The 286,311-nt window shown below is 50.3% G+C and overlaps 2 protein-coding genes and 2 pseudogenes across 5 annotated transcripts in view; 2 read left to right on the top strand and 2 right to left on the bottom strand.

The window, feature by feature from the left end:
- ANP32A (acidic nuclear phosphoprotein 32 family member A) overlaps positions 1-24,761 on the top strand; it is a 37,529-nt gene extending 12,768 nt beyond the window's left edge. The window contains exons 1-7 of one of the 2 annotated variants that reach the window (XM_032417190.1): positions 16,650-16,673; positions 17,442-17,591; positions 17,764-17,886; positions 19,791-19,989; positions 21,180-21,277; positions 23,212-23,275; positions 23,544-24,761. In XM_032417190.1, the coding sequence (XP_032273081.1) occupies positions 16,665-16,673; positions 17,442-17,591; positions 17,764-17,886; positions 19,791-19,989; positions 21,180-21,277; positions 23,212-23,275; positions 23,544-23,605 (705 nt within the window). In that variant the 5' untranslated portion in view covers positions 16,650-16,664 and the 3' untranslated portion in view covers positions 23,606-24,761. Of the gene's footprint in view, positions 1-16,649; positions 16,674-17,441; positions 17,592-17,763; positions 17,887-19,790; positions 19,990-21,179; positions 21,278-23,211; positions 23,276-23,543 lie in introns of those variants that run through there. The other variant, XM_032417189.1, reaches the window with a different exon arrangement.
- A 36,113-nt stretch (positions 24,762-60,874) lies between these two features.
- Positions 60,875-186,194, bottom strand: CORO2B (coronin 2B). Of its 3 annotated transcripts, none has more exons than XM_032416953.1 (12): positions 186,108-186,194; positions 121,658-121,858; positions 82,238-82,354; positions 74,638-74,787; positions 73,806-73,970; positions 71,861-71,977; positions 71,620-71,724; positions 71,000-71,096; positions 67,264-67,376; positions 66,831-66,921; positions 66,480-66,619; positions 60,875-62,852 (listed from the first exon to the last, which is right to left on the bottom strand). In XM_032416953.1, exons 1-12 carry the CDS (start codon positions 186,120-186,122, stop codon positions 62,721-62,723), a joined length of 1,443 nt encoding a protein of 480 aa, XP_032272844.1. In that variant the 5' UTR covers positions 186,123-186,194; the 3' UTR covers positions 60,875-62,720. The 3 variants fall into 3 exon arrangements, with proteins under 3 accessions (XP_032272844.1, XP_032272847.1, XP_032272846.1); XM_032416956.1 differs by lacking the exon at positions 186,108-186,194 and adding an exon at positions 150,228-150,660; XM_032416955.1 differs by lacking the exon at positions 186,108-186,194 and adding an exon at positions 146,902-146,981.
- Positions 186,195-190,720: 4,526 nt separating this feature from the next.
- Positions 190,721-190,838, bottom strand: LOC116640846 (annotated as a pseudogene).
- Positions 190,839-235,473: 44,635 nt separating this feature from the next.
- Positions 235,474-235,708, top strand: LOC116640258 (annotated as a pseudogene).
- Positions 235,709-286,311: the final 50,603 nt, after the last annotated feature.

Genomic DNA, 286,311 nt, shown 5'->3' with positions numbered 1-286,311 from the left:
CGGCCTGTCTGAAGAAGGCCCTTGCTCAGCAGCTGGGCCTGTGTGTGGTGGGAGCAGCTTTAAGGAGAGCTGTCTTTGCCTGCCCCAGAGGGAGGCCCCCCCGGAGCTGCTCTCACAGGGGGGAGGGGGCGGGGGGCGTGCCCAGGCAGGAGTCAGCCCTGCGTTTCTGTGGAGGCGGGGCTGGTGGGGCTGTTGGAGCTGCAGACATCCCCTGCCCCAGGGCCTCCCTCTCCCCGCGGAGTCAGGGGGAAGGGGCTCTCTGCCTGGCTTGTTTTTTCTGGAGCACTTGTTCCCTCTTGCCTCTCAGAACTCCAGGTCTGCCCCACTTGGGCCTCTGTCATTCACACAGCTCCTGAGAGGTCCCCTCCAGGAAGTCTTCCTCCACTCACTGGAAGAAAGGGTGCGATTTGCGCCCCTCCCAGGTGACATCAAGAGGTGGAGGTCCCCGGGACTCGCAGCTGTGCTCTCCCCAGAGCTCATTCCGGTGGCACCTCCCTGGGGTGTGCGTGGTGGCTCAGCTCTCCGTGGGGTCAGGTCAGTGTTTCCATATCCCCCTGCCGGAGGGTGCTGTTAAGGGTTTGCAGGGACAGGCGCAGCTCCCCTGCAGCTGGGTGCATCAGGAAGCCTGTGTGGTGACGTCATGCGTCTCCAGCCTCCCGCCTAGCTGCCTGTGGGAAGGATCTGTCTGTTCTGGCACCGGGGCCTATTCCATATGGACGGCCAGGAATTGGCCATCTCAGTCACCCAGGGTGTTCCTGCCACTTCTGCATGTCTCCTTTTCCCCCTGGAGATTTGGGTGCAGCCCGGGCGTGGCCTGGGGGGGTGGGCAGGCGTGCACTCTGGTACGGCTCCCCAGCTGTGTCTGGAGGCTTGAAGAATCCTGTCTGCAGAGGTTGGCCTGCCGCCATAATGAATGGTTGTGCTCCTCCTAGCCCCTGTTTGCGGCTCTGTTGCAGATACGGCTCTGTGTGTCTTGGTCAAGAGCGCTGGCGTGTCTGTACATTGAGGTGTGGTCTGTGAGTCTGGGGAGGCTTCTAGAGTAGGGCCCTCCGGGGCTGCTGATTTGGGTGGAGGTAGAGGCACTGTGGTTATGGGAGCAGAAATGGAATGCTGTCCTCCTAAAGTGAAGGAGTACGTGGTTCAGGGCAGGCATTTGGCCTCCGTAGGCACTTGGGAGCCTTCCCTCAGTTCCAGTGGCCAATGTGGTCACTGCCATGAGTGGCCACAGGGGAGGATCTGATGTGGAAGTGAAAATACACTTCTGCGTTTGACCAGTGGCCATAGACTCCGACAAGGTCTGGATCCTGGTCTGCACGGTGCCCACTGTCCTGGGAAAGCAGACTTGTGTCGGGCAAATGCTTTGCTAACCCCGGGAGGCTTATGAAGGCCACAGATGCTAAGCAGCACTTGGCCAGCTAGTGTCTGATGTTAACCAGAGTTAGGAGGGTGATTTTTTTTAGATAGAAAATGCTGTGGAGGGGCGCCTGGGTGGCTCAGCTGTTAAGCGTCTGCCTTCGGCTCAGGTCATGATCCCAGGGTCCTTGGATCGAGCCCCGCATCGGGCTCCCTGCTCAGCGGAGAGCCTGCTTCTCCCTCTCCCTCTGTCTGCTGCTCTGCCTACTTGCGCTCTCTCTGTTAAATAAATAAATAAAAATTAAAAAAAAAAAAAAAAGAAGATGCTGTGGAGGGGTCATTCATCTTCACATATGGATTGAATGACCATGGTGCGCTGGGTCTTTTCTGGGCATCCTGGATACAGCAGTGGACTAGACAAGCTCATCCTCCATGCTGCCCACATGGGACCCCTGTTCCGCTGAGGGAGATGGTCAATAAACTAAAGACTGCTGCTGTGCTAAGTGCCAAGAAAACAAAGCTGTGTTAAAGGGAATGTGTGAGCCAGGAAGGCCTCTCTGAGGAGGTGGCATTTCTGCAGTCACTCGAATAACCTACACTGGACATCTGGTCCCGGCAAGCCAGAACCTTAGAATGTCTGATCTTGAAGTACCTACGAGTCACCTTGCTGATGAGCAAGCTGAGGCCCAGCGAGGTTAAGATGCAGATTCATGAGGCGATAAATAGGAAAGATGATGTGATAGAAGAGGGGGACAAGACATAACTGGCCAGTACTCTGCTCACACCATCATTGGGCATTTCCCCGGGCCGGCTGACCCTCTGCCTTTTCATCCCGGAATGGCTTTTATTATCCTGTCAGGACTCAAGCTTTGAAAGATCGGTAAATATCTGTACTTGCAAATTTGTATTTGTTAACAATAGCAGACTTATTGTCTCGTTTATGGCTGTGTGAGTTGGGGGGTGGGGGGCAGAAAGTTGAAGCACATCTTGCGTCCACCAGTCAGTGCTCCAGGCAAGGGCTCACCACCTGGTGTGGGTCTCTCCCTGCTGAGGCAGAGATGTGGCCCAGTTTGGGTGACCACAGGCTCCTGCTGCCCATCTCCGAGGGATCTCCACGGTTCTTTCTGAAAGAGCTGAATTTCTCAGAGGATCCCATTGCGACTTTTGGGATTCCATCTGGCCCTCCCAGCCTGGTTCGAGGGTCCAGGTGCCTCTGGGTGGGCTAGGGAGACCCTACTGATGCCTCTGACCAAAGCTGGTGAGGTAGGACCCAGAGGGCCCCAAGGGCTTATTTTCAGGGAGAAACACACAGTAAAATCAGATCACAGAATCAGCCCTGGCCCCCCTCTTCTCCCAAGGACTAGCCTTAATTGGCTGAAAGTTTTCATCTAGAAGAAGGTGTCCTGCATGAAGTTGAAAAGAGCTTCTGGTGAAGTAAGACTTCATTAATTAGCCTGTTAGGGAAATGGCTTCCCATTATTATGGGGGCTGGATAAATTTGATGACCACTGTTCTCCTTTGGGCTTCTGAAGGGAAGGCACTAGATTTTCATCCTTGTACTAAATACTGAGAAAAATGTAGTATCTTCTGCAAGCATTTTGTTTGTTTCTAAGTGTTGAGTATCTATGTGCCAGATACCATATTTATTCTTATTTAATCTGTACAGAAATGCTCTAAGTGGGATTACTCCCACTTTAACAGATGAGGGAACTGAGGTTCAGACAGCTAGTTAAGGAACTAGCTCAAGGTCACATGCTACCGAGGAGCTCTGCTTGGGTACAAAGCCGGGTCATTGATGTCAGAGCCACCTCGAATCTTACCTGTGACTTCCCCCATCTTCCCAGCCATTTTGGGGCTGCTGATAATATGAAAATGCTCTAGATTCCTGACTTTATTTCTTTCTCTTCTCTATAAAATCTGCATTTGTTTTTCCCTAGAAGGGTGAACATAGGATACCAGCATATCTGATTTTAAAACGTATTTTATTGTGTCATAAAACACATTAAAGTAAAGGAAATAAATGTGAGGTTCAATAGATTTTTCTCCTTTGGATTCCCCCCCCCCCAAAAAAAAATCATTTTACATTGTCAGGGAAATCCCAGCAAGGTCAACCCTCCGTGTACCTTCCCTTGCCTTTCTGTGCCAGGGTCTTACTTGTCTGCACTTTCCCTCGTGGCTCTGACGTAACTTCAAACACGCGAGCTTAGGCACGCAGAGGAGAGGCATACCTGGGGAGCCTCAGAGGACTGCAGAGGGTCTGAAAAGTGGGAGAAGACCAAATCCTTTTCCAGTAAAAGTAGGCTAAGACAATTAGGGGCTTAGGTGCTGCCCCAAAAACTTAAGTAGCAGTGCATTCCAGCCTTAGTAAGAAGACCGTAGTGGTGGCTGTGGGAGGGGCGTGGCCATGCGTTTTGCCTGCCTTGCGGTCGGCAGGACCCCTCCTGGACCCCTCCTAGGACGAGAGTCAGGCCTCCCCCTTCCTGGGCACCTGCTGCAAACCTTGGATCATATGAAGTATTTGGCAAACGATACTTTTTTTCTTTTTGATCCTCTAGAACACCCCTAAAGTATACATATGGCCATCTATTACCAGATAAGGAGACTGGCCCTCGGGGCACACAGAGCTGCCCCTCTGAGTCCCTTCTGCTTGTCCCTCCAGACTGGACAATTCCGGGGCAGAAGGCAAGGATGCCTTTATCATTGGGTCCCCAGTGCCTGGTGAGGTGCCTGGCATTGAGTAGATTCTAAGCATTTACTGAAGGAATAGAGGTGACGTAACTTGTCCACAGTAGGTATAGTGGTGAACCCATTAAATTGTAGGGCCCCAAGGCTCTGGGACAGCTGCTCTGTGGGTCAGAAGTAGGATCTGATTCCAGCTCTTAATGGTTAATAAGTTGGGTGAACGCAAAATGACGTATGTGGCCGCTTATCTAAATTGCAACATTACTATGGCAAAAGATTGGAAGCAACCCAAATACTCATCAATAAGGAACTGGTTAAGAAAAATGATGGTACATCCACACAATGGGACATGATGGAAATAAGAAACGAGGAAGGTTTTCATGTACTGTATTACACGAACTTCATGAAAAAAGGGAAAGATCAGTATATAATATGTGAGTTTGGCATAAAAGGGAAAAATAAGATTTTGAATTTGCTTGTATATCTGTCAACAAACTCTGGAAGGATACTTAACGGGTGGGATGGTTAACAGGGCAGGATGGGGGGGAGAATTAACTGTGTATCTTATGCTTTTTGGTTTGGAAGCCATGAGAATGAATGATACTTATTCAAAAAATTAAAAAGAAAAAAAAATAATGGAAGTGACTTTGGACCCGCTATTCTATCTATCTGGGCTTCAATCTCCCCATCTGAACAATGAGGTGATCGGATTAGAACAAGGCTTCATGTGGAGGGGAATGTTATATGTATTGGGTGTGTCTCTGGCTTTTGTGGACTTTTCCAGAGATGCTGACCCTGTCCTAGGGTGGTCTGCAGTCCCTTCTGTTGGTGGCCTGGACCTGGATGGGCTCAGGCTGTTTGAGAAAGGCTGGGGTGATGCCGAGAGCAAGTGGCCTTCTGCAGAGGGGTGGGCCTTGTTCCTGTCCCCATTCCTGGCAGTTTGTCCTCTGAACACCCTGCCCTGGTGTGACTCAGTTGGTTCTTCCCCCAAACCAGGAGGATTACAGTGAAGAGAGACTGTTCTGGAGCATTCTGGCAAAGTGCTGCAGTTTAATAGGAAGAAAAATGGCAGAATGTTTTCCCAGGTTATTTTTAATGCTTTTCAGTTCAGCAAACATTAATTGAGAGCTTAAGTGCAAGGCAGTGTGGGGGAGTGAGAGCTACATAACACCTTGTCTCTGCTCTCCGGGGTGCGAAGTGAGAAACTTGAGTGTAAAATCCCTCCTCATACCCCCCAGGACTGCACAGTTTACCTCATCTGTGGGATTGGTAGGAATTCTCCCCATTTCACAGACAAGGAAATGGAGTCTCAGTGAAGGCTTTCCCAAAGCCACACAGTTCCCAAGTGGTAAAGCCTGAAACCAAACCAGAATTTATCTGCTTTTCATGAGCCCCAACACTTCTAATCAGAATATTCTGCCAGAGGATATTTCCCGGAGGTGTGTGTCTTAGGCCCATTTCTGCCTGGAAATACCGGGTGAGCACAGCCCTCGATAAACCTCCTTCACCGGTTTCCTTTATGGAAGGGCCGTGGATATCTCAGGCTTATGGGTGCATGTTGAACCTTATCCCCCTTTGCTGTGGTCCCAACAGTTCTGCCCTCCGCTGCCTGGGAAGCTCACCACCTTACCACCAGTTAGGTGCAGAATGTCCCATCTGTGCGTAAGGGTGGATGTGACAGACAGCAGCTTTCTTCCCAGCCCATCCTCATGCCACCACTTCCTTTCCTTCCCTTCTTCCACAAATTCTGTTGCTGCCACCTGTCATCCTAGCTGTTTCCCAGAAGAGCCGCCCATGCCCCCCCGCTTAGGGTCTCTGCCCTCCCTGGCTGTTCCCTGTACCTGGAAGGTTCTTCCCTCGAACTTCACTTGGCCTCTGTCGCTCAGAGCCCAGGTCTTCCCTGGCCGCCCATTCTAGAGTGGTATCCCTTCCCACTGTTGCTGTATCCTCCCTGGGTCTTTCCTGGCTGGTATTTGTATATATTACATATAGCTTATGTGTACTGGTTTATCTTCTCACTCCCCGCGAGCATGTAAACTCATGGAGCCTGGCTAGTTTCTCTTAGCCCTGTCTGTAACTGGATCTCTAACACCAGCCTAGCACAGGTGCCCAGCACCTCATTGATAACTCTAAATATTGTGGAATGAGTAAATCGCCCTGTGGCCTAACCATGTCACACTTCTTTAAGGAGGAAGGAAGCAAATCATAGCATCTTTTTAAGAGGTGAAAACTACCCAAGGCTTCTCTCTTTGCAGAGCTTCATCATATAACATTAATTTATTTAATAATCGTTTGGCACTGTGTCTGTGTAGAGGCCTCTGCAGACGGTCACTTAGCAGCCTCTGATTTGTATGCGTAGGGAGACAGCGCACGGGGTTTTCAGTGCAGCCCATTCTTTTGTGGGACAGTCGTAATGATTTTAAACACCCTTACAGTTTACATGGGGCCAAAAACTGCCTCTCTGTAATTCCCGCACACTGATCTCCATTCTCGGAGAGCACAGAAGAAACGGACTTCCGCGTGCGCATACACTCCTTCAAACAGTTGGAGAAAGATGGCTTATCGCAAGGCACCCCACTCCCCGGCCGGATCACTGCCGGGTCCTTTGACTGTCCTTCCAAGTGCCCGCGGCTCCTAGGGGCCTTCCCATCCTCGGTGCCTTCCTCAACTTCGTTCGGCTTCGAGGTTCAGAATTTAAGGTTTAGTCCCGTCGGAGCAGTGTTTTGGGACCCTGACCGAGGAACCTTGGCCCTTGTTGACGTGTCTTTGTCCACACAGCCTGGGATGGCCTCGACTGATGAAGACAGAACTCAGTAGGTTCTTCTTCACGCTGTCTCTTGAGTGGTTGGGCCCCTCTCTGACTCTTCCAGAATCATAAAGGTTGTAAGGTCTTTGGTTTTGGCTTTTAGCATTTTGAGATTATAGCAGCTGTAGTAGGTCGGCGAAGAACAAGGAACCCGACCCGGACTCTATTTTAAAAGATAGTAAATACGGGTCGAGTTCTGTCTCCAGAATCCCCGAGAAGAGGGTAGAACTCTGGAAGTCAAGCAAAATGTGCCGAGCCTTTAGCTGTATCGCTTCTTCCCTCTTTTTCACTGCCTGTGGCTTTTTTTAGGGTCTGTCTGTCCCTCTGCCTTCTGTGTTCCTTCCTCCCCGCAGCCCCTCGCTTCCCCGTTCCTTCGTTGCCCTCCTGCCACTGCTCCCCCTCCCCGCTCTGCCAGTCTGCAGACATACGGAACCGTTTGCTTGGGTCCCTTGCTAATACTTTGACCCTAAGCCTTTGGTTTACAGACTTAGGCAAGTTGCATGTGTCACATCTCTCTCAAGGAGAAAGAACGGACATTAAATTGCTTCGTATGTGTGACCCTTGGCTGATTTGTTTTGTGGCCCTGGATAGAAGAAACTTCGGCCCCCAGCTTTAGGCTCTTGTGCCAGATTGGTTCCCGTGTCTGCCCACCTTGGTGGCTTCTGATGGGTGGTTGGACGGGAGGGCTTCGGTGGCACACTGTTTGCTTCTGTCATTGCCACTGCCACTGTCGTCTTGGGTAGAGGTGGCAGGGAAGGAGGCCACTGAGCCTTTCTCTGCCCCTTCTGCCCCTCCAGCCCTGCTGGCGTGTGTGCCGATGTGGGAGGGAGGGAGGAGGACCAGGATCAGGCCTGGGGCTCTTTTCCTCACAGCTGTTTTCCCTCTCCTCCTTTGTTTCCTCTTGCTTCAAGGAGTTCACCCCGGAGAGGCCCGTGACTTTGGGGTGTGGGCCCTAAATTGGGAGAATGGAGAACAGCCCAAGGACTGATTCCATAATGGGCTACCTGTGTGACCTTGGGTGAGTCACTGGGTTGGTGTCCACTGAGCTTCATCAGTTGCCAGAGGAGCTGGATTGGATCCAGTGGCTCCCTAGAGGTGGTGATGATGGGGTCCTTGGCTTCTCTGAAGCGTTTTTGAACAGCCAGCTAGAAATTCCGGCCGAGGCACATCCAGGGGCTATGGGAAGCGGCCTGGCCTCTGAGTCTGGGTAGTGTGGAGTCTTCTCAGATGGACTAAGCTGCTGGGCCAGGCTGGGCAGAGGCTTGACCTGCCAGCTCATGGATCCCCGAGGAGTGAAACTGAGGAAGCCAAAGAATTAACTTTTGTTTCACGGGCTGTTGTTCCACATCGGGGGCCACGGGGACTGGGTAGCTGTCAAGGTCCACATGGGACCCACGGCAGAGACCCTGTGCCATCTTTTCAGACCGTGCTGACTTGACTCCAGTGACATTTCCACAGCACACAGCCCCTGCTGTCCACAGGTGATCCCAGCTGGGCTAAAGATCCAGCATCTGATTTCAGGGGGTCCAGGAAGCCATATTTGTGGATTTGCCTAAGAGTGGAATTAGGGGGATGCTTGGCTTCGGAAAGTGAATAAGGGGTTAGTTAGCCTTTTAGAATCTAGAAGATTCTTCAGAGCCATTGCCCACCCCCACTCCATTCTTGGCTCTGGCTTGAGTGACCCAGTCCAGTTTGACCACTTAGCAAGTGTTTGCTGAAGGCCAGCCCCACCGGGCAGAGCACCAGCGGGGAACACTGAGACCTCAGACCTTGGTAAGGCAGTGTTTAGAGGAGAGACTGCAGAAAGAAGGGCTGCCGGGTGCCCTGTGGCCAAGCAGCAGCTCTCGGAGGGCCCTGGTGGACAGGGGCCGTTTCCCCAGGAGAGGGATAGGATGGGTAGAATTCCAGTCGTCTGTGGATTCAACGAAGTCATGTCTGGTGAAGCACTTGGTCAACTGTCACGTGGGAAAGAAATGCCAGGTGGTGTCACCGTGTTGGCTGCAGGGCAGAGAGGTGAGGCGGGGACAAACTGCCTTGGGAAGAGGCACAGGGCTCTTGGTCCTGGAGCACTGGCGGCTGGGAGGCTGTGAATCCTCCTCTGGCTTTGCAATCCCCGTGGCCGTTAAAGGCTGTGGACCAGGAGTGACGGGACATGACAGGACATGATCAAAGCAGTGTTTTAGGAAGATGGGCCAGGATTAGCCCCTCTGCTCTCCGGGCCTTCCTTTTCCGTCTCCTCATGGCTTTTCTGTTGCAGGGGCCAGTGCTGTGGCTCTTTATAAGATCATCATGGACAGTGTGGTTTTTGTATGAAGCACAGCATTGTCGAGCAGGGCCTAGGACCCCATGAGCTGAGCTGCCTGCTCCGTGCTGCCCTGGGAGATGGTAGACATCAGATGGGACGATGCCAGACTCTTGCATTTGGAACCCAACACCCTGGGCCTCTGGGGGCTGTTTTTGTGACCCTGGTGTGTTTTAAGAGACTACACGATTGATTTTTGTGTTTCATTAATTGCCTGGGGCCCCAAATTTCCTTTCTGGCATCCCTCAGTGATGAAGCCTGGGCTCTTTTGGTCCATGAAATCTCCCACTCCTTTTGGGGAATAGAGGCTGAGTTTGGATGTGAGGTGGGACTTAAAGTACATGGACCCACAGAAGGGGGTCTCCTCTCCATGCTCAGGCTCCATTGTCCAGTGTGTGAAGTAAGGGACTGGCAGAAACCCAGAGAAAGATGTGACTTCCCCCAAGGCACACGTCAAGTTACTGGCAAAGTAACCAGGGTCCATCCAGGTCATCAGACTGCCTGATGAGCATCCTTTGTACTGTACCTCCACACTTCTTGTCCCCCTTTCCTTCTCCTGGTCCCCATTTAGATACCACCTGCTAGGACCAGTGTCTTCACTGGACTCCGCTTCAAACTCCTGCTTCATCACACCCTCCAGGACTAAAGGTGGGAAGGAACAGCCACGGAGAAGAGGTAACCTGCTAGATTGCCAGTTGATCGTGTCCTTCACCAGTTCCAAAACCTCATCTCTCCCTGTTCCCACTCCACCCGCTTCCCGTAGCAAAGTCAGACCAAGACAATTCCTCTCCACTTTCTAGGCCTAGACAGCCTTCTGGACCTATTTTCTGCTGCTCTGGGAATACTTTCTTTCCTTCACATGTGCTTAAAGCAGGCAGGGCTAGGGCAGGGTCTGGGTAATCAGGGAAGCCTTCCTCCAGGAGGTGGAATGGACAAGGTCTGCAAGTGGAGTAGACTCTAGACTGATCCAGAAGGGAGGAATGAGATAGCAAGGGGGAGGAAAGCAAGGGCCTGATATCAGGGAGGGGCCCCAGCTCTGCTCGGGGTTCAGTAGCCAAACAGGCCCATTGGACCAGCCCAAAGCCCACGTCCTACAGCCACGCGGCCGGCCTCCAGTTAGGAGTCTGTCCTTCTGGCTGGAGGAAGCATCCGCAGTGGAACCAGCTCCTCTGTTTGGCGAGGCAGAAACCAAGACCTCCCCACACCCGCTGGAGGAGGTAGGAAGCCGGTTCCGGGCAGCTCAGGAGCCAGTCACAGGGTTTATGCTAATGCGGGCCCTCCCCCCGCCGGCACTTAGCCTATTACCCGGGCCCTGGCCGACAGCTTAATTACGCTGCAGCGCGCCCCAGCTTGCGTTCCACGGTTCCCTAAAATAATAAGGATGGCGTCACCGACTTCCCGCGGCCATGTGCTCCCACCCGTGCCTTCTGAGCTCTATTGTAGGAAACAAACAAAATCCAGACACTCAGATGCTTTTTTTCTTGGAGAGATTTTTTTTGGTTTTAAGGTAATGTGGGGACCCTGCCCCTTCGCTAAGATTTTAAAAGATCTTTAAGGTGCAGAGACCAGAGTCTTAGCTACCAGGCGGCTGCAGAATACCCTCCTGTTAGCAGAAATTCGAGAGCTCTGTGGATGATGCCCCAGTCTTCCACTGGGGACGGTGATTTCTGACCAGAGCAATGGTGTGGGGTGGCGTGGCAGAAGGCTCACCCCGCTCGGGGTTCCTGGGTTCGGGGCCAACTCTGGACCTTGCTTTTTTTCCCTCTGCAAAAAGAGGGCTAAACTGGACCAGCATTTTACAGGCTGTGGGTCACATTAAAAAAAGAAAAATCTTTTGTGATGTAATAGGAAAGAGTCATTGTAATTGGGTGTGTTTTGTCTCGGTGCGTGTGCCTGTGCATACAACGTGTGTACGCTGAGCCAGGGCATGAATCTATTTTTTACTGTGGGCTGTGGTCAGAAAGCCACTGACCTAGATGAGCCCGAAGGCCTTTCTAGCCTTCGAAATGTCTGACTTTTCTCCCAGAGCCTGACTTTCCCCTCATGGAACCTGACTGGTTTTTGCAGGTTTTGCCCCACAGACTATTAAGCAAAAGTAGAGATTTTAGGGTCAAAACAATAAAATCACAAGCATCTGTCACTCCTCTTGAACACCTTTGGGAAGAAGCTCATTTCCCCTCAGCCTTGGTGACTCAAACAGTTTGGCCTTCCAGCTAGAAATGGGATCTGCAACAGGGGATGGCCCATTTAAAAGCTGACCTATTTAAAACCCATGAGCACCAAAAAAACACGGGGTCAGTTTGATTTGAGTCTCCTCTTCTGTGCAAGACTGGAACCTGAAAACTAAATTGGTCAGGGACTGACAGGGTTGAAACCAAAGCTACAAATATTTATTGAATTCTTGCTCGGTGAATGAAAAGAAAATCAAGGCTCAAGGTTAGTGGGGGGGAAAGAAACAAAACAAGGTGTAGATATAAAGTCAAGAGGAGTATATTTTGGGCGTAACATCTTAGCTCTCCGAAATGTTAAGAAGCTTCATGCATTCCATGAGACACAGCTTTGGTGGCTCCGATATGCTGGCCCCCCTTTGTTCCCATTCTTGTGCCGTGGCTGTGGACACAGTGGGAAAGGGAGCTGTGGATCAGGAAGAAGGCAAGTGGCTTTTTCCAAGCTGGGGATGCTCTAAGTGCATTATATCACTTAATCCAGCTCTAGGTGATGGGCACTATTTTCATTGGAGGAAACGGAAGCTCAGGAGAGGTGAGATGAGCTAGCAAGTGGAGAATGTGGACTTGAGCCAAGTCTGTCTGACTCCAGAGCCTGCCTTCTGTCCACCTCTCCACGTTGCCTCCGGAAGTGCTGGAAAAATAAAGAGCTGTTCTCACTCGAGCTTCCTTCTCTCTGGTTCTGGCCTTCAGAGTGCTGTTTTAGGCCCAAGCTGTCCATTTAAATCAGGGCCCCCTGATCACGGGCATGGGACCCGTGCAGTCACACAGGCCCCTGGGCTTCAAAGGGCCCTCCCTTGGGTTTAATGCACTGCTATCACTGTTTTTGGAATTCTTGACAATTTTTGAGCAGTGGGTCTCACATTTTCATTTTGAACGAAGCCTTGCCATTAAATATAGCCAGTCCTGGCTTTGATATAGTGCATCCCCTTTCTCGGTTTTTCTGGGTCCCTCCTGTCTTCCTTGAGCATGCCTGTCCTCTCCGGGGTGGAGGCATTTGAAGAATGCACTCAGTACCCCTCCGGCTGCTACCTGGCACGCTGCTCCAGCAGCTGTTTATCGGCCGGCAGCCTCCTCCCAGCCGCCACCACACCTCTTGCTGGCAAGGACCCCAGCTGTGGCTCACCGCGGCCTCTGAGTCCCCAGCATGTTACCCCATAACAATGTCATGGGTACACCCTTTACAGAGGGAGGGGCTGCTTCTAGGCGAGAGGTCCGTGTACAGAGCCCTGGGTCAGGTCAAGAGGAGTGTGCGCAGTTGGCCTGCCTCCTGGGGGACACACTGTTTATAAGAGGTCAGGTTCATTCCCGTCGTGTGGGACCAGTTACACTGTAAGTTTCACGACGGTTTGACTCACTCCGTATGCCCGGCAACTAGTGCTGTGCCTGGCACGATAACCAGGACATTTGTTAAGCAGTTGCTCTGGTGTCCGCTCCCCGCTAGGCTGATTACAGGGAAGGACAGTCCCTGACCTCTAGGAGGATCGGATGCTTAATACACGATTAAATGATTCATGTGGCAGCTGCCGTTGGTGCCCTGGGATGCTCAGAGCGGGGGGGGGGAAGGCTTCCTGGGGGGGGGGGGGGGCCTGGATGCTGTTTGTGGCACAAGGGTGAGGCGTGCGGAGCCCTGAGATTGGGGGAAGTGGGGAGAGGTGGCGAGTGGAGGGTCTCCTTAGGTCAGTTAAGGAACTTGGAATCCCCACCCCAACCCCCCAAGCGGCAGGAAGCCAGGAGGCAGGTTTTCTAGGCTGGAGTTTGCACTTCATAGGTCAAACAGATACCATTCTCCCCTTTCCGCAGAGGCAGAGCCTCAGAACTTGGGGACCGAGTCAGGGGCATCAGCTGGCCCGCTCCTTGAATGTTCCAGTCGTCCAGTTTTTCCGCTGTCACAGAGACCCCATTTGGAGGCAGAAGCAGACTTGGAGTGACTTAGATGACCGTGACCAGGACTGCAGTGTAGAGAATAGAGAGGAAACGATCAAATTTGAGAGAGCTGTGAAGACAAGATTTCACAGTTTGAAACAAGCAACGGGTTGTTCCTTAGAGTAATAATGTGTTTGTGTTTATCATGGATGCTTCAGCTCCCATTGGTGAGAAATGATTGCTGTGTCCTTGCTTTGGGGACAAGTTTTTTAGGAAATGCCGGAGCTGGACAGTCTGATTCCTTGGGAAGCTTCATTGCCTCCCCACTGACCTCTCGTGGGGGCCAAGGATGAATGTGCAGCCTCCTCGTGGGGCTGACACCTGAGGAGTGAAGCATAGAGTCCCATGTAGTTCTGTCCACGGGTGTTTGAAAAGCTTCTGACACACCAGCAGAGTAAGCCAGTTGTTGGGCTGGAGAGAGAGGAACCACATTCAGATATTTTTAAAGGGCCAGTGGAGTTGGGAGAGAATCTAAACCCAAAGTACAAATTTTCAGTTTAATTTTAACTTTGCACTTAGCTCACACCCAGGATTTGGCAGGGGGACGTGGACCTTAATTTTTTTTTTTTCTTTTTTAAGCAGAACACACCCTGGTTGTAAAAGGGATATGCTCCCCGCCTGGAAGGGCTTGGAGCGGTGGCCACCCCACAGATGGGAGGAAGTGGGTTGGGATTGGAGCAGGAGCTCGGAGTGGATTTGAGGAGCGTTGGGGCTGGTTGGAAGTTTGGAAACATGTGAGCCTGTCCCGGAGTTCTAGGAAAGGGCGGCCTTCCATGGAGTCCGGGGGGGCGCAGGGAGACACAAGGGGGTGCATGGGATGACTCCAGGCCGCCTGTTGGGCTGGTGTTTGTGTTTTTTCCTGTTTGGTCCATTTCAGACATTTCACAGGCAGCTTACCTGCCATCCCCAAAGTAACAGTCACTCCCCAAAGCAGCAATGGGTTTCCCCCTCAGGGTTTGGGCTTTTTGGTGATATCAGCAGCCTCCAGGTCTAACTAAGCCTTGCCCCTCTCTCACCTCTTTGATCTTGCCCCAAACGCTGCTGAAACCCCCTGCCAGGAAGGAAATGCAAAAACCGGTGGGGGTCCCAGAGGCCCCACGGACCTGACCTGTAAGGGCCACCTGCTGGTGCTCCAGACAGCACAGGCTTGCCCCAGTGGCTGGCGGGGCCTCTTCCTACTTGGCAGGAGCAGGGTCCCAGGTCCCCCAGCCCCTCTCCACATCCTTGCTCCCTAATCACAGCGTCATCTGAATGAGGGCTGGCTTGGGGTTTGTTTTGGTTACGAGGAAGTGTAACCAGGGCGGGGACCGCTGGGCGTGGCCCCCATCCTGTTGGTGGAACCCGTAGAAGAGGGGCATCAGGGGAGCTTGGAGAGTTGAGTTGGGTCTGAGAGAGCTTGTGCCTCACGTTTGGGAACGTCTGAGAAACCATCAGGAGCCAACACTGAGCAGCTTGGTGCAAGTCCATTCCTGGGACTTGAGGGTCAGTGGTTCTGAGGTGGCCGAGAGGTGGGAGACCCCCCACCCCCCACCCCGGGAGCAGTAGTGAGGATTAGGCAAGCTGGGGCGGGTGAAGCATGTCAAGAGTACCTGTGAAGGCTTAGGAAAGCTCCGACCGTTACTATTAATGAAAACATCAGTGGTAGCAGCTTGCATATTGTCCCCAAGAGGAATGGCCCCCCGTTGGCGGTGGTGCTGGGAGTTGGGACTGGGACCCTGGGTCTGTCCGTAGAATTCCCAGGCAGCACTGTGCCTCTCCGGAAGAATTCCCCGACTCCCAGCACCACCTCCGCCATCTCTAAGACCTTCTTTTCCTTAGCTTATGGCCGTAAGAGGAGAAGCCCTTGACCTGTCTGGAAAAACCACATGTCTGAAATCTTTGAGGCTGCGCTGGAATCCCTTCTCATATTTGTCTTTCTCTGGTGGAGCTTCCAGAATCCCCGGGACAGCGCCTTCTGAAGACCATGGGCCCCGTGGCTCCAGTGTTGAGTGCAGGCAGAGGAGGTGGTCTTCCCTCCCCCAACACAGTGGATCTCCCTGCATTTGCCCTGCTCCCCTAAGGCCTGGCTTCCTGGCTCTACACTGATTTCCTGCCCTGGGGTAGAAGGCCTCATAAGATTTATTCCCAGGCACTCTTGCCAGTGACCTTGAGAAGGTGGCTTGACCTGGACATCTGGCCTCTCCTGGGGACTGAGGGAGTGGAAAAGGATTTAACTTCTCCCATCCCAGATCCAAGGGAAAGGCGGGCCTCGGCGGCCAGTGCCCAGGCCTAGAACGGGTCAGCTCTGGGAAGGAGCTCCCGTGCCTGGCTTGGCCCCTCCTGGCAAACTGCTGCTGTCCTGGGCTGAGCACACCACCTCTCTCCACCAGGGAGGCGGAAAGCAGGGCAGCTGTGGGGCTTCGCAGCCCACACGCGCCCCCGAGCTCCCCTGGTCTGCCTGTTGGCGAGGGTGGGCTGAGAAGGAGCACAGCAGGCCCACTGTGGACTCTGTTGCCCCAAGCTTCCCCGGCCCCAAGATGCCTGAGCAGGAGGAAGCACTGGGGACTGCGGCAAACCGGTCGTCCTGGGCCCAGCAGGAAGTTCTAAGCAAATCAGTCTGCTTGTCCAGGGAAAGAAAAGGCTCTGAGGGGCTGGAATGACCTTTTGGACAATGTGGGACTGCTGTTGAGAAGAACTAGACCATACCGTCTGATGCTCTCTGACCCGTCCGTGACAAGTAACGTGTGGGTGGATGTCCCAGGCAGGCAGCGTACCAGTGAGCTCGATGCGTGCTTCCTTGAGGCTGCAGGGAGCAGGTGGGTGGGGATGTCGTGTCAAGCACTGGGTGCAGCCAGGAGGAGTCACCTTTCCGGTGCCTGCCAGCCCTGGGTGGCCAGGGAGCAGCCGGATTGCCGGGGCAGGAGTGGGTAACCATGGGCCTCTGCCTGGAGGGCAGGACACCCTGGCCTCCCTTGCTGACTCCCCAGGGTCTTTCAGGCCCGAGACTTGATTACTCTCCTCAGCTTGTCTCCTTCCCCTCTGTACGGGAGCTGGGAATCACCTTCAGCCACATTTACCTTTTAGCAACCCAATGAGAAGTAGCTTTTTATCAGTCTTTCTACATTCTTAGAAAGAAAGGATTTGGACCCAAACTTGGGTAAGAAGAGAAACGAGGAAAATCAAAGAACTCTAGGGGCAAAATTGCCTCCAGGGAGTTTTAAAGAAGGGGCAGACAGGGTCACAGAGGTGCTTTCCAAGACCAACTTTTGTTCTTTGATGACCTCGGCGTGTCACTGTGGGGCCATCCTCAGTTTGTGGGGTTTCGTTTTTTCCTTTCACGTCTACTCTCAGGACCCTACCAAGAGGAGGGTCTAGAGAAGCTCTATCCACTATGGTAACTGTAAGTAGTAAGTGTCTTTTTTCACTTAAATCAAGGAAAATGAAAACTCAGTCCCTGGTTCTCACCAGCCATGTTGCAGGTGCTCAGTGGCCACAGTCGGCCAGTGGCTCCTCTCGTGGCCAGAGCAGGAGGTGTCCATTGTTGCAGGAAGTTCTGTGGCTAGAATGGAGAGTGGGGGGCTCCCTGGTCTGCTGCCCCTACCCTGGGCCGGGCCGAGCTAGTGACCATGGTGACGGGCACCAGGCCTGGTGGGCGGGCTCTGGCTGGCAAGCCGGTGACAGCAAGCGTCCGCGTGTGTCTTGGGACCCATCCGCACGCAGGGGGTCACGGGCGCACAGAGGCGGAAGGACGGTGGGGCCTGAGGATGGGAAGTAAGGTAGCTGGCCTTGGGAGGTGGTCAGGCTGAGGCCACGGGGGCCATGGGGGTGGAAGGATCTGACGGGAGGCTGGGGACCGTGGCAGCTGATTTTTTAATGGGAGTTTTGGAGGGGGGTGTGGCAGTGGGGCTGGAAGGAGAGCCCCAGGGATTGTTGAGTGTGTCACCTGCGGTCTGGCCCAGGCTCCTGGAGGGAGCGTGTTCCCCCCGCAGCCCTCCCTGCCCTCGGTCCGGCTAAGGGGGGGAAGCCCGGGGTGGGTGTTGGCGGTGCCCTGCTCCTGGAGAGGCGAGCAGCTGGTGCCATCAGACCCTGAAGGGCCTGTCCCCCGTCCTCCCGCCCCAGCCTCCGCCCCCAGTCCGCGCCTCCGTTCACACGAGCCTTCCCTTTGCAGGTGAAAGAGCTCGTCCTGGACAACTGCCGGTCGATCGAAGGCAAAATCGAAGGCCTCACAGATGAATTTGAGGAACTGGAGTTCTTAAGTACAATCAACGTAGGCCTCACCTCAGTCGCAAACTTACCAAAGTTAAACAAACTTAAGAAGGTAACTAGGGTGTAGGAGTCTGTGCGGGCAGCGGGGAGGGGGTCGTTGGTCTGCGCTCGGGGGGGCGCGTGCGCCGACCTGCCCCTGCCTGTCTGCCGAGGCCCGGGCGCTCTGGGCCCCCGGCCTTCGTTCTAAGAGCTCTTTCTGCTTTTCCCCTCCCTGCCCTGTTTAGCTTGAACTAAGCGATAACAGAATCTCAGGGGGCCTGGAAGTATTGGCAGAAAAGTGTCCGAACCTCACGCATCTAAATTTAAGTGGCAACAAAATTAAAGACCTCAGCACAATAGAGCCACTGGTGAGTCATTTCGGTCCTTCCCTCTTCACAGGGCGGGAGGTGGGAGGGCTTGGTATCAGGGAATACTACTTCTACCTTTGTAGAGTGTTGTTTTCTCTTTTCTGTTTTTGTTTTTTTTTTCCACTTCTCTTACTTCATTTGACTCTCGTTGTGGGCCATGAGGTAGAGTCAGAGCTAGTTTCTGCTTGGTCCATAGATAAATGGAAGCCTCGAGATATTCAATGGCTTGAGCAAGGTCACACAGCCCGAGTGGGCAGTCGGGGGCAGGGGTGGGGTCCAACCCTCGCCTCAGTGCTTCTCTTTGTACAGTTTCTGCTCAGCTTTGGGAACCCGAGCTGTCATTTCTTAGAGCATGGTTCCGTGTCCCTTGTTGGGGAGGGAGGAGCCATCCAGGAATTCAGCTGCCCCTGGAGTTGGTCACTTGTTTTCTCCTTGGACGTCCGGCCTGAGGCTGGAACCTCCGAATGGTGGGATGGCCCCCTGGATGGCACGGAATGGTATGGGATGAGAGCCTCAATGCTGGCCTTGCTCTCCTAAGAGGCACAGAGAGTGACTGACCCCTGGTCTCCAGTCCTTTGTGTGATGGTGACTGGGACCTCCTCTTCATACAGCTGAACACACCCCACACTTCGTGGAGTTACTAGCCAAAAGGGGGCAAGTCCTGGTCGAACAACAGTTTCTGCATTACCTGGATCTGAAGGATTGTGTTCCCCTGATTTCAGCTGTGTCATTAATAGCGTTCTTGAAATAGAGAAATACTATCGCATTAACTGTAAATATACACGTAAGAACCCTCCCACAAGCCATGCACCTTAGAATCAAGGGAAGATAAAGTGAGGATATTTTGCCAACTTAGCCACATTTCCCTTGCCTAGGTTTATAGAGGAGAGGTTGGAGCATGTTTGGGTTTGTAGGTTCTTGTCCACAAAGCGCGCCCCTCGCTCCCTCTGGACGCTCGAGGGGCGGGTTGATGGGCCAGGGCAGCAGAAGCAGAAGCTGGCCCTTCTTCGTTAAGCTCAGACTTCTCCCGTCTGTGGCATGGAGTCAACCACAAGATATGCTTCCCGTAGATAGACCCTTCTTTTCAGGTCTTCCGCCGACCTCCTAGAGCAAAGCAAAACTATTTTGATCTACCTGGAAGCCTTGATTTCATGATTTCATAGGAAAATCTTTGAAGTTCTGTATATGTGTATTTTGGGAGACAGGTATGGAGACCAAGTGTGTGTGTATATAAATCATTGTGATGCGGTTACCATCAAAGGTCAGACCTAGACACACGCGCACCCTGTTCTCCCTGCACAGACCACATGTGTTTTTGTAGCTTCTCCTTGGTGACCAGTGTGATTGATGCACTGGGCTCCCCTCTGTGGGATGGGAGGGTGCTGGGCTCGCCCACCCAGACCACAGCCCAGACGCCCTCCCTGCCCTTGACCTGCTGAGAATGACTTCTCGCTCCTGAGGTCTTGAGAGCAGTGGAACTCGTAATCTCTTCTGCCTTATCAGTGTTGTGAGGATACACTGAGTGACTACCGACCGTCCTCCTCACCATCAGTACAAATAGACTTGGTTAGTTCGTGCGGCCTTTCCCGTTCCCCTCTGGCTCCCCAGTCCCAGGGGCAGCAGCAAAGCTCTTGGCTGGAGCCCCAGGGGAGCCCCAGCTTAATTTGAAGCCGGTCACTGATAGGGCCAAAGCTGTACTTGCAGACTAACTCTGTTGCCATTAGATGAGGCTTAAAAGGCCCTAGAGTCCATCCTCCGTTTTCCAGGTGAGGGAACCGAGGCCCACCCACCAGGGATGGGGCAGAGCAAAGCCGTTTCCTCCACCTGTTTCCCGGCGTTGTTCGCCCCCTCCCCTCCCGTCTCCCACAGATCGCTCACTGTTGACTTCATCTTTCCGCTTGCAGAAAAAGTTAGAAAACCTCAAGAGCTTAGACCTTTTCAATTGTGAGGTAACCAACCTGAACGACTACCGAGAAAACGTGTTCAAGCTCCTCCCGCAGCTCACGTATCTCGATGGCTACGACCGGGACGACAAGGAGGCCCCTGACTCGGATGCCGAGGGCTACGTGGAGGGCCTGGATGACGATGAGGAGGATGAGGATGGTGGGTGTGGGGATGGGGGCAGGGGCGGGCTGGGTGGTCTCCTCTTCCCACAGCTGCAGAGGGGAGGGGCTGCTTTGTTAACCGCGGTCCCTGATCATTCTCACTCTCACGGGGGCTCCCCAACTGCATGGTAACTCCTTAAAAGCATCTAACTGAACCCTCCCATCAGGTTTTTCCTCTTTTTCCAGAGGTCCCCCAGAATGAGGTCCTACAGTGTCTCTGTAGTATGACCCTGGACCCAATCCCGCCCCCTGCGGTGGGGAAGGTCGGGTGTGGCCTGAGGGTCCCATTCATGTGGGTCTCCAGTAGTGGAGAGGAGGAGGGCTTGAGCTGGAGAGGGTGTGGAGCCCCCTGGTGGCTGCAGACCACAGGATCACAGGACCTGCAGGGTGTGGGAGCAGGAGCCCCCCCCGGGGGGGGGTCCTGGGGGGTGGAAGAGGCTTGCAGGCGGCGTGCTGGGCACCCTGGTAGTGCGGTGAGGATGAGGGTGAGCCGGCAAGGCCTACAGGGAGGAAGGAAGGAAGAAAAGAAAGGGCCACCTCCTGCTGTCCCCTTCCCGTGTGCCAGCACAGTGCGGCTTCCCTGCAAGTCTTCACGGCCACGCTCACGGTGAGAATGGAGACATTTGGCCCATTAATTCAGACACAGGATTTTTTGTCTTTCCTTGTTAGGTCGGAGTGTTTTGCAAGATACACATGCGTTCGCCCTAGTTTGTCCCGTCTTCGGGTACAACAGGAAAGGCCCAGGACTGGCATCCTGAGCCCAGGTTTCTAGGCCCACCTCCATGGCTAACTTGATGTGTGACCTTGAACAAGTCACGTCCCTCAAGGACTCAGATTTTCACCTTTAAAGCCAGAGTTTGGCTAGATGCTCTTTCCAAGGGAATCAACGTCTTGGCTTTTGTAAGCCCTGTGACTTGTTCCTTTGATCCAGCAATTTCTCTGTGTGGTCTCAGCCTCCACACGGGATCTCTGTTTTTGTAAAACTTGGGAGGAGGGCTTGTCTTTTGGATTACTTTCAGATGTGTTGAGTCACATTGGAGCATCTAGGCTATGGGCCCGGGTGGGTGTGAGCGGGTCCTGGGCCCCCCCGAAGACTGTACCACCTGTGCCAGGCCCACAAGCCTGGGTTTGTGCCGTGAGGGAGGCCGGCTCACCACCAGTTCCCTTGTCCCCATTTCTGCGGCACAGAGGAAGAGTATGACGAAGATGCTCAGGTAGTGGAAGATGAGGAGGATGAAGAGGAAGAGGAGGAAGGAGAAGAGGAGGATGTGAGTGGAGAAGAGGAGGTAAGGGGCTGGGCAGCACAGGGGCACTATCTCGGGGCGGGGGGGGGGGGGTCCCCCTTACTTGCTGCCTTTTCGCATTCGTATGTTAATTCAGGTATTTACTGAGCACTTGGAGTCATTTGAGGGAAAACCAAAGACTGCTTTGAACCAGTGGGTGGTAGGATAAGACACTGCTGGGCGCCACATCAGAGTGACGGGTGCCTAGGGTCCCTAGCACATGTGGGAATAATGCTATTATCCTGACACCCTGGCTTGCTCCCACTTTCTTAACAAGGCCTCTGCGTGTCTGTGAGGGTTAAATACAGCACAGTCTGGGGGACGGGGGGTGCAGCCACTTGCTGGGTGTGTGTCCCTGGACAAGTTCCATAACTTTTCTGAACCTATTTCTTCATCTGTAAAATAGGTATTGTTTTGCATCTGGGTTGTTAATAGGGATCAACTCAGTGAATTCTTAAGAGAATATAATGATTTGTAAGTAATAATTTGAGGACAGTGTTTGACCACCTACTATTTTAGGCTTCTACACCGTTCCAGGTTCTTGGCTCTGTGTGCTAGGTTTTGTGTTTGGATGTTCGGAGTGTCTCTGTAGCCGTCATGTCCATGACTTGTTCGGGATTCTAAGTCAGCTCTTCCTAATTACAAAAGTTAGACCTGGAGAGGCTTAAAATGACAACAGCATGGACAAGGTACCTGCCTTCCCCCGATTTCCTGTCTCTCTCCGTTAAGAGTGCAGACAACTGCCTGCCACACCGACCCACTTGGGCAGGATCTCCGGGCCACCCCACGCTTGGGAGAGTCGGGTCAAGGCAAACAGAAAAAAGCCAGTGCGATCAGCCTGGTTCCTGTCTCATTCAGCTGCTGGGTTTCCCTTCTCCTTAGGTGTGGGCCACTAGGCTCAGCTCTAAAGAATATTGCGAGTATTTTAAAAATAAAGACTTAGAAAAACAGGTCCCCCCCAGGACAGGGCGGTAGGGCTGGTTGGCTAATGGATTTTTTGTCTTGCACTTACTGTCACGGGAGCCACAGTGTGCAGGGCTTTTTTGTTTTTTGTTTTCTTGCCTTTTTTTTTTTTTTTTTTTTTTGTAATCTCATTGACCATCTGCAGAGTTCCAGCTTCCAGTGAAGGAGAGCTTATACACAGACCAAAAAAAAAGTCTTAGCAAACAGACTGATTAAAGAACTATTTGGTGACATTATAAAAGGATATTTCCCTTGACAAGAAGAAGTCTATCACCAAGTTCTTTTTAAACAACGGGTTGCCTGATGCTTTAGGAACAGTGTTCGGCGTGCAGAGATTCGACTAGCATGGGACTTCAGGAACAGCATTAAGTGGCGGTCCTGTGTTGAGAATGAATTCACACACCTTGCTGAATCTCAAGGAGCTGGGAATAATGTCCTCAGGGGGCCTTTATCCTCCCTTCCAAGGGATCCAAGTGTGCAAAGTGGTAGACAGACTGGGTATGGACTTGCCCACAAGAATCTGGATTTGCTAAAACTGGGGTCTTCCCTTGAAGCCAGAGCTATTTTGAAACCAAATGGAAGGCTGGCTGGCTTCTCATGACAGAGTCGGCTTGGGGAGCTTTTTCTCCGGAGAGCACGCACACGAGAAAGCTTGCCTGAGTTACAGGGACTTCAGCTCAGAAATTCTGAGCCTGGGTTCGAACCCAACAGCCCCCTGACATCGTTGGCAGACACTGTGTGTGATGCGGGTATTTTCTGGAGAAGGGGTTCGAGGCTTTCTGAGACTCTTAATGGGATCCCTGATGCAAAGGAACCTCTGCTTTGGATCCATTCTGAGGTGGCAGGTTCTTGTGGGGCTCTGAGAGGCTGGGGTGGCCTCACTTTTTTGAACCTGCTGTCTCGGGAAGTGGCTTCCTCAGCATGTCCCTGGGCGGGAGGCATCCTTAATGGCTGGTGTCCATCTTCTCTCCTAGGAGGATGAAGAGGGTTATAATGACGGGGAAGTGGACGATGAGGAAGATGAAGAAGATGGTGGTGGTATGGCAGCATTTTTACTCTCAGCTGGTAGCGGCCCTGGCCCCCTCGGTCGGCAGTAGACTGCACAGGCCCCGGGGACCCGACCGAGGGCAGAACACGCCCATCCGAGGCCCGCAGGGCCTCCCTGGCTTTGCAGACCCCCCTGTCTCAGATTTGCCAGAGGTGGCAAAGCTTCCCAGACCTGTGGTCCCCTGGTTTCCCAGCAGGTGGGTTGAGTTAGAAGCAGGATCAATGTTTTAACCTCAGTGCCTTTTCCTTACTCTTCCAGAAGAAGAAAGGGGTCAGAAGCGAAAACGAGAACCTGAAGATGAGGGAGAAGACGATGACTAAGTGGAATAACCTATTTTGAAAAATTCCTATTGTGATTTGACTGTTTTTACCCATACCCCCCCCGAAATCCCGCCCCCCGAAACTTATTTTTTTCTGATTGTAACGTTGCTGTGGGAACGAGAGGGGAAAAGTGTCCTGGGGGTTGTGGGGGGAGGGAGGGCGGGAGGGAGCGGAATAAAGTACTATTTTTACTGCCACTCTTTATTTTTTTCCCCTCCTTTTTCTTTGTGTCTGGTTTTGTCCCTGTAAACGCGATAGCTGAGTTACACACCAAGTGAGCGTTTGTTCCTTACTCTCAGAGAGCACGGTTTGGAGGGCTCTTACATTTCCTGGCATATCCCGAGTCTCTCGAATTGGTTGGAAGGTCATGGCTGGCCTCCACTTGGTTTCTCAAAAGCCCCAGAGGGGCTGAGCACCAGCCCACGTCTTACCTCTTGTTCGGGTTCCTGTGATTCCTGCATTTCTTGGGCCTGCTAGAGGCACTCAACGCCCTGGTGTGTAAATAGCAACGTAAAGGCGGATTTTTGGCACTGGTTGGGGGGCAATCCCCGTCTCATTTCTTTCCTCCTTCACAGATGGTGGTGGGCTTTGCTCTCCGAAGAAGACTCTGAGGTCCCTCTTCAGAGCTATGAGCCAGAGAGCTGGAAACAGCAGGCTTAGGAGTTAGGAGTAAAATGGAGTTGGTAATTCTAATGAAAAGAGAAGAAGCAGACCCTCAAACGTCAACCTCTTTAAAAGATTTAAAAAACAAAACAAAAAAAACTGTCCTATCTTGTTCTGTAAAATACTAGAGCGCTTTGTTTTACGAAATGACAAGAGAATCCCTCCACGTGTACTTCTGTGCTGAGACCATTTTTACAGACCTGAGTGCAGGAGACGCTGCTGCATGTCGGCTGGGTTTGTTTTTCATACGCCCGAGCACGGAAAAACTAACGCAAAATTGTATTTTCTTACCTAGTGGAAATCTGAAATGACTGCAAATTCCTAGTGAATGTACAGGTTTGCTTTCATGTCCCTCTTCTGGATTGCTTTAGAAGTGACGTGTGATTTCCTAGCCCGTGTTTCATCTGTATAAAAGAACATCTGCACCGGTTTCTCTCCTCCCCCCTCAGAAGAGCCAAACTTTTGAGTTTTATGTCTGTTTGTCATTGATAAATTTCAATAAATCTTTTTATACAATTTTTTTGGGGGTGGCTTCTTTGAGTCCAGCAGGGCCATCAGTCTTTCTAAGAGGCATTCCAGATAAGCTTCTAGCTGATGGGGTGGGGGGAGGGAAACTTAGCATTGGTTATCTGATAAAATAGCTTCTTTTCAGGGCAGGTAACCTGATGCTCAGTTTTGGAAGCTTTGGGTCTCAAAGCAAAGCTCGGTGGTGTGCTGTCTTCGTTGAAAGCTTCGTTGTCAGCATAAAAACCTAAAAAGTTGTAAAGATAGAAAAAGTTATTCAAACACCAGAACAATCACTAAAAATTTTGTTACGCCAACTTTGGGACCTTATTTTGAATTCTCTTTCACAGTTTTGTTGAGACTCTGCAGAAAGAATATGTGCTTGAAGATCTCAGGAATGTATAAAACAAACTTACTCCTTTTTGACTTACCATGATTATGGTAATTTCTCTTAACTCTGAAGGGTTTAAAAGCATGTATCTTCAATGGCGATGTAGCAGTCCATTAACTGTTCTGACTTGCTGAATGCTAACCACATGGTTAGACAAACATTTGGGTTATTTCCCACTTCTCACTACAGTGGGTGTTCTGTTGTTAGACATTTTGTGGATTTTTCAACTACTTTGAACTTTGGTTCAAAGTAGGGTCATTGAACCAAAAGTCGACATTTCTAAGGCTTACGTGCAAGGTTCTGTGTTTTCCAGAAGGTTTATACCCATGTACTGTGGTAGTGAGTGCATATACACATATGTTCATTCTCAGCCCTACAGCCTTGAACCCCACAGTGAGGGCTAGTTCTGTGCAGTTCCCGCAGAATGAGGTGCTTCTTGGGGAGGGACTGAGGCACCCCATCTCCCGGGTGGTGCCCTGGTACCTGCTCTCCTTTTCTTTGGCACAAACATCCTCTGGCTCCAGGTGTAGGATGAGGAGAAGGCCTCTCAGAGCCAGGTGCTGTGCTACACACGGGTGGTGAGGATGAACCAGGGGGGCATGCTCTTGCCTCCCAGGGCTGGGGAAAGAACATAGGAATGGGGTGAAATCGAGAGACACTCGGACCCGGCCCTGGGTTTTCTGGCCCTGACTCCCTCCGGGGAGGCTTTAGGGGTTAGCTGACTCACATAGAGATCTGGACATAGATGCTACAGAATGTAAGGTAAAATGGATGGTGATGAACAGGTTAGTGCTGATGGGATTAAGGGAAGAACAGGCTATCTGTATCGATCATACCAAGCATTCACATCAACCCTCGAGGAAAAGGGTTTACTGTGCCCATTTTACAGATGATGGAAACTGAGGTCAAGTGATGGGAGGGTAAGAAGCGATGGAGCCAGCATGAAACCCGGTCTGTTGGGGCTATTTCCATTTCACTGCACTCAGTCATGAATGGCAAGGAAGAAGAGGAAGCTCAGCCCAAGGGGGAGGCAGTAAAAGCCTGTCTAACCAACTGGCTGTGTGCCTGGTACCAGGCTTTATTTGCAGCATCTCGTTCATCTTACTGAATCCTCACAGCCACCCTAGGTAAACGCCATTCTTGTTCTACAGGTGGCTCAGAGGGATAGCCCGAGGTCATGCAGCCAGAAAAGCAGCGGCACCAGTGATAAGCCAGGGGGTGTGGTCCCAGAGCCAGGCCTCTGTCCTTACACCCGGGTGCCAACAGCCTCCTCCCCCTCGCCCTGCTGGGGGCAGAGCTTTCCCTGCTGAGTACTAGCAAATACCATAGCATGGACCCTTGGAGGGAAGGACCCTTAGAAATCACCCGGTCATCAATGGTCCCATTGGATCGAAGAGGAAACCAAAACCAGGGGGGCATGAGTGATGTGCCCAAGGTCACGTTGCAAGGCAGGGGCAGAGCCCAGCCTGGAACGCAGGACTCCCGTTCCTGGGTGGCTGCCCCATATCCACAGCGGCCCTGTGGTTGCAGGGAGGCCGGCTACTGTGGGAAGTGGGATAGCGTCTCCCAGGAAGAGCACAGCCAAGCCTTCGGCCGACAGGATGGAGCGAGCGCCACCGCACATCACGTGTTCCATGTGGCTTTGGAGTGCATCCTATGTTTTTAAAGATCCACAGGGGGTTTGGCTTCCCCATCGTGTCTGCCGTTGATCATCCCTGGAATCTGTGCGCATTTCCTGATGCAGAACCAGTCCCCGGAAAGAGAGTAATGATGATGATGATTCTAGATTATGAGCTACTCTGTGTCGTGTGCTTTATATCCATTGCCTCCCTTAATCCTCACATAGATCTCATAGAATCAAAGTTCAAAGAGAAGACAACTAGCCTGGCTAGTCAGTGGCCGTTAAGCCTCAAACTTACGTCCTGACACGACAGACCTTGTTCTTATCCACTATGTTAAAATGAGCCAGGCATGAGGGAAGGGGGGGATGAGCAGTTCCGTTTTTCTCATTTGCTGACTTGCAAAGGCTGTTTTTATCCTTGTTCAGAAACTCATTGTTCATGGTTGGAAGGATTCCCACAGTGGGTCCCTAATAAGCAGCTTTGCACAATGGTGGCCCTGAGTCCCTGGACCAACCCTTAGACAGGCCCCTGTGGCAGGCTGGGCCCTGGGGTGAGTGAGCAGGGCCAAGGAGAGGGAGGGAGGTGGTGGCACGGAGGAGGGCAGGTCAGGCCGAATCAGGCAGGCCATGAGTATATCAGCAGGGAAGAAACGAGAAAGACTCCGATCTGATGGGACATGCGTAGCCTGCTGACTGACGGTGACAGGAAGCTGATGCAGGGGACATCTGTGGAGTTGGGTCTGGCAACAACAATCTGGGGCCCCCCAGAGGGACTCACGTGGATATGGGACCACTCATTCCCATTCCTGAGGTTCAAGTGGGACCACCCTCTCTGGTTCCCGGGATGACCCAGTCCTGGCCAATCAGTGTATTCTGAACTTAAGACCATAGTGACTGGTACAAGGAAGGGCCTGAAACCCAAGCTGGTTAAATGAAGCTTGGTCCCTGGAATTTGGAAAATGAGAAACTTCCTGTTGGGGGTTTGGGGCTGGGAGGTCAGAGGCCTGGAGTTGTGGAGGCACACACATCCCTTGGAGAGAGCCTCTGGATCATTCCATTTCAGCCTGGAAAAGTCCTGACCACTACGACGGAGTGAAGACACCAACATATATTTAAAACTTGTCTGCTGGACATTGTACGTCATTTTGCTTGTTTCTCATCTGGTAGAGTCATTCTTATCCCCATTTCAAAGACTGAACACATATAAATGCTCGATAAATATTAGCTACTTAGTGCCAGATGCAACAATAAATGCCTTCTAGAAATCTGGCTGGTGTTTTCCTGAATGTCCCTGATAAGAACCCCTGGGGCTTGTCAGACGGCCAGCCTCACCCACTGGGAATTCTGGTTCAGTAGCTCTGGATCGAGGCCTGGGAATGTGTGTGTTAACAAGTACCCAGAGGATTCTCATCACTGGGGACATTTGGGAAGTGCTCCGTCAAACTCAGTACCCATGCTGGCCCAGTGAGGAAGGGGTGGCCATGCTCAGTTAAAGCTGAGAAAGTGAGGCTCGAGAGCGAGATTAAGTAACCCGCCAAGCTACCACAAGCCAGTGACAGAACTGGGATTCGAACCCGGGTCTCCACGACTTTCACACTTGTTACAGAAAGAGGATGATACTAACTACTGTGTAGCTCACAGGTTGTAAGGCGAAGGGAAAGATGGGAAAGAACGTTGCAAAGCAGAAGACCAAGGCTGCTATTAAGAAGAGAAGGAGAGGGGCACCTGGCTGGCTCAGTTGGAAGAGCATGCGCCTCCTGATGTCAGGGTTCTTGAGTTCAAGCCCCACGTTGGGTGTAGAGATCATTAAGAAAATAAAGAAACTTAAAAAAAAAAAAAAGAAAAGGAGAGTGAGATGCCAGTTTTATGAAAAAGAGGCCCAAGCAACCCAAATATTTTCTGTAAGAAGCAGAAAACAAAGTCCTAAAAGCCGCTTGGTAATTAAGATAATCTGCATGGAAGGTTTTTCTTCCCCCTCGAAAAATTTACGTACAATAAAATTCACTCTGCACCAACTGCCACAGTCAGGGTACAGTTCATGAAAGATGTTAGTTGTAAAAAGAAATGGATTTGCGCTCCGGGGGTAGGCTTAATTTGCTGACCACCTTCTGAGGTGCCAGGCGTCCGGGCCAGGGCTCCGGAGTCAGGAGGCCTGGGTCCCCGTCCTAGCTCTGCTCTGAGCCTCCCTGGCTGGGTGAGTGCAGGCGCGTGGCCTTGAGGAGCTACAAGAAGAGTAGTGCAGAGTAAGTGACCTCTGACAGCCTTAGTGGACGGTTTGTTGTGCTTGTCTTTCCCTCGTGCCCTGAGGCCCCCAGTCAGGCCTCCGCTGAACCGGAAGCTTGGTAAACGCGTTCCCCGCCCAGACTCGGAGGGGCCGACAGGAAGGGTCAAGGTGGGAGAAACAGCCTTGCTGCTAAGACAGGTGCACTCTGATGAGGAATTAGCAAAACGAGTTTCTGAGGCCTCCCCGTGTAGCCAGATAGCCCGGTCTATACACCCCCACCGTTGCCCGGGTGACCCAGGTGAGCCAATCAGGAAGTGGGGAGAAAACCCATCTGTGCAGAGGGCTCGCTGTGTGCCCAGAGCTTGCCATGTGTGATCTCACTTCATCCTCACAGCGTCATGGTCTCTGAGGTGTTCTCCCCGCTTTCCAGATGAAGAGACTGAGGTTCGGGGATGTTAGGGAACTTGCCCAGGATCACACAGCCAGGAAGGCCCCTGCTGGTCTGAGAACCCGTGGCTTCCCGGTCAGAAGGCTGAAGATGTTTCCTCCGTACCCAGCCCCGTGCCACCGCACAGAACTGCAGCAAGATTCGTGGGCTCCAAATCTTGGTTTGACTGATTTCAAGCCTTTCCTCAGGAATCTAGCTCTCAGGCCCAGCATGGTCCTCCCACTCTGCTCCGCGGTTCTCCAGACTCCTAGGTCTGTGACAAAACCAGTCTCCCCAGAGTCCCTGGGAAAAGATGTCTCCAACAAAAATGATCTGGACCCTGGGAACAAGGAGACTTGCTCTCTACCCTTGGAGAGAGGGACGCTGGATGTTCTGAAGGAGCAATAGCAGCTCCTTGCCCTGCTTGAAAACCTAGAAAGAGGCCGCACAGCCGGGGACACCATCCTGGGCTGGAGCCGGGAGGCCCTGTGACCTGGGACGGGCCACCTCTCTGCACGGCCTCCATCCTGGAAGTGTCCCGAGGTGCAGAGCACGTGTGTGTGTGTGTGTGTGTGTGTGTTGACAGGAATGATCCAGAAGAGAAGGAGGCATTGATGAGGTACATGAAATGGAGAGTGTCTTGGAGAAAGTCAGGCAGGGGATCCTGGTTAGCCTTTGGCGGAGGAAAAGCCACGTCCTCATCTGTAGCCAGTGAGAAGGGAGAGAGAGGCTGTGGGTGCAGGAAGGTGGGTAGATTTGGGGGAGGGAAGGTGGCAGAGTTCCTGTCTGCTTTTGAAGGAAATAGGAAGCAAGCTAGTCGGTGGAGTTTGGGGGCCCAGGGGGCAGGATGGGAGTGAGGGTTTGAAGAGAGATGAGAAGGTATGAGACGGTTGTTCGGTTGTTCGAGAGAGTGGGAAAGCAACCCCCGCAACCCGACAAAGCCTGGGAGGAGCCAGTGCCCATTTACCTGCTGCTGGGGACCACGACTGTAAGGGGAGACCAGCCAGCAGGCGTCGGGGTGGCAGACAGCTGGGTTTCACTAGTGGGATGATTGTAATGCGTAAGGCATGGGACACGGAAGATGGGGCGTTTGGGAGATTGGCAGGACGGACCGGGAATTCCAAGTTGGCTAAGGAGGGAAGTGAGTCATGATTGATAGTGAGAAAGTGGGAGAAGGTCTGTAGACTGGAGAACTCCCAGGCTGGAAGGACTGTTGGGATGGGACCACCAAGGCAGGTGAGCTGCCGCCGGAGGAGGGAAGGTCAAGGACAGGGCCGTGGGGGTGGGTGTCTGAGTGAGATGGAAGAGCAGATCTTCACTGGGGGTGAGGAGGTGGCCGAACTGAGAGACCAAGGCATTGGAGGGTTCATCTGCGAGGTCACTGAAATTGCTAAGAATGATAACAGGAGGGGCGCCTGGGTGGCTCAGTCATTAAGCGTCTGCCTTTGGCTCAGGTCATGATCCCAGGGTCCTGGGATCCAGCCCCGCGTCGGGCTCCCAGCTCAGTGGGGACCTTGTTTCTCCCTCTGCTCATGCTCTCTCTCTCTCTTTGTATCTCTCTCTGGCAAACAAATAAATAAAATCTTAAAAACAAACAAAAAAGAATGATAACAGGAATCCTAAGAGGAAAAGAGATGCTGAACCACCTCACTGATGAGGAGGCAAACAACAGCAACAAAGAGATGGTCATAACTTTTTAAAGGAGGAGGAAGGAGAGATGGAAGCCGTGACGGGGCACGAGAAAAAGTCCCCAGTTCCAGGCTTTGGGACCCATGCAGGAGGGGGACGGCCTCCCTTGTAGCCTCCTCGTGAGGAGACTGCAGGGGACGAGGGGTCAGCAGGTTCGGACCGGGTTTGAGTTAGGACAAGGGAGGAGGTCCATCGGCTGTTTACCGATGGACCATACACAGTTGCAGAGGTGTGGGGAGGTGAAAAGGGGGAAGAATAGCCCTTGTTCATCCTCATACCACTTCCGTGTATCTTCACGTGGGCGGTGGCCGAGGCTGGGGCAGGCAAAAGGACCAGGTCTTTTCCATTCTGGTGCTTGTGGGCGTCCACGGAGGAAGCTCATGCATTCCGTTTGCTATCTCAGGCTCTCTGGAACTTGCTGGTTTCTCTTCCCGTGGGCTTAGGCCCACTCCCTTCCAGAACAGTCCTGGCAAGACTTGGTGATAGAGCATCCACTGGCCAAATATCTAAGCCAGATCTGACACACCTTGGGCCGGCATTCCAAACTTCATCGCTGGGATTCCGATGGCAGGGAGGGAAGCCGGAAAAGCCACCCCAGCCCAGCCCCTCTGTGTCCTAGCCCCTCGCGGACGACATGACAAACATTTCTGAGAATCACAGCAAAGGCTTCTTTGTTACTCAGATATCATGGCAGCTCCGGGGCCTCGCCATTCAGGGGCCTCTGCTGCTCTCTGTACATCACGCCTTCCCTTCCCAGGCAAAAATGTGCTGCCCCAGCGGGCTGGTCACCGGTGCTAGGGAGCCCCCACTATTGGGCCGGTTCTGGCTCGGACACCAAGCCCTGCTTCAGTCATCTGGCCAGGGGGCTCCAACTGTGTGGAAAGAGCTGCCTGGGCCCCCTCTCTCAGGACGGGCTGTGGGCAAGTGAAGCCCTTGAAGCTTTAAGAGCTGTCAGAGGAATCGAGTTTCTGAGTTTTGTCGCTCATGCTTCGTGCACCCCAGATCGTTTGCAGGCCTCTGTCGCAGTACCTGCCTTTGCCCACTTCCTTGAACCCTATCCAGATTCCGAGAGTTCTCGGCTGCATTGATTGGCCCCTGGAAGTCTCTTTGATCTCCATAATTTAGGTTCCTGACAGTCCTTTTACTCCTGACCACTTCCAGGCTGTGCCATTCAATTCCTTAGAGGGCAAAGGAGAGCAGACACAGGGCCCTCTGATGGTTCTGTTGGTCCTGGGGATCCAAATTCTCTCCCACAGGTCAATATTTCCTGAAAGGGACCACACCACAGGAAATATTGAAAAAGCAGGTATTGGGGCGCCGGGGTGGCTCAGTCGTTAAGCGTCTGCCTTCGGCTCAGGTCATGATCCCAGGGTCCTGGGATCGAGCCCCACATCGGGCTCCCTGCTCAGCGGGAAGCCTGCTTCTCCCTCTCCCACTCCCCCTGCTTGTGTTCCTTCTCTCGCTGTGTCTCTCTCTGTCAAGTAAATTAATAAAATCTTTAAAAAAAAAAAAAAAGAAAGAAAGAAAAAGCAGGTATTGACCACCATGCCAGCCATCGTGGGAGGTATTGGGTGGGATGGTGGGACTACAAAGTTTAGGGAGGTGTATCTTCACCCTGATTTTAAGAGGGCGGACTGAAGCACAATCTGAATTTGAACTGCCCCTTGAGATTTTTGTGGTGACAAGTTAAATTTTGCCAAATTTGATCAGTAGCTACCCAAACTGGTAATTCTTAAAACTGTCTCAGTGTGGAAAAAGACTTGTGACAAATGGACCAAGTTTCCAGCTGACCAGGAGGGAAAAAAGTAGAAATGTTACATACTTGTCACACAAAACTTTTGGGGAAAAAAAAAAGAAAACAAATTAATATGCATACAAATAAGAAAAATATGTAAAGTTTATTGCCACATGAAAAAGATAACGTGCTCTGTAATTCAATAAGTACAAAAACCCAGTTAAAAAAATGAGTAAAATAAAGATCTCTGAACAGACCATTTCTCAAAGGAAGATATAAATAGCCAATAAGCACATGAAAAAGTACCCAACATAATTAGCTATCAGGGCAATGAGTTATCACTCACACACCCCCAGAACGGCTAAAATTAAAAAGACCGACAACAACAAAAGTTGGTCAGGTTGTGGCAGGACCAGACTCTCCTGCAGGTTTGGTGGGTGTATAAAATGGTACAGCCGCCTTGGAAAAAGTTCTGCAACTTGTTTTAATTTTATAATTGTCAGGACGCCTGGGTGGCTCAGTTGGTTAAGCAACTGCCTTCAGCTCAGGTCATGATCCTGGAGTCCCGGGATCGAGTCCTGCATCGGGCTCCCTGCTCAGCGGGGAGTCTGCTTCTCCCTCTGACCCTCCCCCGTCTCATGCTCTCTCTCTATCTCATTCTCTCTCTCTCAAATAAATAAATAAAATCTTTTTAAAAAATTATAATTGTCTACCTACCCTCGAATCCAGCAATTCCATGCCTAGATACTTATCCAGCAGAAATGAAACATGCTCACCGGAAGACTTGTACAAGAATGTTCACAGCATCTTCGTCCGCAATAGCCCAAAACTGGAAACAACTCAAATGTCCACCAGCAGGTGAATAAAGAAACAAATTGCAGTATGCCCGTATAATGGAATACTCCCCACCAATAAAAATCGATAAATTACTGATAAACACAACAACTCAGAAGAATATTAAAAATATTATGCTAACCAAAACCAAGCCAGACACAAAAGAGTACAAACTGTGTGATTCCACTTACATAAAATTTGATAACAAGCAAAACTAATCTATAGTGATAGAAGTCAAACACTGGCTTGCCTCTGGGGCATGGAACTGGGGATTGACTGAAAAGGGGCATCAGGAACTATTACTACCCAGGGGTAATGGGATTATTCTATATCTTGATAGAGTGTGGGTTTCAAACGTGTGTACATTTGTCAGAGTTCATCAAACATGAGATTGGTGTACTTCACTGTGTGTAAATTTTAACTAAAAAAATTAAGAACCATAAGTAAATATCGAACTTTAGCTAATGATATGGATGCTGAAGTTTTCAGAAGTGAAGGGCACTGATTTCTGGAACTTATTTTTAAATGCATAAAAAAATAAGATGGATTGATGGATATGTGATGAAGTAAATACAGCAAAAATGTTAATTATGGAAGCTAAGTGGTAAATATATGAGTTTTTGATGTACAATTTTTTCAGGTTTTCTGTATGTAGAAAAAATTCAGGATGGAAATAATGATGTGACGATAGCATGTAAAACAAAGATATGTTATAAAATTAACATTATGGATGATTTTTTAAATCACCTAAAACATTAACTTTGTATTTTGTATTCAACTAAAATGCTTTAACATAATTCTGTATTGCCAAAGTAAAAAAAAAAAAAAAAAAGCTTATTACAGAAATTTTGGAATATGCAGAATAGAAACAAAAATTTTTAAATCTGTAATCCCATGACCCATAGAAAATCACTTAACAACTTATTAGTGTATTTTCTTACTAAACATATCTTGAACATTTCCCTATCATTAAATATTCTTGAAAACGTGATTTTTAGATAGTAGTACATTTCATTGTATGTATGTACTATATGGAAATTGTTAATCATTCCCTATTGTTAAATGTTGGCTTGTTTCCAAGTTTTTATACTGCAAACAAAGCTAGGGTAAATGTTATGGTACATACATCTTTGACCACATTTTGGTTTTTCCTTAGGATGGATTCCTTGCAGCTGGGTTACTAGGTCAAAAGTTAGGAATATTTTTTACATTTAATACTAGCACATTCCAGAAGGGTTATACCAATTTACAGGTGCTTGTTTGCCATCACTATCCCCTTTGGTGAAGTATCTTTTCTATTTAGATTGCTTCTTTCTTTTTTTTTTTAAGATTTTATTTATTTGAGAGAGAGAGACAGATAGCAACAGAGATAGCGAGAGAGAGCATGAGCAGGGAGCAGAGGGAGAAGCAGACTCTCCACTGAGCAGGGAGCCCGACTCGGGGCTTGATCCCGGGTAAGTAGTATGTAAGAGTGCTTTTTCCCCCTGCAACTTCAACACCTTTGAATATTTTTTTTTGAATTTAGTTTTTTTTCTTTTACCAATTTCACCGGAGGAAGATTGTATCTTATAATTTTAATTTATATTCCTTTGAATACTATTAAACAATTCTTTTCCCAAATTTTTATTAGTGATTTGTATTTCTTCTCTGAATTAATGTCTGCATCCTTTCCCTATTGTTCTGGGGAGATTCTTACTATATTTATATTGATTTATTAAAGCTTTTAAAAAATATTGATATTAAAACTTTTCATAAAGTGAGTTTATTAATCCCATGCCTTATGTGTTTGCTACAGATATTTTTCCCAGGTTATTGAGTATTTTTTAATTGACCTTTTTTTAAAAGATTTTATTTATTTATTCATGAGAGACAGAGAGAGAGAGAGAGGCAGAGGCAGAGGGAGAAGCAGGCTCCCCACTAAGCAGGGAGCCTGACGCAGGACTCAATCCCAGGACCCTGGGATGATGACCTGAGCCGAAGGCAGACGCCCAACCATCTGAGCCACCCAGGTGCCCTTAATTGAACTTTTTATTTTGAAATAATTGTGGATTCACATGTAGTTGTAAAAAATAATGCAGAGAAATTCTGCATACCCTTCACCCAGCTTCCCCTAATGGCAAGGTCTTGCAAAATTACAGCACAATATCATCACCAAGATAACATTGACAGTCAATCTCCAGGACACTTCAGGCCACAAAGATCCCTCATGTTACCTTTTTTATAACTACACCTACTTCCCTCCTGCCCCCAATCCCTCCTTAAGCCCTGGCGACCATGATTCTGTTCTCCATTTCTATAATTTTGTTATTTGAGGAATGTTATATGAATGAAATACTACAATACGTAACTGTTTGGGATTGTCTCTTTTCACTCAACGTAATTCTCTGGCGATCCTGAGTCTCAGTTGTTGCCTGTATCATAACATGCTCCTTTTTAGTGCTAAGTACTGCTCCATGATACAGATGGATCACAGCTTCACCATCCCCCCCGTTCTAGGACATCTGGGTTGTTTCCAGTTTCTGGCTATCACGAATGAAGCGGCAATAAGCATTCACATATAGGTTTCTATTGGACATAAGTCTTAATTTCTTTGGGATAAATGCCTCAGAGTGCATAACTGGATTGCCTGGTAGTTGCATGGTTAGTTTTCAGAGAAAGTGCCAAACTCTTTCCCAGAGCGGCCATACCATTTTACATTCCCACCAGGAATGTATAAATAATCCAGTTTCTTAAACTCAGGCCCCGGAGATCAAGAGTCACATGCTCTACCAACTGAGCCAGCCAAGCGCCCTGGTTTTGTCACTATTTTTTATTTTTGAAAATTCTGATAGGTGTAACAAGATATCTCCTGGTGGATTTAATTTGCATTCCCCCAATAATTAATGATGTTAATCATCTTCTCAGGTGCTTGTTTGCCATCACTATATCCCTTTTGGTGAAGTATCTTTTCTATTTAGATTGCTTCTTTCTTTTTTTTTTTAAGATTTTATTTATTTATTTGAGAGAGAAAGACGGAGATAGCAAGAGAGATAGCGAGAGAGAACATGAGCAGGGAGATGAGTGAGAAGCAGACTCCCCGCTGAGCAGGGAGCCCGACTCGGGGCTTGATCCCATGACCTTGGGATCATGACCTGAGCCGAAGGCAGACTCTTTACCAAATGAGCCACCCAGGTGCTCCTGCTTCTTTCTTTTTTTTACCATTAAATTTTGAGAGTTCTTTGTTACTAGTCTTTCATTTCATATGTGTTTACAAATATTTTTTCGCTGTCTGTATTTTGTCTTTTCATCCTCTTAACATGGTCTTTTGGAAAGCAGAAGTTTTTAATTTGATGAAGTACAATTCATCCTTTTATGGATAATGCTTTTGGTATCAAGACCAAGACTAAGAATGCTTTGTTTGGCCCTATATCTGGAAGATTTTCTCCCATGTTTTTTCCTGAGTTTCATAGTTTTACATTTTACATTTAAGTCTAAAACTCTGTGTGTCCGATCATTCCAGCACCATATTTTGAAAAGGCTATCTTTCCTCCATTGAATTGATTTTGCACATTTGTCAAAAATCAAATGAGCACAGGGGCGCCTGGGTGGCTCAGTCATTAAGCGTCTGCCTTTGGCTCAGGTAGTGATCCCAGAGTCCTGGGATCGAGCCCCGCATCGGGCTCCCTGCTCGGCGAGAAGCCTGCTTCTCCCTCTCCCACTCCCCCTGCTTGTGTTCCCTCTCTTGCTGCATATCTCTGTCAAATAAATAAATAAAATAAAATCTTTTAAAAAAAAATCAAATGGGGGTGCCTGGGTGGCTCAGTCAGTTAAGCGTCTGCCTTCGGCTCAGGTAGTGATCCCAGGGTCCTGGGATCGAGCCCCGCATCTGGCTCCCTGCTCTGCGGGAAGCCTGCTTCTCCCTCTCCCACTCCCCCTGCTTGTGTTCCCTCTCTCGCTGTGTCTCTGTCAAATAAATAAATCTTTAAAAAAAAAAAAAATCAAATGAGCACATATGTGGATTGATTGATTAATTGATTGATGATAGATTTCTGGGTACTCCATTCTATTGATCTATGTGTTCATCCCTCCGCCAACAGCACAGTCTTGATTACTGTAACTATTTAATAAATCTTGAAATTAGGTAGACTATTCCTCCCACATTATTCTTCTTATTCAAAATTGTTTTAGCTACTCTAGTCCCTTTGCATTTCCATATAAATTTTAGAAAAACCTTGTTTATGTTTACAAAAAAATCTTTATGGAATGTTGATAGAAATTGCATTAAACTTATATATCGATTTGTATATCAAGATAAGTAACATCCTTACTATGTTTTGATTGTCCCAATCCCTTAACTCCATCTGTCTCTCCATTTAGATATTCTTTAATTTCTTTTTTAGTGTTTTGTAGTTTTCCGCACACAAGTCTTATACATGTTTTGTTAGGTTTATACTTAAGTATTTCAGGTTTTTAAAGCAATTTTAAGTGGTATTTTATTTTTAATTTCAGTGTCCACGTGTTCGTTACTAGGGTATAGAAAAGCAATTGATTTTTCTTATTTGGGCTTGTATCTTGCAACCTTGCTGAACTCACTTTTTAGTCCTAGGAGGTTTTTTGCTTTTTGTTTTTTGGTTTTTGGTTTTTTTATAGATTCCTTGGAGTTTTCTATCTAGAAAGAAAGTTTTCTATGCAGATAATCATATCATCTGCAAATAGGGAGTTTCATTTCTTCCTTCTGATCTGTATGCCTTTAGTTTCTTTTCTTGACTTAATGCTCTGACAGGAAAGATCTTCCTGCACTATGTAAGAGTGATGACAGTGAACATTCTTGCCTTGTCCCTGAAATTTGGGAGAATGCATCCAGTCTTTCTCCGGTAAGTATAATACTACCTGTAGGGTTTTTTGTATCAAATTGAGGAAGTTCCTCTCTATTCCCTTTTTTCTAAGAGTCTTTATCAGGAATGGTTGTTAAATTCTGTCAAATGCTTTTCCTGCAATGATACACATGATCATGTGTGTGTGTGTGTGTGTTTTTTTTTTCCTTTAGACTGTTCATGTGGATTACATTAATTGATTTTAAATGTTGAGCCAAACTTGCAGGCTGGGGAGAAACCCAGTTTGTCATACTATATAATTCTTTTTATATAGTGCTGGATTTATTGGCTAATATTTCGTTTAGGATTTTCGCATCTATATTCATGATGGATATTGGGTTGTAGTTTTCTTTTTTGTACTATTTTTATTCAGTTTTGGTATCAGGGTGATATTAGTTTCATAAAATAAACTGGGGGGGAGGTGCCTGGGTGGCTCAGTCAGTGGTCTGACTCTGGATTTCGGCTCAGGTCACAATCTCCGGCTTGTGAGATCAAGCCCCATGTCGGGGGTCCGTGCTCAGTGGGGAGTTTGCTTGATGATTCTCTCTCTCCCTTTCCCTCTGCCTCTCTCCCCACTCACACGCTTTCTCTCTCTCTCTCAAATAAAATAAATAAATAAAATCTTAAAAAAATAAATTGGTAAATATTCTCTCCTATTTTCTTAAGATTTTATTTATTTGAGAGGAGAGAGAGAGAGAATGAGTGGGAGGAGGGGCAGAGGGAGAGCTTGAGCAAAGGGAGGGATGGAGGGAGAGGGAGAGGGAAAGCAGACTCCCCACTGAGCAGGGAGCCAGACAAGGCGCTCGGTCCCAGGACCCTGAGATCATGACCTGAGCTGAAGGCAGACACTTAACGGACTGAGCAACCCAGGAGACCCTTCTCTCTTATTTTCTGAATAAGATTGTATAGAATTGGTGCTAATTCTTTGACATATGAATTCAATTTCCTTGTAGTATAGGGCTACTCAAGTTATCTATCCCATAGTAAGTGAATTGTGGCAGTTTGTGGTTTTTGAGGAATTGTTTTTTTCCATCTAAGTTGGCAAATTTATGTGTGTAGAGTTGCTCGCCAAGTGTCACCTTAGTTTCTTTTTAATCTCGGCAGGGTCTGTAGTAAGATCCTCACATTCATTCCTGGTATTGGTAATTCATGTGTTCTCTCACTTTCTCTTTTCTTTTTCTGTCTTCCTAGTTTTGTCAGTTTCATTGATCTTTTCAAAGACCCAGCTCTTTGTTTCACTGATTTTTCTCTACTGTTTTTCTGCTTTCAATTTCATTGATTTCTCTACTTGTCTCTATTATTTCCTTCTTCTTGCTTTGAGTTTATTTTGCTCTTTTTCTAGGTTCTTGAGGTGAGGGTTTAGATTGCTCATCTGGGATTTTCCCTCTTTTCAAATGTATGCATGGAGTGCTAAAATTTCCCTCTCGGCGCCGCTTTACCTGCATTCCACAAATTTCAGTGTGTTTTATTTTCATTTGAATTCAGTGCAATGTATTTTTTTTTTTATCTCTCTTGTACGATCTTCTTTGACCCATGGATTTTTATAGTAGTCAGTTGTTTAGTTTCCAATTGTTTGAAAATTTCACCAGTACCTTTTGGTTATCTATTTTGATTCCATTGTGTTCAAAGAAAAACTCTGAATGCCTTTAATTCTTAGATTTGTCGAGGCTTGTTTTACGGCCCAGTATGTGGCCTATCCTGGTATATCTCGATATGTGCTTCATGAGTGCTTGAAAAGAATGTCTGCTCTGCTGTTGTTGAGCGGAATGTTCTAAAAATTTCCGTGAGGTCCCACTGCTTGGTGTGTTTTTCTCTATCCTTGCTGATCTGCTGTCTCAGTCTATCAGTTGTTGAGAAAGAGGTATTGATGTCTTCAGCACTAAGTGTGAATGTGTCTATTTCTCCACTAGTTCTATCAGTTTTCGCTTCATATATTTTGCAGCATGGTTGTTGGCGTGCACACACTTAGGATTGCTATGCTTTGGGGCGCCTGGGTGGCTCAGTTGGTTAAGCAGCTGCCTTCGGCTCAGGTCATGATCCCAGGGTCCTGGGATCTAGCCCCGCATCGGGCTCCTGGAGAGCCTGCTTGTACCTTTCCCTCTGCCTGCCACTCTGCCTACTTGTGCTCTCTATCTCTCTGTCAAATAAACAAATAAAAAATATCTTAAAAAAAAAAAAAAGGATTGCTATGCTTTCTTGGTAGATAGGTCCCATTATCATTGTGTAACGTCCCTGGTAAGATTCTTAACTCTGAAGTCCAATTTATCCGATAATAATAATATAGCCACTCCTGCTTTTTTTTTAATTGATACTTGCATGGGAGCTATATTTTATTTTTTTTTAATTAAGATTTTTTTAAAGATTTATTTATTTATTTGAGAGAGAGAGAGAGACTGTGAGCAAGCAGTGGGAGGGGCAGAAGGAGAGAGAGAATCTCAAGCAGACTCCCGCTGAGGGCAGATCTCATGACCTTGAGATCATGACCTGAGCTGAAATCAAGAGTCAGATGCTTAACTGACCAAGCCACCTAGGGCCCTTTTTTTTTTTATTAAGTTTTAAATTTTAATTCCAGTATAGTTAACATATGGTATTATATTAGTTTCAGGTGTACAATATAGTGATTCAACAATTCCATATAATACCCAGTGCTCATCACAAGTGCCCTCCTTAATCCCCATCACCTGCTTCACCCATCCCCCCACCCACCTCCCTGTTCTTAATCATCTGTTTGTTTTCTATAGTTAGGAGTCTGTTTCTTGGTTTCTCTCTCTCTCTCTTTTTTCGCCTTTGTTAATTTGTGTTGTTTCTTAAATTCCACATATGAGTGAAATCATATATTTGTCTTTCGCCACCCGGTTTATTTCACTTAGCATTATACTCTCTAGGTCCACCCATGTTGTTTCAAATGGCAAGATTTCATTTTTTTATGGCTGAGTACTATTCCATTGTATACATATACTATATCTTCTTTATCTACTCATCAGTCAATGGACACAGACTGCTTCCATAATTTGGCTATTGTGCTTAATGCTGCTATAAGCATGTATCCCTTTGAATTAGTATTTTTGTATTTTTTGGGTGAATACCCAGTAGTGTGATTGTTGGATAGTAGGGTAGTTGCATTTTTAACTTTTTGAAGAACCTCCATACTGTTTTCCACAGTGGCTGCACCAGCTTGCGTTCCCACCAACAGGGCACGAGGGTTCCTATTTCTCCACATCATCTCCAACACTTGTTGTTTCATGTGTTTTTGATTTTAGCAATTCTGACAGGTGTGAGGTGATCTCTCATTGTAGTCATGATTTGCATTTCCCTGATGCTGAGTGATGTTGAGGATCTTTTCATGTGTCTGTTGGCCATCTGTATTTCTTCTTTGGAGAAATGTCTGTTCATGTCTTCTGCCCATTTTTTAAATTGGATTATTTGTTTTGGGGGTGTTGAGTTTATAAGTTCTTTATATATTTTGGATACTAACCCTTTATCAGAGATGTCATTTGCAAATATCTTCTCTCATTCAGTAGGTTGTCTTTTAGTTTTGTTGATTGCTTCTTTCACTGGGCAGAAGCTTCTTATTTTGATGTGGTCCCAGTAGTTTATTTTTGCTTTTGTTTCCCTTGCCCCAGGAGAACTCCCTAGAAAAAAGTTGCTATGGCCAATGTCAATGTCAGAGAAATTACTGCCTGTGTTCTCTTCTGGGATTTTTATGGTTTCAGGTCTCACATTTAGGTCCTTAATTCATTTTGAATTTATCTTTGTATATGGTGTCATCCAGTGGTCCAGTTCCATTCTTTTGCATATAGTCATTGCATGGGAGCTATATTTTCTAAAGAGCTTCTTTAAAATGGAAAATGGGTGATGAGAAGTCTAATTAAATACTTGTAAAAAAATATAGTGAACTCTTAGTTATCCATAATGAAAAGAATCTAAAAGTGCAAAGACCAGGTGGCATTGCTGAATTCACTTGCTTTACTCCCTATATACCTTCTTGTGGGTGAACAAATTAATACAAAAAAATAGAAAGGTATCCTAGTAACTTCGATATGCCTGATTCAAAAGCTGGCTTATACCAATCCTCGCAGAACTTATGCCAAAGAGCAGAAGTACTGTCAGGATTCTTCTAATTTCTATTTTGTAAGAATAATTCTCCCCTGCCTCGAGAATTTCACTGAACTCCCCCAGGCTTCACAAGAACAGACTATTGTAAATATAGAATTTTAATCTTATTTCCAAATGAGATTATACACATAACCACAGAAAAACACCAACAAAACTGAAAGATATTCATCCAGCATCTTTAAACCTGTGGCCCATCCCTGGACCACACTGCTGATCATGTGCTATGAGTGAATATTTTTATGAATTCTGTAATTATCTTCCAATTAGTACAAATATAATACATTTTGCTATTTCTGGTTTTTTTTATATTCAAAGGACTGACTTAAAAATGTGTATATTTCAAATATGCCATAATTATGCCCCATTTGAGCATTTCTTAATTTTATAGCTTCATCAGGAATCCTAAAAAATGGCATTTCCTGGGTGCTTGGGTGGCTCAGTCAGTTAAGTGTCTGCCTTTGGGTTCAGGTCATGATCCCGGGGTCCTGGGATTGAGCCCCGCATCGGGCTCCCTGCTCAGTGGGGAGCCTGCTTCTCCCTCTACCTCTGCTCCCCCTGCTCTTGCTCTCTCTCGCTCTTAAAAAAAAAAAAGGCATTTGCTGAGGTCTCTTTTGATGGCTTAGGGAATCTACAGTGAGCCCTGAGTCCTCTGAGTATAGTATGCCCTGATCTAGGAATACTGGAATCATATTAGCTGATTATTTAGGACTTTATCTAGAAAGAAACAGAACCCTCGGGTATTTTTCCCTCGAGCTGGAATAGCACGTGGAGAGATCAACATTGGAAGGATGGCTGCTTTCTGCCCAGCCCCGCTGGAGCACCGGGATGGGGTGCTGAGCTACCAACTCAAGGCAACTGTTTAACAAAACCAAAACGTATCATGTCATGTCCTTATTTATTTTTTTAAGTAGGCTCCATGCACAACGTGGGACTTGAACTCACGACCCTGAAATTAAGAGTCAGGGGCTCTACTGTCTGAGACAGGCAGGCGCCCCCCCATCATGTCCGTCATGTAAGTAACAGCAGGGGAGCTTCAAAAACTAAATATGAATGAAAAGTAGACATTTTATGATCTTTGCTGGAAAGCCAAGGTGTTTTAAAATTCACTTTAAAGGGGCGCCTGGGTGGCTCAGTCGTTAAGCGTCTGCCTTCGGCTCAGATCATGATCCCAGGGTCCTGGGATCGAGCCCCGCATCGGGCTCCCTGCTCGGCGGGAAGCCTGCTTCTCTCTCTCCCACTCCCCCTGCTTGTGTTCCCTCTCTCGCTGTGTCTCTTTCTGTCAAATAAATAAATAAAATCTTTAAAAAAAAAAAAATAAAATTCACTTTAAAGCTGATGCCACAACTGTGTAATATAAATACAAGGCAATCCAAGTCCCCATCCTTCAAGGTAGGATTTTGGGGAGAACCTAGATATTCAAGAGATTCAGATTGTCTGAATTATGATGGAGGAAAATGTCAGGAGAGTCAGTGGCTCTATAAATTGAACATTATAGTGAGTTAAAAGACTTTAGGAAATCAATACACAGCACAACTGATGCTCATGCTTCTCCACTGTTCACTCACTGGAAGGACAGTGGTCACAGAGAGGGGCAGGACCGGGAGTGGGTTAGGTGTTCCCATCCTTGTACTGGCCTGGTTTGGCAGAGCCACGTATGCCGTGTTACAATGGGACTCAAGCCTTGAAATCCTGGTATTTGTGGAGGATCGATGGAGGTTTTCATCTGTTTTCCATTGCTACTTTAATAACAATAAAACAAAAATCCTTCTGGGGCTTGAAAGATAGATATTAAAAGAGCAGATGGACACAGAAATCTTATTAACCGGATACTTAGGACCACTTCCTCACACCACTGGTATATTAATTTAAAGCAAAGTTAAAATTCCCATTGTGTTTGGTTTAAATAGGTAATACACTGACAGGAGTCAAAAATCAAATAACAAAAAGGTATAAATAAGAAGTTCTGTTTCCTACCCTCTCCCCAGCTGCTCAGCTCCCATCTACGACCCTGCTGATACACTTGTAATTGCTTCTTTTGTTCCTTCTAAGATGCCATTTTGCAAATATGAGTATATCATTATAACCCCCCTCTTTTTATACAAAAGGCAGCATAAAGAGTACTAAGAGCATGACTCCTGAAGCCAGACGCCAGTTCCTCCACCCGTTAGCTGTGTGGCTTTAAGCAAGTTTCATAACCTCTTAGTGCCTCAGTTTCCTCTTCTGTATAATGAAGACATACTAGGATCTGTCTCATATGGTAACTGAGGATTAGATGAGCAAATACAGGTAGGAAGCCTGTAGGGCAGGGCCTGGCTTGTAGGGAGTCCTGTATATGGGATACTTGGTGCTGTCATCACAGGGAGATGTGGGGTCAGGATTCTAAGGGCGGGGCTCTGGAGCAAGATGGACCAAGGTCAGATCTCATCTCCTTACCTGTAAAGTGTGGAAAAGAATAATACTTATCCTCCCAGGGTGGTGGTGAGGCTGAGATGGATGATGTCTTGGGCTTAGTAAGCACTACTGTATTTCATCAGATCCAAGATGCCATGGATTCTGAGACATCATTATTTCATGGGCTAGGAAAGAAAAGCCATTCCAATTAAATTATGACATGCCTTTGACTATAACGCATCCTTATTTCAAAAATGTAACAAAGTGAAAAAAAATGCACATCTTAGAATTGATGAAATGTGGGATCCAAGTGTTAGCTATTATACTCTTATTTTCACCTAAAAATATATCTGGGATGTTGTTCTGTGTTGGTACAAAGCGTCTCTCTTTTTTAAAAAATGGCTATATAGTAATCCATTGTGTGGATGAGCCATCAATTCCAGTCTCCTTTAAGCTTCCCGTCTATTGCTGTTACAAACGATACCGCAACGAATAACCCTGTAGACATGTCCTTTGGCAAATCTGTTCATATGTCTGTAGGATCAGTTCCCAGAATCGGCCCTGCTGGATTAAAGAGTATAGGTATTTGAAATTTTGGCAGGTGTTCTAAGCTCAAGTTTAAATTTCCAGGCTTGTTCACACTGACTCAAACTAAGGAAATCATGGATCAGGAATGTTTGAGAAGGATGGACCTGAAATAAAAGTCCGAGAGTGGAATTGGAAGAGTGTCACCACAGAGGTAAGGGAGGAAGGACATTCCTGTACATTCCTGGTGGCTGTGTAGATTGGTCAGACTTCTTGAAAGGCATTTTGGCCAATCTCTTAAATTCGACTTCTAGAAAGCTACCTTTCAGAAATACCAGCACCGGTTGCAAAGGCGTATATAACACTAATGGCAAGCTCCTGGGATGCGGCAGGTGCACTGCAAAGTACTTTACAGATCTGAACGCGTCTAATGGGCATAGTGCTGCGAGGTGGGGGCTGCTCTCCCAGCTTTAAAGATACAAAGGCTTGAGACCCAGAGTGGGTAACGCTAGCGGCAGAGACAGGGCTGGACCCAGGCACCCTGGTACAAGTCTTGTGCTCTTAAGCATCATACCAATACGCTATTTTGAAGTAGTAGAAACATATTTGAGAAGGCCGGAGTTCCCAAAGTAGTTAGTTTATATTGTTATCAACCCACACTGTGGGAGATGGTGTGACCATGATAATGAAGGAAGTAAATCTTTATATATAACAACCTCAACCTATGTCCATAATGTATTGTCTTGTTAAAAACAATTAAAAGGAAGGCTGCTGGGCAGTTTGAACCGCACAAGTATGTTTCGATATGTGTGATAATGCGATGTATTGATCAGATGGCAGATAGATAGATATTAAAAGGTCTGGAAGGATAATTAAACAATTAAGGATATTTGCTTCAAACACCCCTGGGTGTGAGAGAGTGGGAGGAAAGGGGGACTTTGCTTTGTACACTTCCAAATTATTTGAATCTTTTTCACGATGCGTGTGTTCTTATACCGAGCTTATAATTATGGGTATAGAAAGACATTTAATTCCAGATTCCTGACATTTGACTTCATCCCCGCACCAGTATCATCAGAAACACCCAAAGTGACTGGATGTGAAGGGGCATGTGGCCCCTGTGTGTTAAAAAAAAAAAAAAAAAAAAAAAAGAACTAATCCAGATTCAGGGATAAATAGCACCGAGCCACATGACCGTATTACCTGGGCGATAATTCGGCATGATCACCTACTAAAGTCACTTACCAAATACGAATGTTCTTTAAATGATTAACGTATAGTTTAGTTTTCTTTTTAGCATTTTTAGAACTGTTTCCTCCATTTCTAAGTTTTTACTCCTTAGAATCTTCCCAAGCTGATTTGAAACTCTCTGTAAACACCTACCAATTAAAGGAAAGTTTAAGATATTTTTCACCAGGATGTGCGAGGTGTCTATGAGCGATCCTTTTAAAGGGAATCCCTTTTCTGAAAGGTGCAGTCCTGGCTGAGGTGGTGGAGGAGGCCTGGGTGCACACTGGTGAGGGGGGAGTCATTGCTGATCGGGAGAACAAGGCGCAGCTGCCTAAGAGGGAGGCAGTCTGGTTCCAAGACAGCCCGGTATGGCAGGTGAAGGAGCCCTGCCTTGCCCCTGGGCACCTCTCTGAGGCTGGTGCATGGTCAGCTCAGGCTTCTGGGAAGAGAGATGGGCTCTCGAGCTTTCCAGGAAGGAGGAGAGTCGCGGGAAAATGACGGTTTGATTTTTGGAGAAAGAGCATTTGAGATAGATGGTGTAAAGGGAATTTCTAAGGAATCGGCTCTGTACCAGGAAAGCTGAGAAAGAAGGAGTAAAGTTTCATCTTCTCATAAAGAAGTGTGCTCTCATGTCTCAGCAGGAAGCATGTTTCAGTAAACCTGACCCTCAACCTTACACAGCTCAGGCTCTGGATGGAGCGCCTGGTAGGGGATCCTAATTTTGCAAGCCTCTCCTTTCTATCACGCTTTTCATGCTTCTTGGGGGCATTCAGCCTGCCTTCTTCCTCTCCTGAGCTTTTTCTTTTTTTCTCTCATTCTTCTGCTGAGTTTTCTGGAATATTTGGAATTTTTTTTTTTTTTTAGGAGTAAAAGCTTCTATCTCTTCCTTTATTGTTGATCTTAAAATGTGATGTTTTCTGTATCTTGGGGACCCCATTTTGCTGCCCTAAAACTCAGTCTCCTGTTTATTTTTCTGCCGTGCTATCTTGTAGGTGACTTGAGGGGGGTTTCTTGAACTGATACCATTCCTGAATCTATAAACCCCCTTTGCATCCAGAAGTCAGAGGAATCTGTGACCTCTGGTCAGGGTCCCTAAGCTGGAAGTCACACCCAGGGCTTTGTAGCAAAAAGGGACAGAATTTTTCATCTTCTTTGAGATCTTTCCCATCACTGCTCCTCCTCACTGGTGGATATTTGCTATTGGCACTTTGGTGTTTGTGCTTCTTTTTCTTTTTCCTCTCCTTTTCTTTATTTCCTTACTTAATTAAAGCATTGTTTTACAGAAGTACTTAGAATGTCTGTTCTTTTCAGCTGTTCTTCCTTCATGATGAAAATGGGCAAATATGGAGCCTGGAAGAAGCCTGCTTCCTGGTCCTGTGTCATCCCATGAATGTACTTGTTGATGGAGAGTCCCAGGCTCAGAGTTTGCCACTTCCCCAGGGCTGGTACATCCAGCCCTGTCTTCTTCCTCCACAGCCCCTGCATCTCCTGCAAAGCTTTGCCTCTTATCCTGAGCTCTTTGCTTTGGTAGATCCCTATGCAGAGTCTCAGCAATGATGTCCGCCTCCCGCACTTTCAACCGGAATTCAAACACCACTTCCTGGATTGCATCTTTCTGTGAAATATGTGACTTCCTGGATTACATCACTTCCTGGAGTCTAGCACCTCACTGGGCCCCTGGGACCAACAACTTCCCTATTTGATTTTGTCCTTGTCACCTACAGGTTGCTTGGAAGTCACTCTCATGACTTTTAGTCACTATTAGGGTGTTAAGTGTTCTTATCATAAAGAAACAAAGGGACATAAAGAAACTTAGGGAGGCGATGGATAGGTCTGTTACCTTGTTTGTGACAATTGCAGCACGAGTGTTTGCACATGTCCAAACCCATAAAATTGTACATATTAAATGCGTATAATCCTTTGATATCAATTATGCCTCAGTAGAGCTGTTTTATTTATTTATTTTTAAGATTTTATTTACTTGTCAGAGAAGAGAGAGAGAACAAGCAGGAGGAGCGGCAGGCTGAGGGAAAAGCAAGTTCCCTGCTGAACAAGGAGCCTGACACAGGACTCGATCGCAGGACCCTGGGATCATGATCTGAGCCGAAGGCAGATGCTTAACCAACTGAGCCACCCAGGCGTCCCTTAATAGAGCTGTTTTATTTATTATTTATTTATTTATTTTTAAAGATTTTATTTATTTATTCATGAGAGAGAGAGAGACAGAGGCAGAGGGAGAAGCAGGCTTCCCGCGGAGCAGGGAGCCTGATGTGGGACTCGATCCCAGGACCCTGGGATCATGACCTGAGCCAAAGGCAGACGCTCAACTGACTGAGCCACCCAAGCGTCCCAATAGAGCTGTTTTAAAATAAATAAACCCAACGTTGTATAAGATGCAAGCAAACCTGGCCAACCTTTGCCCTGGAGGGACAAGTGACTTTGTTTATTTGCCAGCATATCATTCTTTCTTGTTTTATTCTTTGCATTTTTCAACCACCTTCTCTTTTTTGAATATTGCATGTGCGTGCATACACACTTGGGGCCAAATAAATAATCCCTATATTTTGTCAGTGCTTTTTTATCACTTAAATTTTTTTTTTTTCTTTTTACTGTCTTCTAGTTCAGCGTTCTGTCCTCCACACCGCAGTTGCCTCTCAGGATGGAGGAAGGAGCCATGGTTTGTCACTGATGTATCGGTTGGCTGCCAAAGCTTCTCCACTTGTCATTCAAGTCCTAGCCTTCCTCTTTCCTGACCATCTCAAGCTATACTGCTTTCTTTTTTTCCTAAATTCCTACAACATCCATTCATTCATTTTAACCCAATATACTTAAGAATCTACAACACATTAGGCACAATGAAAAGTGCTGGATATGATGAGGGGCAAGACAGACAGACAGACATGGCCCATCCGTCAGTGAGTCACAGAGCGACTTCGCTCTTGGAGAAGATAATTATATAAGTAATTGTTAGGAAGGGGAATTCAAAGATGCTACGAAGAAGCAGGGTGTAGGTGCTAACACATGCTAGTGGTGGGAAGGACCTCTCTTGGGAGGTGGCATCAAAGGAAGACATGAAGGATGAAATGAAATTCACCAGACCAGGAGTGTGGGCAGGAGTGATGCAAGCAGAAGGGATGATGTGCACAAAGGCCAGGAGGCTGAGGGCCTGGAAACACAGCTCAGGAAATTGGGAAAGCAAAACAAAAACAAATACCTATCTGGGATGTTTTCTGACACCAGCCAGTTCTCCAACACCAGCTGAGTGTCGATTCTGAAACTACCTACTCAGAGTTAGCACAGACCCCACAGCTAAAGGGCCCAGTCCCATAAGACTGCCCCCAGTTCCAATGCCAGTTACCAAGTCTCAGATCACCCATACTTTTGACTAGCTATAAATTGGAAGTTCCCAGGGCCTTGGGTTCGATAATTTGCTACATCAGTCCACAGAACTGAGGAAAGCACTTTACTTACATTTTATAGTTTATTATAAAGGATACAAATCAACAGCCAGATGAGGAGGTACCAAGGGAGACATCAGAAACATAGGAACTTCTGTCTAAATGAAGTTGGAGTGCACCACCCTCCCAAAACCTGAGTGTGTTTACCCAACACCAAATCTCTCAGGGTCTTGTCCAAGTTTTTATAAACCTCTCCTCCAGCCTCCCCTCCCCAACTCCCAGGAGGTTGTGGGTGGGGCTGGAGGTTCTGACCCTCTAATCACTGGGTCTTTCTGGTGACCAGCCCCATCCTGAGGCAATCGAGGGGACCCCCCCCTCAAGTCATTTCATTAGCATAAACTCAGGTGAGACAGGAAGGGACTTCTTATGAATAACAAAAGACACTCCTATCACCCAGGAAATCCCAAATGTTTAGGAGCTTTGTGTCAGAGAAAGAGACAAAGACCAGATTTTTTTTTTTTTTTTTTTTTATACAGCAGTCTCTAAGGAGCAGAAGATTTTAGGTAACAGATGGCAAGAGAGGAGGCCTGGGAGATGAGAGGACCAGATCAAGACAGACTTGTAGATGAGGCTGAAGAGTTCTACTTGAGATTAGGGCAGTGGGGAGCCACTAAAGGGTCAAGGAGGGGAGGGAAGGGGTGATATTTGCATGTTATAAAGGTCATCCTGTTTGGAGAACTGATTAGAAGAACAAGCCTGGAGGGGCACCTGGGTGGCTCAGTTGGTTAAGCATCATCAGACTCTTGATTTCAGCTCAGGTCATGATCTCAGGGTTGTGAGATCAAGCCCTGCATTGGGCTCCATGATGAGTGTGGAGCCTGCTTAAGATTCTCTGTCTCCCTCTGCCCCTCCCTGCCACCTTGCATGCTCTCTCTCTTAAAAAAAAAAAAAAAAAAAAAAAAGCCTGGAGTCAGAGAGACTACTGAGAAAGCTATTATGGTAATCTTGTTGGAGACAATGATGTCCTTGGGAGGTCATGAAGGTGGAAAGAAGTGGGTGGGGTCATGAGAAGGTTGAGCTGGCCCTACTGTGATTCTGGATGCATGATGACTTCTACCATTCTTCCAGCAATTGTGTTCTTCCTTACAACTTCTTTTAATTTTTTTTTAAGATTTTATTTTTTTTTAAGTAATCTCTACACTCATTGTTGGGCTCGAACTCACAACCCTGAGATCAAGAGTCACATGCTCTACCTAGTGAGCCAACCAATCACCCCTACAACATTTATTTTTATATTTATTCCTACTCTTTTATGCTGTTATTTGACTTTTCATGCATTTATATTTTTTCAATCTGACATTCCTTAAGATCTGGAATTATTTCTCATACCTAATTCAGTTTTAATTTTTTGATTCTTTGGGCTTAGTGTCCTCATTGTTAACATGAAATTGATAATCCATGTCTTTCCTGCTTCATAGGGTTATTTTGAAGACCTGGTATTCAATGAGCTAAGATGGTGAAGAATTTTAGATAGCATGCAGATGCAGTAGATTATCATAAAGGAATCACTTACCTGCATTGGATTAATACTGCCCAGAGCATATATTGGTCAGGATGCAGTCAGAAAAGAGAAGATAAAAGCCGCCGTACTCTCTTATGTGGTTGATTCTTAAATTACGACTGAAGTTCAATCAATACTAGCCAAATAATACTGACTTCAGCCAGAGAGAAGCCTGGAAAAATGGTTCTTGTGGTCAGAATCGGATGGTTGATGGTTTCAGCTACCTACTGCGCTCATCCTAACACCTCCACTCTCCTTGTGATTGGTTGAAAGCCCACCTCACAAGGCAGGGAAAACCCAGGCCTTCTCCAAGATTTCTGTTAATTCCTTGGATTTAGATTTCTCAGTGTCACCTCTGACTCTAAATGTCTTTCTTTGATGAATCGTGGCCACACCTTTATCTCTATCCCAGAACTGTCCTCAGAGTTGAACACAACCCCTTCTCTTTGACAGCCCCTAACTCTGCTCCCCCACGAGGTAGCTTTGTGGAATGGACATTCGTTGGTGATTTGGGGAATGGATTACATTGGAGAGAGGGCTGGATTGTAGAATTGCAGCCAGAGATCTCTCTTTAAAAATATGTATATATATTGGGGCACCTGGGGGTCACAGCTGGTTAAGCGTCCGACTCTTGGTTTCCTGGAATTGAGCTTCGAGTCAGGCTCGGCACTCAGCATAGAGTCTGCTTGAGATTCTCTCTCCCTTTCACTCTGCCCCTCCCATTTGTGCTGTCTCTCTCCCTTTAAAATAAATAAATAAATAAATAAATATTTAAATATATATTAAAAAATGTACATTTATATATATATATATTTATATATTATATATATATATATATAGTTTTCTCTTTTTTAAAAAGCTTCCCCAGGGGTGCCTGGGTGGCTTAGTCGGTTGGGTATCCGACTCTTGATTTCCACTCAAGTCATGACCTCAGGGTCCTGGGATCGAGCACCACGTTGGGCTCCATGCTCACCGGAGAATCTGCTTGAGGATTCTCTCTCCCTCTCCTTCTGCCCCTCCCCCTGCTTGCGCACATGCTCTCTCTCTCTCTCAAAAATAAATAAATTTTTAAAAAAAGCTTCCCCAACTTTCCTCTTTTGTCTTTGACCATTTTGCTTAGTTTTTCTTTTTTTCTCTTTGTTCTTCCTCATCCTCAAATTCTTGTACATGGCTTAGGCGGAGTTATTTAGCTCTCTTTGTCTTTTCCCTCCCCACCCATGTCCTTAGGGCCTCACCTTCTAGCCCCCCCAAGGGGCCTATCAAGGTATTTTCCTAAACAAAGACATTTCCTTCCCTAAAAGGAACTCTGGAGCCAGCTGATAAAGTAATAGCTTCTCTTATCTGCTACAACAATGACAAGTTTGCCAAATCGTGTTTACTCTTTGGGAGATCTGACCTTAGGTTGGGCCTTCTGGCCAATGGGAAAAGTAATTGGTCTGCACTGGTGGTAATTTAGGTTTGATCCCATTGTCCTTTGATTTGGTGCTCACAGGTTTGGGAGAAGGGATGGGTGGTTCTGATGAGCTCCTTTTATGATGGGCAAAAATGGAGTTTAGAAATGGTCATTGACCAGATGAATGCATTTCTGAGCCAGAACTTGAACCCAGATCCCAGCTCATTCAATTCTCTCTCCCTTGAGAGTTTTCCTGACAATGGAAAATGTCCCTTGTTTGTTAGTCAAGTGAGCTGTTTTGAGAATGAACTTGATACTCCTGTGGAGGAGGTCAAAAGAGACAGGGATTATTTGCCAGATAGGTCTTGCAGAAGAGCTGGAGGAAAAGATGAGCTGTCAGCAGATACCTTTCTGTGTTGAGACTGAGCTGTCATCCCCCTAAGATAACCATCTTGAGGCTGTTAGAAGGGGTTAAGGCTAGGGAAGGATCCAGCAGGACTGCTCCGGACCGACCTCTCAAGGCCTTCTCTCTACCATGGACCATGCTCCCTCCTCTCCCCCCATCCTTCCCCTATTCTCCTTGGAGGCCTAATCCCCACTCCCGAACACCCTCTGGGGAGCCATCCCTGCAGCCACACACGGATTGAATCTCTCTGTCTTGGGAATCCCACTGGCAATTACTCTCTGCTTTGCACCATTAGCGTGTTCTAGATCAGTGGCTCGCAAACGTGGTTGATTGAGACCCACAGAGAAAAACACGTATTTTGCTTTGCATCTCAGTACACATGCCACATCACCCTCTCCTTCTGTCTCACACACACATAGAGAGGTACACACGTGTACGCTACCGGACAAAGTTCCCTATGTACTTACCCTTATTTTGTGTGATGCATACCAATATTTCTTTTCTATTCTACTTAATTCTATCATATTCTACTAAAAAATGCTGGTTGCAACCCACTAAATTGACGTCATGACCCACTAAGAATAATTCCTTTAATCTAATTCTCTGCAACACAGTGTGGTATTTTATTATACACTGCAGCCCACTTCCCTCCCGACTGCTCCTGATTCTCAAATTCACTTCCCCTTCATATCTCACTGGGAACTCCCAGAAGCTTCTCACCAGCCTCCTTGCCTTTAGTCTTTCTCTCTCTTCCACGCTCCCCATTGCTTTTTCTTAAATGCAGATTTCATCTGACTGATCATTCTTTAAAAAAGCTTAAAAACCTCCTGAGGCTTTCCATTGCTTAAAAGTGTACTTCAAATAAATAGCCTGAGTATAAGGCCCTCTGCAGACTATCCACCCGCCTGCCTTCTCCTTGGCTTCAGCAACTCAAGGCCCTTTGTAATTCCCCTGCCAGATGTCAGCCCTTTCCCTTCTGTGACTTTGCACATGCTGTTCCCTGGCTGGAATGCCTCTTTCCCTTCTCAGGTGGAAACTGCTTTCACTTCAATAACTCAGGTTACTAGAAAGAAGGAAATCCTGCCCATTTGTGACAACATAGGTGGACCTTGAGGGCATTATGCTAAGTGAGATAAGCCAGACAGAGAAAGACAAATATTATGTGATATCACTTCTGTATGGAATCTAAAAATGCTGAACTCATAGAAATGGAGAGCAGAATGGTGGTTACTGGAAGCTGGCAGGTAGGGGGCTGTGGGGATGTTGGTAAAAGGGTACAAACTTGCAACTAGTTGATAAATAAGTTCTGGGGATCTAATGCATGGTATTATACAGTGTAATTGTACACAATATTGCATCACAATACATTGTAATACAATACTGTATTATGTACTTCAACACTGCTAACAGACTAGATCTTAAATGTTCTCACCACAAAAAAGAATGACAATCCTGTGACGTGTTGGAGGTGTTAGCAAACGCTACGGTGTGTGTACCTTAAACTCACACGATATTATATGTAAATCGTATCTCCATAAATAAAAAAATCGAACTCAGATTACCTATCACCACGAGGTCTGTCTTCTAGGTTTTGATTGCTCCTCTATACAGCTCTGAGATCATAGCTATTACACTGAATTATGATTACTCGTGCCCACGTCTTCATCCCTCAATAAACCCAAGGCCAACGACTTACATGTATCTCAGTTTTATATCACTGGCACCTAATGGAATGTCATTGTCCAGCAGATGTTAACTGAAAATTAGCAAAAAACACTGTTCTCCAGTTTCATGTCATTAATTAAATTTCTCCCAGTGCCATATGATCTTAATCTTTCTGGCCATTTTAATGACCCAGTGATATATGTGTGCGTTTACACACACGTGCATGTTGTAGGTGGTGGAGAGGGTAGGTTTTGGAAATAACAGTGGTTGATGTAGTCCCTGATGTGTGGGGCGCTCTGATAAGATGAGGGGGGGGGCCACCAAATATGGGGTATCCCAATTGGATGGGGGCTGGTGGCGCGGGCAGTGAAAGAATTCACCCAAGGCAGAACAAAAGAGATAGAAGTTTGTAGAACGCACTGCAAGGGAGTAATGGGCAGGACAGCTAAGAGGAGACTGTCTGTGATGAGGCGGTGGTGAGGGGCTATAGTTACAGGGCAGAGTAAGGAGGTATGGGGATGTATGGCATTTTCCCTTTTTTTTTTTTTTTTTTTGTAATCTTAGAAACTGTGCCTGGTTGTAATTGGTCAGTTAGGGCTCATGGTTATTTCGAGGTGGGTCGCTTAAGGAGGCTGTTTGCATTCAGCTCAGTGGTCGCTTTGGGCCCTTTGCCTTACTCGGGTGGCCTAAAAGTGGCCTCTACTTGATGTACCTTCCCTACCCCCGCCCCCAGCCAGAAGCATTCATTGCCGGAGGGAAGATCAGGATTCTGATAGCCGGAATGCATAAATAAACAAATAGTCAATACTCGGGCTTTTGGGTTTCCAGATTTTCAAAAATTCATGACTGAGACAATAAATAGTCTTGAAAGCCAAGACTTCTGACTTGAAGAGAAAGGGTTCAATGCTGGGTCATAGGATTTATGCCACAACAGGGGAAGAAGCTGGGTGAAGAGCCAGTGTAGCCTGCCCTCCACAGGCAAGATTAGGGATCGGGAGCACTTGGGGTCGAGTGGGAGGAGGTCAGTGGGTGGCACCAGACCTAGAGGGATCAAGAAAGTCCCAGTCAGCATCAAGAGGATCCAGGGAAGGCTGAGCCAGGCCCCGGGGAAAATCCGTCGCCACCCTTGCTTCTGCAGGCATCCACGTGAGCCGTACATCTCAGGGGCAGGGAGCTGGGAGCCTCCTGGAAGGACCCTATCCATCAAGCGTCCAACAGAAGTAACACCTGGCCAGACCTAAATATGCTCACCCCTTCCAACGACTCACAGGGGCGATCTCTCCTGGGCCACAGGGACAGTGGTGATTTTGTAGGAAAAGCCCCAGCACCCATACCCGGTAGACTGAACATTTGAAGTCTGAGGTTTCATCCCAAGGCAGACAGTTGGTGTTGGTGGCAAATCTCAAGCTTTTACATGTTTAAAATAACTTAAAAAAATACTTCTTCTTTTATTAAAAAAAAAATTGTTTATTGTGGAAAAATGCAGATATTAAAAAAGAATCGAATAAATCCGAAGGACACTTATTAAGCAGGGTGCGGCGGCCATGCTATCCTCTGTCCCCTGTCGGGTGGTGCTGGTTTAAGAGAGGTAGGAAGGGCTGTGCCCACCTCTGTGGAGGGCCCCGTCTGTTGGCAGAGGGTGGCTCATCTCCCACCCCAGCTCTGGTTCCATTCCTGGGGGGGGTCTTCTCACATGTCTCCATCCCTAGCCCTGATCCCCTTCCTCCTGCCCCCACCCCCTTGACCACAGACGTCCACTCTGAAGGCTGCCCTGACTGTGGCCGTGTCCCCCCTTCCCCCGAATGCCTCCCTGGACCACGGGTCCGCCAGCCCCCACCGGGCTCCCTGCTTCAGGGCTGCTCTCTGATTCTTTCCCCTCACAGCAACTGGAAGAACGTGTCCATTCCTGCTTCCATTCTTTCCTTGGCTCCCGGGTGCGGCGAGTGAAGCCCAGCCGCCCAGAGCAGGGATTTAGGGCTTCCATGGTCTGGCTACGACCCCTCTTCCTGTGCCCCAGGCCACTCCCGTCACTCTCATCAGTAACTTCCTGGGGACTGCACAGGGCTGGCGCTGGTGAGCCCCAGGGCTGGGTGGGCTGTGACCACCAAGCTGCAGAGGTCTGGCCTGGGCCCCTGCTCCTCCCACCCGCCTTTTCCTCTTCCCCATGCTTCCTGTCCCCAGCTCTTCCTTCAGTCCCCTCCTCAGGCCCAAGCCTCCTGGAATTGCAGACTGTCCAGGCCCTCCCTGTCATTGTCCCTAACGGAAGGGGGTCGCGGTGGGCAGTGGGGGGGGCGGGGGGGAAGCTGATCAAGGTCACAGAGCAGGCCAGGGGCTGAGCCGGGACAGGAATCCAGACCTAGCCTCTTTCCAGCTCCTCAGGGCAGGCGGCCTTGGAGGAAGGAGGCGCGAGCGCCCTCCTCTGGCTGCTTCTTGGAGGCAGCTGGGCTGGGGCAGGGAGAGGGCCTGGCTGCCCTTTTGAGCCTCCCTTCTTCTATACTAGGAGCATTTCAGATCCTGGCTCTTCTGTGTGTCTGCTTTGCCATGAAGTCCTGGGGCCTACGGTTGGGTCATTAATTCTGGGGTGGCATGGAGGTGGCAGAAGGGACCCAGCTCAGGAAAAATGGGCTTGATAGGAAGGCCATCAGCTGCCACCTGCTGGCTGGATTCAGGCTCCCAGCAAACCCTTCCTGGTCTTTGAATCTTGCCTTAATCACTGTGACCTTGAAATCCCAGATCTCAGTCCAGTGTCCCCACTGCCCTCCTCCCACTTGAGGCACGCCCCTCTCCACTGCCCCATGTTTTCCTCACTAGGTGTGTTAACCCTACTCACGCTAGCATCCCAACCCCAGGGACGCATCTGTCTATGAAGAGGGCTCCGGCAAGGGCAGTGCTTAACCCAAAGGGGCTATGTACTAACGGGAAGTAGCTAGCAGTGTGATAGCCAGCTGCAAGGGAGGGCCTCCAAGCCAGGAGCGTCGTAGGACTGCTCAGACCTGGCCCTGTCGAGGCTCACCTGGCGCCAAGTAAGGCTGACCCATTTGTGTTGGTGACCGAATTAAAATCCCAAGGAATGACAGGATGCAGGTTGTTTCCAAATAGAAACACATGTGCACAGAGAACAAGGAGCTTCTGCCAACATGCCAGACAGGGCCTTCCTCCCCTCCCTGCCCCACATGCCCTCCGGGGAGGAAAGAGATCTGGTAATGCTTCCTGTGGTCGAGGTAAGTGTTGGCTCCTGCTCTGGGCAGCCCCTGTGAGTGCACGTGGCCCTTCCAAACAGTAAGGCTGGGAAGCGGGGGCCTGGTGGTGGGGGTGTTTTCAGTATGAAGTCATTTCCCACAGTGAAGAAGCAGCCACATCCCACATGGTCCACTGGCAACCTAGGATGTTTTGCTCAGCACCAGCAGAGAGTCTAAAAATGCCCCAAGCCCATCTCGGAATCTCAGGAATCTGGCTGGAAGAGAACCCTGGAGACAACAAATCCCAAAACAACCACTTACCTCACACTGAACCCAGCAGAAAGGAAAGCTCATTCCAGTCCCCAGGGGTTCTGTGTCCCACTGGGCCACATGATGCCCATAGATGGGCTCCTAGCTGAGCCCTTCAAGGGCAGGCCTGGTTCTTTCCCATTTCTGGGTTCCCAGAGCCCAGTACTGAGTAGATCCAGCTACTCGGCATGTGTTGGACTCTGCTAAAAATTCAGGTAGGTGTCTGGGGTGCAAGACAAGGAGTTCTAGGCTCAGGAGGGACCTCTCCAAAGAAGAGAAGGATCTGGAGTTTAGCCTAACGTATCCTCACCTGGAGAAAAGAAGGGAACAAGTATGAGCTGGGGAACATGGCTACAGAAGCCGGTTCAAAGAGCAGTAAAGCAGCTTGCTTTCCTACATGGTTACAACAGTCAAAACAATGTGGTGGGCTAGGCCATAACTGGCAGAGGGATCAGCATCACAGACCAGGCATGGGATATTTTCTAGCATATGAGAACTAAAGGACCTAAAGACAACCAATGAGAAACTGATGGGTTATTCAACAATGCTGTTGGGAAAATGGGCTACTTGGGGGAAATCACATTCAACCCTGACCTTGGATAATTTGCCATTATTTTGGTAGTGATTAAAGAGCTGGCCAGTTGGGCTCAGAATTGGGGATTCGGTGGGACAGAGGCACACATGAGACAGGTCTCCTTGTCCATTCACCTGCTCCCCTGGACCCGGGGAGGAGGATGGCTCAGTAAAGGTAGAATGCCTCTTCCTCAGCATCGCAGCCAGGAGAAGGAGCTCTCAATAACCGACTCTCAATGACCTCAACATTTTTTTCAAGCCCAGGACTTTGTGTGATGATCTAGAGCCGAAACTCTAGAGGTGTCTTTGTTCGAACTCATGTTTGGCAAAAGTACTTTCCTGCACCCAAACCCCACAAGACACCGTTCCGCTGTTTCTCTTCTCCTGACATATTTCTTGTTTGCACTACTTGAGCTGGACACTGGGTGCTCTTGGTGATTTGTCCCATTCTCTCAACTGCTCACGTAATGGAAACTGAAGTGTTAGATCAGGAAGGGACCCTAAAATTGTCTTATCCCCTCATTTTATAGAAGGAGAAAGTGAAGGCCAGAGAGGAGTAGTGAACTACTCAAGGTCACACAGCCAGTCAGAGGCAGAACTGAGGTCTCCGGCGTCCTGCCCAAAGCTCCCCTGCCGCCCTTTGCCATTTCCTCTCCAGCCCTCTTTTCTAAGACTTTCCTTGCTTTCCTCTGGCGCTTCTGAGTTTCCTGTGGTGTCCGCCCTGCCACGCACCTGTCCACTTTGCAGCCTGACAAGTCTGCTCCATGACAACCTTGGCTTGGTGAGAGAGGGAGTGTCTCCTGGGCCCGGCAGTCCCTGCCCACCATCCCTTGTCTCATGATGGGCCCCAACCCTCCTCTCAGACCAGACTCTGCCCAGCACTGAGCCTGGCCGGGGGGACTGGGAGCATGTGCCTCCTCCAGCTCCAGGGTCAGAAAATCCACATCCCTGTGTGTCTTCCCCACTACGCCAGCTGAGTGACCTTGAGTACTTCATTGCTCTGGATCTGACTGCTCTTCTTGAAAATGGAAATCATATTAGAACATAGCGTTTAGAGCTGCTGTGAAGATCAAAAGAGTCAAATACATGGAAACTGCGAAGCGTCACTCCAGTGTAAAACACTGGTGTCCCCCAGACCCTAACCCAGGGCTGGATAAAGAGCAGATGCTTACCGAATAACTGAAGAACCGTGGTTCTCAACTGGGGGCGATTTTCCTATCCTAGGGAACATCGGGTGATCCCTGGAAACATTTTTATTTGTCACAACTGGGTAGGGGCTGCTATGGCGTCTGATTGGCAGAGGCCAGGGATATTGCTAAACATCTTACAGCCCTCACAGCAAAGACTTATCTGGCCCCAAATGTCAGTGGTATTGGTTCAGAAGCCTTGCTGTCGATGAACAAAAGTGTGAAATGATATCTGTAGGCACAGACATGGTTTGTTGTTCCAGGAAGGCAAGAGTTGTGGCTGGGAAGTTGACCATCAAGATACCATGGTGACCAAGAGTGGCAGCCACCGGGGTTAAATGAGAGGGTCATGTCCACGTTTGATAAGTTGAAAACATTTTATTTCAATTCTATCCTTGGGAGGCAGCATAAATAATCACAGAAGACCACAAAGGTCAATGGGGAAGAAAAAAAAGGTCCAGAAGTGTGAGGAGATGAGAGCAGACACTGTCTAGCTGCAGGGGGTGGAGGGCCCGGAGACCCTGCTTTAGCTGGCCGAGAGGGTGGAGGGTTCTTGGAGGAAAAGCCTGAGGGCTGGGGGCCTTCCCTGCCCAGGTGACCTGGAGGGGCTGAGGGCGCCCCGGCCTCTGTTGAGCGATGTACTGCAGGGTGGCCACAGGAAGAGCAGGTATGGGGCATAATGCATCTAGTAGATCCTAGCTAATGAGAGGAGTGGACACCCATTTCTTGACCCCCGGGCCAGATCTCGCCCCCGAACTGTGACTTTTCTGACAGCAGTGTTTATAGACTCTGTGGGTAGTGGGAAATGACGGGAGAAAATAAGGAAACAAAAAAGAAAATGTGTAGAAGACCAAATGAAATATGACATCTCAAAGAATCCTGTGACCTTGGGCCACTTCTGTGTCCTCATCTGCGTAATGCTCCCCACCTCTTGGAGCGGATGTGAGGCTTGGAGAATGCTCCCCACCTCTTGGAGCGGATGTGAGGCTTAAATGAGATGCTACGGGTCAAAGAACCATGTAAACTTTAAAGTGCTATACGGACGGGAGGGGCTGTGGTCCTTCTACGAGTGTAAGGCTGAAAGTGGCTGAGACAGAAGTGGTGAGAGACACGCGTGGAGCATCCCTCGAAGTGATCAGACCCCTGCTCTGCCTTCCCCAGGGCCGAGCTCCACCCTTCTCAGCCTCGGCTTCCAGGAGGAAGGGGCCTCATCTGAGCGAGTCCCCTGGGGAGGGAGTGCAGACGGTGGGGGCCGGGAGCGGGTAGGGGCACTGAGTGGGAGGGGCCTCAACTGGGCGGTGGGACACATTGGCACTACGGTGTTGGGCAGATGGTAGCAAGTGGCTTCCAGTTCTCATTCTCCACAGAGACCTGGGCGCTGGGGAAGCCCCCGTGGGACTGGCATCTTGATGCAGTGGGGAGGGCCCTGGCCCAGAGTCTGGACACGCTGGGTCCTGGTCCTGGGTCAACTGTTGACCTTCTGGGGGACTTCGTAAGTCACTTCCCCATTGCAACCCTCAGTTCTGTCCTTCGTAAAATGGGGACACTATTCCCTACCCTGCCTACCTCACAAATTAAACGGGAAAGGGGTGTTCCAAGAGCTTTGAAGAGAATCATGGGAAGGCAAGGGGTCATTATGGCCTTGGTGAGCAATCCTCTTAATTCCCTGAAGACAAGAGAGAGGGGGCAAGAGACAGAAAGGAGCTGGGCTGCTTGCAGCCCTTGTCAGGTGAGTCAGGCTTGCTGGGCTGCCAGGGAAGGGAGGGAGTTGCAGGGAGGGGAGGCCGGACAGCCCGGGCCGGTAATCCAGCCCTTATTGTGCCAAGGGCAGGGATGCTGTGAGCCCGGGCAGGGAGTGTCGAGATGTCCCGGCAGCCCCTTGGTGGGGGCGAAAACTTCAAGTTCTCCATCTGCTGGGGTCCTGGCTTGGCCCTCTGCTCCCTGGTCCATTGAGGGCGCCCTGCAGGAAGTCCATGGTCTTCACCCCTCCCAGGCAAAGGCAGGGCAAGGGTGGGTCTCCAGCGGTGGGTCTCCAGGAGAGGCTGGGGACTTTCTCAGCAGGAGGTCGAGAGGTCAAAGGTCAGCTTCCAGTCCTCGAGGTGGCCAGGTGGGGGTCATCAGGCTGTTCCCCAGCTCCAGTCCCCGCTCTTTCTCTGGGGGCGCTGGAGAAGGGGGAGTTAGGGGCGCGGAGACACCGTGGAGAGATCGGAGGTCAGCTTAGAAGGCAGCCCCGCCGGGGAGCTAACAGTTCTTGGGGCTGTTGCGCAAGTTTTTCAGCTCCAGCTGCAGCTGCCGAATGCGGATGTCCTTCTGGGCCAGCTCCTCTTTCAATCGCCGGATCTCATCCTGCTGCCGGAAGAACATTCGGAGGAGCTGCGGTGGAAGAAGAAGAGAGGGGTGGCGGCGGGGCGGGAGAGAGCAGGTGAGAAGGCGATTTCTCGGGAGCGGGTGTTGCGCCTGCCCCGCCCCTGCCTCTGCTCTTGTCACCCCTTCTCCCCCTGCCCCGGCTTTAGTGTCCCCAGAGGCTCTTGTCCCTGCAGTGTGCCCTTCTCCAGACCCAGATCACCGCTCCTACTTCCCCTGGGAGTCCAACACCGCCCCCTTCCCCAAATATCTCGAGCTCACCCTTTTAGGGGTGCAGACATAATACTCTTATTTACCATTCTGAATGGGAACCTTTCTAAAATGTTTTGTATCCTTCTTTTCTTAAGGAAGCTCAGATACAGAATGGAAGCCCACTTTTCTGCTGCCTGGGGGACTATCTCGGCCACCAAGGTCCGCACTGCGCTGGGATTCACTGGTGGGGCGGGCATGGGCAAAGCAGGGGGATCGGACAGCCCTTCACTTAGACAAGCCCCTGGATTAACCAGTCTCGCCCTTTCCACTGGAAAGCAGACTGCCAGATGCCCGCAAAACACTGAGGCCCGCAAGGCAGTGGGCCCCGCGAGGATCCCCCACTCTTGAACTGAATGTTCCCGACACGCACCTGTGGGTGTCCTCACATTCCCTGGTGTGAGCTGCATGTATTTTTGTAACTGTTTACTTTAGTGAGATAGGATAGACACTGATGAAATGGTTCGAAAATGTTCCCAGGAAAACTAAGTTGAACGCATTAGATAAAGGGGATGCTAACAGAGTTGCTTCTGAGTTGGGGGTGGGCGGTGTAAACATAAGAGATCAGAAATAGTTTATATCTTGATTGTCCCACAGTGGTGACCTGGTTGTATGTGGTGGTCAAAACTCATGGAACGGGACACTACATAGGATGACTTTTACCACAGGGAAATTATACCTCAATAAATCTGTCTTAAACAAGAAAAAACGGGGGACAACTCTGAAAAAACTCGGACTTTGTTTTCAGATTCACGGTAAGTTGCTCCACCTCAAAGAAACCGAAACTGCAATTTGGAGTGAAAGGGTGATTTATATGTGAACGACATAGCAGATTCCCAACCAGGAATCTCCTCAAAGCAGGGTCTTGGTCCTGAGTCAAAGTAGGATGTATGTATGTAGGTGTGTATGTATTTTAATGTGTTAGTGTATGTGCTGCCGAAGGGAGCACTATTTACGTAATGCATTAAATGACACCGTGGGGCATCAAATGGTTTAAAGAATGTCTTTATCATTTTTATGATTCTTTCTTTAACTAACTTTTTTTTTTTTTTTAACCAACAAATGAGTACTGGTTACATCTCTTTGGAGGGATGATGTGCTATTTGCCCCTGCACTCAATGATTTCACGCACTCCCGTGGCTTCCAAGTTCTCAAAATTCCTTTGCATAATCTTTTGGTCAGCTTTTGTTTAAAAAAACAAAACAGTTTTATTGAGGTGTAATTCACATACCCTAAATTCCACTCATTTTAAGTGTACAATTAACTGATTTGTAGTAAAATTCAGAGTTGTATTCAAGTCTCCTCCCCTGTATCAAGCTACCAGTTTCTCTTCACACATAGACCAATGTGTCCACCTTGTACAGTCCAATTTTCTAATTGGTCTCTCCCAGTCGGCTGCGATAGTTAAAATTGTGGATAAACCCAGAGTCAACAGGCTCTGAGTGGATTTCTTTGCAATAACAAAGGTGTACAAGATTTAGTGTAGACAGATTGTGGCACTGTGTTGCCTGCTCAGAGATCTTTGAAAATTTCCCTCTGGGTCCTCAGTTTCTGTTCATATAAACAAGTTGAAACAAAACGTTACTTGATTTCACTCCTGCTCAACCCTGCCTCTCCTACACTGGGTACTAGAACTGAGCTCAGTCTCTTGTTATGGCCCACCTGGGCTATCCCAGCAACTCAGGTACCTTCTACCTTGTCAGGGGGCTTAAATTTTTTTTTTCTTAATGGAAAATGCCAAATAGATACAAAACTGGAAAGATTAGCACTATGAACCTCCAAGTACTCATCAACCGGCTTTAAGAAAGAACATGTGACCAGACTTGCTTTATCTCTACTCCTACCCACTTCACCTGCATCACCTTTATCAGGGATTATTTTGAAGCAAATCTCATTTATCACCTGATTCCATCCAATCCTAGACATCTGAACATCCCTCTAGAATGGTACTAAATATATTGTATAGCAATTATCAGTTTACCTTTCAAATTTCCCTTTAAGACTGTGAGCTCCCTGAGGTCAGGAATAGTCTTTTTATGAATAATAGTGATAATCATAAGTTGGTGTGACAAGAAACCTTGAAGATGGCCCCTATGTTACCCCTCCCCTCAAGGGCGGACTGGACCTGGAAACTTGCTTCAGATGAATAGAATATGGCAGAAGTGATAGGATGTCATTTCCAAGGTTAGGTTACAAAAAGACCATGACTTCCATCTTGGACACCTTCTCTTGCTCACTTGGAGGGATGCCAGCTACCATGTTGTGAGCTGCCCTACGGAGAGGTCCATACGGTAAACACCTGAGGGAAGCCTCTGGCTGATAGTCCATGAGGAACCGAGACCCTCAGTCCAGCAACCCATGAGGAAACGAGTCCTTGCAGCAACCATGTGAGTGAATGTGGAAGGAGATCCCTCCCCAGTTGAGCCTTCAGATGTGGCTGCAGCCCAGGCACCAGTTTAACTACAAGGTCTCCTGAGAGACCTTGAACCACGGGCATCCATTCTGAGATACTATGAGATAATAAATGTTTGCGGGTTTAAGTCACTAAGTTTTGGGGTGATGTCTTACACGGCAATAGATAACTAATACAGGGAGCCTCACCGAGCACTTCATATGGGCCAGGAAGAGTGCTAGACACTTAGGAAGTATCTTGTGCTATTCCTATGCGTTATTTCCCATCCCCACTTTACCAGGAGAAAGGCCAGGAAACTTGCTCGGGCACAGCCGGGAAATAGCAGAGCCCAGATTCAGATGCAGTGGGTCCCTGCAGCTATCTCTACTTCAGCTGCATCAGGCAAAGTGCCTGGCACAGGGTGGGCATCTGTGAACCCTGGCGGAGCTGAACTCAGCCCCTGGTCTTGGCACCGGGGCCTGGGCGTACAGTGCAAAAGAGAAGCCTTCGGAGGGCGGGGGGCATGGATCAGACCCAGCGATGGTTGCCCCTGAATGAGCTGCTCCCATTCTAAAGGGTGCAAAGTACTTTCATAAACACAGCCTCTTCCCCCCCAACAGGGAACTGTCAGACCCCGTCGCTGCCACGATGCCAGGGAGGAAGGCAGTGCTGTAAGGCATGAGGCCAGGCTTTCCTCTGTTAGTCAGTAATTTATAACTCCCGTAAGAGCAAATGACAACCCCGTTCTGAAATGAGACGCGGGACTGGCTAGTGAGGGCCAGGGGTGCGGGTGGGGCATCAATATCGCTACCAGATCCCAGCCTCTATTTATTGGGGTCAGAGGCAATGGAAGCCAATAGCAGGCTACTTACGGTATTTGTCACAGAAAGAAAAATGCCCCAGATGGAGCCAGCTTAAAGGCCTGAAGTCCATAATTGAAATGTAAAGGTCTCGCTCTTCCAGGACCTGTGGAGGTAATAACTTATATTCCTTACCTCGTTCTCTGTCCTGGGCGGGACATTCTCTAATAAATCTATTCCATTGACCACAACGCTCTTCTTTTCTTTGATGGGAGCCTTAAATACCATTTTTGAGGACCTCTTATAGCCTTCCTTCAAAGACATCAGCACGGGATCTACAGAAGGCAAGAGAAATGTTCATGCCAACAATTTGGTGGCATGTCAAGTGATGGCATCTTTTGTTCACACCATGCTTGACAGCTGGTTGAGTGTGTGTGTGTGTGGGGGGGGTCAAGCAGGAGGCTACGCGAGGGGCAATGGGTGAACCGAGCGAAGGCGAAAGCTGCAGTCTTGAAGCCTCTCCCGGGGAGCCCACCCGTGCAGTACCTCGGTTGATGCCCCCCAGCCATTCATCGGGGGTCAGAGCTGGCTCCGTGCCTGGCGTCATGGGGTAAATGTCTTCCTGGTAGGAATCCGACTGCAGGGGGGGAGCAGAAGAGTGGACAGATAGGGGCCGCTGTGAGAACCCCTGCTCTTCAGCAGCCCCTCCTGGCTGACCTCCCACCGTGCTCCCGCTGTCCTGCCCCCAAACCTTAGCACTCAGGCGTCTACCACGTGGAATCCCCACCCTGCATTTGTCAGCGAGCCAGACTGTCCCCACCCTAGAATGGCCCCCGTCTTCCCCCCGCCACCCCCAAATTGGGCCCAAAGACCCCAGTCCACAGGAACTTCTTCTGGGCTCTTCAGGCTTATAGTCTGTGGCGAGCTAGCTAGGATTCAGTGTGGGGGTCCCTTTGGAGCCCAGCGCAGCCCCACTTACCCTCCGGGGCACGATCATGGAGATGGGCTCGATCAGGCCCTTGAGAGTCACCAGCTTGTAGAAGCGGAACACTTCGCAGGCTGACACATCCAGCCCATGCTTGGGCATGACCCCTGTGGACAGGCACACGCAGCTCCATGGGATCCCGGGGTACCTCTCAGCGCCTCTCCTCCCTCATGTCCTTGGCCAAGAGTGTCCCTGAGCACTTAGGAGGCAACGATCTAGGCACAGGGCAGCAGATGGCCTGGGGGCCAGGCTCTGTCTCTGGTAGCAACGTCTCAGATAAGCCCCTCGGGCCAGACGTGCCTCACCAAGTGCATGCTTTAGAATTGGGGCCTTTTGTAACTGGAAGGAGCTATTGAAATATTTGAGTCTATTCCATTCTTTTGATAGATGAGACTCCTGCCAGTTTAGGGGAGGGGGCTTGCCCCAGGTCACAGAGTATGGCTAGGGCGGGGCCCCTGAGCCTGTCACCTTCTAAAATAAACTAGTTTCCCTCAGCCCCTGTGTTTCTGGTCCTCAGAGAGAACGAAGGAGAGAGAAACCTTTCTCCACGCACCCTCAAGCCTGGGACTGCCGTTCCATCGTACATCTGGGACCGACAGGACGCGCCTGCGTGTCGCGTTCCTGAGTGTGTGCGTGTGCTAGTCGTGCACGTGTGTGCGCTAGCCGTGTTCCTAACAGCGGCGTCTACTGTGTACCTACTGAGGAAACCGTGCTGTGGGGTTGGGAGCGCAAGCTCTGGGCTCAGACACACGGGGTTCTGAGGCCTGGCTCTGCCCCTCCCCCTGGCTGGGAGGTCTGGGGCCAGTCACTGCATCTCTGAGCTTCAGCTTCCCTGGCTGGTTAGAGGTGGACAGTCTGACCCTTCGTGAGATGCTCAGGGGACTGAGCGAGAAGATGCTCGTTGACTGCCTGGCAACATCGTGAGCACAGATAACGTTAGTTTCTTTTTCCATGATGTGCACCTGAGTTAAGGTCCCAGCTCTCCTTGCCTGGAATGGAAGGCTGCTTTTCCAGATAAAGGAATTCTAGGAGCTGGAGAGAAGTACTGTAAAGGTACCCAAGTGGGATTTAGAGCCAGCAGACCTGGCTTTGAATTCTGGCTCTGCCAGTTAGGATCTATGTGACCTGCTTGACCACCCCCCCACCCCCCCGACACACACTCGGCCAGTTACATAGATCTACTTAGCTACTCAGAACCTATGAAAAGTGCCTGGCTCACAGCAGACGCTCCACAGTGGCCACAGATGAGGGGGAGAGGAGAAACAATTCTCCTTGATTCCTCCCTCCCCCCTTCCCTCTTCCTCAAGTCCTGCTGACCCTACTTCCTAAACACCTGGATTCATCACCCCATCTTCCTGCCACCTCTCCAGTTACCACCCTTTCTTGGCTAGAAGTCCACAGTGGCCTCCGAACTGGTCTCTCTGCTTCCCTCCTGTCCTTTCCAAATCCGTTCTCCCCCACTCCCAAACAAAAAAGAAGAAAACCAAATCCGTTCTCCCTACAGAAGTCAGAGCAACCTTAGACTAACATTTCAGATCATGTCAGGCTGTCCCATCTCCCACCCGTCCACCCAAGACAAAGAAAACCCTCCAGTGAGTTCCCAGTAAAACCCAAACTCCTTCCCCTGTGTGACGGTTAACTGTATGCATCTGCGGGCTCAGGAAAGCAGGTCACCCTCCCCAGGGTGGATGGGCATCATCCCATCCGAGGAGGGTCTGAACAGAACAAAAGGCAGAGGAAGGAGGAAGTCACTCCTTTTTTTCTTGCCTCACTGTCTGAACTAGGACAGCTCATGCCACCTTCTCCTGCCCTTAGACTGGGATTCACATATCAACTTCCCTGGTTCTTGGGTCTTTAGACTTGGACTGACTTGGGTCTCCAGAAAGCCAGCAGATCATGGGACTTTTTTTTTTAAGATTTTATTATTTATTTGAGAGAGAGAGAGAGAGAGCAGGGGGAGGGGCAGAGGGAGAGGGAGAAGCAGACTCCCCGCTGAGCAGGGAGCCTGACGTGGGGCTCGATCCCAGGACCCTGAGATATATATTACATATATATACATATATATATATATATATATTTTTTTTTTTTTTCTGTTTCTCTGGACACCCCTTCACGAATACATCCTTCTAATCTATCCCATGGCATCTGGCCCCTGCCCTTGGCTCCAGATTCACATCCCAACCCCCTCCCCATCTTCTGCTACATTACAGAGCCTATACTTAATCACACTAACCTCCATTCTGTTTCTAGAACATGCCAGGCTCATTCTTGCCACAGGGACTTTGCACCGACTGTTCCTCCTGCTGGCCCTACTCTTCCCCCTTCCTGCCTTTTAGATCTCGGCTTAAAAGTTCACCTCCACAGCGAGGCCTTCCCTGACTATCTAGTCCCAAATAGCCCCTAGTCACTCTCTGTTCTATTGCCTTATTTGAATCTCTGCCTAGAACTTACGACCATCTAGGATTTTCCTTCTTATTTGTTTGTCTGTCTCCCTTTAGTGGAATGTGAGCCCCATGAGAGCAAGGCTGGGTAACGTATTATTTACCACTGAGTCTGGGGGCTGCCACCCAGTAAGTGTTTGTTGAATGACTATGTGAAAGAGCACCTGGAAGCACCAGGTGCTCCAGGTGCTCTATCTAAGCTTTACAACAGCCCTACCTAAAGGTAGGTTTGGTTTTCCCTATTTTACAGATGGAGAAACTGAGCCTCAGAAGGGTGAGGTATGCATTTGAGTCCAAATGTAAACCTATGTCTGACTCTGAAGTCCAGGCTGCTTTTTATTCTACTCAATGAAGTGGTGACAGTGAGGAGGGGGAGATGACAGAGTCGGGGAAGGCTGAAGTCAAAGGAATGGTCATTGGGACCTCAGGCATATCTCTGGGCCACCATCTTGCTGTCAGTCACTGAGGTGGGCTTTTGGGCCCTTACAGCACTGATGACCTGGAAGCTGGCTCGCAGGCCCTATCCATAACACCAGATCCCCAGAGGGAACAAGGCAGATTCGGGCTCCAAGGTAAGGAGGGAACAGAGCCCCGGAAGAAACTCCTTCCAACTGGGTGATTCTGACCCCGAACAGGGAATTGCTGAATGATATGACAGTGTTAGTTGACAGGAATGAACATTTTGCTGTAAGACTTTAGTGGTGGTAGAATGTGGGCTGTGAAGAACATCTCATCCCTGCCCTGACTCATGACGCTCTGTCAATCCCGGGCCCTCTGGGGAGCCTGGGGGTGCAGTGATGGGGACCCCCTAGAACTTCCTCCTGTCCTCTCAGGCAAGAAAAGAACTGCTCCTGAGGATTGGGCCGGGTTGGAGGGGCGACGGTGTGCTGGTTCCCAAAGGCTTCAGGAAAGGGTCTGGGCCTAGACCTTGCTCTGACCTTTAGTTATGCCCCCACCTCCCGCCAGGGTCAGAACCACTTTGGGCTTCAGTCTCCCCATCTGCAGACCGGAGTAAAGACACGGTGTACACCCCTGTGGGCTGATGACCAGAGATGGTGGAGGACGTCAGGCACTGTGGACTAGCGGTCCGTCAGGTGGGTGCTGACAGGCTGGCTGAAGAGGGCGGGATGACCTCAGGGCCAGCAGCTGTAGCTTCTAGTCTCATTGCCCAGGAGCTATGGGCTTCTGAGTCTGCTATTTCATTTAAAGGCAGGGGTGACCCATGAGCCAAACGTCCAGCCTCTCTTTCTATAGCATCACAGCCATGGAAACCTCTGGACCCCCCTTACCTAGGCCTTTCTGCGGGGCTGGGGAGCGGAACTCCATGAGGTAACTCAAGAAGGGCTTCTCAGTGCTGATCTCGTAGTACCGGATGTTTCCATCTCCCTGGGGGCAGGGGGAAAGGGAGGGAGGTGAGGAAAGCCGGGGGTGGTCCTGGGGGTCTGCTGAAGAAAGCCTCTGGTGTGCCTCAGGGGTGGTCAAAGACCAGGGAGACCTGGCCTCTAGACCCGGGCCGGCTGCCACGGGGCACTGATGGGGTGGTGGGGTGGGGGCGCCGTGGGTGTGGAGACAGCGCTTCTGATCCACAAGGCCATATTTGCCAAAGAGCACCTGGCAGGTGCCTCAAATACCATGACGAGTCACTGTCCTCTACACTTCCGGCTCTGATCCTTCTTCTGGTGTAAACCCCACCCCGGTGCACCTCTGAAGTCATTCCCAGTCACTGACCCTTCAGTGGGAATGAGTGGCAGACCCGAGGGCAGCTCTGATGGAAGAGAGTGAGAGCCCGAGGGGAAGACCAGAGAGGTTAGCCTGGTTCTTCCTAGGGGGTAGGGCAGGAGCAGGGGCACTATGGGGGTGGGGTCTCCCACAGGCCGCCCCGTGCCTCCCACCCCCCATCTTCTACTACCTTTCCAGCCAAGTAGAGCATGTGGGTGTCAGCATCGTAGAAGGGAAACAGGAGACCTGACAGCCCATCAATTTCCTCCTCGATCAGGGGCATGGACAGGTCCTCCTTGGGGTGGGGGGAGGGGATGAAGACCGGTATCAGCCTGTGTCTCGGCAGGATGGCACCTTACCCTCCCCGACCCCGGCAAAGCCCCCAGAGCGACCACCCTTCTGTGTTACCACCCGGCCTCCCCGTGGCTGACCTGGTCCCAGAGGGCGATTTGTCTCGTGTTCCACCTGGAGACCCCTGTCGTGAGAAGCCGTTTCATGTTTCCCAGGAACACCACCCGGTTCACTCTGTGGTTTTTGCAGTTTGCCTCCTGGCGGGGACAGAGAGAGCAGGTAAGCCAGGGCCCTGGACACTAGGGAACTGTAGTGGGCTGAATGGGGCCCCCAAAAGATAGGTCCAGGCCTTCATCCCTGGAGCCTGTGAGATGGGGCCCTTCACTGCTTTGCATTATCCAAGTGGGCCCTAGAGGTCATCACGAGCATCCTTGTAAAAGGTAAGAAAAAGGGAGGCGCTGCAGACACACAGCGGAGGTGATGTGACTCCAGAGGCAGAGATTGGAGGGATGCGGCCACAAGCTGGAAGAGGCGAGAAAGGGTTCTGTCCCGGAGCGTCCCGAGGGAGTGCAGCCTTGACTTTGCACTTCTGGCCTCCGGCTTTGTGTTGCTGTAAGCCCCTGACGGTGGAGATTCCTTACAGCTGCAAGCGGAGACTAACGCAGGTGCTGGGGAGCAAAGGGGCCCTGGGGCCAGGAAACCAGGCCTTGCTGCCGTCGGGGGGGGGGGGGGGGGGGGGGGGGGGGCTCGGGAAGGGGGGCTAACATCAGCTGTGCCAGGTGCTCTCAGCGAGGCATCTCTTCCAAGAGTCATGACAGGGGAATCTCTGAGGATGAGGATGAGGATGAGGCTCAGGAGCACAGGGGACTCCCTGGGTCACTGCTCAGCGCCTTGCTTCACCCGGGGCTCCTTCTAAGCAGGCCATCCTCTTCCCCCCCCCCCCCCCCCCCGCCTCTCGAGTTGTGACCCTTCCTCTTCCTCCTAACACAGAATAGCTCTTTGCTGGGATGAGTCAGCATCAGGTCAGAAACCAGAGGCTGGAGGTGCAGCGTCACTTCTGGTCCTGCCCAATGAGTGTAGCCCCCAGGAGTCCCACCTCGCCGGCCCGTGTCGTGTCTGTGAGGTGGAGCTTGGGGTCTCTGCTCTTCTGCTCAGCAGGGGCTCTGGGGGCCACTGGCTGGGCTTGGATTCTGACTCCGCCTGTAACTGAGCTCCCATCTCGAACCCTCTCCAAGCCTCAGTTCCCCTGTGTGAAGCGGGAAGAGTAGCCGTGCCCACCTTAGCAGGCTGTCAGGAGGATGCAGCGAGTCACGACGTGGAGCCCCACAGCGAGCTGGGAGTCGGGGCTGCTGGATCCTAATGATACTAATAACTCTGAGTGTGATTATCTGTAGTGGTCGTAGTAGATGACTTTCTGCTCTTGCAAGTTCGGACTCTTCCGAGATAAACAGCACCGGGTCGAGCATCAATCCTTTCTTGTGTAGGAGGTAAACCTCACATTTCATCCACATTTTCTGCCCCACCTAGCCCCTCAACTGGCACGTAGTAGGTGCTCAGGAAGTGTTCACTTCTTACGCCCAAATGGCATCTAATTCCTTCTTCACAGTCAAGACCCAGGAGACTCAAAGATCAAGCTGGGGCTAAATTCACCAGCAACCTCCCCACTTGGAGCCGTCCTGGGGCTGGTGCCCTGAGCCATCTCCCTCGGGCTCGTCCCATGCAGGTGGCTGGGCAGAGAGTCCAAAGCCCCCTCTCCTGGGCTCACGATGGGGCTTAGGGAACACCCCGGGATTTGTGGGCTGAAGGGTGTCACCAGTTCTGCTCCCAGAGCAGGCCAGAAGAATCCCACCTGGGGAGAGGGGTACAGTGGGGATGAGAAAGGGTACCAAGGTCCCTCCCCACCCAAACTAAGGCAGGGTCCCTGTGAGTTGAGAAGAACCCAGAACACAGGGGCTGGTCCATGGAGGTGCAGGCCAGGTGTGGGGGAGAAGGGGAGCTGGTACAGCCTTTTCCTCTAGGCCTGACTGAAAACCACCACCCAGATCCTGACACCTGCCCTTCCCCTCAAAGACTGTGGGGCTTCACCTGCAGGACGCGGCCGGAGCGGGGCTCGATCACGCGAAGCTTCTTGTCCTTGCACGTGGTGGTGAGCAGGCTGCCGTCCGTGTTGAAGGACATGCAGAGGATCACATCCGAGTGGCAGTCTATCATCTTCACCGGCTCACCCACGTCCAGGTTCCAGATGAGGACCTGCGAGGGGAGGGTAGGCATGCCGGAGGCAGGTCAGCCCTGAGGCTGCGCCATGAGGCGTCTGTCCCTGGTCTGCACCCGATGGCCCTGGGAGAGACGCCCCACGTGGGGTCGGGGTGTGCTGGGAGGCAGAGGCGTGAAACTCTGTATCAAAGGCTGATGCTCCCTGTCGCACAAATCCACTACCGTCCCTCAGCAGAGCCCAGCCGCCGGGTTCTTGTACTAGCAAGAAGGATCAATGTTCCTGGCCAGGGCCCATGGCTGGCACACCCCTTTTGAGGGCATGCCATTCTCTTCCCTCCAGCAACTTTGGTTGTTCCTTTTTCCTACCAGGAGGGCAACGGTCACTTCTGGATTTAAGAAGTGGCTCTGGAGAGGGAGTGGGCATGGTGTGTGGGCATTCTCTTCTAGACCGTCAGGGCCAGAGAGGCCAGAGAGGCGGCCTCTGTGGACCCCAGGAATGACAGGGCACACCGAAGATGCCCAGTCCTGTGGAATGAATGAATGAATGAATGAATGAACAGACAGACGAGACGATGTTGGTGACCATGCTCAGGAGAGTAACAGTGCTCCTACAGGTGGCTTCTAAAGAGTCCCCCCTACCTCCCCCCTCCCCCCGCCCCAGCACTGAGCTGGCTTGGGACACAGCTGCTGTCAGGCTGCTCACCTTGTAGTCATAGCCAGCACTGAACAGGATGTTGTTGGTAGTGGGGTGCCACTCGACCAGCCCCACGCGCCGGCTGTGCCCGTGCAGCTCCAGGAGGGCCTCTGTCATGTTCCGCTTCAACCCCCCCTCGGGGATCTCCCAGATCCGCACCTGCAGAGGGGGGTGGAGGGCCAAGGCTGGGTGCGCAGGGCCAGGGGAAGCCCCTGCCGGCCCTCTCCCTCAGACCGCAGGCTTCCCCAGATCTGTGCCGCGGGACACCCCTTGGCCCGTCCGGTGGGCAGGGCCTGACTGAGGCCCGGGGGAGGCTCCAGGGTGCACATCACACAGTAAGCAGCTCTCGGCGAGTGTTGTATTAAAAGTCTCCCTCTGCTGGGCGCCTGGGTGGCTCATTGGTTAAGCGGCTGCCTTCAGCTCAGGTCACGATTCTGGAGTCCCTGGATCGAGTCCCGCATTGGGCTCCCTGCTCGGCGGGGAATCTGCTTCTCCCTCTGACCCTCCCCCCTCTCATGTGCTCTCTCTCTCATTCTCTCTCTCTCAAAAAAAAAAAAAAAAAAATGTCTCGCTCTGTTTCCCATCCCACGCCCTGCTAAGAGCTCTGACCTCAGCCTCGGCAGCTCTGTTGGTTTCACACGGCCCTGTCTCTCACTCTGCTCCTCACCAAGGTGGACCCGAGAGCAGAGGAAAACCCATCTGGGAGGCTGGGAGGCCCAGAGTCTCTCCTGAGAGGTGAGGCTCCAAGGGGCAGAGACTGATCAGATGTTTGGAGCCTATACCAGGAGGACGGGCAGAGCCTGGATGCAGCTGCTATTTTCAGTCTTGTAGGTGCTGGTAAAGAAGCAGAAAGAGGGGCGCCTGGGGGGCTCAGTCGGTTAAGCGTCTGCCTTCAGCTCAGGTCATGATCTCCGGGTCCTGGGATGGAGCCCTGAGTTGGGCTCCGTGCTTAATGGGGAGTCTGCCCCTTCCTCTGACTCTCCCCTCCACTCGTGCTCTCTCTCTCTCTAAAATGAATAAAATCTTAAAAAAAGAAAGAAAGAAAGAAAGAAAGAAAGAAAGAAAGAAAGAAAGAAAGAAAGCAGCAGAAAGAGATGATGGGCCAAGAGGAGGATGGGACATACAGAGGAGCAGAGAGTGGAGACCACGTGGCCCCAGAGAGAGGAAGTGCGCAGTTTGTCCGCCATCTTTGAGTACCCTCCGGATTACTGACAACAGCCCCGGGTGGGCTTCCATTTCCCAGGCCAAACATTCTCTGCCTAGTTGCAGCTGTTTCATCTACAAATGGGAGAAAAAAACTCTTTGCCTTGCCTTGCCTCCTGGTAGAATAGAATGAGATGCTGGTTGCCCAAGCTTGTAAACTGTAAAGTGCTCAAAAGACCTAAGGAATTCTCATCCTTGTTATAATCGTTGTCAACATGAATGCTATTGATTATGCTCTGACTAGAAGGAGCACACGTCTCTACGACTTAGGGCACCTTTAAAGCAAATCTTTTGAAAATCTGAACTCCACCCTTGCCAGTAAGGAGAAAAACTGGAAAAACAGCTTTGAGATACCATTTATAATCTTCTAAAGTAGCCAACTGGGAGGTGGGGGGAGAGCCGAAGTTGGCAAGATTATATACTGGAACTGGTAGATGCAATCGGTGTTGGTAGTATTATAAATCTGAGTAACTCTTTTGGAAGCAATCTGGCAATCTTTTGCAGGAACCATAAAGACATTTATGTCATATTGCTTGACCTGGTAATTTCACTCTGAAAATCCAATATAAGCAAAAATCTCCATGCATGAAGATGTTCACTGCAACGCGGAAAATTTAGAAACACTCCAAGTGACCGACATTAGGGGAACAATTTAGTATGTCATGTTATTATGTGATATTAGCTAGTGGATGATAATTCTGAAGCCTATGAATAAACATGGAACTCCAAAGGCAGTCCTCAGGACAGGGGGGAGGGCTGGCAACTGGGGGTGCCCCCAAGGCCCTTCCCGTGGCAGTTTCCCTTCTTGTTGTGTCCCCCGAAGACCCAGCTCTGCACATGTAGACATGGGAGGCCTCAGGGTGAGAAAGGCAAGTTCAATCAAAGGTTTGGGGTCACCCTTCGGTGTACCCTTCTCAGTTTAACAAACATGCTCGAGAAAAAGTTTCTAATTAGGGGACCCTTCCCCCAACAGCCTAATTCCTGAGCATCCAGCTAACCGAGGCACATCCCTGGGTAATGTCCCATGCCAGGCGAAGGTAGAGGCATGAGGGGAGCTGTGAAGTGAGGGTCCACCCAGGCTCTAATCCCACCCACTAGCTGGATGACCTGGGAAAGCCAGGGGACCTCTCCGAGGCTCAGGCTCCTTGTCCAGTTGATGAACAGAGACATGTGCACCATTAAGAGGTATGTGGGTTAAACTAAACTGGGCTTCATGTCTTTGTGAGTCTGAGGCTTTCTAGCCAGATGAGCTGACTTGTTAGGAAGACAGCTCTGCCTAGGAACCCAGGGGCTAAGCCGAGGGGATGGGGAGGGCGGGTTGTGTCTGTGCCCAGGTTCAGCCTCTGGATTGGATCCAAGTCCCAGGGAGCCGAGGCCTGCAGGGGGAGGCCCAAAGAGCAGTTTTCACCAAGAACTGTTAGATGTAGGGTCCCAGGCGGGGCCGGAGGGACCCAATGAAAAATGTCCTGCAGAGAGGGAGAGAGGTACCTTCCGATAAACTCATTTGATCCCAGCCACCTCCCTCCCAGTGTTCTCATCTGCACATTGAGGCAATACTAGTTAATCTCCCCAAGTCCTCTGCTTTTGACATCAGTGAGTGTATCCCTGGGGAGGAGGGAGAGCCTGGCTTTGCTTGATTTACTGCTACGGCAAATAGTTGGCCCCAAGCGCCATAGGAGCTGGAGGTCATAGTGGGCCTAAGTAGCTGGAAAAAGGAATTCCAATCCCTTGGTATTCAAGGGATTTGTTTGAAGCGAAGAAAGGATGGGTGTGGGAGGAGCATTGTGGATCTGCTCAGAGGTTGCTTCAACAGGAAACCTGATAGGGCCAGAGGAACCGGATTTCTGGAAGGAAGGGGTGGAGAGCTGGGGCAAAATGCTCTCTCTAGCAAGCCAGCTGTGCCCCTTTTTAGGTCCCTGGGTCAGAGCCCTGTTTAAGTCAGTTACATTCAATCCAGCAAAATATGCTCTGCCTGGGTCCCACATACTAGACTCGGGGCAGCTCACAGTTTTGTGGGGGAGACAGCAGAAGATGGTTAATAAAACCACAAAACCAAGTGTCCCTGTGCTTGGGGAGGGAGCAGTAGGCCAACAACGTGAGAGCTTTGCAGTCTGACAAGCTCTGTTCAAATCCAGGCCCTGACCTTACATGGCTGACCAAAGCCTTCCTTCTCCCCTGGATTGAATCTGACACCTTGGAGAGGCCATGCTTTGTCCTGCTTATCTATCCCCAAAAAGAGAGCAGCTCCCCAGTGCCAGGTATCTAGACATCACCCTTCTAGGGGCACCGACAACCTGCCAGGCCATCCCCCTGGATGGCTGACTCCTCCGTACAGGGTGGGATCTTCTAAGTCCCACCTTTGCCTTCAGTGCAAGGGACAGTGCCTGGCACATCCCTTTGGAATGCATGAGCCAATGGAAGAATCCTAGAAGCCCAGAAACCTCGCTATCACATCAGCAGCAATGAGTCAGCCCCCGACTAGGAGGGAGCAGGCCAGCCTTGACTCTGGCCGGTGGTGAGCTGGATAGATTGGGATTCACCCCTGTACTCCTGGTTTGGAAAGGGTGGGGAATTTCTCTCTTGGATCTTGAGGTTCACCATTCAGCTTAGTCTTTTTTTGGAAACCAGTGACAGTAGGCCTACCTGGGGGCTCAAAGAGCAAAGAATGAGATGCAGAGGGAAGAGCCCCGGGTCTCCAACTCCAGCTCTCTGACTCCCCAGGGGCCCTAGAGTTCTTAGTAGACAAGAAATACGAAACATTGTATATTCGTTTGGCTCTGATGCTGAGTCCAATACGATCTCCATTTGGCAGGAGGGCGACTTGTGCCCAGAGAGCTAAAGAAACTGGTTCAAGGTCACAGGCCTGGGAAGTGGCAGAACCTATAGGCCCGCAGACTCCTGAGCCCAGCTACAGAGCCACACTGCCACTCGCTCTGCAGTCCCAGGTCTGTGGGCGAGGCCTCCGTCAGCCCGGCGACCTCTCTCGGGCTACTGTCCTTCCATCGCTGGAAGGGGCATGGTGCTCCCTTCCAGCTTGGAGAGGTATCGGTTCTCTAGCGTGTGCGTGTGCTTGTGCGTGTGTGTGTGTGTGTGTGTGTGTGTGTGTAGATGAGAAGGGCAGGGTGGTGGGTGGCTTCTGGCTGCTCCCTGCTGGGCTGACATCCTGCCCCATCCCACTCCCAGCTCCTCGGGGAGGGGCATTCTTTCTGGGAGGTGGGGGTGGGGTGGGAGGGCAGCCTTTGGATAAAGGAGCAGAGGAAAAGCTGCTGAGCTCAGCCTACCAGGGAGAGGGGCCTGCCTCCCCCTCCCTTCTGGGACCACTCTTTCCCTTCTCCTTGAGATGTCAGAAAGCTCTCCCTTTCTCTGCAGCTGCTGGCCCTCTGGGAAGGCTAGGAGCATGAGGCTGGAAGCCCGTAGAGCCCTTCCCTGCCTGCCAACCACCCTCCCTAGCTGCAGCCGAGGCTATAAAAAGCACAGCCGTTCAACAATAGGTGACATCACCCAGCGGCGGAAAGAACTGGATTCTGCCAGATGCCAGGGAGAGTTATGGCCCCTACCTCTCCCACAGGACAGGAGCCCACTGGGAAAGGGCCTGGGTATGTGCCACTGGAACCCTGGAGGGACGGGGTCAGACTCCTAAGGCCCTCCTCGGCTCTGGGGGAGGGGCTGGGCATGGGGCCTGGATTTCCCTGGAGGTTTTTCAGGGGTGGGGGATATGGGAAAAGAGCTGGGGAGCAGGGAGGGCTTGCTGGCTCCCTTCAGTGTCCAAGCAGAGGCGGGCAGAGACATGGGGACCTGGGCCAGACCCGCTTCCACAGCTACGCTCCAGCTCCCCAGCCCCCAAGAGGAGCACGGTGCCTGGCACTTGGGTCTGCGGACAGGCCTCCTCACCTGAGCTGGGGAGCTGCAGGCTCCTTCCCCTTCCGTGCCACTCCTCCCAGGCCCTGCTTCGGAGGATGCCTCCCCCCGTGTGCCCTCGGTGGGTGTCTGGGCCGGGCCCTGCTCAGAGAAGCCTCAGAGATGTCAATACCGAGTGTCGGATGGATCCGAACTGCCAGGCCTGCGTGGCTCTGTGCCTCAGTTCCCTCACCTGGAAACCCAGGACCTTTGGTGAGGTGCTGAGGGGGGCCGGCCCTCCCTGTGCCCCGCCTCCCGGTGGGACCTTGGGCCTCAGGGACCTTCTCCGGGAGGGGCTGCTCCAGCCTGGGGGGCCTGTTAGCTCCCTGGCCCCGAGGCCCCGGGAGTATGGAGACCTGACAGGGGCTGAGTGGGGGCGGAAGGAGAGCTTAGTTCCTCTCTGACCGAAGACTTAATCTTCTTCTCTCTGGCTTGGGCAGGGGCGGGGGTGGGGGGAGGGGGGCCCGGGCCAGCCCTCTCAGCTGTGCCCCCAGGCCTGCTGTCCTTTCCCTTTGTCTCCCAATCCTGGCAGCCTCGCTCCTCCCTGGGTGTTCCCCTCCTCTTGGCAGAGCCACATCCCAGGGCTGGTTTGACTCGGGGTGTGGGGCGGTGGGGCCCTCCCCCACAGAGCCAGCCATGACCCCCTGCTCTGGCCCGCTACTCCCCTTCCCTGGTCCCCGGGGTGCGCAGTGTCCCCTACAAATGTTGAGATCCTGCCCCCTAAGCTGATAGTATTGGGAGGTGAGGCCTCTGGGAGGTGACTGGGTCATGAGGGTGGAACCCTCAGGAACGGGATTAGTGCCCTTATCAGAGAGCCTCCCCCCCTTATCAGAGAGCCTCCCGAAAGACCCCAGCCCCGGCCGCCACGTGGGCATAGGACAAAAAGAAGGCCCTCCCCAGCCATGCTGGCACCTGACCTTGGACTTCCGCCTCCAGAACTGGGAGCAATGAATGCCTACTCTTCACAAGCCGCCCAGCCTGGTATTTTGTTACAGAGGCTTGGGGACCGAGACCCTCCCCCCGGGCGTCCTTCCACCCCTTCTCTGCTAGCAGTCCTGCTTCTCCAGGGCCCCGGTTTCTCGAATCTCTTCCCACCCCTACCCCTACCCTTCTGGCAACATGAATCCCACCTCCCTGAGCGCAGGGCCCTCTGTCCCACCTCCTTGGCGCAGTGACTTCATTCTGCGTGGCACTTCAGTGCGTGGCCTGTCCCTGCCCTTCTGCCGGTGGTGTTTCCGGGGCAGGACAGAGACCAGCGGGCACAGTGCTAGGCACAGACCCCTTTTCCTCCTCACAGCAACTGCCCAAGGCCTGTCTCATCACTGCTGTTACACGGAGGAGCAAAACTGAGGCCCAGAGAGGGCAAGTCATCTGCCCTTGGTCACCCAGCTGGCAAGCGGGCAGGCGGAGATTCAATCCCGGTCGGTGTGCGGGGGTCCGTGTGTGTGAACTGAAGAGAGCCGCTCGCCTAGTGGGGTGGGAGGCTTTTCCCGCAGCCACAGCGTGGACGCCCGGTTTATTAGCCGGGCCCCTGGAGCAACAGGTGCCTGACTCACCCCCGGCGGAAGTAAGGTGCTGAGCTAGAACCGGGCAGGGCCGCCCCAGTCAGTGACCCTCCCGCCCTCGCCCTCAGTCTGGCAGAGATTTGGACCAAAGGTGGAGCCAGGGCGGCCAGCGACTCTGAGAGCCCTGGCTTATCTGTCCGTCCCCTCACCAAGCTGCTCACTGCTCCTCTCCTTCCCAGCCCGCTGCCCTGGGGAGAGGGCCAGAGGCTTCCAGCCCGGAGCGTGTGGGTTGGTGTCCTGATGAGGCGTAGCTGAGCAGGGGGAGCGGGGCCTGGGCAGCCGGCAGCCCTCCTGTACTTCCTAGTGTGGGGCCTTGCCCGGCCCTCAGTGTGGAGGTGGCCGTGGCGGTGAGGACCAATGGCACTCGGTATGAAGCAGCCCCGAGTTGGAGCGTGTCTGCTCCCTCATGGCTGGTGACAGGCACCCAACACCTCAGCAGGCAGAGACGGAGCTGGCTGTGGTCGCTGGCACGCCTCCTTGAGTTCCCTGCACCCTGAAGAGCAGGATGGGCATTTCTTCCACCTGCTGTCTCTCCCGCTGCCCCCCTGTGCTCGCCGCACCGACCCCTGCGCCCTGCAGCCCCCCAGCTCCAGCCGCATCCTGCCCAGTCCAGGACAGGGAGGACGGTCTTCTCTTGAGACCACACACAAGTGCTGAATCACATACCTAAACTTCGTGTTTTAATTCTCACCTACAAAATCAACACTTCCAAACGACATCACACTAAAGGCGCAAGATCCGCCAAATATTCCATGGATTCGCTCTCTTGGTCCTTTTCCTAACTCCCTCCCCATCCTGGGGCTAGCTGGAAGGATGAAACAGGAGACAGAAGAAGGGCAAAGAAGGGAGAAAGAGAGGAGTTTAGGAAGGGAGGCCTCCAGGGGGAGAGCAGGGAGGAGCCCCCTGGGGGTCCGCCCTCGTTGGGGAGCACCCCTCCTGCTCACCGATGTGTCCTCTGAGCACGAGGCAATGATGTTGTCAATGAATGGGTTCCACTTGATGTCCAGCACGTTGCCCTGGTGACCACAGACCTTGGGGTAGTTGGGTTCAATCCTGCCAGTCTGCCAAGGAGAAAGAGGGAGAAGAGGATTAGTTTGATGATCCTAGGGTGACCCTGAAAGGAGAGCCTTTATTCTGGGCTTCTAAACTGGACTGGAAGGTCCCAGAGGACCTACCATTGTCTCATTCACCTTTGCATCCCTGCCTCAGGCTGGTCCAAATTGTTCCGTGGCTGTGTCCTCCCTGACACCAAATGGTCATGGGGCAGGGGACACAAAGCAGAGCGATAAGGCAGGACCACTGTTGGTCCATATGATGCCTTTGTGCAAATTAGGAAAAGGTACCCCTTCCTCAAGTAAAAAAGTTTAAAGTTAGGATGGTCCTATTCGCCTGAACAACCAAAGCCTAGTGAGCAGCGCAAACCTCCAGACACAGGAATGTATGTACTCTCCCCAGTGCCCACCCAACCCCCACTCCCCGCTGCCCTCCAGGGGAGGAGGCTCCTTCTTGCTGCTCCAGGAGTCAGCAAAGAGGCCTGAGTCTCTGGGTCAACCTGAACACTGTCATACGTGTCACTCTGCCTACGCTGTGAACAGTGCAGCTCCCAGATGTGGATGCTTGTTCAGTGAGCATCTTAAACACCTGTACACAGTGCCCTGTGGTTCAAAGCATAGTCTATGGAGGCACACAGGCCTGTGTTTGAATTACAGCTCTGCTACCTTTTAGCGACATGGCCGTGGGAAAGTCAGTGAAGTTCTATGAGCTTCAGTTTCCTCATTTCTGAAATGAGGAGAGTAACATCTGCCTCTTAGCCTTTGGTGAAGATTGAATGAGCTAACGCTTAGCAAAATGCTTCGTGTGGAGATTATCATTACAGTGAATGCTCAATATATGTTAGTAGTATTATTATCATACAGATTAGACAATAACACCTCCTCCAGGAAGTCTTCCCTGATCCTTCAATGGGTGAAGAGCTCCTCCTCTGGGTGCTCATAACATTCTAGGCTTCCTTCTATTACAGGCACCATCATGTGCAGTTGCAGCCTGTTTCTATTTGTCTGCAAGCAACTGAGGACAGAATCTGTCTCTTGTCTCTGATTATCCAGCTCCTTACAAGCCTGGCACACGCTCTGTGCTAGGTACATGACCTGAAAGATGTCCTTCAAAGGGAATGAATCCCACAAAAGATGAAACAAAGAATGTGGGGGAAGGGGAAGGGAAGGGAAGTCCATGTTTAATGAAGGGAAGGAAAATTACAGGCAGAAGCTGTGTTTCCATCCCCAGGACTTTTTAATACTAGGTTTTTGGGGGCATCAGAGGAAATAGGGAAGATTTTCCCAGTCACTTCCCATCGGCTGATAGTGGGTAGGTCATCAGAGGCACCTCAGGCAGGCCATCCCTCACCCCCCTTTAGGTCCCTCAACGGACTAATGAAGAAGAGAATCAATTTTTGCAAAGCCTCTGCTTCATGTGCCTTATGCTTCACCAGCGTGATGGGGCAAAAGTGATTTCACAGTGTGTCCTGCTGTAACCTCTCCCCACCCACTTTCTGCCCGCACGTCCAGCAGCTCATTTCCAGATCCTCTGACTTTTTGTGACACAGCAGTGGCCGAGATGGGTAGAGAAGAAACAGATCCAAGATTAAATGGCAATGGTACAGAGGGTGAGAAATGAGGCAGCGAAAGAGAGAGGGGGGAGAAATGTATCGGAGGTGTACAAAGGGGAGCTTCACGGACACCGTGCATTGTGGGAAAATTACAGAATGGAGGCAAAGGAAATCTGGGGGGCACCACCAGCAGTTAGGAATGGGGTCCCCTTTGCCATTCTATGGGGGATGCAATTAGAACGGGGATACCTTTTCAATTACTTTTGGGCTGTTTGACTGTTTCTTTAAATGAGACTCTAAGCAGAGACTGAGCCACATGTGACCATGGCATCTGTCAGGGTTACACATGATCTTTTACTCTCACACATCCTGTGATTTAGGTCTGAGGAACTTAAGACCCAGAAAGCTTAAGCCACTTGCCCGAGTTTACCCAGCTGAAAGCAAATCAGGGGTTCCTGCCTAGGGGTGACCCTCAAGGCTGAGCTTTTTGAATCCCACTGCTCATTTGGGCCACTGCTTCTCCTCCAGCCCTGACTTCCAAGGGCAGATAGGTCCTGCCTTGTCTGCTCCCACAGCTCACACACTCTCTAACGGCACCATTCCTTACATTTGATCCCACAGGCTGCGTCTGAGTGATCCCTGAGCAAAGCTGTCTGCATTACACTTTTGGCACCCAGCCCAGCCCAGGCATATCCAAAGGGGCACTGAATCAGTCAATAGGTGGCCATCAGCTAAGAGCAGCTTCTGGCCCGAAGCCTAGAGGGACAGGTTAAGCAACATTGCTGGAACCTATTCAGAATGGAGTGAGGTCAGAGCCCTGCATTGGGAAGGGAATAAGTCTTTTTAAAGCCGAGAATGATCCTGATGTAATGTATACTCCCAGGCGGACCTTGCCTTACACAATAGATGCATTCCCCAGTAGGGTGGGGAATTACGATTGTCGTGACTAAATCACACTGTTGCTTCTGTGAACGATGACCTCTGTAGTTGTGCAGTGCACAACCTACTTAGCTGTACATGGCAGCCCTCAAGGGAAGAACTCCCTTTAGACCTGGCAACTCTGTTTTTCCTATTCTATACGGTAAGGTTTCACATAACATTTTGTTTGAAAGACAAGTTCCACTACTAAGAAAAAACATCTGAAAACCACTGTTCTATGGAGAAATCAAGTAAATAAAAAAATGTAATTATTAACTCCAGGAAAAAGGTTGTGTAAGAAAGCTAATGTAAATCATAGTGATAATGATATATGTACAATATTTACATAGCTGTAATAATGTAAACCTTGAATATTTATTGAAACAAGAGTTATACTATAACATACTGGGAGCACAGAGGTAGGGAAAGTGTGTGTGTGTGTGTGTGTGTGTAGTAAGAGGGGAGACTGAGCTGGAAGAGAGCCAGATCCTCATCTTCCATAATAGGAAGTCAACATACAATGTCTAAGATTTTAAAAATCTAGACATGGCGGTGAAAGCATGTAATTAAGAAATATGGGGATAAGTGCAATAGGAAACAGCTAAAATCCATGAACAGAGCTCCCTTTGGGGATTATAGGGAAGTGGGGGAGGGACTGAAGTTACAGGCAGTGGTGGACTGGTAACTGTTTAACTGGTTTTCCAGGAAAAAAAGGCCTCATTTGGAGCATTTGCCAATTTCAGTGGTGTAAATGTTCCCACCATGCTAACTTTGATCTACCAGGTTGCTGTCACCAACAGTAGAGTCAGAAGAGACTCACAACAGTCCACAGTCATGTGAGATTTCTACCATGGATATCATAGACACCAGTCACCCGGAGAGCACAGAGAGTAGTCAAGTAACTAGGGAGTGACGAATTGTTAACATTTAGTACCTTTGTTTTTAATGTAATTTATTTAATTGCAAGTTTGCATAACTAATTTTTAATAATTAATACTGTGTACCAATAATTAATAATGTGTACCAGTTGGCTTGCAGAAGTCCTAAGAATGTAGCGGCAGGCTCTCCTGAGCCGGTACGAGCAGACTGCAGCGCATCACTTAGGCTGTAGGCCTTGTAGCATCACTAGGCAGTGTGAGCTCTGGACCATTACTGCTTTGAGAGGCATAAAAATTAAAGAACAAAGAAATAAAATGCAGGTGCCAGATGTTCTAAAGGAAGCCTGTTCTGTATTTAAAAAAAAATATGAACAATCCTTTCCCCAGACCCCCAAATGCCTGTTTTCTATTCCATTTTCTGTATGGGGGTGTAACTTGAGACCAAATCCGGATCTGGTCCGTAACTTCTATGCAACACCGCCTTCTCTCACTCACTCTCCTCCTAATTCGCACAGCGACACTAACAGCCATCATTAATGTAATCAGACTTCATCCTCATAACAGCTTCATCTTACTGCCGAGGGAGCAGAGGTGTAGAACGTGTCCAAGGAGCAGAGTCAAGGTTTGTCAGTGTTTCATAAGGTTAGGATCACTGCGGAGACGGTCAGTTCACAGTTCCCCAGTGGTAGGGTGTCAGGGGTCCTGGGGTCTATCCTGCCATCTGGTCCTTGAACCTCAAAGACAGCTTCAGCCTCAACAGAGCTGGGGCAGAGATCCTGCTGCCTGGGGTGGGGTGGGGAAGCCCATTCCTTGGTGTCTAGAATCCTAGAATCCCGACAGAAATCTTCGTGCTGTTGGTGTGGGCCTTAGCCTGGAGGCCTCAAAGGACAAATCCAAACCCCCTTCAGTGAGACAGACCTTCAACATCAAATGTTGGGGAGCCGCTGTTTCATACCCTGAGCCTTCTCAAGGAGAAGCCCGGTGCTGGGGGTCCGGTCATATCTCAAAAATACCTTGTCTACCGGAAGGCAACGTTGGTAGAGGTTGAGACACCGGCCTCTCTGGACCTTCCTGCAAGTGCATTTGATCTAGTTTCTCAAGGACTTTTAAAAGGTCCTTAGCCTTTGGCCAATAATTCCACTTGGGGAACTTATCCCAGGGCGATCCACAGAGAAGCACGGGAAGACATTCACTGCTGTGTTATTTATAATAGAGAACAATATAATAAATGCCCAACAAGGGGACAGCGCCAAAATGAATTATGGTATACCCATATTACAGAATATTATGAGGTCACTGAAAATTGTATTTCCAAAGAATACTTAATGACTCGAGAATTGCTCAAGAGCTAATGTTTAGTGAAATAGTCAGAAGCAAGCTATGCACATAAAATGATCCCTATCTATTAAAAAAACACATAGTCTGTGAGAAAATACGTCAAGACGTTAAGAGCGGTGATCTCCGGCTAGTTGGATTTTCACGGTTTCCAATTCTTCCATGATGAACATTTACAATTTGTATCCCAAAGATAGATGTTTTTTTAAAAATTTATTTATTTGACAGACACAGAGAGACAGCAATAGAGGGAACACAAGCAGGGGGAGTGGGAGAGGGAGAAGCAGGCTTCCCGCTGAGCAAGGAGCCCAATGCGGGACTCGATCCCAGGACCCTGGGATCATGACCTGAGCCGAAGGCAGACGCCTATCGACTGAGCCACCCAGGCACCCCCAAAGATAGATGTTATTAAAAATACACACATACCCATTCTGCAGCTCTGACTGAAAGATATTCCTCTCTGGCTCTGGTCAAGGAGGTCCTAAAGAAGTGAGGGGCAGACTGGTGTCCACCAGATGTATAGGTTTCAGAGCTTTGCGGGGGGGGAACATAAGTATGTTTGTTCACACAGCTTCTCTACTCCCTTGTTACCCCACGAATGGTTTGGGGGAAAACAAGCTCCCTGAAATGGAATAAAATTGTATAATTGACTGCAAGCAGGTTTCTGAGTGTGCCAAGGCCAGGCTCCCTGGGAAAGGCGGCCCAGGGGAGCGGCGGGTACCCTGGGCCTCCGTCCAGGCTCTATCTGAACCCAGTGAACTGACTGAGGACCAGAGAGTTTCAAAACAACCCGCACTGCAGCTTCAGCCTCTTAGAATGTCCCGCTGTGGCAAAGCTGAATTTTGTACACAGAAGCAAAACATTTCTTACCTGGGGAATCAGCTCAGGGCTGCAAGGACAGACTCTGAGCTGGAGGGAGGGTTGCCAGGCCGGAACTCACCTCAGTGGCCAAGTGACCTTGAACATGGCCCCTGGTCTCTCGGGGCTTCCCAGATTCCTACACCCTGGGCTATCACCTTTCCTGCTTCTTCGTGACTGCCCTTTTAACCGTATGAAGCCAGGCTGGGCTGCAGCCAGAGCCCCTTGCCTCTGGTACCAGGACAGAATGTGCAGAGTCACATCAAGACAGTGATCGGAAAGACGCGGGATGGCCATACTCATGATGACAATGACGATGACAAAGATGGCAAGAACAGATCAGTGGACAAGTGCTCACAAGCCCCCAAGCCTCGTGCTGAGCAATTTATGTACATTATTTTATTTAAATCTTGTTAACAACCCTACAAAGCTTCACGAAATGCTACTAACCCTCCAGGACCGATCCATTTTAGGGATAAGAAGACTGAGCTCCTGGGCTGCCATGCTGAAGGTGAGGAGCTGGGAGGCTGGAGGCCCCTCTGCTCTGCCACTTCCTGTCTCCCACCGGAGGTGAGACACTTGCTAATGAGGGAGAAAAGTGGTCATCGATCACAAGTAGGACCTCAGAGGTTCTCGTGAGCTTCTCAGGACTGGCTGGCTGGCAACTCTGTTGTGAAGCCCCTTGAACTTGCTCTCGGAGAACCCCGTTCCCTTACACAGTCTCTCCCTTCTCCCTGGTGATTCTCAAACTTGGCTACATTTTAGAATCACCTGGGAAATTTAAAAAAATCCCAATGCCCTGGTTGCGCCCCTCTTGATTTAATCGCCATGACTGGGACGGGGGAGCCAGACAGACATCAGTATTTTTTCAAGATCCCCAAGTATTCCAATGGGCAACGAAGTTTGGGAGTTCTAACGGTGGCATTCCGAGCTTTGGTGGGGGGAGCCATTTTTGGCCACCCGGTCATCAAGCTCGTGCTCTGCGCTGTCCCATGCCTCCCAGACCACCCCATTCGGCTGCTTGCAGTCTTCTCTGTTCTCTCTCCTCCAGATGGAAGATGATACTAACAGAGAGAGGGTCATCATAAAATGGGAAGCGTAGTCCTTCTCCTCAAGGCCCCTGTGTCACGGCCCTGGGCCTGAAGGAAGCCTGGCCCTCAACTCACAGCCCTTGACACTCCACAAAGCACTTCCACGTACGTGTACTCAATGAGCATCGCCCTGGGAAGGTGCGACTGGACAAAGGAGGACAGTCGTTCCTGGTCACCACACCTGAAATGATAGCCAGGACAAGTCTGTGCAGGTTCGGGGCCCTGGGCGCCACGATGGCCTTCTCAGCGCGGGTAAAACTCCTAAACTCGGTGTGCCCCTCACCCAAAGTGTGGGAACCCCCCCAGAGTATACCCGATTTGCCAGTGACAGTCCCCAACACACTTGCTCGTGCATAGACATTTATACACATGTGCACACACGACCCACATGGCCATTTGTGTCCAGGCCTCTGACTCTGCTCCTTCCCTCCCTCCATCCCGATCAGAATGCACCGGTCTCATGTCCCATAGTTCGGGCCCTGATCTCTTTGGCCAGTTAATCCAATAAACTAAAGCCTTCTAAGGAGGACACGGGGATAACGGGTCAGTCTGTTCCTGCTTGAAGTTCATCTATGCGGTTACCGACAGGAGCCTTTAGAGAGCCTTCTGGCCCCCAGGTAACTCTCCTGGGTTTTCAGACTCTCAGGCAGTCTGGGAGGAGATCTATTTTGGATGGAGGGCTTTACTCATGCTAGAGCTTGCAGGATTGTTCTGCGGGATTCCTGAAGTGGGTCCCCGATTTGTCCGTTTGCCTCTAGTGTCCGCCCTCTTCAATTCTTTCCCCGATTCATCTTCCGTACTGTCACCTAGAGTCCACCTCTGCTGCAGTAACTCCCCCGCTCCATAAGATTCAATGGCTCCCTATTGCTTAGATTTGAAAAGCTGAACTCCTTATTCAGACATCAGAGCCGTTGTAGTCCAGCTTGGTCCTGCTTCGACAGAATCCCTCACCCCACTGCTGATGCCACACCATGGCTTTGCACACACCTCCATGCCCCCGCCTCCAATGCTCCTGCTACCTAGATGATTTTGTTCCTGGTTCATCCCTGCCACAAGGCTGTGAGCACCATGAGGTCAGTGACCTTGATAAAGGCATGGCTGGGACCTCATTCAGGGCCCAGCTCGTAGCAGGAGCTCAAGCTAGGTGAATGACTGCCACCCAATTTCCCACCTCTGGGCCTTTGCTCATGCTGTTCCCTTAGCCTGGACTCCCCTTCCCATCCTTAACACCTAGAAAATATCATCCAAAGACTAGACAAATGCTCTCTCCCATCCCTATGCTGGGAGATAATTCTGGAATCTCTGTTGTGACCTTGAGAAACTACATCTGGGGCTGAGCTTCAGGGGTTGATGCGGAGTCAGAGGGCAGAGTGTGGGAAAGGGGCTGTGAATGCTCTCAAGTTAAACATCCGGACGGAGACCAGCACATGGCGGGACCTCAGAAAGCCTCCTAACCCCACGACTTCCGGCTGTGATTTTTCCCCTCATTCTTTCATCTTTGTGTTTTTCAAGATGAAAAGGGTTTGCTGACTTTTCCAGTTAAGATCCCTGGTGTATTTGTATGTGTGTATGTGTGCATGGGCAGAGGGAGTGGGAAAAGGCTCAGCGGGGGTGGGAGGGTTGGGGGGGTGGAGAGAAGGTGTTGTTTGGGGAACAGCTGTGAGGAATCCTGTTTCTTCGGGTATTTCAGCTCTGGGAGACACACTCACTCCTTCCAGGCTCCAGGAAGAACAGGTGATGGGGCCACCTTTGTCCACGGTCCTAGGCAGTATCCTTTTGCAGACCCCATGAGAAGAGAGAAGAAGCTCCCTGGATCTGGGATAGGAAGATGTTGAGTGACAGTGAGGGTGTGTGCGTGTGTGTGTGTATTGGGGAGGGGGCTTCCTGGGACCTCAGAGTTCATGCCTGTCTCTGCAGTTTCCTGATTACTGGCCCCTTTTATAAAACCCTATGCTAAAATACATAAAGAAGATAAGAAAACTCCAAACTGACAAATCTGATGGGATGTCCTGGGGGGGGGGGGGGGGGCCCTTGGTTGTTTCTTTTTTACCGGGGGAAACGGACAATGGGTGGGCTGGGCTGTGGGGGGGGGGGGGGGGGGGGGGGGGGGGGGTTGTGCCCTTGGTTGCTACTATTCTACTGGGGGAAACAGACAATTGGTGGGCTGTGCTTTGGTGGGGGAAATGTGGGGAAAGGGGAGGTTATGGGAGCACAGAGGAGGGAAAGTACTGGAGACTCTGAAATTAGGAAGGCCTTCCCAGAGGAGGTGTCAAAGATCCAAAGGAATGATAATACACAGCCAGAGATAGCATGGGAGATGCTTAAGACACAGAAAGACCAGTGCCTGCAAAGGCCCGGGTATATCTGGAAAGCGAAGTAAGTGGAGAGAGACAAGGCCACAGAGGAAGGCCTAGACACACAGTTGAGGAAGTTGCTGGTCTTGAGAAGGAATCTGGACTCTACCCCATGGCAATGGGAGCCTTTGAATGGGCTGCAGGGGGACCCAGGTGTGCCCAGCAATTCCTGCAGAGCAAGAACTATGTTATATATACTCAGGGAGCTGAGGGGCTGGGGGAGGGACCCCCAGCCCAGGGAACATGTTTCCTGGTATCCCAGGCCTTAAGTGTGTTGGGGGACAGGGTGTGGGGAGAGACCGCAGAGGGAAGGAGATTCTCCAGCATCCCAGGCCCCCCATCACTTCCCAGTGTCCCACAATAGAGAAGGGGTGTGTGGGCAGAAACCCCTAAATGTAACCTGTTGGGACCGTGAAAGAATTGGCAAAAATACAAAAAAAATTACACACGACAAAAATATAAAACATACAAAAATACAAAATACAAGACAGCATCTATGCAAATTGGGAAAGACTTAATTTTGTTTTACAATGAATAGAAAAGCAATTTCTAGTCCAGGCAGAAAATCGAAAGAAAAAGCATGCTCACACACGCTCTCAAGATCAAGGGGAGCACCAAGCCCTCCCTCCCGCCCTCCCGCCACAGAGCCTGGCTTTCCCGGCAGGTGGGGAGCCTGGGGGACACATGGCCTGGGCCACCATGGGGTCGGCCACAGGCTCTGCTGTGTCTCCCCACTTCTTGGCCCCAAACAGGCCTCATCCTGCGTGCACCTTCCAGAGCCTGGTTGGTGCCTCTCCCCAGGGGCCCTGCCACAGAGAGGGCCCTAATGGAAACCCACCTCAAATGGGAGCAGCCTGGGGAGGGATGGAGGCCTGGATGGGCCTGAGGGGCAACCTAGTCAAGGTCAGGAGCAGCTCCCGGGTCAGCCCTCTGCTTTCTGGCCCAGAGGCCTGAACACCTGATACACCAAGGGCCATCTCAACAGAGACCCCCATCCCCCAGGCCTTCTTGTGTTTTCCAGGGATATTGCCGAGAATATAAAAATCACTTGCACTTGCTGCCTGGGCCACAGAAGGAGAGAGAAAGGGACCCCCTCTGGCCTGAGGCTCTTACTGAGACACCCCTGCGTATGTCTCCTGCAGCTTGAAAGGAAGCTCCTTCGGGGTTACTGTTTTTGCCCAGTCCCCCCAGGGTCCGGGGGACACCACTGAACCTCCATCCCAGTTAGAAGGCCAGTAGCCTGGGGGTCAGCGCCCTTGGACTTATGTCAGCCCTGCTGCTCACTGGCTGGTGGCCTGGGACAAGTTCCCGCCTCTCTGGGCCTCAGTCTCTCCTTCAGAACAGTGGGGGCATTCTGGAGGGCCCCAGATAACAAACCCGTGGTACACCTGTCACCCCGGGGCTCCTGCCTCTACCTCAGCCTTTGCTAATGGCTCACTGCCTCCTGCCTGAGCCCCGCACTCCTTCTTGGCGATCAGCAAGAGGACGTCTGAATGTCTGCCCAGGGCCACGTGACCCTCTAGAGCCCTGACAGCTGTTCGCCAAGCCCCAGAGATGCGGGGCAGCTCTCAGCACTCAGAGAGGACGCCTGAGGCCTCTGGTAAGTTAATCCCCACAAATGCCTTCACATCTGCCCCTTCCAGACCCACTGTGCCCACACCCCCCTACCCCCCCAGGTGCTCCAGCAGCCTTCCAATTGGTCTCCTGGGTGCTTGGTTCCTCTGCAACCCCAGTGTGAGGTCGGCATTCCATAATTATCACTCTCATTGTACAGCCCCTCCGGAACTTTCCATGGGTATAACCATTTGTAGGAATTTGGGCAGTTGGATATCCAAGTTCCTTTCCTGATTTGGGGGACTGATGGGATGCAGCTCCTCACCTTGCATCACAAGAGCTGAAGTGGGGCTCCTCCAACCCAGAGTTCTCTGGGGACCAAGGAGGGACGCCTGACTGGACATGGCCAATACTTCCCACCCAGGATGGCCAACGACTGACTTAACTTCCTGCTCTGGGCCCTCAGGGCTGACTTAGTGCTTCTCTGTGTTCCAAGTCTGGCCCTTCACCGCCCCCAGCCCCTTGAATCCGTGAAGGCCCCCAATCCCTGTCTGCTTACGAGGACCAGGGTGACCTCATCCTGACTGAGGCATCTGCCTTGTCCCTACCTCCTCAAGCTTATCTGCTTGGCTTTTGGGGGCCCACATCCTGATCCACCTGCCCTCCCCTAACCTTACCCACCAGTTTGTCCAGCTCTATTGGGGTCATACTTCTCAGATCTGTCAAGAGACAGGCCCTATGTTAAACGTTATGTCTCAGGTTCTAATAAAACACAGAAATCTCCTGAAATCCCAGAATTTTGATGACCACACCTTATCTCAGACTGCTTCTCACATCTGGAAGAAACACAGAACTTCTTTGCTGGATCATGGGTGTCCTGACCCTTGGTTGGGGAAAATATGGTCCCCAAATCAGAGGACTCCCCACTGGCCCATGACTGCCTCACTGCCCATCCCCACATTCCTCAGGACACCCATCCTTAGAAGAATCTGTTCTGGACCCTCTGTAAGCCCTACCATCCTTCAGGAGCCACTTGACTCCTGTTCCTGCTGAGACATCTTGTTTGACTCTTCCACATCTTGTGACTGTCCCCTTCCATCAGCTTCACAAGCCTGTCCCCCCATGAACCACCACTGGTGATAATGTTGGCTGCCATTTCCTGAGGGCCTTCCAAGTGTCACACCTGAAACCAAGTGTTATTTCAATTAATTATCACAAGAACCTTACGAAGTACATATCATCATTGTGGCCATTTTACAGATGAGGAAACCAAAGCTCAGAGAGATTAATTAATACAGTGGCAAGGCCAGGACTCAAGCCTCAGTCTGCGTGACTTCTGAATTAGGACGTAAGTTACGCAAGGCCTGGTGCTTGATCTTGGTCTCTGCTGTAACCTGAATGCCTGCAGTTGTGCCCGACCGATGGCAGGATCTCAGTAAATTTTTACTGAGTGCTATAAACTGTCTGAGTGAGAATAATGTTACAAACTCTGGGCCAAATCAGATCCCCTGTATAGTTGCATGGGTTGTGCACTGCACAACTCAAAGGAGGTGCCGTTCACAAGGTGTATAGTCTTCTGTGGTTCTCTAACCTCGATGCTGCCCTGCTTCTCAATTTAGCATTACCTTGTATTGTTTGCTTTCTTTCATGGATGTTGGTTGTCTTCCCCAAGAGATTATCAGCACCCTCATTGGTTTTTTTTTTTTTTAATATAGGCTCCACACTCAGCATGGAGCCCAACACAGGGCTTGAACTCACGACCCCGAGATCAAGACCTGAGATGAAGTGTTGGATGCTCAACCAACTGAGCCAGCCAGGCGCACCATCAGCACCTTCATCTTAGATGAGATAATCATGGAGGGTTCTCAGCGGAGTATGGGACCCAGGGAAACCTACGAAGTATAAAACATGCTTCTTATGCCCTCTGGCCCTAAACACAATGTCAGTCTATATTCAGGATCAAATAATCCCCCAACCACATGCTGCCAGTTGCCCAGATGCTGCTTTTGTCAGCAGTGGGAGGGGATCGTAGGGCACTATTCACACTCCCCAGAGCTGGGCCACTCCTCTGCTTCGTCTCTTTGGAATTTTCCCCCGAGAGAGCCCACCATCCATCAAGAGCATGCAGACTCTGCAGGGACCCAATGCCTGACATCTTCATGGCCAAGTCTCAGCCCCGGGCTGGCACTGCCCACATGGAAGCTGCGGAACCCGAAGGCAGGGCGGGGGACCTGTGGCTCACCCCTTGGCCTCGGTCCATCAGGGATATCTAAGAGGCCATCAGGGATATCTAAGAGGCTGCGCCACCTCGGAGGCAATGACCCTGGGACATCAATGGCCTTGAAAGCCCCCTTTAAATGGAAGGTGAGCAACTCACTTCTTAGATGCCCCCCCCCCCACCCCATCTCAAGCCTTCTCTCACTGTATCTGCTGAAGCCGGGTGGTCCTCGGCGGCTGGGTGGTGGGTGAAGGGACGTACCGCATGCCCTCCAAGCTCCTGGAGCCAGTATCCGGCTCTGGCTCTGCGCACACCAATGAGTGAGCAAGTCCCTTCCTCCCGGGACTTCAGTTTCCTTCAGGAGACAATAAACGTAAAAGCCCCTCCGCACAGCCCTGGCACCAAATACGCACTCAATAAACCTCACTTATCATTATTATCTACAAAATAGGGGTCCGTGTCCCCACCCTGCCCCTGTGTTCTGCACCCAGGACCACCGCCCCCCCCCCCCACTGTGCTCAGTGCCTCTGGGCTGCCCCTCTTCCGTCCATCGGGTGGGGCAGGCGCCTAACCCAAGCTGCAAACCCAGCCCAGCACAGCCCCTGCACACGTGCTCAGAAGTGTCTGTGGGACGGAGCTGAGACATCGGGGCCCTTCCAGCTCTGACTGACTGTGGTTATAAACTGAACCTCCACCCATTTGCTCATCCAACACAGACAGGGACCCTCCCTGGGCTTGGCACCGGCCGCCTAGAAAGGAAATCCACCCCCCCCAACCCTCTGAATGTGAGCTCCATGACATTCTGTTTTGGTCACGGCTACCTAGCACAGTGCTGAGAATAGGATAGACTCTCAATAAGTTTTTATTGAATGGATGTATGAGTGCGAAGCAGGTGACCTTTTGCAAAAGATCCATACCCTCCCTTATCCGCGCATAGGGCCCGGGCAGGGACTGGCTCTTACGACGAGGAGCAGAGCTGGGTTGCCAGAGGGGGTGGGGCGGGGAGCACATCCCCTGGTAGGCCTGCTACCGGGCCTCCAGCCAGATCCATTATCTTTCCCGTGACCTGGGGCTACTCTAATTCTCAAACAATAAATGGGACATGAGGCCTGGTCTATGTTGAACAGCAACAGATGTAGCCGTGAAGGCTGGGGGTTGGGAGCGCAGTGCCTGCGCGTCTGGGGACCCCCGTAGGACACAGTGTGGGCAGCTCCTCTGAGCTCGGTCCTGGCTGCCCACCTGCCAATCCCTGGGACCCCATCCGTTGGTTGTCCCCTGGCCCCCAAGGCCACCTTCTGGGGGCTGTGGGCGAGAGAAGGAAGAGAGGGCTCCCATCAGCACAGAAATTGGGGCTTTCTCGTCCGCCAGAGCCCACACCCTGTACCGCGGAGCCCGAGGCCATGTCTGGCTCAGCCTGGGTGGGAAGGGGGCTCTAACCTACCCAGGGCTGCAGGATGAGCTAGCAGCCAGCAGCATGCATGCTAAGCAGCTCTCCTGGGGATGTCACGTACACAGTAAGCCTCAGTCAGAAAGGGACAGCGGCACCTGGGGTACAAGGGGGCATTTATCCTTGCTATTCAAGTGGTCCCCTTAACCTCTGTCTCCCTAATCCTGACAGCTGAAGAAAAAGACCTTCAGCTAGATTGGTCCTAGGAAGTCGAAAGCCAAGGCAGGCCAGGAAGAGAAGAACGTACTGCTTGAATTCAGGGGTCCTCCTTTGGAGTGTCTGTGCAGCTCACAGTGACTCCCTAATTATGGCCCTTATCCATAGATGGGGAGGCTTGCAGCCACGTTAGCCACTCCCCAGACAGACAGACAGACACACACACACACACACAGCTGATTGGATCAGAATGAGCATTAATTAAAGCTGAGCCAATCAGATTTGGATTCACACCCCCTCCTTCATATACAGCTGATTGGACCAGGATGAACATCTAATTCAAATTGAGCCAATCAGAGTACCTGACCACTGCATTGAAAGTTGTTACTACCACTTCACCCTCTCCCATTCCTGTCCCTTTCTCTAATTTTTTTCCTAGCATTACCTTCTATTATACTCAACAACCTACTCTATTGTCTGTCTCCTGCACTGGAACATGGGCCCCAGGAAGGCCAGGATTTTTATCTGTTTTGTTTCCTGTTGGGTCCCTAGTTCTTCCAACAGTACCCAGCACATAGTAGGTGCTCAGCAAAAATTGGTTGACTGAATGAATTCTCTCTTCCAGGAGATGTAGTCATAACTCACATTTAATGAGCACCTACTGAGTTTGTGTTTTCTAAGTACTTTAAGTATGTGTTAACTTGTTATTTCCCTTTTATAAATGACTTGTCTAAGGTGACATGGGAGGCAGGATTCAAAGCTGTCTTGCAGGAGCTGGATGGATCTAAGTGTATTATTCTATTAGTGATATTGGTTTTATGGTTTGCAAACACATTTATAAACATGGTACCTGAGTTCTCCCCTCTCCCCTGGGGGAGGTACTAGTTTCCTAATTTTAGAGATGAGAGAACGGAGGCCTAGAAAGTTTCATTGACTTGTTCAAGGTCACAAAGCAAAAAAGTAGCAGAGCTGAAAGCAGGACCTCGGACTTCACACCTTCCCCCGAGCCCCACCTCTTTTCAGACACCAAGGCATCTCTCCTGTGTCTAGAAAGTGCTATTCCTGCCCTCAGAAATGTACTCTTTCCCTGGGAAAATCAGCTCGAGGAAGGGACAGATTTGCAGGCCCAAGCAGAGGCTGGATGGGCTGAAGAAAGAGAATTAACACAAGCTTGTTTTCCCCCAGGTACTGTGAAAGCCTCATAAAGGAATGACAGCAAAGCAGAAGGCAGACATTGGAAGGGGAATCCAGAGCACATGGAAGGTGGGGGGTACAAACAGTCCAGTTCCTGCTGGATCAGAAGTATTTCTGCCATCATGGCTGCCTTCTTCAGATTACCTTCTGCTCTATTTCCCAATTAAAGTATGGCTCATAGAGCGGAGAACAATACTGTACTTCCAGCCTGTGGTCTGACCAGCACAAAAGGAAGGGGGAAGCTTTCTTAACTCTAAAATCTTGCTGGTTTATAAAAAGATCACTGACTCTTAAGTTGACTCATACCTGAAACTCCACCATTAGGGATTCATTCCTTTGGTACTACACCTTGCTGCTTTTAACATATAAATACTACTGAGGAGTGCATAGTGGTGGGAGATGTTGTTGGTCACTGACAACTCATCTGAGTGCGCTTTGGGAACTTTCCTTGAGGCAGATCTGAGGGGAAAGAACTAAGCATACTGGTTGGAAGTGTGGAGAAGGGGAGATGAGAATGAATGAAGTGGCCGGGGTCAGTGCAAACTCTTAACCTCAGACTTTGGCTGATGAGGTCATTGACCATCCCCGAGTTTAGTGATCTTCATGCTGTGTCCCACAGAAGAGCTCCTACCGATGAGCCTCTCTGGTGGCCAGAGTCCCTGCCCCTCCACCCCACCATCAGTATGAAACCCAGAGAAGGGAGGGCACTTGCTCAAGTCACCCTGTGAGTCCGTGAACAACGGCTATGCCCAGGGCCACACCCAGGTCTGCAGACACTCAGGTTCAGTGCCCAGTACCCCCCTCCCCCCCCCCCGCCATCAGTTCTGGAGGCTCTGCTTGTGGGAAGGGGGCAGTAAAGGGTCACCTGAGGATGGTTCATGGGGTTCATTCCCAGCTTACAGACACTGGTGGGGCATTCTGCCTACCTCTCCTGCTTTCTGGCACATATGTGCAGGGGATACCCCCCACTTCGTCTCTGGAAGCTCCAGCAGGGAGCTCTCAGATCGCAAAGGGTTGCTTCCCATCTGGAAAGCCTTGCGGGGCCGAGGACAGTGTAGTGGCCAAGCAGGGGAAGCTGTGCTACTGCGATTCCACCAGCAGAGGGCGGTGGCTGCACTGCTCTCAGCCGCACCCAGAACTCCGTAGAGTGTGGGAGGAAATTCCACAGACCAGCTCTTCCTAAGGCTGGGGTTCCCGACTCACATTCCAGCTGACTCGAATGCTCCCAGTCAACTGTAGCTCACTATTGTGCTCAATTCGCTAGAAAATACTTCTTTATATTGAGATGAAAATTCACCTCCTTGTGTGTCTTGCCATAAGTGCCTAGCTCTGCTTCTGGAGCCACACAAAGTCAACCACTTTTTTATTTGCCAGCTCTTGGGAGTTGGAGTCTCTGTCCGAGTTGGCCATCCACAGTGCTGTGTGACTTTGGGCAAGACACTTTCCTTCTCTGGGTCTTTATTCCTTACCTATAAGACAAGGGAATGGACCCTGATAAATCCCAAGGCTCCTTCCAGTTCTGACCTTCCCAATAACGTCCCGTTCATGGTTACTGCGGAAGGGCAGGAGAGGGGACACCGCACCCTCAACTTCTTGGCTTGGGTTTCCAGCATTCACAATGGCTCCCGGGTACTCCTTCACCACCCTCCACACCACAGCCTGTTCTTAGTCCCTTTCCTTTGGAGTTTGGGTTCTCCTAGCTGCTCCTCACCCACCTCTACCTGAGCTCATCGTCAATCAGGCAACCCCGACACCTTCCACTAAGTGCATCTGACTCAAGCCACAGGTCACTGAGCTCACATTCCACCTGTGGTCCCAGAATGCCTGGCCACTCGGTGGGGAGCAGGGAGGACGGGTTCATAGGTAGCAGGTCCCCCACCTCAGAACCTGGTTTGTTGCCTTGATCGATCTTATTCCCTTTGCACCTCTCCCCGGGCCACTGTTCTTTCTGGACCAGCATTCTTTCTGGTTCTAGTGGTGCCTTTCCTTCTCACTTCCAAAGCTGAGTCACTGCACCATTTGCGGCTTCTCTTAAGAGTCAGATGATTATACATACTCAAAGAAGACAACTTGAAGACTTCCAAAAAGTATACACAACACACACACACACACACACACACACACACACCCCAGCTCCAAATTACCAAGTTGTTCTGTTTTCCCCAGAGATAATCTTACTATTTTTCGTGTAAGTCTTCCCCAAGGTGCACTCAGTGACTAAGTGGAGTAGGGTCCTTTCATCCCTCCCTATTTGCTATCCCTGTGGATCCCCCATCACACATTCCTGGGCTTCTGAAAAAGTCAGGCATAGTCAGAATTCTGTGAGTGAGCATCATCCGCCTGCCTTGTCCCCGTTCCCCCTCAGAACACTACCTATCACTGTAAAGCACTTTAACTCTGAGATGTGTGTGAGGCAGCCTCCAAGGTGGCCCCCTGCAATCTCCACCTCCTGGCAGACACACCTCATGTAGTCCCCTCCCAAGTTTTACCAGGGTTTTGCTCTGTGATGCTAATGGGATGTGGTGAGAGCTGTAAAAGCTTGTGGTCTCTGCCTGGGGCCCTTCCTCTCTTGGATCGCCACTCAGGGGAAGCCAGCAGCCATGAGTGAGGACATTTAGTCTATGGAGGGACCCAGGTGGCAAGGATTTAGGGCCTCCAGCCAACAGCTATGTGAGTGAGCTTGGAAACCTATGTGCCCCAGTTGAGCCTTCAGATGACTGCAGTCCAGCTGAAAGCCTCTGAGCAACCTCCTGAGAGATCCTGAGCCAGATCTCCCCAGCTAAGTTTTGGGGTAATTTCTTAAGCAACAGTAGAAAACGAATACAAAAACTAATGATTCTAAACGTTTTTACTTTACCTTCTTGGTCCCTATCCAGTTCCCTATAATGGTTATCTGTAATAAACACAACCTTTTTATTAGCAGGAAAACTGTCAGGGATTTCTTTATTGACCCCTCCAACCACCTTGGAACGATCTTTCCAGTGAGTTCATATTTGTTTCTGGCCCAGGGGCATCAAATCATAGCTAGCTCAGAGATAACCTTGCTCTTTGTTCTCAAAGGAAGTGGGGCCACCCAGTGGTATACCAAAAGTAGGGGCAACCACAGGACTGCGTTTCTTGTTAGTGCTCCTGGCTCTGGCCCACTCCCGCCTTTATGCAAAGTGCTGCAATTTCTTTCAGAGAACACATCCCCCTCACTGCATGAAACAAATCTACCACACTCTTCGTAGCCACCCCCACTTTGCCCTGACCAGAGAGAGGCCCTGTTGCCCATTTGCAGATAAGCAAATATGCCAGCAAATGAGCCATGGTCCAAATGTGGACAAGATACCCTGCTTCTCAAGGTCAAATCCTGTCTCAGGTTTTCTAAGGGATGTGTTATCATGTGTATTTCTTGGCTTAGCTCAAGTAAGAGGCAACCTTGAGCTTGAATGGCCTCCACTGCACCTAGGTAAAAACTCACACTCCTTCATATGATCTCCAGGTTCTGGGTCATCTAGCCCCTGCCTAACTGTCCATCTCTCCTGCATCTCTTCTCTCCTGCTCACCCATGATGCCCTACATTGGTCTTCTTTGCTGCCTCAGGCCTTAACACATGCTGTTCCCTCTTGCAAAGACATTCTTCCCTGTGGTCTTTACATAACTGGCTCCTTCCCATCAAGTTTTCAGAGAGGTCTTTCTTAACCATCTGATCTAATATAGCCCTCCCAAGTCTCTATCACATCACTGAGCTGGGCTTTTTTTTTTTTCCACAGCACTCACTGTCCGAAATAATCTTAATGACTACTTTGTTCCCTTGTTTATTGTTGGTCTCCCCGACTGGCCCACACAGCTCCTGAGAACAGGAACCTTGTCTGCATATCTGTCTGTACTGTTTGAGTGATCCAGAAGGCTCTCTGACCTCCAGTAGCTCCCTTTGCTGCTGTCCCTCCCTGCCCGCTGCAGATTGCCAAGTCAGGGTATTCAGTGGGGCAGATGACCCAGGCCATGTTGCTGACCGAGGCTTAGCATATGTCAGTGATTGCTGACCTTTTGACCCACATCATCCAGGTTTCTTTTGGTTCTATCACTTTCCAGTTGTGTGGCTTTGGGTAAGTTACCTACCTGTCCCGCGGTTCAGTTTCCTCCTCTGTAGCCCGGGACAGCCCCTGTTTCATAGGGTTGCAGTGGGCATTCCATTAAGACATGGAACAGTCCCTGGCCCACTGGATGGGCTCAACAGGTGTAAGAAATTGTTCTTGTAACAACCTTTTCAGATAAGATTTATTACCTCTAGTTTATAAATAAGAAAACCAAGGCTTTAGGGTCTAATAGCTTAGCTAGGAAGTAGCTGAGTCAGGATTCTAAGCCCCAAAGCCCATGACTTCATGGCCACATATTCCAATTCTTTTTACAGAGACGGAACTAACTGGTCTGAATTCTCTCCCCTTTCCCAGCAACTGCATCCTAACACATACAGGACTAGCTTTTTCTGTGTTCCTCCAGCATGAGGCAGTGCCCACACTACCACAGTCTCCAGTGTGCTCTCCCATCTCACGGATGGGGCAAACTGAGGCTGAGAAGGGGCATGTGGGTGAGCAGAGAAGCCCGGGGCAAACCCGGTTTCGTGATGCCAAGGTCACTGGGTACTGCTTCCAGACACCCATTCAGGCTGCTCCTTCATGCGGGGGAATGGCTGCAGGGGGCTGAGCTGGGATCTTCCAGAAGCCTCTGTCTTGTCCCCAGGGCCTCACTCATCACACCCCTCTGCCAGGGCCTTACATTCAAAGCTCATAGTCCAGCAGACATCGGGCTTTGGCCAAGACTTGTCACCATCTTGAGCCTCAAAATGTTTCCTGGTCCCCAAAGATCCTGGTCCAGTATCCTGGCAGAACCCTGGGTGTTGGGAATAGAAGGATGAGTGGGCATTGTCCCTGGCCCTGAGGAGCCCAGCGGGTATAACAGCAACAGGTGTGAACACAGAATGAGGTCAGCCACGTGGCAGGCATGGGTGTGAGCAGTCTGGTGGCCGCATGGTGGCTCTGGGGAGCTTCCCCTAGGTAGTACCCTGAAGCTGTGTGGGAAGGAGGGAGAAGGGCATGGGGTAGGAAAGACCAGGACCAGCTCTGGAGTGGGATGGGGGTTGGATGTGGAGGGTGGGCGAGATTCTGTGGAGCCAGGACGGGTGTGGGCTTCACCGGGAAAGGGAGGGGAGGCCTGGGGAACTTTCAGAGTGGGAGACGGCCCCATGCAAGTGGGAGAGAGTCGGGAGGGGCAAGGCTGGGGAGAGGGACACCCAGTGCCCATTTGCCAACGGTCTCCCTCTGGCAGGTGCAGACTAGCCCTTCCCCTAGGACTGCAGGTCCTCTCACCGTCCTGAAGAGGAGCGAGAATCATAATTCTCCCGAGGTCACACAGCTAGTTTCTGGCAGTTTCACCTGACAAATCTTCCAGTCCAAGATTTGAACTCAAGTCTATCGGACTAGACACCTGTGTATATATATGTATGTGTATATTTATATACATATAAATTACATACAAAAATCATAAATGTATACATAAAAATTTTTATTTATTTACTTATTTAAGCTCAAGGAGGGGACTGCAATATTATCAATAAAATTGACAATGCAGAAGCCCCCTGTCTACCACTCTGGGCCAGCACAAAACTCCCTCGACCCCTTCCTTACCGTTTCCCCAGCCCCAGCCCTCCACCTTGCTGCCCACTCCAGCTGTCCAGGAAGAGGTCATTCAGAGAAGGAGGGAAGTCCCTTCTCTCTTTTTTTGTTTTTAAAGATTTTATTTCTCTATTTATTTGACGGAGAGAGAGAGTACAAGCAGAGGGAGGAGAGGGAGAAGCAGGTTCCCCGCTGAGCAAGGAGCCCGACGCAGGACTCGATCCTGGGACCCTGAGAACATGACCTGAGCCGAAGGCAGACACTTAATTGACTGAGCCACCCAGGCATCCCAGGGAAGTCCCTTCTCAGCTCACTTCCCTTTCTTTGTCTGGGGCTCTGCTAGGAGGGGTCAGCTAGGCAGGAGCAGGAGACAGAGAAAGGACGGAAGAAAGGAAATCCCCACCAGCTGTCAGGAAAGAGGGTATCTCTTGGAAATGGTGCTGCGCTTCCCGGGTCCTGTAGAAGCTCAGAGCGCTGGGGGTTGGGGAGAAGCTCAGAATGCCGGCGGGGGGGGGGGGGGGGGGGGTGGGGGGCAGGGGGGGGGGGGGGGGGAGGGTTGAGGGAGGCTGTCATCCTTTGTCTTCTTTCACCTGAGCACCACCTCACCCACTTCATGTCCTGACATCTAGGTTCCCCTCTACTTCTTCTTCTTCCTTTTTTTTTTTTAAAGATTTATTTATTTATTTGAGAGAGAGAGAGAGAGAGAGCACTGGGAGGGGCAGAGGTAGAGGGAGGGGAGAGAATCTCAAGCAGACTCCTGCTGAGTGTGGAGCCCGACGCAGGGCTTGATCCCATAGTCCTGAGATCATGACCTGAGCCAGAACCAAGAGTCAGATGCTTAACCGAATGAGCCACCCAGGCGGCCCTCCCCTCTACTTCTAAGGCCCGTGTGACACCTTGGGCAGGGCACTAAGTGGCCTGGGGCCTCATTCTCAGTATTTGTACATCTGAGCATCATGTGATGGCACAGGACGTGGCACAGAATGTCTCTAAGGAATTCTCTGTCTGAAGCCCCTTCCCTGCCTCAAATAGGGCACCCAGCGTTGGCAAGTAGAGTATGCTATTGATAGTAGAATCTGGGTGATGGTCTCTGCAAAACTAGTTAAACTTTAAGGAATGTTTGCAAAGTTTCATAACAAAATGTTGGTGGAAGAAAGCTATCTTTCTCAACTCCAAGTATATACTGGGTAAACATGTGATGTAGGGTCATCAAAGTTAGGAATAAGACACCACTATTGGGAGCGCCTGGGTGCCTCAGTCATTAAGTGTCTGTCTTCGGCTCAGGTCATGATCCCAGGATCCTGGGATCAAGCCCCACATCGGGTTCCCGGCTCAGCGGGGCGTCTGCTTCTCCCTCTACCCCTTCCCCTGCTTGTGTTCCCTTTCTCGCTGTGTCTGTCTCTGTCAAATAAATAAATAAATAAAATCTTAAAAAAAAAAAAAAGACACCACTATTGCTTAACACTTTCCTGGAGGTGCTATCTAATGCAATCAGAAAAGAAAAGGTATACCAGAAAATTGTAAGTAAAGAGGTGAAACTTGCAAATGATAAGACAGTATCCCCAGAACACCTAACAGAAAACACTGAAAAAGTACTATCAACAATTAGTGAATTCAGTAACATGGTGAGATAAAAAATTAACATAGGACAACCAATGGCTTTCCAATAGACAGTCGCCAATTCACAGATATAATGGGAAAAGGGCCCTGTATACAATACCCACAGCAAAGCAGTAAATGCAGATAACAAGAAATGCATAAGATCTGTATGGAGAAAATTTTTAACTTACTACAAAAGGACACAAAAGACCAGAACAAGTCAACTGCAATCATAAACTCAACATCATAGGATTGTCTACTCTCTTTAGTTTTTCCTAGGCATTGAACATAATCCCAATAAAATAAAGAGAGTCTCGTTTTGTATCTATATAAACAGATTCTAAAATTAAATACTAAAATAACAAACAAGAAGAGGCAGCCAGTGTTTGAGAAAATGATGAATGATGACCAGCCGTATAGATATTAAAACACATTACAGGGCGCCTGGGTGGCTCAGTCGTTAAGCGTCTGCCTTCGGCTCAGGTCATGATCCCAGGGTCCTGGGATCGAGCCCCACATCGGGCTCCCTGCTCAGCTGGAAGCCTGCTTCTCCCTCTCCCACTCCCCCTGCTTGTGTTCCTGCTCTTGCTATAAATAAAATCTTTAAAAAAAAAAAAAAAACACATTATAAAGCCTTAGTAACACAGCATTGTCGTACTAGTATATGAATAGAGAGATCAGTAGAAAAGATTGGACGGTCCATAAATAAACCCAAATACATCCAGAAATGCTGAATGTAGCAAAGACTGCATCTCAAATCAGATGATCTGAAAGACGGAGGGCTCACTAAGTCGTACTAAGACAACTAGAGGGCCATGTAGAAAAACAAGTAAGATGAATCTATACATCATACTTTATGTCAAAGGAAATTTAAATGTATCAAAGATTTGAATATAAAAATGAAATTATAAAAGTACTGGGAGGCATAGTGAGAAAACTACTGTATAACATCGGAGAACGGAAGGCTTTTCTAACCATGGCTCACGATCCAGAGGGAGAGACTGGTAAATTAGACTTCTTGAGATTTAAAAGAAGGAATCTGCATTGCAAAAAACACCATTTGAAAAGTACAGTTGCAACTCATATCCCAAATAAAGGGCCAATTTCCCTAATATATAAAGAACTTACGCAATCAGTAAAAGAATCAATGACTGGAGAAAAACAGATGAAGGAAATGGACAGACAATTCACACAAAACGGAAGTGCAGATAGACTTTAAACATATGAAGATATTCCAACTTCATTTTTAATAGAAATGCTACTTGAAGCCGCTCTGAGAAAGTTTCCCACACATCATCTTAGCAAAAAAATTAAAAGTATGCCAAGACTCCATTTTTTTTAAAGATTTTATTTATTTATTTGACAGAGAGAGACACAGAGAGAGAGGGAACACAAGCAGGGGGAGTGGGAGAGGGAGAAGCAGGCTTCCCATGGAGCAGGGAGCCCGATATGGGGCTGGATCCCAGGACCCTGGGATCATGACCTGAGCTGAAGGCAGACGCTTAATGACTGAGCCACCCAGGCATCCCCAAGACTCCATTTTTAAGGGGGCAAGAAAATAGGCACACTTATACTTTGCTGGTGAGAATGTACATTGTTACAGTCTCAATGGGAGACAATTGGGTCAATATCTATAGAAATTTCAAAAGCACATAACCTTCCCCCTAATTTGTAAATTTTAAATAAGGAATATTTAAACCCAATAAAATACAGAAATCTTAGCTATACTACTCATCAAATTTCTACATATGTATACACTCATGCAACTACCACCACAATCAAGATCTAGAACATTTCCATCATCCTAAAGGTTTTTCATGCCAACCCACAATGCAACCACTATTCTCACTTCCATCATCATACATCACTTCGCCTGTTCTTGAACTTCCAATAAGCAGAATCACACAATGTGCATGATTTTGTGTCTGGCTTCTTTGGCTTAATGTGTTTTATTTATTATTATTATTATTATTTTTAAAGATTTTATTTATTTATTTGACAGAGAGAGACACAGCGAGAGAGGGAACACAAGTGGGGGGGAGTGGGAGAGGGAGAAGCAGGCTTCCTGCTGAGCAGGGAGCCCGATGCGGGGCTCGATCCCAGGACCCTGGGACCATGACCTGAGCCGAAGGCAGATGCTTAACGACTGAGCCACCCAGGCACCCCACTAAGAATGTTCTTTTACGAATCTTTTCTTGTGGATATACATAGTCATTTTTCTTGGGTTTAAATCTATGAGTGGGATTGCTTGGGTAGACATTTGTTTCACTGTATTAGAGACTCAGAACAGTTTTCTAAAGTGGCTGTAACATTTTACATTCCCACCAGCAAAGCAGGACAGTTCTAGTGGCTCCGCATCCTCATCAACACTTGAAGTTGTGAGTCTTTTAAATTTTGACCGTTCTAGTGAGTGTATGGTACTAACGCCTGTTTTAATTTGCATTTTCCTAGTGAGTAATGACCCCATGAAGTGCAAATAGGTCTAAACACGTAAAGAGATTTTCAGCCTCAGTCTTAATAAAAATGCTAAATCAAAACTACCCCGAGAAAGTAGCACCTCTCCGTAGGCTGATCGGCTTTTTGGATATTCACTTTTACACAATGCTCATCTAAGGCTTGCCTCTTTATTTTCACCCATCATATACTATGGACACCGGTCCTCTGCCAGGAATATGCACTGAACATATTGCCCCCATGTCTGTGGTCTGCCTTTTCGCTTTCTTAGAAACATACTTTCTTTTTCTTTTTTTTTAAGATTTTATTTATTTATTTGACAGAGAGAGACACAGCGAGAGAGGGAACACAAGCGGGGGGAGTGGGAGAGGGAGAAGCAGGCTTCCCGCCGAGCAGGGAGCCCGATGCGGGGCTCGATCCCAGGACCCTGGGACCACGACCTGAGCCAAAGGCAGACGCTTAACCGTCTGAGCCACCCAGGAGCCCCCTTTTCGCTTTCTTAATGGTATCTTTTGATGAGCAAAAGTTTTTAATTTTGATAAAGTCCAGATGGTCAGTGGTTTTTATAATTATTGCTTTCTGTGCCCTGTTAAGCAACCTCTGCCTACTACAATGTCAGGAAGAAATTCTCGTGCTTGTGTGTGCGTGTGCGTGTGTATGTGTGTGTGTGTGTGTGTTTCTTGGGAGAAATCACAAACCTCTTGAACCATCAATTCAATTTCTGGGCATTTATTCAGGAAAGACACCCGAGGAACTGTTACACTAGTTGCCTCCCGGTAAAAACACCAAAAACTGGAAGCTAGGGGGTGCCTGGGTGGCTCAGTCGGTTACGCATCCGACTCTTGATCTTGGTTCTAGGTCATGATCTCAGGGTCATGGGATCGAGCGTCGCGTTGTCAGGCTCCAGTCACTCAGCAGGGAGTCTGCGTGACATTCTCTCTCCGTCCCCTCCCTGCTCCAGTGCACACACACCCTCTCTCAAATAAATAAATAAATCTTAAAAAAAAAGAAAGAAAGAAAACTGGAAGCTAGGTGTGAGAGGCAGACTCTTCACTGTATGTCCTTTGATTGCTTTTGAAGTTTAAACTATGTGAAGGTTTTACTAACTGAAAATAAGTACTTATGTACAGATAGATGTTATTCTAAATGGGTAAGACTTTCTGTCTGCAGATACTGGTGAGTAAGGGCAGTCCGGAGGGGGAAGGAGCCAGAGTGAAGGTGTGAAGGAGCTATTGCTATAGCTCCCAGGGGCTGCAAGCCCTCTCGGGATGGTCTCCAGCACTGAGCCCACAGTCCTATCTCTGTCGGCGCTGTTTTGGGGCACTTCACCTATCCCATTTCACTTAAACCTCATTCAGATCCCAAGGGGCAGTTTTAGGAATGATGTCTGTCAGACAAAGGAGGAGAGTGCAGCTCAGAGAGGTCAAGGAACTTGTCAGAGGTCACACAGCCATGAAGTAATCTAACTGGACCCAGGGCTGCGTATCTTCCCCTCTCCAGAACTCTAAGACCAGGGTGGAAAAAGGGAGGGTGGAAAGAGTTAAGCACCCAACAGTAAGCCACCGTGCTCTTCCCTGGCTCTTTCTCAGGCAGCCCCTCCCCCTCTCACCCAGGTTGCTGTCTGGCCTCGGGCCCCATCCGCACACCCCCCCACCCCCCGCCCCGCTGGCGGACTGCAGGAAGGAGGCACAGATGGTAGGCGAGGACGAGGCCCCCAGCCAGGCTCACCCAGCTGTCGCTTTGGAGAGCACCATGCATCTCCTCCTCCTCCTGCCTTGAACAATTGGGAGCTGGCCAGCCTGGCCCCAGCTGTTCCCTCTCTCTGGTCCAGGGCTCCTGCAGACCCACACTTCTGAGGCCTTTGTCTCTGGGGGGCCCAGTGGGGGGGAGGGGAGAAGCATGACTCCCAGGACGTCGGAGCTGGACAAGATCTTAGAGGACAACGGGTCCAATGTCTCCTTTTACAGACGGGGAAACTGAGGCCCAGGAAGGCAAAGGGACTTGTCCAAGCCCACATAGAACCAGGCAGGGAAGTCAGGTTTCCTCACTGCCAGCAAAGCTTAGGATTTAGCGGGGAGGGGTGCTCAGGCAGATTCCATTGGTCCTCCAGACCAAGCTTCCCGAAGAGCAGTTCTACTCATCCTGATTTTATACACTGATCGTCTACTTGTGACTTTATTTCAGGGGTCTTTATCTGGGTCTACAGACTTTTTAGGTCTGTGAGCTTGGATAGGAGAGAAATTTCACTAGCTTCTGACTGAAATTTAGTATTTCTTTTGTTTATAAATGTAGGCAACAAACCCAGTAAGATTAGCCGAACCTGGGACTTTTTCATCAATAATCACAGATATTTTCAGATCACATTATTCTGTTATTGCTGCCCAGAAATAAGGATTATACTCAGCACTGTTTTGAAATTACCATACTCACTAGGCCCTCCACTTTGATCATGTTACTTAATGCGTTAATATAAAAGCACAGATAATACTATGTCACAATTCTGTATACATTTTGGTAACTATATTTCAACATAATTGGTTTCTTTTCTAATCCTGTTTATCTTATTTTGTGTGATTAAAATTGTTATTCTCTGAAGGGGTCCATGGGCTTATCCAGATTGCCCCCCCTTAACAGTTAAGAACCTGCTTTACTTGGGGTGCTTGGGTGGCTCCGTCGGTTAAGTAATCCAGCTCTTGGTTTCAGCTCAGGTCATGATCTCATGGGTTGTGAGATCGAGCCCCGCATCGGGCTCTGCACTCAGAGAGGAGTCTGCTTCTCTCCCTCTCCCTCTGCCCCTCCTCCCACTCTCTCTCTCTCAAATAAATAAATAAATCTTAAAAAAAAAAAAATGAAGAACTTTTTTATTTGGACAAAATGTACCAGTGTTAAAAACCAAAGTTTGACAAATTTTGTGCCATATCTGTTACATCAGAAAACAAAGATTGGGGCTGAAGTCACCGGAGACAAAGGAGTAAGCTGGAGGGTTGGGGGCTGGTGCCCTGGGTGGGGAGTCCATGGGCATGCCCTGTACCAGGTGCCCTTTCAAGCTTTATGTGACACCTCACTGAATCCTCACAATGGCCTTGGGGTTGAGACTTAGCATTTCTTCCATTTTGCAGCTGAGGAAACTGAGGCACAGAATATTAGGTATTAGCCCAAAGCACATGGCTAGTGAATGGTGGAGCCGGGATTGGAATCCAGGCACAAGATGCCAGAGCCTTCCTGCCTCATCACTGGGCATCTGCCTCCCTGTCCGGGTAGATGGAAGCTTCTCACAGAAAGTCCCCAAGGTGTTGCTGCTGCCTGGTTGCTTCTCTTGGTTGGGGGGGAGGTGCGTGGGGAAATGAGATTCTGAAGGTTTTGCGGCCCCAGCTGATCCTCCGACACATAGGGCACCAACTAGCTGCGCAGCCTTGACCAAGTCCCTAGCCCTCTCTGGGCCTCAGGGTCTCCATCTATAAAACGCAGGGTTCCAAGCACGGTCGTCCCTACCTGCCCCCTCCCGTGTTCAGATGACCCACTTGGAAACTTAGGCATGGGTTGCCTAGCAACTGAAATCAAGGTCTTGGCTGAGTGGAATAGAAAGGGGGGAGGATGGGCTAGCACCATGTGATGCTGATGCCACAAAACCATCTCTTGGTGTTTTGGGTTTTTGTTTTTTTTTTAAGATTTTATTTATTTGAGAGAGAAAGAGAGAGAGAGAGAATGAGCGGGAGGAGGGACAGAGGGAGAGGGAGAAGCAGGCTCCCCACTGATCAGGAAGCCCGACAAGGGACTTGATCCCAGCACCCTGAGATCATGACCTGAGCTGAAGGCAGACACTTAACCGACTGAGCCACCCAGGTATCCCTATCTTGCGTTTTAAGAGTCTGAGTGCTGTGACCTATCCCTGCACCTTAAGGTGACCTGGCCCTTTAAGAGCCTTGGGATGGAGCTGGGGGCAGGGACTTTAGGAAGGCCACCCTAAAAAGAAAACTTCCCTTCCCTTAGCCGAAAACTAAATCGGGCTTGGAGTTTCTCAGGCAAGGCAAAAACACACTCATTGTTCCAGAAGCTGCCATGAGAAGGACCAGTTAGGAGGGGTCTTGGCCAAGGCCTCAGGGTCCCATTGGCCCCCTGGGGAGATGCCCTGTTTCAAGCCAGGCCACCTTAGTTCCATTCCCTACCCCGGCCCTCCTGTACCCTTTATCACTTTTGCTCCCTGAAGTGTCGGGAGTCCATGGACACTGGAGGAGGGAGCTCCAGGAGCTGTGCCCTCACCACCCCAGACCTCAGAGAACAGGCATGTTCCTCTCCAGGGCTTGGGGACGGCTGTCCTGGGTAAACCGATCTCTGGGCTGAAATCCTCCTACCAGCCACACATTCCTTTGGGTCTCAAGGCTTTGGTCTCCTTAAATCTCGCCCTAACCTTAACCAGAGGCAAATTCCCTTGGTGAAGGGAAGCCACTGTGGCCACCAATTCCTCGGTAGGTCTGATATGAGACTCTGGCAAGGACCCCTGGGAAAGGGCCCCAAGGGCATCTGGGGGCTCCCTGCAGCCTTGGTAAGATGCTTCTCTTTGGGGCCAGGATTTCTCAGGGGTACAACTTGGTGCTGAGACCATGTGATCACTGGAGGGTCCTCCGACTCTGGCATCGTGTCAACTCAAGGCTGGAACTGGGGCACTGGGGAGGTGGGCGTTGGGGGGCAGGGCTATGGGGACTGCGAGGCCTCAGGCAGGCTCAGAGCACAGAATCTCAAACTCGCACCCACCCAGCGGTCCTGTGCTCGGATCCGAGCCGGCTAGACTCCAGAGAGCCCCTGTCCCGATCCCGATCCCCAGCACCTCTTCTCCCCGTGATGTGAAGCGTAGGATAGCAGTTCTGATAGAACTGCAAGTTATGATAGAAGGGGATTATAGCAGTTATGAGAGCTGTTTATTGAGCCCCTGCCGTATACGAGACACCACAGTAAACCTTTCCATGCCTTATCTCGTTTAACCCTGGCAGACAGGGGGACTCCAGGTAAGCAGCAGGCTAAGAGGTGCACGATCAGCCACCAAAATGTGCCCAGACTCCCCCCCAAATTCCCCCTCCCGCAGGCATTCCCATCAGTCCCATCCGTGTGCCCCTGCATCGCCATCCCCAGGCCCTTTGGGGCACAAATGACGGGGCTGTGAGTGCCTTCCCCTCTACAGTGCTCAGTGATTATAGCAAGCGAGACAGTTCTAAGAAGGCCAGAGACAAGCCTCCTCCTTGCTGGCTGCAGGCTGGGGAGCCCACGGGCTATTTCTGGGCCTGGGTGGACCAAGGAAGAGGAAGGAGTGGGCAAAAGCCCTTGTCCCCACCAAGCCCCTGCTTCCTGAACACACACTGTGTGCCCGGCAATGGGCTGAGTGCTTGTTTAACCATTGCGGCCCCCTGAGCAACGAGAATCTTATTATTTCACAAATGGAGAAAGCGAGGCACGGTGAGTGTACGTGCCCCGGGGGGTCACAGCCAAGGGATGGAGTTAGGATTTCTAAAGACGTGGGAGGCTCCAGGCCTGAGAAGGAACACAGAGAGCAGATCCAGCTATCTGGCAAATTGGTCTGGCGTCCAGGCTGCTGCCTCGGGGTGGGGTGGGGTGGGGTGGGGTGGGGTGGGGGGAGTGGGTTAGGCCCATGGCCCAAGTTCACAGCCTCACTGGCTGTGCTCAGAATGAAGCCAGGGAGACAGCTCCACAGCGGCCCTGACCCAAGGCAGAGGGATGGATTATTTGACCTCTCAGGATATTTACCAGTCAGGCTGCCTCCCCTGACCCCCGTACCTCAAATCCAGAGGGTCCCATCCCATAACCGTGAACTAAAATAAGGGAGCAACACTTCCATGTCTGCTTAAGAGCATGCCTTCACTTTTCTCAAAAATAAGCAGTCATTCTTCCAAAAAAGGGAAAAACACAAAGCAAGGCTGTCAATCTCGGCCCTCAGACAAATGGAACGAAGTTGTGACTTCTCTCTCAGAGCACAATTCTCCCCCCCTTTTCCCAAAGTCACTTACTGTACATTCAGGCTGTCACAGGCTTTGAGATGCAAATTGCACCAAGCGGAAGGCAGCTTGAAGAACAAAGAACGATTGAGGAAAGATCTGAAAAATGGATTTGGAAAAGACTCTTTGAATTCCCCCCAGAGAGGGGGAGACCTGTCTGCAGAGGGGAGCAGGGATGGAGATTTGGGGCTTTTCCATGGGAGCCAGCAGGATTGAGGAACTCAGTGCTGAGGCAGGCAGTGATAGGGAGAGGGAGTGTTCCAGAAATCTGGAATGGAAGCAAAGGCTTCAGGGGAGCAGAAAGTCTGATTTTTACTACAGTCTTCAGCACTGAGCTAGGCACTCATTTCTGGTCCTTCTTTTATGATCAGGCCTCAAACATACTGTGAGTCATGGAGCTAATGGGTCTGCCAACTTCTGGGGTCGATTCCAGAGTAAGAGCAGCTGGGCCGGCAATACTGTTCTAAGGGCTTTAGGGGGGAGGGTGCAGCCCCCTCTTGAGGCTGGGAAGCCCCCCGCAGGGCACCGCACTGTCCCTAGGGCCTGCAGGAGAGGGGCTCCCAGGACAAGCAGAGAGATGGGGCATGGGAGCCTCGGGACCTGGCCTCAGGTCAGCTGGGATCCGCACAGGACTTGCTGAGCGCCTACTGTGTACAGGCCTTGTACAAGGCAGACATGTTCCCCACCCTCAGGGCTCTCAGGCCAATCAAAGCAACTCACTGAAGCACAAACTCCTGAAGTTTTGGTCTTGTTTGCACTTGGTCGAGTTTACTGCTGTATCCCTGGTCTTGGAACTGGGACTGAAGTATAGTGGGTGCTCAATAAACATCTGTCGAATGGGTGGGTGGGTGGGTGGGTAGTTGGGTGGGTACACCAACAGCGTAGGACATAATGAAGCATTTAGGAAGTAGCCTAATAGCGGCAGTCACAGACTGTCTCTGGGCGGGTGTTGGGATGGGGAAAGCTTCATGGAGCTGGCCTCGTTTGAGTTGGGCCTTGAGGGATGAGAAGGAGCCATTCTTGTATTCTGCGCAGTGCTTACCAGCACACTCGTGAGGACGTATTTGAACAAAACAGTGTGGGAGGGGAAGGGACCACCAGAGCTAAACTGAACCAGAGAGAGCGTGTGGCCCAACCCTATCATTTTGCAGAAGGGAAGACTAAGGCATAGGAAGGTTAAGTGACTCACCCGAGGTCACACAGCAACTAAGTGGCAAGGCAGAGATTCAAGCGAGGTCTGTCGGCTTCTAGAGCCTGATCTCTTAGCCCCTGTCCTTTGCTGCTGTCCTGCTCCAGGGCTCTGCTCTCCTCGCTGAGATGCCTTGCGGAGTTTTGCTCCCATTCCTGTTCAAGCTCGCTTGTACCACCCACCCCTGCAGGGCTGGGGTGATGGGGAACACCTGCCCAGCCGCCGTTAGGCCTCCTACCCTTGAACACCGAAGACAGGACAAAAAGCAAGAGAGGCCACACTGATTGGGTTGGGGGAACGAGAATACAGCACCCCAGACCCAAGTCGAAGGGAGAAATGTTCTGCCACCAGGTCACTAAGACTCAGCTTGCACAAGGGTTAGAAGTGACTCCCCCCTGGAGACTAAGTGTAACATCCCAATTCCAGAATCAGGTTATTTTGCACAATAGGCAGCTAAATCCGAACATAAATTAACCAGGGTCCCCGTTCCTGGAGAATGTAATAATGCCCAACATTTTGAATGGCTGGCAGGGAGCCGTTAAGATGGGCACGTTCAAAAGCTTCCTGCACGCAACCATGGGGTTGGATCTGTGAGCAAGACATATGTAGGCAGGACCCTCTCAGGAAACTCCCACCTGCCTGGCCCACCAATGGGTGTCCTCTGAGCCTCTCAGAGACCAGGCCGGATGTAACTTGGGTCCCCAGTGCCCGGTACGGGGCTGGGTGCTCAGTCCATGACTCAGTCCGCTGACTGAGGGAAGGACGCCATCTTGTCTGGCTTCTGCTCCAAGACACCTCTCTCCATCTCTTCCTGCCAACTGAAATTGTTGCTTCAGGCCTTCAGAGCAGAAGCTTCCCACAGAGTCTAGGAAATACCCGTTCTCCTGGCTTCCAGCAGGGACGGACAAATGGTGTTGGCATATCAGAGGAGCTCATAAAGTACTGGTTGAATTAATGTCCAAGGAAGTCCTTGGAGACCTTCAAACAACAGCAGTAACGATACAAGGTACATCTCCAGTCATCCTCTGCCTAATCCTCTGGAAGGTGGACAGGCCTGTTGCTGGGAGAGCCCTGGGTTTAAATTCTGCCACTTGTGGGCTGTGCAATCTCAAAGGAGTCACTTGACTTCTCCAAGCCTCTGTTTCCTCATCTGTAAAATGGGGACAATAACTATATCTTCATCCTGGGACTTGAGGTGAGATTCAAAAGCAGTAGGTACGTTAGACTCTCAAAATCCGTCCTGCTGATTCTAGTGCACAGCCGGGACTGAGAACCGCTGGGCCTCGGGGACAAGCCCGACTCCTGATGTCCGGGCCAGGTCTCATTCTTCTTCTAACACGTGCCAGTGGGGCTACCGGGTAGCTGCCTAAAGCTTCGGCGGGCAAGGCTCTGCTCCCAGCTCTGGCCTTCCCGCGGCCCGGATCTGGAGGCGGCAGGCAGCCCGGGTGGAGGGCGGCAGGAAAGGGGCGGTGCACCTGGGGAGGCCCAAGTGGTTAATCAGGCCGCTGGGCACAGTGCCTGGTCTCTGGAATATTCATAAGGCCCCTCCAGCTGTGCCAGGCAATCAGGGTGCTGATTGCTCCCCCATCTGCGGCTTAACATTCCACTCCAGAGAGGAGAGAGCTAGCAGCTGAATGTTAACTAGGGAAACAACAGGCCCCGGCCTTCCCAAGAGCAGCCCGAACGAGAGCCCCGGGGAAGACAAGTGCACTTCTTCAAGACCAGCCAGCCAGCCGGAGCGTTTCTGTTCCCCAGGTCGGGGGCTCTGCAAAGAGCCGCACCTTCGGAAAGCAGGAAGCTGGCCTCAGGTCCGGCTCCCGCGCTGACCCACGGGAGGCCCGTCTCCCCAGCCTTGGTTTCCCCACCTGTGAAATGCGGATGGCTCAACCCACCACCCAGGAGGACCGAGTGTCAGATTTTGTTGGATTTGAGCACTGTGCAAAGGCAAAACATCCGCACGGCTGTCGTTTGGAGTCTCTGTGGACGTGCCTCCCAGCCCGGGGAAAACTTTTCCATCACAAATGTTGGCATCTTAGGCAAAGCCGGCTTCGAGGGAACCTGAACAAAGGGACAGCTGGAGCCTCCCTCCGAAGGCTCAGTCTCAGGGCAGGGATCTGGGGGGTCCCGGGTAGTGCTATTCTCATTTGGCCCGAACCTCTCAGAGAAGCAAGAAGGGAAATGGGAAGGACACCTGATAGCAGACGGAAAAATTCAGAAAGGAACAACAACAGCAGACAATGTTCTGTGGCTTCCGGTTGGCTCGGGGAAAATCGCCTGGAGTCATTTGGTGTAGGGACAAAAGTGCATCCCCAGGAGTCCACAGCTCATAATGAACGCTCAAAGCAATGATTAGGGTCCGCTAAGAAAGGGCCAAAATCTTTTCGGTGTTTGTATTGAAAAACACAGGAAGCTCTTTGTAGAGAGATTTCTATCAAACTGAGGGAAAAGAACCTGGCGCTAAAATAATAGAACCTTCTTCCTAGAAAACTGGCCAACGTGGAACAGCTCATCTCTACTGCTGACCGATAATAAGCGGGTTCTGAATTTGGCATTACTTTTATGGTTGGTAAGCCCTGTCCCCAGACCAGCTGGGCTATGCCTGTTGGCTCGACGTGGCCACCGTGGGCAGGACATGGCAGGCCTCTGCCCCGATTCCTAAGGAGCCACTCTTTGGGTGTGGAACCTTGCTCCACATGGTCTCAGACACCCAAACTAAGTGAATCCCCCGGATCAAAGAGTTGCCTCACCCACCCACCCCACTGCCACCCCTCGCCCTCACTGTCTTGTTAGCCTTTTCACCAGCAAGCTCTTAAGCGTGTGTAACTCTGGGAGAAAACATTTGCAACAAACATAATGGAGGGCTGAACTGAGCTCCTCTCTATAGCCTCTCAAACCTCAGGGGCTCCCTCTTTACGTCAACAAATTGCTTTTACTGTTTTTTTTTCTGAAATACAAAACATTAAGTGTTCACCTAAAAAAAATTAAGAAGCTATAGCTATGGAAAAAGAAGAAAATGAAAGAAACTTCATGATCCCAATACTCGGAAATAACCATTATTATCCTTAGGTGTATGTTCGCCCAGTCTTTTCTGGATGATAGATAGAAATTTTCTTTTTTTTCATTTTAAAAGATTTATTTATTTATTTGAGAGAGGGGGCGGAGGAGAGAGAGCACATGCGAGCAGGGGAGGGGCAGAGGAAAAGAATCTTAGGCGGACTCCCAGCTGAGCATGGAGCCCAACACAGGGCTCGACCTCATGACTCCGAGCTCATGACCTGAGCTGAAACCAAGAGTCTGACACTTAACCGACTGAGCCACCCAGGCGCCCCACGTAGAAATTTTCTGATGGGATTAATTATATTTTATTATATTTTACCTTTTTACCTTAACAGTATGTCATAAAATTTTCTCTCATGAAATATTCCCCTGCATCAGTGGTTCTCAAAGTGTGTTTGGGGGTCCTGGGGGTTCCCAAGACTTTCAGGGATTCTGTTGGGTTGAAACAATATTCCTAATAATACTAGGACGTTATTTGCCTTTTCACTGCCATTCTCTTAGGAGCGTAGAGTGGAGTTTCCAGAGGCTGCGTGCATGGTATTAAAAAAGGCTGAATGCAAAAGTAAACACGCAAGTCTTCTTATATATACATATATAACATGCCAATCTCCTATTAAGCCAGACTAACTTAAAGAGATTTGCAAAAGGGTAAAACAATGCCTTTCTTCTCATTAATTTTTTGTGTTTTGGAAAATAGTTATTTTTCATAAAAATGTTTTTTGGGAGAACATGAAATGGGTTCGTTAAAGTTATTTTTTTTAAAGATTTTATTTATTTATTTATTTGAGAGAGACAGAGAGAGCGCTTGCACACATGTGTGAGGTGGGAGGGGCACGGGGAGAGGGAGAGAATCTCAAGCAGGCTCGGTGCTAAGTGCGGAGCCCAAAGTGGGGCCAGATCCCACAACCCCAAGATCACGACCGGAGCCAAAGTCAGGAGTGGGATGCTCAACCGACTGAGCCACCCAGGCGCCCCTGATGTTATTTTAAATGAATTAACAAATAGATATTTTTTAAAATCCTTTTTTTAAATTTTGATTATGCCAAATATTGATATAGAACCCATCTAAGTAAAAGCTCTTTGGCATCCTCAATACTTTTAAAAAGTGTAAAATGATTCTGAGCTGAGCACTTGGGAACAACTGTTCTACATCATCAATTTTGATAACTGCTTAGCATCCCTTTATGTGGACGTCCCCTAATTCTTTCACACATTTCCTTATTGATAGACCTGCAGGTTGCTTCCAATTTGCATTATTATAAAAGTGCTGCACGAACCATCACGCACTTATGTAAAGTGAAAATCTATTGGATTCAGAGAAAACAACAGAAACCAACTGCTAGAGTGAGCTATCACCCCGGTCCCTAGCACTCAAATTAAACACAATGTATCACAAAATGTGAACAAATAAAGTTGAAAAGCTCCGTATGCATTGGCCATATATGCATGTGTTCAAATACACTGTTTATCTCTATGCAGAGTCTCACACTCTGTAGAGTACCTTTTTCCCTGCTGTCCCTGAAATGTTTACAAAATCTGATCATATTCTAGACTAGTGCCACTGATAATATAAAACTCTTTGATACCATTACAGAAACTGAGAAGAGTTTCAAAACTTTTAAGCAATTTGAGAGAGAAACTTTATCTCTGTAGAAAATAAATTGTAAAAAAAAAAAAAAAAATGGAGTACTAAAAAATGTTACAAACATTTTGGGTATACTTGAGAATATTTCTGTTGGATAGATTTCTAGAAGTGGAATTGCTAAGCCAGGGGACATGCGCATTTACATGTTAATAGTGCCAGGTTACCTGTAAATTTGATGTAAATACACCAAATACACCAAGAATGTATTTGGGCACCTGCTCTCTCACACACTCAGCGATACCAAAGATACTCTTTTAAATCTTTTCCTATTTTAGTAGGTTAAAACACATATTTTCATCTTTTGTGAACTGCTTATTCATATCCTTTGCCTGTTGTTGTTTTTTTTTTTTACAGGGTTCTTTTGCTTATTGATTTTTCTGGAACGCTTATCTATTTTGGACATGGATCTTTTTTTCTGTATCAGTTATGGGGTTTGCTTTTAAGTTTCCTTACATGTCTTACTGTAGTATGGAAATTTTACCTTTTTAAAAAATTTGTTCTAATCTATTAATCATTTCCTTTATGGTCCTGGGATTCTTATCTTGTTTAGAAAGCCTTTCCTCATTGCATGATTTAAAAAATACTCTCTTTTCCTATAATATACTTGTAGCTTTTCTTTTTCTTTTCTTCTCTCCTTTTTTCTTCTTTCTCTTTTCTTTTAATGTTTAGACCTGTAACACATCTGGAATTAATCGTTACAGCGTGAGGTACTGGCTATTGACCTTTGTAAGCCACACAGTGGAGTATCACAGGGCAGCAATGGACTTGAGCCCCTGTATGGACCAACCCACACGTGGGTGGGGACCTGCTGTGGCTGGAGCTTAGCTGGTCCCCAAGGTAGATAGGTATCTGAGCCCATCTGGTTTGAGAGGGGAGACAAGCTACATTTCAGAATCCTTCCGAATGTGTTAGAGCTGCTGTGGGCATTTATAGGCCAAGGCCATGAGCAGAGCTAATAGATTTTCCCAGGAAAATACCCAAACATCTTTAACATGCTATGTGGTTCACGAGGAGCTTCCATGTCTACCATCCCACTCCATACCAATATCACGCATGCAGACGGAGGATTCAGCATCCTCGTTTTACTATTACAGGAAGATAAGGTGCAGAGAGGGTAAGTGACACGCCTAAGATCAGATGGCTGGCAAGTGGCAGAGCCAACTAGAACCCAGACCTCCTGCCACCAAGGCCATGGCTCCTCAGACCTCTCTGTCCATCGGGCTCTGTCCTCAGACCTCTTGGTGTCACTGCGGCTGTGCCCCCTTTGGTGGGAGGGAGGCTATGGCCTAAGGCTTTCTCAAATCTGTGTTCTCCCACTGTGGGTAGGAGAGACTGGAAAAATCCATCCTCCACCACCAGCTGACGGTAGATTTCGAGAACTAAGGCTTCCTTCCGCATGTACCTCCTCCTCCCCTGAGCGGTTTGGCGGAGGGTGGGAGTGGAGATGAGTCAGGCTGGGAAGGGAGAGCTCAGCCATAAACAAGCGAGACTGACAGCGAGCACTTTCCCTGAGGCGCGTGACCTCCCACGGGCCTCCAGGGACTCTGCCTGAATGCAGAGCTTCAAAATTTCATGATCTAGGCTTTGCAGATTTAATTTGCTATATTCACAAAGGCAGCCACAGAAGGGGGAAAACCTTTATCTAGGAAGTGGGGATGAGAGGGAAGGTAAATTATTTCCAGCCTCTCAGTGGGGAACTCGTTATGTTTTTTTAATGAGTGTGTAATTTCTGCAGATGCCCCGTGTGCCTATGGCTGGGTCCTCATCCCTTCCAGCTCCGCACCAAAAAGGACAACCCAGGACACAGAATTGCGGAGCGGGACCCGGTCTTGGAGATCACCTGGAGATCAGATGTTCCAATCCCGAGTGTTAATGGGAGCCCCATGTATCTGAAGGGAAGTGACTTGTCCAACTGCAATCTTTGGGGAAGTTTTGGGAACAGATCTCAGGTCTGTTGGATCCTGGCCTGCGCTTGTTCTGGAGAATCTCAGGAAAACACTGGGGAGGGCACAGCCACCGGACACATGATGAGACAGTAAAAGGGTGGGGGGGGGCACAGAGAGAAACAGAGGCTATAATCCCAACAGTGACCAAGGAGGGCTTCTCCCTGCTCTGGACAGCTGCCGGGGCTAGGGAGGTGCGGGTCCTACCTGCTCCAGGGGGATGACCAGGAAGGAGCCACCTCCCGCGCTCTCGGTGACAATGGCCAGGAAGCGGGCATTGACAGCACAGAAGTGGTTATCGTGCACATTTTTCGTGATGGGGATACCATCGAAGCAGTGCTCCCGGTTGGCCACCTTTCCGTAGACGTTCCGGAACTTGGAGCTGCGGTACTGTGGACGCCAGGACATCTGTGAGGGACCAGGAGAGACAAGGGTCAGGCAGGTCACTGCTTCCGGAAGGGCCTGGGCTGGGCACTGGGGGGAAGGAAGTGGAGAGAGGGGAGGAAGCCTCCAAGAATGCCAGGCCCTCTGTGGGCCCAGCCCTGTGCTAGAGGACTTAACTCTCTTAATAAAGTCCTACAAGAGTGAAGACTGGCATGAGGGCACTCATACATTTCCTGCCTTTGGTGCACACTCCCATCGCACTTCCAGAAAACATGGAAGGTCCTTTCACTTGCTAGGGACATGGCATTTGACAGAGCAGACCACCCACCCAACAACACGTATGGGAAGCCTCCTGCATATCAAAGACTGTGCTCAGTTCAGTATGGGAGGTACAGACAGAGGAGGCTGGGAGGCCACAAAGGCAAAGAACACTGCTGTTGGTGAGGATGGGGGGATGTCCCCCTTTCTGTGCAGAGACAAACAACCATCCATTATCATCCCTCCTCTGATTCTCTCTAGAGCTTCTAATCCACAAATGCACCCTCAGAAATCTCTTAGTCCTATATATCATCATCATCATCATCATCAGGCACAGAGAGGTTAAGTCACTTGTCCAAGGCCACACAGCTCATAAGTAGAGCCCTGAACACAGGTCTCCTGCTGGAAATCTGAGACTCTTTCCTGTGTCAGAATACCCTTTGGAGCAAGGTTTCTCAGTGTGTGGTCTAAGGATCACCTGTGTCAACATCATCCGAGCCTTGCATGTTGTTTGTGACAAATGCTGATCCCTGGGTCCCGGTCCAGATCTACTGAACCCAGTATCTGGGGGGTGGGGCCAGAAACTAACATTTTAATTCTGCTTTTCTCCCACCTGCAGGAAATGCCCAGTGAAACAGAAGTGCATTGAAGTTTGAGAGCCCAACCCCCTCTCTACCCGCCATTGATAACACAGGTTCCAACCAAGCAACCAGTTGGCCCCTACTGCATGCGTGTCCCATGCCATGCAGCCGAGAACAGAGATGTGCACGAGGGGGACTGGAGGACCGCGTGGGCAGCCCACGATGGAGTCCAGCTTTGCTACAGGATGGCGCCTCCTAAAGGGAAGCCCTACAAATGGTCACCTTCACAGACGGAACCCGAGTAGGTGTTGTCCGGGTAGACGTGTCTCCAAGTGCGACAGGCCACCCGCCAGGACCCAGCCAGGGCCTAGCATACAGCTAGAGCTCAACAGCACTTTGCAAATGAATATGCTGCTGGCCCAACTTTGCCATGACCAATGCCTTCCCCTTCCTGCCAACTCTCCTGTTGTCTCCTACCGCATCTCGGGACAGAACGAGGCAGGGGTGATTTCCCTACAGGAAATTTCCACGGGAAGGAAAAACAAAAGGAAGCACCACTACGGAATCAAGACACCAACTCTGAGAATCTGAAAACAAAACTTTGCATTTGATTTAAATAAAGCCAGAAGCCCAGCTGCAAAGTTCTCTTCATTGAAGGAAGGAGTTCAGATCCAATAAGGAGGTTCTTGGAGTGGGGGGGGGGATTTCTCACCTGCAGACAAATCCTCTTCCCACCAGCCCCCCGGGGGTCCCCCACCCCCACCTTCTCCACTGCCCGGGGTCACTGTGCACCCTGCCAGGGGACTTCTCCCTGCTTTCCCTGCTCGCCACTCCTCCCTCCCTCCCCGCCTCGGCCCACACCGCCACCCACTCCAATCTGCCTGCTCTGGTCCCCGCCCAGGTCTGCCAGGACTATTCAGGACAAAGTCCTGCTGGACATGGACGGGAGCCCGGTCAGCACTGCTGGCTGCATGACCTCACGCGAGCCCCTTGCACATTCAGGGCATCAACTCCGCATCAGGATTACATCAGCGATGCCCAGGGTGGGGTCCCACGTGCTCACTCGCGATCCCCTTACACGGCACAGAGATGAAGTGTTTAATTTTAGTAGTTAGGTGTTTATTTTAATTTGCATTAGAAATAATAAAACTTGCATGCCAAATCCATGATTTCATAGATATTACTGCTAATAAGGCTAAATTAAAAAATAATGAATCAAATACAAAAAATACAGTATGAAAAATATAGTATAGACCTGGCAAAAATTCAATCTGATATGGGAGTGTTAGGAATTGCTCTGTTCCTTCCAGGTACAACATTCTAGATTCCACAGTTCCCACGAAAGAGAAAGAAAGAGAAATTCTACCTCCTATTCTTTGTTGGTGCATTCCCAGCCCGGAAAGCCTTTACACCTCTTCCCTGCCCAGCCCACCCTTAGCCTTGAGGGCCCAACTCAACTCGACTCCACAGCCCCAGACTCCTCAGAGCCCCTGGACAGCCAGCACCTCTCCCTCAGGGACTAGTCTCCACTGTGTTCCCGTCTCTCTCTTCCCAGGAAGACAGTCTCAGCTCCATGACGGCAGGTGGTGACCCCAGGACCTCTGAGCTGGACTGCAGACTGGTCTCTGCTCTTCCTGGGCAGCCCACATGAGTCCCAGATGCCATGGGGAGACCTGCTGGGCACCCAGCCCCTGACAGGTCCAGCCCCTCTCCAAAGGGAGCCCCCCGACCCAGGGGGAGACAGCTGGTGTGGTTCAGCCTCCCCCAGCACACAAGGCTCGGGGAGCTACTTCCTAGCCCACATCCGGTGAGCCGGACGACAGTTTCTCTTTCCACTGCAAGCACAGCCCCTGGCCTGGCACCTGGGATGGGCTGAGCCAGGCCTGTCGATAATGGCCCAGCACTACACTCCTCCCCAGTGCAGGCTTCACTGTAGGGTCTCATGGGTGCTGTGAGGGGAAGGGTAACAAGAACCAGACTGGGAGCCATGTGGCCGCAGATGCAGGGCCATCCTTGCTGCTGCCTAGCTGTGTGACTTGGGCAAACCACTTAACCTCTCTGAGCTACCTCCATCTGCTCTTACATAAAGGAGGCTAATAATCCCCACTACCTCCAAGAGTGTGGAGGAGTCAATGCCAAGATGCCGTGACATGCATAGCACAGGCCTGGCACCCCTCTGGATGCTCACTTAACAGAGCGGAATATGAGGCAGGAGAGGAAGGGCTGGGCTTTGTGCAGCCCCCCAATCTCTACTCCCTGCTTATTCTGAATCCCCCAGAGGCCTGCAGGTTCAGGGGTGGGGCCTGCGCCCAGGTCCTCAGGGCTTCTAGCCTGGGTCTGCCATGGGTGGGGGGATCCACACGGGCCTCCGGAGAAATGCCTAGTTCCAGAGCTCCGGTAACATTGAGACCAGCTGACCTGACAGGCTCTCCGGAACCCTCCCTACAACACCCATATTTCCCTGGGTGGAGCCCACTGGCGCTGGATATACCTGGATCAATCTTCCCATCTGACTTCACCTCTTCCTCCTCCATCTCTCCTCCACTCTTTCCCTACTCTCTCCCCCCACCCTTCCTGCATTGTCCCCCCTCTTTGCCCTTTCTTCCCCCCACCCCATCTCCCCACTGCCCCATTCCCCAGAGCGTAGGTACACAAAGAAGCATTTGTGGTCAAGGCTCCTAGTAGGCGCACCTGTATTCTCCTTGAACATAACCCATTGGTGCCCCTCACAGCCCAGCATCCTGGGGGGCCTGAGCCCAGCCCTGGGGCGTGGGGCCTGCACTCAGCAGGCCTGTTCTTCCAGTGAGCCTACATCCTGAGCTTGGGCCCCAGCAGGCCCTCGACGATGCCAGCCCGCTTCCTAGGAGGAGAGTTTTTCCAAGGGCTTTGTTCTCAGCAAGCTCGCTGCTGGTGTCTTCCCACTGGTGGGTAGGCTGGGGCTGGATCTCTTAGCTGGGCCTTCGGAAGGGCCCTTGCCGATCGTGGTCCTCATCACTGGGCCTGCAGCCCCACCCCGCACGGGCCCACAGCAAGTGCACGGCAGAGTGCTGGACCCCGGGTTTCCACTCCCCACTCGGACTCCTGCTAACCTTGGAAAAGACGCTTTGCCTCTCTGAGCATCAGGTGCTCCATTTCTAAAATGAGATCCATAATTTCTGATTTTATGTGGTTGTTTGAGGAATCAAAATGAGATAACGTAGGTGCAAGTCCCATTCACGATGCCACCGCTGTTCCCGTGGGCCCAGGCCATTGAGGGGGCCCAGGAGAGCACGGGCACATATCGTGCTTTCAAATACGGAGAAGATAAAGCCCGTGCCTGACACGTTCGTGGTGGTCGGACAGTCGCTTGGTGGCAAACAGACTGCGGAACAGAAGTGCTATGGGGATGGGAGGTCAGGGAAGCGGGGGATCAGGGTGGGCTTCATGGGGGTGGGGGCCGTCCGCCTGTACCAGGCACCCAGAGAGCACGGGGCTGCACACAATCCCCGTGGGGGAGCTCCGGCTGTCCTTGTACAGGGTGGGAAACACCCAGCCCAACTTCAGATAGTTGGCGAGCACAGGGGCGACTTGAACCTGGTCTTTCTGACTCTGCAGCCCAGATCAGGTTTTCTCAAACCTTTTATTATGAAAGATTTGAATACATAAAAATAGTTGGGGGAATGGTAAAATAACCACCCAGCACCTAGGTTAATCGTCATTAACATTTTGCCACGTTTCTTTTTCTCTCCGCGTGTTTGAGCGCACGCGCGCGCGCACATGTGCATGCCTGTCTCTTTTTTCTTTTGTGGAATCATTTGAAAGGAGGTTGCACACATGACTCTTGTCTCCTATTACACCTGCATGCATTTCCTCCAAAGGAGGACAATTTCCTACATTACTATTATCACGTCTAAGAAAATTAACAATTCCTCAATCCCATCGAAGACCCAATCCATACACAAAATGCTCCAAAATGCCTTTTACAGCTATTCCATATCGTGAACAACCAGGACGGGGAGCCACGGGTTAGTCCCATGGGTTTCATTTGGTGGTGATCTCTCTTTTGCCTCCTTTCAATCTAGAACATTCCCATCACCTTTTTTTGGGTTTTTTTTGTTGTTGTTGTTTTCTTTCTTTCTTTTTTTCTTTTTTGTGGTATTGACTTTTTGAAGACACCAAGTCAGCTGTGTAATAAAACGTCCCAGCGACCTGTCTCGTGTTGCTTTGTGACACCTTCAAAGTCATTCCCGTATTCCCTGTAAACTTCAGGAGTCAGGTGTAAAGCTTTTTATTCGATTCAGGTGAAAGAGGACCCTGTCATTCATCGCTCGGCTTTGGTGGGGGCGAGGATGGAGAGGAGAAGGCAGAGAGAACGAGTCACATGCACCTGGTCCGACTGGTGGCAGGGAGGGATGGGCTGGGTGCACTGAGGGTCTGGAGGGCGGTGGACAGAAGGCTGGAAGGCCTGGGAGGCCGGATCAGGCACCAACACGCACTGTGGACCCAAGCAGGGCGACCGCAGGCCCAGAGGGCTGACCTTTCCACCCGCAGTTCCCAAGGGGCTGACTTCACTCTGAGATCAGCTGGCTGCGTGTGGGGGCAGGGAACAGAAAGCACTCCGCCCTCTGCCAGAGGAGGAGGCCATGCCGAGGCCGGGATGCAGCGGATGCCCAGACTTCAAAGCGAAGTCAGTGTGGCAGCCAAGAGATGACCTAGAACCTGGCCCTTTGCCTTTTACCCCGTGCCCCAAGCACAGCCTTGATCCTGGTGGGTTGTCCTAGCTAATTCTAGTGAGGGCGGGACACATACTCTCTCTCTCTCTCTCTCTCTGAACCTTTCAGGAACAATCAGCACAGACTGAGACACATTTAGCTCCCTACAAGGGAGGACTTTCTTAATGGTTACTGCTGCTTGAGGTGGTAAAGGAAGCTGCCTTGAGAGGTAATGAGCTTCTCATCCCTGGAGGGGTTCGAGATTCTGGTGGATGACCTCTGATCAGGGTGGTGTGGAATAATGGATGGGACCAGCCCATCTTCTGGCCCCAAGATGAGATCACAGAGCTCCTCTATGAAAGGCATTGTGTTGTCATAGAAAGGGGCGTGGGGGCCAGAGTGCCCAGCGAGGGTCCTAGTTCTGTCACCCTGGCCAGGGCAGGGAGCCTGATACCGTGGCAGCTGGGCGGTGGTGACCCTGAATGACAACCACTCTCATGGCAACTGCCATTTCCCCCTAGGGTGTCCCAAGGGCTGATTAGTGCTACTTATTCTAAGCTTTAGGTGTGTGTTTTCTCTCTCCTGTTACTAGCTTAGGGGTTACCTGATCATCCAACCCCTTCTGTGCACCCCACCCCAGGCCTGGTCCTGGACTCCTGTCTAGCAGGACCCTCACAGTGACGCCGGTTGAATAAACTCTCAGTATGGTGGCAGGGCGCGAGCCGAGGTCAGGCGCAGCTGCCCAGCTCCCCGGATGGGACAGGCTGGAGCCTCCCTCAGGAACCTCACCCCAGGGCTGTGACTTCAGCTTCCTGAAGTTTCGAGTTGCCTTCTCAAGCTGATGTCCCACTCCTGCCCATAGGATGAGGGTCTGGTCCTTACCCTCCCCCACTAGAGCTTCTGGGTCCATGCCCTTCCTTGCAGTGTTTGTCCTAGCAGTCATGCAGCCCGCATGTGCCCTGGGCCCCTTGTCGCCGGGAGGCCAAGGCCCCTGAATTCAGTACAGCTCTCCTTGCTGCGGACGGCACAGTATCTGCAAGGGGACCAGTTCCTGCAGAATGGCCCCAAGAAGCCCACCCATGTCATAGCCATGACCCAGTCTAGACAGCACCTCGTTCACCTCCCTCCACCCCAGCTGACCAATGCGCAGAGCTGGGCGGATACTATAACCTCATTGCAAATATAGCGCAGATGTGATGACTTCGAGGCTCAGAGGTGTTACGAGACTAGCCCGAAGTCCCAAGCTATGAACGTGCCAGAGCCAAGACCAGCCAAGACCTTTTGACTTAGTCTACTGTTCTTTCCAAGATAATACACATCTTCTCTCCCTTTGGCCTCTCCCTCAACTTGTATCCCTTCACGCCGGCTCCATATAACACAGGGCACGTTACAGAAGTGTCAAGAAACTATCGAGTAGGCAGCGTTTGGGAGTCAGAAAGAATCCAGAGGTCACTGTCTTGTAATTTGTTAGCTGTGTGACTTTAGACTAGTTACTCAACCTCTCTGGGCATTAGTTTATCTACCCATAAAACGCAAATAATGTCACCCGGCTCACCGGATGCAGTGAAGTGACCAAATCCAAAGTACCCCGCCAGGTCTCAGGCACAGGCTGGGCACGTGCCAAACACTAGTTCCAACCTCTCCCCTTGGCCTGCTGGGAGAGGCTCTGACCTCAGTTAAGTGTTTACTTGGGGAGGCCAGGATCTGCCAGGAGCAGGAGGGGGCTGGGCTGGGCTGAGGGTCAGGAGGAGGGAGGGAGAGGCTCTGGCCTCCAGATGTGCACAGCTGCTGGGCCGGCTCCCTGGCGGCCCTTCCCTGGGCCCAGCGCCATGCTGGTCTCCCTCTGAGGGGGGAGGGCCGGGAAGGAAGAAGCATTCATTTCGCAGCTGAATGGCCCTTATAGCCTCTTAAGAAATGGAGACTGTCTTTTTTCTCCTTTGAGATAATCACTATGTACACTCCACGTGGAAGCAAATTGTATCCTGTCCTCCGATCCTAAAAATGATTTATTGTGGCCAGCGGGTGCATTTTCTAGATGATGATGACTAAAATTCAGTCCTTTAACTGGAACACAAAAATGTACCAGGGCAGGTTTTTTTTTTTTTTTCCCTTGTCTCTTACTCAGGTGAGGGGGGAAGCTCGTGGCTACATCCCCGGGGGAGGGCTGTCAGCCAGGGAGCCCAGGAGCCCTGTGGCAGCCCATCGGGATCCGTGGGAGAGCCACTTTCTGTCCATGAGCTGCCAGAGGAAGGCTGACCTCTTCCATGTTGTGGGGATCACTAGCCGCATGACGTGGGTCAAGCCACCCTCCTTCCCCCGGCTCAGAGTCCTCCTCGGTGCAATGTGGGCGTCAACCGCACCCCTGTCCCGAATCTCTGTGAGGATGGGACAGGAGAGCACAGGGGGACGTGCTTTGCAAATGGCACGCGACTATAACAAGGGGCAGGTCTAGTATCACTATTCTCCTCTCATTTGACCACAAGGATCGGGGTCCCTGAGCGACAGCTGGTCACCGGCCCTCCTCCGTCTCTGAGCCCAGGGCTGGACACACGGGAGGGACCCAGCGCATGTTCCCAGACTGGAGGGAGCAGAAGTGACTGTTGCTCGGGGTCCTGAGAAGCGCACCAGGCCGGGCGGTCGTACTGACCGTTTCCTTCTCTGTGAGATTGAGGGCTACGGTCTTTCCTTTCAGCGGGGCTACCCTTTCTCTCAACAGAGCATCACTCAGACCTCCAAAGTGCACACAGGCAAAGGTGGAGATGCTTGTGTTCAACTCGAGAAGGAACCTGGGAGCACCTTCATGCAGTGGTCTGCGACCACACTGTGGAACCCTGGGCCCCTGTGGAGCCCAATTTGAGAACCTCTGGTATGAGGAAAATGCCAGAAACCTGCATTCCAGCTGGCGCAACCCCTCACTTGCTGGGGACCTTCTACCAATCCCTCCTTCTGCCACAGGAGGTGTTTGGGCCAAATGGCTCACCACACAGCTCCGCCATTTTGTGGTCTAGCCCAGGACACCAAGTTCTCACTGGCTTTCAGGACTCCTGAGAAGATGCTGTGGCCATTTGAGCAACTACCAGCACAGAGACGCTGGACCGCTTGTGTTCTCTCTGACCCGCACTCTGACTGCTGGATTTGCTGGGTTTGGGCTTCCAGAGAGTTCCGTAGGGCCTGCCCCGGAATCCTCCGCTCCCCACGGCACACCCAGTGTCAGCAGGGACCCGGGAGGCAGGAAGCTGGCTCACAGACCCTGCTCCACCGTTAGGCCGGAGCTCACAGCTCCACAGCAAGGCCGTGGTCAGGTGACCCATGTTTGTACTCTGACTCGACACCAACCTGGCATGAGGCCCCGAACCCGTGTGAGACCCTGTTCCTTTTGTCTGTGACGTGACCTGCTCAGGAGGATGCTGCTCCCCCTCCTTGCAATGCTTTGCTCACTTCCTGCAGGTCTTTTCTCAGAGGCGATCTCTCAGTGAGACCCTCCCCAGGCACGTGTCATTATCAACCACACGACGCATCTGACACATCTGGTTGTGCCCTTCTCCGGTAGGATGTCAGCTCCAGGAGGGCAGGCATTTCTGTCTTCCCTGCTCACTGCGGCATCAGCAATGCCTAAAACTATGCTCGGTACATGGCAAAGACTCAAAGAATGTACCTGCCAGTGGGTCTAGGGCAGGGGTGTGCTGGTAAATGGTTACCAGCCAGCTCGCTGAGGAAGGGGGCGCCCTGGTTGGTAGTATTTACCAGTTTCCGTGGTGTAAATGCTCTCACCATGACTGTAGCATCACTGGATGTGTAGCTGGTCCGGGATTAAACAGCAGTGGAAATCAGATGACGGAAAAAGAGGTAGAGGCCGCAAGGCAGACAGACCGATGGACAGATGGTGCGAGACTCCGTACGCTATGGGATGTTAACCACTTCCCTCAGTACAGTGTCTCTCAGATCCCTGGTCCTGTGCTTCCCTACCCTGACTGCACACGGGAATCATCTGAGGGGCGTGTTACGAAGGCGCGGATCCGTGGACGGCAGCTTTTGAGGATATCTGCTCTAGCCCCTCTACCTAGGAGTAGGCCAAGCGACACCGTCCCATGTGGTAGCTAGCTAGCTACATGTGACTGATTAATTAAAATAAAATCCAATTAAAAATTCAGTTCCTCAGTTAGACTAACCACATTTTGAGTGCTCACTAGCCATATGTGGTTAGGGGCTACCATATTGAACAGTACAGATTACAGAGTGTTTTCCTCCCTGCAAAAAATTCTATTGGACAGCACTGGTAGAACATTGATTAGCCCCCCAAAGTCACATCCTAGCAGAGACTAATCAAACTGAACCTCCATACCCAGTAGTTCCCAGCCAGGACGCAGGGGGATTAAAGAAGACCATGATCCGGAGTCACCCCAATGACTTTTTCTCCACCCCCGGCAAACGTGGAATGCCTGGGTTCCAGGCCAGCGCCCCCATGGATTCCCAGAGCCTCTTGTGCAAGCCTTTCTCGGCCATGAAAAGGGATCCCTCCCAGCTCTGTCCTGTCTCCCTTATGCTCTCAGAGCAGATCAAAGTGGGAACGAACGTGGTTGGGATGGCACCTTCTCAACAGCCTGCAGATGGGAGGATCCAGCTCCAGCTCCCAAGGATGCTGCCCACTGCCCATCACCCAATGCAAGTCCAGCCAGACATGAAGTCTATTCCTGGAGCAGGCTTCTGCCCTGAATCCCTGCAGTCTTTCCTGTTCTGCTGAGCAGGACTGGACACGTGAGGAGAAGGCTGCCGGCCTGCACTGCTCCGAGCTTTTCAGGAGAGTTTCCCACCTCCCTCAAGATGGCTGCCGAGTGGGGAAGTCTTTCCCGAAGACCCCAGGCTCTGTCCTGTGCTCTCCTTTTCCTGGCTCAGCACACCATAACAATAGCCAATGTTTAAGTGCTTGCTGTGAGCCAAGTATTTTATGTTCATTACATCCTGTAATCCTGATAATAACCCTAGGAAAAGATACAATAATAATTCCCAAGGACAGATGTACCTGGGCTTCTAAGGCCACATAAATGGAGGCGCTGGGTCTGAACTCAGGTCTGACACTTGGGCTCTACATTACATCTTTGCTCCCCAATCACACTGGATGGGATGGAGGGCAGGGACTAGGTCTCATTCTCCCTCATTTGTCCAGGGCTTATCATTAGGCTGAATACAGTATTGCTACATGTTTAGTAAATGCACGAACGAGTGAAGGGATGAGGACAGGAATAAGGAAGAGGGACCACATCACTTCCCCTCAAAGCCTCCAAAAGCCCCCTTGGCACTCCCAGATCACAAACCTTGCCCATCCCCTTCTGGAAATCTGCAGGATCAACAGCCAACTTGTAAGATCCGACCTGGGCAGAAAGCCAGGAGAAGGAAATGTCTGCTTCTCTAGGGGCCCGACTTCTCCTACATGTAGGTGCTGACATTGAAAGGCTTTTTTCATAGCCTGTCAGAGCAGAAAAGCACCCTTGGGTCCATGAAAATCCAATCATTTTATAGACGAAGGCCCAGAAAGGGAAAGTGATTTGTCCAAGGTCACACAGCAAGGTTATGTGATGCACATCTGCAAGACTCCTCTTGGTGGGGGGTGAGGCGGGGTGAGAGGATAGGGTTGTGTGCAACACGGGGTTGCTTGTTTCCTCAACAGGCAGGCCCGGTGGGAGGGTCTGGGGTGGGCAGGCCCTGCTCAGAGAAGCGCCCACCCACCACTGGGGTTCTGAGTTCTATATTCCTCTGCCCAGTGAGGGAGGAGAGCAGGGGAGCTCAAAGCACAGGCCCAACAGATGGTTTCTATTTGCAGCCACTGAGCCTCGTCTGTGCCAGACTTCTGACCTATTTTGAGGAACTGAGGGCCCCACTGGCTCACGGATGGCCTCCCACTCACACCCCTTAACCCACAGTTTGGCAGGGGATCAGATGGGTGGTTCAAGGCCAGTGGAGATGGGGCGTGGAGGAGGCAAACCTTTGAAAATGAGGCTGGGGTGGATGTCTGCAAGCCTGAACTCCAGAGAAGGGATCCTCAGAAGGTGAGCCCCAGGCCACCTGTCTCAGAGTCACCGGAGGTATCTGTGGAAATTCACGTGGTTGGGCCCCACTTCCGGCTTGTAGGATCACGCTCTCTGGGAGTGGACCAGGGAATCTGCATTTGAACCGAGCTCCCCAGGTGGTTCCTGCTCCTCAGTGTACTATCTGTGGGCCAACAGCCCTGGCACTCTCTGGGGGCTGAGCAGAAATGCGGAATCCCAGGCCCCACTCAGGGCTGAAGCAGAATCCAGTTTTGCAAGATCCCAGGTGATCTGCAGAGATGTCAAAGTTGAGAAACAGTGCTTTAGTTCAGCGCTTCCCAAACCTGAGTGAGGGCTTGCTAAAGCACAGACCACTGGGCCCCACCTCCAGAGGGTCTGATTCAAGAAGTCCAGGGTGGGGGGTGGGGGCAAGACTCTGCATTTCTAACAAGCTGTCAGGTGATCTGGGGGGACGTAAGTCCTTGAGCTGTGGTGCAGAAAGCACTGTGCCCTTTGAAGCCCTAGTTCTGTGACCTCTCATAAATCCCTTTGCTTTGCTGAGTCTCAGTTTCTGCATCTGTGAAATGGATAGAATTCATACCTTCTCCCTAGGATAGTTGTGAGGTCCCCGTGAAATAGTGACATGTGGGGAGCGTTGTGTGAACTACTATATGAAAGTTATTATATAAATCCATTTGTTCCTTAAAAAGTACTTGAGGTGATCTCATTTGCCCTTGACAGCTATCCTGCGGTAGGGCGAGTCAATCAAAGAGCTGGCCTAACTGTTCCTCGAGGGCTTTACTCTGCATTCCTAGACTGCGGAGCTGCAAGGCCGGGCATGCAGTAAGTGCTTAATAAGGGCTGGTGGCCCTTATTAAGGGCCCAAGACTTCTGGTTCTCAGCCTGATTCTCTTTTTCCCACAATCTCGACTTCTCACACCCTCCTCTGTGGCCCTCTGGTCTCTTGCTAGGTAAGGCTGAGCAACTTTTTTTTTTTTAAAGGTTGTTTGGAAGTTAAGGCTAAAGGCTGGGCTGGGGAGACCCTCCAGGCTCTTCACCTGTAAAATGCCCTGCCTGATGCTAAGGATGATTGGGGATCCCACGTGCAGGGCGCCTGGTCCAGCCCCTCATCGCAGGGCTCCTTCCCCGTGGCGGGATCTGCCATCCAGGCGTCCCCAAGCCAGCGCACTTCAGGGCTCAGACATGTGTGGTCAGACCTCGCATGGCCGATGCTGCTCCTGTCACGGAAAACTCCTGAAACAATGTGTCAGGTGTGCTTGCCGGGAAGGGGGCATTCAGAGCCACTTGTGGGGCAGAGTCCACGAGCTTTCCTCGGGGCCTGCCAAGGAGCCCTTCCACATGTTGGTCCCTGTGGCCAGGGGTCCTAGGACCACCTACCTCACAGAACAAGACCTTGGCTCCCTGTCACCTGGCAGTGCAAAGACAGGCTGATAAACTGTTGCAGGTTGGGGGGGGGGGGGTAATGTGGTCACCAGGCCTGGGCCTCCTCCTTCCCGAGAGATAATTTGCCTAGATTGCAATCCGGGGCGGCCACGGACAAGGAGGACGGTCTGCATGCTACATAGTAGAGTCCGTTAGAGAACAGAGGAGGCCGACCCATCTCTCAGTGTCCCAAGTGAGAACGGGAAAGCTGAAGACCTTTTTTTTTTTGAAGATTTAATTCATTTGGGGGAGAGAGAGAGAGCATGCTTGCACGAGCACGAGCAGGGGATGGGGCAGAGGGAGAGGGAGAAGCGGACTCCCCGCTGAGCACAGAGCCTGACGTGGGGCTCGATCCCAAGATCGCTGAGATCCTGACCTGAGCTGAAGTCTGATGCTTAACCAAGGGAGCCACTCAGGCACCCCGAAAGCTGAAGACCTTCATGTTACTGGTAATCATCTTGGGCACAGACAAGGTGGGCCATCAGCTTGCCCACAGAGAAGCAGACACCAGGCCACATGCACACAGCTGATTTGGAGATAAACTCTTTCTGTTGCTCGCCCTCCACTATCCCCCCTAGGGATGTGTGTGTGCAAGTGTGTGGGGTGTGTGTGTGTGTGTGTGTGGTAGGAGTCGCCATTTCCTCCAAGACACTGGAAAAACTTCATCAGCTGGAGGTCTAGAAACTAGAGTGGAAACTTTTTGATGAAACTTAATGTCACTGAGAAAATAAAAAGGTTTTTGTTTAAAAAACCATCTGACTGATGACTGTCTCATGATGTTCTCTACCTTTCACTCACTCATTGCCTTATAAAAAGAAAGAACCTACTAATTAATTTAAGACCTGGCAAAGACAGGGGAATCTTCTTGGATCTTTGGCCAATGATTCCCCTATGACAGCCACTGCTGCCCAAACTCTCGAGGGACACGGCCTCATTGAGGCGGCCGTGTTGTGTCCCACAGGGGCCTCTAGCCTAACTCCAGAGCTCTGCGCAGTAGGGGAGACCCACACTCAGTGGTGATTAGTTCAACCACTCAGCTCCTTCCTTGGAGGGTTTACATGTGAGCTACGGGGAGCCAGCAGTTGGTGGCAGAGGAAGGAGCCACAAACCCAGAGAAGGGGGATGGAGAAGAGGACATGGAGAAGCATAAAGATTTTATTTATTTATTCATGAGAGACGGAGAGAGAGGCAGAGGCAGAGGGAGAAGCAGGCTCCCCGCAGAGCAGGGAGCCCAATGCGGGGCTCAATCCCAGGATCTTGGGATCATGACCTGAGCTGAAGGCAGACGCTTAACGACTGAGCCACCCAGGCATCTTGACACAGAGAAGCATAAAGAGGGTCAATTTTACTTTTTAGATATGTAAGCATCTTTTACTCCTTTGCATTGGCTAACTGTGACCTTCTCCTTCCTCTTGTCGGCATCCATTTATCCAGAAAGGCTTAGGATGGTTAAAGCAGGAATAAAAAAAAATGCAGGTTCTGACATCCAAAATAGGATTTTGCAGCTACACGACAGTCTTAAGAGCCAGACCTAAGAGGCTTTTCTGGACTCCCATCTTCCCCTGTTAGCAAATGAAGAGTCTCCCTTGGCTGACTCTGGTGAGACACCACAGGAAAGGGAAAGCCCACTCCTCGCAGATGGAGATGGAGAATGTGAAGGGAAATCAGAACCGAAGTTCATGTTCAGGTGTGTGTCCTGATTTTCCATACCTCGGGTCAAAATCTCAGGGGCAATGTGCTTGGTAGATGGAGAGGTTTCCCTCCAACTTCTTGGTTAGGATTCTGGAAAGAGGGGCATCTGGGTGGCTCAGTCAGTTGAGCGTCTGACTCTTGATCTCAGCTCAGGTCTTGATCACATGGTCATGAGTTCTAGCCCCACACTGGGCTCCACGCTGGGCATGGAGCCTACTTTACAAAAGAAAAAAAGGATTCTGGAGGGAGATCACTATTCAAACAAGATGTGGCCTCCCAGGATTAAGATGGCCAAGGGGAATGGCCAAACAGAGGGGGCTGGGTGTACAAGCCTGAGCTCCCTTCAGCTCCTGGCTGGTGGAGAGAACCCAGCAAGTACACCTCTGAGGGAGGACAGGGAAGGTCTAAGAGCCACATGCCACCAAGAAGTTGCTATTGTGAGGGGCAAGCCAACTGCATCAGAGGCCAGGGGCAAGATGGATATGAGACAAAGGCCCAGCTGGGAACGGACCCTGTCATTAGGGCCAAGAAGAAATGGACCATGAGTCTGTCAGTTGCAGAGTTCAGTGGTAGGTGCCCAAAGAATGCTCTGGGATAGGGCAGACCAGCCACACCTTAGTGGACATCAGCCAGGACACGTGTAAGGACCAGCACAGAACCAGAGGCCCCCTTCCCCTGACACCCGAGGTCACATAAGCCTCAGCCATCTATATCCACAGATGTCATTTTGAAAAAGAGCCAGAGGAGGAGGAGCTCTGAAAGATAAGCCCTTTGGAATCATTCAAGCAGAAGCCAAATAACCCCGAAGGGGCTGAGCCTTTACCTCACAAGACTATTTAAATGACTGAATCAGACTGACTCCGCTGGACTGGGCTGAATGTGTTTTATCACCGTGACTCTGTGAAGTGGGGCTTCTGAATGAGAGCACATCAGCTTTGGAGAAAATAAAGAATCTCTATCTTCTCTGCGCGTCCAAGTGTCGGGGCCGCCAGGTAAGGCCATGAAGGCCGTGCACTGCACACTTGACTTTGTGAATAGCGCCCCCTGGGGTTACAGAGCGCGGGTTCGTGTGGGGAAGGGTGCTGCCAGTCCTTTCACAAAGAGGAAGAGGCTGCAGAGGCAAGAGGCAGAGTAAAGAGAGATCTCATCAGTATCCCCGAGGCCAGGCTTGAGCAGACAAGATAACCCCCGGGATCCTGGGCACTTGCAGATCTGAAACGTCATTCCTGGCTTCCGATGCCTGGTCATGTGGCTGCCCCTGGGAGCCTGCGAGGCCTGCCTGCCGCTCACTCTCTTGCCTCCTATTAGTAACGATAAAAGGGTCCGCTTCTAGAACCAACAGAGAACCCACTGCAGCAATGCGGAGGGACACCAATCATCTTTGGCAGCTCAAGAGAAGGGGCTCTCCTCGCGTGGGCATGTCAGGACTTTCTCCAGTGTGGGGTGCTGGCTCCAAGACGATAGTGAATTGGCCCCAGTGGGTCCCTGACCACCTTGTCCCCGGGGACTCACCCTCCCTGAGCACCTGGAGCACTGCCTGGATGCAGCCCCCACTTGGCCCGTAGTCCTCCTTCCCAGAGACCTCTTGTTCGATAAAACAGAAACATGCCTACAGCTTGAGTCTTTCTTGGTTGACTTTTTTTTGCTACTTGTAGCCCAAAGCATCACAGCTGATAGAAGAAAGGGCAGGGGGTAATGGATGTCTGAGTCTTTGGACACTGCCCATGGCAGGTCTCTGTGAGGTCTCTGTGTCACCCCCACAGTCAAAACCCCAGAGATGGCGAGGAGGCCCAGACACTACCCAGCCCAGGCCTCTGCCAGAGGATGAAGAAAACCAGGACCTCCTCCCTTGCCCTCCCAGGGTTTCTCTCCTCTCCCAGCAGAGCTCCTTGGGGTGGGCTGAGGCAGCTGCCTCTTCTTCCTGTGTGCTTGCTGGAAAAGTCGCATGGATCCGGGGGGTCAGCGGGGAGCGAGAATCAGATTCATAGTGCCTATTGCTACACAGTAACCCCACACAGCACATCCCGGGCCCAGCAACGCTGTGGAGACTTGAAAGGAGATCCCCCCACCCCCCCTTTTTTTATTCTACTGAAAGCTGTCATTGCTACAGAAAGGAGGAGGAAGAGGCGTGGAGGGGAAAATGAGGTCATGTGTGTAAAACATCTGGCCCGGGCCTGGTGGGCGATGAGCAAACACACACCATCACCCTTCCTCCCCCCTTCCAACATGGCAGCAAAGCGGGTGACAAAACGTGGGCACCGGGCACCTCCAAAAGGGCGGCAGTGCCTTGGGCAGGATACCCTCCCACTGTCCGTCGGGAGTCGTGCTTTTTGAGGTACCCTTTCTCCTTTCCCTCACGGTAGTCACACACACACACACACACACACACACACACACACACACACACACTGCTGGCTCAAGAGCCTAACCTCCCTGACTCCACAGGGTTAGCATCTTCTTCAGCCCCATCCAAACCTTCCTGATCTGACCCCCACAGGGGCTGCTCCTGTCACGGACACTTCTGCTGGTCCCCATCCACTTCGTGAGCACATTAGGAAGCCCCAGAAGTTGCTCAGTCTTCCATCGACAAGATCCCAGGCTGCGTTCTTTGCTTCAGGGCCTCCAGGTCACTATGGAAACCAAAGCCATGATTCCCCAGGTGCCAGCCCACTGGCAACATCTGACCTCTGCAGACTCATCTCTACAGATAAAGTCTCTCTAATCCCCCCTCCCCTGGAGTCAAGACCACCCCATGTCTGTAGGGCACTTCTGTGAAAATAAAAAATGGTGCCCCTTCCTTTAGGCAGATGTAGACCCAGATCAGAGCCCACAGCTTGGTGAGTGAAACGTGAGCTGGACTTGCTTCTCTGCCAGGTGCCCTTGTGCAGGGCACAACCTGCACAACTGTACATGGCAGCCATTCATGGAGCCTTTCTAATTACCCTCCTGTGTTTCTGACCTAAATGCTATTCTCAGACATTGACTACTCCAGAACTTCCAATGTGGGGCAGACCAGCTCAGGGGGCAACAACTTCACAAAACACCAAGACCTACTTAGTACTCCCCAGCACAATCCCGTGGTTCACCCAGCACCTTCCGGTAGGTCTCAGTCCCTGGGCTCTTCTCTGCTCACGCTAATTAATGCCATTGCACCTCTATCACCCCCAATTCCAATTCATTCCTCCCTGCCCCGTCTGGATGTGAACCACACAGCTATCCCGGGAGACAAGGGGGGGGGGGGTCCTACCCTCCCGTGTTCTCATCCCGCCCGGGTTGAAGGTCTTTCTCTACCACTAACTGGCTACTGTCACAAGTTGTCGGACCAATCAGGGCTATTAGTGGTGCTTCCTCAAACCACAGGAGGTGGCTTGATGTGGGGATTAAGTGAGACTCAGCTGTTCCCGATTTTGTTTTAACCTGGATGAAGCAATATAATGCATGTGTAATGTATCTGACACAGCATTGTACTTGCTACGTGTCAGGTACTATTCTGAGCATTTTGCAAACATTAACTTAATCCTCATAGCGATTCAGAGCTATACTAGGTGCTATTATCTTCCCCTAATTACAGGGGAGGAAACTGAGGCACAGAGGTTCAGTAACTTGCCCAGGGTCCCATATAGAAGAGGTGGAGGAGAGATTTGAACCCAAGCCTTCCAGCTCCACTGGGTGTATCGCTCAACAAGCAGGCCATAGCACTTCTTGGTGGCTAGTGTGGGAATTAAATGAGATAATGCACCCAACGTGCTGGGCACAGAGAAGGCACTCAGTGTTGGTCATTATGTTAGTGTATTGTTATTGTTGAACATTTATGATTGGTATTACTCATATGTACAAAGCACCCACCGAAATCAAGCTACCCCTTCTCGCCCTTTTTCCCTCCCTGCAGCGCATTTTGGTGGCGGTGGGCAGGAGCCTTGGCACTCTTTGTACAAGATCTCCTGCTGGGTTTCCAGTTTAGGGGCCAGGAGAGAAGACGGCGGGTATCAAGGGGAGGGTGAATAAAGCCCCCAGCACAGACCCCCCTGGAACTTGAGGACACATAGCAAATCAAGTTGGCTCCAATACAGAGAGGCTGGAAGTAAACAGGGCTACGGAAGCAGATGAAGGGAACAGGCTGCCCCTGCAAGGTTCAACTCAGCAAATAATGACTGAGTTGTCTAATAGAATTCCCTAGGCTGCTTCCTCCAGGAAGCCTTCCTAGATCTCCCAGGCAGATCAACGCTTTCCTTCCCTGGGCCGTCAGAACACTTTATATTTCTAGCGCCGCCCCGCCCATATTATGCCAACCTTGTGTGAGAGTCACAGCACGGCGAGGCCAATGTCTCAGACTGGAGGCTTCTGGAGCACAAGGACCAGAGCTGTAATGGTGGCATCCCCTGTGGGGCCTTACGGTGGAGGCTTAGCGGACACTTGCTGAGTGAGTAAGTGAGTGAATGGGACACGGCTCCGGCCCGCTCGGACCTCTCTTTTCTGTGACCTCCCCATTGCAGAACAACCTCTGAGATGCCAGAGCTGGTGGAAGGCGAGCCACGTGCGGACCCAGCTGGGTGTGGGGGCGAAGGGGGACACTGCCACCCCTTCCCCCCATGATGGCGGCTCTGCCTCACCCGGAGGGGGCTGCCGCATGCCCGGGGCCCCTCTTCCTTCTGCAGCCCTGAGCAAAGCTCCTGCAGTTAGTGGTGAGACTGGGAGTTAACCCAGGCGGCTGGTCCCAGGGCCTGGGCATCTGCATTTTTAAAAGCCCTGCTCAGTGAGAAGGACAAGCCACCAGTCTAAAGGCTTTAGAATGTGAGTCTGGACTCATCTTGAGGTTTTTTCACTTCCTCCAGGACACTGAACACCCCCTTCACCCCTCCCCGCGGTGTTTCCAACCTTAAGGCTTAATGACATCGTTCCAACTCCCTGGCCACTGGTGCCGTCTTTCAGCTATTTACATGTTTGTGCAATTTGGTCTTCAGTCTCCCCTGGGAGCTGGCTTTGGTCCTCCAAGTACATCTGATAGAAAGGGCCAGAAAGCCCCAGAGCCCCGGGCCTCCCAGGCAAAGGGGCGAGCTGCTGGACATAGCACCACAACGTGTCCACCGAAGGACATGGCAAGACTTCCAGTACGATGGACAGTTAGGTCTTTGGTGGAATATGTTGTAAGAGCAAAACAATCTGGGCCATGCTGACTTCCTGATTTGAAAAACCAGCATTTCAGAGTCAAATCCATGAAGGAAATTTATAGTAAATCCACCTCTGTGCCCAAAGGGCTCACTCACGCCTGCTGACCCACCATTCTCTCAGGGAGGGAGGGCAGCCTCTTCCGTGCCCACAGTCCTTGCCCAGGTTAATCCTTCCGAATGACACGTCCCTGCTATGGGCAAACTCCTACTCCTTCATCAAGGCTCACCTCAAAGTCACCTCACCTGGGGAGCCTTTCGGGACAGTGCTGGGTGCGAGGTACAATACTGTCTTCTCAAAATATCTTTTTACATGGCTCCTGGGACCCTTACCCCAGTGGGTAATCACTGCTCTACAAGCCCGGTTTCTCCCACTGGTGTGTGATCAACTCGGAGGCAAGAATCCTTTCTCTTTGCATCCTTAGCACTTAGCACACCAAAAGCCCCAGCCCACGAGACAGAGACCCACAGACTCAATCTGGCCTGCAGATGTGGGGCTTAAGGACCAGCACAGTGATTAAAATCGTTCTGAATTACTTGCCAACATTTAAAAAAATCAGGACACTGCAAATAAAAATCCAGACTCCTTCCTTTTCTGGAAAAACCAGAAACCAGAAGATCTGGCCCACTCTGGGTCCACATTCCCACCGCTGCTCCTTCAGAAGGGAAGTGGTATCTTCCCTTCCTCATTATGGTTCTTAAAACTCCTGTACACACTCGAACCATGTGCCCTGGTAGAGGCATGTAGTAGCTAATTTAAAAAACACTGCTGAAGAATGAGTCTACTCTGACTTTTGAAGCAGCCAGAGCAGAAAGACCTGCATGGGAACCCCACACATCGCATTTCTTGCTAGATCGCACTTCTGGACGAAAGCTGGGGACAATGAAGTTACCCCAGGAAGGTGAACCATGGTGCATCCCTCCATACAATGGAATCCTACTCGGGCCATAAGAAGGGACAAACGACTGATGCCCGCACATGCCATGGACGAATCTCAAATACGGTATGCTGAACCGGGCATGCCAGACACAAACCCTGCATTTATACGATATTCTGGAAAAGACAAAACGATAAAGATAGACCACAGAGCGGTGGCAAGCGGGAAGAGAGGTTGACTACAAAGCAGCTGGAGGGAATTTCGGGGAGGGGGTGATGGAAATGTTCTAGAGCATAACTAACAGCGGCTACACAGTTGCGTCATTGTTAAAACACATGGAACTGTACTCGGTGACGAATGATTTTTATTGCCTCAATAGTATATATTATAATATCATACCTCAATAAACCGGACTTTTAAAACAAATTACTCGAAGAAATGTTTGTCCTGGTCCTCAACACAGAAAGTTGCATACAAGAAACAACGAAAACGCTTCAAGTTCAGGGACTCCTAAGTCCTGTGCGGTGCACTGAGGAGACCAGGGTCCCTTTCCCCACACGGTGGCATGCTCTGGACACCCAGCGCAGGCAGCCTTGGTTCGTGTAGCACAGAGGAAGCATCCCCGGGCACCCTGCCACCTGTCCTGTGGTGTCCCCCGCTCTGGGCAGGTGTGGCCTTCAGCCACTAACGCTGGAGGAGAACCAGAGACCCCCAGCTCCACCCCACATCCACTGAACTAGAATTCCAGGGACAGACCCAGGAACCTGCCAGGCTGATGTTTAAAAAGCCACTCGGGTGATTCCAATGTAACACTAATATTTGAGACATGCGGTATATTGGCTCTGGGCTCTGGAGACAGTGGTTCCTAATACGAGTTCGGGCTGGGGAAAAGCCTGTGAATGGCACCTTTCGAAGATTCTGATGATCCGTGCGTGGCCATTACTATTCGTGCTGGTGGTTGCGTTCATTGCTGCTTCTGTCTAACCTTGGTAGGGCACCAGGATATGGATTACCTCGTCTAAACAAGGCAGCTGGCTTCCTTAATCCCCATTTATCGGATGAGATAAGAGAGTCAGAGAGCGAGGTGAGGTCACCTGCCAGGATGGGACGGGGCAGGACCTGAGGCCTGGTCCTTGGGTCCATCTCTCCTGCCTTCCACCACCCCTCCGCTAGGGCTTAGAATTCTCCTTCTCACTGGAGGCCGAGCTGAGGAGGGGGTGGGCACAGAGGGAGGGTTTCCTCTCCATCCAGCCACTGAGAAGCCCATTTGCGCTGCCCGTGCCCAGCTGCAGAGGGCTGCTGAAATCTGCACTCCAGGCTCCTGGAGCCCAGGATGGAGAAGCCCAACGGGATTTCGGGAGCAAAGGAATCTGCAGGCTACCCTTGGCGTCCCCCACCTCGATGACTCCTGGACATCGTCAGGGACAGCCTCAGTGCACATCACTGCTGGGAGAGGCTAACCTCACCCGCTTCTGTCCTCTTGGCATGAAGCAGGACAGGGCTGAGGAGGAAGAGCGAACACGGCTATGGGTGGGGAGCTCACTCATGTCAGCTTGCACACACCGGACACTGCCAGGGTCCCCGAACGACCCTCCAATGGTGTGCAAAGGGCCCGGGGTCTCAGTCCAGCTGCTTCAGTTGGGGCCTCAGCTCTGCTGCTCTGGCAAGTGTCAGGGCCTTAATCCCACAGGCAGTACGGGTGGGCCACTTCCTTGCTGTGTGACCCCGGAGCAGGCAGTTTCCAGCCTCAGTTTCTTTGAGCCTGTTTCCTCACATATAAAATGAGGATGATATTAATAGTGCCTACCCCGTATGGCTGATGTGAAGATTAGAGTCCATACAGTATGTAAAACACCTGACACATTCCAGACCTCTATAAATCTTTGCTGTCACCATCATTACCACCATCCTCAGTTTCCCAGTCTATTAAATGGGTACAGTTCTAATCCCACCACGTCTACCTCCCAGGGATGTTGTGAGATAAGGTAAACAAAACTGCAAATTTCATGAGGATAGAGCCTGTGTCTGCTTTGTTCCCCTGATGCCCTCCCAGGATTGAGAATAGTGCCTGGAAATAATAGGGGCTCAGCAAATATCTATGAAAAAAGGAAGGAAAGAGGGAAGGAAGGAGAGAAGAAGGGATGGGGATGTATCTTGTGACTCCACAGGCACTCTATAGGGGTGACAGTTTTATTTCTAATGCGTAGCCAGAGATGTCCAACGACAGAATGGATTATTTGCAAGTAGTGAGTTCCCCATCACTGGAGGCAATTAATGAAATTGGAAGGTCCTTTGGCACAGGTGTCAGAGATGAGGCTCCCACATCAGGTTCAGGTTGAACTGGATGACACCTCAAGTGTCCTTTCCAATTCAGAGCGAATGACAGGCTCACTCATCCCATCCTTCCAGCCCCCAGCAGCCCTCAGCCAAAGGTTGTCTAGTCGACTCACACTCAAGTGCGTGTAAAACCAGCCCTTGCCTCCTCACGCTGTGGTCATATGCTCCACCCAGACGGATGTTCTCAAAAACACACCCAAGTCCACACTTGCACACACTCAAGTCCACCTTACACACACAGCCACCCGCTGAGCAGCTGCCACCATCATCACCAACAACAGTAGTACTTAACATACTGAGCACTCACTACAAACCAGGCTTTGGGCTAAGTCCTCCTCTCGGTCTCATTGAATTCTCCTAAGAGGAAGGGCTCTCTATCTCCATTTTAAAGATGGAAAACCAAGGCTCAGAAGGTAAAACGACTTGTTCAAGGTCACATGGTTGGCAGGAGCGAAGCTGGGCTTTGAACCTAGTTCTTTCTGGTCTCCAAAGCCTGGCCTCGTGAGCCACACTGCGTCCCTAACACAAACCAACAACTAAACCAAAGTGAGCCCAACAAGTCCTCGAAAGGCTGCTTCCAGCCCAGCCGTCACCCTGGCCTTGGCACATTCTCCTCTCAGCTGCACTCGTGCTGAGCTCCAGGTCCACTCGAGTGTGGGACACTGGCCAGCAGCGGGCTCCTGGTTCCAACCCACCTTTGTAGCTTATCTCCACGGCGGCCTCACTCAGCTGGGATCCCAGCCAAACAGGACCCTTCCCGGTCACCTCTGGGCCTTTGCTCGGGCTGGCCCCTCGTCGGGAATGCCTTCTCCTCTTCTCCTTCTCCTCTTCTCCTGGCAAACCCTATTCCAGTTCAGTTTGGATGTCTCCTGCTCCTTGAAACCTCTCTGATCCCCGCGAGGCAGAGCTGGTCCCTCCCTCCCTAATACTGGGTCCATTCCTCCGTTCTAGCACTTTCTGCATTGTTCTCTGCCTAGTTGTGTGTGTGTCTGCCTCCCTCACTAGACTGTGAGTCCCCAGGGCCCAGGGCAGTGTCTCATTCAATGTGAGCGTCTAACTGTATGAACAGGGCCTGGCAGGAAAAAGATGCCCAATAAATGCTGTGGTCTCATTACTCATGGCCAGGAGGGTCCCACACGGGGCTCTCGCAGGTGTGCGGCGGCCAAAGCTGAGTCCATTCACGGCTGATGTCATCCGTCCACATGGAGCGGAGCACCAAGCCCATTGGTACGCAGGCGGGAACATCTGCGCTCCTTCGGAAAGCAGTCCCTTCCCGGAAGAGGAGCAGAGGTGGGGCAGCGGGGGACCCGGCAGCGATGTCCGGCTCAGGCTGCTCCTGAGTGGAGACAGGCCATCGGACTGCTTGATTTCACCCAGCCGACCTTCTACCGTTGTTTGGGGGATTTCAACGCAGAAACTGGCTCCCCACCCGACCCTGCCTGACACACAGTGGGAAGGCCTGGAACTGTTCTAACCCTGGTCCCTCCATAGCTGGCTGAGTGATGGCAGGCCCGTCCCCGCTCTGGGGCTCAGTTTGTCCATCCACAAAATGGGAGAAACAATAACTCCTGCTCTGTCTGCCCTGTAGGACTGGAAAAGGAATAAGCAAGGGCACGCCTGGGTGGCTCAGTCTTGATCTCGGGGTTGTGTGTTCAAGCCCCATGTTGGGTGTAGAGATTACTTAAAAATACAAAAAAAATTTTTTTTAAAGAATATTGTTTAAATTGACCCTTTCTAAAATTTAAATATCTGCCTGAGACTCATTCTAAGGAATTTTATCCATGACAGAACTGGTTCAATGTGTTAGCTACATTTTTTTCTACTAAATTAAATAAATATGTGACAATTAAACCAAACCATATTCCTCCAGGCCCCAGGGAAAACATCTTGTACATCACTGGTGGTTCATGTCAGTTCTTTGAGAACAGAAGGAGTAGGGTGCCTTCGGGCCCTTCTCAGCTCTGATAGCCCAGAGTGTACATCAACATGATGCACTCACCTGGCACCCAGCCCTGGGCTCCAGGAGATGGTAAGCCAATCCCTACTCTCCAGGAGCTCCCAGTTTGCCCTGCAAAAAAAAAAAAAAAAAAAAATGCTCTCCAGTTGCTTCAGTGTGTTTCCCTTGTATTTCATTTAAAGCCTGCTCGGAGGCATACCAAAATGCCCACATTATAGTGGAGTGAAAAATCAAGTAGTGATAAAATCCAGTTTAAAGGAAAGTGAGGGTAGGAGAATTAAGGCAAGGCAAAATGAGTACATAAAAGGCTCACTGGAGCCCTTGAATGCTCCATGGAAAAGTACCATGGATTGGAAATCTGAGCTTCCTAATAGCCAAGATAAAAAGGGAAACATGATTTATTCTACTTTCATATGATATATGAGCCATGTCCTTAACTGCATTGAGATAAATATGATATAATGGTCTCTGGGGCCACTGACCTGAGCAGAAAGATGCTGCTCCCATCTCCTGACAGGTGTCCCTGTCTTTCTTTGAGCCCATCTCCTATGCTGATGACCTTCCCCCAAATAAAGCTGCGATCTTGTCATTTTCCCTTTTGAGAAATGTGTAACCTTTTTTCTCTCACCTCCAGAATGAAATTAAATATTCTCAGGCTTGTATTCAAGCATCCCCATGAAGTGGCCCCCAAATTTCTTTAGGGTCACATCTCTAGGAACTTCATATTTAGATCTCCATGGAACTGCCTGAGTTCAGATCTGGGCTCTACCGCTTAGTAGCTATGTGGTCCTCTGCAAGTTACATAACTTCTCTGAGCCTCAGTTTCCTCATCCACGACATGAAGGTGTAAAGAGTTCTTGTCTCCTAGAATTATTATGGGAACTGAGTGTGGTAAGCCAGGCAAAGCGCTTGCCAGGTGCATCACTGTGCATTCTGCCCTCCACCCCGGTGCACTCCTGTCTCCCCGTCTGTGCTCGTGCTGTTGCTTTGGTCTTGCTGGCTCTTGTTCTGTTGACTGGCTTCGGTCTGGCTCCCCTGGCTCAGTAGACTGAAATCCTATCATTCATCCGCTCAAGTGCCATTCGAACTGGGGGCCTTCCCTGATTGTCCCAATCACAAGAACGCATTCCTTGTTCTCTTTTCCCACAGCACATAATTTATATGCAATTCCATATACACACTATACGCAACACTCAACCCATGTTTCTCAGACTGGAGGGTCACCTCCTACCAGCAGGTTATGAAATCAGAGTGGTAGGATGCTACCAGCACTGGAAAAAAAAAAAATGAGACAGAGTAGAAAAGACTAAAAAATATCAGAGTGCATGGCCTGCCTTGTGATTTGGTTTTGTATATATAATATATATTTGCGTGTGCGTGTGCGTGCTCGTGGTCACAACATAAAGTGATTTTCCGTCTAGGAGTCATAGCCAAAAAAATATCTGAATGCTACAGAACTAACTGTGGGTTCCTGGAGGGCAGGGACCAGGTCAGGTTCCCTTCTGTGTCCCCAGTACTTAGCACAGAGCCTGGCACAGAGTAGATACTCAATAAACATTATTATTTTTGTTTTTGTTTTTCAGTAAACATTATTGAAGTGAACTAAAAATCCAGTAATTCAGAATAGCTCATTTACCAGGGCATCCCGGGTGCCCGAGATTCAACTATAAACCCCCGGGTTCAGCCACAGGACCCACCCAGCAGGATGGTGGCCACCCAGGATGGATTTCAGAATTGAGGCTGTCGGGTGTGGGTGGAAAAGAACGATACGGCTTAGTCCCCACTTACTGAGGACCCTCTCCCAAGATTCCACTTTCATCTTCCAGACGGTGGGAGTGATGATGTCAGCATCGTCCACCCCATGGGGAGGGAACACAGTAAAGAGAGGCCTCGAGTCCATCTGGTCGGCTGAGAACGAACACGCAGGCCCACACTGACACCCATATACACGAAGACACACGCTCATGCACACGGACTCGCAGACATGCGCGCACCCTGCTCTTCATTTCAGAGATGGGAACGTGGAGGCCCAGTGAGGGCAAGTGACTTACTCAAGGTCACCCAGCAGGCAAGTGGCAGAATTGGAACTAGAACCAAGTCTCTTGGTTTTCAGACCAAGAGAGAAGACAGGACAAATAGTGCATTAGACAGAAGAGTGCCTGGAAAGGCACGAAAGTCCCTTTCAAGACTGAGAAGTGGTGCCGGGCCCAGCTCTGGGACCTCCAGACACAAGAGGTCACAGTGGCCCACCTGCCTCTCCTCCCCCTCTGCCTCCAGGGTCCTACCCATTTCTGATGCCAGTTCCCCGGGGCCACGTGTGCTGGGACAGAGACCTGTCCTGCTTTGCAGAGCAGGAGGGAGCTGATGTCGTGGGAAAGCACAGGCCAGCTGTGACTCAGTCCCAACAATTCCTAGGCCTTTTTCTTAACCCCTCAGAGCCCTGGAGCCTCATCTGGTAACCATGGTTACAGCTCTCCACGCCCTGGGGCTGTTGGGAGGAGGGAGCGGGAAGGTAAGTAAGTGTGTGCATACGTTCCTCCCTTCCCTTCCCCTCTCCCTGAAACCCTTTATTTCATCCTCCAAGATTTCTTCCAAGTAAAAACAAAAACACCTCTGACCATGTCTTTTGCTCTAACACTTTCAACGCCCCTCCACTAGGAGAATAACGTCCACACTCCCCAGCCCAACACTCAAATCCTTCAAGGATTCGATCCTATTTTTTTCTCTCTTCAGTCCTTTGTCCATCAACAAGATGGGCCAGTCACCTGTCACCCGGGATCACAGAATTTGCTGGGAATGAACACACATACACACACACACACACTCACATGCACACACACAGCGCTCTCCCCTCACGCTGGCCTTTCCCACATCCTCCTTTCAGAACCCCCATTCTGAAAGCCTTCCCGGCTCCGTGCCTTTGGAACGAGTCCGGCTGCGTGTTTGGTTCCAGAACCGGGGCACCTCAGCACACTAATCCTTCCACGACCCCACCGCCGGTGCTCGGGAGACGAGCCCCAGACTCGGGCCCTGGGTGGGAACCCCACAGAGGGCTGCAGCATGGGATTCCCTGCGCGTGTCCAGGCCCGTGTGCTGCCACGGCCCTGAGCACAGCTAGTCGGAATCCTCCCAGCCACGGCCTGGGACACTCACCCAGTTGCCCACAGCTTCCAACTGGGGGTTTGAGTCTGGATTGAGGGCAGCCACCTGCTTCTAAGGGAGCGAGGCACAGCAGAGAGGCCGGCAGACCAGGCAGCGAGCTCCCCCCCCTTGGGGGTTGGGTGACCTTGAGCAAAGCCTTGTTCTTTTGTTGGAGTCACAGTAAAATTCTCAAATCTATAAATAAGACTAGAAATAAGGCTACATACCTGTCTGGGAAGGAACTAGGACAACGGGGAAGCTTTTTCGAGCTCCATACATCCCGCCCAAGATTCGTAGCCCTCCTCCCCCTTATAAATGTACATCAGCATCTGGGTGGTAGAGAAGAGGCATGCGTATTATTTTGAAAAGGCTTCTGAGATCATTCTGATTAGTCATGGACCCCACAGCAACCCAGGTACGCCCCTCATTACACCGTTCACTACCAAAGCACACGCCATGGTGTCGCCCTTGGGCTGTCTCAGCCAGGGGACGGTGCTTAACCAAGCTAAGCTGAACCAGTCTGCGGCATAACGCCATGCGTTCCAGTCAGGGTTGTGCGCAGTGGATAAGGGGTTCCTCCAGCACAGAATGGAGGAAAGGTCTCTTTGGACAGGGCTGCTGACAGGAGGGAGTGAACCCTGCATGTTAACCTCCCAGCAGGTCTGGCCCTCAGTGGGGGCTCTAAAATGCCAGTCTCTTGGGGCGCCTGGGTGGTGCAGTCGGTGAAGCGTCTGCCTCTCGGTTTCAGCTCAGCTCTTGATCTCAGGGTCATGCTCTGGGTTCAGTGTGGAGTCTGCTTAAGACTCTCTCTTCCTCTGCCCCGTCCCGCCCTCTCAAATAAATTAACAAATCTTTAAAAAGAAATAAATAAAATGCCAGTCTCATCTCCCTCCTCATCTACGTGAAGTTTATGTCTTCCATCAGGTGGCAAGCATAAGAGGGAGGGCTATGTATCTTCTTTCTGCTTCTCCTCTGAGCCTGAGCCTGAGCCTTTGGGTCCACCACGAAGGCTCAAAAACCCTTTCTCATTCCACAAACATCTACTGTGTGGTTGCCATGCACCGGGCCCCCAAGTTTGATGGTACAGAGAGGATCAAAACCTGCCTGCACTCCTCAAGAGGCTCCCCGCCCAGGGGAAATGACTGATTCTCTATCCATTCGGATTAGGAAGGTTGGCACTAGTCATGTCTCCTTCGTCCCTGAGGCCCTCAGGCCACCCCACAGGTGCTCCAGGAAATTATTGGCTTGCTGGGGCCTGGGTTAGCCAGACAGCCTCTGTTAATGACCCAACAGTGTATTCAGAGCAGGCCTGGGAGCCCTGGGAGGTGGAAGGACTGTTTCCCTGGCTGCCCTGAACTTGAAGTAGGCCATCCCTCCTGTTTCAGCCAGGAAGGCCCGTATTGCCATCCACCTCTCTCCTCTCATCAGCCGTTTGCAGAGACTGCAAATCCCACCTCCTGTCCACAGCACCCGCCACCATCCCACCCTCTGGACACCCAGTGCCTGGTAAACAGAACTCTGTGGGGGGCCAAGCCCCCACGCTATCGGGCTCCCACACACAGGAGCTTTGTCTGAGCTGTTGATGCATAATACATGGGCAAAGGCCCGGACCAGCCGCGGGCCCATCTTGGACAACAGGCACGTCACTAAGAGGCTGTGAGGGACACAGCCAGGACACAATGCTCCAGTCAGAGCTGAGGGCAGTGGATAAAGGGCCTGCTGGGGCCCTGGAATCGGTCCCTCCCCCAACACACAGTGCAAGGGTGGAGAGGAAGCAGTCCCCAGACTGAGCCGGGAGTCCTGAAATCCTCCCAACCGCCTTCCAAGTGCAGCCTCCAGCCACATCCCTGACTCACAGGCTTAGCTGCTTCTCCCTTGTGACCTATGAAGAGTCATCTAGGACCCCTCCTTGTCTTGGTCCTCATGTTCCTTCTTTTAAAAGAGTTTCTCCATCAGGTGTTACCACCCATCAGGGTCTAGTGTGCTCCTTGGGGTCTTGGGCAATGGTTTCTGATTTTTCCTGGCACAGAGGCCCCTCACGTACCCATGCCCACATTATCAGTGGAAGAGCAACGTGGGGATAAGAGAGACTAAGAGAGGGACATTATGAATCAACTATGACGTACTTAAAAGAAGCTATGCACACTTTTATGTGATAAAACAGCACCCTTTCTCTTGCAGAGTATTTAAGTTGATAAATCTACACACAGCCCAACTCAGATAAGCAGAATTGCACAATAACATGTACAGATGCTTTAGCAACAAGGGTCCGTGAGATTCGTTGTTGAACCACCAGGCAAACGCGTTAAAAATGTGTTCAGAGGTTCTCCCTGGCATAGAGATGTTCATTCTGGGGCCTGCTCCCAGAGATTCTGATTCAGGAGGTCTGGGTGAGAGCCCAGGAATCTGCATTTTAACATGTACCTAAGCGATTCCAATGTAGGTGGTCCACAGATGACATTTTAAGACGCAGTGGTTAATGAAAAATTCTAGGTTTCAAGTATGCAAATAAGTACCACTCACTGGCGGTTGACTAAACCCACTGCAAATTAAACCAATAGCCATGGAGATAAACTCACAGCCATTTATCATCAAAATGCAGTGAAAGCAGTAATTGGACATTGGAGCCAGCTCAAAGAGGACACTGAAGCTCACTGACCTTACTGAGAATTCTGGGAGTTCCAGCTAGCTGCACAGGTGCACACAGTAGGAGCTTTGGCAAAGACTTGCAAAGGCACCACTCTTGGTAGAACACTGACTTCAAGGCCCCAGGAAACTCTCCAAATGTAATAACCTGGGTTTACAAATACCACGGTTTGATCACCCTTGTTTAAATAGGAGAATATTTGGTTGCACATTAAAATAAAAATCTGTGGAATTGGGCGTCACTGGCTCTTAAGAATCCAAGGAAAAGCTGACAATTCCGAATATGTTCCCAACCCTTCAGGGACAGCCTTGACCCTCACCAGTGGACTAGTCCTCCAAGATTTGCTGCATAGAGAGAAAGGAGGGAAGGCATGTGGGGGTTGAGAAGGGGAAGAGCCAGGTTCAATCTATTTTGATAAATCTCAATTTGGTAAGCCATTGTAATAAGCTGCTGCCGCCATCATGCAGGTATTTGGAGCCCTGAAGCTCTGGGCTTTAAATCTGGGTGTTTTGTTTTGTTCTGTTTTTTTTGTTTTTGTTTTTTGCAGAAATTGCTCATCAACACGGCCACCCCCCACACCTCCGATTCTGTCCTTTTCGTATAGTAATAGAGTCTCAATTTTTAGCAGGGAAAAAGACTACATTTCCCAGCCACCTTTGCAGCTAAGCATGTAATCATGTGATGAAGCTCTGGCCAATAGGATGTGAGCAGTAGTACCATGTGGCAACTCCAGGTCCTGTCCTTTAAAGGAAGGGGGAGTCCTCCTCTTCCCCCTTCCCCTAGGTAAAAACATGGGGAGAGCCATCTTTAAGCCACCTTAGATGACAGCTAAAAGAGAGAAGGAACCTGGGCTCCTAACCACTTTGAAAAGGAAAGCTGCCTCAACAGCCCAGATACTTCTATCTTGATGCGATGTGAGAGAAAAATAAACTTCAATTTTGTTTATGCCACTTTGGGTCGTTAAAGAGCAACGCTAACCAAAATCCTGTTTCTAACTCCCATTTCTCACTCTTTCATGACCCCGGGGAGGAGAGGAGGGTCTGACTTGTGACTCAGGCCAGTGAAGATAAGGCACACCAGCCAGGACTAAAGGCTTCCATCACTCCCACGGCCTCTCCTGGAACTTCCAGGCAAGGGGAGAAGACAGTGGGTTTCTCTGAGGAGTCATCAGTTTTGGTGCAGGTAGGGAGGGGAGTCCAACGTCGTGCTAAGCCTGGCCATACCAAGTCCCTGTGCAGTCCCAGGTTTATGGCTCTAACGTTCTGCCTGGGTAAGGGATGCCAAGAAACTTGTTCTAGGGGTGGGGAGGGCTGAGGTGTTAGAAACCAGCCACTGCCATCTGTGTCTCCCCTCATGTTGGGCACGCCCAAACTATAGATCTGCGCACTGGAGGTTTCCCAAAGATCATCCAATCCCACTCCCTCATTTACAGAGGGGGAAACTGAGGTACGGGGGGGGGGCGGCAGGTCATGTGTTCAAGGTCAGCTAGAGAGCAAGTTACCAGCAGCCCAAGGTTGGAACCCAGGTCTCCTGGCCCCACCCTGTTCAATGCACTTTCTAGATGTTGTACCAACTGGAGGAACAGCCCAGCTCCCAGGAACTTAGGAGTATGCAAAATCTGACTAAATGACCTCCCTTCACCACAACAGCTCTCCCAACCCACCCCAGACCTCAGACCAGAGCACTCACTCCTACATCATCCATTCCAGTATTTGAGGGCTCCCCTGCAGTGCTGGGCATTTCTCAGTCTCCTATTCTCTCCCATTCTCTCTCCCTCTTCTCTGCACACCGCCCCCCATAAATAAATGGAGTCACTCACTGCTGATTTGTCCTTATGATTATCATTTTGATGTCTACACACAAAGAACTGCATAGAGAACTCGCTAAATGCAATGCCCATCTTCATCCCTCAATATTCACTTTTGGTCCTTGTCAACATCTACATGGAAAAGGCATTGAGAGCCTTTAAAACCTTCATTCATTTTGTCTCCTTGTATCTATTCTTTTTTTTTTTTTTTAAAGATTTTATTTATTTATTCGACAGAGAGAGACACAGCGAGAGAGGGAACACAAGCAGGGGGAGTGGGAGAGGGAGAAGCAGGCTTCCCGCTGGGCAGGGAGCCCGATGCGGGGCTCGATCCCAGGACCCTGGGATCATGACCTGAGCCAAAGGCAGATGCTTAATGACTGAGCCATCCAGGCGCCCCTCCTTGTATCTCTTCTTAAGAATCCACCCCAATAAACAATGAGCAATGTTGACACATTTCACATAGTGGATGTTTCTTAAAAGTAGAAAGTTGGACCCACCTAAATGTCCAATAATAAAAGGCTGATAAAATCAAGTATGTTGGGGCACCTGGGTGGCTCAGTTGGTTAAGCATCTGCCTTTGGCTCAGGTCATGGTCCCAGGGTCTTGGGATGGAGCCCCACATTGGGCTCCCTGCTCAGCGGGGAGTCTGCTCCTCCCTCTCCCTCTGACCCTCCCCCCTGCTCATGCACTCTCTCTCAAATGAATAAATTAAAAAATCTTTAAAAAATCAAGTATGTTCACATTTATAGGATAGACTGTTATGTAAGCATAAAAACCATGCTTTCAAAGCATATACCGTATTTCATCAAATCCAGTTCAACCACTTCTAGGACTGACCATTACTTTATGTTCCTCAGAGAAAAAAAAAATGAAGTAATTAACTATAACATGCTATCAATTAAAAATACATTGCAATTTCAGGGATCACAAAATGTAAAATATTATAATCAATGAAATATGGTGTAAATAATACCACGGAGAAATTCTCCTGATATAATGTTATAATAGTAAACGCACAGGGTAGGATATACTCATATACACTCATAGGAAAAAGACTATTTAAATAAAAGAAGTATTAAAATGCAAAGGGTAGTATCTTGAGAGGGTAGGACAAAGGGTGATATTTTATTTCCATTTTTACAGTGTTCTGATTGTCCAAATTTCCAGAATGAGCATGTATTGCTTTTATAATCTAAGAGAGATATTGTAATTTAAAAAATAAATATAAAAATGAATACAACGGAACACGTCTATATAGAGAGCCATTCCCACGAGTCATGCTCAGCAGCTGGGCACATATCCTCGTGTTGAAGAACGGCAGTTAGTTTAGCTTAGTTGTTTTACATGAAATGTTCATGGAATGTACATGGAATGTTTCCCAATTTTTTGCTAACACAAATAAAGCTTTGTGCAAAGTGCTTTTTTTGTTCTCCGTCTTGGGTCCCTTCCTTGGCCCCTTCTAGGGTGTTGAATGAAAGGTGCTACCCGACATGTCTGGGTGTTGGCTGGCATCTCGGAGTTGCAGTCAAGGGACAGGATGGTTCTTCTAAGGTCCATTTTCACTCTGACGCTCTGTTTCTAGATGTGAACATTCTGGACTAGCCTGATGCCATGTTGGCCTCCCAAACCTGCCTCACAGAAGCTGGAATTCTTCTACTGGGGAGTAGAGTATCGTACTCTGCAAGGTGATAAGCCACTTGAAAAAGGAAAATGAAAACATCAGTTCCTTGACAGATGGGACCCTGGGAGCGACATACCCTCAGGTATAGAAGATGGACATAGGATCTAGCCCGAGACCAGGTTTCTATCAACAGAACTTAAAGGCACAGGTGCTTGTGGGGAGGGGGGAGGGGGTGGGGAGGAATGGGAAAGTAGGGGGTATGTATGAGAGGAGGGAACATGAGGGAAAATGCAGAAGGGATGTGAGACCAAAATAAAGGGCACAAGAAAGGGATGGGAGACAAACTTCTCCAGGGGACTCAGCAAACTAGAGCTAATGCCCGCAACCTTGCACAACCAGGGAAATGCCAGGTCCCTGCCATCTTTGCATGCTGTGCCAAACCTCCTACAGGTATTTGGATGAGTAGGACAAAAGGGTGGGGTGGGGAGAGCAGAGGAGTGTGAAGATGCAGGATTGTCACAAAGGATCTACTTCCGTGTCAGAATGTCTCCTGGTTGTGCCCATGCCCAGTGGCCCCAAGGGACGAACCAACATGTCAGGACTGGTCAGAGCCTTGGACTAGGACCAGAAGACTGAGATTTGCATCATGACGCTTTCAAGTGACCTTCAGTGCATCATATGCTCTCCAGTGGCAATTTCAGGAAATATGAAACAGAGGGCATAAACCAAGTCTGATTTGAACATCTTATGGTTCCAAAACAGATGCAACTCAATCAACTAGCTCAGTTAAAAAATTATTTTATTTTGGGGGCACCTGGGTGGCTCAGTCATTAAGCGTCTGCCTTCCGCTCAGGTCATGATCTCAGGGTCCTACTATCGAGCCCCGCATCAGGCTCCCTGCTCGGCAGGGAGCCTGTTTCTCCCTCTCCCACTCCCCCCGCTTGTGTTCCCTCTCTCACTGTCTTTCTCTGTCAAATAAATAAAATCTTTAAAAAAATTATTTTATTTTTAAATAATAATTGTATCTTTTTAAGGTGTATAACATGATTTGATATACATATATGTAGTGAAGTGATCACTATAGCCAAGCTAATTAACATTTCCATCTTTCTACTATTACCTTGTGTGTGTGTGTGTGTGTGCGTGTGTATGATGAGAGCACCCGAAATCTACTCTCTTAGCAAATTTCCAGTATTCGATACAATATGATTAACTATACTCACCATACTGTCTTTAGACTTATTCATCCTACAGAACTGTCACTTTGTACCCTTTGACCAACATCCCCCCCTTTCCTCCCCCCTCCCCAGCCCTGGTAACCACTATTCTGCTCTCTGCTTTTGTGAATTTGGTTCTTTTAGACTCTACATGTAAGTGTGATCATGCATTTTTTTTTCCTTCCTGTGCCTGGCTCATTTCACCTCGAGTAATGCCCTTCAGGTTCATCCACATCGTCACAAATGGCAGGATCTCCTTCTATAAGGCTGAGTCACTCTCCATTCCACATGTACACACACATATCACAAACATATCACAATTTCTGTATCCGTTCACCTCGGTGGACACTTAGGTTGCTTCCGTATGTTGGCTACTGTATATAATGCTGTGAACATAGGGGTTGCAGATATCTATTCAAGGTACTGACTTCATTTCCTTTGGCTGGGTATCCAGAGGAGGAATTGCTGGATCATATGGGATTTCTATTTTTAGTTTTTTCAGGCACTTCCACACTTTTTTTTTCATAGTGGCTGCACCCATTTACATTCCCACCAATAGTGCCTGAGCGTTTCCTCTTCTCTACATCCAAGTCAATACTTGTTATCTTCTATTATTTAACACTAGCCATCCGAACAGGTATGAGGTGGTGTCTTATTACGGTTCTGATTTGCATTTCTCTGATGATGAGTGATAGTTAAACACCTTTTCGTGTCTGTTGGCCCTTTGTATGCTGTTCTTGGGGAAAATGTCTATTCAAATTCTTTGTTCGCTTTTAAAAATGAGGTTGTTTGTCTTTTTGCCATTGAGTTGTGTGAGTTCCTTATATATTTTGGATATTAACCTCTTATCAGATATATGGTTGGAAAATATTTCCTCCCAATCCATAGGCTGTCTTTTCATTTTGTATATGGTTTCCTTTGCTGTGCATAACTTTTTAGTTTGATGTAGTCTCACTTGTTTATTTTTGCTTTGGTTGCCTGAGCGTTGGTGTCTTATCCAAAAAATCATTGTCAAGGCCAATGTAAAGGAGCTTTTTCCCTATGTTTTTTTTCCAGAATGTTTACAGTTTCATGTCTTACATTTAAGTCTTTAATTCATTTTGAGTTGTTTTTTTTTTAAACGCGGGGCTGTTTTATTTATTTATGTATTTTGACAGAGACACAGCGAGAGAGAGGGAACACAAGCAGGGGGAGTGGGAGAGGGAGAAGCAGGCTCCCCATTGAGCAGGGAGCCCGATGTGGGGCTCGATCCCAGGACCCCGGGATCATGACCTGAGCCGAAGGCAGACGCCCAACGACTGAGCCAGCCAGGCGCCCCTTGAGTTGATTTTTATGTGTGCTTTAAGATAAGGGTCCAATTGCATTGTTTGGCATGTGGATATCCAGTTTTCCCAACACCGCTGAAGAGACTATCTTTCCCATTGTATACATTCTTGGCGTCCTTATCAAAAATTAGCTGATTGTATATGCTTTGGGTTCATTTCTGGGCTCGAGCCACTCATTTTATTTATCAGTCACTGGACATATTATCTGTGTGAGGCACAGCATTAGGACCATAGGACTGCAAAGCAGAATGGGGCGGGGGTGGAGGGTGGTTACACACTCACAGAACATACAATACTTGTCAGACACTGAGCTGCCCTGATCATTAGTGACAATCCTAGGAGGCAGGTATTATTTTCCCTATTCTACAGACAGCAAAACCAAGGCTCAGACCTATTAGGTCATCCGCCCAAGGTCACAGAATTGTAAGTAGTTGAGTTGAGAGCCTAACCCCAGTTAACCCACTATGTCTCATCTTCCCTCTAAGAAGAAAAGCACTACTTTTGCCTTCAACAAACTCAAATTCCAGTAAGTGCCTGAGTTAGACAGCTAACCGCAATGCTGGGCAGGAAGCAGGACAATGCCTGATTGATTCCGACAGAAAGATGGGGAAGGAGTTGAGGAAAAGCTAGCATGGGAATCCGCCCGAAGCTTAACTCAGATTCCAGATTCGGAGTGCAGAACCAGGGGTAAGGGAGGGAGGGGCAGCCTTGACATTGTGGGTAGAAGAAAGAGCACAAAAGCATGAGTGGACAGAGGGTAAAGTTCATGGGCCGTTTGGGAAAGAGCAGGGAGCCTGTTGTTGCTGGAACGGGGGTCTGGAGATCAGGGCAGGAGACCAGCCCGGGAAGATGGGTGGGGCCAGGCATCGAGGGGTCTTGGATGTCAAATCTAGGGAGGCAGTGAAGGGGGGCACCCAGGACCTAAGCCTGCCACCAGCCCATCCCCCATGGGGTCAGGGAGTGGCTCACTGCTTGCTTCATAAACCAGGCACCGGAGACCCCATGCTTTCCTGCGGAGCCCTGGCTCCTCTTCTGGGCCGCACCCATTCACATTTACTGAGGGCTGCTGGCTCCCTGAAGACAAAGTCCCTTTCTGACAGATCTCCAATGTTCACCTTGTAGGAGGGGCTCAATAAATATTCACCTCGTTAGTTTTGAATAACAAATGAAATAATCACCCCATCCGTTTTCTTTCAGTGCCTGAGTCTCTCGCAGGGTTTCCACTAAGAAAACTGGGGGGTGGAGGGGAGAAGCTGGTTGCACAATTATGGGGTCCCTTGGGGATGGGCTAGGGGGCCAATGTGGATGATTCATGCGGATTCCAGGTCAAGCCAGTGTACTGAATGGGACCTCTTCACACTTCCCCACCCCATTCCATCCTGTCTGCCATCACAGCCAGGGGATGAGGCCCAGAAGGCCCATCCACACCGTGTACAGTGAAAAGCAGCTCTCAGTCCCATGTCCTCACCGGCTGACCCCAGCTCACCCCTGGGCAGCCCGGGAAGCTGCCTTCCATCAGTAGCTCTTAGGCCTTTGGTGAAGTCACACAGGACGCTCTGGGTAAGGAACGGTAGTGAGGAAGCCAAGGGCCAGCACGGGAAGGAGCTGGAGGCCAGCAGCAAAGAGAAGCTGGAGACTTGGATACTCCCTGACCCCACATTGACTTTTCCTCTCCATTGACCCTCCTCTGGTTCAGACCCTTGTTACCACCTACTAGATGCTCCATATGGGCCACAAACGGATCCCCTGTCCCAGAGCTCACACAGCCAGGGCCCCCTTAAACACAGACCCCGCCAGGAGAGAGATGGAAGCCCATTCCTACTGGCCTGGTGTGTGGGCCAGACATGAGAGTGAAGAAACTTCCAGATGATTCCAGCGCCTGAGATGTTCAAGTCACCCCTCGTCATTTGCACTATCCTGGGACCCTAGACATTGTGGAACAGATCCAAGCTATTTTCTCTGAAAGCCTGACCCACAGAGTCCATGAGACTCCTTGCTAACTCTTCCATTGACTCAAAAAAACCCACCCTGATACCTATCTTTACCCTGGTGAGCCAGAGAGAAAGCCAGGAGACATTCAGAACATGGGAGAAGGCTCCTTTTTGTAGTGCCCTCCAGTTTGGGACACCCTTTCCAGGGCTCTGAATCGTGCACAGTTAATGAAGGATGTACTGAACACCTAAAAAGTGTCTGCTGTGAGCCAGCAGCTCGGGGGGGGTGCCAAAAATGTCTCCCATGCCCACCTCTCCGCTCAAGAAACCACCCTCTTTCTGGGAGAGGCTAACCAGAGATAGTGGGGTATGTAACTCCGCCTTAAGTTATGCTCCAGATTTTTCTGTCTGTCCCAGTTTCAAATATTCTGCCCTGCTGTACCCATGAGCTAGCAAAACATCCCCAGCATTTCAATGTTTCTATAGCCAAACTGCATTTTCTACATGGCCTCTTCCACCCAGAAGCAGCTCAAAAATCTTGTAGACTGTGTGCCAGAATTTGGGGTATGGAAAATGTTTACTTTAAGGAAAGTGACAGACCAACAACTCTTCTATTCAGTTCAACAGGGCGGACGTCTAAGCCTGCCGCCTGCATGTTAAGCCCTGTGCTGGGCACTGCAGGGCCATCGATGCGCTTCTAGAATCAGGAACCCCAGTGCCGGAAGGGCCTCATCCACACAGCTAAATCCAGAGGCCAGGGCCTCCACATTTAGCCCTCTGGGTGGCAGTTGGCACAAATGACCATTCCCCCTCCTTGACCTTCCCTTGGCCACACCTTCTCAGGCACCTCTGGGGGCTTTTCCTGTCCTGAGTCTCAGCAAGGTTCAAACCCAGCCACTCCTCTTTCACCTTGACCCAGCTGCCCCCCCTCCACTGGATTACCTGGGAGCTCTGAACAAACGCTGCTGGGATTCCAGAACCAGAGATTCTGATTCACTTGCCAGGAGGGACCTCGGCTGACGCTCACAGTGTCCTGGGTGAGACCCACTGCCCTGCCTCAGGTCATCCACACTTGGGGATTTCATATCATCTACAAGCTGATGGCTCTGCAATTTCTATCCCAGGCCTGGGCCTCATTCCTGAGCTTTTGACCCATCCATTCGGATTCTCCCAGGCATGCTCAACCCAACACATGGGGACAAACTATGGATCTTCTCCCCACCTCTATCCGCTCCTCTGCTCCCACCATGACTTCCATCCACCCAGCGGATCAGCCCACAAACCTCAGAGCATCTCTGAGTCCCCCGCCCCCCTTCTCCCCCAGCCCACCTCTAGGTCCTGTCCACTCTCGCTCTCTTTGGTGTTACGCAGCGATGATCATGGTGTGCAGAAAAACTCTACATCCTTCCCTTTTCACTTCGCATGAACATTTTTCCACATTGCCATATCATTTTGGTATTATAATTTTTAACGGCTGCAAAATGTTCTGTTGAATAAATGCTGCCTAATTTACTTAGCCAGTCTCATATTGTGAAGTCTTTATTTTGTTTCCAATCTTTTGTTGTTATAAATAAAGCCATGATGAGCATTTTGATGCATAGAACCTTTCCCCGCCTTTGGATTATTTCTTTTGGACAGATTCCCAGAAGTGGGATTACTAGGTCACAGGATATGGACATTTTTATGGCTTGTGATGCATGTTGCCAAACTGCTTTTCAAAAAGCTGGTACCCCTTTACTTTCATGTCTTTGATAATGGCTTCTACAGCACTGGAAGACACTGCCACAGGACTTAGGACAACCCAGGGCAGCTGGAAGTTTGGAGTTTGTCTCTTTTTTAGAAGATTTCTTAAAAGCTTGCTTAATTTTCTCCGAACTATCAAAATAATAAATATACAGTACAGGGCGCCTGGGTGGCTCAGTTGGTTAGGCGTCTGCCTTCGGCTCAGGTCATGATCCCGGGGTCCTGGGATGGAGCCCCACATCGGGCTCCCTGCTTGGCGGGGAATCTGCTTCTCCCTCTACCCCTCCACCCTGCTTGTGCTCTCACTCTCTCGCAAATATAATCTTAAAATAAATAAATAAATATACAGTATAGAAAGGCAAACAGAGACATATAACCAAATATGTTTGGCAGAGACATATAACCAAATAGAACAAAAGCACCCACAATCCCACTTTTGTGTAGGTTCTCAGGACCTCTGACTGTCGGAATGCTAGCACAAGGAACTCCCTGAATTTACAGAGAAGTGAAATGGTGGTTTTAAGTCAAGGCTTATACACACAGAGAGTGCTGACCTTCTGGAAGTAGCCCCCTGGGAAGGACAGCACATATTCTAACCACATCGTTGAGAGCAAATCACCACTTTTTTAAAGAAACAACAAAAAAAAATCACTTTTTAAATTCCTGGAATGAAATCCCACTTAGGACTGGCTAGGGATAGCCTCAGTGAGGGCATAACTTTGCCCCTCATTAATAGGGTCCTCTCCTTAGCCACAATCAGAGTCATTCGGACACAAGCTTGGTCCTTTCAAGGTGGGAAAGAGGGTTTGAGGGGGGAGGTAGGGGGTGGCTGGCCATGAAGCTCCAAATGATTTCCTGACCTTAGAAGCTGGTCCTGAAAACTGCTCCCAGGTAGGTCCCATACATTCTGAACAATGGCTGGATCTCCTGGAATCCGTGTGACATGAGGGGACACCCAAGTGACATCCCTGACAAGCAGACACAGTAAGGATGAAGGGGGCAGCTATGTTTGCAGGGGACTTACTATGCGCCAGGCTCTGTGCTAACTGCTTTAGTACATAAAAAAACTCAATGCTCACAATGCTACTTGTACAAGGGGTTAACCATAGTGACTACTGTTACTATCCCCATTCACAGATGGGGAAACTGAGGGTTAAAAACCTGTCCTGGATCTCACAGCTGGAGGGTGGGAGGGGCCAGGATTTGGACCCCAGCAGTCTGACCTCATAGCCTGCCCCTTGTCCTGAATGTCCAGGGTGCGCATGTTCTCATGTGAGCCTCCGCAGGAGACCAGCGGCCCTTCTGAATTCCTCCCCCTATGCTCTGTCCACCTTGACCTCCCAGCTGAGTTCCCGCGTCCCCATGCGTGCTCATCTGCTAGCGCTGCCCTAACGGAGTGCCACAGGCCGGCTGGTTCTGGACGCTGGAGTCCGAGGTCAAGGTGCCAGCAGGGTTGGTTTCTGGTGAGACCGCTCTTCTTGGCAGGGAATGCGGCTTTTCCTCTGTGCGCCGCATACGCCTTCCTTCTCTTAGGAGGACGTCAGTCCTACAGGATTAGGGCCCCATCCTTCTCACCTGCTTCAACCTTAATCATCTCCTTAAAGGTCCCATCTCCAAATACAGTCACATTGGGGGTTAGGGTTTCCACATATGAATGGGGGTGCGGGGATAATCACTTCAATACACTATGTGCACCTGGCTCTGCTCTGGGAGATGGAGACTGCTGACATCTGGGTGACCCTGCACTGTCCCCGTGGCTCATCCAATCCTGCCTCACATTAGCATCCTCCACAAGCATCCTTTTCTATAACTGGATTATGATTATCCGGAGGTTCCAGGCCAACATTCACCACTCTGTGCTATCCTCCCATTCATTCATTCAGCTCATTCATTCCTTTGGTCAGCCCCTGAGCCACCAGGCAGCTAGTTTAGTAACGCATCACCTGCTAGAAGCTGGGCACTCGTTGGCCCTGGGACTTTGATGGTGCACCAATGCACAGGAGGGAGCGACAATTCTGCATCCTAAAGCGGCTGACGTGCCTCCTCTGTCCCTAAGCCCGGGCCACCTGCCATCTGTCACCTTCCATCCCAAACCCACCCTGGGCAGGGGGCTCTCTAGTGCCCTCCTGCTCAAGGGAAACGGGTGTTAATCCAATGGGGCAGGTGTTTCTAAGCAAGGGATTGCAAAACTCTGTGTCCCCTCCCCCAAATAAAATTACACACGTCCCAACAAGAGAAATAACTATGTGTGTGCAAGATTCGTACAAGAAACAGGTCTGCTTCCATGAAATATTTCTCCTAGAAAACAGAAAGGAATTGCTTCTTTGTGTTCTTGGAGAGGAAGAAGGTGGGCATTGCTTATCTCCCTGAACCTCCCTTCACTGAAGTGGAGAGCTGTAAAAACCAAAGTTACCATCCTTCCCCCACAAGGGGCAATAAAAGGAGGAGACACCCCAGAGCAGGCAAACCACAGGACCCCCACCCACCAGGGCAGTAAGAGCCCTGGGAACCATGGAGAGGACAGCTGGAGCCTGCTTAACTTGGGACAGACAGGACGGACAGGAGTTCAAGGCACATATTCTAAAGGGCGGTGAGAGCCCTTATGCTCATCTCTCGAGTGGCCTGAAATGTCTGTATGGAAACATCCAGCTGGAGCGTGCGTGCGTCCGCCGTCAGAGCCTAACGTGGGCCACAGATCCCATCGCTGCGATACCCTCCTTGCCTCTCGCTGGTTTCCCCTCACAGCACAGAGAGTGACCTGATGTGAAAAACTGGGGATCTTTTTTATTTTTTAATCATAAAGGAATATATGCCAGAGTGGCCCTTTGAAGCCTAAATCCAGTGTCATTCCCCTCCTCTGCCCTCAGGATCAAGTCTGTGGTCCTCGCGAATTGGATTATGGGGGTCCTCCTTGGCCTGGGCCCCCAGCACGGCACATCTAGGCCCCGGATGCACTCAGTTCCTTCCTGTTCCGAGGGGCCTCTGTTTCTCTTCTCCGGGCCTTTGCACGTGCTGATTTCCTCTCCCTTGGTCGGTTCCAATGCCCAACTGATCACTGGGCCAAATCCTCCTCCTCCTTTGGGGTCTCTGCTCCAGAGCCACTTCCTCGGGCCAGCCTTCCGATCCCCCTCGACTGTGTTAGCCTCGTGCTTCCCTCAGCCTACGTTCCACACCCAGGGCTGTGAGGGTCAGACCCTGCGCTCCTCACCGCCCGCCCCCCCCCCCCCACTGCCCCTGACTGTCCCCTGCCACGTTCACTGCTTTATCCTCGGTACTCACCCAAAGGCACAGCACACAGACAGCGCTCCGGGGATGTTGGCTGAAGGAAGGCCCAGGGACAGGCAGGCCCCACCACCCTCCCCGCAGCCCTGGAGGCCGGCCAGGGAAGCTCCTCATCCATCGCTGCATCCCTAGGGCCTGGCCCAGGGCTTGGCACACAGCAGGAGCTCCAGGACAGCTCAGCCTTGAGGGGAGTGGGTATGGGGGAGCAAGCAGAAGACTCCGCTTTCGGGATAGATTTCTAAATCTCTACTATCTGTCAGCCATTCACACACCCAGAGACTTGCCCACTGCCCCATCCCTCGAGGGAGACCCACACATCACAGAGTGCCACAGCCCGAAAGGCTGGCTGAGAGGTGTCCTGGCCCTTTTAATTAAAAGGCGGACGGGTGGCCTCCTCTCCTCTCATTCCTCTGTCTCCAGGTCGCTTCTGGAAACCGGGAGTCAGCAGGACAGACGAGAAGCAAGTGCGGTGGATGTGGAGAAATCGCTGGGTTTGCATCTCTGCCCCCCAGCCCTCCTCCCACACTAACCTTCCCTTGTGGGGGACCAGCAGCCAGGAGGCTGGGCGTGGGACCAGGGCTGTCCCCTGCTCGCCATCTTCATTTCTTCTAGTCTCCTTTTCGCTCCCACTCTTTCCCAGAAGGCCCGGGCATCCCTTCTTCCTCAGGTGGGAAAGGCAGGGGGCTGTCCCCTGGCCGTCACTATAGTCATGGGAGACAGGAGGGTCTCCAAAGGCCCTGGGGGCTACGTCAGCAGAGAAGCTCCCAGGCGTGGGCCTTAGGGTGGGACTGAGGGCAGAGAGAGGCTGCTAGCAAAGACCCCCTTCTCCGTCTGAGCCCCCTGGGGGCGCCACATCTGAAGCTCCGGAGCAGAAGGCAGGGGGTGGCCTGAGTTGGAGGAGCTTGTCACCTGGTATGAAGTGAACCTGGTGTATACTGGGCCAAGTCCATTCCTGGGCAACTGTGCTAAAAAACATGCATGAGGCACAGACCAAGCACGGTGGCAAAGGGGGCTGGGAGACAGCTTCCAGGAAGGCTTCCCGGAGGAGGCGGCCTTTGAGCCAGGCCTTCAAGGAGTGCAACTTCCACATTTTAGAAAGTTTGCAAAACAGACGGCATTCAAAGCAATGGAATTTGGGGTACATACGTGTGTGTGTTAGATGAAGGGGTGTTTATTTGTGGAGGAAGGAAAACCCCCCTGACCTGCAATGAGGCTGAGATTGAAATCATCTGAGTGTCTTTTATCCCTGCGCCCCCAGTGGCTCGGGCAGGGGATTGTGGATTCATCCCAGGGGTCTGCAGAGGTTGCCTCCATCCCCTCCCCCAAGCCCTGGGTCCCGGGTGGAGGGGGCCTCCGCCAAGCAGCAGGGACAGCAGCAGTCTACATGGAGGGACAGGCGGAGACCCCCTAGCCAGTCTCCAAGGACGCAGCTCATTAGAACGCATCCCTTGTTGCCATGGAAACTCCTGGCCCACAGAGCCTGGGTAAGAGTTCCTGAATTCACTCAGGCCTCGAGCACAATTAGACAAGATGAATTTTTGAGTCGGAGCATAATGAGACCCGGATGTCCGGAAAGCATATGGCAGCCTCCCAGGGGACGGCAGAGCCCCTGGGAGAGCACGCTGCTGTTAGGAGGTCACCAGGCCACCGCCTCTCTTGGGCGGGAGGTCTGGGAGGCCCTGGGGAGCACTTCCCCCCTTTAGAATTCTTCAAGGGCAGCACAAGCCGCTAGCAGTGTGTGTGTGGGGGGGGGGGGGATGGGAGAAAAAAGAAGAATAAGCTCCCTCTATCTGTCCCAGGCCCTTCCGGGGTCAGGGTTGGGAAGCTTTATTCTGCACCCTTTGATAGATTTGCCAACAAATGCATCTCACGTGGCTGAAGTCTTGCTGCATGCACAGAATAGATTCTTCTCTCTGTGCAAAGTTCAAATATGTCATTCAAAAATCTCTACTCAAACATATCCGGGGCCAGGCAAAGAAACGCGTCATGGGATCCGTGGCATCGCACACTCCCTCCCACTCAGGACAAGGGGGGCTTGCCCTCTGGCAGCGGGGGAAGGGCATCTTCAACTATCACACTCTCAGCACAGCCGTGACAGGAGAAGGACAGAGTTTGGAGTTGACGAGAGATCAGAGAAGGCTCCGTGGAGGAGGTGTTGGCATTTTGGCTGGGCCTTGAAAGCGGGGATCAGGAGGCCTTCAGGGTACAGGAAGCAGAAAAGCACAAGTTGAATTTGGGGGCAGCAAGCACACCAATGTGGCTAGAGGGCAGGGTCTGGGCAGGAGCCAAGGAGGTCAACATGGTCAGAGAGGGAAGGCTTTGAACACCCAGCTGAGCGGCCTGGGCAGTGGGAAGCCAAAGAATCCTGCCACCCAGGTGGACCACGGACTCCAGGAGTACAGGCTCGTAGGACTTCCCTCCTTCCCCCCTCCCCTGATCTGGGGCAGCCCAGGCCAGCTTAGGCCTAAAGCCAGGACAGGCTCAGAGCAGGGCCGCCCTAGCTCCCGTCCCCCAGCATCCCTCAAGCAGCGTCACCTTTCCAAAGCTTCCAGAAGTTCCAGGCAGAATGGGAGCTTACTCCTAGCAAGGCTCCTGCACAAAACCCCCAGCGCTCTAGGCACAGACCAGGTGACAGATGAGCCCCTGGGTGCCCAGCAAGGAGCCCCACATAAAGAGGGGAAGGGAGAGGGGAGGGTTTGCTGCAGGACTTGGGGAGAGACAGCAGAGAGGCCCCCGGGCCTGGTAGGCTCCAGGGAGGGACGCTTGCCAGGGACTTGCCTCCACCTGGCTTCTCTAAAGTCCAGGCTTTTTTTTTTTTTTTTTAAAGCAGGCCTCCTATCCTGAGAAAATTGGATCAGTTTTATCCAGGAGGTTGCTATTAGCAAAATCACTGACCCTGCAAGATAGAGAAGCAGAGAAGGCAAAACTTCCTGTTTGTTCTCTCTCTCTCTCCCTCCCAGCCCCCTCCCCCATCCCTCTCTCTGGCCAGGAACCCAGCTCAGTTCCCCGGGAGCCAGGACACCCCAATTCCAGCTGACTGTCCCCTTCCTCCGGAGCTTCAGCCTTGGGGGCTCTGAGTTTCTGAAACTGGAAATGCTCTCAGGGCCAAGTCTGTGGAACAGGTAGCTGGTCCAGCTGGGGGTGCTGGATCTGCGACATGGCCATTGACCGGAGCTGGCTCCTCCCAGGAACCCCAGTGCCCCACTGACTTCCACCTCTTACCCGCCTCCACCTCCAAATCGTCACCCCATGTCCTGTCTCCTCTCCGGCCCTCACCGTTACCACCTGGCCAGCTCAGGCCTCCTGCCCGGACCACCACGATGGCCCTCCGACAGGTCTGCTGCCCCCAGGCCCACCCAGAGCAATGGGTGTAACTGTAGGCCCCTGGGAGAGGGGCAGGGTTGGCCACAACCGAGAGCTTTTTGTTTGTTTCGTCCTTTTTCTTCCTTGATGGGAGGGAAACAGAAATCAGGGAGAAACCGTGGGTTAAATGCACTATTTCTGAGGGACAAAACGGCCAGGCAGCTAAAGGGCCAGTGCATCGGGGATGGGTTAGAACCCTGGCTCCATCAGCTTACCAGCTGTGTGACCTGGAACACGCTACGTAACTCTCTGAGCCTCAGTTTTCTCATCCATAAAATGGACATAACAGCACCCCATGGGCACCCGCCTTGCCTCACGGGCTGTTTAAAGAAGGCTACGAGATGCACGTAGAGCAGTTAGCATAGTCCCTGGCACATGCTCAGCACCAAGTAAACACTGATCATTAGTACTTTGTTACTGGTGAGTTCAAATCCTATAGCACCTCCCTCCTTGCCACCCAAACCCTGGCCAACCCGGAACAGAGGTGCCCGGCAGCCCACAAGGCAGCCACCTCACTTCGCTCCTCCCTTCTCCTTGACCCGAGACGGCTGAGCCTCTTAATTGCTCTTTGGTTTTACTCCATTTGAAATGAGCAGGGCACCAATTCCCCGCGGGAAAAAATAAATATGCTTCTGCTCAAAATACTAATGAGGTTGGACGCCAGGTGAGGCTGGTAGGGGAGGCCGCCCCCGAGCCCAGCCGGCCCTGCGGGAGGACGCAGCCCAGCTTGGAGCATCCTCAAGAGGGCAGGCGGGATGTGAGGCTCTGGTTTTGCTCCACGGGCCCCAGACCAGGGGCTGGGCTGGCTCAGGGGACCCGTCGTGGCAGGGGGAGTGGGAGCCCCCTGTGGTCATGCCCCATGGAAGTGTGGAGCCTGCTCTCCTCCGAGCAGCTCCGGGAATAGCTGGCGGACATCTGCCTCTCCTCCCACCCGGTCACCAAGCCTGGGGAGTCCTCGTCCCCGTGCCCCTGCCTCTGCCCTGGCTCAGACCCTCAACAGCTCAACGAGGCTGCTGGGCTCTCGACCTCCAGCCTTGCCCGCCTCCTCTCCTGCCTCCCCTGAGCGGTCATTCTCAAGCAGTCAGTCAACAAACATTAGCGAGCAGGAAGCATGTGCCAGCCTGTGGGAGGGAGGAGGACTCAGTGTGACCCAGACCCAGCCTCAGCCTCCTTTCTGACCCTCGCCCCTCACACTGCCCCGGACGAGGGCCTCTGGCTGTGCCTTCAGTGATAGGCGGCCTTCTCCTCGGAGCCTTGAGCTTGCTGCTCTCAGCCAGAAAGGTCTTCCCAGATTGACGTGGCTCCATCCCTCCCCTCCTTCCTCTCTGGGCCCCCACATCCCCTTTTCAGAGCCACCCTATTTACAAGAGCTCCGCCCACTGCTCTGCCCCTGGGCCCAAAGCACTTTTCTTATTAGCGTTTACCACCCCCTGACATCCTAATATTTATATATTTCTTTTCTGTCCTGTCTCCAGAGCCTCCAGGGCCAGTCCCCTGAGGGCAGGGCCCTTTTCTCTTTCGTTCCCTGGTGTTGCTGTGTGCTGTCACCTGGCACGCAGCCGGTGCTTACTGGATGGTCCTGTGTGTTCGGATTCAGAATGTTCTAATCCTAACGCTGTTATGGACTATGACCTCTTATAAGGCCCCCCATGGGACACAGGAACAACAAGCCAGTAATGAAGCTGGGAACAGAACCCCGACCCTGGGAGAAGCCTCTGAAGCCCTGCCCCAGGGGCCAAACTGGGGACAGGGCTCCTGGTCTCTGGAGTGAGGACAGCAGATGACCTGGGGCCTGCCACGAAGCCCGAGGTGCAGAGCTGCATGCAGACTTTCATGGCTGAAGACAAGGCCAGTCCCATTGTCAGGGAGAAGTGCAGCCTTGCTCCTTGGTGCCTGAAACTCCCAGGGGATAGAAACCGGACAGCCGTGTCCCCTTCCTGGGAGGAAATCCTGCCAGAGTTCTCAGGGACACATGCCGCGGGACTCAGCTGGAGGAGGAAGGAGGGAAGGGGTCCCAGGGTGGGCCTTGGTCCTGGGAGCATTCCCTCTGGCCTGATCCCACAGGCCACAGCTGAGGCTGCCGGCCGGGCTGGCTGATCAGTCCTGCCTCCTGTCCGTTCTCTGGCCTTGAACACTGCATAGCTGGGACTTTTGCAGGGTAAAATGCTCCCTCCATTCCTTCCTACCCATTCCACAGCTCATCTGACTCTCCAAACACTGACAAGAGACAGACAGAACTGGATTGATACCTCTCTCTTTTCAGAGCTGGAAACAAAGACCCAGAGAGGTTAAGCAACTTGCCCAAGGTCACACAGCATGGTAGAGGCAGAGCCCAGGATAGAAACTAGGCTGAGATTTCAGTTATTATTTGGAGTCACCAGGAAAGCATGTGCTGAACGGCTTTCCTGGGACCGGAGGCAGGAGGTTGAGAGGGCTTTCTGTCCCCTCCAGAAATCCCCCCAGCTCCTTCCTTCTGCAAGCACACAGGCTCTGTCTGGCTTCAAACCCAAAGAAATTCCTTCTCTGCTCATTGGCTCTGAGACACGGGAAGCAGCCCGTTCCCTGTGGCTTCTTCCCTGGAGGATACATTCAATAAACAGAACCCCTTTCTCATCTTCCTGCGTAAATATTTCAGGAGGCTGAGAAACAAACAGATCTGTATTTGCTCTGCTGCAGGCCACTCAGAAATGGGGGCTCCTCTGACTCAGGAAGGACCCTCACCCCCCCACACACCCCTGCAGTGTCCCCCAGGGGCCATGGGAAATACAGGATGGCAGGGACAGCCACCTTCCTGCACAGGGTACCCACCTGGGTTGGGGAACCTGGTGGGAGCGGGAGAGCACAGCGCCGTTTTTCACCAGAAGTGCCCCCCCACCCACCCACCTACCACTTGCTGTCCCTAGAAATGGGAGAACATAGTCTGCTCAGCATCTGTTATTCTTGGGGACGCTTCAGTCGCTGCTGCCCGGATCATAGCGCAGGGGACACGAGGTTCCTGCTCAGACAGGCACCATCCATGGGGCAGGGGTACAGAGCCTCCAAGAACAGGTGGACCAGAGCTCTGGCTGGCCACCTCCACAATTTAGCGGGCCAGCCCCCCTAGGGCTCCCCCACCCTCCTTTTGTTTATTCCTTCAGTTGTTCATGGAGCACATTATTCTTGGGCAGAGAACATTCAGCGGCTCCCCATTGCCGACCGGATTCTGACTTCTCAGACTGTCATTTCCCATGCTTCCCAATCCCGCCCCACAGCTTCCCAACCACACCTCCCTCCACTCAAGTCACACCACAGTGAGCCTGCTTGCTCCCTTCCCCTAGATGAGTCCTTCCCTTTCCTTCTTGCTACCTGCCTTTGCCTTTTCTCCTCTCCCATTTGCAGGATGGCGAGTGAGCCACCTCCTCCTTGAAGCCTTCCTTGACCATCCCACCCCGCCGCAACGATCCCCCTCGCCTCCCCGAGCTTCCTCGTGGATTGCTGCCACCTGGAAACTGCTCCTGGGACACCCTCACGTGTGAGGTCTTAGCGTCCCAAGTCAGTTACAAGCGTCTAGAGAGCCAGGTGTCTGAGGATGAGGGCTGCCTCTGGATATTACTCTGGAAGGAAATTCAGCTTTAAAGACATCTTCATGCCTGCGCCCTACCTCCCAGCGATTTTGATTCTATCGTTCTGGGCAAAGGGTGGGGGGCGCAGAAAGGACCAGCGACTTGATCAAAAAGCATAAAGAGTTTCAAGACAGTATCAGCAGAACATTAAACCAAGCGTCGCACAGGTCACAATTCTGCAAAGCCGGCCCTGGGGGCAAGCATTTAAATGTCCCCAGGGGACGTGCAGCCAGCGTGGAGAACCACCGCTCCTGACAATGTGGGGCCACTGAAGGTTCTGCACCCTTGAGCTCCCATGCAGGACACGCACCTCTGCACGCCTGGGCTGCCCGGAGCACAAACATCTGTAGAGGCAATGAATCTATGAGCGGATGGAGAGGAATGAAGCTTGAGCCAGAGAGCCGGGAAGGATCTTTTTTCCACTTGCTTTACAAATCAAATGCAAATATATTAAATATTAATTTTGGATTATTAACAAGTAAATATAATAAGTCAATAATTATTTCGTCTAAGAAAATAAAATATTCATATATTAGAATATATCCAACGTGCCCATAGTGCACAAATCTTAAGTGTTCAGCTTGAAGAATTTCTACCCATGCATACATTCACCTGACGACCATCACTCCAGAAGGTTCTCTTGCGCCCTGTCCCAGTTAATAAATACTACACCCCACCCCACCCCCGGTCACCAGTAAAAAGTGGATAGAATTTTCATCAAGGAAGAGCTCTCGGGCTGAGGGAGGCAGAGTCAGCACAGGTGGGTACATGGAAGCGACGTGGAGAAGGCCAACTCATAGAATTCCCTGGTGCGGGAAGGGCTGAGGTTTACACCAAATGGCAGGGAAGAAGCACAAAGTTTCGGAACGGCTCAGCGACTTGCTCAAAGTCACAGGGCAAAGCTGTGGCAGAGCCAGGACTTAAACTCTGATCCTCAACCCCCACGTTTGTTTGTTTTTTAAGATTTTATTTATTTGTTTGAGAGAGAGAGAGAGAGTGAGGGAGAGAACGCAAGCCGGGGAAGCAGCAGAGGGAGAGGGAGAAGCAGACTCCCCGCTGAGCAGGGAGCCCGATGCGGAGCTCGATCCCAGGACTCTGGGATCATGATTTGAGTCGTAGACAGATGCTTAACCGATTGAGCCACCCAGGTGTCCCATCAATGCCCAAGTTTGTTAGCTGTTCACGACTTTGGCAGTCTGGAGTGTGTGTGTGCGTGTGTGTGCATGCACTAGAGGACGTGGCTCAGAGGGAGGAAGATGGGGCAGGGCCTGGGGCTGGGCAGCTACAGGGAGTAAGTACATCCATAAGCTCCCTCCTGCACCCAGCCTTGGACCAGGTGATGTTACCCTAGATAGCTAGGAAACTGAGTCCCAACCAGAGTGGGGGGAAGTGACTGACCCAAGGTCACACAGCAGCCGAGCTGGGGTTTGGGCAGGAGCTGCAATGGTCTTCTCTCGTCTTCCCAGCAGGAGAGTTATGGCCCTCTGCCCCCTCCTTCTGTTTTCTCAACTCCCAGAGCCAACCTTCCCGGTAGCCCCAGGCAGCAGATGGGAAAGGCCAGTACCATGGAGTGGTCCCGCCAGGGGTATCTCCTTGGGAGGGGGAGAGGGGCACGGGAAGTGCTCACTCCCAGGCATAGAGAGATACCTGCAGGGGATCCGGGCTGGGGGCCCGAAACCCCTTGCCCCCACCTGGCTGGGACCCAGGTTTTGGGACTGTCCACTCACTCTCTGCCTCTGGGGTTGGGTCAGAGCAGACCACCTAAAGGGCAAGTCGGATCATGTCACTCCTGTTACAACCCTGCCCGGGCACCTCGCGCCTCCACCAAGCCCCCCCTTGCTCCCCCGGCCCCTCCAGCTTTGTTTCACCACTCCTTACCCTACCCTTTCCACCCAGCCACACCCAACTCTTGCCTCTCCTAGAATAAGCCAAACCCGTGTCCCCCTTCTATGACTTTGTTCATGCCTCCCCCTCTCCCCGGAATGCCCTTCCCTCCTCTTCAGGTGTCTCTGCCTACTCGTCCTTGGAGACTGAGCTACGATCTCTTCCTCTGGACACCTTGCCTGGCCTCCCCAGTCTGTCCCCATGGCTTCAGAGCTCGGTGCACGCATCCCTGCCCTCCCACACCGCTGCTCACCAGCCCCTCCTTTGCCACATCCCTGCAGCGCGTGTCCTGCCGGGCAGCCTGTCTCCCCCCACTGGACGGGGGTCCCCCTGACAAGAGGACGGCCTGAGTGCATCCCTGCATGCCTGGCGCCTGTGCTTCGGGCCTAGCACACAAGCGCTCGAACTTATCTAGGGCCTCATTTGATTTAGGGGCGAGGGGAGGGGGGTGGTCAGTGGTCAGGAGAGCAAGGCAGCCAGGGTGGAGAGGTACACAGAACCACGGCCATCCGCACGACTCCCGTTCCCCTGGCAAATCCGGCTCCCTGGCCCCCCCACCTCCTGCCTCACTTTCCTCCTCAGGAACCTCTCCCGAGTAGAGTCTCATTATTCTCCGGTCTTGCTATGGCAGGCCGGGTCCAGTCCGTGACAGCTACTTAAGTAAGGTATTACCCCTCCTGGGGGAATTCATCCAAGGCCCAGAGGAACTGAATCCTGGGCATGGTGCTGGGAGGGTGATCTTAAAAAAGCAATCACACAGCACAATCGGCCCCCATTGTCCAGCCAGGGGCCCACGGGGTGGAGCAAGTCAGACACACTGGGGCAGGTTGGGGGTCCACCCTCCCCCACTGTGGCACCCAGGGCGAGTGCCGCCCTCTCTGGGGCTGGCTCTCCCCCTCCGTGAAGTGGGGTAATGCTCGAGTCGTGGGGCCCATCCCAGATGTGACACACTTGGTATGGGGGGCAGGCTCGGGGGAGAGCATCATTCCTGTTGCTCTTTGAAAGCAAAGGCCCACTGGTTCCCCAGGGGCCCGCAGAGGGGTGGCTTTGTTTGCCGCTCCTGGGCCCCCTCTCTTCCCTCCCTCCACCCACTCTCCCTCCCTCCCTCCCTCCCTCCCTCCCTTCAAGCCAGAGTTCCAGGGAAAACTTTGCTGGGAGACTTCTCAAGCCGTGATAAGGTCTGGCCAGAGGAAAGCTCTTAGCAACCCAGGCTCCCAACCCAGAGGCCCTTCTAATGGTTTCAGAGAAACAAAGGAGGGAGAGATTGGCTGCAGCTCAGCGTGCCAGGAGGGCTGGCTTCCAGGAGGGAGAGTGGGGGTCGCGGGCCTCTGCGGCGGCCAGGGTGACAGCCTGGTACACTGGGTACCTGGCGGCCAGATCTCGGGGATCACAGCCCCATGGCCAAGCAGAAGGAGCCTCAGAACGCATTCCTCCTGCCTCTGCCATGACCACGGCCACGGCCACGACTAGGCGGGGTGCTCCTGGCTGGTTACCTGGGGAGCTGAGCCTCTCCGTTTGGGTGCTCCCTGCCAGCTAGGCAAAGCTCTTCAAGGTTCCTTTCTAGAACTTTCCCCCACCACCAACTTCTGAATCAGTCCTTGGCCTGATTTCTACCGGAAGCCGAGAAAAACCCACTGAACTGAAATTCACCCAGCCTGAACCTGCCATCAACCAGAGGGAGCGCCACTTCCTGCTCGGCTGCTTGCGCCCCCTTCAGTAAACCTTCTGGGGCCTTGATTTTCTCCTTTGCAAAACAGGGGATCCCATTACATCTCTTCAGAGTTCCTTCCAGCTCTAGTGGTCCACGATGTACAGGAGTAAGGATTTAGCCCAGGCAGCAGCAACATATAGGGAATAGCTTCAGCTTCCTCAAAATCCCACCCAACCTTGTATTTCACACCAGGTACCCCAAAGTCTACACCACGCCTTTGACGAGTACTGTGAAAGACACCCCCAAAATCAGACATCATCCCTGGCCTCAGCGAGCTCACAGTCAAGTCAAGGAGTCAAGGTCAATCCCCATAGCTACATAACTCGTTGGGCCTTTACCTGCGGCTGGTGTAGCAGAGGCTGGGCAGGACGGGAGCTCTGAGAACGGGGGAATTAACCTGGATCCGAACCCTAAAAGGCCAATTTAACAGGACAATTCGGACCCTGAAATAACCTCAGTCCGTAACAACCTGAGTTTGTTCTCACACGCTATAATGAGGATGGCAGGAAAGCAGCCCTGGGGTCTTTGGAGGACACATTTGTGATAATAAAAAGTTATCAGTTGGACCCTCAGGTACACAGAAATCCCCTTTCCCAGAATTCCAAACTTCTCAGAATCCCGAATTTCCCCCAGGCATTCCTGCAAAGGGATCTCTCACCAGGAGGTCAGCAGGGCAGCTGTGAATAGCATTTTCCTCATGAAGCTACACCAAAACTGCAGGAATTAAATCCTCTTGTCCCCTCCCCCCAACACCTTCCTTTTCCATCAGCTGTTCATGTCCTGGAAACTCCCCCAGATCCCAGATCATCATGCCCATTAGTTCTGAAGTCATGCTCAGGTGTTTAAACGGTCTGCTGCAAATCCCTCAAGCTAGCAGAGGATATTCCTTTCCATAAACTCCAAGGAAAAGTGGGTCTGAGCTTCAGGGGCACCAGGATGTATCTGGAGGAAAGGTCAAGGTCATTTGCCGGTAGGGGTTGGGTCTCTCTGCCCAGAGACTTGGGCAAGACTATGCTTTGAGACCAACTGCCCCCCCACCTCCCACAGGGAGCTCGGGCCTGCGGGGATGCAGGATGATACACATCAAGGTTTAGAGGCTTTATGTGTCTCACTTTTCAAACGAAAGCAGGACACCCAATTCTTATAGCCAGATTATTTGTCCCAAGCATATTAAAACAGCCGAAATAGAACAGGAAGAGGGAAAAGCAACTTTTCATCTGCCCCAAACTGGGCTGACAGAGTACAAACAGATAAAGGGTGTTTGGGAGAGATGAGCTGGTGTCTTCTGCGGACACGGTGTGAAACAGTGCTGCGGTCGGGACCACAGCAGGGGAGAAGGGGGTTAGCTGCTGGATGGACTGTCTAACTCCCAAGGCCGCGGGACACTGGTGGTAGGAGGGGGCGGGAGGGGTGTGAATTACAGACACTAAACGGCACCCTCCCCCCGCCCCCGTGTGACATCTACAGAGAACCTCACTAGAGATCCCAGGGCCCTAGTGAGGCAGAGCGCTAACTCCCTTTTCACAGATGAGAAAACAGAGGCTCAGAGACATCGAGGGACTAGCCCAAGGTCACACAGGGCGGAGCAGAGGCAAGAGCAAAGCCTGAGTCTTTTTGTCTCCAGATCCCCTGCTCTGGCCACAGGTCTCAGGGTCATTCCTATCAGCCCGACTGAGTGGCAAGAAAGGCCTGGAAGGCAGGCTCAGCCACTCACCAGCTTTGTGACCTTGGTAAGTGACCTCCCTTCCCTCTCTGGGCCTCTGTTTCTGCACCTAGTGGAAGGGGAGCAGTAAGGGTACATGAAGACTGAGTTAGGAAATACGTACGAAACACTTTCTGTGAGCCTGGTATAGAAGCACTCTAGAAAGGTCGGCTCCTTCTTTACTGTTCATTTCACGGTCAGCTTCCTGAAAGCAGGGACCTAACGCCTGGTGAAAGGCTAGGATCGGCCTCCTAACAAACTAGTATTTATTAAATGGATCTAAATTCAGATTAGGAGTCATTCTTGAGTTCCTAGAAATTGTGGGGTGCCACGGAGGCAGGGGGCTGGATCACATGACCTCAGACAGCTCTGGAGTCGAACCCTGAGCGTGGGGCTTCTTCCCAGGAATGAGTGTGAGGACCCACCCAGCGAGAGCCTCCCCACATCCCCTTGTCTGCGCAACTGGAGCCTCCACGGTCTCCTCGGTCTCACACGGGGGCAAGTTCACTCTATATATCCCTATAGTTTTATTTTATTTTAAAGATTTTATTCATTTGACAGAAAGAGAGCACAAGCAGGGAGAGCAACAGAGGGAGAGGGAGAAGCAGGCTCCCCACTGAGCAGGGAGCCCCCAACTTGGGCTCCATCCCAGGGCCCTGAGATCACGACCTGAGCCAAAGGCAGACGCTTAACCCACTGAGCCACCCAGACGTCCTACAGTTTTACTTTAAAGACCGCAGCCCAATCCAGATAATCAGAAAGATTTAAAGACTAAAAATGGTTATAATTGGGCCCGGTAAAAATATAAGGTGGAAATTTCCCTGCCAGAGCAAAATTTCCTTTTGGAAAAATAAATGACCCCTCCCCGGAGCTGCCTGTAAGCCAGGAGGGGCCCTGCCCTCCCAAATACAGCCCTGGGAGGCTCTGTGAGGGGCAGCAGGGGCTGGACAACGGAACATGGCACCTCCATACTCATCTTGCCCAGGTCAAGTCTAAGAATGGCCCACAGAAAAGCCATCCTCCCCTGATCAGGAAGCTGCAGAGAGGAGGAGGAGAGTGCCAGAGTCAGGAAGCCTGGGTCTGGACCAGCCTCTAATCTGCCTCGCTGGGCAACTTTTTGCAGCTTACTCGGCCTCTCTGTGCCCGCTTCCTCATTCCTGAAGTGGGGAGAGCACCATAAAGTCCGTCGGAGCATAAAACGAGCTTATACACGTGCTGAGCTCTCAGACGCCGGGTGCAGGAAGCATTCCTGATGAACGGTTTCTGACTCCGGGCATCTTCCTGTGCTGTTCCCTCCACCTCTTACCCTCTCCTCAGCTCCTCTCCTTTCACCTGCTACCTCCTACTCATCCTTCTCGAATCAGCTTAAAAGTCACCTCCCCACCCCTCTGACTAGGTCAGGCTCTCTGCTGTTATTCCCAGAGTTCCCCCGTACTTCTCATTTCATGAACCCCAGGACGCTCATTGTAAGCATTTGTTTAATTTTCTGTCTTCCCGACGTGAATGGCGAACACTCAGGCATGTGGTAAGTGCTTCACACGAATCAGCTCATTTAATCTTTATAATAATCCTTTTAAGTGCTACTATTATCAATCCCAATTAATGGATGGGGAAACAGATGTTCAGAGAGGTTAGGCAACTTGCCCGAGAACAAACAGCAAGTAAATGATACAGTGCCATCTGTCTGGCTCTAAAGCTGGCATTCTTAGCCACCGGAACCCCCTCGTAATCAGGGGCCATCTCGAGGGGGCCACCCACCCTGGGCAGAGAGGGAATTTGCACATTCAAGCGGGCGAGGGCTGCAGGCCTGGACCACAGACCCGTGTTCCCTACACAAAGCTAGCTTTGTGGAAACGGAGAAGGTGTGACACTTGTTCGCCCCCTGGGCTGGCCACCCTGCCTCAGAGGCCTGGCTGAGCTCAGACACCACGTGCAGGGTGCCCTTCTCCTCACTCACTCAGCTCACATTTTTTCCCAAATTATTTACGTGGCTCCCAGCTCCAGCAAAGGCCACCAGAAGCCCAAGCAGAACACGGCCACGGGTGTCACCCTCAAGGCAAGCAGCATTTGTCAAGCACACCTTGGCGCCCGGGCCCCGGACCCACGGACAAGAGCCCTCTGCCTTGCCAGGGGGCGGGGGGCGGGGGGTGGGGGCGGGCGGTCAGAATAGAGTCCTGGAAATGAGACGACCGTGTGCTCTGGAGTCTGACGGCGCGGGGACGGATCCCCACCCACTCCCCCATCCACTAAAGCTGCGACCCAGAGCGGGTCACTTACCCTCACTGAGCCTCTGGAAGATGGGACTGTGTGCTAACAGAATCAGGCTCACAGAGTCAATGCCATCGTGTGTGCCCAATGCCTCCTTCATGACTGTCATTCTTAAGAGGATGGTGATTAATCTTCCCCGAATGTGGACCATTAGCGATTGGATTGGGAAGGTTCTGGCTCCAAGTCAGAAGGTCTGGGTGTGCATCCCAGCTCTGACCCATATTAGCTCTGGGATTAGGGTGTGGCCATGTTTTCACTCAGAGACTCTGTTTATTCATCGGTAAATAGGGGGATCTCTCCTCACCATGGGACCCTCCAAGGGATTCGTGTTTGTTTTCTGTAAAAGGGACTGTCCTGAGCAGAGCTGGGTGCCTCCCCTGGCTGTGTTAATTAATTGGAAGGAGGGTGCCAGCCAGAAACCAATTAGGAGGTCCCTCTAGGGGCCTCTTGGGGGAGGGGCGGGGGTGGGCAAGTAAGGGCGGGCCGTAGCTCCTCCTCCATTGTCCCTAACCCACCGCCTGGCTCCTCCTCGGCAGCTGGTCCCACACTCCAGGCCCACAAAGGAGCGCCTCATTCTCAACAGCTTCTTTTCGTGTGGAAGCCACTGGATTTGCATCTGTCCTTGCCTGGCAGGCCCTGCTCCGTACCAGCCTCTCCAAGCTTCCCAGGCTACAGGCTGCCCCGGGCCCGGGCCTGCAGCGGCCACAGGCAGGCAAAGGAACGGAACAGAACAAGCTGATCAGGAGAAGAGGGAAGGGGGGGGGGGGGGCAGGGCACAGAGGGAATTTGCACATTCTCTCATCTCCTGGACACCAGACAAATTCTGTGGCTAGCATATCCAAATCAGAATCTGCCCCGGGTGCCAGGAGCCAGCAGTGGCTGAGGCCATGTCTGCTCCAGGCTGGCCAAGCTGGGAGAGAAATGGAAAAACTCACCCCATCTCTGAGCTGCCAGGGACGGATGCTGCCAGGCCGTTGGTCTAGCCAGTGTCCACACTCCCAAACCCGCCGAGCTCAAGTCTGTGCCGATTCCACAGGGCCGGCTCGCTGTGGGGCTGCTGGGGGCCCCGGGGCGCCTCACCATCCTTCCCAGATGCCTCTGCGTGCTGTCACAAGGGCTAAGGTAGCAATGGCCCCGGGGCCAGAGAACACAGGGTATCGGGGCACGGGTGGGAAGAAAGTTAACTCATCAGAGCTCTGGAGGGAGAGACAGCATGGAAGGAAGGAGAGACGCTGAGGTTTTGAGCACTTACAGTCTACAGGAGACAGACCTGTCCTGGCTTGTGCCCACCAGACCTTGAGACTCCTAGCTCAGGGCTTCGGGCCACTCCTTCCACATCCATCTCCTCAGAGGTCCTGGACAGCAGGGGCCGTGGCTTCGGTGTTCTGTGACCCTAATGCCTAACACACGGCCTGGCCCAGACTAGGAGCTCGGAGGGTGCTGGCCCTGCGAACGAGTGAATGCTAGCTGGCCACATACCTTCTGCGTGAGAATGCCAGATATCTGGAAGAAGAACTGAGGGGAGGGAGGAGGTACGATGGGCGCCCGGGGCAGGAAGGCAGAAGCCCCCCCCCCCCCAGGTTTCTGGGAGCTGGGTCTCTGTGGGGAACGGGGAACATCTCCGCCCTCGAACTGGCTCTGTCACAGGCCTGCTGTCTCCTCTCTCCTCCCAGTAAGAGCCAGACAGGAAAGAGGTGCTGGGAAGTGGAATGTCTGGGAGTCCAGGCATCTCCCTGGCGGGCTAGACCCTGGTCTGGGAGCTGGAGGCAGAAGGTCTTCGTACCCCTTCCTCCCTGTCCCGACCCTGGGTGTTGCAAGGGCTCCCCTCTACCGTGACCCCAGATTTGCAACTAGAGAAGAGGCTGCCCTGGCAGAGGGAGACTCCGACCCGAGCGGTCCAGGCTGGGGTGGTGCATGGGGTCCCGGGAGTGGGGCCCAAAGCCCTGTCCCTCCCTGAGGCCCCGCTCGCAGGGCAGTCAGGTGGAAGGAGCACCGACCAGGAGTTAGGAGCACCCAGGTTCTGGCTCCTCCAGTCAAACTTGCTGAGTGACTTCAGGCAACTTAGGATTCATTCCCTGGGTCTCCGTTCTCTTATTTGTCAGGGGAGAGATTTGGACGGTTTGACTCAAACATCCTATTCTCTGAGGCCGCTCTTCAGGGGCCCTAGAGACACATGACCTGGCCAAACGAAGGCCTGCTAGTAACTCCCTGGACAGGGCAACACTGTCCTCCGTCCCATCACATTCAGCAGGAGCCAGGGGCTCCCATCCGTGAGCTGGGCTCTGCTGGGACAGGGGCAGGAGGGAAAAGGTTGACTTGCAGAATGAGGGACCAGGGCATGAGCGATGATGTCACTTGTGAACCTGGACCTGGCTGCTCACAGGGGGATGCTGGCATCTAGAGGATTCTCTTGGCCCACACTCCTTCTCCTAAGACCTTCTGAGGTTTAGCAGGCATTACAGCTGCTCGGGGTACTCTGTTCTTGGACTGCTGAGCCCCGGCGCTGGCCGTGGGAACAAGGAAAGCGCTGAGTGCCCTGACATCTCAGGTAACAAGCCACACCCGGGAACAAGGAAGCCCAGTCACTGTAAGCCATCGCCTTCCTTACCTACAAGCCCCACCTCTGGTCACCTCCGGGCAAAAGCCAGGAAATCACTCCCAAGGACCTCAAAGCAGCAAAAGGAGTTGCAAAGTCCTACGTTATATAGCTGGTGGACTTTTCTTATAGCCTATTGACTTGTACTCTACACACAACTCTAATGTATTTTGTTCTGTTTTTCCAGCTGATGGCAGTTTAGAAACATATTGAGAACCAGAGAAGCGCTGTTAGGCTGGCATATGACTGAAATGGCATAGAGATAGGAGACGTACAGAGAGCAGACAGAGAGCTCAAAGAATAAAATCTTCCTGTTACTAGGAAAGCAGCCTTGGCTCCCTCAGCCCTCACCTGCCCTCTGGACGGATACTGGACTGAACTGGGAGGAGGTGGGGCCTTAACCTCCTGAGGATGTTTATGGTCTGGGAAGCTACATCCCTTCTTTTTTTCTTCCTTCTCCTCATCGTTACATAAAGAAACTAAGACAGCTTATGAAATTACACACGATAAAACAAGAGTTTAAAACGTCATAACCAGGAATCATGCCATCAGGCTGGAAGGTCACACTCCAGAGACCTGCGCAGCTCTTTATCTTTAGTGCTATTTGGGGCAGGGGTCCCTCCAAACTGCCCGGGCTTTAGGTGCAACATTAACAGTTGCACCTCACAAGGAAGGGGGCTGGGGTACGTGTGAGAGGGTGGATGGTAAATGGAAACTGGAGGCCCATCTCTTCTCAGGAAGTGCTACTGAAGATCTAGCAGCTTGTCATCGGTTTCCTCTTCTACACTTTCCAGGCCCTCTAAGCTAAAGAGATCTCCTCCGCAATCCACACCTACCCCTGGCCCAGAGGACTCCAAGGGGCAGGCAGCTGGGGCTCGCCAGAAGGGGGTGACCTTTGCCTTGAGAAGGAGCAGCCAGGGCTGGGGTCTCACGCTCTAACCCAGTCCTCCCCTGTCTGTCACTCCAGTTGGTAAGCAGTGACCCCACCTCCCAGACCCTCTTCAGGGTTCCTCTTCACATCTGTCTTATAACTAGACTAACCCCTGGCCCCCCCAGAACAGAGATCTCCCCCAGTCTCCATCAGAGCCAACTTCCTTGCAGAAGCTGTGCCAAGGCCCAATGCAAGGGACCCAAGACACCCAAGAAACCAATTACTGCACCTCACAGATGGGAAAACAGAGGCGTAGATATGGAAGTAACTAGCCCGAGGTCATCATGGCTGACTAAGGACCAGAGGCCAGGCCTTCAGACTCCCAGAGCACTGTGGTTCTTCTAGAACTCATGGAGAAGCCTCCTCCAGCTGGTTTTCAGGCAGCAGGAGGGTCCCCAGGCCCTCTCCTGCATTTCTTTTGTTCTTCTAGGCCTCCCCATGTGAACACTGCTGGTCTGTGAAGGGCTGGCAAGGGGAGAGAAGCTAGGGTTAAGGTGGGGATTTTATTTAATCCTCTGAGCTGGCTTAAACTGATGCCACGGTGGTGAGGGCAGGAGGGACATCCAGGAGGGTTTGGTGGGGGATGGGGGAAAGGGGAGGGCATTAGCGAATAATCACTAGGTACTAAGAGGCTAGGCTTGTCAATGAGTTTAGCCAACAAGTACCCACCTTTTTAGACTCTCCACCCCAGGGCCTGAGCCTCCAAGTAGCGACCGCCTTTTGTGGGAATAACCCAATCTCCCTGTACTCAACAGTGCAGAAGAAGGCAAAGATCACAGGCCATAGCTTGAGACAGATCTGAGGGTAAACCCCAGCTCTGCTACTTCCTTGCTGTGTGACCTTAAGCAAGTCCCTTTACCTCTCTGAACCTTGGCTTCTTCCTCTTTTAAGGGGGCTGAACACACCTTTCTTGCAGGCCTCCTGGGAAGGAAGCCTGCCTGAGCTCATGTACATAAAGAGACGCAGGGGAGGCACTGAGTCAAATCTCAGTGCTATTATTACAAATCTCATATGCTTTAGCTCTCATCCAGGCCCATCCATTACTCTTCTGCCTCGGCCTGCTTGTGTCTTTGACATTAATAACCTTAATGATAATAATCCTTCCCAGCCAAACAGCATTTGCATCATTTCAAAACACGAAGCATCCTACCCACTGTGGGCCACAGCAGCCCTGCCAGGAGTAGTCAAAACTGAGGCAGACTCTCAGCCCCCAGGCACATTTCCCCACAACGGTTCTAAGTCCCAATTTTGGCACTGAGCCCAAAGACCCTGAACAGACAAGCTGTCTTATGGCAGGCAGATCTCCTGGGGGCACCGGTAGCCCCTGGCTTATCAGAAGGAGCCAGAAGCACCCCTCCCATCACCCCCACAGCTGACCCTCCATCTGGTCCACTGCTCTGACCCCAAGTAAGCTGCCCTCTCCATGCTGGCCTCCAGCTCCCCAATTCTGAGAGCCAGGTGGGCAGCTGCTGGAATCTGGCCTTGGGTGCACGGACTGCCGAACCTAAGGCCAAGGCCGGGCTGTGAGCTCCTTACCCTCACAGAGCCTTCTGAAAAGTGTGGGTTCACACCTTTGATCTTCTTACTGGTTCTTCAACTGTTTGTCACCATCCCCAGGATCCACAGTATCATCCTCATATTCCACAAGAGGAAACTGAGGCCCAAAGCAGAAGGGCCCAACCAAGGTCATCCGTGGGGTTTGGGGTAGGGCTGGGGAGTGAACTCAGGTCTCCTCTGATCTCCTAATCCTGGACACTTCCCGCAACTACCTTGGCCTGCTTTCCATAACCGGGAGGGCCCCAAAGTCTCTCCAATAAACCTGGGCCCCTGGACCAGAGTCCAAGAACTCTCTTCCAATATGGGGACTGCCAGAATGCGCATCTCTCCCTTCCCTATCACATTCCCTCCCCGCATCTTCAAGCGAGTCACCAGGGAACCTGTCCTATCCCTGGTAGCAACTCCTCGGGCTGGAGGAGTGCCTTGTCCACTGAGTAGCTCCGGAGTGGGGCCAGAGTTCAGGGGATGGGCGACAGAGGCCGGCAGGTGGGGTGGACTTGCCCCTCGGACGGCCTCCCCAGGGCGACAAGCCCATTCCCACACCCACTGTCCTGCCAGCGACGCTCCCCGCGCCGCGCTCCAATGGGGGACACCACACAGCTGCCCAACACTGCTCCCCAGGGGTTAAAAATGCAGCATCCTAAACAAGGGTTAAAAATGCAGTCGCGGGGCGGGCCGGTGCGGGAGGGATGGTGTCCAAACCACCGCGGCTGCCAAAGCGGCATCCTCCCCCTTCCCTCCGCAGTCCCTGGGGGCCGGAGCGACTGGAGGGACCCGGGGGAGCAGAGGAGGCGCGCGCCGCACCTTCCCGGCACCAGTGCCCCCTCCCCATGCCCACACCCCCGCGCCCCCCGCAGCCGAGGCCGGGGGCTGCAGGCGCCGGCGGGTCCCGGGCGCGGCGGGCAAGCGGCGCTTACCTTTGTGACAGTCATGCAGAAACTCCGGGGCGGTGCGGGGGCGCGGGCGCGGCGTGCGGGGGCGGCGGCCGGGGTCCACCGCGGGCCCCAGCGTTGGCGGGAAGCGGTCGGGCGCGGCGCGGGCAGCTCTGGGCGCGCTCCCCGCTCCCCGCGCCCCGCAGGCGGCTCTGCTGAGCCTGGGGCCGCGCTCCGGGCGGGCAGCGCGCAGGGACCGCTCGTCGGCGCTCGCCCGCCGCTCGCCGCTGATGTCAGCCCCGAATGTGCATTTATAATAGATGAGCCTCCTTCGCCGCAGGAAGGCGAGGCAGGAAGAAAGGGAGAGGGGGAGAGGGCCCAGGCTGGGGGGCGGGGGGAGGAAGAGGGGCCGGGAACTCGCTACAAAGGAGGAGGCGGAGGGAGGAGGAGGAGGAGGAGGAAGCGCACGCCCGCCCGCTGCCCTGCCCTGCGCCTGGGGCTCGCTAGCCCGCCGCCGGACACCGCCGCTCCCGGAGCCCCGGCCAGGCGCCCGGGCCCGCGGCCTTAACCCCTTCGCGCCCGCGGACGCCACGCGTCCGGGCGAGGCCGGGACCTGGCACCTGCTGGCTGCGGGCGCACGCGGCCACTCCGGCCCTCGGGGGGCCCCCGTTGGCCCGGGGACGCTGCTGAAGTCACGCTAGACGGCCGAGACGCCGCGTGGGCCGAGAAGCCCGCCGGGCTCGCCCCCTGGAGGTTGGCGACGTCCGTCCCGGGCCTAGAGTGCCGCGCGGCCGCGGAGAGGGGCGTGGCGGCCGCAGGCCCTGCCTCGTCGGACCCGGCACAGGGTCGCGGGAGGGGGCTGTTGGAGCAGTCCTTTGAATCTAATTCCCACAGCGATTGGCTAGCCCAGCGGGCATTGTAACCAATTTCACAGAGAAGGAAACTGAGGACCAGAGTGGGAAGTGACTTAGACAAGGGCACACAGCCATCCTTGGCTCCAGGCGGTCGTCCTGGCGCCCGCTCTTTCCACGTCGCCACAAGCTCTCTACGGAACCCCTTGTTATAAAAGCTGTCTTCTCGAGATTGGACGATCCCTGCTCTAGGTGTGTCTACACTACGCTTGGGTGCCGCGCTGCTCTGCAGGAACATAGGTGCGACCTGTGTGGTGCACTGATCCTGACCCCGGTCACACCATATCCTGGAGCTGCTGACGGACTTGAGGGATCACCACCTGAAGGTGACCCGGCAGGTCTCCTCCTTCCCGAGCACCTGAGCAGAACCGGTTTCGGCAGTTACTGAACCGCTGAGACTCAGAAGAGGAGGGGTCAGTGGAGACGGAGGCGGAAAGATCTTCGCGCCCCACCGCCCGCCTGCAAGCCCGGAAGTGCTGGCTTCCTGCTCCCGCGCGACTATACAAAGCAATTAACTAGACCAAGTGGACCGGGTGGTGTCTGGGCGCCTGCTCTGTGGAAGGTGCTGGAGGAAGAGGGGGGATCAGATACCTGCCTTCAAGGAGCTCACTGAGTAGACTACAATAGTAGAGTAATCAGCATCTGCAGAGCGCTCCGGGGATCAGTCTGCTATTTTTATTTTAATTTTTTCCCTGTAACCCTACATGCAAGAGTATGAGGAAGGAATTACCATCTTCATTTTGCTGATGAGTGAGCACACTCAGAGAGGGGAAGGGACCTGCCCAAGATCACACAGTGACAGAGCCAGGACTTGAACAGAAGTCTTTTTGAATGGAGCATAGCATTCACAGCATCGTGCCTTGGCTCTGCAGATCCCAGGGGGCACTCACACCTGCTGCCTTATGTGAGCTTCACACTTGTCCTGGAAGGTAGAGGGACAGCCACTAGTCCCGCTTCCACATGTTCGAATGACTTACTAATTCTCTTGGGGAGCCCATGTTGCTGCATCTCTCTGTGCACACCCTTCCTGTTCCCAGGTTGGACCTCACGCCTTTGACCACATTGCTCCTGTGCCAGGAATGCCCTCCTCATTTTTATGCACTAATCCAAACACGCCCCACGTCTCCCAGCCCTACCTCCTTGGTGCACCCAACTCCAGCCCCCATGCTCCCCCTGTTGCATTTGGGTCTGCGTGCCTGGTGTTGTTTTCATGAGCTTCCCGTCAGTCCAGACGGTGAGCTGACAAGTATCCTGAGCACAAGGGCATGACTTCTCTTGTTGTGTACCCCTGGGCAAACAGTAGGTGCTCAGTGAAGATTTAATGCCATTAACAATGAATCAAGCAAAATAAACCTTTGAGGTGCAACAGAAGAAATTTAAATGAGACCCACAAAAGCATTTCCCCTCAGTCCTGCATCAGAGGTGGGTCAAATTCCCTGTCTGGATTTGTCTTGGGTAAGATCAGCCTTCAAGACGGGAGGATGGACCTCAAGACCTTTCCGGGGCCCCTCCAGCCCTTCTTGGAAGACACTGAAGGACAACTCAAGAACACCAGTCACCCTTCCCCCATGGCTGTGACTCGTCCACTTTTATCTCTCATGGATATTTAAAATCCCAGATTGTTAGCCTCAGCTAGCCAGCATGCCTCTTGGCACCTTCCCCACCATCCGCGGGCATTGTGGGCTCTGGGAGTGAGACAAATACTTAATATCAGCTTGAGCCAAATGTAATTAGGAACATCAATCTGCTGCCCACAACCCACGTTACACGCTCCGAAGGCAGACAGAAAACTTTCACTCACTTGCTGGTGGCTCACCCCTCTCGTCTCATCTCCCCATCAGGATGGAGGTCTGGGAGAGGGAGGACCGTCTCAAAGAACTCTGCATCCCCTTGTCAAACCAAGGTCTGGCCCATAGAAGATACTCCTGCCCTGGGTTCCAGCAACGCGGCCCGTCTTACTTTGCGTTCTCCCCAAAGCAGAGCCTGAGAAAAGGAGCTGGATGCAGGTGGTTTAATTGGAAGGTGATCCCAGGAAGTAGGAGTGGGATGGTGGGGCGGGGGTGGGTAGTGAGTCTGGGAAGGAGGAAACACCAATATAAGATTGGTTTTATATTGTGTGTTCTCGAGGTCACTGCTGGGGGCCAGGGGGCCCCGTTTCCCCAGGGACCTCTGGGATGTGTCCTGCATTGCTTGCCAGGAGTCAGTCAGTCAGCGGGCATTTATGGACAGGTTCCTTTTCTTCACTGGTCGAAGGCTGCCATGGAGGGGATCGCTTCAGGTTGGAGAACGCCCGGGGTCAGAAAGTGGAAAGTCACCCCCCACACACACTTCCTTGAGGAGGAATGCTGTCAGCTCAAGTCTGAGCTCTCGGGGAGGCAAGCCGAGGGAAACTGAGGGAAGGTGCTACAAATCGTGGAGGAAATGAGAATGTGCAGTAGCAGCTCTGGCCTGCCCTAGACACTTTCACACCTCGATGCTTAGATTATGCTCCCTCCTTGGCCTTGGATGCCTCTACCCCTCTTTCTCTGCACAACAAACTCCTATTCGTCCTTCAAAGCCCAGCTCAAATGGCACCTCCTCTATGTGGCCCTCCTGACACCACCTCCACGGGGACCTGATTCGAACTGTATGATCATGATCATAACTAAAATAGACTTGTCCTGTCTCTTCGGATGGGCTATGACCATGTGTTCTCTCTTTTTAATCACAAGGAGTAGCTGACACATAGATGCTTGGTAACTGTTCAACCAAGCCAATGAGACAACACCTTTAGCTTCAGCCTTAGTGACCCCTTGGCTCCAGTCCCAGCACCCCTGAGTGAGGCGTCGGGTCTCTCAACTTCAGGCGCTGCCCTGCTTAGTGTGTTCATTCGCCCAGGCACCATGCTGGGTGCCACTGTACCGAGTGGAAAGGACTTGGTCCTCGCCCACCGACGTGGGGACACATCCGAGACCATGGGTGGGTGCTGCCCTGTAGCAGGGAGCAGAGGGAAGTTGCCAAAGCCATGGAGCCCCAGAGGAGGGAGGTGCTCCTCATTCATGCCATCCCAGGACACACACACGCTCCACCTGCCCCCAGGTACTCAGTCGGCAGGCCCTGCACACCTCACTGCTCCTCAAATCCTTCCCCTCATCACTGTCTCCACTATTACTGCCTTCATGCAGCATTTTCTTTTGCTTGGGTCACCCCAACTGGTCCTCCTGCCTCCTATCTTGTGCCCACCCATCCATTCTCTACCCAGCAGCTAGTGCACTCCTGAGCAAACACACACAGATCTGCCTCCTTGAAACTTATCAGGGGCTCCCTGATGCCTTCAGGATGAAGCCCAAACAGGGTCCTCCAAGACCTGCCCTAGCCCCTTTAATCTTCAGGCTTCCTGTCTCGTACTCTTACCCATCTCTTCCCCTCAGTACCTATCAGAGTCTTCCTCATTTTTTCCTCAGATGTCGCCTCCTCCAGGAAGCCTGCCTGGACTATGATCAGGATGGCTTAGCCGCCTGGCCTCTGTACTCCCTGAGTTTCCTTCTGTGCTTGTGTATTGTTTTGTCATTTCCTGTTTGTGTTTTTGGCAACCTGCTGTAGGACAAGCTGCTTGAAGACAAGAACTGCTTCTTTTCTTGGCGATTCCAGCACACAGCAATCCTAGCACATTGCTTCGTCCCCTTCCCTCTATACAATTCTCATGGTTTCCATTTCTCCCTTCCAATCTCTTTTTCATTGTTTTCTCGATCTCTCTCCCTGACTACATGCCTCAGTTCCCGGGTTCTCTCCTCCCCCTCCCATCCAAGTACTAACCAGGCCCGACCCTGCTTAGCTTCCGAGATCAGACGAGATCGGGCGCATTCAGGGTGGTATGGCCGTAGGCTCTCCTCCCCCTGTCTCTGTTGCCCCCACCTCCCCATGCTTCGAATCTGCATGTCTGTGTCCTACCCACACCTCTTCACCTACAGACACCCCTCATTCCTGCTTTTCCTACTCTGCCCTCCACCTCCCCACTCCTTCTACTACTCTTCATGCATGGGTAGGGCCTGTCCTCTCTCCTCCCCTCTGCTGGACGTTCAAGCTCTCTCTCTTCCTCCTGTCTCTCCTCCAGCTCCACCCACCTGTCCCCTCATCCCTCTGTGTCTGATTTTGTCTCTGTGTTCCTGTCCCTGCCTTGCTCCCTCTCTCACCCACTCTCTCTCTCCTGGTCCCTCATCCCCTTTCTCCATGGCCCCTATACAACACACATAATGCTGACTTTGGGAGGGGGCCCTGTTCTGGAGTGTCATCCTTCACCCCATATCAGAGGGGTGATGATCGCTGAGCCTCCTGAAAGGAGGCACATCTGCGTCCTTGGCTGGGGATGCCCTCACCTGGGCCACAGGCTCTTCATCTGTGACCCACTCTGACTCTGTGAGCTTGTGTGAGTGGGTATGGGGGTGTGTGAGTGGGTATGGGGTGTGTGCCCGTATGCGTGCTGTGTATTTGTGGGATGTACGGAAATGGATGACAGAGGAGGAGCTGCAGAACGGGGCTCAGTGAGGGAAGCCGGGGGTCAGTTCCCCCCACCCTTGTCTGCTCTCCCAGCTCTCTCTGGGGCCATGGAAGCAAACAGGCACTTTCAGCCACAGGCAAGGAAGACGGCAGACACTGCAGGTGCAGCCCAGAGACAATGTTGCTCCGGAAACCCTGGCCACTCTTGTAGAGTGCAAGGCTTCAGTGTGGTGCTCTGGAGCCATAATGCGTGGGCTCAAATCCTGGCTCTCCCACACTGTCTGTGTGATCAGGTCAGGTGTTTGACCTCCTTGTACCCTTGTACCCGTCTCCTCTTCTCCAACGTGGAGGTAATACCACTCTCAGTGAGAGAGCACTGGGGGCTGTGTATCTGCCCGGCGAGCTTGTGGATTGGGACTCGTCCAGGGTAGAGGGAAGGGAATCAGGAGATCTGAGTTCTACAGAGCTCAAGCTTTACCATCCGTGAGCATGTGGTTTCCCAAAGCCCCATAGCCTAGCCAGGCCATGGTTTACCCCTCTATAGAATGAGATGACAGAAACCCATCGACTCTAGTGCTATCAATTGACACACATGTATTAACGATGAAAAATATTTGAAAGACAAAAAAAAGGAGGGGAAGAAAAGCCTGCCATGCCGCCAACGACCAAGAGAGGGCGCGAGCGGTCCCCGGTATCCCGCCACCAGGGACCCGGGAACCAGATTCCCAGCCCGGAGCTCCTTTTACATCTCAACTTCAGTAACACCTCCATCAGTGGTTCTCAAAGCATGGGTCCCAGAGCAGCAGCAGCTCCACCTGGGGGCTTGCTCTAAACGCAGCTTCTTGGGCCCCACACCTGGTTTACCGGCGCAGGAACTCTGGAGGTGGGTCCAGCGGTGTGTTTAAGTAAGTCCTCGTGGGATTCTGAGAAGCACTGATGGTCAGCACAGAGTACGGTGAGCACCCTGTGGCCCAGCGGCTGAGAAGGTGCTTTACAAACCACACAGAACCAGGAGGAAGGGGCTGCTTCCCCTCCCGTCTCTCAGCCGCGCTGAACTTTAGCCTGGGCTTCAAAATCGTAGCTGGAGGCTTTTAAGATCGTTCCACCAAAGACGAGGAGATTACAGGCATGGCAGGGTGAGGGGAGTGGGTCTGCAGCAGCTCTAGAGAGGGGCCATGGCTCTGGATGTTCGTGCTTTAGCCTGAAATCATGTGCAGACTCAGTGGCTCCAGCTACTGCCCAGGGTTAGCCCCCGCCGGCTCTCCGAGGCCGATCCTGAAGACCCCCAGGAGTGGGAATGGCCGATATCCTGATTGCCTCGTGGGAGAGAAGCTCCTCAAGTTGGAGGGCAGGGGTGGGGCCTCAGAGACCTGGAGAAAGGTCTCAGAGATACACTTACAACCCCACTGCCCTTCCCAGATGCCCTGCAGCCCCACCAGTCCCCGACAGTGCCCTGCTTCCCAGGTCCTGCTCCCTCTGCCCCTCGGTGCCTGGATCCCCCACTGCCAACCCAGGAATGCTCTGTGCCATTCTCCTCCAGGCTGGCTCAGCAGAAAGTCCTTTCATTCTGAGGATCCCCCCCGTCACCCAGACACTCTGTCCTCTCCCTCCACGGAGCCCCTAGCACTCACCAGCTTGTCACTGTTAAATACCCCGGGGTGTCACTGTTGCATTTCAGTCCCCCCATCATCTGTAAAGAGCAGGCTTTGGACCAGATGGTTACCAAGGTCTCTGCCTGCTACAAGATGCTCTGACTCTGGTTCACAAGAATAAGGCTTATCTCCCCCTCATTAGGGCTGCTCTTAGTGTGTGCAGGGCCTTGTGGAAATTTGTGTGTGTGTATGTAGGGGGGGGGCATGTCTATATAAACAATTCAATTTTAAAATGTACTACAAAATTCTTGGCCCATATGGGGTGTTGTGATTTATCAATGAAGATTTATAATAATATGTAGAGAAAGGAAACTAACTTGTTTATTGTTCAATCAAGGCATATGAAGATTCTTTGTAGAATCCAAGACCCATGTTTTCTTTTTTTTTTTTTTTAAGATTTTATTTATTTATTTATTTGAGAGAGAGAGAGCAGAGTAGCGGGAAGGCAGAGGCAGAGGGACAAGCAGACTTCCCACTGAGCAGGGAGCTTTCAAAGAGACCAGTGAAGGTGACTTGGTTAGAGGGGAGGATGCTGGGCTGTGGGTCAGGGGACCTGAGCCTCGTCGCTTACAGTAGCCCTGTGTGTTTGTGGAAGAGGCCACCCCCACGGTCAGCTCTGGGAGCACCTCTTATGGAGGGGGCCTGGTGTCTGCACCCTGGGTTCCGTGTGGCCCAGGCTCCTTTCCCCCAAATCTTACCTCCCCCTCAGGGCTGTCTCCATTCCATGACTGCTTCTCCCATCAGGAAAGCAGTATTAATTTGATAATTCATTTGGCAATATTTAGCAGGAACCTACTCCATACCATCTGCTGTGCTGGGGGCTGAGGATGGGGGTGGGACCAAAGCCAAGGTCCTTGCCCCCATAAGCTTTTGTTCTGTGGGTGTGGGGCGAGGGATACAGACAATGAGCAAATGGCCAGGTAAATACATGGCAGGGGGTGAAGGGTGTGATGCAAGGTAAGGAGTAAGGAGTGGGGTTGGGGGGAGACCTAAGGAATTCAGCAACACTTGGGCAGAGCCCCAAGGAGAGTGGGACGGGAGTCCAGCGGGTGTCTGGGCATGAGAAGCCCAGGCAGAGGGCGGGGTGAGGCTGCAGACCCTGGTGTGGCGGCCCACGGGGCTGGATGGAGGGAGCGAAGGATCCTGCGCTGGGGTGGAGCGATCCTCCAGGAGCCGACAGAGAAGCCAGTGCCCGCGTTCTTGGGCAGTTCTTTAGAGAGATGTTTGCCATCAGATCTCTATCCCCAAACTCTTCCACAGCCTGGGGCATGGCTTCTTCTTCTTCTTCCCTTTTTTTTTTTATGATTTTATTTATTCGAGAAAGAGAGCACAAGCGGGAGGAGGAGCAGAGAGAGAGGGAGAAGCAGGCTCCTGGCTGAACACAGAGCCCAGCGTGGGGCTCGATCCCAGGACCCTGAGATCATGACCTGAGCCAAAGTCAGACACTTAATTGACTGAGCCACACAAGCGTGGGCCTGGATTTTATTTATTTATTTATTTATTTATTTGAGAGAGGGATGTGGGGGGAGGGGCAGAGGGAGAGGGAGAGAGAGAATTCCAAGCAGGCTGCATGCCCAGCGCAGAGCCCGACACGGGGCTTGATCTCACAACCCCAAGATTACAACCCGAGCTGAAACCCAGAGTCGGACACTTGGTGGACTGAGCCACCCAGGCCCCCCCTGGGGCATGGCTTGTAGACGCCCACAGCCAGGTGCACCATCCATTACTTCTTCCTCTTCCTCCAGACTTCCTTCCAAAAGGACAGAATCCTGCCAGGGGACCCCTGGAGGCGGGAAGATTCATGTTTTCTGCCATCATCAGACATGGGGAGCACAAGATCAAGAATCCAAAGGTGCCCAGTCCCAGGAGCCTTCCCTGTGCTGGGTTGCTTAAGGCCCATTGTCTCAATCTGTCTTTACTACGGTCCTAGAGGGGGTTTATGTGCATTTTGCAGATGAAGAAATGGAGGTTCAGTGAGTTGGAGCCCAAGGTCGATCTAAGAGGCAGTGATGGAGACAAGAGTCACCCCTGGGTCAGCCCGGCTCCACCCCGGGGCTCTTTCTGCTGCACCACATGGATCTCTGCATTTTTGGACATGGATCCTTCCTTATGCTCCCTGCTGCTTTGCTGGGACAGGCACGGCTTCTTCCTCAGTCTCCACTGAACCCCAGGGAAGAACAACAGGAGAGCATGGAAGCACCCCTACTTTCCTACTTGGGGTTCCCAGGCTCTCAGACCAGTCTACATTTGCGGGCGCTTGGCTTGTTCCCAATTATCTTAGCTCCTGGTCTCTTCTCAGTGTGAGGACACCGGCTTATGAGTCACCACCCAGAAGTTCCTTCCAACGTCGTACGATTTCATGATCAAGACCCTCAATAGCCCCTAACTCATTCTATGAGGCCAGAATTACCCTGACACCAAATCCAGACAAAGACATCACAAGAAAAGAAGACTCTAGAACAATATCCCTTATGAATATAGATGGTCTAAGGTCTGAGTAATCGCCGTGTTACCTGCAGGCACTTTACATATGCAGAGTCCTGTCTGATCCTGCCAACAACCCCAGGGAGTGGCCCTCATTTTTCAGGTGGGAAAACTAAGTCTTGGAGGGTAGGTGACTTGGACGCAGCTGCACAGCTAGTGAGCGGCAGAACTGGGATACAGACTCTTGTCCAACTATAAGCAAGACGGCCCTTCCGACAGCACCAGCCAGCCATCCACAGAGGGGAAGAGAACAGCCACCCCGCGGGTTTGCCCTTTGCGCCAGAATCACCTCTGCAGGGATGCTTGCTCAGGGGACTCAGCCAGAGAAGCTCCTCCCTGCTGGGAAGGGCACTGGGCCCGCTGGAAAATGACTCCATAGCCTACACACTGTGAGAGCTGGGTGCACAGGGCGAAGGTGGAGTGGGAGGACGATCTGTCACCGCCGGGGCGAAGCCTTTACCTCTCTGCACCTCAGTCCCCCCGCCTGCAAAATGGGGCAAAGCTCCCAAACACTGACAACAGCAAACACTGGTGAGGATGTGACACGACGGGGCCTCACGTTCATTGCTGGTGGGAACACAAGATGCACAGTCACTTTGGAAGACAGTTTGGCTGGTTCTTACAGAACTAAACTTACTCGTACCATACCATCCAGCAGTTGTACTCCTTAGCGTTTACCCAAAAGAGTGGAAAACTGATATCTACACTGGGCACCTGGGTGGCTCAGTTGGTTAAGCATCTGTTTTCAGCTCAGGTTATGATCCCAGCGTCCTGGGATCGAGTCCCACATCGGTCTCCCTGCTCAGCAGGGACCCTGCTTCTCCCTCTCCCTCTGCCCCTCTCCCCCCGCCCCCACCCCTCGTGCTCTCTATCAAATAAATAAATAAAATATTTAAAAAACCCTTACATCTACACAAAACCTACACACGGTGTTTATAGCAGTAAGCAGCCTTATTCATAACTGCCCAAACTTGGAAGCAACCATGACCTTCAGCAGATAGACGGATAAACAATGGACTAGTATCAGCACTAAAAAGACATGAGCTTTGAGCCTATGAAAAGACACGGAGGAAGCTTAAATGCATATTGCTGAGTGAAAGAAACTAATCTGAAAAGGCTACGTACTGTATGGTTCCAACTATGGGACCTTCTGGAAAAGGCAGAACTATGGAGACAGTAACGGGATCAGTGCTTGCCAGGGGGTAAGGGGGAGAAGGGATGAATAGGCAGAGCCCAGAGGATTTTAGAGCAGTGAAACCATTCTGTATGCTCCTGTAAATGGTGGACACAGGACATCACACATTTGTCAAAACCCGTAGACTGGATGACACCAAGCAGGAACCCTGGTGTGACCTATGGACTTTGGGTGACAATGACGTGTCAATGCAGGTTTGTGGATCTGTAACAAATGTCCCACTCGGTGTGTGCGGGATCTTGATAGAGACAGAGGCTATGTCTGGGGGGGAGGGGTATGTGAGAATTCTGTATTTTCTGCTCTATTTTGCTTTGAACCTAAAATTGCCCTAAAGCATAAAAATCTATTTTTAAAAAACAGAAGCAAAATGACCCAGGTCTCAAGCTAGGATAAACAAGCTTGTGCCCACGGAGACAGTTTGTAGACAGCAAGTTGGCTTATTGGTATGAAAGATTGGTAGATATGTTTTTAAATCCCAGCTGCGCCAGAAATCAGCCGTGGAGTTCAGGTCGGTCATTTTGACTTTTTGGGTCCCAGTATCCTTCATTATAAACCAAGAGAAAAAGACTTGTTCTTTGTTCCCATCCCCATGACAACCCTTCAGAGAATGAGTAGGGATAATGATGATAATAGGCACCATTTATGTCTAGGCCCTGTGTTAAGCACTCTATACACATGATTTCATTTAATCCCTACAACCATCCTGATTTCATAGATGAGAAACAGAAGCATGGGATTAGGGTAGGAAGGGGAGCAGCAGGTGGGGTGGGGAACGGGCAACGTGCCCTGGGTCACCCGGCCGGTCAGTGGCCAAGAAGGTTCTGGAAGGCCCAATGCTTGTATTCAACCTCCCGTTTTATCCCCATGCCTTCCAGGCTGACCCTGGAGGGCGCCCCAGGGGTTGGCCCCACTGCCTGATCACTGGGGACTGGCTTCATAATGACAAGTGATGGCTCACAGCCTTACTGTGAGCCAGGACCCTCCTTAAGCATGTTTCCGTGATTTCTTACAATAACTCTGTGGAATAGCTACTGATTTTATGCCCACGTGAAGGTGAGAAAATTGAAACATAGATGTCAAAGAGCGGAAACTGTCAGACCCAAGGAGGAGTGTGCGGATCAGCCGGTCCGAGTTTTTCATTGGACATTTGGCACCAACCCCCTCAGGTCCCTGAGCTGTGGCAAGGTCAGTTGAGTCAGGCATGCATGAGCAAGTGAGTGTGTGTGTGTGTGTGTGTGTGTGTGTGTGTGTGATGCACTGTGCTGTGTCCTTCCTTTTGGGACCCACCGAATCAAGAGCCAAGAGAGGCCAAACCTGGGCCTCCAGAGCCTTGGCTCCCGCTGTATTCGCCCCAGGACCCCCTGGCGGTACGGGCTTCTTCCCCACGTGACTTCTGTCCCCACATGCCAGGCCAGGAAAGGAAAGCCAGGAGCAGTGGGGCCTCATTTGCCCTTTAAACACGGAGGAGGCCCATGGAGCAGGTGTGGGTCACCATGCAGGGAAGGGGCAGGCGGTAGCCCAGGGAAGCCGGGCATCTGGGGCCAGAAGCCAGTCCTGCAGTGTGCTGACTCCCTGCAGGCGTGACCCAAGGCTGGAGGGGAGGGGCCGGTGTCCCTACAGGTACCTCTCCTATCCACAGGGTGGAGACAGGATTTTCAGTGGGAGCCCCTCAGAGAGGATGTTTTGTTGTGGATCAGGAACGTAAGACTTGAGAATCAGCCCCATCTGAGTCCAAATCCTGTCTCTGCTACTTGCTGGCTGTGTGGCCTTGGTTGAATTACTTAGCCTCTCTGGGCCCCAGTTTCTTCATCTATCAAATGGGGATAATGACTGACAGCAGCCATCTACCGGGGCAAAGTCTGTACCTGGCCTGGGACCGGGACTGGACAGAGTAAGGACTCAATACATTAGCTGCTTATCAGCTGTATGTTGGGACTCCTGATTAATATCTGCCTTGTCATGAAGGTTAAGGGAGTAACATACATGAAAAGTGCTTCGGAAGGATCCCGGCACAGAGAAGGCACAGACTATTTTTAATATTAACATCTCTTTCCTCCTACTCCTTCTCACGTGTGCAGGGCACCTAGGGCAAGGGGGAGGGGCTGCTTGACTTCAGGATGCAAAGTGCAAAGCTAGCGGTGGGTTCGGCTGCCTCCCCACAGTGGTGGAGGAAAGACAGGGCTGCGGGGAATTCGTTAGCACCAATTAACACCGTGAGGCTCCCTTCTGCTCTCACCCTGGTCTGCTTCCCTGCTGGCTCGGGGCCTAGAACCACATGGCAGAGGAAGCCGCCAGGCCCGGCGGGGAGGGGTGAGAGGGATGTTGTGGAACCATCAGCTAAGGCTGGGTGCCCCAGCAGGTATTATTCCTTGTTGGGCAGGAAGGTTCCAGAAAGGGGTGAGGCGGGCATGGAGTATCAGGCAGGCCTGGTCTCAGGGCCATAGACAAATACTCTCCCGGGCAAGGACCCTTTCTAGTGCATCTGACACCTGAAGTGGGGGCCATCCCTTCCCCTATACAACGAACTTACGTGTAGCTATGATCTTGCAATGAAAGAAATAATCAAAATGGCTGGAAAAGAAATGCTGACAGTGAAAATGTTTTATGTGTGTGTGTATGGGGGGGGACGAGGGTGTATTGTAAGTTAGTGTTTTTTACTTACTTGCAATGAAAGAAATAATCAAAATATAATACACAATTGTGCATAATAATACACAAACTTTATAAATTCATAATATATGAACTTTATATATATTCATGTCAATAAAAAATTTAAAAATAAAAGTACATAAAAATGAAAATAGCAATGTTTAATACTTTTTAGTTACATTAACATGTTTTTAAAAATAGAGAACAACTTTTATCTCTTTATTAGTCTGTTAAGGTAGCAAATAAGCACATTACAGCTTCTGCAAATATGTAAATACATCCAAATTAATCTTCCCAAATCACATTCAATTCATGACACTAAAGCCATACTTGCCCATCCAAGTTTGCTCCTAATTCATGAAAGAACAATTATTAATTTTAACCTTGAAAACTTTCCTCCACATGGAGCAACAGATACAGAAATAAGAAAAGTCTTAAATATAAGGATAAATTTGGTCGAGATGATTTCACGGAAAATCTAGAAATTGCGATGCGTTTATATCTTTGTTTCTTTAGTATTGATTACAGTGGTTCTCAAGTGTTTCCACCAATTAATTTCTAGTAAAATATCTTCACCAGAAAATTATCACTCTATTTGGTAAAACCTAAAGTTTTTCTTCTCCAAAAGTCAGAGAAAAGGGCTGAAAGAGACTGTTGACATGATTTTGACCCATTGCTTTAGAATATGACAGTAACTGACTGACTCATGTTCTGTTTCTTCATTTTTAGAGTGACTCTGTAGTCACTGATGATTTTGAATCTATGGAGACATAAACAATGCCCAAAGGCTTGAAAGAATTGGCTGTAATTAAAGTGTTCTCCAAACAATTCCATGTAGAAGCTTAGTTTAGGTGTGTTGAGGCCCGCTGTATGATTGTAAGTTCTCTGAATTGGCTCACATGTTGAAAACACGGTTTGTTAAAGGGTAAGTAAGTAAGAAACACTAATTTACAATACACCCCCCTACACACATACACACACACACACACACACACACACACACTAAATACAGCAGTTATTTAGAGCTTAGACCATCTAATGTTCTCAAGGAATATTGGCCCGTAGCTGTCTTGTAACAGCTTTGTCTGGGTTTGGTATGAGGGTAATGCTGGCCTCCCAGAATGACTGGGAAGTGTTCCCTCCTCTTCTGTTTTTTTGGAAGAATTTAGGAAAGATGGGCGTTGATTTTTCTTTAAATGGTTGGTAGAATTCACCCGGGAGGCCATCCGGTTCTAGGCTTTGCTTCGTTGGGAGATTTTTCATTATTGACTCAATGTCTTTACTTCTTATAGTTCTGTTCAGATTTTCATTTTCTGCCAGAGTCAAGTTTGGTAGTTTGCGTCTTTCTAAGAATTTGTTCGTTTCATCCAGGTCATCCAGTTTTTCGGCATTCAGTTAGTTGTTCATATTCTCATAACCTTTTAAAATTTCTGTAGAGTTGGTAGTAATGCCTCCAGTTTCATTTCTAACCTTAGTTACTTGAGTCTTATCTCTTTCCTTAGTCAGTCTAGCTAATGTTATGTCAATTTTGTAAACTTCCCAAAGAAACAACGTTTGGTTTCATTGGCTTTCTCTACTTTTCTATTCTCTATTTTGTTTATCTCTGTTCTAATTGTTATTATGTCCTTCCTTCTGCTTGGTTTGAGTTCTGATTGCTCTTTTTACTAATTTCTTTTTTTTTTTTAAGAATTTATTTTTAAGTAAGCTCTACGCCCAATGTGGGGGAACTCACAACCCTGAAATCAAGAGTCACACGCTCCATCAATGAGCCGGCCAAGCACCTCTCTTTTCTCTGGTTTCTTAAGGTGTAAAGTTATGCTACTGACTTGAGAATTTTCTCCTTTTATAATGTAGGCATTTACAGCTACAAATTTCCCTCCCAGCACTGCTTTCCCTGAATCTTAGAAGTTCTGGTATGTTGTGTTTTTGTTTTTATTGTATCAAAATATTTTCTAATTTTCTCATTTCCCTTGTGATTTCTTCTCTGACCCGTTGGTTACTTAAGACTGTGTTGTTTAATTCCACATACTTGTGAATTTTCCAGCTTTCCTTCTTTGTTGGTGTCCAGTTTCATCCTATTGTGGTTGCAAAAGATAGTTTGGATGATTCAAATTTCCAAGATTCATAGAGACTTGTTTTGTGACCTACCATAGCGTCTATCCTAGATAAACTTCCATGTGCACTGGAGAAGAATGTGTATTCTGCTGTTGTTGGACGGAATGTTCTGTATATGCCTTTCAGGTCTACTTGGTTTATAACTCTGTTCGAGTCCTTTATTTCCTTATTGAACTTTTTCCTAGTTGTTCTATGCATTATTGAAAGTGGGGTATTAAAATCTTCTATTATTATGGTAGAACTGTGTATTTCTCTTTTCAATTCTGTCAATGTTAGCTTCATATATTTTGGGACTCTGTTGTTAAACACACATTTGTTTATATCCTTATGTCTTCTCGTTGGATTGACCCTTTTATGAATATACAATATCCTTGTCTCTGGTAACAATTTTTGAGTTAAAATCTCTTTTGTCTGATATTAGTATGTATAGCCGCTCTGCTCTATTTTGGTCTCTCTTTGCATAGAATATCTTTTTCCATCCTTTCATTCCAACCTATTTGTGTCTTTGGGGGGCTTCCAATATAGGGTTGCCAGATTTAGCAAATAAAAATATAGGACATCCAGTTAAATTTGAATTTCGAGACACAATGAGTAATTCTTTTAGTATAAGTATATTCCATGTACTCTTTGGGATGCATTTATACTAAAAAAATTATTCACTTTTTATCTGAAATTCAAATTTAACTGAGTATTCTGTATTTTATCTGAGAACCTTATTCAAATAAGAATATAAAGACACAGCCCTACACTCTGGAAACTTCTGATTTAAGGGGAAAAATCAGGACCTAGCTTGGACAGGCATCCACTTCAAGGAGGGAACACAATCCTTGCCCCAGGGGGCTTACAATCGGAGGGAGATGAGGAAGTGGGGAGGCAGCTCGATCTTCCCGTGAAGGCAAGGGGGGGCTAGTCAGGCCTTGGCACCGCGGTCCCTGCTCCTTCTTGGATCTTCCAAGCTTCCCCCAGCCATACTTCATCGTCCACCCAGTGCCCAGCACCCAAAGTCCACCTTTTCACCCAGTGGGTAGGATCAGGGGAGTCCCAGCCAGCCTGCTTTTGGGGGACAAGACATGTGGGAGACCAGGGCACTCACAACCCCCACAACGCATGCATCCTCCTAGACATGTGCTCACACTCACCACCTCTCATGTACGTGCTCACCGGCACTCCGGTACTAGATACACCTTCCCATGCACTATACACACAGGACCGCCCAGCACACCCCCACAGAAACATGTTTTCGCCTGCTCAGGCCCCCCGAAACGCCTTGGGCTCACACAGACACTGGCCCTGCACACATTTGCATACGTGTTTACACTCTGTCCACCCTGTACCTAATAATGGATCAGTCACAACAAACCTCATATACTCTGCTTGTCCTTTCTCAGGCTCTCGTGTGTGTGTGTGTGTGTGTGCGCGCGTGTGTGTGTGTGTGTGTAGGGGGTGGATTTTCTCCTGCTATCTCTATCTGGATATCTGTCCAACTTCCGCTCCCCCACCCCAGCCGTTTTCTCCCTCCCCGCAGGGAAGCCTGAGGGAGGGTGGGCAGGCCTGGTCTCCATGGCAACCAAGGACCCTCCACCTGGGAAGGAGAAGGTGCTGGGAAGCAGTGCTGGCTTTTGCCCAGGCCTGGGCTCTGAGTGGGGCTGGGGGACGAGGGCAGTGGGGAGAGTGGGGGAGGAAGGCACGGGATGACCATCTGGACCCAAGAGAGGGGAGCTGCCGGCACCGGCGGAGGACTCCATAATGGCAGATGGGCATCATGGCGCCTGAGAGGCAAGGGGAGGAGACAGCCCAGCAGAGTATCTGCGGCCCAGTCCCCCTCCACAACCTTACCTCCCTGGGCACCCTCAGGCTTCACGGATTCCGGAAAAACCCCTTTCAGAGCTCCCTTTCCTGGGACCCCACCAGCACCGAGAGGTGGAGCTGTGCGGGAGTGTGTGTGCGGAGCGCACAAGCCCCTTCAAGCCATCGGGGCTCTTGAGCCCTTTGTGTGCCATGCCCTTGGAACGTGCGGCCCCTCCTGCACTCCCGTTTTGGATCCTCTCCCTGGGGGCTGGTGGGGAAGATTAGCCTGATTGTGCTGTATGAAACCCGAAGGGTGGGTGCTGATCTGTGCAAACCTCACAACACGGTGAGGGGGCCTCGGCTCTGGTTCCTCTGGGCGGGCGCCTCAGGTTGTCCTGGCTCTGCCCTCACCCCGAGTGCGTGAGTCCGAAGGCCCGGCAGACTGGCCGCAAGGCCCTGAACGCCGTCCGCGAAAGGGAGGGCCTCCCGTGGGCAGCCGGAGGGGACCGACTGGCAAGGGCTGACGGGGGGAGCGGGCTCTTTGTGGAGCACCGTGCTGTGAGAGAGGGGAGGCTGCAGCAGTCCCTGTCCCCCTGCAAGAAAGAACTTGCAGACCCCCCCTCCAGGGGTGCGGCCCCGTGGCAGCCTCCAGAACCTTCCATTAGCTAAGACAAGGCCTATCTCGCCAAGCAGCCCTCAGCCAGTGTGAGCACAGCGAGTTTCAGGGGCCCGCCTGTGCGACCGCGGAGGACCCCTCAGACTGACAGTCTGGGCCCTGGGGGGTCCCTGCTGGGTGGGGGCTGGCGGGGGCTTTGTGAGGCTGCCGCCCTCCCGGCCAATCCCGCTTCTTCCTTCCCTGTCTGCCCCAAGTGTAAGCCTTGACAAACCTCCTGCACCCCTAACTCCTACCATAGGACCCAAAGTGACACAGAGGCCGAGAGCCACAGTCGTGCACGCACACGCATGTGGAAACACGGGGCGCTCTTGAAGCCCAGGAGTAAAGAAGGCTGTGGGCCGCCCCGCCCTCTGGTGGACACCCTCGGGAACTACACCTCCCGGAGGGGAGACAGGTGGGAAGCCCGCAATGGTCTCCCTGCGGCCTCAGGTTCACTGACTGCTGTGACACCGTGAGGGATCACTTTACCAACGGGGAAACTGAGGCCCAGAGAGGGAAAGGATTAAAGACAGAAAAGGCCCCGGGGCTGACAACATCTTGCCACCACCAAACCTGTTTCCTCTACCCCCTTGCCCCCATCTTGTCCCTTCACCTCTTTTTATGGGCGCTGGCTTGGGTTCTGTCAACGGTGCCCTCTTCCTCCTTTGGTAGCCTATCCCACACATGCATCTTTTCTTTTTTTTTTTTTTTTTAAGATTTTATTTATTTATTTGAGAGAGAGAGAGAGAGCACAAGCAAGCTCCCTGCTGAGCATGGAGCCTGACGTGGGGCTCGATCCCGGGACCCCGGGATCATGACCTGAGCTGAAAGCAGACACTTTATCAACTGAGCCACCCAGGCGCCCCACATGCATCCTTTCTTACACTGTCCTTCAGTCCTGCTCCCCGAACCACGGTGACTGCCCCCCAGAGGTCCCCATGGTCTATATCCACCTCTCTGCAGCCAGAGCGACCTTCCTGAAACAAGCCTACAGTGGCACCCCGGCTTCTGAGGCCCTCTGCCCTGTGGCCTCACACCCTCCCCCAACTGTCACCGAGCACCTGAGAACTGCAGAAGTCCCCACCCCCCAGCCCAGGCGCGGGTGGACTGAGCGCCCAGCACCCACGGCCCATCTCAGAGCCTTTATCCTATATGGCAGGTGTAACAGTCCTTCATTGCGGCAGTAACACATTACCCCAAGCCTCATGGCTTCACAACACCTGGGTGTTCTCTTGCAGCAAGTCAGAAGTCCAAAATTAGCCTCCCTGGGCTAAAGTCAAGGTGTCAGCAGGACTGGTTGCTTCCGGAGGCTCAGCATTCCGCCGACGTAGTCAGGCCACTACTCAGGAGGCAAGGTTCAATCCGTGCTTTCAGAGTGTAAGAAGCGGGTTGGATCTTTATTCTCCTAAGCCACACTGACCTCCAGTGTATATTTTTTTTTCTCGTACCACCAAACAGTTCTGCAATTGTCCATGGACACTGACCAGGTGTCCCACAGATTTAACTCAATTCTGACACCCTGTATCTGGAGATAGCGTCAGATCCCACAGGGTAAGGGCTCAGTCCTACAAGATTACCCGCCCCTCCAGTCCCAAGTCCCACGTTGTCCCCTGGGCTTCCGACCCACTGGCTATGGATCAGAGGTTCCCACGACCCCCTCCTTGGGTGTGATTGATTTGCTAAAGTGGTTCACAGAACTCAGAGAAGCGTTGACTTACATTTACCAGTTTATTATAAGGGATAAAACTCAGGAATAGCCAAGTGGAAGAGATGCATTGGGCAAGGTGTGGGGGAATGGGCTCGGAGCTTCCATGCCCTCCAAGCACGCCCCCTCCTTGAATCTCCCTGTGGTCACCAACCCGGAAGCTCATCCACTCCTGCTGTTTGACAATCTCTATAGAGCTTAATCTGTGACCACCACGCCCCCTTCCCATTTCCAGGAGGTCAGTGTCTGGGTCTGAATGTTCCCACTGTTTAATCACTCAGGCTTTCTGGTGGCCAGCCCCATCCTGAGGCAATCTAGGGGCCCCATCCTGAGTCACCCCATTAGCCTACATTCAGGTGTGCTCAGAAGGGACTCCTAATGAATGACACTCCTAACACTTGGGAAATTCCAAGGGTCTTAAGGGCTCTGTGCCAGAGTCAGGGGACAAAGGTCATATCTATTTCTTTTTACATCACAGGCACCAACCACAGTTTTTGGCCAGAAGCTGACCACGGACTTCCCCCAAAGACACCAGACATCCGCTGATGACGTGAAGCTACGTTTCTCAGACCTCTTGCAGAAAGGGAGAGTCCACCTGACAGGCTCTCAGCAGCGTCCCAATTGGGGAGATGGGGGAAGAGTACTGATAGGATTTTAGGGCCCGAGCTTGCTTGCAGCCAGCAGGGAACTGGCTGGGACTGAGGAAAGTGGGCAGAGTTTTGCGCTGGGGGGCAACGGGGACCGCAGGGCCTTGAGGGGAGTCTGGACCTGGTTCCTAGTAGACACTTCCATTAGTTCACAGTCTTACCATTCCTGGAGCAAGTCACTGAGTCATTTTTTTCTTGGTCTCTGTTTAACACGAGATGGGAACGGTCTTAGTTTCAAGTTATGCTCCGAGAACAACTGCAGGGCATGAGGGCCCTGTTTGGTGCTGCCCCCACGTCCCTGCGGACACCGGCGGAGAGCGGGGCTGCAGGGGGCAGGGAGCAGAGACATCCTCCCAGCGTTGTCCCACTGCAGGGACCCTCCCACCCCCACCACCCCCACCACCCCCAGGGCTGCAAGGCCTCCCTGCTCGTGGCTTGTCCCCCAGGGCTCACCGAGGCCGTCCCTCCGAGACCCTGGCTCCTCAGGGGTCCTGTGTGGCCTGGCCTCTGACCTCCCCTGCTTCCCACTCCAGCCTTCCACGCCCACCACACAATCCTGCACTTTGTGCCCCCAGCCTGTCCTGCCGGTGGCCGAGCAGGATTTCTCAGACCTCCGCTTGCCCCGAGTCATGTGGGCAGCTTGCTACAACGCAGACTCCTGGGCCCGGTCACCAGAGATGCTGCCGCAGCAGAGGACCAGCAGGGCCCAGGAATCCGCTGCAGTACGTGCTCGGAGTCATTCAGATTCAGGGGCTCTTCTGACCATGCTCTGAGAAAGATGGGCCCAACCTCTGAGATGAACGCGCGGGTGGAAGTTCATGGAAGGCCTTCAGTTCCCAGCCCCTGCCCTGGGCCAGGGAGCCCCAGACTTCCCCAAAGGCTGTTGCTCCCCCTGCCGGTGGGCAGGGAAAATTTGGTCAGTTATTTTTTCTTAGGCAACTGCTCCTGGCAAAACAAAGCACAGGATAATTTCTACATTAGAGTATGAATAAAACACCCTGCCACTCTGAACCAGCAGGGATGTCACTGAATCATAATGTTCCTTGCCCCCCAGGTGTCCTGCTCGTCTGGTAAAGCAGGGCCATGTGTCACACACATCTGCCTACCCACCCCTTCTTCCTAGCGCGCCTGAGAGTGTCCGGCACGGAACGTGCTCAGGAAATATTTCCTGAGATGAAGGTGATACGGCAGCGAAAGATAAACACGCTCACTCCGTGGCCCGCCTGGGCCACTTCCTCATCCTTATCTCGTTTTATTCCCCACAGGACCTGGAGCTGAGGGACTTGAGACTCAGAGAGGGGAGTAAACTGGCCCAATGTCACACAGCAAGTCAAAGCAGGGCTGGGATTTGCCCTGAGATCTGTCCAGCTCCTCACACCTGCCTCTCCTGCAGCCCCCAGCAAGGAGCTAGCAGGGGGGCTGGGGGCCCCATAGCCTCCTCCTCCTTTTTTCTTGCAGACCACATCCTGTCTGGAGTCCAGGGGAAGCTGTTGCTTTCCCCTCCTCACCCCCACCTTCCCAGCCATCTGGCGCTCCAGCAGAACCCCTGGCAGAAGGAGCCAGCTTCCAGAGAGGCTGGGCTTAGCGGAGAGATGCATTATGCATGGGGTGTCCCCCCCACCGCCAGCCCCCTGGGTGGATCCCCAAAGCGGGTCAGGAGCCAGCCTCACCTGTCAGCTTCTCCCCTCCTGCCCTCCCCTAGACTCTTGACAGCCCCAGGGCACTCACTGGTGCCTGCTCCCGCAGGCCCTGTGCCTCCCCTACCCTCCCTGCCATCCGCATCTGGGAGGTGCCCGCAAGGACCTGTCAGGCTGCCCTGCCTTCCCGGGACAAGCTGCCAGGACCCCCTTCCTCCCAGTGGGGAGGACCAAAGGCCTATCACAGTGCCCAACTGCCCACCGCTCGAAGTGTGTCTTTGGGGCCTTCCAGAAGCAAGCTCAGTCTAACTGAGCAGAGGAAAGACACTGCCTGGGAGGTGGGTAAGTGTGATGCCTGGCACCTGTCTCAGCCATCGTTCCCTGCACCCCGGGCCTGGTTAGCAGGGCAGACTCGGAGGGCAGACGGCCCAGGGTCAAGTCCCAGCTTTGCCACCCACTAGCTCTGTGACCTTGGACATTCACTTAACCTCTCTGTGCTCCCAAGTGATCATGAAAACAATGGTGTCTACCTCCCAGGGTCACATGTGAAGCGCTTAGACCAGTGGCTGGCTTCTAGTAAGCCCTCGGAGAAGATGCTATTATGGGTGTGAGGTTGCCTTATTTCCGAAAAGCTGGGCGTGCAAAGCCCAGGTCTGGGTTTCCCTCCCTGCCCTGCCATTTTCCAGATGTACGACCTTAGATGGATCCGCCCTGAGGCTCAGCTTCCTCATCTGCAGCCCTCCCAGGCTTCCGTTGAGGATCGAACTCCATATTGTAATTCTCTGTGTGTCCCCTTCAGAGCCCTGGTGAGCAGTATGTGGGACAGGTCCTGTGTGGAGGCCCGTGTCCCTGTCGTCTCCTTTCCATGAGGGAGCTAGGCTTTGTGTTTCCCTTTCCCGGGGACATTCACAGCCAACAAGAGCCATTTGTTTGTTTCCAAGAGCTTCCAAAAGCTGGACACCTGACTTGGATGCCAAGAGTCCCTGAGAGAGGTCTGTAGGGGACTGATCCGGAGAGGCGGGGAAGAGGCCCACGGGTCCCACGAGTGGGCTCCAGGAAGCGGTCAGGACTCTGTGAGGTGGCTCGAGCCAAGGATCACGTGGGCTTGGACGGTGGGCAAGTGGGCAGCCCGTTCTGGTGCAATTCTGGGTGAAGGATAAGACCCCTAATAATAACCAAATGGACTTCTCCCCAACCTGGTGGGATGAGCTCTCTGCAAAATGAACACGATCTTACGGCAACAAAGAGCAACTCGCCGTGCTCCACACACAAAGCACTTTGGCTCTTGGGGGTGGCACTCGGGGGTCCGTTTGACCTCAACATCTCTGGCCTGAGCCATGTAGGTCTGGGCTTTCTAAACCTTCCATTTGTGGACTCTGTGAGCAGGGTGGCCTTCTAGATGTGAGGCCAACACCCTTCTATACTCGTACTTACATCACAAAAGGTGACAGCTGACTGAGTGTGGAAGGGCGTGGCGGGGGTTGGGGGGGGAGGGGATGCAGCGCTTAGTCTGGGAAAGGGGAGATGTGCCTCCCAGTGATGACCCCCCACCGCCAACCGCAAGCCTGGGTGAGCCCTGCCAGCCTGGTTCCCTGGGGCACTCAGGAGGCAAGAGCTCTGCTCTTTCCCTGGGGGTCTCAGCTCTTATCACCCCATCTTTCTTCCTGCCATGCATCCCTATTATCAGTAGGCATTGTGGGAAGATGGTAAAAACGAGTGGGTTTCCCTTCTTCAGAACTTTTCTCCGTTTTGGCCCCTGAACCTCCTCTCATCCCTAGGGGCCCCAGCCAGGAGCTCCCAGGGGCACAGGAGGAGGTGGGCCTTCTCTTCTTCCCTCTTCGGAACCTGCCCTTCTCCGTGCCAGCCTTTACCCCTTCCGGTTCTAACACGCCCGGGTCATGGAGGGAGGGCCAAATGACGGTCTGTGACCTTGAGACTGACATGATGGATGGGCCTTGACCCCTGGCCTTCAGCACAGATTCTCATGAGGGAACCCAGCCCCTGCTCCCCTCCTTCCAGACTCTACCACGCATCATCAGAAGAACATTGGAGAGAGGAAGGGGCCATGTCCCCCCCTGCTTGACTTCACAGAGTTGGGGAACCCATCAGCTCGGAGCAAAGTCCTTCTCTTCTCATCCGTGACGATGGAATATCATACAAATTTCATCAAGATGTAAAACAAGAACCTACCACCACGACCGGTGATCCTGAGCCCCTCTCCCGACATAATGCACACAGATTCCTGAGCTCAAACATGGGAGGGCAACCCGGGTAAGAGATGGGTGAGTCCCGGCGCCCCGGGCTGCCACTGCCCGCCCTCTCTGCAGGCCAGCACCCCCACCCCCCCGGGCCCACAGTTGGGGGAGCACTGACTGGGGAGGTAGGGCTGTGAGTTCTGACAGAAGTGGGTTGGGTCACCTCGAGCAGGCAGCTTGTTTGTTCACCCAGTCCCTCTGTTTGCTCATTTGCAAAAAGGGGGCCTGGCCTAGAACCTGCTCCAGTTTTGGGGGGAGGGGAAAAAGCTGTTTGTGGAAAGCCACCTGGTGTGGTTCCAGATGGGAGGGCCCAACCCCCACCGGCCCTGACTTCCTGGCCACCTGGGCCCGAGGAGTTAATACTCCTGGGTGTCTGAAGTCACCCAGCGTGGAGGCCATGTCACTGGGTGTCATGCACTCTGACCCTCTCAGCAGCCCAGGGGGAGGCAGGGCTGGTCAGAGGACCCAGCTTCGCATGCCGTGGACTCAGGGGCTTAGGGGTCAAGCAGCTGGCCCGGGATAGGGAGCCGGAAGTGAGGAGCAAGGCTTGTTGGGGCATCAGTGGGGGACAGCCTGGGAGGACCACGCCCCGGGGGCCCACTGTGGAGCAGGGTGGGGCATGCGGTGGGCTGGGCCCCAGGCCCAGGAGGAAGGCCTCGGAAAAGCAGAAGCCTTCTTTATTATTTAAAAATGATTTCAATTAATTTTTTTAAGTAAACTCTATCCACAACATGGGGTTGAACGCACAACCCTCGTGCTCTACCTCCCGAGCCAGCCAGGTGCCCCATCAGCATTTGTATTTTTTTTTTAAGATTATTTATTTATTTATTTGAGAGACAGAGAGAGCAGAGTGAGTAAAACAAGCAGGGGGGAGGGGCAGAGGGAGAGGGAGAAGCAGATTCCCTGCTGAGCAAGGAGCCGGGTGCTAAGCGGATGTGGGGCTCGAAACCAGGACCCCGGGATCATGACTTGAGCTGAAGGCAGACGCTTAACCGACTGAGCCACCCAGGTGCCCCAGCATCTGCCCAGGTGACTCGAATGTGCACCTAGGGGTGGAAAGCACCATGCTGTCCGATCCACTCCTTTCACCCCCCTGTGTACCCCGCGGGTATCAGACAGGCCTGGGGTCCCATCCCAGCTCTGCCAGGTACTAGCTGTCAGGGTGGCCTCGTCTGACTTTGGCCCCAAAGCTGGGGTATTTGGCGTTGAACCATGGCGCCACCCTGCCCGGCTGTGGGACTTGGAGCAATTTCCCTGTCAGCTTGCTCAGCCTGTCTGAGCCCCAGGTTCCTGATCTCCAGTGTGAGAACACCCTTTGCACAGGGTGGATGAGAAGGTTGAGCCAAAGGGGGCAGGCAAAGCACTGGGGGCTGCATTGGGCACATGGGGAGTGGGCAGGGTTGGAGCCCCATACTCCACAGACGAGGAGAATGAGGCCTCTGCTCTCTTCTTTTGGGGCACCAGGTGACTTCGGGTCAGAGCCAGGAGCACCCAAGTGGCTCACTGCCTTTTGAGTCTCGGGGGGGCAGTGGGGTGAGGGCTAGACTCTGATCTGTTCTAGGGGAGCCCCGGGCTTTGGAAGCAGACCAGCTCCTGATTTCCAATAGACTTTTCGGTTTTTTATTATTATTATTTTCTTTTTACCATTTTTTAAAAAAGATTTTACTTATTTATTTAGACAAAGAGTGTGAGCAGGGGGAGGGGCACAGGGAGAAGGAGAGAGAAGCTCAAGCAGGCTCTACACGGAGCACAGAGCTTGACGGAGAGCTTGATCTCACCACCCTGAGATCATGACCTGAGCCGAAATCAAGAGTCGGATGCTTGGGACGCCTGGGTGGCCCAGTAGGTTAAGTGGTTGCCTTCCGCTCAGGTCATGATCCAGGGGGCCTGGGATCGAGCCCGCTTCTCCTTCTCCCTCTGCCTGCCACTCCCCTTACTTGTGCTCTCTCTCTCTCTCTCTGACAAATGAATAAATAAATAAAGTCTTAAAAAAAAAAAAAAGAGTCGGACACTTAACCAACTGAGCCACCCAGGTGCCCCTATTATTTTTTTCTTTTTGTGGAAGTAGTATCTATTTATTGTAGAAAATGCAGAAAATGCAGAAAATCATAGAGAAGCAAGAAAAAAAATCACAAAAACAAAACAAAACAAAACCCCCAAAGTACCAGATTCATAGCTAATCAAGTTTTCACTTCAGCACATTGCTTTCCAATTTCTTTCTTTGCAATTTTCTTGGTGGAGTTGTTTATACCATTAAGACAGTTGTGCATGATATAAGTATTGTATATTACGCATATTTTCCCACATCATTAAGGTTTTTTTTCCCCCAAACATCTCTTTTTAAGGCCTCATAATCTTCCTACCAGGGACCCTGAATTCCATAACCATCGCCCTGTTGTTCATTAGATTGTTTTCATTTCCCCCATGACAACACGGCCACGAGATACAGCTCTGTACATAAATCTTTTCCCCCACGTTTCTGCTTATTTCCTTAGGCCCCATTCCCAGAAGGGAAATTACTGAGTAAAAGCAAACGAGCATTTTTCAAGCTCCAGCTTCCAAGGTCGCTCTCCAGACACACCACGTCACTCCCCCAGTGACTCCACCAACCTGGCCACCGGGCGCTCTGAGAATGTTCTCCAGTTGAGTAGCCATTTCTTGGATTTCTCATAAAGGTGAGCGACTGTTTCCATCTGTTTCCTAGTCATTTGCGGATGGAGGCTTCATAAGCCCTCACCCAAGACGAGGTCACGCAGGGTATGAAGGGGATACGGTAGCCCCCAACTCTCGTTGACAGCGGGGGACCTCAACAATGCCACAGCTCACGCCCCGCTGAGACCAGGGCTGACTCTGTCTGTGGTTTATCAGGGAATTTGGAATGAAGGGGGCGAAAGGCCAGGAACCGAGCCAAATGCCCCAGCCCAAGCAATGGCAGTCGTAGGGTCTTAGAACTGATATGATTCTGCTAGGTCTTTGAGGAGGAAGAGGCCTGGGCTGGAGGGCTGCCTGAGGGAGGAGGCAAGGTCTGTTCAGGCTCTGGCAGCCGCAGCGTCTCCAGGTGGGAGTCCCAGGCCTCCAGGTAGGCATCTCCAGGCCTCCCGAGGGCTTGGCTTTGCGTGAAGTGCTCAGCAGAGCCCGGATGAGATTGTGCTCAGGAGTCCACCCACTTGCTCCCAGTCCTTACTCTCTTCTAGCTCTGGAGGTCAGAAGTCCAACATGAGTCTCAGGGACTAAAATCAAGGTGTCGGCAGGCTACATTCCTTCCCGAGGGCTCAGCGGTGAATCTGATCTTTGCCTTCTTTGGCTTCTGAGACCGCCTGCAGTCCTTGCTTCCTGGCCCTGCTTCCAATCACTCCAGCCTCTCTGACGCTCCTGCCTCCCTCCCCTAAGGACTATCGTGATTACATTGGGGCCACCCAGATAATCCAGGATAATCTCCCCATCGCACGATTCTTAATTCAACCACATCCGTAAACATCTGCAACATCAGGGAACATTCGCAGGTTCTGGGATTTAGAACATGGACGTCTTTGGGGAGGGGCTGATTCAGCCTACCACACCCCCTCTCCCGCAGCTGTGGATGAGAGGCCTTCCTTTGTGCCAACACAGTTCCCCGAGATCTCCTCTTTATAGGCCCACTGGCCTGTATAACTCTGTTTCCTTGTCTGTCTCCCTTGCGAGGCTGAGCTGCAGGGGCTGGGCTGTCCGATGAGCCCCTGGGTCCCCGGGCCTGGCACAGTGCCTGGCCTGCAGGCAGCGCTCACTGGATGTTTGTTAAGTGTATGAACGGCTACCTGTCTGGTTTCTTCAGTCACCCAAAGGCCGACAGCAGGGGGCCCAGCCTCAGGCAGCCTCTGCAAGCATCCCTCTTCCCCAGCCCCCACTACCCCCACGAGGCAGCGGCCCAGCGAGCCACTAGGTTGGGAGAAGTGCTTGAGCTAAGGTCTGGAAGCAAGATCAAGGATGTTGTGGTAATTGGTGAGGCAGCCAGTTTGGGATGGCTGAAGCAGGAGACTGTGATGAGCAGTGGGGAGCAGGCAGGAAATGAGGCAGGACAAGGTCTTATTCATGTTGGGGGGGGCTCGAATATGTACAGGAGGCAGTCTGCCATGGGGGAGGACGTGGTTCCAGCCAGCTGGTGTTGAGAAGGCTGGAGACTCACAGGCCCACACTCGCACGCAGCCTCCCTCTGATGGGGCTGTCACCGAGGCAACAGATGAAGCTGGTTGCCCAGCAACGAGGCCCACCTCCCTCATCCCTCTTATGGCCATTTCTGCCCCCTTGGGAGCTTTGTGCCCTTTCTAGATTGCTCCAGTGTTGAGATGGAACCAGATTCCCTCTGTGGCCAAATCCCAAGGGTAGGAAAGGAAAGGGGCTGGTTTTGTGATTGGTGTGCTCGGGGTCGTGGATTTGGCATCGGGAGAAAGGTGGGCTGAGTCTGCCTAGGGGAGGAGAGGGGAACAGGGGGCATTTCAGCCTCAGTCTTTTCTGGGTGTTTTTCTGTTTCCATTTTTATTAAAACGAAGCGAGGAGAACACCAGCCTGGGAGTCAGGAGACCTGGTGTCATGGCCTAGATCTGCCTCTCACTTGCTGAGTGTTTTGAGTAAAGGACTTCTCCTTGGTTCTGTTTCTCCACCTTTAAGAGGAAGGTTTAAGCCAGTAGATCCCCAAGGCTCTTTGTGGGCCTGACATTCTATGATTCCAGAACCTCAGGGGCAAAGACGGAGCAGACCCCAGGCCCCATATTCCAGCCAGGTCTCTGCACCACTGTCCCCTCCCCTGATCCGCCCAAGTCCACAGCAGCCGGTCTTGGTCTATGGTAGGGAGAAGGAAGGAGAGCCACTTGGCTCTGGGCCTTACATTCACAAAGGGCCCCAAATCTAGACTTTAGATGTCATACCAGAGAAGTTATAGTCACTGTCATGTTTTATAAGTGGAAACTGTTAATCTGGAATCGTAAGTATTTAAAATAAGCTGCCGTCTTTGTAACTCTCATCGCCACTCTTCATTTTTCAAACAGACCATGGTCTGAAGAAATGGAAGTGGCCCAGGCCTCCATTCCCCCTGTGAGGGCCCTGCGTCCCTGGCTCCAGGGGCTCAGCCCCTCAGCATCCCTCTCAGGGGCTCTGGGGGTCTGGGCTGCCTGGAAATGACGCAGGACCCTCAGAGGGAGTGAAGTGGCTGGTCAAGGCCCAGGTCTGTTGGGGGGTGGAGTGGGGGCTACCATTGAGGAGAAAAAGAGACTAGGGAGGCAGAGCTGGGGGAGGGCCTATCTCTGCTCACTCTGCTCCTAGAGCTGGAAATGAGAGCCGGGGACAGCAGGCTGTGTACACAGCCCATGTGGGGACCTGAGGCTAAGGGTCTCCAAAGGGAGATGAGCCACCTTTAGTGCCAGGTTGTGCCTTGAGCCTGCCAGGAAGCCCCTGGGGGTCATTTGCCGGGTCTCTCAGCTCCCAAACCCTGAGAGTGAGGTACTTGGTTGCTTGGGCTGAGGATCAGGCACTCACATGGAATGGGTCCCTGGAGGGCAGAGGGCATCCCGGCTCTGTGCCCTTTGAGCTGCCTCTTTCAGGTCATGCCTTAGTTTCTCCCAGCTGCACCCCTCCCCACCCACCATTGGCCAATGACCCTTGAGAAAGGCTGAGTGCGGAACTCTGTGCAGGGTCATCCAAGGGGTGGGCAGCCTGCGTCCTCCTCAGGCACCACTTCCCCACCCAGACACACATCCAACAAGGCTTGGGGAAGCCGATCATCCCAACCTCTCCAGCAGGTTCTGCCACACCTCTGCAGGGGTGGGGCGGGGATGGCGCGGGGGTGGCCTGCTGGTGGCAGGGAGACTGGAGGTGTGGGGAAAATAAGGCGGCTCCCTCTGGGGCATGGGCCCTGGGGTGGAGCTCTGGTTGTCATGACTACAGCGGCATGCCCTCTTTAGCCTCAGAGCCCGTCTCTGGAAAATGAGGGAGCTGGACTCTCCAGAACCCCTTCAATCTCAGGGTACTCTGGCTGCAAAGGGACCCCCCCCCCCTCCCCGCCTGCTGGAGGAAACCTTTCCACCAGCCGCTGGGAGATTTGCTCTGAGACAGCACCACCTGCTGGCCATTCTGGGTATGACGCCCATCCCTTCTCAGGCGACCCTGGAATCCTAGAACTCTGTCTTTATATTAAAATGTACCTGTTGAGCCTTACTTTGCCCGCATCAATAAATTATTCAAGATAGGTGCTATCAGGTTCCAATTTTATGGATTATGAAACTGACCTTCAGAAAGGTTAAATAAGTTGCGTAAGTTGGTCGGGGGCGGGGATGAAATTCACTGCTGCCGTCTGGTTCTATAGCCCCTCACATCACTACCTACCTCCCCCGAAGGGAAGTTTCCAAAAGGGGTCCTAGGCCCAGGCTGAGTGACTTGCCAAACCACCGGGCAAGTCAGTGACAAGTTGGGAAGGAACGTAAATCAATAAGAAGGAGCATTCCATCCCACGGGTCTCTTCTAAACTTATTTGAGGCTTGTCTGAGTGACTCTGCATTTGCATGCTGGCAAGAAAGAAACAGCTTCAAATCTACCTCAGGCAAGCAGTGTTCTTCATTGAGAACTCCCAGCTCCAAGCACACCCGGGGCCTGGCAGCTCTCCTATCCATCTCCTGGCCGACTCTACCTGCTCTCAGGTGCGGAAAACCTAACAAGTGTAGTCTGCGCCCCCCCCCCCCCCAAGGAAGCAGTGATCAAGGAGCTGAGCAAGACTGAGAGAGGCTAAGTGACTTGCTTGTCACCAGAAGTTCCACAGTAGTGGCCCAATTTCCAGCTCAGGGCTTTTCGAATTCCCTCTTCCCAGGGACCCCTTTGCCCTGAAACCCCACCCGCACCCCAATAAGGCCCCAGCTGGCTCAGCTGGAGGCTGGCCAAGGGCCAGAATGGGAACAGAAGGGGAGGAACTGGAAGTCCTTGCCCAAGACAGCAGGAGGTTTTGGTGCCACAAAAGCAGACGCATTAAAACAACCTGCTAACCTATCAACAAACCTATTAAAAAAGACCAAAAACCAAGCATGGGCGGTCCAGATTTAAAAAATGCTAGAAAGGAAGATTGACAGATTAAAAAGTGCAACCAAACTCTCAGGGGGCTGCACACTGCACAGAGCAAGGTGCCCTCGGTAGGGTGACATCACAGACCCACTTCCAGGGACAGAGCTATATATATGTCTGGTGTATATATATATCCCAGACCAACATACTGAAAGTGCTTATTTCTGGGTAGCAGGATTGTAAGTGATTTTTCTTCTCCTGGATTTTATGTATTTTCTAATTTTTCTGCAAAGAATTTGTATTGCTCATGTAACAGGACAAAAAAAAAAAAACGATTTGTAAAAAGGAAGCATAGAGGAGAATGTCTTTATGATTTGAAGGAGAGGAATTTCTTTAACAAACTACAAAAAGCATAAACCAATAAAAAAAAGATTAGTAAGTCAGACTAAAAGTATTTGCTATTCATATAATAAACAAGGGATTAGGATATGCTATAGGAAGAACTCTTGGCAATCATTAAGAAAAGGGTAAATAATCCAAGATAAAAATGGGCTAAGTAAATACGAGAGGCATTTTGCAGATGAGGACATCCAAGTCATCAATAAACACATGAAAAGGTGTTCAGGCTCACTGGTTGAAACGTTTCTCATTCATCACAGTGGCAGAAATTCAAGTCTGAATGTACTGAGTCCTGGGGACGATGGGGAGACATGAATACTCTCACTGGCTGCTGGAAAAGGTATCAGTTAGGAAGGCCACTTTGGACAGCAGTTGGGCAGTCAGGGGTAAATTTGAGAGTGCCCACCGCAGCTTCATTTTGAGATATATCGCCAGAGAAACGTTCACATATACGCACAGGGAGGTGTGTATGCAGTGGTGTGCAGGAGTCAACTCGTACCAGCTCACGGGACCCCAGGATGTCCAATTCTCCCCAACTCTGCATTTGGTGACATCATGTCAGTAGCCTGAATATTCGGTGGCGGCCAGAGTATTTACAATGTGGAAATTAACAAACACTACAAAGCAGGGTTCTTTTTTTTTTGAGAGCTGATGGTTAAACATTTACCAACACGCCACCACAAATATGTTCTTTGCAGCTTTGATTTCAATAGAAAAAACATTGGCTACTTTACATGTCCATTAACAGAAGAATAGATAAATAAAATGTAGTATACTTATCCTATGGAATAATGTACAGAAGTGAAAAAAAATCAGATTTATGTTATGAACATGGACTGATCTCAAACACATATGGTTAAGCTGAAAACAACAGGTGACTGAATGAAATGTTCAGTAGGATACGGCTCTGGAGATTAAAAACAATAATCGATATTATGCACGGGACATATGTCTATGGGAGGAGTCTTTCAGGGACTCCAGTTATACGTACAGAAGGCTGCTGGGGCCACCTCACAGATCACTGAGGCTCTGTTCATTTTTTTTCCTTTTATTCTCCGTTCATTCAGTTTCTATTATTATGCTTTTAAATTCACAAGTCCTTTTCTTCTGCAGTATCTAGTCTGCTGTTAATCCCATTGAGTATATTTTTCATCTTAGACAGAAGTTTGGTTTGTCCCTGGGGCTCCTGGCTGGCTCAGTAGGTTAAGCGGCTGACTCTTTGATTTCGGCTCAGGTCATGATCTCAGTGTTGTGAGATCAAGCTCCGCTTCAGGCTCCCCGCTGAGCGTGGAGTCTGCTTGGGATTCTCTCTCTCCCTCTCCCTCTGTTTCTCTCTCTCAATAAATAAATAAATAAACAAATAAAATCTTTTTAAGAAAAGAAGTTTGGTTTGTCCCTTTTTGTATCTTCCATGTCTCTACTTAACATACTTGATTTTTTCTTTGCCATCTTGAACATGTGAAATACATATATAATAACTGTTCTACTGTCCTTGTCTGCTAAGTTTATTACCCTTATCATTTCTGGATCTGTTTCTATTGACTGATCTTTCTTCTCATTATGGGTCATATTTTCCTGCTTCTTTGTATGCCTGGTAATTTTTTATTGAATGCCAGATATTGTGAATTTTACCTTCTTGGGTGCTGGATATTTTTGTACGACTGTAGATGTGCTTAGGCTTTGTCCTAGGAAGTTACATGGAGACAATTTGATATTTTTAAAATTCAATTTATTTAAACTAAAAAAAAAAGCAACAAAAAATCTAGTTCAACCGTATCTCATTTTTAACTTTATCTTCTTCTTTTTTTTTAAACCATCACTTTCCCTTTGCTGTAAGTTTGGCATCTGTTTTGTAATTTACTTCATTTTGTATTGTATTTAAACTTATAAAGTGATTTGAGTCTTTTTTGGAATGAGGCAGGTTATAAATCAATTTCTTTTTCAAATCCATCAGATAAAGAAGATGCGATCCAACAAGAGAGGAAGAAGGTATCCTGAGTGGTTGCCGGAGATATTAGCTCATATTTGTAGCTTTTTTTTGCCCTGGCATAAAGGACTGGGTGATGGAGTGGACAGAGGACATACAGTAGCTGAGGTCAAGGCCAAGGTCAGTGGAGAGGGGCAGGAACAAGTCTAGATCAAGGACAAAACAAGGCAACATCCATTTGTTCACTCATTCAGTCATTCATTCAATAGCTATTAAGTACCAGGATCAGAAGCAGGCAGTCTGCAGGGGAGAAAGAAAATGCACACCCCAGGCAGTGAAGGCAGGCCGGGCGGTGGTTGGGGAGGAGGGGGGCGCCAGTAACAGATCCTGGTGGCCCATCTAGATACCCCAGGCTCTAGAATTAGCAAAACCCAGCTTGGGAAACCACCACAGAGCAGCCAGAGGATCTGGGCTGGGGATGGCCGATTGTTTGTTCTCATCTTGACAGGTCCCCGGAAACCCGGGAAGTCCTTGGGGGAGCTGAGCCAGGATGCGATCTACGCAAACCCCTTCCGTGGTGCAGGGTATCAGACAAAGGAGGAAATGGGGAAAATCGCAATTGGATGGCAGAATCTCAAAGCCAAGTCCTGGGAGGTCTTGGAGCAAAAGGCTCAATGTCTCTGAGATGGGTTTCTTCATCTGCAAGATGAACGCCACAGTTTCTTGTGCAGCCAACCTCCTGGCAGGAAACACGGAGCGGGGAGAGGACTGGAAAATAAGGAACAATCAACAAGAGAATGGCTCTGTATTCAGAAAAGAGCCTCAAGTCCATGTTCTACCCGGGGAAATGGAGGGCGGCACGCACAATTCGCTGTTGGCATTGTGCACTGGAAAATGAGTGACATGAGTTGGCAGAAAAGGGGAGAGCGCGTGGGCTGAGGTCGGGGGTGTGGGAGACCCTGTGCTGAGGAAGTGAGACCTTGTTGGAGGAGATGCCAAGTCTCCGGGTGGCCACTGACCCTGGCAGCCTTTCTGGACCCCGGCATAGCCAGGCAGCACTCTCCTAACCATGGCCTTGGGGCTGGGCCCGGGGACGTCTGGAACCAAGCTTGGGAGGTGACCTCAGCTCCTGCCACCCCCATGGGATGTCCACAGCCTCCCAGACAGACCTCATTTACGCTGGCTCTTTACCCTACTGAACTGGACCAGGGGATGTTTCTCTCCTGAGAAACGAATGTTTTGGCCAGGGCCTAAGGACGGGGAAGCCTCTCTGGCTCTTTCAAATGCGGTCCTGGCTGTGGCTCTGTTCCCCTCCCCCAGTATCACCACCTCCTTGCCCTGTTCCAGCAGGCCCCAAAGGGAGGAGGGCACGAGCCTGGTCGGGAGCACTAAGTCTTCATCTCAGGGAACTTTGGGGATGGTGGGAAAGGCCAGTGGGAAACCCCATCCTCTATTTCAAGAACTTTATTTATTTTATTTTATTTTATTATTTTTTTAGAGATTTATTTATTTATGAAAGGGAGAGAGAAAGCATGAGCAGGGGGAGGGGCAGAGGGAGAGGGAGACAGAGTCCCAGCTGAGCAGGGATCTGGATGCGGGGCTCAATCCCAGGACCCCGAGATCATGACCTGAGCTGAAATCAAGAGTCAGACGCTGAACCGACTGAACCACCCAGGCGCCCCATCTCAAGAACTTTAAAATGCAGAGAGTAGCCATCCCCACACCAGCATGCACTCCTATCCTGTTCAGATTGTAGTCACAATTCAATTCAAAGGACTGAATTTACCACCTAATGTGTGCCAGGGGCTCAGGTGGGGAGGGTAGGAAGGCCACAAACTTGGGAGTCGGGCAAACCTGAGACCTAACACTTTCAGCCGCGAACGCGTTTCCATATCAAAACAATGAAAAAGCGGAAACAAGTGAATTGACCCCCCAGATTGAAAAGTTGGGGGGAACCTGTGAAGGCTTCGAGACAAGGTTTTCACTTCTTTGTGCCTTCCTCCCTGACTGAATACCCCTTATGCGCTAGGCATCGTAACTTCGATTTATCAGGACTCCTTCGATCCTCACACCACCCCACGAAGGTGGGACTATGATTACCACCACCTCACAGAGGCAGAAAATGAGTCACCGGAGGGCTACAGAGCTGGTAGATGATTCCAGCTGTCTGAGCTTCATCACCTTCACGAATATTGTGCAATGCCTGAGGCGCCGGGGGCCTGTGCCAGGCACCAGAGGGAGCCCGAAGATGTCTCCCATGTCATCCCCATCCTCTAAGCGGTTAGGGTCCAGTTGGGGTGTGGTGCCCTCCGCCATGTCTAGCTGGAGAGCCCAGATCTGATGCTCTCTGTTCCCAAAGCCTGGACACAGTTCTGCACACGAACATCACGCCGTGTCTAGTAATTTATCTACCCGGTTCCCTCCCCTACTTGAAAGACGGCTCCTCGAGGGGCATGGCCTGAGTCCTGGGCATCTGTGTGTCCCCAGCAACGAGCTCAGAGCCTGGCAAACATGAGGGGTTCAGTGCATGAGTGCCAAGGGGATGGGTCAATTGATGGATTAAATGATGACTAGTGCGTGGCTCACAAGTGACACATGCACACACTGCACATTGTTACACGTTATTTCGCAATAATCCTCTGAGGAGGGTACCATCATTACCTATCCTCTACAGATGGGGAAACTGAGCCACAGAGTGGTCCAGCCACTTGCTCAGGAGGGGTAGAGCCAGGGTGTGGACCCCACCTCTGCTCTTAACCGCTTCCCTCCACAGTTGGCTGCCTACAGCGGGGGCTGCAAGCGCCTGGCCGGGCTGGCGTGGTCAGTGGGGTGGGGTCTGGGGAGCCCGCAGACAGTCAGAGAAAGGGATGCGGAGCATACTCCAGGGGGAGAGCAGCTGACTCGTCCAGCAGGCTGACTGCTCCCGGGGAGCAGGAAGGGAAGGGGTCCAGAGTTGCAGTGACGCTTCGTCCCCTCACCTGGACGGCCGCTGGAGCCCCTGGGCAGGAGACAGCAAAGGCGGACCTGGCAACCCCGGGTTGGAAGTACAAGCAGGATGGCCGCGGAGGGCTGGGGAGAGGCCCGGGCAGGATTGAGGGGAGAGCCTGCAGTTGTCCCGGGGAGGAGGGATGGACTTCCTGAGCTCAGAGACCAGCACCGGGGCTGGAAAGAAGGCAGAGAGTCAAGACTCAGTACAAGGGAAGGCTCCTTGGAAGCAGGGCGGAAAGTCTCCATGGGAACCATGGACTCCACCTCTGGGAGATTGGCCTTGCTGACCTTCTGGTTGCATTTTAGTCACTCCCACAAGCCCCTGGGGTGGAAAGGTGGGTGGGGATCCACCAGCACCAGCCCTTGCGTGCTTTCAGTCTCTGTGTCTCTGCGATGTCAGGAATGGTCTCAGACCCCAAGATAAACAGCTCGTTGACCTGGCCCAGGCTGAGAATGATGCTGATAGGGCCTGTGAATCAGCCCCAGGCTCCGGTCCAGGACAGAGACATTTCCCAGCCAGCGGGAAGGGAACAAGCCAGCCACTGTTCTAGAAATTTCCACTCACATTATCCTCCTTTTAGAGGGGAGAAAGCTGAGGGCTCCAGAGGGAATAGGACTTGTTCAAGGTCACATAGGTCAAGGCAGCAGAGCCAGTGTTGGAAGTGCCTCCGCGCCACCATGCTTGTGGCCGTTTCTGGGTCACAAAGCCTCTCCCCCCGCTGGAAGCTGCCTGAGTTACCTCCCAGTCCAACGGGCTGCTTTCTGGATTTGCACTTCCTTGGAAGTTAGGCGTTTCCCTCGTTCTACAATAAATTCTGACAACCCAACAGAAGTCTGTGACAAGCTCTTTCTTGTTAAATACGCCAGGGGGTGAAGCGTTACTTAACACATCACATACTGACCACTGATTATCGAAGAAGGAGCAGACGCAATTCATGAGCAGGCATTAGGATTGGTCAACGGTAGTCCCATTTCCCTCCTTCATGGCATATGGTAGGCAGGATTGCACGTCTCTGTTCTCTTTGGAAGTTAAGGGAAGCCACATATCTTGCCCTGGCCTACGAAATGTGAACAGAGTGACTAGGACGCTTCTGGAAGTCTTTACGAGCCAGTGCACAATTTCTGCCAGGTGTTCTTCCTGCTTGGCAACCGTGAGAGCAGGTGTTGAGATAGATGGGCCGGGTTGCTGAGTGACGACCCTGAGGAAGGCCCTTCCCTCTGGCCCCCCCTGGACGTGTAGTGTGAGCCAGAAGTAAACTCTTGTTCATTTGGGGGCAGTTGCTAGCACAGTGCAGACTAGCCCATTCCGACTGACACAGACATTTGTACTTGGAAGTGCATTGGTATTGAAACCAACACAAAATGAAAAGATGTGGCGTTCTTTTCTTTTTTTTATGTTATGTTAATCACCATACATTACATCATTAGTTTTTGATGTAGTGTTCCATGATTCATTGTTTGTGCATAACACCCAGTGCTCCATGCAGAACGTGCCCTCTTTAATACCCATCACCAGGCTAATGCATGCCCCCATCCCCCTCCCCTCTAGAACCCTCAGTTTGTTTCTCAGTCCATAGTCTCTCATGGTTCGTCTCCTCCTCCGATTTCCCCCCCTTCATTTTACCCTTCCTACTATCTTCTTCTTTTTTTCAACATATAATGTATTATTTGTTTCAGAGGTACAGATCTGTGATTCAACAGTCTTGCACAATTCACAGCACTCACCATAGCACATATCCTCCCCAATGTCTATCACCCAGCCACCCCATCCCTCCCACCCCACTCCCCACTCCAGCAACCCTCAGTTTGTTTCCTGAGATTAAGAATTCCTCATATCAGTGAGATCATATGATACATGTCTTTCTCTGATTGACTTATTTCGCTCAGCATAACACCCTCCAGTTCCATCCATGTCATTGCAAATGGCAAGATCTCATTCCTTTTGATGGCTGCATAATATTCCATTGTATGTATATACCACATCTTCTTTATCCATTCATCTGTCGATGGACATCTTGGCTCTTTCCACAGTTTGGCTATTGTGGACATTGCTGTTATAAACATTGGGGTGCACATACCCCTTCGGATCCCTACATTTGTATCTTTGGGGTAAATACCCAGTAGTGCAATTGCTGGGTCGTAGGGTAGCTCTATTTTCAACTTTTTGAGGAGCCTCCATACTGTTTTCCAGAGTTGGCTGCACCCGCTTGCATTCAAGATGTGGCATTCTCTTAGAGGGTCAGTGGCGAGCAGTGAAAAAACTGATGTTGGAGGCTGGCAAGATGGCTATCCTGGCAGTGGAGAAGCATTTGGTAAAACTATTACCTGTGGTCCCTTGGAATGTAGTCTAGGGAAAGAAGTTTGAAGACAGAACGTTAATAGTGTGATCTTCTTAGTGTTGGCTGCAAAAGTGATGAGCTCAGAAATTACATGGTTAAGGATGGGTCAGGTTAATACATGGGTGTTGACGGGAAGGTGAGATGTGGAACACTTGGGGTCTTCCAATTCCAGCCAAGAAGGGTTAAGGGACTGGATTTACCAGCCCACCTGAAACTAAAAATATGAACCAGTGGATTTCAAGACACCGGACCTCAAGCAACACAGAACAATGATCCCCAAGCCCCAAGAAACAAATGAGACAAGTCTTGAGATTGCCTCATCTTGCTGCCCCGAGAGAGTTTCCAGACCACAGTGCAGGCTGAAGAAACACAGACAGATCCCAGCAGACTCCCTGAGTAGAGAAGACAGAATTGAATTTAGGGAGCCCAAGGCAGGCAGAATTCACAGGGCGCAGATGACAGATAAGAAAGCCACAGAGAGGAAGAACTCCAGAGATCCACAGAGGGTCCGTTAAGTCTTCACAGAGCACTGAGAAGCCCAGGCATGGAGGAAACGACATGGGGACCAGGGAAGAGCCACCTGGTAGGATTAGAGGAAACAGCGGAACTCCCCCAGGGCCAGGAAGAATGCCTGTTCTCCAGCCAGACCGAACAATCCCGTAATACACAGGGCACTGGGCAAAGCACTCAGCAGGGTCTTGCTTCAGTAGTCGGGGATCGTTAGCTCTAAAAGGTGTTATTTTGATAAAATAAAATCACCACTGGCACTATGACTATGGTACTGACTACAGAGATATAGATTCCTCTGGGTTTGGCATATTATGATTTTGTGTAATGATCCAACTCTTCTGCCACTTTTCCCCTCTATCCAAACTACTCGAAACCCTTTGTTCACGCAGCCTGCCATCACTTGGTATAAACCTGTCGCCTTTATGCTATGTCTCTTCCTAGCCTCGGAGTCCTTGAAAATAAAATAGTACTACGTGGTGCCAATAGGACTCTCACTTCAAATGAAAATTAGGGCCCTAAAAGTACATGATGATACTTAGTTATCAAATGTTTAAATAGATCCATGATTTTCAAGGTGTCGGCCACCGTGGAGGTTCCTGAGAACTCTCAGGGGCTCTACAAAGTCAAAAACTGTTCTCATAATAATACGAAGACATTATTTTCCTTTTACTGGGTTGGAACTTGCACAGATGGAGCAAAAGCAAAGGTGGGTAACACTACTGGTGTTTTAGCATAAACTGGTGTAATAGCACCGGGCAGTGCTCGCGGTCATCGGTGTTGGTTTTCGCCCCCCACACTTGCACTGGAAAACAAAGAAGTCAGTTGGGTTTAAGAATGTCCTTGATGAAGCAGTAAAAATTATTCATTTGATTAAATATTGAACCTTGAGGACATGCCTTTTTAATATTCTGGTTCTGTGTGACAAAATGGGAAAAATGCATAGAACACTTCTGCTGCATACAAAAGCATGAGGGTTATCTAGAGGACAAGGACTCGTGTGATTGATTGAATTGTGAGCCGAACTTAGACGCTTTTTCATGCAACACCATTTTTACTTGAAAGACAGATAAAGTATAGTTACCCAGACTTGTGTATTTGGCAGACACAATCTTGAAAATGAATGAAATAAGTCCACCACCTCAAGGAAAAGAAATTGACATTAATTGTTGCCAATTATAAAATTCAAGCTTTCAAGCGCAAATCAGAATTTTGGAAAATTTGTATTTGCCACTGTGAGATTGACAGCTTCCCAATACAGTGGGATTGGTCATAATATTAAGGAATGTTATTTTTTTATATTGTATAATGAAATGTATCAACATTTGGAAGATCTAAATAACTCAATGAACCGATATTTTCCAAATGCTTGGCGCTTGATGTTTTAAGACCAGGCACAAGCAAAAGATGCATTTAAAGTGCAAGGTTGACAAGTAGATTTTAATGAAACAGAGTATGAAAAGTTCACTGATATGATTTCAGATTCCTCACTGCAACTAGGCTGATTTTTTTTTTTTTAAGCAAGCTCTAGACGCAACGTGGGGCTCAAACTCATGACCCTGAATTCTCACGCTCTACTGACTGAGCCAACCAGGTGCCCTTCATTGTAACTATCCTTTAAGAAGCTACCACTTGCTGAGCTTTGCTGCACTGGTAAAGCAGAATATTCACAGTCATCTTAAAAACTTAAAATACTCCTCCCTTTTCCAGCTACACTTTTATGTGAAGCCAGATTTTCTTTAAAAAAAAAAAAGCTTTTAAAAACAGCTTTATTGAAATATCACTGACATATAAAAATTGTATATATTTAAGGTGCACAACTGGATGTTTTTTGTTGTTTTTTTATTTTTTAAATTTTTTAAAAAAGATTTTATTTATTCATTTGACCCAGAGAGAGAGAGTGCGCACAAGGAGGGGGAAGGGGCAGAGGGAGAAGCAGGCTCCCCACTGAGCAGGGAGCCCGATGCGGGGCTCGATCCCAGGACCCTGAGATCATGACCTGAGCCAAAGGCAGATGTTTAACCCACTGAGCCACCCAGGCACCCCTGGATGTTTTGATATACATATTCATTGTGGAAAGATCACCACAATCTAACGTATCTATCACTTACATAGTTACCATAGCGTGTGTGTGTGTGTGTGTGTGTGTGTGTGTGGTAGAAGCAGATTTTCTTCAGCTACTTCAACCAAAAAACATATCAAAATAAATTGACTGCAGAAGCAGATACAAGAGTCTAGCTGTCTTTCATTAAGTCAAATGTCAAAGAGTGTTCCAAAAATTTCAAATAATGCCACTCTTTTCACTAATTTTGTTTGGAAAATATAGTTATTTTCTTAAAATGCATTATGTTGATCGTTGTTATTTTAAAATAAATCCATATTACAAACATTTCTCCCTTTTTCTAGAAGGGAATTACAGATAGATATAGGCCCATATGTGCCAGTTATCAATTTATTGACTCTCAGTTCTAAATTCATCCTTCACTGCCAACTCTGCAAAAATGGAGCCGAGCCCTTTAAATACTTTTTTTCTTTGCCAGCCAGCACAAGGCTAAGCCTTGCCAGTAGAGGGAGCCAGAGACATTGCGGGAGCACCCGGCTTTCCTTTCTGGTTCAGTGCGCTCTCCTGCAGCTTGGGCTCCTGCCTTGGCCTGATTCTGTTGCTCTGTGACTACATTTGCTCTTGGTCCCTGAACTATCCCTTATGCTGGAGCAGCCTATGGATGTTAAGTAGCATAATGAAATTCAAATGTAATGCAAATGCTTGAATTCAGGCACAAAAACTGAAACAGAAGAGTGGGATTGCCATGGGGCGCCTGGGTATCGCAGTTGGTTTAGAGTTGACTCTTGATTTCGGCTCAGGTCAGGATCTCAGGGTCGCGAGATCAAGCCCCACATGGGGCTCCGTGCTGGGCGTGGAGCCTGCTAAAGATTCTCTCTCCCCCCTCCCTCTGCTCCTCCCCCTGCTTATGCATGTGCTCTCTCTCTCTCTCTCTCTCTCAAATAAATAAATAATTAAATAGATAGATAAATAAATAAAATATGTATTAAAAAAGGGTGTGATTGCCATTCTGTGATATAATAATTTAAAAAATTAATAGTTTTCTTAACCATCAATGCCTCAGGACCTTAGTGAGCTCGCCTAACAGAAATAAGGACCCCCGACTACGTGTCCTTCTCTGACGGGACAAAGTGAGACTCAGGTCTGTGAGAACTTGCAGGCTGATGTAATAACACTTGGCTCCCTCCTTAGGGGTCCCAGTGCCTTGCCCAGAGTGCAAGAAGTCCCGATGGGTCCAGGAATCCTCTTTTTTCTCCCACTGGGTCTAAGGAGGTTGGGAGATGACAATGAAGCTGACTTTTTGTTATTGTTGTATTCACAGCATTGTGAGCTACTTTTCTCTAGGGAAGTATCTATTTGCTTAGAGTGAACTTGAAGACCAGACTTCAATCAAAATAACAGCCAGAACCGAAGTGGGGCCAAATCAGTTGGGGTGATCTGGCCATGCAGAGGAAGGGGGAGTGCAATCTGTGAGTTATAGCAACCACGGACTCCAGCCGCAGATGCCAGGCACACCCCCAGGACCTCCCCATGGTCACCAGCCCAAGGAGCTCTCATGACCTGCCCCTCTGCAGCTGGACTTAGCATTTAGGGGACACTGCAAGAATCCAAAGACCCATCTTTCTCCCAGCTGCCACACCCTGTATGTTTTTACCTAAGGAAACCAAGCATTGCTTTAAAAAGACTAAATTATTTTATGCACTTTAAAATTACTGGGGTAGATTCAATTGTAACTTTTCTTGCCTCTGTTACCCAATGGATAGTGACTAGAAGGAGATCAGATCAATTATTGGGAAAGAAAAATAAAATTATATATTTCTCTGAACATCTGAAGATGGCATAAGCAAGTTTGAGACCCTCTTACCTGGATATACTTTAGCTTGCCCCATTAAATGGTACCCACCCTATGAACAAGACTCTCCCCTTCCCCCATGGCAGACATCTGATACTTGGTACACACTTATTAAATTGAAGTTACGGAACCCTGACCATGTATTCTACAGAAGGAATGGGCAAGCTTTTTCTGTGCTGGGTCAGGTAGTGAATATTTAAGTCTTTGTAGGCTACATATAGTCCCTATAGCAACTACTCAGCTTTGCTGTTGTAGTGTGAAAGCGAACATAGACAAAGGTAAACATAACCGTGTTTCAATAAAACTTTATCAACAAAAAACATGCAATATGTTAGCTTCGCCTGTGGGCTATAGTTTGTTAACTTCTGTTCTAAGGTGTTGCAGCCAGAGTCTGCCCATGATGTTGCCTATCACTGTCTTTGGAGACTAAGGGTCTCTCTTCTTCTCCCTTCTAAATCTCACATGAAGGCCTCTCCTAGGCAAACTAATCCAGAACCACTCTGAAGGGAATTCTGGGAAACGTTCTTGGCTTCTCCTCTTCAAAAGGGTGGCAGTGTGTTTGGTTGGCGACAGATAATTCAGCACACCAACGTATTGAATCACAGAAAATTTGTAGGCCATGGTGCCAGAATGACAGAAAACAAGTCTTTAAAATCATCTATTGTTCTTTGAATTAAAATAGTGAATTCAGCTTGCTTAAATGAGGCAGTTGAATTCTCTTTCATGTTTTGTAGGGTTGGGATAGTACTCCCCAGTGTCAGGAGCTCAGGTTCCTTTCCTAGAAAGTATGTATGCTTCTTCTGTTCACCTGTCATTGACCAGAGTTTGGTTACAAGGACAACATAAACCTGTAAGAGAGGATGAGAAGTTTAATTTTTATTTCAGGTGGCCATGTCCCCAGCTTAAAGTCAGGTGGCTTGTAACCAAGGAAGAAAGGAAAAACCAGTATTAAGGGACAACTAGCGATCTTTGATATACCAAGCTTCCATAATCACACTTCATAAAGATGAAGTTTCTGAAACGAGAAACTGTGTTACTATGGGCCAGATTACTTGTACCACATTCTTACTGGCGAAAATGTTGACCTGCTGTGCTATTATATGCCAGGATTCTGAATCACGTAAAATTTTCATTAGCCGAGATTCTAGAATTAGATAAAATTCGCTCAGGCTAAAATTCCAGATTCACCTAAAATTCTTACAAACCAGGATTCAGAAACAAAATCCAAGAAACCAACCTTCCAAATCACATGAAATTCTCTTGATCGAGCATTCAGAATTATCTGAGATTCCTACAAAACAAGCTTTTAGAGGCATGCAAGAGTCCTATAAACTAAGGTACATGGAGACCAAGATTCCAGATTTACACTTAATTTCTTATAGACCAAGCTTCCAAATCACATATTCTTGTATAGCAAGTTTCAGCAATAACACTGTATTATTACAGTAATCTTGTCACAGCCAGGATTCTGGAATCAAGCATACTAATTCTTTCAGGCCAAGTTTTGAGAATTACATAATGTTTTAATAAACGAAATTTTCAGAATCATGTAAGTTTATTGCAGGTCATGTTTCACACAAGGTTATGAAATGGCATAACATTATCATAACCAAAAATTGTAAATCATATAACATTCTTTCAGGTTAATGCTTCAGAATCAACCAAAGTTCTTTTAAGCCATTTGATCTAGAGTCACATAGCATTCCTAGAATCTGATGTTCCATAAACCCATACAATTCTCAGACCAAATTTCCAGAATCATACAGGGTTCTTTGTGTTCTGGAATCCCACACAATGCTTGTAGATGACATTCTGGGTCTCTGCTTCCTAAGTCTCCCCTGAACTGGCTTTTGAAATTGTGTCTGCTCTCAAGTTAGCATTTATATAACATCACCCCCTCTGATGCGAGTGGCAGACACTCTTCTTCTTGCTAGTCTCCTCCCACCGTTGCATAACCCATAACAGATCCTAGAAGTATTTATATATTTGTGAGAAGCAGGAGGGCTGGAGTGAGAGGTGGCATCATCTGTGTATGAAGCGCTAATAATAATAAGAACAACAATATTTACTGAATGCCTACTATGTACATCATACTAGTTCTTGACATATTTGATTTCATTTCATCGTCCCAGCAACCCTGTGATTGAATTATCACTATGACTAACATCATTAATTATCATCAATATCCTCATTTTGTAGATGATCAAACTCAGTGAAGTAACTCATCTAAAGTCACACAACTATGAAATGGATTCAAAATTGTAGGGCTGGTTGTTGGTTCCAGGGGTATAGGGAGATGCCTCCAGCTTTAGGGCAGAGCCCAGTAAAACAGCACCCAGTCCCTGAGATCAAAACTATTAAATTTCAACAGGAAGATGATAAAAGGAGCCATATATAGAAATGATCCTTCCTGGGAGTGGGTAGAAAGTGAGGAATCAAGAAAACTTGAGGAAGCATAAATCTATATAAGGTGACCAGGGTGAAGCCTTGACTGCATGCCCACATGACTAAGAACCATGACACCAGACTCGCTGTGCTGGTACACACAGAAAGAACAGATGTATTGGCAAAGGGGCTGTAGCCATCAGTGAGTTTTCACAGGGTAAATTAGCAGTCTTTAATCAGCAGTGAGTGGAGAAAAAGGGATGCTTGGATTGGCTGACATTAGTATTCTGGTCCATTTGGCAGATAAATTCCTAAGGTGGAAGTGAGTGTATCATTTAGCATCATTTGCTGAACTTCTACCATGTTCCTTGGTCTAGAGATAAAATACTATAAAAATGTATAAGGCAAAATCTTTGTCTTTAAGAAGTTCCACTTTAATAGGAGGAAGAGGTGAACAGATCAAATATAAGTGAAGGAGCCACACACTCATGCACAGAGAGGTGAAGGGAAAAGATTTCATGGAGATGGACATGGTGGGCTGGACCTATAAGGACGAGAAAGAAGAAGTCAGCTAGATGGGGTGGAACTGGCAGAAGTGGTGGGAAGCCTTCCCATCTAGAGGACCCACCAGATGCACAGGTTCTTGGGGGAAAGGGCACCCATGTGCATGGGGAACCGTGAGGAACTCTGCCTGCCTTGGACATAGAGTTCATGGTAGGAAGCTTAAGGAGTGGGGAGATTAGGGCCAGACTGGGCCTTGTTGGGACCTACCAATGGCTGTAGAAAGGTCCCTACTCTTTGATTACTTTCTCCAGGCTCTCATATCTGAGGCACAGATATTTCAATGGAGTATTTCATATTGCTTACATTAACAAATTTTTATTACTATTTTAGTGACTGTCATGTCAAATGTAACCTTTGAAAATGTTGAAAAGACACTAGTCTTTGAGACGGTGCTTGGGGAGCTGTGGCTACTCATCTCCTTGACTGCATCCTTTTATGGCCCCTGCCCAGGGAAGGCCCATCCCAGGTTTGATTCCCTCCTCTTATCACCGGGAGGGGCAGTTATCACTAATCGGTGGGCACCAGATGATCCAGCCCCACTGGTTCCAGCTCCAGTCTACCTACTCTGTTGGCGAGTCTATCCCAGGTCCCTCTTGGTCAGGTTTTTCTGTCTATTTCATCATACTGCACCAATATGTTTTGCATACATATTATATGTCTGTTTAATCTGCAAACCTGTTAACCCACCTCTGCTTTCCCCAGCCCGGCTGAGAGTTTCTGAATTAAAATTCAGCACAGAGGATTTCCATTTCTGACCATGCTAGAGTAGCAGAGTTCGGATTTATTTTCCCACCATAACAAACTAGGAAAGTGATCAGAATATATTAAACAACTGCTTTCAGACATTGGTTAACATGCTACCTGGGAGTATGATCCCTGAGAGAAGGGAAACAAATAAGATGAGCCCAGTGATCTCTATGGATTTGTGTCTAGAGGCACATTCTGGACTGTGATACACAGAAGAAATTTCAAGCAGAGCACAGAGGCCTCACCGAGTTGAGGAGATGGAGCTCAATGTCCAGGGACGCCAAAATAGTTGGAAGGATAGCTAGAGCTCTGGAGAGAAGGATCTATGCAGAAGAAGAAATCCCCCAAATTGCACAGGGGTCCCCTGGAATGCTTGTTGAATTATAAGTCCCGCATGTGAAGACTGAAACACCATGACTTCAGGCAAAGATTTGTCAGTTGCACAGTTCCCAAGGTTCATACAGGTGAGGAGATGTTTAGTCTATAACCAGACAGAGTGGAAATTTCGTATTGATCATCCGGGGCATTCAGTTCCAGACCTGCCCTAACAAAGGTTTAAACAAACCTTGAAAGAGGTAAGCTAATCCTTGGCAATTTAATCTCCTGATATAAAAATTCCAACACTCTCTACTGGAAGACAACAAAATAGTTGACAGCGTAATATTCACAGTGAAATAAAAATTTAACTAAAAATTGCTAGACACACCAAGAAACAGGATAATGTGACTCAAAATGAGGAGAAAAATCAGTTGAAGCAGAAACAGAAATGACAGAATTAGCAAACAAGGTCTTTAAAAAGGCTATTATAAATATGCTCAAGAGGTGCCTGGCTGGCTCAGTCAGTAGCATGAGTGTATGACTCTTGGTCTTGCAGTCATGAGTTCAAGCCCCAGATTGGATGTAGAGATTACTAAAAAAATAAATAAATAAACTTAAAAAAATATGCTCTGTATGTACAAGGTCCTAAAGAAAAATATTAATATAATGATGTAAAATAGAAGATACAAAAATCCTTGAGAAGAGAACTACATAGAATTTTTAGAGGCAAAAATACAATATGTGAAATGAAAAAGTCACTTAACCTTAACACTGGTTAAGAGTAGATTAGAAGAAACTTAAAGCATCAGTGAATTTAAAGACATAGCAATAGAAACCGTCTAAACTCAAGCACAGAAAATTTTTTAAAAGCTGAACAATAAATAGACAGCATAAACAATATAATGCATATGTTGCTAAAGTCCCAGAGGAGAGAAAAAGGACAGAAAAATATTTAAAGTACTATTGGCAACACTTTTCCATATTTGATGAAAAATGTAAACTCATAGACCAAAGAACCTCAGTAAATCCCAAGCAGAACAAAAATAAAAGACAAAGGCACATCATGATCAAATTGTTGAAAACCAATAATGAAACTATTAAAAGTGTCTAAAGGAAAAAGGCACTCTATGTCAGAGGATGAAAGATAACAGTACCACAGACTTTTTGTCACAAGCTGTGCAAACCAGAAAACAAGAAAAGACACCTTTGAGGTGCTGAAAGGAAAAAAGGACACTCTGTCAATATAGAATTCTATAGTCAGAGAAAATATTCTTTAAAAATGAAAACAAACTTTTCCTGGTAACAAAAGCTGATAGATTTCATTACTGGCAGAACCACACAACGAGATTAAAGGAAACTCTTCAGGAAGAAAAAAATGATATCAGCTGTAAACTTGGATCTACTCAAAGAAGCAAAGAGTGTCAAAAATAGTATAAATATGTTAGTAAATGGTTTTAGTTCTCATTTTTTAAGTTCTTTAAAAGATAATTGAATAAATGTATGATGATAATACTATGAAGGATAGGAGGCAGAAATGAATGTATAGTGTTGTAAAGGTCAAAAACTGCACATGAAAGGATATAATTTTACTTAAAGGGGAACTGTAATGAGCTAAAGATATCTATTGTAAGCTGTGGAGAAACCACTAAAAAAAATAAAGAAGTGTACCTAATTAGTCAATAGTGGAGATTGAATGGAATGAAAAGGAAACTTAATTAACCCAAAGGAAGGCAGGGAAAGAAGGAAAAAGGAGCAAAGAACAGATGGGACAAATCGGAAACAAGAAACAAGTTGGAAAATTCATACCAAAAATTACATTAAATATAAATGGTCTAAACACCCCAATTTAAAAATCAGATTCTATCGGATAGACTAAAAAGGCAGATCCAACTTTATGCTGTCTACAAGGAACCCACTTTAAACATAAAGGCACAGATAGTTTGCAAGTAAAAGGATGGAATCAGATACACCATGAAAAGAATAATGATAAGAAGACATGTGTGACTGTATTATTATCAGAAAAAGTAGCTGGGTGACTTTGGACATCCGTTCATCGTTAGTGTAGGACTACTTAGTGCTGGGCCTGGCAGATTTGATATTTTCTCCTTCTGGACGGGAGGCCTCTGCCACAGCCATGTTACACCAGATCCTGGGTCAGGCCAAGAAGCATCCGAGTTTGATCTGCATCTTCCTGTGTTATTGAAGCAGCCCTGTATGTCTTGTGCCTGGCATTGTTCAATCCCGATGTCAGTTGGGCCAGGAAGAATAACCTAGAACCCTGGAACAAACTGGGTCCCAATGATCAATACAAGTTCTGCTCAGTGAGTGTAGATTACAGCAAACTGAAGAAAGAAAATCCAGACTTCTAAGTGAAATGTTTCACTATAACACTGCTTAGAATGAAGGTCTCCCAGAAGACATCTGCACAGTTTTCCACTTATGCAGGAAATATTTCCCCTCTAAATGCATGAAATCATGATGGTGTATTGTGTTGGGGTTTATTTTACACTGATTAATAAATATCTGAAACTTAAAAAAGAAAAGAAAAAGTGGTATTGGGCAAAGAAATACAATCAGAGATAAAAATGAATATTTAATTATAATAAAACACAATTCATCAAGAGACACAAAATCCTAAATGTGTATACTTTTACTAAGATAATTTCAAAGTGTGTGAAGCAAAATTCATAGAACTGCAAAGATAAATAGATGGATCCACAATTGTTGTTGGAGATTTCAATATGTTTCTCTCAATTACTGATAGAACAAAAATCAAAAAATCAGTAAAGATAAAAAACACCTGAACAACCTTTAAGCCAATTTGACCCTAACTGACATTTATTGAGCATCAATTTAACGATAGTATGCACAATTTTTTAAAGTGCAAATAGAATATGTATCAAGATGCCATAAAAACAAATCTCAGTATATCTGAAGGACTGAAAACAAAGTTTGTTTAATCCCAACAAAATGGAATTAAACCAAAAATCAGTAACAGAAAGATATCTAAAACCCCCAAATATGTAGAAATTAAGCAACACACTTCTTTTTTTTTTTTTTAAAGATTTATTTATTTATTTACTTTAGAGAGAGAGAGAGAGAAAGAGAGAGTGAGCAAGCGGGGGGAGGAGCAGAGGGAGGGGGTGAGGGAGAGAATCTCAAGCAGACTCCCTGCTGAGCACAGAGCCCTATGTGTGATTCTATCTCACAACCTGAGATCATGACCTGAGTTGAAATCAAGAGTCAGATGCTCAACCGACTGATCCACCAAGGCACCCCAAACAACACACTTCTTGATTCAAAAGCCTTGATTCAAAAAGTATATCACGAGATATTTATGAAGATACCTTAATAGGTGATTATGAAAACTCACCATAAAATTTGTGGGATACTGCTCGATGAAAAATTTTTGTCTTTAAATGTTTATTTTACAAAGGTATTTTATCAACATTTCTAGTTTCATTCTGAAAAAAAAAAAAAAACTAGGAAAAGAAGAGCAAATGACACCCAAAGTAAATGGAAAGAAATAATGAGAAGCAGAAATAGAAAACGGACAAATAATCGAGAGCTTCAACAAAACCAAAAGCAGTTTTCCAAAAAGACCAATACATTGAAAAACTTGGGGCAAGATTCATCAGAGAATGAGAGAGAGAGAGAGAGACAAATTACTAACATAATGAATGAAAGAGAAGAGCTAACCACAGACTCTAGAGACAATAAATAACAGCATCGTAAGGGAGTGTGATGAACAACTTCATGCCAATAAAATCAACAAATTGGATGAAATGACCAACTGCTTAAAGACACAACTTACTCAAGAAAAAAAAAACTCACAATAGCCTGATACGTGTTATGAATGTGTCTTGAGCTTTGTGAGCGATATCTCTCATCCTTAGAGCTATTTGTGTTACCTATGATGGCCTGCTTTGACTAATATGACTGGTATCATGTGAAAGAACATGAGGATTTGGCTATTTCCTTTCTAAATTGACAGGCACAAATAGAGCAAAAAGCAGCAAATAGAGTTATGCTTACCAAGACACTAATTATGGAAGCATGCTGATGAAAAATACTGTAACTCCTGACCGGGGAGAGCCGGGGAATAAGATGCCAGTTGGTCACACCATCATCAAGCCACTTGCCTTGAGCAACCCATGTGCTTGGCTGTCCGTGTCTCTCCAAGAGACACTGGAATGTCAGAGATCAAAGGACACCTGATCTTGATTTAGGGAGAGAAAAAGACTGATTCAGGGATTCAGATAGTCTATCCCATTACACCTTTTAAGTTTGCTTTTGCCATTTATCTTTTAAAAGAAATAATTGTTTGAATATATAATGTTTAATTAAGTCACTTGGGGGTTTCTTAGTTCGGCTTCTGCATATAGTTTTTGTTAAAATCTGAGTAATGTTGGAATTGAAACTGAAATTGGAAACTCAAGCACAACACATAATTCATTTAAAAAATTGGATTAATAGTTTAAAAGCTTCCTCCCAAAACAAAACAAAATATTCCAGATCCAGATGGCTTCACTAGTGAATTCCAGCAAACATTTAAGAAAGAGATAATACCAATTTTAAATGACTTCTTTCAGAAAAAGGAAGAGAGAACATGTCCCAACTCTTTATGAGATCATCATATCCTGATACTAGAACTACATAAAGACATTGTTTAAAAAAAAAATACAGACCAGTATCTCTCATGAACATACAACTCAAAAATCCTTACAAAAGATAAAGAAAATGGAATTTACAAAAATAAATTATTAATCCTTAAATAAATCCAAATAAATCTTTAAAAAGTAGAACTAGTGATATCTTAAGGGATAATACACAAGGCAAAAGTAGAGTTTATCTCAGGAATGCAATCATTAACTGAAATATTTTAACATTAAAATCAATCAGTGTGGGGCTCCTGGGTGGCTCAGTCGTTAAGCGCCTGTCTTCGGCTCAGGTCATGATCCCGGGGTCCTGGGATCGAGCCCCGCGTCGGGCTCCCTGCTCAGCGGGAAGCTTGCTTCTCCCTCTCCCACTCTCCCTGCTTGTGTTCCTGCTCTCACTATCTCTCTCTGTCAAATAAATAAAATCTTAAAAAAAAATCAATCAATGTAATTCACCACTGCAATAGAATGAAGAATAAAAATTGTATAACCATCTCAATAAATGCAGAGAAAGTATTTGAGAAAATTCAACAGTAATTTGTGATAAAAATTCTCAATAAACTAGGAATAGAAAGGAACTTTCTATTTTGATCAAGAGGATCAGTTAATGATAAAAGTCTGTGTGCTTTCCTTATAATGTGAGAAATAAGACAAATGTCTGCTTTTACCACCTCTATTCAACATTGTCCTAGAGATCCTACCTGGTGCAATAATTCAAGAGACAGAAACAAAGATCACCTGAATTAGAAAGGAAGGAGTTAAACCTCTTCATTCATAGACAGCAGGATTGTGTACATAGAAAATCCTAAGGAATCTTTTTAAGAAAGGCTGCTAGAACTACTGAGTGACTTTAGCAAGGTGAGGGGATGCAAGGCCATTATGCAAAAATCAACTATCTTTCCCTAGCAATGACAACTAGAGAATGTAATTTAACAAAATAACATTTATAGTATTATCAAATAATGGGAAATACTTAGGGATAAATGTAACAAAATATATGCAAGACCTGTATTCTAAAAACTACAAATAATCACTGAGAGAAATCAAAGACAACCCAAATAAGCAGAGAACTATATTCGGTTTGTGGATTGGAATACTGTAAAAATATTAATCCACCCCATATTGACCAATAGATTCAAAGCAATCCCAATGAAATCCCAGCAGCCCCCCCCCCCCGCTTCTTTTTAAAAAATTGACAAACTTATTCTAGAATGGATATGGAATATACATGAAATGTATGGAATGTATGCGAAATATACAAAAGACTTAGGCTAGAGGACACAAGTTTGAAAAAAAAGGTTGGAGGACTCAGATTACCTGATTTCAGTGCTTACTCTAAAACCCAAGAGAATTGTGGTGCTGGCACCAAAATAGTCACAGATCAGTGGAACAGAATAAAGAGTGTAAATAACTCAGATACACACTCCATTGATTTTTGGCGTATTCCAATCAAGGGAAGGGCAGCCACTAACACATGGCCCTGGAGTAACTAGATGTCCACAAGGGGTGGGGATGATAAATGAACCTCAATCCCTACTGAGCACCACACATAAAAATGAACTCAAAATAGGTAAGAGACCTCAAGGTAAAATTGTAAAACTTACAGGAAATAAACTAGGAGACAATTTTTGCAGCTTTGGCGTAGGCTAAGATTTCTTAGCTAGAAAATAAAAAGCACAAATCACGACAGAAAAAATGGATCCCTCGGTTCGTGTATTAGTCGGCGAGGGCTTCCCCTGCAGGCTGGGGGCGCTGAAGGAACAGAAATGTATTTTCTCAGGGTTCTGGAAGCTGGAAGTCCAAGATCAAGGTGCCAGCAGGTTGGTCGCCTTTTCTTTGTGCACCTGCATCCCTGGTGTCTCTTTCTCTCTTTCTAAGAGACGAGTTCTATCAAAATAGAGCCTCAGTCTCCTGACCTCATTTAACCTCGAATACCATCTTAAAGGCCTTATCTCCAAATATGGGGGTGTGGGGCTTCGCTTGGTGCTTAGGGCTTCCACCTGTGAATTTTAGGGGAAATAGAGTTCGGTTCATAACAGTCTTTATCAAAACTAAACATTTCTGCTCTTTGAAAAACATCTTAAATAAAAAGACAAGCCACAGGCTGGGAGAAAATATTCACTTTTGCTATCATGTATCTGACAAAGGACTTATATCCTGAATATATGAAGAACTATCAGGATGCAACAATAACAGAAAATTCAACTAAAAATGCTCAATGGATTGGGAGAGACATTTTATAAAAGGCGATGTAGAAGTAGCCAATAAGCACGAGAAAGATGCCTGACATCCTTTGTCATCAGGGACGGGAAAATTAAAAACCACCATGAGTTATAACTACACAGCCATCACAGTGGTTAATACAAAAAACCTGACAATTTCAGAAATTGGAAGGATGTGGAGCTTGGGAATAGTGGGGCTGATGTAAATGGTATAGCTTCTTCAGAAAATTTTGGCAGTTTTTATAAAGTTGAGCATGCATTTAGCATATGACCCAGCAATTCTACTTCTAGGCATTTCCCAAGAGATATGAAGACATGAGTCCATGAAAAACTCACCCATAAATGTTTATTAGCCACTTAATAAGAGCCCCAAACTAAAAATAACCAAAATGTCCATAAACTAGTGAGTGGATAAATAAATTGTAGTTCATGCATATTATGGACTATTAATCAGCAATAAAAAGGAATCACATACAACCAGATGGATGGATCTCAACATAATTATGCTGTGTGAAAGAAGTCAGCTATAAAAGAGCACATACTCAGAATTCGGTTCATTTGAAATGCTAGAAACTCTAGAAACGACAGATCTTGGCTATAGTGACAAAAAGCTGATCAGTGGTTGCCTAGGACTGGTTGTCAATCGCTCTGATGGACTGGGAGAGCACAAGCACACTTTTGGGGGGGTGAGGAAAGGTCTTCGTTTTGATTTTGATGTTGTTTACCTGAATGTATACATTTGTTGAAACTCTTGGTGCTACATACTTTAAATAGGTTCATTTTAGTGTATAGACACATAGACACACATGTGTGCATGTAGGCACATACATATAAATAATTCCTCAATAAAATTGATTAAAACATTTTCAAAAATCCAGCAAACCGAGCTTGACTCTCTGCCCAGCAGCCCTTTCTCAAAATAGTGCTGACAATTTTGACCTCTTTCGTGGATTGCAGTTTCTGTGCTGGGGACAGATGTAAATTAGGCTGAATCTGAGACAGGAGCTTAGAGATGTTCATTGAGTGAGCAAATAACAGAAATGGCATTTCTACTTTTTAACAAATGAAGAATATTTTCCCCAAGCCCTGTAAAAGCTTCTGTCAAGAGTTGAGTTAGTCTCCACTTGGTAACTCATAAAGCCTGGTTGAATCCCATGACCCAGACTGAGGGGACACGATCTTTTCCCACATTTGGACAAGCTGACCGGTTATCTGCTTGAAGACATCTGTTATATTTCCCGACTTGTTCGGCAATGTGCCATGGACAGCTCTTCTTTTCTTTTCAAAATGCTTCAGAATTTATGTTGAAACTAAAGGTTGTATTCTCTCCACCCCTGGAATTCTGAATGACTTGTTTCAGAAATGGCTTCAATTTCTATGCCTGTCATTTTAGACCATAACAGGCCCCATTAATGGTTAAATGATGTCAGTTTGCTTTATTCGGGGTGGTTTAGTGGGGGTTTTTGCTGGGTTAAGCTGCCTGCCTGAGAGGGGCAGATTTATCTGATTTAGTTATCCCCAGATGTGCCTAAATATAAGACAGAGAAGAAAAAATACTGAGTAGGAATGTTAGTGAGTTTGTTGTATTTCTCATAAATTCCTGTGGGGTTTTTTTTGGCACCAGAAATTAATTTATTATTCTCAGTTCCTTTTAAATAAAAATCTGATGCAATAGTTAGAACCAGTGTCAGGCTGGGAGCCTCCCCTTCTGATCAGCTGCTGCAACACAATATAAATCACTTCAGCAAGCATCCCTAGAGCATCTGTTGCTCAGAGTACAAGGGTGTACTCCGACCCTTGGTGAGCCTGATGGAACATGCAGAAGAAGGTTCCGGCTTCAGGGAGCCCACAATAAAAAAAGAAGCATGAATGGTGGCTGCACTTGGAGCTAAAATAACTAAGATTTAGTTAGAGTTTCTCCACTTACTCAGTAGCCTTCGTTCAAGAATGCTCCTTAACTTCTCTGCTAAATGAATCTTGTGAGCTACGGCATCATGATTTTCAAAATGGGAAATTGTATCCCTATGTATTCGACCGGATTAAGCTGAAGTTCAAAGAGATCATGCTGAGGATGCCAGTTTATAAACTCCACATGCAATAAAGTTGTAAAGTTCATTTATTAGAATATGATTGGGGGGAAAAAAAAGAATATGATTGGGGAGATAAGCCTAAGGCGACTCAGTGAAAAGCGTATGAAAGTATATATGCCTTATTTGAGTATGTCCTCATAGAACAGCAAAAATGGGCTGGGGGGAAATAGTTTTGATTGACTCAAAAATCATTAAAGTGAGATTTTAAAGGATAATAAGGTATAATTCTGCTCTGGGCTATGATGGAGAAGCCTATATCAAATGAAAGTTTTCACTGAGGGATGCCTGGGTGCCTCAGTCAGTTAAGCGTCTGCCTTCGGCTCAGGGAATGATCCCAGGGTCCTGGGATGGAGCCCCGCATCAGGGTCCTTGCTCCGCAGGGAGCCTGCTTCTCCCTTTGCTTGCTACTCCCCCTCCTTGTGCTCTCTTTCTCTCTCTCTATCTCTCTCTGACAAATAAATAAATAAATAAATAAATAAATAAAATCTTTAAAAAAAGAGAAAGTTTTCATTGAGATTGACTGAGAAAGCTGGATAAAATATTTATTTAAATTTCTTGGTAGAGTTGTAGGACTCCCAAGGTAGCCACAGTTCAAGGGGCAACGATTTTGGAGAAAAAAAGAAAGCTCTTTGAAAGATAGGGACATCTGGTCCTCACTTTTCCCCTTGGGACATGTGGTGTAGGGTGAGAGGCCAAAGGCCTGGCCAAGGTCACCCACGAGGAGGCAGAGAAGCCAGCAGAGCTTTGGATTATCTCACAGAGCAGGGAAACACAAAGCACCGTTCTGGGCTTCCAAGACAGCCAGGACTCAAGGGGTCAAGATCCAAGAGACAGTGGAGACACAGAAGAGTGATCCTGGCAGTTGGCATTTTTATCCTTGAGATATTTGCCAATTCTTAGCTATGCAGGGTAAGAAGTCAAGCAAAATTTAAATTTAGGATTTGCCAAGGATAAAGGACACAAGAATGACCCTAGGTTCTCAGCTGGGACCACAGGAGGGTTATGGTCTGGGAGGAAAGGCCATCCAGAGGAAGACCAAGTCTTAAAAAGCCTGAAACCAGGCCTCAGGTCTGTTCAGTCCTTGACTGAATTGAGGCAGACAGCCAGCCCCTATTCTCACTGCTTGCCAGAGGCTAGGGTGAATCCCCTACAGAAGGAGATGATGCCATCCAAAGCCTCCACACATTTTCATGTAAGCCCTCTAGCATTCAATCAGAAAAACTAGGTGTACCAAGTTAGGACCAAGAGGAAACAAAAAACAGACAAGAAAAACAGACAGGGAAGACAAGCCCACAAGCACCTAGATGTTAGGGTTGTCAGACATTAACTTGAACTGACTAATGTCCATAAAAATAAATATAAAGTAAAAATAAACAAGGTTAACAGGAGAAAGAGGCAAAATCACAAGTATAAGGAGAGACTCTAATATATCTCTTTCAGTAACTGATGAAACAAGCAACAAAAATGTGTAAGGAGAGAAATCAGAGCAACACGGTTGACAAAATTCACCTAATTGGCATATGCGCGACCTGCACTTCGTATCAGTGGGAAACAGATTCATTTCAAGCATGCATGAAACATTTATCAACATTGACCATGTACTAACCCATAAGCAAATCTCAACAAATTTCAAATGGTAGGAATGATTCAAAAATAGGTTCTTTAACCACAATGTACTCAATCTAAAAATCAGTAAGACAAAGATAACTAGAAAATTCCTGGATGTTTGAAAATTAACGCTGCTTCATACAGATCAAAAAAAACCACAAGAGAAATTAGAACTGAATGATATGGCAAATGCGACATATCAAAACTTATGAAGCTAAAGCTGTGCTCAGAGGAAAATTTATAACCTTAAATGCCTGTATCAGAAAAGAAAAAAGACTCCAATCAATTTATCTAATATTCACCTAAAGATACAGCTGAAGCTATGCTTAGAGAGAAATGTATAACCTTAAATTCATAAGCGAAAAAAAGGCAGAAAATCAGTTATGTAAGTATCCACCTCAAATAGTTAGAAAAATAGCAAAGTATACCCAAGGAAAATAGTAGGAAGGAAATAGTAGATATAAGAGCAGATGTTTCATGAAATAGAACATAGATACTAAAGAAAATCAAGAAAGCCAAAAGTTGGTTCTTTGCAAGACTAATGAAATTGATAAGCCTCTAGAAAGACTAATCTAGAACAAAAGGAGAGGGTACAAATTGCCAATATAAGGGATGACAAAATATTCACACTGCATTTATACAGGTCATAAGCAGAGTAGGTAAGAGTAGAGCTTCTAAAACCAGAATGTCTAGGTCTTTTGGATTTAAAATAGAATTAATATTATTCATGATAGCCAAGACAAGGAAACTGTCCATCAGTGGATGAATGGGTAAAGATGTGATGTCCACACACGCACACACACACACACACACACATTAGAATATTCTCCAGCCAATAGAAAGGACATCCTGTTGTTTGCAACAACAAGGATGAAATTTGACAGCATTATGCTAAGTTCAATAAGTCAGAGAAAGACAAATACTGTAAGATATCACTTATTTGTGGAATGCAAAAAAATGGAACTCACAGAAACAGAGACTAAAATCTAGAATGGTGGTTACCAGGGGCTTGAGGGGTGGGGGAAAAGGGGAGATGTTGGTCTAGGTTACAAACTTCCAGTTATAAGATGGATAAGTTCTGGGGATGGAAGGTATAGCATGGTGACTATAGATAATAATCCTGTATTATACACTTGAAAGTAGATCGTAAATGTTCTCATCACAGAAAAGCAATGGTCATTATAGCTGACACTCGAGCGGTAACCGTTTTGCAATACATTGTGTCAAATCAGCACGGTGTACACCTGAAATTTACACTGTGTCCTATGTCAATTATGTCTCAATAAATCTGGACAAAGGTGAAATAGAATAGAATTATCCATATAGAGTTAACAATGGAGAATTAACCTGCCTGACAGTTTTGGAAAATTCTTGGCCATTGTCTTTTCCAATATGGCTTTTGCCCCATTTCCTAATTTTTCTCCTGAGACTCCAATCGCACATGCTTGTGGATATTGCTTCTTAAGTGTTTGTACACCTTTCTGAAGTCAGATCTCCTTGGGCCTTGTCTGTCCTGGCCACATTCTCCGCAGGTTACTGGTACCTGGTTGCTCCCGAGGAGTCCTCTGCAGGATCCTTCTGCCCCGGGGGTGGGGCGGTGGTGGGTGCCACCACACAGCGGCATCCCTCATGCACACGTGTGTGATGCCAAGCTGTGGGCATCCCCAAGTGGGAGTGGCTCCCCGAGACCCTGCATGCTCTGTCTTTGCCCCTATATATGCAGGTTTGGGTCTGGAGCTGGACAGCTGGGGCATGCTGTCTGGAATAAGTGACTAGAGAGCCCAGGCCTGGCCCAAGTTCCTCCTCCTAGACTGGAGGTCATTCCAGGGCGCTGAAGTAAGGGTCTGAAGACCCAGGGTCTGAGGGACAAAGCCCATCTGGCTTACTTCATGTCTTTTAAGGCCCCTTGACCTCTCAGTGTTTACAGCCATAAAGAGAAGACCTGTTTTTCCCTCCAGCCAGCCCCCACCTCCGCCTCCCCTGGCTCCATCTGAAAGGAGCAGGAGAGGTCATCACGGGGTTACCAGGGAGCCCCTGAGAAGCCCTAGGGTGGAGACCAGTCCGTAGTGTGTTTCTCCAGCTGCAGCTGAAGGGCATGCGCCGATGATTCCGACTCCAGCAGCAAGACTGCAGGGAAGAGAGGGTCTAGAGGCTGCTTCCTGGGAAGAAGAGAGGAGAGCCCCCACCTCGCCCCCATCCCATCCCCTCCATGGGAGAGAGGAGGGAGCCGGAAAGAGGGTGGGATGGGAAAGACAGAGGGGAGGGAGTGGGGCCTGGAGAGGGAGAAGCAGAGGGGGTGCAGAAGAGGACAGAGAGGAGAGGGACAGGGGAGGAGAGGAGCTTGTCCCTAGGTCATGGCAGTCATGGCAGCTTGCACTTTCCAAATGTTGGCTAAAGAGGATTTGCACTTTGCCTGAGACGGAGCCTACAATCACTGCCAGGGAGGAGCCCTAAGGGTGGGATTTCAGGCACAGGGCTCTCGAGTGCTTGAGACTGCCCTGAGTCTGCGAGGCTCTGACCCCCGCCTAGATTTCGGATTCATCCCGCGAAGCTGGAACCTCACCCTGGCAACCGAGAGCTGGAAATGGGAGAAGGCCTTTCCTGTGTGTTTTCAAAAAGCCTCTGCTCTTTCAAAACAACTTTTCAGCGAGAAGCCTGAAAACCAGAATCGCTCCCAAAGCATAAACCGGCCTTCCTCCAAGCCCGTGTTCTAGATCCCAGAAACTTCTCTGTCACCCTGGGATCGTGTGCTCAGACTTTCTGTGGCCTTGTGAGCACATGGCCAGGGTGAGGATGGCATTTCGAAGGTGGGATGGCCAGATCGATCATAAATCACCGTCCCACATGTATGATATGGCTCCGTGGCCCTTCTGGGAATGGGGATTCAGGGCAGAGGAATCTCCCTGATGGTTTTTCCAAAGGCCCGGTCCTGTGCTTCCGCAAGTCTGGCCCCCGGAGGCCCCCTTTACCTTGGCCCGGCCCGTAGCCAGGACCATCTCCGCCCTGGGCCCCCAGACTCTGGAACCAAAGGTGGCTTGTGGCCTGAAAGAGGAATGGAGAAGGCACTCCGTCCGGTCGGGGGGGGGGGGGTGTGGAGAAACAGCAGCGCCAGCTACAAAACAGAATGAGCACGCCAGGCCACCTCTGGCAGGGGAGGCTACTTTCCAAGTGGAAAGTGGTGAAAAGTATGTTGGAATCTGCCTCCAGAGTCATGGAATTTTTTTTAATGTCCTTTTCAAACACATATTTGAAAAAAAAATATTTAAAGGCAGGGGAAATTAATTAGGGCCTTTTGTGCTAGAATCGCCTTCCCAGAGCTCCTCTGGCTGGAGAAGTAAAAATAGAACCTGTGAGGGGTTGAAAATGCACTGCAAACAAAGATCATATTTAAGAGCCCAACTAAGCATGACCATCCAAATAGGAAGAAAGGGGCTAATTATTTCCATCGCCGTGGAGGGAAATGGTGGCAGTCTTCTTGGGGTCCTGGGAACAGCCCCCAAACTGGAAAACCCCCAGGAGGCTGGGAGGAGAGGCCCTTCCAAGGGACAGACCCCGCCTATGCCCCTCAAAGAATCATGACTTTTGTCCTAACTCGGTTACTGAGGAGGAGCGAGGAAGTGAGGAAGGAAAAGCGGAGAAAAGCAGAGTTTGGAGGGCATTAAAAAGCTCTTCCGCTTAAGCAACATTTTGACCTTTTTAATATATTCTGCCACTCGTTTGACCCTCCACTACCCTCTGGGAAGTAGGCCTGGTAGGAGGTTACATCTCCAAATGAGAAAGCTAGACAAGTCCAAGATGCCAGAAAGGTGTTGTTGGCGGGTCACATAAGGCCCGGAGGTCAGATGTCCGAGTCCCAGCCTGGCCGACTTTCAGTACAACACGGGTGATGACAGCAGGCTTCGGAGCCAGAGAGGCCCCCGAGAAGTCTCGGCTCAGCCACTTACTGGCAAGCGGGAGAGCGGGACGCCGCTCTGAGCCTCAGTTTCCCCACCTGCAGCATTGTCTCCTGGGATCTTCAGCCCTAAATAGGCCTCACTTTTAAAGGTTGTCATGATGGGGCACCTGCGTGGCTCAGTCAGCTGAGCGTCGGACTCTTGATTTTGGCTCGGGTCATGATCTCCGGGTCCCTCTCCCTCTGCCCCTCCCCCCACTCACGCATGTGTGTGCTCGCGTGCTCTCTCTCTATCACTTAAATAAATAAAATCTTAAAAAAAAAATAAAGGTTGTCATGAGGATGAGAGGAAAGTTAAGTGTCTAAACACTTAACCCAGTGCCTGGCGAATAGCAAGCACTCAGTTCCTGCTACCAGCTTTATCCTTGTGCCCTGAGGCGGACAGCAGGAGGATGCTGCCAGAGAAGCGAGGACAAAGCAGCCATCAGGAACACACACTGAGGCTGCCGGTGTCACGGCTCACGTCCTCAAATAGGAGTCAGAGGTCCTCTGAGGTATGTGATCCTGGGAAAACCACATGATCGTCAAGCCTCAGTATGCTCTTCTGTAAAATGGGGCTAATCATACCTGGCGGGGCTGAGACAGTGCTATGTGTTCTCCATACTGTTTCTTCTTCCTGGGTTCTCAGCACCCTTGTGATCAGACCCAGGGCCCTGTAACGGAGTTCTGCCCAGTGGAATGTAGGTACAAGGGACCTGGCCTTGACATTCACGTGTGCCAGAAGCCCCATTTTCTCCCTCCGAGGACATAAAGAGGGTATAGCTACGAGACGGAGGAGGCCTGGGGCCCTGAGACACGATACAAACAGTCCCCTGACCTGAGGTGAGGGAGAGGAAAGGGTTTGCTGTGAAAAGTTGCAGAGATTAGGGGGTTTTTTGTTGCCTCAGCATGTGTAACTTAGCCCGGCTAACCTACCTTCCAACACGGAGGGGCCACGAGGATTCGACTGAAATCTTGGGTGTGACAGGGCTTTGTCAAGTGTCGGGACAGATTCAGTGCCGCAAACACATGGGTCCCACAGGCACTTCTCTTGGGATCTTTAGGCTTAAATACTGATAATGAAGAAAGCTGCCATTTACTGAGCATGGACGATGTGCCAGATACCGAGGGAAGAGCTTTATTCGCTTTTTTATTTTTCACAGACCTATCTTTATTTTGCTTTAATTTGTGATTTGATTTAATAAACGAAAAGGTTCACACCAGATGATGAAGAGACTGGTGCATTTGCTGCATGACTGTAAGACAACACGCTCACCAGGGGTACGCCGATGACTGCCTCAGGTGACACCTCGGGGGCCCTCCTCCTCCTCACTTCCTGGGCCAGGCCGGGTCAGTGCTGCACCCGTCTCAGGCTCCCTTGGCATCCACGTCAGCGCGGAGCCCCAGGGTGACCCTGTGACGGAGGGAGTGGGGTGCCCCTGGAGCATCAGCGGAGCGTGGTGGCCGTGAGCGAGGACTCGGGCCAGCCAACCAGGGTGTGACTCCTGACTGGGCACTCACGGGGTCACTTTGGACAGTTCCCTTGACCTCTTTGGGCCACAGTATCCCCATCTGCACAATGCCGTGAGGATTTAAACGAGGTATTTCATGAAAAGCACTTAGCACGTAATAAATAGTCCAAAAATGTTGGTTATTCTGAGGGTTTCCCTTTACAGAGGAGGCAGTTCAGCGGCCTAACGTGCTGTGCCCGTAGACACACGTCTAGTAGGAGGCTGAGCCTGGAACTGAAGCTTGTGTGACCGTAGAGGGGCCCTCACCGCTCTGTGCCTGAAGGAGGAACTCCGTGCCCCGCCGAGGAGACTCCAAGAGAAGAAACCATTATCAGCGTCTGGTGTCATCATCAAGCCATCACGACCACATCCCCTCCTTTGTAATAACACTTTATAGTTTGAACTCTAAATGTCTACAATCCATCTCATTCCATCAGAAATTCCGATTCCTGCTTTGCAAACAAAGAAACTGAAGTTTGGAGCGAGTGATGACTTACCCAAGATGGCTCACTCCATAGTGGGCGAGGCAGGATTTGAACCTAGGACCCTTTCATCCACCCAGGAGTGCGACTGGGTAGCACGTCAGGGCACCTTCGGGCTTGCCCTAGGCAGCCACATTTTCTTCCATGACCTGTTCCTCTCTTTCCAGGCAGCCGCCAGCTTCTCTGGGGGAGGGGGGGCTGGGGGGTCGCTGGCTCTGGGGGCCCAGGACAGTGCCATCTCACAACAGCGCCACCGGCTGTGTTGGAAGCAGAGGGACGAGCCATCGCCAGGGCTGAGGGGGCAAGGCCAAGGTTTGCCATGGCCCAGGTTGCTAAGGAGGATCTGGCCAGAGCCCGCGCTGTAGAGATGCCCAGAGCGGAGGCTATCCGGCCTCAGTGGTAAGGCCTGGGGCTCCTGGCAGCGCACAGGGTAGCGGGAGCTGCTCGTGGAGCCAAGACCAGCCTCAGGCACCCATAGTGGCCCCTCTCTGGCCCACGGCTCCGGCCATACATGGACTCCTAACCCTAGCCAGGACTGACCTCAACCCCAACACAAAGACCCCTCAAACCAGGCCCAGACTGGCCCCAAACTCAGTCACGGGCTGACCATGAACCCAGTCGCAGGTGGGATAACTCTGGGTTACCCCGCCAGGAGACTAACCGTGAGCATGAACCATACTTGAATATAGACCCCGGCCCTCAAAGGCTGCCCCTGACTGCAGTGAACTAGTTACTCACTGGCCACAGACTGACCTTTAACCCGGGGTCCGGACTGACCTACGACACGGTGGCCAGCCTGAGCCTAGCACAGCCTCATTGCTCACACAAGTAAGAGGGGCAGGTGGGTCCGCCCAGCACATCTTCCCTGTGGAATCCTTAGAGCCCCATGAGGCTGGGGAAAGGGGGGGACAGGGTCCCTCTCTCTAAGCACATATGTGATCAGTATTCTCCGGGGAAAACCTTGATTTGAGGAAAACACATGGTGAGATGATCTCAGCCAACTCTCCAGGCCTCGGCAACATGAAAGCCCAGCCGCGCAGAAATCCTGACAGAAAGAGAGAGGCCCCTATTACATTGCTCTCAAAACTTGATAAGGACCGGACAGGCAGAAAATTACAGACAATCCCACTTATTGACATAGTTGTAATTCTTCATGAAACGGCAAATGGGGCGCCTGGGTGGCTTCGTCGGTTAAGCGTCTGACTCTTGATTTTGGCTCAGGTCATGATCTCAGGGTCGTGGGATTGAGCCCCATGTTGGGCTCCACGCTCAGCAGGGGGTCTGCTGGGGATTCTCTTTCTCCCTCTACCTCTCCCCTCACAGGCCCTGCAGGCATGCATGCTCTCTCTCTCTCTATCTCTTAGTTAAGTAAATAAATCTTAAAAAAAATTAGTAAGTTATTTTAAAATAGCACATCATGACTAAGAATGTTTTATCTCAGGAATGTAAGGATGCTCCAGGACCAGGAAATTTATCCACGTATTTTGCCACATTAATAAATTAAGGGAGAAAAATCACAGGCGATCTCAACAGAAACATACAAAGTATTTGAAAAGTTCATCATCTCTTTATGATAAACATTCTTAGAGGCTAAACATAGAAGGGAACTTATTTAACTTCAGAAATTTCCTCTACTTAAATCCCACAGCGAATATATTCAAAGATTTTTTTTTTTTTTTTTTTTTTTTGCGTTCAGATACATTCCTCTTATGTGAAGGTACAAGGCAGGGATGCCCACCGTGACTAGTATTATTCCATATAGTGCTGGAGGGCCTGGCCAAGGCAATCAAAGGAGAAAAAGAAGTAAAACTTATAACATAACTACTGTAATGGAAGACATGAAACTATGATTGTCTTCAAATAAAAACTAACAACATTCAGCAGGCAAACTAATAGAACTAAAATAAATATCTTTAAGATGGCTGGATACAAGATCAAACTATAAAATTCATTAGCATTCCTTTAAAATACCAATAATCAATTAGAAACTAAGTAGAAAATAAACTATGTACAATAGCAGCAAACTTATAAATCATCTAGGGATGAACCAAGTGAAACATGAGTAAGACATTCATGGATCAGATTGTCAAAGTTTATAGCAGAAGGTGCAAAAGGTAAATCTAAAAACTTCTAGGGGCATCTGGCTAGGTTGGTGGAGTACACGAATCTTGATCTTGAGATCTTTGGGAGTTCGAACCCCATGCTGGGTGTAGAGATTACTTAAAAATAAAAATCTAAAACAAAGCAAAAAACCCCAGCAAATTTAGAGAAGACATACTTTGTTTATCTGGAAAGAGCTGTCCACATGCACAGCGCTTACCCCCTCCCTGGCCGCCGCGATCTGGCTCTTGCCCTCACCTCTCGTAATGAAATGGCTTTTGCCAAGATTATCAATGACTTCCTTGTCAATCAATATTTCTTTTCTCATCTTACTTGGCATTTGACGTTGCTGCCATTTCCACCTTGTCAAGTCCTCTTTGTGTGACTTCCGTGAAACCCTCCTGTGGTTCCCCTCCTCCCTCTCTGCTCACTGACCTCCTTCTCTGCAGATTTCTTTCCTCTAATCACTCCTTACAGTTGAATGCTTCTCGAGGCTCCGTCCCTGGCCACTTTCTCATTTCTCTCCATGCATATGCTCTCTGGGAGCCATTACTCTTCCCAGGTGAACGACTTGCCAATTGGAATCTCATCCAGACGGGTGACATGCCTGTGTTAGTTTTCTAGAACTGCTATGGCCAAGTACCACCAACCATGTAGCTTTAAAGAACAGGAAAGTGTTCTCTCACTGTTTTGGGGCTTGAAGTCCAAAATCAAGGTGTCAGCTGGGCCACACTCTCTCTGAAGGCCCTGGAGAGAACGTGTGCCATGCCTTTCTCTTAGCTTCTGGTGTTGCCAAGCAATTCTCGGTTTGTAGAAGCATCGCTCCATGGTCTGCCTTCCTTACCACATGGTGTCCTCTCTGGGAGTCTCTGCCTGTCTCTTCTCCTCTTCTCAGAAAGACACCAGTCATAACGGATTAGGGCCCACCCTAATGACCTTGACTTGATCACATCTGCAAAGACCCTATTCCCAAATAGAGTCACATTCACAGGTCCCAGGTGTTGAGGGGGGACATGATTCAATCCATAGCAGTGCCCCTGTCATGGGCTCCCGTGGCACAGTAGTGCTGGATGGCCATTGCTGTCCCCCACCAGAATGGGAGAGCGGGACCAGAACAGTCAGACTCGCCATTACATCCCCAGGGCCTGGCATACAGTGCAGAGGATATTTTTCGAAGGCACGGATGCTGATCTAATGAGGAAATGGATTCCCTCACCTACCGTATCTGCCCCCTCCTTCTTGCCCCAGTGGCCTGCCTGGATTTGACCGTATCTGCCAGACCACCCCCAGGTAGCACCACAGAGGAGTCTTAGTCAGAAAGGAGCGGACAGTAGTGGCCCCAGAGTCACTCCTGTGACCTCAGTCCCACCTGGCCACCACCCAGGGGCAGAGGATGCAAAGGTGAGCGCTGCACGCTCATCCCCAAAGCAGCCCACCGGCACATTTACTTGGAGGCTGCAGCCAGTGCTGGAGGCCAGCTCCAGGGTCCCCACTGCACAGACTCACCGTTCAGAGGGGAGGGGAAATGCCGCACCACCAGCACCCCGAAACCGTCCTCTGATTCCTCCTTTTAGAGCTTCCTCACCAGCGTCGGGGGGGGGGGGGGGGCGGGAGGAGGGGAGGGGCAGGAGGAGGCGAGAGGGGAAAGTGGGCAAAAGCCAATCCCTTTGACCTGGTTCTCCTTGAGAAACGTGAGTTACTCTCGTTGCTGTCACCTGGGGGGCATGGAAGGGGCCTTTGGAACAAGGGAGAAGCCCCCTGCCCCACGTGAACTTGCTTCATGAGTCTGCATCTGGGTCTCTTCCCTGGTACCACAAAAGCCATAACCATGATTATTCCTTCTGATCTAGAAGCAGCACTCCCTTTAAATTACGGGGTGGGAGGTGCTAAGGGGCTGGCCTGAACGGAATTCTGTAGCAAGGGAAAAAACCTCAAACCAAAGAAACGCAGACTCCTGCAAAGAATTGGAGAAGCAGCGCCTGACACTTTACAGTTACATAATCTCATCAGTTCGTTTACTCAGCAGCCTCATGAAGTGGGAGGGCAGGAAGTGTACCCCGGGGGAGCCCCAAGGGCAGAAGGCAGAGGGAGACGGCCGTGCTGGAGACTCCGGCCTGAGGCTGAGCTGCGTTCTCTGGGGCCTGAGTCTGCGACCCCCTGGTCCCTCCTGGCTGGATGGCTACTTTATAGTAGTTGGGTTCTGTCCCTTGCAATAAGATCCCAGGCTCTGGAGTTTCCTAGGAGGGTGGAAAGGACATCAGGGATTCTAGGACCCAAAGTGATAGACGTTGGGAGGCAGAGAGCTTGCCCTTCCCAGGGGCTGGAAGTCAGGCCTTGGGGGCTGCAAATATCATTACCTGAAAGAGACGTGTTTGGCTGTCCAGAACCTTCAAGTCTTTAATGAAAACCAACCTGTTAACGCTTCAGGAATTTGCTGGCTGGCTCTGGAGCAGCCCAGTCCCCCTAATTCCTTGGGGATGGAGTTTCCAGCAGAACCAGGCCAGATGTGGGCAGCTGGAGATGAGCCTGCTAGCAGTGAGAGGGTAGTTCAAGGTGAGTGGGCCAGAGGGGGTTGGGGCGAACCCTCTGCACTGCAGACAGGCTCTGGGGGCTCCGAGCAGACACTAAGATCTAGGGAAAGCACCCCGGCTGGCCAGCTACTGAAACCTAAAATGTGGTGGGGTGAAATGAGGAGGAGAGGTGAGCGGAGGCGGGGAGCTGGGGATGGGCCCATGTGGCAGCCAGGATGGCAGACGGGTTCGGAACTCCCAGCTGACGACCGCTATGTCCCTTTCTCCAGCCTTTCCTTCCACTCCAATGTCCTTGCTGCCTCTGTCTGATGACATCCTTCCCTTCCTTGAAGGCATTGCTCAGAAGCTTCCCCTCCCAAAGGAGACCTGTCTCTTCCCCAGACTCTCCCCAAGGGCCACTCTGGATCCCCGAGCGGGCAGGTGCACAGCCCGCAGCTCGGTGCACAGCCCAGGAAACACTTGCCCAGACCCACAATGAGCCTCAGGTGCAAAGCCCCTGTCTTCGCAGATCTACGATTCTGCCTGTTCGAATCCCCAGACTGGCACCCTCCCGCCCTGCCCTCCACCTTCCACTGCTCAGGGCGGGATCCCACTCTTCATCCTGCTCCTGCGAGGATGTCGGCCCAGGCCACGGGTGCTGTGATCCAGTCACTGATCCTTATTACAATCAAAGTCTCTCGAGTGAGCACTTAGTGCAATTGACATATTACTGTCACCATTCACAGTTCAAACTTCTATTTAACTCCGACTTGCACTCTTCCCCTGACCCCCTTTTCTGATTCCAAAGCCTCTTTGGAGGCTGTGTTAACCTCTCTCCAAGATGGGTCCCATGACTCACCTCCTGGTGTTCACACTCTGTGTTGTATCCTCCTCGGTGCCAGGATTGATTGGTGTGAGCAGTGGAATATGGCAGAAGTGGGGGTGAGCCATTTTTGAGATTTGGTCATAAAAGACACTGCAGCTTCTGTCTTGCTGGCTTTTCCCTCTTCCTTTCTCTTGCATTCCATCTCTCTCTCTCTCTCTCCCCCTGACCCCTGTCTTCCTTTCTCTCATCACTGACTCTGGGGGAAGCCAGCTGCCAATCATGAGCAGTTCTGAGGAACTGAGGCTTCCTGCCAACAGCTGCATGAGTGAGACTATTGGAAGCAGGTCCTCCAGCCCCAGATGAGCCTTCAGATGACTGGCAGCCCTGACGGACACACTGTAACATCATGAAAGGTCCTGAGCAGGGCCACACAACTAAGCCACTCCCGGATTCCTGCCCCTCAGAAGCTGTGTGAGACAAGAAGTGTTTTAAGCTGCTAAGCTCTGGGGTCACTTGTCATGCAGACATAGCTAGCCAATACAGGGGGGCTCGGGCCCAGCTGTGGCCAGCAGCCAGCCAGATAGCAGGGAGAGTGGGGAGATTGTCCTGCCAGGACTGAGGCACGGCCCGGGAGAGAAGAGCCCCCGTCCGGGCTTGTTTCTGTCTAAGGTCAGCAGCCGTGCAGAGGGAGGGCCCCAGCTGAGCCTGGCCAGGACACAGCTCCGCGTCACCCTCTATTGTCAAGGAACCTTGTCCCATGTTCCAGAAATAGTGGCTGTTGCAGTAAATGACTGTCATGCTCTTGGTTTGGGCCCCACTGGGGATTTCCTTTTGTAGGCAGGTGTCAGGTTGTTGCAAGTTCCAGAAGATCCGGCTGATTGGAGCTAGCCTAGTTTGCGTGGACAGAAGCCATTGCTGCGGACAAGGCGCCCACAGGCTGAGCAAGGCAGGTGCTGGTTGTACGGGGTACCGCGGGGACAGCCAGGACAGACGGTCAGTGGCCTGTCTTTCAAGTGACAATGGGTCCGGGAAGAAAGAGAATGTGGTCTGGTCAGTGGGCCCACCAGGCTCACCAGGTCCCCGATTGCCCAGGGCGGCTGGTTCCGGTCCTCAGGACAGACTGCCTGGTCAGAACTGGCTCACGCTGTGGGTAAAGGGGCCCGAGGGGCTGTGCTGGAGCAGAGAGGGAACTGATAGGCGTAGTATCCAGCCCCACGGACAGTTCTGCCAGGCAGGGCCAGTCGTCCAGCCTTCCTCCACGCCAGCCATAGGAAGCATTCCCGCCCCTGGCGCCATGACACAGTAAGGACCCGCTCAGTTGCAAGGCAGAGACCCAGTTCAACACTGCTGATAAGCAACACGTGTTTGCAGTTTGTATTTGCTCTATGCAGAACTCACTAGTCCTCACCACCACCTACAGGTACAGATTCTTTTCCCCATTTACAGATGAGGAATACGAGGCAGACGGTGGACTCAACCAAAGTCCCTCTCCTGGCAAGTGGTAGAGCCAAGATTTGGCCTTGGCCCGCTGGCTCCAAAACCCATGTCCTAACCCCCACCGAGAGGAAAACCCTGGAAGAGATCTTCCTTGAAGTATGCCTGCATCGGGAAGCTCAATTTCACCTGTGCCCCCGTCCTTGCTGTCCCTCAGCCAGCTCTTGGTATTGCCATTGGTTTCATGCCTCTTCATGGGGCTGCCAGCCGCTGAGGCCTACTCTCCCCCAACTGTTCTAACGAAAGTCCCAGAAATGAGTCTCATATCTTCACTTCTGAGCCATGATCTGTGTCCCAAGGCATCTGATGCTCTAAAAAGCCAGAGTTGGGTCGCGGGTCCAACCTGGGAGCCAGGCCTGGAATCAGAACCCCAGGACCCCAGGACCTAGGAGCGGGGAGAGAGGACATGTGCCCAGAAGACAGGGGAACAGGTACTCCACAGGCAAACACAACCAATGTGTCTGAAACATTATTTACTTCCGATGTTTTCTAATTGGGGGGGAGAGGATATAACAACACCATTACAGAATGTTCTGGAAACACCCACCCCCGATGGCACACCTAACGTTGCAACGCTTTTTACTCTTGCTTATTACCTCCAGGTCTTTTGGTATTCTTGTCCACACACATACACCTTTTGAAATAGTACGATCCTCCTGTGTTCAGGGAAGACCTTGAGAGACAACAGTTAGCCTAGAGACGGTGAGGCTGATTCCTTTCATTAAAGATATAAAGGAATTGTATCACTCCAGGCCTCTAACCTCAATCCTTTTATCCCCGGGGTGTTTTTGATTCGCTGGTTGGTTGGTTTTCTGCTGTTGGAATTTTGCCCTTGTGGCTCCGTGGAAATGAGGGTGGCTCGTTTCTGGGGTGCTGGGCAGCAAGACTGGGAAGTGCCAGGTGGCAGGGTCAGCCCTGACCGCCCCCCGCCCCATGCCACATAGGCAGGCCTTGCCAGGGTCCTGGGCAGGACCGGTCCTTACACTTGGGCTCATCCCCTGTGAGTCCTTCGCCAAGTGCTTGCCTGGGCCTACGAGCGGATGGCCGGCGCACTTTTCGGAGAATGCTCCCTATGTGCCAAGTGCTGTGCAAAGCCCTTCTGCACACCTTCTTTCACCGAACTCTTACAACAACGTTGCGATATAGACACAATTGTTGCCTTGTTTCCCACATGAGCTTACAGAAGTGACCTCATCAAGGTCACACAGATAGTGAAGGTGCAGCCCTGATCCAAAGCCACCGGTCAGACCCCATGTTCACAGCCACTTTGAAAGGGGAAGAAGGAGGTGAAAGGGCACGGATTCTGGACCCACCAAGACTTCCAGGCTGTGTGGCTCTGAGCCGGTGATGCAGTGTCTCTGTGCCTTAGCTTCCTCATCTGTACAATGGGATCGTTTCAGTACCTACTTCATAGGGCTGTTATAAGGGTACATGAGTTAATGCTCATAAAATACTTAGACTTTGGCCAAGCACGGAGTAAGTGCTCAGTAAACATTAGCTGTTAGTGTCACCCTGATGTGGTCTTGCAAAAGAGTCAATCTTTGACAAAGGGACTGAGGACCCAGTTCAAACGGGACCCTGTGCTTGGCACTGGGTGGGGCACGGGAAGGAGGGATAGACCCAGAGATATGTAGGTAAGATAACAGCCACGTACAGTGAACACTAAAGTAAGGCAGACTCTGATTCATTCTAACATACTTGACAGACGGATGGTCAGAGACAGAGGGGAAATTGTTCGACACTCAGTGGAAATCTGGGAGGGCTTCAAGGAAGGGGCAGCTTTTGACTTAGACCTTGACAGAAGCCCAGGACCAGCTAGGCAGATGAGGAGGAGACATTTTAAACAGAGGCAAGGAGATAAGGAGAGTGTGGGATCCTGGCATGCGTCTAGAGGGTCAGTACTGGAACAGAAGGAGGGCAGAAGGTATGGAGGGAGGGTTAGGAGTGAGGCAGGGCCCCAGGAACTTGGGTGTGTTTGCTTAGAGAGGTGGTCTGCTTGGTAGCCGAAGAGGAGTGTTTATGAGAAAGCCCTACAGCCCGGCCATGCTCCCCACCCCCATCTCCGCATTCAGGGCCCAGGCGGGTCACAGCTCCGTCCGCCGCCACCTGGGTGGGCTGCGCTGCTCCGCACAGGGGCACTGGAATTCCCCACCCGCACAGACCCCAGGAGGGAAGGCAATCAATCACTGCGCTCAGACTTGATCCCTCTCCCAGGCCCCTTCCCTGAACAAAGCCTGCATTTACGGAGCGGGCGCTCTGGGGTAGGGTTACCCAGGCTGTTTATGACTTGGGATAGAGGATTTTCCTGGAGAGCAGAAGCCTCTTTCTGTCCCATTTGAAAGCCATTTGGGCCTTTTGAAAGGGTCTGGGTGATGGCATTTTGCCCTTAAAAATACGGCGAAGACCAGAAACTGGAAAGAACTCTGGTGGAGTCATCCCTCCTTCCAGAGAGCTGCTTAGGCCCAGACAGGACTCCCAGGTTTTAGAAATAGGCAGAGTCCTCAGAGAGTAGCAGTCTCGGGAATAGCAGTCGTCCAGGACGAGGGAGAACCCATGGTACCCCAGCACCAGGCCAGCCTGCTGGAAACGGGGAAAGGGTCTCCAGGGCCCAGCCTACATAGGCTGGGGCCTGTCTCTCCCATCTGGCCTGAGTGCTCCAGCTGCGGAAGGAGACCGGCCCACAGACCAGCTGAACTCTGAGGGCTTGTGCTCACGTTGTGCCCACGTCTGCTAAAACCACTTCAGGTCAGCAAAGGGTGGGGGCACGGAGGAGAGTTTCAAGCTGCTTTCACCCTCCTCACGAAGACCCGTGGCTGGCCCTTCAACTCCCAGGCCCAGATTGAAGGCCCTACCTCATGTCTCACCCCCAAAGGGCTCCCAGGAATCCCGGGCCCATGCAGAGAGATGGGTGACCTCTAGCACCCGGGTCCTCACCAGAGCGTGCCCCAAGCTGTCCCCACTTCCTACTGCCCTATGTGATTTGAGGAGCTCCAGGAAGCCCCTTTCCTTTTCCAAATTGCTTCCTCAATGCCACCATGGTCCTGCTCGGGGCTCAGGCATTTCCAAGGTCAGATTCATCACCTGGGGTTCAGGGACCATGTCTCCAGGAGGCTCCTCTTCCAAAGTGAGTGGCACCTGCTAAGAAAGGCACTGATGAGGGGCGCCTGGGTGGCTCAGTCGTTAAGCGTCTGCCTTCGGCTCAGGTCATGATCCCAGGGTCCTGGGATCGAGCCCCGCATCGGGCTCCCTGCTCAGCGGGAAGCCTGCTTCTCCCTCTCCCTCTGCCCCTGCTTGTTTTCCCTCTCTCGCTGTCTCTCTCTCTGTCAAATAAATAATAAATAAAATCTTTAAAAAAAAAAAAAAAGAAAGGCACTGATGAATGAGGGGCAGGGGGCTGGGCAAAGGAGACAGGGGTGAGCAGGATTTGGCAAACCCAGGAATAGAAAGGGTTTGGAGAAACTCTTTGACAAGAGTTTAAAACCTGGTGGGCTGATGAGACACAAAGGAGAGGGAGTGGGGGTAAGAAAGGGAGCAAGAAACGAGGGGGAGGAAAGAAGAGGCAGAGGGGCCAGAAGAGGAGGGGAGCAGGGAGAAGGGTGGGAATGAGGGTTGGGGGTGGTGGGAGGGAGAACAGAGAGGGGAACCAGAAAGCACACGAGGAGGGCAGGTCTCGGGACCTCTGCCCTCTGTCCAGGGTGTCCTGGTGGCAGGCCCTAGGGGGGCAGCCCGTCCTGCTCAGTGGGGGCTTCTCCTCCGAGGTTGTGGGGTCCTCACCTACTGTTTGAGCTGGGCCTGCAGGGGGCTTCTCAACTTCCACCTCTACCCACCAGTTTATGACCTGCCATGAGCCTCTATTTCCATTTTGGGGAAAAGAGAATGTAAGTATTCCCAGGAAAGCTCATGAATTCTGCAGCAGACGCCTGGCTACCTATCCAATGGACAGACGCACACGCGTGCCCACCTGCACACTTTCATACACCCTCTAGACCTGCCAAACCCCAAATGGTAGGCATATGTAATGTACAGCATGGACACAGAATGCTTCCACCATTGCAGAAAGTTCTACCGCCCAGCACTGCTCTAGGTTCTTGCCAGAACCCTGATTTTGCTTAGGTGCTCACCTGCCCGTGAATTCTGGAAGGTGACACCCAAGGGCGGATGTTGATTAGCCTGAGCCCATCTTGGCAATTCCCTATTCCTTGCAAGTGATGGGCTTAGTCCTGGCCTGAGATGCAGCTTTGGTCAATGAGATACAAGGTGAATTCGGCTTGGGGAGGAGGGGTCGCTTCTGGAACATCTTCCTCACTAATAAGCAAGGGTACCAGAAAGAAGACACCCTCTCTTCTTCCACGAGCTCCATCCTGCCTATGTGAATCCCCTGGAAATGCTGCATCCACCCTGCCGCTTGCTGGCCATGTGACCGAGCCCGAACTCACCAGCTCTGGGGTCGCTGGACTGCTGCCTGTAGGACGTCATATATTTTCCTCACGTTTTAGTTATGAATTGTTACTTGCAGCCAAAAGCCTCCTAACACACATGACAGGTTTTTTTTTTTAAGGTTTATTTATTTATTTTAGAGAAAGAGAGAGAGCACAGCAGGAAGGGCAGGGAGAGGGAGAGAGAATCTCTAGCAGACTCCCCCCTGAGTGCAGAGCCCAACGTGGGGCTCAATCTCATGACCCTGAGATCACAACCTGAGCCGAAACCAAGAGTTGGACATTCAACTGATTGCACCACCCATGTGCTGCCTATATGACAGTTTTTAATGAAAGAATTTATGAGCTAGCTACTCTCTGAAAACTGAGCCAGGGGGACCAATGCAGGCACAAGATGGGTATTTACGTGGGGAGGCAAATATTTGACTTCTGGCAAGTGGAAGAAGATTGAACTTGGACTAAAGCAGAACTAAGGTCTAGACCTGAAACTTCTACTAACTCACTGCATGACCTTGGACAAGTCAAATAGTAGCTGTGAGTGTTAGTGTTCCCATCTGTGAAGTCGGGAGAATGATGGATCCTTCAGAGAAAAGGTGTGGGATCTACGGCAATTATAATTATACCTGATATTAATCATCTTTTTCCTTTGTACAGTTGATAAGTTATTTTGGTTGTCTGATCTGTAAAACCCAATTGAGATAGGAATTACTGTTTGCATTTTGGAGAAGAGGACAGTGAGACCCGGAAGGCCCTAAGTTTGCCTGAGGCCACAGCTGTCTGGTGACAGAGCTGGGACTTCACCTACCATCAAACCCTGGCCCGGGCTTCTCTGACCTGGGAGGGGCTGAGTGGCATTCATTCACCCTTTAGAGTGAGTTAGCTTCAGACTCTCTGGCCGGTGGTCACAGTTGAAACCCAGACCCCAGGCTAAAGAGGCTGTGGTTGGGGAGGGGACAGGAACTTGAGAGGCCTGGAGACCTGGTTCCGCCTGAAGCAGGCAGGCAGGTGAGTCAGGCCGCGTGCTGTGCCATGGTGAGGGGGCATGGTCTGCCACCCTGGAGCTGGGGGCGGGTACCCTCACAGGTGCCCGGCACCAGGCAGAGTTCTGGCAGAGGCCTCAGGAGACCTGGGTTCAATTCCCAACTCTGCCCTTGTTAGCTGTGTGATCTGGGCAAGTCCCTTCACCAATTTGGGCCTCAGTTTCCCCACCTATAAAACGGAAACAATAATCCTCGCCCATCCCATGTTGATATAACATAGATCAACTGAGGTGCTCTATGAACTGCAAAACATTAGAGAAGTCTAAAGGATTGCTTTAAGGGCGAAAAGAACATCCAGGAGGAAAACTTAGGTATGTTGTCAGACAAAGCACAAGACCCCTTGTATGGTGGGGTCTGGATCCTGCTTTGGAGTCACTGGGGACTTGTCCCAGCACCAGGAGACACAGCAGTTTGCCTGGAAAACAATGACCAAAAGCCAAAGCACGCAGGAGGGCAGCTTGTTAAAAACCAACCCGGTGCGGCTGGGGGCCATTAATGAGGTGTGATCCCCAAAGTGAAGACCTGAGTGGGTTCTGCAGAAAGCCTGCTGGCTTTGATCCCCCTTCTCTCATAAAATGTTATTTCTGCTCTTGGCTCCTCAAATTCCTAGACGGACGAATCAGTCTGGACTGCCAGTGGAATTTGAAAAGAATAAGTTTTCAAAAAACCACACTGGGGAACAATGGTTACCAGAAGTGTCTGGGTCTCAGAGGAAAAACAAACACCCTGTCCCCAGCTTGCAAGTGGTTCCTGAAACACCCTTCCACCTAATGCCTCCTGTCGCAAACTCCACCTAACAGGAGACACGCCGGCTAACGAGGAGCAGTTTACCCCATGCTTCTGAGGCATGACAATAAAACGCCACCAGACACAGCAGCTGGGCCCCAGCAGATTCCCCCACACCGCTCCCAAGGGAGCCCGCTGCCCCTAGGGGCTGAAGGCTGAGGGCTCACTCTCTGCAGCAATCCCCCCCCCCCCGGCTCCACCACTGTTTCCCCAGGGGGACGGGCACAGATGTCAGGGCCACTCTGGGGGAGTGGTAGCTGCCAACTTGTCTTTCACCTGCATTTAAACTGTTTGATTGACATCCGGGTTCTAATCAGAGCAATGCATGTGCTTCAGTTTACGAAGTCAAATAGTCCCATCAAATTTATAACAAGCACAGTAGCATCTTGATTTTGGAAACGAGACAACCATCTTCAATGCTTTCTGGAGTGCATTTACCTTCCTATTTTTTTTTTTTTTAAGATTTTTATTTATTTATTTGACACAGAGAGAGAGACAGTGAGAGAGCGAACACAAGCAGGGGGAGTGGGAGAGGGAGAAGCAGGCTTCCTGCCGAGCAGGGAGCCCAATGCGGAGCTCGATCCCAGGACCCTGGGATCCTGACCTGAGCCGAAGGCAGACGCTTTAACGACTGAGCCACCCAGGCGCCCCTACCTTCCTATTTCTATATAACAAACTTACCATTCCAACTCTTGATTTTTCTTTTTCTTTTCTTTTTTTTTTTTTTTAAGATTTTATTTATTTTTTGACAGAGAGAGACATAGCGAGAGCAGGAACACAAGCAGGGGGAGTGGGAGAGGGAGAAGCAGGCTTCCCGCAGAGCAGGGAGCCCGATGTGGGACTCGATCCCAGGACCCTGGGATCATGACCTGAGCCGAAGGCAGACGCTTAACGACTGAGCCACCCAGGCGCCCATGACTCTTGATTTTTCCATTGCTGACATTAGCCATTAACTGTCAAAGATGACAGCTTAGTCCTGACTCCCAGCTCTGACGCACACGTGTGTGCACACCCAGACACACACATTTCCCAAACTCCTGTCCTTTCAATATAGTTGTATCACCATTTTTACTTAAATCCCTGTTCAGTACTGACGTGATTATGGTTATATAAATAATGCACGTAGTGTACCACAGTTACATTTTCTTTTGAACAGCTTTTGTCTTGTTCAGGAGTCAATAATTCCTTTTCCCCTTTCATCTGTTTGCTTCCCATGAACCTGTGAGTAATTCAGCCCCTAAACTTCAAAACTAGGGACATTCCTCCAGTGAGTTCAGGGGACCGCGTAAGCTGAGGCTCTCCCCGGGCCACCCCCTTCGGAGCCTGTGTGCCCCTGTTCGCATCTGAACTGCGTGCTCGCTGAGCCTGTGTTCACCTGTCATCCGGGCGATCACAGGGACGAGGGGGGGTCCACAGGCTTGAGAACAACTGTCGTGGTCGGCGGCTTCTCCCCTGGTGGGAGTGGAGAGCGGGGGCCAACCAGAGAGTGGCTGACAGCAGTGGGCTGTTGCAGAAGCAACACAGGTGTTGGCTGGAAGGTGGGGAGGGTATAATGAGTACTGTGAGTCAGGCTGGCTGGGAACAGGGAAATCAGAGAAGGCTTCCCAATGGAGGTGACATGTGCGCTGGGCCTCGGGCAATGCATGAGATTTCAGTATGATGAGGAATGGGCAATCTAAACATCATTTGGGGCAGAGGGAACAGAATAAGGATGGGGGCAGAGAGCTGCAAGTGAATTGTAAGGAGGGGTTTCAGAGCCTGAAACACGTGGAAAGGATGTGGCACGGATGAGCCCGCCTGGGTATGGAGGGTGAGGGGTGGCTGCCAAGGAGCGTGTGCAAGCGGTGGTCACAGGCAGGTCTAGTTTATTCCATTCTGATGGCTTTGTGTGCTCTGGCAGGGAATGTGCACTTTCTATCCTTTGCTGAGACAGAGCCACGGAATATCGGAGTTTTGAGCGAGAGTGTCCTGCTGCGGGGACAGGACGAGCAAACGGAGGCTGGAGGGATGATCACAGCCAGGGGCTGGAGGAGAGACTCCTACTCTATTAAATGAGTGTATGTTATTTTCCTAAAGTCTGTCTTACTTGCCTGAGAACCTAGATGCGTATAGGCCCGGAACCTACACGGGTGCATGCCCACGAATGAATGAATCTCCCTGAGCCCACAGCTCAGTCGTGGCCCCAGGAAATGGACCTCAGCCTCCCCTCCCCACAAACCCGCTGGCTTCCAGCCCCTCTCCCAAGACCTTGGAACCTCCCCCTGTCTGTTGCCACCTCACCAGCCCCAGGGGCGCTGCCTGTCCCTTTTCTGGCACCGTCTTCTTGGGAATGCAGGCTTTCTCAGGAGCCTGGAAAGGAGACTGTTCCGAATCCATTCTCTATTGTCTCTGCAAATATCCCTGAGGAGAGGGAGCCCGAAAGCCCGGTGTCGGTCTCAGAGTGGGAAAGAACTTGATGCAGTAAAGAAAAAAACCCAAGATCACATCCTCTCGATCCTTCCACAGAGCAAAAGTAAACACAAATGAATGTCTCCACACTTTGCCCTGTGCCTGGCAGGTGCCCCGACGTTCTGTTGTTGCTAGAAGCTGCTGTTGAAGTACCGCTTGGGGTCACGAAAGGGACTGTCTTTGGGCGGGATGCCATGGGACCGTCGTCCTTCCCTTCCCAGCACATGCTGGCAGCAGCGCCCTAGGAATGAGGCCTGGGTCAGGGTCAGTGTTTCCGGCCACGTTGGCAAGGTCCCCACTGGCCCTGAGCTCTTTGCATCCTCCCACCGCCGCGTCCTGGGGACATGGGCTGTGAGGTCACCTCTGGCAAAGGCGCGCCCCTCTACATCCTCCTTTTCTTGAGTCAAAGCAACACATGATTCGGCCTCCAGGGAAAAGGAGTGAAGAGCTCTGGAAACAACCTGAAGGGCACGAGGAGAAGAGGTCAAGCGACCGGGCTGCCGGATGGGGTTGTATGACTTGAGTGGGGACAGATGAAATCTCTGCTCACGGCAATTGCCTAGGTCCGTGTCCTCGGATAAGGCTATAAATCTCTTTGAGTCTCAGTTTTCTCATCTGTACAATGAGAATCATAGATCCTAACGCTTGGGTGGTCATGAAGGTTAAAGTGGACAGTACGGTCCACAAACTGTGTTTGCACTGGTGAGGTAAAAATAGCATGCAGACGGGAAGCATTCAGAAACATGTAGAGTGTTTGAAACCACCTGACGTCCAAGCACATGATCCGCGCACTTGCCTCCCTGAACAGGGTGCAGACCAAACTATCGATCTTCACTGGACTGGACATATATTTTTAAAACCAAAACCAAAAACCTGGTCCTTTACCGCCAGCAGTTTGGGCAGTACTGTTGTAAGGAGTCTGGGTACCCGGGACATGCCGTCATGATCCAAGCAGGGCAGTGCTCAGAGTGGACGGGCGTTGGGGGCCAGCGGGTTTGTGGGGAGGGGAAGCTGAGGTCCGTGGGGGGGCTCCTTTGCCCCCAGTTGCCCGGGTTGGTCCATTGCAACCTACCCTCCTTTCTCAAGCCTCCTCCAGGCCTGGCCCTGGGCTCTGAGCTGGATCATCCCGTCTGACCCGCGCCTCCAGCTCAGCTCTCACATCCAGCCAGCTGTCGAGCCCTGGATCCCCCACTGCCCTGTGCCACCAGCAGAGCTCAGGTCTTCACGACCATGACGATGACCACGAGGATACCATGGCCCTGCCCATTCAACTCCACCCTCCACGCTGCCTGCAGAGGGAGTTGTTTTCAATTTATTTAAATAAGCTTTTTATCTGAGGATAGGTTTAGACTGCAGAAAGGTTGCTAAGGTTGCATAGAGAATTTCCTTTTTTCTTTTTTTTTAAAGATTTTATTTATTTGACAAAGAGAGCACAAGAAGAGGGAGAGAGAGGGAGAAGCAGGCTCCCTGCTGAGCAAGGAGCCCGATGTGGGACTCGATCCCAGGACCCTGGGATCATGACCTGGGCCGAAGGCAGCCACTTAACCGACTGAGCCACCCAGGCGTCCCAAGAATTTTCTTATACCGTCACCCAGCTCCCCCTATCACTAACATCCTAGGAGATATTTGTCACAACCAATGAACTGACACTGGTACATTACTTACTAGTCACTAAACTCTGTACCTGTCTGGATGTCTTTAGTTGTTCACTGATGTCCTTTTTCTGTTCCAGGTGCCTGTCTACGCTGGCTCATTACATTTAGGTATGGGATCTTCTTAGCCACTTCTGGTCTATGTCAGTTTCTCAGCAGAGAGAGTATTTGAAAACAAACTTCATGGGGTCTTACTGCACAATAACCTTCAATGGCTCCCATTGCCAAATTCCATGGCTTTCCATGGCCTGGCCCACTCTACTCACCCTCTTCTTCCATCTGTTGCATTCTCCAACCATCCTAATACCAACCACTAGACAGCTCTGAGTGTGGTGTAGCGGTCAGATCTTAAGGCCTGAGGGCCAGGAGAGCCTGAGGACAGGAGAAGAACAGCGTCTTAGCACAACCATCAGGCACCGCGGCCTGGCAAGTCTCCAGGGCTTTATTGCTCTCTTTCCTTCTCAATCTATGAAAACCCTTCTTATCCCTCAAGAACGAGCTTGACTAAAATCTCAGCCTTTCTGACCACCCAAGCGTGCCCCCCCGCCCATGGCTCACTGTTTATACCTCTGTTTAGCACTGATTCTGTTCAACTTCCATCTTTTCCCCATTACCTATAACCCCCCACAACCAGGGGGTTTGTAGTATAATGCTTAAACAGGAAGGACTGACTCAGCTATGTTACATTAGATAAATGTCTTAGCATCTCTGTGACTCAGTCTCCTGATCTTTAAAATGAGGCCCAAAATCTGTATTCACAGGATTGTAGTCAGGGCTTAAGTAAGCAGAGCGCATCACATAGTAAATGCTCAGTAAACGGTAATCGATGAACAGTAATTATATTGTCTTCATTATTACCTTTGTATGTGCCCCCACCGTCCCCTCCCCCTTATAGGGGCTGGCACATAAAAGGCAATCAAGAATGGAATTTTGTGCAAAAGCCCTATCACTCTGCCAAAGTTTTTAGCACTTATAAAGAGGACTCACCAAAAACAAAACAAAACAAAACAAAAAAAACACGATGCTGAACCCAATGGAATAAATCACAAATGGTGGAATTTCAGGCACTAGCAGAGGAGGTATTTGGGGAAAGACATTTCCTGTCTGTGCTCCTGGAGTCACACCCGTCTGACTGTGAGCCCTGGCCACAGAGCCCGGAGTCCTGCTCCCCTAGCCTTCCTCACCCACACCCCGGCGACGCTGCAGGGGCTCATTCCCATGCAGTCGTGTGAGCACTTGTCTCTGGGCAAGATCCCCCAGAAGCCAGCTTTGGGGACTGACACGCAGGCCCTGTTTGGGCAAGCAGGGCTTCCAACCCCCCTAGACACGCTGCTGTCACATTAGTCGCCAGATGCCAGCACTCAACGGGCCCTTAGACAATATCTCTGTGGACAGACAAGGAGCCCGAGGCCCAGAGAATGGAAAGGGCTTGCCCACTGGAGGTCATCATTCATTTACTTGATCACTCATTCATTCAATAACCACTTGGGGAACATTTTCTCCAAAGCAAATCCAAGGCTGTTGGAGACAAAATGATGAATGTGTTTCCATAGTTAAAAAAAAAAACAAAAAACAATTAGCTGAGGCTCAGTGGCACAAGGACAATTCCTAGAATTCTTTCCAGGCAGCCATATCCCCCACGCTGGAGACGCAGTAGCTTGGTTTGCCATGGAAAGCTCGGGAATAGCTCTGGCTAATATATATGGAGCCTGAATCCCCCACTGGGTGCCGTTTCTTCCACTTCAAGTTTTGTCTGTGAATCAGCCTCAAATCCAGTTATTCTCTCTTTACTGCTCCCAATCCATTCCCTCCCCTTGCTTGTGCCCTGCATCGATTTTATTCACCAGTCGAACCCTAGCACCTAGAACGGTCCCCAGCACGTGGGAGGTGCTACTAAATAGTCGCCAAATGAATGAAAGTGCTGTGTAAACTTGAGAGCCCATATAGACCCCAGGACTAGTGGCATCGTGGTTGGGAGGGTTGCGTGTGATTGGCTTCGGTTGCTGTAGCTACCGGGGTCCACTTGGGTTTAAACCCCAGCCCAGTTACACAACCGGCTGGGTGGCTTCAGACAAGTCACTTCCCCTCTGTGAGCCTTAGTTTCCTCCTTTGCTTCACAAGATCAAATGAGACAGCGCTTCATAAGACACCTGCTTCTTTCTGTGCCCGCCACATGGAGGATAAGCTAATTAAACAATGTGGTTAGGTTTGTCTTTTGTTGTTCAGTTTGTCCTTACAGAGGTGGGCAGCTGGGTGTTAGGGAGGGAGAATAGGGATAGGAGATAGACTGTAACAAGGCTCTCCGAAAATTCGCTGTTGCCATCAGCCACTGAGATCTTGCAATTATTAGTTACTACAGCATTACCCAGTCTATCCTAACTAACACAGCAGCCCCCCCCTCGGGAATCTGATGAAAACTGAGACCGCAAGAAAACTCACATTCACACAAAATTAAGAAGCTTTCAACTTTAATGTCGTAAGATTTCAGCTCTGTTGCTAAGATCCTTGGTGGCCCCACGGCCTCCTCTTCTCAGCCTTGGAAGTGGGGCCAGCTGGGTGTGAGTGATGCCGGGTCGGGAGTTGCGATATGGCTGAGGATGGAGCGAGGCCTAGGGCTGTGCACACGAGTCAGGAGCTGGGGAGAGGGTTTGAGCCCAAGTGTGGTGCTGTTGGGAGGCTTTCTTGAGCCTGAGCTTGTTTTCCAGAGCTTTCATGAGCCCAAGCTTGTTGCTTGGATGCTTTCTGCTGCCAGCTACTTTATAGCCCCTCCTAGTGTGACGGCATTTTATGATCAAAAGGCTGCGGAAGGAAGAAGGGGCTTGTTGCTATTGTGAGCAAACACTGCATAAACAATCAGCTCACACTGTCCCAGAGCATGTGACCAATGGCCCAGAGGGAGGGGTGGGGGGCGCTCTGAGGTCCACGGAAACCTCATTTGGGGGGCACCTCTGTAGGTGGGAGCGGGGAGTCATTGCCAAGGCCACATGCCCAGGACAGAGGGTCCCAACCATGGATGGCACTGAGAACAGAGCTTCAGCACCCCGAAGAGTCCACACTCTCAGCCTGAGTCACATTTGGAGCCTCTCCTGGGTCACACATTCCCCTCTGGCTGAATGGCCAAGCTCCTGGGCCAACTGATGAATTCAGACGGCTGCCCAGGGATGTCTTCTGGCCACTCAAGGGCGTGCACTTTGAGAGTGGATGGTGTGGGGTGAAGGAAGGACCTTGGCCTTGGGACCAGGACTCTTGGTTTAAATCCTGGCCTCACCATCAGCCTCCTAGATGACAAGGCTAGGTCACCGCTTTCTGGGCACCTCACTGTCTGGCTGAGGCAGGTGCTCTCCCCAGCCTTGAAGGCAAGGCCCTCATTCAGAGGACTCTCTCCGCTCAGGGTCAAGGTGGCTTCCCGGGAGCCGGCAAGTGTCTAACTGGTGGAGTTTGACCACCTCCTCCTGTCAGATGCTCACAGCTTAGTCCCTGGTCAGGGCCCACAGGAAGCCTGCCTTCACCCCAGTATCTCCCTGCTGGGGGGAGGCCATTCAGCGTAGGAAGAGGAGGCCACTCACCTGCGATCACATCAGCTACAGAAGACCCGGGGTTCTGAGTTAGAGCCTTACACTCAGGAGGATGCAGTGCGTTCTGTTAACAAGCAAATGCCCCCAGACAGAGGTAATGGCTCAAGCCTACCAGTTGTGTACTCCCTCGTGTGAACTGATCATAGGCCCTTCCCAAGAGCCGGCTGGATAAAAGGGGGAAGGGCATTTGGGTGCCTAGAGGACGGGAACCCATTTGGTGGGAGCGTGGTCCCAACAAGGCGAACAGTAAACATTTGACATCACATATTCTGTGCCAGGCCCTGTTCTAAGCAATAGATCCAGACACAGACACTGATTGACTCATGTAATCCTGACAACAGCCCTACAGCACGGTGTTATCACACCATTTCACAATGAGGGAACTGAGGCACGGAAAGGTCCCATATGCTGGCCTTTGCCCTCCAGATCCACCCTCCACCTTTCTCTCCGCTGCCCTTGCCCTCAGAGGCTCATCTCCAGCGGAACAAGCCCTCTGCAGGACCCCTGGGGCTGCCCCATCCTCCACGGTTTCCCTTAGCCCTGCGCACACCTCTGGAAGTCGCCCCTACCGCAGGCTCCGCTCAGAGAAACCCTGTGAGGGGCTGTCTGTTCCCTGCGCTCAAGATCACTCATCTAGTTAGAGGCGGGGGCTGTGGGCGACAGGGGCCTCTGGTCAGCAGAGGCCAGCCGTACATCAGGGGCTGTAGAATGGAATGCTGCCGGCCCGGGCCCTGGCGTCCTCATCCAAGCGAACCTGGCACGTCAGGTGCACTGGGCTCCGCGAGAGGCTCTTACCAAGTGCGGTTCGCAGCCGTGAGACTAACCAAGGGTCCAGAACATCGCTGCCCCTCCTCTAGCGCTCAGCCCTGCAGACTGAGATGACAGCCACCACCTCCCGCACCACTTAGCTTCTCTCTCACCACCAGGCCCCCCGAGCATGTGTACGTCAGTCCTTGGAAATGATGAAACCCCTGCTTCACAGAGGAGCATGTGCGGATGCCGCAAGGTGGTGCAGACCCACAAGGGGAGGAACGGTTACTACGGAGCTTGCCTGGACTTCAGGGACGCGGGCAGGGAGTTCTGTGGAAGGCATCCGGTCCACCGCCCTGTCTCTGGCACCCTTTCCTGAACCAGCCAGCGAGCGGGGTCAGCCATCTGACTCTCCAAGCTTGAAACCACCTCAAGAAGCCCCCTGGCCAGCCCAGGTGAGCCCATACATAGCACTCCCTTCCTCGTCCAGCCTCAGAGCAGGGATGGATTTTCCCCCAAAGTTGCACCCAGTCTTCTGAATGGGAGCCCCCTGCCAGGGCTCGGGGTTGTCTCTATAGTCTGTGGATGAGACGATACACCCCTGAAACATACGGACGTGGTCTAAGCACCAGGGGGACGGCCACAGCGAGTTCTGCTGCTTGTTCCTACCTCACTGGAGCACGGCAGAAGGCGGGGAAACAAGATGGGCCTTCGCGCCATTCAGCCCAGTCTCCTCGCTGGCAGGGGGGGATACTGAGGCCTCGAGAGGGACACGACTTGCACCAAGCCCCCGCTCCCAGGCCACTGGTCTTTCTCTGGCACCCAGCTGCCCTCGGCTCTAGGCAGACAGGCTGACGATTTCCACTGCAAAGAGCCAAACGTGAGGTTGGCAGGAGGGGTCGGATCTCCTGGTCCTCACCACCACCCACATTCCAAGGCTCCTCTGTCGGAAGCTTTCTTTGGAAGCTAAATGCTGGTAATTGGGAGAAGTTGGAGTGACTCATGTACCAAATGCTGTTTTTGTTTTTTCCTTTTTCTTAAAAATCTCAGCTATGGGTTATTTTTATTTCAGGGCCAGATTCAATTTCATCATTTTCCTTCTCCCTTCCTGGGGTTCTTTGCCTGCTGGCCATAGGAACGGCGGGCCCCCTCCAGAGCTGTCATGAAGATGCTGGCTGGATGGCCAGGGGGGTGATGGAGGGGTGCGTGGGCCACCGCAGTGGCCTCAGTCAGGGTAGCGATGAGCTCTTCCACACCCCACGCCTCACTCCCAGGCCAGCCCGGGATGCCCGCCTCACCTGCCCCATGCTGTTCCTGTCCTCAACTGCCCCCTCGGTCCCCAACACTGAGTCTTCTGGGGACCCAGACCTGCAGCTCCTCACTCGGGCCCTGTCTTGGTGCCCCTCCCCCCGAAAGCATCCTCCACAGGCCCTGTCCTGCTGCCCCTCAGGCCCGGCCTCCCCTAACCTCCCTGCCTCGAGTCTCATCATTTGTGACCAACCTCCACAGGGCTACCAAAGCCCCTCCTTTAATTTTTAGTGTTTATTTAATTATGATACCACACACACATTATTTTAGAAGGTAGTGCTAAGACTCCAAACACCGTCGCCCTCTGCCCCTACCCTAGGGTTGCTCTCCCTAGGGCATCAGCTTGTCATTCAGCTCTTTATTCTGGTTTTGACTGTCAGATTTTTTTTTTTTAAAGATTTTATTTATTTATTTGACAGAGAGATACACAGCGAGAGAGGGAACACAAGCGGGGGGAGTGGGAGAGGGAGAAGCAGGCTTCCTGCAGAAGAGGGAGCCCGGTGCGGGACTCGATCCCAGGACCCTAGGATCATGACCTGAGCTGAAGGCAGACGCTTAACGACTGAGCCACCTGGGCGCCCTTGACTGTCAGATTTTTAAAGAGAAATAGATGTGCATTTATCCTGCAGTTCCTTGAACTATTTGTTTTCGGCAGAATCTCTTGGCTTCTTGCCTCGGGAGTTGGAGATTTAACACTTTCACCTGTGACTCTCCAACTTCCTTGTTCCAGTATTTTCTTTTCTTTTTTTTTTTTAAGATTTTATTTATTTATTTGACAAAGAGAGAGACACAGCTAGAGAGGGAACACAAGCAGGGGGAGTGGGAGAGGGAGGAGCAGGCTTCCCGCGGAGCAGGGAGCCCGATGCGGGGCTCGATCCCAGGACCCTAGGATCATGACCTGAGCTGAAGGCAGACGCTTAATGACTGAGCCACCGAGGCGCCTGCTCCCGTATTTTCAAAAAGCACAGTTTTTTAGTTGCATCAGTAGGTGGTGTTGCTATTACAACACCTCTGTGGAAGTTGTTCCTGATGGGTCAGGTAGTGACTGCATTTACTTCCTTTGGCAGCTAGCTGTTTCCCCCTGGAGTTCGTCCCTGAGACCCCGGACCTCGGGGTGCCTGCCCTGGACTCCATGCTGGCTTTCCTCTAACTGCCTCTCTCTGGAAGGACTCCTCCCCTCTAGACCATGCTTTGGGTTCCTGGGAGTGCAAAATTCTCTGGTTCAATGGCCCCATGCCCATTTCCAGGGAGTCTTCTTTGGAACTATCTCTCCAAGGAGGGTCCACACTGCTCGGCACACACCCCTAGCCCCTGGGGGTGGCCAAGAAGTGGATGCTTTCTGGAGGGTTGCAGATGGAACATGGACATGAAGGCAGCATGTCCACCCACACATGCACTCACGTGGCAGGATGTGGAGGCAGGACTCAGCCAGTGGCAGGATTAGATTTAATAATGACTTTCTTCCTGTCCCCCACCCCCACCCACCCCTGTTTACTTGGTTTTTCTATATTCCCATAGCCATTTCTCCATAGTGTTCCAAATGTTCATCAATACCCACCAAATGTTCATCAATAATTTTACCAACTGCTCCAAGACCTCCAGTCATCTAATCCATCCATTCCTTTTCCCCCTCTTGAGTGAAGAACTAAAGAAGAAACACTTAACCACCTTCTGGGTGCAGGCCACATGCCGGGTGCTGGGGGAATGCACAATGAGCAAGGCACAGTGCCTGTCCTTCTGGAGCCTGTGATCTAGAAATTTGGGATTGGAGGCAGATTACTGAATACTATGCAGGTCCAGGCACCCATGATGCCTGGGGGGGGGGGACCCAGATAGCCAGACAAAGACAGACAGGTGAGGCCCAGGGGGTGATGCTTCCATCTAACAGATCCATAAACTTCTTAATGGGAGATTCATTCAAAGAAATTGAATGAGAGAAACATAAAACCAATGAGAGCTAGAAACAAGTTGTTCATGGAACCCTGGGGGTGACTCAGAACACAGTTTGAAAACCACCTCTCTAGGCTATTATACCAAAAGTGTTTATAGCCAAATGCCTTTTTGCAACTCTAAGTGCCAAATAGGGACCTCATTTGTTGCTACTTGCTCCATACATGAGTTGAAATTAAGCCAAGGGCTTCATTCAGCCAGGCGGGGGAGGGGGGGACAGAGGCCTCCTACCTTTTCTTTAATTCAAAGCCTTATTTTTTTTTTAAATAATAATTTATTTATTTAGAGAGAGAGAGAGAGAGAGAGTGAGTGCATGTGGGAGCAGGGGGAGCGGTAGAGGGAGAGGGACAGAATGTCAAGCAGGCTACACACTGAGTGCGGAGCCCGATGCGGGGCTCAATCCCACGATGGTGAGACCATGACCTGAGCCGAAACCGAGAGTCAGAAGCCTAACTGACTGAGCCACCCAGGCGCCCCTCTACCTTAATGCAAAGCAGTGTGTTTCACAGTCCACGTGAAGGGCAGCACCATGCTGAGGAATGTTTGATTCAAGGGAGCTGGCTCCTGGGCTCCTTGAATCGTATCAGGGAGACAATTGCCTACTCCGAAGCCGTCAGGCACCCCTGTCTCTCTGGCCCTCAACTCCATATCCATCTGACACTTGTTACACATTTAGGGAGCTCCAGTGTGTGCAGTTTCTCTGTCAAGTGTTTGGAGCTACAGTGGTGACCCTGACACCCGTCTTGGGGCTCAGTAAAGGAGAGAAGTCACATGCTACAAGAGAGGTGCTGGGCAGGTGTTACGGGAACTCAGGGGTGGGAGAAACCCCCTCCTTCTGAAGGGATCAGCAGAGGTGTCCTGTAGGAGATGGTACTCAAGCTGATCCGTGACAGCTGGTGGGACCTGGGGACTGCAAAGGAGCCTATCTCAGACCAAGTCTCTGGTTGGGAAAGCTCCTCGTGGCCAGAGCATGGGTGGGGTGGAAGGGAGTAGAGCAGCGGTGAAATACACGCCCCCCAAAGCTGCCCTGAACCCAGCCTCGTCTGCACAACACTAGCTCCTATGTGTCTGTGTCACCTAGGTCCCTTTTCCAGCATTTTCCATGTGTACATCTCGTCCTATCAACTCTAGCATGAGCACCTCTAGGGACGGTGCTATTTCCATTCAGGGAGCAGGTAGCTCCAGGAAGAAGGCGTGCAATAAACACTTGCTCACTTCAACTCACTCATCCAATGGATGTTTATTGAGCACTTACAGGCCCTGTTCTAGGCAGTGGGATATAGAAGTAAGGAGAAGGGACGGTACCCTGCCCTGTGGCACTGACACTTGAGTGAGAAGCTGCAGACACAGGCTCTTTCATAGCTGGCCAGAAAATCTTTCCCCAACTTACCCTGAAGATAAAGAAAAACAAAGCTGGGCCTGGGTTCGAATCTCAGCTCCCTGCTTAGCTGTGAGATTTGGGGAAAGCTGTGTTACCTCCCTGAGCTTGTATCCTTGGATGGTGTTCATAATCCTACCCCACAATGCCAGTGTGGAGCTAAAATGGAACAATCTGGAAAAGCGTCCAACGCGGTGCCTGGGCCAAGTAGTGGCTCTGTTTTATAGGTATGAGTCCCTTTCTCTTCCCCACTTTGAGGCCTCAGCTTTAGAATGACCAGTTCAGGCCAGATGATCCACTTACAAAGGCTCCAGTTGTAATATGTTCTGATTCCAAAAACCCGAAAAGGCGGGGGCAGTGGGAGGGCGTGTGTAGTCTTCTCTGCAGTAAATCAGAGTCTGTATGAAGTCACCTCGCCTCCCTGGCATTCGTCAGGTTTCCCTTTATGTGCCATGAGGCTCGGGACCTGCCAACCCCCTAAGCCACAATGACTGCTTCTCCATGTGTAAATGGCTTTACCATCCGTGTGCTACTTAGCCATCCCCCTGCAAATCCCACGGGGAAGAAAACAGCCCCTTCTTATGCAACCCTGTCTGGAGAGACAGACAGCAAATGAGCACAGCTAAAAATATTTCATTTTAAAGTGTGTGATGGGGGGCTGAGAAGGAGGGGCCGGGGGAAGGTGGGTCACATTCCCAAATGCTCTGGATTCTTCTTATCTGCGCTTTGCTGGGAATGCAAGAAATAAGAACCAAGAGTGGCGGTTCTGGCCACACTGAATCCATCCCGTGGTGTTTTCAATCCAGGATTCTGAAATGTCCCCCTTCTCCTCCTTCCTAGGTCATGCGTCCAGCCTCAAGGTGCTGTCCCAGGCCTCAGTGATGACCACTGCCGATGCCCCGCCCAGATTCTCCCAGCTTCTCCAGCTTCTCCCTGCTATTGGCTGGCATCCATGACCTTCCGCGAGTTGCTCTTGGACCCTGGAACAGCCTCCCCATCGGGAGGGCTGGATGGGCCAGAGTGGATCCCCACCCTCTGGCCCCACAGCCGATGACTGGTCGTGTGGGAGGACAGAGGTGTAATTCTCACTTCAGAGCCCCCCTGGGACCAGGTTTCCACCTGCAACTGACCCAGCTTGGTTTCTTCCCGCGGCGTATCCTGCAGCACCCACTCCCTTACCAGTTCTCCATGGGAGCACACCCTTGGCCAGCCCATGGCATCTGACTCCTTGGTTCGGAGTCTGCTTCTGGGAGAAGCCCACCTCTGAAGCCCTTCTTCCAGGAGCCCATCCTGGCTCCAGACGAGCTGTCTCTTCTGCACTTTCCTATGGACCCCTTCTCTGGTGGTCAGCAGCCAGCATTTAAATGTTCCCTTTCCTCGTGCTCTCATCCTCTTCTCTAGTCACTGGCGCAACGATTCTCAGACTGTGACACCAGAATGACCCGGGCTTCGTAAGAGGGAAGAGGTCTGCGTTTTGATCAGCCTGCCCTACTCCTCAGGTTATTCTCGTGCATGCTATATTCTCAGAACCTCTGCCTAGAAGATTCTTGGAGTATTCCTTATCTCTGTCGCCAGACCACAAGCTCCTTATAAGATAATAACTATTTTCTTCCATTTTGTGCAAAATGCTTTGAAATGTATCAAGCCATTTTATCCTCCCAACCACACCATGTGCCAAAAAAAAGAAAAAAAGTGGTTATATCATCCTCATTGTAAAAAAACAAACAAACAAACAAAAAACAAGATTCAGGAAATTAAATGGGGGGGGCTAGAAAAGATTCAAGTATGGAATGTGTACTCTGGATGACCTTTAAGGCCCCTCTAACTATGACCTTTTAGTGTATTATGTTTTAAATTTCTCCAGGACTCTACCCAAGTTAATCAACTGGTTAAGGATGGAGAAGGGGAACAAAGATTTATGTGCATGATCTCTTTAAGTACATCAATGAGATTTTATTATTACTACATCTACTTATATAATAGATAAATAAATATTTCTATAAATAGATAATAAAACAGGCTCAAAGTAGTTAAATGAAATGATAATCATGGCACTTTTTTAAGTGCCAGTGATAGAAACCTCACTGAAATGAGCATAAATAAAAAAGGATACTTATTGCAGTATCTGGCTTCAGGTCTGGCTGGATCTAGGAACTCTAACAATATCAGGTTATTGCTTCTCCCATGTGCCTAGGAAAGAAGAGCCCAAGCAGTTCCCATGTCATTCTTAGAGTCATGGTCCCAGAGGAAAAGAAAGTGCCCTTTATGATAGCTCTTGGAATAAAAAAAAAAAAAAAAGAAAAGAAAAGAAAAAGAAGGCATAAAGAAGACTCTAATTGGTCCTGCCAAAGGTCAAGGTCTTAGTAAGTAGTTAAGCTGAGATTTGAACCCAGGTCTTTTGTCTTGATGCCAAGGGTTGGTTGTTTTACACCAGAGCATTTGTGATCCAGAGTACTCAGCCCGTACCAGAGGCGCTGTCATGGTCAACATCAGCAACCATGGCAGCTGTTATATCCATAGGGCATCTTTAACTTTTCCAGTTACTTTGACCAACACTTCTTTCCCCACATCCCCAGAAAACTGCAAGACATGTAGACTAACAGTAGATTCATACGCTGTTTTGAGAACCAATGTACCCAGTTTCCCCCATGTAACATCTTGTAAAACCATACTACAGTATCACAAACAGGATCCTGACATTGATACAATCTGAAGACAGATCATTGGGCGCCTGGGTGGCTCAGTTGGTTAGGCGACTGCCTTCGGCTCAGGTCATGATCCTCGAGTCCCGGGATCGAGTCCCGCATCGGGCTCCCTGCTCAGCAGGGAGTCTGCTTCTCCCTCTGACCCTCCCCCCTCTCATGTGCTCTCTCTCTCCTCTCATCCTCTCTCAAATAAATAAATAAAATCTTTAAAAAAAAAAAAAAAAAAAAAGACAGATCATTCCCACAAGGATCTCCCATGGTGCCCTTGACAGCCACATAGGTCTCTTTCCTGTCCCCATCTCCTCCTTAACCCTGGCACCACTGGAGAGCCGCAGGTTCTCTCTTTCCATAATTTTGTCATTTAAGGAATATCATATAAATACAATCCCACAGCATGTAACCTTTGGGGATTGGCTTTTCTCACTCAGCATGATTTCTGGAGATTCGGCATAGTTGCTGCACGCATCAGTAGCTCATTTCCTTTTATTGCTGAGTAGCATGCCATGGTGTGGACGTTCCACAGTTTGCTTAACCATTCACCTGTCAAAGGACAGCTCAGTTGGTTCCAGGTTTTGACTATTACAAATAAAACTCTTCTTAATGTTCGTGTTCAGGTTTCTATGGGAACATAAAAGTCTTCATTTCTCTGGAGCAAATGCCCAGGAGTGCGATTGCTGGGTCATATGGTAGTTGCATGTTTGGTTTTTAAAGAAACTGCAGAACTGTTTTCCCGAGTAACTGTACCTTTCTACATTCCCACCAGCAATGAGAGTGAACCAGTCTCTGAGCACTGACATTATTTTTTAATTTAGCCATCCTGAACCTCGTGACATCTCATTGTAGAATTTCAATTTGCATTACCTTAATGGCTAATCATGATGAACATCTCCTTCGGTGCTTATTTATCATCTGCATATCCTCCCAGTAAAATGTCTGGACACGTCTTTTGTCCTTTCCCTAATTGGATTGTTTGGATTTTTTACTGTTGAGTTTTGGAAACTCGATAGATATTCTAAATACTAGCTCTTTGTCAGTTATGTGGTTTGCAAATAGTTTCCCTCTGTCTGTAGCTTGTTTTCTATCCACAGGGTGTAACAAGGTATTTTTCAGAATAAAAATTTTTAATTTTGATGAGGCCCAACTTATAAATTTTTCCTTTTATGGCTCATTTTTTTTTTTTTTTTGGTGTTAAGTCTAAGAACTCTGTCTAGCCCTACATCACAAAGATTTTCCTCTCTGTTTTTTTCTGAAAGTTTTATAGTTTTACATTTTGCATTAAAGTCTGTCATCTATTTTGGATTAATTTTGTACAAGGTGTGAGATTTGGATCAGGTTCATCTTTCTCCCTACAGTTGTGCAATTATACCAGCACCATTTGTTGAAAAAGCCATTTTTTTTCTGTTGAATTGCTTTTGCACCTTTGTCAAAAATAAGTGAGATACATTTGTGTGGGTCTATTTCTGAGTTTTCTATCTGTTCTATAGATCTATGTGTCTATCCCTCCACCAATACCACACAATCTTGATTGCTGTAGCTATTTAGTAAGTCTTGACACTGTGTAGACTGATTTCTCCCAATTTATTTTTCTTTCCTTTTTTTTTTTTTAAGTAGGCTCCATGCCCAGAGTGGAGCCCAATACGGGGCTTGAACTTATGACCCTGAGATCTAGACCTGAGCTGAGATCAAGAGTCGGATGCTTAGCCAACTGAGCCCCCAAGGTGCCCCTTATTTTTCTTTTTAAAAATGATTTAAGCTTTTCTAGTTCTTTTGTCTTTCTATGGGAATTTTAGAATAGTCTTATCTATATCTACAAAGTACCTACCTGAGATTTTGGTAGGAATTGCATTAAATCTATATATTAATTTGGGGAGAACGGACCTCTTTACTCTATCGAGTCTTCAATCCACAAACCAAATACACAAACAGCACTTTTATAAAGCTTAAAAAAAAAGCCACACTAAAGCTAAACACACATATTGGGTAAATACATTTTTAAAGTAAGAGAACCATGAATACAAGTTTCAGAACACTGGTTATCTCAGCAGGGGGAGGCAGGAAAATGGGATGGGAGAAATAATTTACCAGTCCTCTATTTCCTGGTATTGGGTGGTAGGTTCAAGGGTGTTTACTAAACACCTACATTTAAAAAATGGACAATGACTACAGCAATGATAATGAGCATATGTCATGAACCACACAGACGTATCCACGCTGTGCAAATCTTACACAATTTGAGCGGGGAGAGAACCTCCAAGAAAAAAAATATACCAAATACAAATATAAAATCAGGTATAAAAGTGAATTTTTTCAGAATTAGGAATCACAAATGAGAATTTTAAAAATATGGCAAATAACACAGACATCACCAAATCCAGAAGAACACCATAATGTTATTATTACGGACAATAACTGACAACTACCACACCTCAACCTACCCCCTATATTTTAACATTTCTGACTGCGTCCTCTTTGATTACCTTCTTACGCAATAAGGATTTTATAAAATCCTTTTCTAAAGAGGGGAAAGAAAGATAATTCAGTTCTCTCTCTGGCATGGGTTATGAAAATGCGTTTTGTGCTGTTGATTGGAAAAGTCGGCTTCATAGCTTGTTACTGGTAATATCACACATAAAACTTCCCCTGAAGTTTCTTGCTTATATTCCCTTGAAATTTCTTGCTTACCTGGTGCTTTATGCCTATAGGCACCTGGCCCAGCTCAGCCCTGTCATCACCGTCACCGTCACCTGCCGGATAGGTACCCACGGAGTAGGGTAACAGTAAAGTCTGCAGCTTAGTGCTGTCTCCTTCAGATTCTTCTCCATGGGCTTTCAAAGCAGGGCCCACACTCTCAATGACACCCCCCAGGGGAGCTCTAAGGCTGGGGGGTGGAGCTGACCCAGGTTCATGGACATCCTGCATTCCTAGCAAAGAACACCTAGCCTCAAAAGTGTCCAGCGGGGGCCCTGAAGTTTCGCCTGCATTAGCCCCACTGTCCACCCCCCTCTGGAACCAAGGCTGCCTCTCAGGGGTCGCTAATAACATGATCCTCCAGCCCTGAAGCAGTGGAGGGGGCGGGGAAATTCCAGCTTGACCACATAAGCTAGGGCACAAGAGAGGCAAGACCAATGGCCTCCCCCTGTGTTTAGTGCTTGGCTATCGTTAGTCATTTACTCAACAAAAATTTAGCAAGCAGCTACTACGTGCCAGGCTCTGTGCTAGGCTCTGGGGTACCATGGTGGACCTGCGCTGGGGAGCTCCCCTACAGAGAAGATGGAAGCAGTGTAAATCTGGGCACATCTCCTTCAGGGTTTGGTGTCCCCAACTCTGGCCTTCTGGGGCCCCTGCTCTTACTCCATCAAGCTACCACGGGTCTGTTCCATGCACACTGGGTATGTTGGTTCATCTGTTTCTGCGTCCCAGGATGGGTGGACTGGAAGGCAGGTGCTGAAGGAGCTGGGTGAAGGAAGTAGAAATGGAGCATTAGTGCTGCCTTACACGCAGACCCAGACCCATGGGATTTCATCGCCGTCTCCCCAGGAAGTTGGCCACACCCCAAGTGGATCTCCCTCCCGTCCACCCCCTGGACTACAGGGAATCCCAGTGCAGGAAGCAGGGAGAAGTCTCCTGAGGGGAGAAGGAGGGTGAAAGAAGCAGCTGCATCTGGTCTTTGGGACTCAGCTCTCTGCACACTCATGACTTCATTCTCTGTGAGTGACAGTGGCGCCAGCCCAGCAGCGTCTTCTGGGTGAGTGGAGGGAAGGCTGCATATCCAGAAAGTTCAGTATGGACTCCCAGCCCTTTTGGTCGCTGCAAAACCTCTGTGCTCGCCAGGTCTGATCTTGCATTAGAGCATAAGCTCCAAGAGGGCCAGGGCTGGTCCTCACTCCCACTGAGCATCTAGGACGATTCCCCAGGATATAGCGGTACAAGATAAATATTTATCGAAGGATGGAGGGAAAGATTACACTAAGAAAATACAATGAACATGAAATTGTATTGTCAAAATGACACAGCACTAGGCTAGTAACTTTGGTTAAAATGACTTCCCAACTATAAAAAATCTGACCTCAAAAATGTGTTTTCCATTCTTCGGGAGGACCAATGCCAACTGGGTGCTATTTGAAGAGCTCTCTCCTTCGTTCATACTATTATTACCAACTCACTGTGAAAAGTTCAATTGGGGACTGGGAGAAGTGGAGAGCTGAACCGGCGGCAGAGATTGTCGAAGATGTTCTGCTCAGAAAGCAGCACATCCTCTCCCTTCTTTTAACCACTATATTTCGGATGTCCCAACCAACGCCCCGAGCAGCCTTTGTAGCACCGAACTCATCCCCACCCCACACCAAACAATCTTGATGTAACAAAGGAAGGAGGGTGGCTGTGTGTATGTGTGTGTGAGTGTGATTACGTGAGTCTGCACGTGACAACCCGGACCCCTGTCAGGTGCTCAGCACACATGTTTCGCTTGTGTCTCTGGGGAGCCCTGGAGCCAGGCCCTCCACTCTGTCATGTCCCATTTGTCAGGAGAGGGGCCGGTGCCCCACGTTCAGTGGACGTGGAATCACATAGGGATGAGCCAAACCTACAAATTTTCTGCTCGGAGGCTTCCCAGCCCTGTCTAGGTTGCCCGGACTCACATTGAAACTTCACCTCTCTGTATACCCAGCTTTATAGTTCACTTACCGAATTATCAGGCTCATACTTCCTCACCTTGACATTCACTTCCCTCTCCTTCTTCCCACATACCCAATCTACAGCTACTATCTGTCTACAGACTGTCAGTCTACTGCATGTGTCCTGGCCCCCTCTAGTCTGACATAAGATGCAATCTGATCTTGATACAGTCCCTAATCATCTTCAGAGTCCCCATATCCCCCATCCCTCCTCTACCCTTGGACATCGCCTTCATGACATCCTCATGGGTCACCTTTACCTGTTATGTCTCAACCCCACATCTCACTGCATGTTATCCCTCCAAAAGAGAGCTAGCATCACTCACTGGCTGCTGTTGTCTCCTTTCTTCTTCTGTGTTCCTGTGGGCTTATTCCTTTTCCACTAGAAAGTAAGTTCTATGAGGACAGGGTTTTGGTCTGTTTTCTTCACCAAAGTATCCCCAGTGTCAGGCATAAGGTGGGCACTCAATAAATACTATTGAGCACAAATAAATGCATGGTATGTTTGAGCAACTGGCCAGTGAATTTGGAGCTAGCTCAGTTCATCAGCTTCTGAGGCATTTTTGGAAACCCTAGTGGCTCCAGAAATGATATTACTAAAGCCCCAGGAAAGGAACATTCTACCATTACATGGTAAACAGCTTTCTCTCGTCAAAGAAAAAAAAAAGCACACCACTTCTGTCCTCCCCACCACCAACCCTGTTGAGAATTCTACCCTTTTTTAGACAAATCCACTCGGGGAGTAAGAGCATTAGAATGTGCAAGGGGTCTCACTTTTGCTAGGTGCTTGTCCAGTTCCCCAGAACTGTGGTTTGCAATTTTAACTGCACATCTTAATTCCCGAGAAGTTTGCTTAAAATGTTATTCCTGGACCCTTTTCTCGGGGACTTGGTTTTAGTAGGTCTGGGATGAAGCCCAGAATCTGCATTTTTCACAATCTCCTGGGACAACTTAGAGGCAAGTGGCTCTCACATCTCATGTTGAGAGACTATATCATAGAGTTTATTATAGCAAATTAAAATTCAGCTGAGCTCAGTCAGATAAGATCTGACACAAAAGAGATTGAGGGGTGTTGGTTGATGAACCCAATATGGCGGCCTCAGACACTTTATGAGCCACAGCTGGGAAAGGGCAAACATAAAATCTGAAAGAACAGACAGACATACAGCCAGGAATAAATGCAAAAGCATGATGTGGGATTCTTGACAAAGCCGAAGACCAGGATAAGCTGAGGGATAATTCTTAAAGGAAATTGATGTCAGTATTGAGGACTTGTCCTATGAAGGACAGTATGGGCTTCAGAAGTAGAGGGATTTCAGCACTGACAGCGTTTGGGCCGTGGGATTATACCTGCACGTAACTACATTGGATTCGAACACACACACTTTCTGAGGATGCACATCTGTGTCTTTCCCATGTTTAAAATGGACTAAACCATCCACAGGCCTCAAATCGATCATATCTTTTTCTCGGAAACTTTTGAGACTTCCACCCTGAGCTCCTGGGCCATAGAAGTTTGGCACCAGGAAGATTCAGCCTTTGCTTCCCCAACTCTACAAATATTGATTGGACACTTGCCTTGTGCCAAGCAGGGTACTAGGCACTGAGGAGGATACAGGAGTGTGTGAAATCAGACAAGCTCCCTGCTCTCGTGGAGGAGACAGACATTATTAACCAAATAGCCACAAAGACAAACATACAATGCACCATGACTCTGCTGTGATGGGAGGGTCCGTAGTGCTATGAGGGGGTACCCTGAATGACTGGGATTGAGCTGGACTTGGGGACACAGGGAGTGAGGTCTGAGGATAAGCAGGTATTATCAGGTAACAGACAAAGAACAGCACTCCAGAACAGCATGTACAAAGGTCCTGCGGTGGGAGGGTGTGTGGCCACAGGGAACTGAAGGCAGGCTGGTGTGGCCTGGGCAATGACAAAGGTAGAAAACCAGAGGGTAAGTGGGAAGACCAGACAGGGCTTCGGAGTGTGAAAGTGACAATTCCCTGAAAGCAGTAAGGAGCCATTGACTGGTTTTAAAGAGGGGGACCTGGAAGAGTTGTAACACATTTACATTTCAGAAAGGGGACACTGGCTTCCTGTGAGAAAGAGACAACATCATCTGGGATGTAGATAGTCCTGCTGGGAGATGACTGCATGGTCCAGAGCTGTCACCAGCAGAGATAAACGGGACAAATGCTAAGGTCTTTTAAGAATGAATCCCAGGCTTTCATTAGCCCGAGTCCTCAGCCTCTGCGGCAGGGCACTGGGGTTCAGGAAAGGATGCTCAGCTCTTTGGCCCAGCTGAGAACAAAATGGGCCCTGGAAGTTGCAAGCAGTCCCCTGCTTTCTCTTCCTAAGAACCATGTCCTCTTTGGTTGAGCTCAGGCATTTTGCAAAATGGAGAGGGATGGAGGAGGGTGAAGAAGGGAGGCAAGTTCTTTAATTTCTGGGCCATTTTCCCATTTTTTGTGGGAAAGTCCCCTGCACTTATCTGCACAGATTGTCAGATTGTCTGGCAGAAACCCCAGCTGGGGCCCTTTGGGGAGAAGAAATGCATGATTCAGCCAGTAGGGTGGAGTCAGAAAGGTCTGCAATTGATGAGGGATGCTGGGGGTGAGGAGTGAGGAGTGAGGGGTCCGGGTTCCTCCCGGCTAGAGAGCTGTGGGGAGCCAGACAGAGACAGTGAGGAGGCCAGAAGGAAGCCAGCCAGGACCCCCAGGTGTGTCAAGCAGAAGGCAGGCTCCCGTGCGCCAATTCCTGGAGGCAAAGCGGCTCAGCCAGAAAGCCAAGAAATAAGATAGGACTGATTGAGTGACTGATTCAGCAGTGAGTGGGGTTG

The sequence above is a fragment of the Phoca vitulina genome, unplaced genomic scaffold, assembly GCF_004348235.1.
Source record: "Phoca vitulina isolate PV1807 unplaced genomic scaffold, GSC_HSeal_1.0 scaffold20, whole genome shotgun sequence".
NCBI lineage: Eukaryota > Metazoa > Chordata > Mammalia > Carnivora > Phocidae > Phoca > Phoca vitulina.
This window is presented reverse-complemented; position numbering and strand designations above follow the sequence as displayed.

Bases quoted from the DNA above. Each gene is read 5' to 3' on its own strand.
- CORO2B (XM_032416953.1), bottom strand. The intron at 66,620-66,830 runs GTACTGCACGGG...TGCCTTCTGTAG, and splicing joins GCTGGGGGGCATCAACCGAG to ATCCCGTGCTGATGTCTTTG. The intron at 62,853-66,479 runs GTAAGGAATATA...CTTCCACCGCAG, and splicing joins CGCCCAGGACAGAGAACGAG to CTCCTCCGAATGTTCTTCCG.